Here is a 283,707-nt window from a genome sequence, read left to right as displayed (position 1 = left end):
ACAGTATTATTTACTATATTCCCTATGCTGTACATTACATCCCTGTGACTTATTTATTTTATAACTAAAAATTAATGCCTCTTAATCCCTTTCACCTATTTCACCTAATCTCCTACTATTACCCCCTCTGGAAACCAACAACTTGTTTCCTGTATCTGTAAGTCTGTTTTGCTTTATTTGTTCATTTGTTTTGTTTTTTAGATTCCACGTATAAGTGAAATCAGATGGTACTTGTCTTTCTGTGTCTGACCTCTTTTACTTGGCATAATACCCTCTAAGTCCGTCCATGTTATTTCACAAAGGGCAAGATCTCATCCTTTTGTAATGGCTGAGAAATACACCTGTGCATATAAACACCACATCTTCTTAATCCGTTCATCTATCGACACTTAGGGTTGCTTCCATATCTTGGATATTGTGAGTAATGCTGCAGTTAACATGAGGGTGTATGTATCTTTTTGAATTGATGTTTTCAAGTAGAATTACTGGAATGTACAGTATTTCTGTTTTTAATTTTTTGAGGAATCTTCACCCTGTTTTCCATAGTGGCTGAAGCAATCTACATTCCACCAATATTAACTTGTGTAAGTTCTTTATACACTGTGGCTATTAACCACTTGTCAGATGTATGATATGCAAAAATCTTGTCCAACTCAGGAAGTTCCGTTTTCATATTGTTGATGGTTTCCTTGACTGTGCAAAAAACTTTTTATTTTGATGTAGTTCCAATTGTTTGTTTTAGTTTCTACTGTCTTTGTTGGAGGACACTGGTCCCAAAAAAATATTGTTTTGACTGATATCAAAGAGCTTTCTGCCTATATTTTCTTATAGGAGTTGTATGGTTCCAGGTCTTACATTCACATCTTTATCTATTCTGAATTTATTTTTGTGTATGGTGTAAGAAAGTGGTCCAGTTTCATTCTTTTGCACATGGCTGTCTGGTTTTCCAAACACCATTTATTGAAAAGACTTATTCCTCAGTGGGTGAGTGTGTGTGTGTGTGTGTGTGTGTGTGCGCATGTTGGGGGAAGTCTATATTTTCTTTTTTTTTAATTTTTTTTAGTGTTTATTAATTTTTGAGACAGAGAGAGAGTGTAAGTGGGGGAGGGGCAGAGAAAGAGAGAGGGAGACACAGAATCCAAAACAGGCTCCAGGCTCTGAGCTCTCAGCACAGAGCCCAACATGGGGCTCGAACTCACCAACCGTGAGATCATGACCTGAGCTGAAGTTGGAAGCTTAACTGATTGAGCAACCCAGGCGCCCTTAAATTTTCTAATTTGTTTGCACAGAGTTCAATTTTGTTTGTATATTGTATTTATTTTTTTCTTTTTCTTTTTTTTTACTTTTTTTTAAGGGAGAGCACGACCAGGAGAGAGGGTTAGAGGGAGAACGAGAGAGAAACCCAAACAGGCTCCACGCTCAGCACATAGCCCAACACAGAGCTCAATCTCACAACTGTGAGATCATGACCTAAGCTGAAACCAAGACTCCAGTGCTTAATTGACTGAGCCACCCAGGCGCCCTTGTAGATTAAATTTTTTAAGTTATTATTTTCATGTAAATCTAGAAGAAAATGGTACAAGGAGAAAATGAGTAGTACAGAGAAGATATGTCATAAGATCCAGCACGTTTTCTAGACAGGGTCTGCCAATTCATCTCTGAGCTTTCTAGAAGAGTTTCAAAGAAAACTCATATAATTACTGATTCCTAATATCCATAAGATAGAAACAGCTCAGTTTGCCAGTGTATTTTAGTCCATTTTTTAAATGTTTATTTATTTATTTTTGAGAGCCAGAGAGAAAGAGAAAGCATGAGCTGGGGAGGGGCACAGAGAGGGAGAGAGAGAATCCCAAGCGGGGCTCCGTGCTGTCAGTGCAGAGTCCAATGCAGGGCTCTATCCCATGAACCATGAGGTCATGACCTGGGCTGAAATCTGGAGTCAGACACTTAACCGCCTGAGCTACCCAGGTGCCCCAGTCCCATTTTTCAAGCAGAGAAGCAGAAGCATTAATTGCCCCAAGTTCCATGGCTAATGTATGGAAAAAATGAGAATGATCCCCTGCTATTCAGCATCCCAACACACTCCTCTCTTCATTACAAAGTGGTTGTTCAAAAGAAGATGAGGTGAAAACAGAAAACGTGCAGGGGGTGTCATTTGAGTATGACCAGAAGAGAGGGCACTATTTTAGCAATGTGGGAAAGAAATAGAAAAGGCATTCAAGGGGCGCCTGGGTGGCTCAATTGGTTGGCCGTTGGACTCTGGGTTTTGGCTCGTCATGATCTCACGGTTTCATGGGTTCAAGCCCCACATCAGGCTCCTTGCTGACAGTGCAAGCCTGCTTGAGATTCTCTGTCTCCCAGTCTTTCTGCCCCTCCCCCACTCGTGCATGCTGTCTGTCAAAATCAATAAACGTTAAAAAAAAAAAACAAAGAAAAGGCATTCAAAGCAGGAGCACAAATGCAGCAGCAGAAAAGTAAGATCGGGGAAAATAAGCTGTTTGCTGAGTGTTATGGTTCTGGGTGCCCAGCTTATGTGAAATGTAAACACTCTTTACCCATAGATTTAATACATTAAAATTTTAATGTATTTAATTAAATTTAATGTATTTAATTAAATCTAATGTATTTAATTAAATTTAATGTATTTAATTAAAATTAAAAACTGGTTCTAAATATTATTCACAAAAAAAAAAACATTTTCATTGGTGATAATAATAGTTAGTACCTACTTCATAGGATTTTTGTGAAGATGAACCAATATAACATGTAAAATAATTAGCGGTTAGGGGACACAAGTAAGCACTCAGTACACATTAGTTGCTATTATTATTTTAATTATTATTAAGTCAATATAGTTCCTTCAAGGTATTATCTAAACACATTGTTTTAAGAACACATTTTTAAAAACCAGTAAAGGTTTCTTTCTTCCTCCTTCCTTCTTCCTTTCTTCCTTCCTCCCCTCCTTCCTTCCTTCCCCCTCCTTAATTGTCTTCTTTTCTTTCTTTCTTTCTTTCTTTCTTTCTTTCTTTCTTTCTTTCTTCTTTCTTTCTTTCTTTCCTTCTTTCCTTCTTTCTTACTTATCCTTGTGGAGGCAATGCTCTGGCCTTCATTATTTAAAGGAGAAAGTAGCTGTCGAAATTTCAGTCTACACTCTGCAGGCTGGCAACAAAACAAGAAGCCAATGAAGAGAGAGGCAAATCACTGAGAGTAGCTGTTTGCTCCCACTATACGTAAACTCAGGTCTATATCCAGAGCCATAGTCTTTGAATGCTATCAAAGAGCACTTATTTGAATAACACAAAGGAATCCATTGGATACATATGATGATAATAAACCAAATGATAAATAATCAAAGATCTGGAAGACCTATTACTACATATCAGCTGATTAAAAACCTAACTTGCCAGGGGTGCCTGGGTGGCTCAGTCGGTTCAGCATCTGACTTCAGCTCAGGTCATGATCTCATAGTTCGTGAGTTGGAGCCCCTTGTCGGGCTTTGTGCTGATAGTTCACAGCCTGGAGCCTGCTTCAGATTGTGTCTCCCTCTCTCTGCCCCTTCCCCACTCACACTCTGTCTCTCTCAAAAATAAATAAATATTTAAAGCTTTTTGTTAATTAAAAAAAAAAAAAACAACTAACTTTCTAGTTCCAAAAGGAGAGCCAAAATGGGGGCTTTTTCTTTCAAGATCAGTGTTTCTCAAAATGTGGTATTCCAATTTGGCCCCACCTCAGAGCATTTGAATCAGAAATACTGGGGAGGTCGGGGGGAGGGAGGGTGGAGCCCAGCAATCTGTGTTTGGTCAAGCCCTCCAGGAGACTCTGGTGCACACTCAAGTTTGAGAATAACTATTCTCCGTGAGTTGACTTTTACACAAAGACCTAGTCCCATAGAGAGTGAAAAAAGCCTTAACAAATTGACCGGCATCTTTCACGCTCTCATGACCAAGTGAGGGAGAAAGGAAAGGATGGTTAGCCAAAATATATCCAAGGGTTGGTTTCTCCAGCCACCAGTGGAGGAGATGGGTGGGGGAACATTCCTACATGCATACATTACGTTCTCCTCCTCCCCTCCTCCTTCTCCTCCTCCTTTTGAGAGAGAGTGCATGAGCAGTGAAGGGGTTGAGGGAGAAGGAGAGAGAGAGAGAGAGAATCTTTTTTTTTTTAAGTTTACTTGTTATTTATTTTGAGAGAGAGAAAGACAGAGCATGAGAAGGGGAGGGGCAGAGAGAGGGAAAGAGAGAATCTCAAGCAGGCCGAGGAGCCCATGGGGGCTTGAATTCATGAAGCGCCAGATCATGACCTGAGCCAAAATCAAGAGTCAGATGTTTCACCAGCTGAGCCACCCAGGCACCCCCTGATACAGAGAAATCTTCAGCAGACTCCAAGCACATCATGAAGCCGGATGCAGGGCTCAATCTCATGATCCTGAGATCATGACCTAATCTGAAACCAAGAGTCAGAAGCCCACCCAACTGAGCCACCCAGGCACCCCTACTGGCCTTCTAACGGTATGTCAGAAGGAGAAATCATCTGCTTCCGAACCCACGTTTGTCTTCAAGTAACTGATTCTGCAGAAAGCAAAATCACAGAAAAAAGGGGACTAAAAGTCAATCACCCACTAACATTTTAAAAACACCATTGGTACCCAAGCTTAAATGAGCTATATTTAATCTAGTTTTATCAGACTGTTTTATAACTAAAGGCTTCAAATACTTTGAGAATCTGGGACCAAAGACAGAAAGGCTCACTATAATTGCTGTTTACCTGGACTGCCTTAGCCCCACAAAAATAGATAGACAACTGTAATAAAAGAAAAAAATGTCGGGGCGCCTGGGTGACTCAGTCGGTTAAGCATCCAACTTCGGCTCAGCTCATGATCTTGCGTTTTGTGGGTTTGAGCCCCGCATCGGGCTCTGTACTGACAGCTCAGAGCCTGGAGCCTGTTTCGGATCCTGTGTCTCCTCCTCTCTCTCTGCCCCCCCCTCTCCCCCCCACTCATGTTCTGTCTCTCTGTCTCACAATAATAAATAAACGTTAAAAAACAATTTTTTTAAATGTCCCCACAATCACACCTTCATAGAGTTTAAAATTTGTGAGAAAAAAATTAATTGTACAGTCTCCACCAATTACAAATATGATTTCTCAGATATTTAGGGTCATTTTATGTAATTTATTCATGAAACATCATATCATTATGAAATATAAAGAAGACTCAGGGTTCTTATTTAATTAGAACATTCTTTCAAACGGGGAGGGCAACAGGGAATGATATGTGAAGCCTGCTTCTTCATTGCAACGTGACAACTTTAATATAAAAACACACTGAGGAATAGGATGTTCTCATTAAAGACACTGAGTGATGAACAACAACATCACACTATAACTCTGTAAGTAACATATTGACTCTGCGTATAATATTCTTTTTCCATCTATGCAAATATTTTCCATTTACGCTCTGTTTGACAAGATAAAACCATTTTTAAATTACTTCCTTAAAATGACACCAACTTCTTTATTTTTTCTAAGCTCTATCTTTACTTTCAACTAAAGCTATGGTTAAAGTTTTGGCTTCACTAGAAATTGTTTCAGGAAGGGGTTAGATATTGGCACAGGGAAACATTTTTTTAATTTGACAAAACACTACCAAATGCTTGGAATTTCTTCTGATTCCCGTTTGTACATACAGTGTTTCTTTTTCACGGGCACTATGCTGGCCAGGAGCTCATTCCCATTAAGGAATTAAGTTTCTCAGTAAACCTCAGGGCTCTTTTGAGAATTCACTTGTCTCATAATGGTGCTTTGAAAGAAAACATAATTCCCGTTCAAATGTCATCAGATGTACTGCTTTGGGGCTGATTGAAGTGTGATATAAAAATGGTAAGATTCGAGACTCCCCCATTAGTCTGAACTTTAAATAGATCATATATATGCTGGCTTGAAGTCACCACATAGCTCTTTCATGGTCGGCTGCAAACTTTTTCGGTATTCCTGCCACCCTTGGTAATGCTTCTTGCTGTGGGAAGAGCGGCGTAAGCAGAAAATAAAATGTGTCTCTCTTTAATGCCATATGCGTCACCGCCTCCAGGCCACCATTCTGCCTCATCTGCCTAGAATTTAAGGAATGAGATTTCTCTGTTTGGCTCTGTGCGTTATCTCCTCTAATCTTTTGAAGACACCGTTAAGGAAGTTACTATTTTTATTACCCTCATCTTGTAGATGAGGAAATTGAAGCATAAGGATAATCAGAAACTGCAAAGCCTGCGTGTTTTACCACTGCGCGGTAGTTTTAGCGATGAAGGAGCCTCAATCAATGTGTGTTCATGGGATGTATACCTACTGCTCTGAAACTATGGGGTCTTACTGCATACATCCTTCCTCCCAAAGACTAGGATTTTTCAAGGCATTTGACTTCTGATAACAGTAGTCATTATAAAGAAAACCCATGCTTATCAGAGATGATTTGTAGTTGTATTATTTAGAATTAGGTTTGGCTATGTGTGACAAAAATTCCCAAAGAATGGTGACTGAAACACAAAGAAGTTTGTTTCTATCTGATGTAAAAGCCTGGAGGGAAGCTTCTTTGGGCTGGAACAGCAGATTCTCAGAGCCAAGGAGTCATGTCCCCTCTGCTGCATTCCTATACCAGTCCCTGGTTTCCTTGATGGCCCAAGACGTCTGTCACGGTGCCAGCAATTACATTTGAATTCCAGCCTGCAGAATGAGAAAGAGGGTGAAGGGCAAGTCTCGTCCTTGTAAAGAGATTTCCCAGGGGGCATCTGGTGGCTCATCTGGTGGCTCAGTCGGTTGAGTGTCCAACTCTTGATTTGCGCTCAGGTCTTGATCCCAGGGTCGTGGAATCGAGCCCTGAGTCAGACTCCATGCTGAGCGTGAAGCCTGCTTAAGATTCTCTTTCTCCCTTTGCCCCTCTCCCCGACCTGTGATCTCTCTCTCTCTCTCAGGAAGAAAGAGACATTTCCTAAAAGTTGTGAGTAAAACTTTGTTGACATTAAATAAGATGACCAGAACTTAGTTACATGGCCATCCCTGGCTATAAGGAAGGAGGAAAAGTTCTCTTTATTCTGGATTGCCATGATGCCTCCTGAAACCTAATGCTTACTCTTAAGGAGCAATGGGGTAGGGCTGGATTTGGGGGATCAAGCCACCTGGGGGTGGGGAGCAGCAGGTGAGAATGCATTCCTGTTGGGAGAACAACAGGGTGAACTGGGGATTTGAGAGATCTGGAGAGCATACATAGCCAGATCTTTTCATATTTTAAAGAGAAGCCAGAAATGTGTTTTTTTATGTAAAATTCCTGATTTTTAAATATTACCAGTTCATTAAAACGTAAAAAAAAACAAAAAAACAAAAAAAAAAACCACTGTGTGCCAAATAAATCCCATCTGTGTCAAGCCCACAGGCTGACAGTTTCCTTCCTTTGATCTAAAAGAATTGGCTTTGTATCTTTTTTAGATGTATTTTCGGTTAAACAACAAATATTGATAGAGTACAATGTGTAAGGTGCCATGTCAAGGGCAATGAAGGACAAAAAGATACTATCTTTCTTTGGAACAAGAAAGTCTCTGATGTAGGAGATGGGCTTGATGACAAGAATGGAAAAAAAGACCCTGCAATACCTGGTATTTATTTATTTACTTACTTACTTACTTTTCTGTGTACAGACTTCATTTTTTTCATGATGATGATGATGATGATTTTATTTAAATTCAAGTTAGTTAACATACAGTGCGGTATTGGTTTCAGGAGTAGAATTTAGTGATTCATCACTTACCTGAGAACACCTGGTGCTCATCCCAACAGGTGTCCTCCTTAATGCCCATCACCCATATAGCCCGTCCCTGCACCCACCTTCGCTGCAGCAACCCTTAGTTTGTTCTCTGCGATAACTGGATTTTAGTTTTATGTTGTTTTCACCGTGGTCCAGTTTCTTTCCCTGACCTCCAGCACGGCCTTCTTTCCCTAGGTCTTTCCTCCATGTTTCATAGTTTCCGTCTCCATTTTCCGCTCACCCAGGTCAAGAACTATGCCCCCTGAGTTCTGTATTCATAAATACATGTCTTGGAAATATTGAATAGTCTCTAATTTTGTTTGCCAACATTCTATTTTTCTGAAAAATTCCTTTAAGCATTTCTTCACATGCGCCAGTCCCTGGAAACCTAACCTTATAAACATACATCTCTGAACTTGTCTTATTGTCCTCCAAAGAACGCATTGATGGGACAAGAATTGTCAATATGTAAGGGTCTACAACATTCAGTATTACTCCTCCCAGAAGGAGAGAGAGGTGAGAGCCAAGGGTGAAGCCACCAAAGCCACTGAGTCAATTCTCTTAAGAACAGCATGGAGAGTGGAGCATAAGCTATTCTTCCCCTTGCCCTGGGGGACAGGAGACATCTAATTCTGCTGCGTCCTCTGGTGCTGTCATAACTGGCAGGCTGGAATCACAGCTGGCTATAACATTTGCAGGACCCAATGCAAAATGAAAATGCAGGACCCCTTGTTCATAATTGTTAAGAATTTGCAGACAGTGAGAGCAAAGCATTAAAGCATTAAACTCAGCATGGGGCACTTCTGAGTGCAGGCTACAGTGTGGCTGCACACATCTCATGGCCGTGAAGCCAACTGTGACTGCGGTAGTTGCCAGGGAAGTGGGCAGCGGGTGGGTAGCAGGAAAACAAAGCCCAGAAACATACGGTGAAGGATTTGGCAGGGGCATTTTGGAGTGAGAGAGGTGCAAGGGCAGTTGGCCGTCTGAGGGGAAACATGGAGGGGAAGGGATAACGGGTTTTTGTTCATTTAAGTGTCACGATCTGCGTGTCTCCCTTCATGGTGTTCAAGAAATACGAGTGAGTGAACAGTTATTTTGAAAGAACGGTTTAGTCTCTAGGAGTCTGGTGTCATTCAGGGACTGAGACACTGGGGTCACAACTATAGACCCATTTCATAGCTACTAGTGAAGTCACTGGTTAAGGGATCACTGATACTTTTAGAGTACCGGTAGTCTGCATATTTATGATCTGTGAGAAAGAGAACACCAGGCTTGACTTCCTTTCTTCCTTCCTCCAACAAATGTGAAGTCCTTCATTATCTTTGAATAAGGAGCTTCAATATTTTCACTGGACAATTGTTAAAAGTTAAGCAGCCAAAGGATTATTTGGTTAAGCAACCAAAGGATTATTTCTCCCACTACAATTGCAAAGATCATAACGAATCTTATTTGTTCATAGCTGCTACCCTATATGTCACCTCACTCAGTAGAAGTTATGTTCAAGGAAAAGGTCTCTCCAGAGTCTTCTGCATCTGTTGGCCTCACTCCTATACAACCTTCCATCCATATCTGACTTCCATTTTTCTCTTTTCACTGTGGCTCCTATAGCCCCAGTTCCTATGCAATCAAATATTCTTATATCATTGATTTCTTCCCAGAAAACTCCTTTGACCTCCATGCCTCGAGTAGTAGGTCACTTTTCACCAAAAAGATAGCTCATGCTGGGTTCTAAATATCACTTTTGCACTACCACTTTTTAATATCCTTGAAAACAGTTCCTTCTTCTTTAGATGCATACCACCTGCTATCACTCCTTGTCATTGGAAAGCACCTATTTCTGGTCACCCCCTCCCTTTTCAGGGGTCTCAAAATATTTAGCTGCCTTATCTTTCCACCAAGCTCATTCTAAAAATATCTTACCTTGAATCAATCCAACCATCCACCTCCACTCCTACACCTCCAATGCTAGACTACAGGAGAAAATAACACAAATGTTGGGATTATTGCCACCAGAAACATATGGTCTCCACCTCAGTTTAGGCTTCCAGTACTATTTGCCAGTTCTTTATATGTCCCGGGTGAATATTCTCTCCAAAACTTCACAAGATCTGTTGAAAATACTCTCCAATTTCCTCATGCCACCTGTGCTGATACTGACCTCTTTTCTCTTAGAAATTAGTCTCTTACCCCATAGGGAAAAAAGTGCTCTTAGGTGTGCACTTTTTCCATTTCCTGTCCCTGTAGTATTTACAAGTCTATGTAATACATACAATAAGTCTACATACAATAATAATACAATAAGTCTATGAATGCATCCACCCTGTGGTAAACTGGTTGCATCAGTGGCCCAAATTAATGGCCTCTCTTTTCCACACCCTTTGCCCTGCAACTTTGTAGTCCCCTCCCATTCTCACCCTGGGGTTGGCTCTGAGACTTCTCTGAAGGCTTGAAAAAGTTCTTGTGTGTCTCCACCTTCTTTTTTGGAACCCTGTCTTAGTCTTCAGAAGAAGCCCAGTCTAGAAGGATGAAAATACAGGTAGCAGCATTGAATTGTCTTAGCCAAGACCAGCCTTGTCCTGCCAGCCCTTAGTCAATCCCTCAGTCAACCACAGATATAATCTGAACAAGCCCTAAGACAAGATTTGCCAAATCCAGTGGAACCACCTCACTGACCTGCAGACTTGTTAGAAATAATAAATGGTTTTGTTTTCAACGACTACGTTTCGGATCGTTTGTTATGCACAATAGCTAATACAAGACTCTGACTTCCCTCTCTCTGTTCTCAGAGGAAGAAGTGTGCCTTCTTTTTTTAAGGCAAATTCCTACTTCTTGCCCTTTATCCTATTCTTGCCTGTATCCTTTCAGATCTCTTCCCTTCTGATCATATCTCTCTGTATTATATTTTCAATCTCTTGATCCGCTTTCACCTCTTTCCCTAATACATGAACATGTGTAAATCTCTCTAAAATAAAACAAACGTACACAAAAAAAATAAACCTGTGTGTTCAGCAAGTTACTAACCTATTCTGTCATTCTTTCTATTTATATGTCCTGAAAGAAAAGTCTATACTTGTATATTTGTTTGGGTTCTCCAGAGGAAAAGAACTAGGCTGGAGACTCAGGGGAATGTTGCAGTTCAAGTCCAAAGACAGTCTGTTGGCAAAATTCCTTCTTGCTTAGGGGAGGTCAGTCTTTGTTCTATGAAGGCCCTCAACTGATTGGATGAGGCCCACCCATATCATACAGGGCGATCTACTTTACTCAAAGTCTGCTGATTTACATGTTAATCTCATCCCAAATACATCTTCATGGAGAAATCAAGAAAAATGTTTGACCAAATATCTGGGCACCATAGTCTGGGCAGGTTAACACAAGAAATTAACCATCACAACTTGCTGTATCCATTTTTTGTGCTCATTAATTATTAACCCTTTTCAGTCATCATCTTACTAATATGCCCAACACATTTAATATGAATAAACACTCTTCTTTGTCCTTTTACTTCCTTTATAGCCCTCTCTCCTAGACTGCTTCCTCTCTCTCTCTCTCTCTCTCTCTCTCTCTCTCTCTTTTTTTTCTGTTTTTAGAAAGAAAGTGTATGTGACCAGGAGAGAGGAACAGAGGGAGAGAGAGAGAGAATCCCAAGCAGGCTCCCCATTCAGTGCAGAGCCAGATGTGGGGCTTGATCCCACGACCCTGGGATCATGACCTGAACTGAAATTGAGACTTGGATACCCAAATGAGCCACTCAGGTTCCCCCCTTTGCCTGCTTCTTAAATGACCCTTAGGGTTGTGCTGCCCAGACTGTCTGGATCCTTTTTTGTGCTAGTTGCTTTAACTACTATATTTTCCACTTAGCCCTCTTTTCTGAGTTTTGTGTATTCATTCATTTTTCCATTGAAGGTATTAATAGGGTTTATATTTTATTGAGTACTAAACACTAGAGGTTTGTGGCAACCTCTAAAATGGCCCCCAAGATCCCTGCCTCCTGTTATTCACACCCTTGTTCTGCCCCTCCCTTTGGGTGTTAACTTGTAAATGAGATGCTATTTCTCAGATTAGGTTATAAAAAGACGCTGGTTTCTGTCTTGCTCACCATCTCTTGTTATTGGTGCTGTCTCACTCACTCTTTCCTAGAGTCCTCACTCTGGGGGAAGCAGGCTGACATATATGGTGTGAGGGGCATTGCAGGGAGGCTTGTGTGGCAGTGAACTCACATGTCCAGTCAACAGCCAGTGGGAACTTGAGGCATGCCACCAGCCATGAGAGTGAGCTTGGAAGGAGATCCTCTCCCAGTTGAGTCTTGAATTGGCTATAGCTCCGGTAGATATCTTTATTTCAGACTTGTGGGACACCCCTGAGTCAGAGGCACTCAGCTAAGGTGCACTTGGATTTTTGAGCCACAGATAGCATGAGAAAATATATTTTGTGTTTTTAAGCCATTTAAGTTTGGTGTAATTTGTTTTACAGCAATAGATAACTAATACAGGGTGACCCAGGATCCAAAGTCACTTAAGCAATAGCCCCTAAATGCAGTGATCCTCCTGACTATTAGGGGTGATTGAAAAGAGGCCATGATCACAGTACAATATGATAGGTGTTTTAGAAACATACAGAGAAGTGATGGGAGAACACAGAGAAGAGAATTTTTCAATTGTGCTTGAAGGCTAATGGATTCACTCAGCAAATTTTATTTTGTCATTGAAGAAGGATGGTAAGTCATCTGAAGAAAATGAGCAGAAAAGGTGATAGGATGCTTGAGGAGAAAATTAATTTTTAGAGCTTCTACCAGAAAGAATAATGAAGGATTTGGAAAAGAAATAAATAACAGAGTTGGAGGTTCGAGATCATGGACTTATATGACTTTCAGTTAAGGTTGGGGGTTACTTATCAAATGGTCTTAGCAATACGGATACAAGATGAGAGAGGCTGGTGGTTGAATTTGGGATTTCAGAGAAGATTAAACAGAAGAGCAAAAACCAAGGCATAAAAGCACCTGAGAAAAATAGTAAGACAATTTTTATAGTTCTGGCTCATGGAATTCAGGTTGAATAGGGAAAGAAAGACAACCAAAGCTCCTAAGAATTTGTGGGAAATACAGCTGATTCTGACCTCCTATCAATCACTAGGACTAAAGGAGTCAATAGTATTTGGCTTAGAGCCTAGGTCAGCCCTCCATTCTTGAGTTGGAGGAGACTTTTAGAAAGGAATGGTTACCCAGAAGGAGGGCCAGTTATGCTATCATGAAAAAAGTAATGAATGCTTTATAACAGAGCCTAGTGGTTCCCTATGATAGTTTCCATTTCCTCCAGAGTATGAGAACCTCTAATTTTTAGGGAGTAGAATAACAACTACATTTCCTCATTTCCCATAGCTAGAGATAGCCATGTAACTAATGAGCTGTTCAAAGGGATGTGGACAAAAGTGGTGTGTACAACTTCTGGATTCGGCCTTGAAGGGAAGGGGATGGCATTCTATTTCCCTTTTACTCCTTTCCTGCCAGCTGGAAAGTAGTTGTGGTGGAGAGCTTACTTGACCATGAGGAAGAGATTACATCCTAGGGAGAGTAAAACAACAGAAGGAGCCCATAAATCCTAAATGATCTCATAGAGCCTCCATGGTCCTACATGACAAACTACATTTTTTTAAGCCACTATGTGAACCAGACAAATGCCATCTTGGACAAATCCACCATGATGAACCCTCTGTGACCTGAAGCCTACCTGAGCACAGCCCCACCAACACCCCCAACACATTCTTTCTTTTTGTTAACCACACCCTTAAGTACACCCTCAGGGCATAACGTCCCTGATCCGCTTTGGAGATATGACTATGGCACACACCTACTTTAAAAACTCTTCTCCTGTGTGGTCCCCAAGCAAGTACTCCCCAGCCTCTACGTCTATAAAAGCAGATCTTATGGGAGGTAGGGTTGTGGAGATCTATTCTGCTTGCTGCCACCGAAGGAACGCTTCTGTCTGTAAGTCTCCTTAATAAACCATTTCTTGGTCTTACGGCCTCTTCGGCCTCTGAAGGTCATTCTGCATGTACCTCCCTTTTACAGACCAGCCACTTTTAATTTCAGTCAAAGGTGGCTGGACTTATTTCAACTAAATCAGATGTGTAGTAGAAAAAATAATCTGGGAATACAAATGGCCGTAGCAGAAGACAGAAAGTAGTAAGCAATAAACAGAGACAGGGGTAAACATTAGGGATGCAGAGAAGAATCCTGTCTACCCAGGCTGTGAGCTTTCAGAAGAGGTTAAAGTGTTTGATCAGTGACAGGTCCAGACTGTAGGTTGGTGGGGTGCAGGCCGGGGAATGCACCTCAGCAGCTGATTCTTCCAGACAGGGACACAGCAGTGGCTCCAGAAAGCAGTAGCACCATGGTGGCAATCGGTCTCTGCATGAAATTAACCCAAGCAACATTTGAAGTTTGATATACTTATTTAAATTAATCATGCTTTGGGCTAATGCATCTTGATAATCATCATAGAAATGTAGAAATTTAGGAGTGGGGGCGCCTGGGTAGCTCAGTTGGTTGAAGGCCTGACTCTTGATTTCAGCTCAGGTCATGATCTCACTGTTCCAGCCTTGTGTTGGGCTCTGCACTGACAGTGTGGAGCCTGCTTGGGATTCTCTCTCTCCCTCTCTCTCTGTCTGCCCCTTCCCCCTCGCGACCTCTCTCTCTGTCTCTCAAAATAAATAAATAAACATTAAAAAAAAACCTTAGGGATGGAAAAAAAATCCTTGCAAATAGAAAAACCTGCTCTAATGCAGTTTAAAAAATAAGTTCCAGAGATGCTAAGTAAGTTTTGCACATAGTCAGTAGCACCCAGGCCTAATTCCCATGCCTTTGAGTGTTGAGAGTTTGTACTTAATTTGTAAAGAATCCCATCAAAGCTTTTTATTCCTCCAGCAAAATTATAACCCCACGTTGCTGTTGGCAATGCCCTCTTTTAATTTTCCATGAGCATACTTTGCATTAGCAAAGCACTTTTTAGCCTTTAGAATATTTTCACATATTTTCTCATATTATCCTGAGAATAATCCTGTGCAATCAAGTGACTGGAGGATTAGTAACATTTCCATTTTGCTGCTAAGGAAATTGAAGCTGAAAAGTCTCCAAAAGACCATCCCAGGATGAGGCGCTAGTAATTGGCGGAGGGAATTATTAGGCTCTCGCCAATCATTCACTGCTTTTCCTGTTATTTGTCCAGGCTTTCTCTTACTTTATGAAGCAAAACTAAGTGTGGCTCATGTATCTGGAGTTAACTAAAGTGAAATAAAATTTAAAACTCAGCTCCTTCATCACAGTAGTTACAAGAAGGGCTCAGTGGTCATGCCTGGCCAGCAGTTACTCTACAGGACAGCGCTGACAGAGAACATTTCAATCATATCAAAGAGATCTGTGGGACAGCCTAAAGAGGTGTCTCTTTTCCACCAAACCTCAATCTTGCCCTCAATCTGTGTATAATCCAAGCCTAAAGACTGGTCCCCAAACTCTTCCACCTTCCTGAAGGACACTTGAAAAAGCGGTAATGCCGGTTTTAAAAGTGGCCCAGACTTGCTACGAAGGTGATGATAATAAAAGTGCACGAGTCTTCCACCGACAGCACAGCAAGCGGGCGGTGAGAGGGGACTGCGACCCAGACGCGGAGGTGGATGGAGAGGCGGAGGGGCGGGGCTCAGCGCCGCGCTCAGGGGCGGGCGGCATCACGAGGCCGGGGCGGGGCCGCGAGGGGCGGGGCCGGGGGGCGGGGGAGCGAGGCGGCGAGCGCGCCAGCTTTGCCGTGCGTGCTCACGTGACAGGTCCGCGAGGCCCCGCTCGCGCAGTCGTCTGGACGAGCGAAGATGGCGGCGGAGAGGGAGCCTCCTCCGCTGGGGGACGGGAAGCCCACCGACTTTGAGGAGCTGGAAGACGGAGAAGACCTGTTCACCAGTACTGTGTCCACCCTAGAGGTGAGACCGCGTCGCCATGGGTGCTGCGCTCCGCTCCTGCCGCGCGTCTCACCTTTAGGTGCCTTTCCCCTGCCGGGACTTGTCCCTCCCCATCCCCCGGGTTTGCGGGGACCTGGTCGGGGCGACACCTGTGACGCGGGCCCGCCTCTGGTACCTGTCAGTGGGCTGGAGCGTGGCCTGGGCGGCCAGCCTCCCTCACGAGACCAGCCTGGCGGGCTGGGGGTCGACCTGATCCTTTGAGGGGCCGGGACCGGCCCGAGCGTTGCAGCGCCCTTTCCCGGTTCAGCCGGCCTTCCTCGGTGTCATTTGCACCTCTTCTCCAAAGCCGAGGGTCTTGCCCTGAGTCCTGGTAAACCTTACCACCCTCCCGGGCGACCTCCGCAGCCCCCTTCGGAGAGGGGCTCGCTTTTCCTTTACCAAGGGAGGGTGTGCCCCTGGGAGGGGAGACCAGTGAACGGAGCGTTGAGTGGCCGTGGCTCTCCAGGGAGCTTGTGGATGCACTTTTCCTAGTCATGGCCCTTCATGGACTGCTAGTTCCCCTTGAGGGAGGTGCCTCTGTTTTGTATTGTTGAATGCACTTGACCGGTTTTGTCTTCTTTAGTTCTTAGACTTTTTAAGAATACGAGCGTTTATAAAATGCAAAGTTGAAGAGAGGGAGTAGTCCAGGAAAGTGCTGGTTTGGGTTTTCTGTTGTTTTTGTTTGTTTTATTTTTTTAAGTTGCCAGGAAGAAATAACCGGTCCTCACTCCCTTTTTCCTCTTTGCTCGCATGGTCAGCGGTCTCTGAAGTTGAGTGTTCCTGTTTTTGTCAGAGGAAACACTGTTAACTCTAATTGGCCTCCTAGATCCATTTCAGGTTTGAATTGCTTTGCATTTAAATGAAGTCACCCACACTTCATAGCCCAGTTTTAAGTGTGTGTGTGTGTATTAAAATGTAAGCAAATTGCCCAGGTTTGTTTACCTTAGGCTGTACTTCTTTATAAAGTGCTTTTGTAAGCTTTCTTGGCTCGTGCAACTCTACACCAAATCAATTGGAAATTACTGTAAAATGTCCATTATCTAAAACTCGGTTAGCTGAAACTTGGAACTTCCGGGAACCGTTTTCATCACTGACCATACTCTGCAAGTTGTATATATAGGTTCCCAGCCAAATCCCGCCTCCTCTTAGATTATATGCTTCTTGAGGCTGGGGATAGTGCCTTGATCATCTTTGTGTTCCTCACAAAATCTTGAACATTTGCATTTAGTAAATGTTTGCTGGATTTATTGTCAAAACCAGCATCTCCTAAGAATTAGTAAAAATTGCCTAGCAAAACAGATGAACCTTTGAGTTTATCTTTTTAACCCTTTATACGTACCATGTAGCTGGCTTAAAATGTATTGAGAGTTAGTGTCTATGCTGAATTCTAAGACCTGTATTTCCTTTGAGGACTATGAAGGTTTTCCACCAGCTAGGATCAAAACAAACTACTGACCTACTGTGAACTAGAATTCTGTGAACGCTAAGCATTCTGTTTAATTGAGGCTTTTCAGAGTTGAGTAGCAGGAGCTGTAAATTTCTATTTCCCATTTGGATGGGACTTTTACATAAGGTATTTGACTTTTTCAATAAAAGTCTACAGAAGTTTGAGTATGAATAAATTTATCTTGGTTGGTGCAATGTGAAAGTTGTAAACTTGGGTTTGATTGTTAATCTAAACCCCTTATGTTATATAGACTCATTCAGGTTATTAGTTTTAAGGTAATATAACAGATTTGTAAAGTCATAATCTTCCTTGCTTTCCAAACTGTTCTGGGGGGATGGATCTATAGCAGTGTTTTTTAGTATACCTAAACTACTCTGAAGGAATGTTCCTTCTCAGCCCTCCACTTTTGTTTTCAAAAGTGCTTCTCAAACCTGAGAGTGTAGGGGAGACCATAGGGTTCTTGTTTGAAATGCAGATGCCTTCTCCTCACTGGAATCTGCGTGTTGAATGCTCAAGATCTTCAAACTTTATGCATAACTTACCTAGGGATATATATATACATATATATAATTTATTGTCAAATTGGTTTCCGTACAACACCCAGTGCTCATCCCAACAGGTGCTCTCCTCAATGCCCATCACCCACCTAGGGATCTTGTTATAGTGCAAATTATGGTTCTGTAGGGCTGGGATAAGGCCATTAATATGCATTTTTAACACATTCCTCCTGGCATTGCTTCTGGTCCATAGACAATAATAAGTTGCAAAGCCTCAGATGATTGTGATGCAGATCATCTACTTCGAATAGTTAACCTAAACTGTAAATTGAAAGTCAGATTTACAGATAAATGTATTTTAATTAAAGAAAAAGTAAGCATTTAAAAATTTATTTCTGTAGAAACTTGTTAAATTGATTGAAATTCATAGAAGTGGAAATCAAATTATAGACATTTTCGATGACAGTAAGCTTGTAATGACCGTACAATTTGGTGTATGATATTAGTCTATTTTTAACACAGTATTGGATTCCTTTCCTTTCACAATTAAGAACAGTCCCAGAAAGCCAAATTCAGTAAATGAAGCATATTTAAAAATTACAGTGTTTCTGTTGTGTTGTGACTGTGAAACAAGAAATTGGTGGAAGCTGGCATGGGGGCAGAAAATAGAATGAGAAGGGGAAAACATGTAGTGAAAGCTTTTTGGTACCAGAGAGCAAGGCTTTAAATTGTTTACGAATATTGCTTTTTCCTTAAATGATACAACCGTAAGCTTAAAAGATGCTTCCCATAAAGAATCATGGAGAAATAAGACAACACCTTTAAAAAAAAAAAAGTCAGAAATATGTACCTTTTCTCTATTTTATACAGCTGTATTGAAGTATAACTCATATACCATACATTTCACTCATTTAATGTGTACAATTTAATGGTTTTTACTATATTCACAGATATGTGCATCCATCACTACAGTTAGTTTTAGAACATGTTCATCACCTCAAAAAGAAACTCTATGGTTTTCAGCTATCACTCCTTGCCCCCATTTCCCAAATCTCTTAAACAACCACCAATTAAATTTTTGTCTCTATAAACTGTTCTGGACTTCTATGAATGAAATCATATGATATGTATTTTTTCATGACTGGCTTATTTCACTTAACATAATGTTTTCACAGTCTGTACTTCATTCCTTTATGGAATTGAATGAAATGGAATAATCCATTGTGTAGGTATACTACATTTTGTTTATCCATTCATCACTTGATGGACATAGGGGTTGTTTCCACGTTCAGGTTGTTAATAATGCTGCAGTAGATATTGTACAAGTAGAATTACTGGGTCTTAGATTAACTTTACATTTAATCCTTTGAATAATTGCCAGACTGGTTTCCCAAAGTGGCTGCGCCATCTTACATTTCAACCAGCCATGTGTGAGGACCAGTTTCTCCACAGCCTCACCAACACCCGTTATTATGACTTTTTTTTTCCATTCTGTTTATCTTAATGGTTGTTAAATGCTATTTTTATGTGGTTTGATTGAATTGTTTTTGGTGACTAAAGATGTTGCAGATCTTTTCATGTGTTTGTTGGCCATTTGTATATCTTCTTTGGAGGAATGTCTCTTCAGATCCTTTGCTCATTTTTTAATTGAGTTGACTTTTACTGAGTTATAACAATTATTTATATATTCTAGATAGAAGTTCCTTATTAGATACATAATTTGCAGATGTTTTCTCCCACTTTCTTTGTTGTCTTGTCATGTTCTTGATGGTGTCCTTGTAAACACATTTTTAAAAAATTTGATGAAGTAAAATTTATTTTAAAAATTTTGTTTCTCATGCTTTTCGCTGTTGCATCTAAGAATCCCCTGCCAAAGCTAAGGTCATGAAGATTTACATGTGTGTTTTCTTCTAAGAATTTTATGGTTTTGGCGCCTTTAAGTCCTTGATCCGTTTTGAGTTAATTTTTGTATATGTAATGAGGTAGGGTCCACCTTTGTTCTTTTCCATTTGGCAATTCAGTTGTCCCAGCACCATTTGTTGAAAAGATTATTCTTTCCCCCTATGAATGATAATTGGCACCCTCGTTGAAAATGACTTGACCATAGGTGCTCACACCTGGTTCTCAGACTAACCTCAGTCTAAATTTAGGTCAGTTGAAGTTAAGAAGAGGACGATAGTTTGCCCATGATAGGGATTATAGAGCATTTCAAATGAAATTTCCAGATGGGAGGCTCACAGGTCTTAAAATTCCTTTTCTCTAACCCCACGCTGCACTAAGTGTTTGGAAGACATCCTACTTGCTTGACTTCAGCAAATACTTGGGTATTTACCCTCTCCCGTACTATATGGATCATCATCAGAGTGCAAATATCAGCAACTACTGCAAATCTTTGAGGACAGAAAATCTCCAGTGGAGAAGAAGGAGGTGTAAAGAAAACTCCGATACAGATTGTGATTTTATGGTCTGAAAACACAACCAGTTTTCACTGGAAGTACCACTGAAACATGGGGAGATTTTTATTCCTATCAATGTTCCTGACACATAGTAGATGAACACTAAATGCTTCTCTTGGCTGAGGAAAGCTCATTGAAGAGGTAATATTTAAGAGAGGCCTCAAAGGGGTAATGAAATTTCAAAGTGGGAGAATAGCAAGGGTCACTTGAGGGTCAGTCCATATTCTAGGGAACCATAAAAAATTCAGAGTGGCTGAGTAGAGGATGTTATAAGTTTACTATGTGGTGAAATTGTGAAGGACTTTGGAGTAGGTGGGTGAGAGCTATGCAAAATTGTTATGGCAGTAACTTGATTATCTAGGAGGATTAATGTACTAGCAGTCTGAGGGATAAATTTGAGTGGGAGGTATTATTGATAAGTCGATGAGTTGGAAGCTATTTTAAGTTTGAGGTTGAAGACCTGAAAAAGGAAAGCAAGTGCAAATAATAAAGGAGAAAAGGAAATTGATGCAACAATAGATGAAAAGTTAAACATCTAAAGACTTACAATGTCTCCCTCTCTTCAGGCGATTCTTAGACAAAGGAATTACAAGTTTTATTTGGGGCTACATTACAGCAGTTAAGAGAACATCAAGCAGCTAGAGATGCCCATGGGCTAGAAATGTTGTTTTGGGAATGTGTCATAAACTTACTGAATGATTACATTAAACCAGGCTGGACATCTAGTCCCTGCCCTAAGGAGTGAGTGTATAAACCATCAAAAGTCAATGTAATAAACCCAGCTCTGTGAACAAATGCCTGCAATACCAGATGTTACATGTGTAATTGAAATATGTATGTGCTACAAAATAGTATAGAAGACTAGAGTGACTTAATTACATAGAAATGATCTTTGAGATCTTGAAAATGGTTGGAATTATCAAAAGAAAATAAGAGTATGACAAGGGACTGTTGACAAAGACCTGCTCAATTGGTATGTCTTGTACCTATGCAACAGGTAGTAGCAGTATATGTTTTCTTCTGTTTTCTGATCTCTAGGTAGGCCTCCAATTTTAAATGTACTAATTTTTCTGAAAATTTCTTTATGAATTACGTGTGTGTCAGAGAAAAAACATTTTGCAATCAGGTATGTTAAGGGGTGAGCACTGGAAATTATTAGAAAGATTTATGAGCAGCCTGACTCTAGTTGACCACTTTCCCTTAAAGCTATTAAAGTGAGAGATTTTAGAATGAATGGTTTTTAGTGTCTGTTAAAAAATGTTATTATATGAAGTTGCTTGAGGCAGAGTTGCTCACTTTGTTGTGCTTTTTTCTTAAAAAGAATGAAATTTGCCTTTACTGTTAATTTTACAAATACCCACTTTCCTATGATAAGTTGAACTGTTGTTTTTCCTGTGATGATAGTTTTTACTAGAGGCAAAATTTACCTCAATTTAGTAAAGTGCATTTCCATCTCACTCAGGATAGAGACCACTTCCATCACCTAAAAAAATTCTCTCACATAGTTAACCCCTTCCCACTCCCAGTCTCTGGCAACCAGTGATGTCTTCTGTCTAGTTTTGTCTTTTTTTCAGAATGTCATATAGATTGAATCATACAGTATGAAATTTGGAGTCTAGCTTCTTTAATTTAGTATCAAGTGTGAGACTCAGAGATGTTGCATAGATCAGTAGTTCAGTCATTTTTATTTCTGAATTTAATTGTCTAACAGTTGATTGTTGTTGAAAGACAGTTGTGTTTCCAACTTCTGGCATTAATGAGTAAAGCGAATATAAACATTGATGTGCAAGTTTTTGTATGAACATAGTGTTCATTTCTTTTGGGTAATACATAAGGATTGCCGGGTTGTATGGTAATTATGTTTTGACTTTGTAAGAAACTGCTGTACTTTCTGCCACAACGGTTTGAGGGAGGTGAAGTCACTTGCTTTTAGTCCCATGAGTTAATGACTGTAGTAATAATGTAATTCAAGACAATATCCGTTAGGGCAGTGTTCTCTGAGTCTGAAAATTGTTAATCTATGGTTTCATTAAAACAGAAGCATGATGTTTCAATATAAAAGCATGTCAGTGTATTTCCTGGTGTCATAAAAGTTATTTTAATATGGAAATTTTATCCTTATTCCGAGAGTCACGTTTTATATGTATTACTGAGTGTTGGAATCTTGACAGCTAGCCCCAGGGAAACTTTTGTGCAGCTAGATTTGTCTGTTTTCATCTCTGGTCAAGTTTCTATTCATTTCATCTTTGAAATCTTATAAAATTATAGAAGAGTCAAAGGAGGGAAGGCAAGGAGGGAAGGGAAGGGAAAGAAAGCAAAGAAAGAAACTGTCAAGCTCTTTCCAAAGTAGATCTATCATTAATTACATTCCCATAGCAGTGAATGAGAATATGAGTTGTTCCACATCCTGTCTGCATTTATTAGTATCAGTTTTTCTTTTAGGTAGTGGTGAGCTTGAGACTGGCTTCTGTTGGCTTGAAAGAAGTGATTGTTAAATTTTCAGGGATTTGTCAGCTGGTTATTAAACACAGCCATTGTTAAAATTAAGTTATACAAACATATTTAAATGAATTATATTAAAAATGACAGTAATAAGTATTCAAAACTTGTCACTTCCTAATTTCATTACTACTATTTATTATTTTTATGCTCTTGAGGTCATATATCTATTGTATTTTATGGTGCAAAGTACGTATCTTCTCAAGTCCACTTTCAGGGAGGGGTAAGCAGCCACAGCAGGCACATTTATACCACACATCAGCAAAAACTGTAAATCAGAGTCTTCTCCCCCAAAGACCTGGTTGCTAAGCATTAATCAGCACACTAGAGATTTTAGCCATTCTTACAGGTTTCTAGTGTTACCCCGTTGTAATTTTTTTTTTTAATTTTTTTTTTTTAAACGTTTATTTATTTTTGAGACAGAGAGAGACAGAGCATGAACGGGGGAGGGTCACAGAGAGAGGGAGACAGAATCTGAAACAGGCTCCAGGCTCTGAGCTGTCAGCACAGAGCCCGACGCGGGGCTCAAACCCACCGACCGCAAGATCGTGACCTGAGCCGAAGTCAGACGCTTAACCGACCAAGCCACCCAGGTGCCCCCCGTTGTAATTTTAATATACAGTCTCTAATAGTGCTTTTGAGTGTCTTTTTATGTGCCTATTCACTGTCTGAAAATTATCTTTAGTGATGTCCTTCCTTTCACATCTTTTGCCCATTTAAAAATTTGGATTTCCTTATTGAGTTTTGAGAATTCTTCATGTATTCTAATTATGCATCCTTTGCCAGATAAATGTTTTGCAAATATTTTTTCCTACTCTGGCTTGTCTTTTTATGCTATTAACATTAACTTTCACAGAGCAAAAGTTTATTACTTTGGTGAAGTTCAGGTTAGTTCTTTTGTTGTTGTTGATAGTACTTGGTATGTCACATAAGATATCCTTTCCTAACGCTAACCCAAGGCGACAAAGGTTTTACTTATGTTTCCTTCTAGAAGTTTTATAATTTTTCTTTTACATTTTGGTGTAACAGGATTCATTATGAATTAATTTTCATGTGAGTTGAAGTGTCTAGTTTTTTGCATATAGATATCTAGTTGTTCCAGCACCATTTATTGGAAGATAATCATAGTGTTAAGATTTGTTTTGTGGCTGAAAATATGGTCTTTTGTGGTAAATATTATGTTTGCACTTCAAAAGGATGTATGTAGTCAGATGTTGATGGGTGGAGTGTTCTATAATTGTTGGTCACGTTGGTTTGTTTTATTTTTCAAAATATACAACATCACCAATGAATCCCACATGCTTTAGGCTAAGTTAAAGAAGCTAGACTTAAAAAGTTTCTTGATGAGTTGTCTTTGCATCTTTGTCAAAGATCAGTTGAGGGGCACCTGGGTGGCTCAGTCGGTTAAGCGTCCGACTTCGGCTCAGGTCATGATCTCGCGGTCCGTGGGTTCAAGCCCCGCGTCGGGCTCTGTGCTGACAGCTCAGGGCCTGGAGCCTGTTTCAGATTCTGTGTCTCCCTCTTTCTCTGACCCTCCCCTGTTCATGCTCTCTCTCTCTCTGTCTCAAAAATAAATAAATGTTAAAAAAAAAAAAAAAAAAAAGATCAGTTGAGCATATATATGTACATATATGTGTATGTCTATTTCTGGACTCCATTCTTTGTCACTGTTTATTGACTCTCCTTTTGCCAATTGTGTGCTGTCTTACTGTAACTAAGTCTTGAAATTAGCAAATGTGAATCCACTGACTTCTTTCAAAATTGTTTTGGTTCTTCGCCTTTTTTTGCCTTTCCATATAATTTTAAAAACAACTTTTGACTTCTACCAAATAGGTCACCTGAGATTTTAATTGGGATTGTGATGAATCCATAGATTAGTTTGGGGGGAGTTAACATATTAACAGTATTGAACATTTAAGCATAAATGTACTATTTCTGTTTATTTAGGTTTATTTGATTTTTTCCATCAGTGTTTGTAGTTTTCAGCATACCAATCTAGTATATGTTGTGTGAGTTTTATACCTGCTTTGTGGTTTCTTTTACATTTGCTCATTGGTGGCATGTTGACCCTCTATCCAGCAAATGTGCTAAACACTCATTAGTTTTAGTAGCTTTTTTCTAGAGTCCTTGGGATTTTCATGTACATAATCATGCTATGATTAGAGTTTTATTTCTTTCTTTCCAATGTTTATGCCTTAATGTAATAACTAAGATTATCGGCATAATTTTGAATAGAAGTGGTAAAGTGGATATCATTTTCCTTTTTGTGAACTTAGAAGAAAAATATTCTTTCTCTCAAATATGTTATCTGTTAAGTTTTTCTTGTAGGTGTCCTTCATCAGGTTAAAGAAATTCTGTTTATTTTCTGAAATTTTGTACTCATGAATGGATGCTGGTTTTGGCAAATTCTTTTTTTGCATTTAATAAGTTAATCATGTAGTTTTCTTCTTAGGTTAATGATGACATGGATTATGTTGATTGATTTTTTTAAAACATTGAATAAACCTTGCATTCCTGGGGTAAGCCCCGAAGTCATAAATGTGCTTACCCTTTTTATATGTTGCTACATTCAGTTTGGTAGCATTTGTTTCGGCTATTGTATCTGTCATGCTAGATATTTGTATAGTATTTTCTTTTAGTTACAATGACTTTGTTTGATTTTCGTACCAGAAATGCTGGTCTCATTAAAGGAATTGGAGAATGTTTATTTCTCTTCTATATTCTTGAAGAGGTTGTATGGATTAATCTTCTATCTTCTTTAAAGGTTGCTAGAACTCACTAGTGAAGTCACTTGAGCATGTAGTTTTGTTTTTGGAAGACTTTTAACTTCAAATTCATTATCTTTAGTAGATGCAGGACTGTTTCTTCTTGTTGAGCTTCTGTAGTATGTGTCTTTCAAGGAGTTTGTTCATTCAGTCTAGGTTGTGAAATAGGCATAAGGTTTTTCATAATACTCTTATTTTCCTGTGACAATGTCTGTGGGGTCTCTTGGTGATGCCTTTGCCTTTTCATTCCTAATATTTGTAATTTATGTCTTCTGTTTACTCATGTATTTTTTTGTTCATTTATTTTAATCTCTCTAGAGCATATCTTGGGATCTTTTCAAAGAATCATATTTTTTTTGCTTTCTTGATTTTTTTTTTTTTTCTATTGTTGGTAGAGGCTTCGATCATTGATTTGAAATTTGGTTGGTTTTTTGGGTTTTTTTTTTCTGTTTTTGTTTTTTTTGAGTATTAGTAGTTAGCTGTATGTTTCTTTGTAAGCACTGCTTTAGTTGCATCCCACAAGTTTTGTTACTGTGTTTTGTTTTTATTCAATTTAAACTCTTCTCTACTTACCCTGGTGACTTATCTTTGACCTATGGATTATTTAGACGTGTTAATTTCCCAAATTAGGGAATTTTCTCAGTAGCTTTCTATTATTTCTAGTTTAATTTGATTATGGTCAGAGAAAGTTTTATGATTTTAGTTCTTTTAAATTTGTTAAGGTTTGTCTTATGGCCTAGAATATGGTCTGTTATGGTGAATATTTTGTGTGCACTTGAAAAGAATGTATATAATCTAATGTTACTGTTGGAGTGTTCTTTAAATGTTAAGTCAAGTTGGCTAAAGTATTTTCCAGCTCTCCTCTATGTTGCCTTATTACATACCTGTTCTATCCATTGCTGAGAGAAGAGTGCTGTAGTCTCCCAATATAATTGTAGACTTAAAATTTTTAATTTATAGTTTCAGTTCAGTTTTTTCTTCATATTGAAGCTTTATTGTTAGACACATAGACATTTAGTATTGTTACGACTTTTTGGTAAATTGATGATCATTTTATCGTATCATCCCCTCTTTATTGCTGATAATACTTTATTGCTGATAATACTACACTTGATCTTAGCCAAAAGGCTGAGAATCGATTGCTGATAATACTTCTTATTCAAAGTTTACTTTATCTGATGTTAATGTGGCACTCTGTCTCTGTTTTGATTGTTTGCATGATATATTTTTTCCATTCTTTTACTGTTAACTTACCTATTGTCTTTAAGTTACTTTTTTTTGTAGGGAGTATATTGTTGTGTATTGCTATTTTTATATCCAGTCTAGCTACCGCTGTCCTCCAATTGGTGTATTTAATGTAATTATTGGTGTGATTGGATTAGATCTGTTTGTTTTCTGTTTTTCCCTCTGTTTCTACCTCTGTTTCTCCCTTTCTCCCTTCTTTTGTATTATCTTAATGCTTGTAAGTATTTAATTTTAATTTATCTACTGGATTTTTTGCTTTATCTCCCCTTCCTCTAAGTATATAAATATACTTAAATACATATGTATATAGAATATATATATATATACATATATGTGTATCTACATATATTTATAAAGAAGGTGGTTGCTGTAGGGGTTACAAAATACATACCTAATGATTTATAGTCCAATTAGAGTTAATGTTATACTTATAAAAATAAAATGCAGATTCTTATGACCATTTACCTCCCTTTGTATTAGTTTTCACATGTATTATGTCTCTATACATTAAAAACCTTACCAATGTTTTAAGTTTTGCTTTCATAGTCATACACATTTTAAATAACTGAAGAGAAGGAAAGTGGTCTATTATATTTCTCTAGTTAGTTACTACTTCTGTAATTCTTACTGTATTCTTGAAGTTCCAAATCTTTGTTATTCATATCTGGTATCTTCTGGCTGAAGATTGTCTTTAAGGCCCTCCCCATTTTTTAGATCTATTTATTTCTTTTTTAAGAACTGGCCTGGTGATGGTAGATCCCTATAGTTTTCTTTCATTTGACAATATCTTTATTCCAACTTTGTTCCTGAAGAATATTTTTGCTGGATATGGAATTACGTTTACAATTCTTTTTTTTTTTTTTAATTTTTTTTTAACGTTTATTTATTATTGAGAGACAGAAGCAGAGCATGAGCATGGGAGGGGCTGAGAGATGGGGAGACCTAGGATCCGAAGCAGGCTCCAGGCTCTGAGCTGTCAGCATAGAGCTCAATGCGGGGCTCGAACTCACAAACCCAGAGATCATGACCTGAGCTGAAGTCGGACGCTTCACCGACTGAGCCACCCAGGCACCCCTGTTCCCCCCCCCCCCCGCCCCCCCGCCAGCGCTGTGAAGACACTGTGCCACTGTCATGGTTTTCTTGAGAAATATGAAGTCTTTGTATCCCTAAATGGAAATTTTTTCTTTAGCTGTTTCAAGTTGTTTTTTTGTGTTTTTTTGTTTGTTTTAAGTAGACTTTACACTCAGCACAGAGCCCAGTGCGGGGCTTGAACTCATGACCTGAAATGAAGACCTGAGCTCAGATCAAGAGTTGGACACCTAACCTAACCAGCTGAGCTACCCAGGCACCCTTCAAGTTTTTTTATTTTTAATCTTTGGTTTTCAGCCACTTTTTATGATGTGGCTGGGTATGGTTTTCTCTGAAGCTGTCCTCTTAGAGTTAGCTTGTTCTCAAATCTGTAAATTTATGTCTTTGAACAAATTTGTGAAGCTTTCAGCCATCATTTCTTGAAATATTTTTGTGCACTTCTTTTTAGGATTTCAGTGACATGAGTGTTTGACTTTTTTTAAATTTTTTTTTTTTCAACGTTTTTTATGTATTTTTGGGACAGAGAGAGACAGAGCATGAACGGGGGAGTGGCAGAGAGAGAGGGAGACACAGAATCGGAAACAGGCTCCAGGCTCCGAGCCATCAGCCCAGAGCCTGATGCGGGGCTCGAACTCATAGACCGCGAGATCGTGACCTGGCTGAAGTCAGACGCTTAACCGACTGCACCATCCAGGCGCCCCAAGTGTTTGACTTTTTAATATTGTTTCACAGGTCCCTGGGGTTCTGCTTTCTTTTTTTCCCCATTTTTTCTCTTGTCTTTTATTGAGATTGGTTATTTTCTAATGATCTGTCTTCATGTTTACTGATTTTTTTCCTGTCAAGAACTGTATAAAGTCTGAAATTTTATCATCCTTGTAAGCTAACACATTAACTTGTTTTATGGTTGCTGGAAGAAGACTTGATGAAGTACCTTTTTTTTTTTTTTTCTTTAGTGTTTTTAAAATTTATTTTTGAGAGAGAGAGAGAGTGGTACAGAGTGTGAGCAGGGGAGGGACAGAGAGAGAGGGAGACACAGAATCCAAAGCAGGTTCCAGGCTCTGAGCTGTCAGCAGAGCCTGATTCCTGGCTGGAACCTGTGAACTGCAAAATCATGACCTGAGCCAAAGTCAGAAGCAAGTCGGAGGCTCAATCCGACTGAGCCACCCAGGCGCCACCCCCTTGATTAAGCACTTTTACTCCAAGCATAGCAAACAGCATGAGTATCATGTTTGTGACAATTTCCCTTGCCTTTCTCTTGACAGGGTGGCGTGATGGGGTGTGGGGGGTGGGTGGGGGGGGTGTGGGGGCGGGGTGGAGGTTGATACTGCACCTGCCTTTGATCTGTGTCACAGCTGAAGAACTTGAGATTAGAGAACCCAAATCATTTATAATAGGCAGTAAGTGTGCCTGTTCTTTGCTCTAGAGGGGACATTGTATTATACCAGACAGTAAACAAATCTAGTCTTTGGAAAAGACACTGATTACCTTTTTTTTCCCAAGGCTGTTTCCCAGAAACATTGCCATCTATTAGAGTTGTAGCTGCCTGCATTGTCACACTCTTTTGCTCAACTTGGGCCACCCTTGCAGAAAAGCAGTGAAAGAAAAGAGAGAAAATACTGATGAAGATTTCTGGGTCCCCTTTTCCCCGTCCAGCTGGTTACACAAGTAAACTTTTTTCTTGGGGGTTTTAGATGCCAGTGCTCTCAGCACTGCTGCTTTAATGCACTTAAGCAACTGGGTCTGGCCTCAGGTCAGGGCCAAGAGAGACAACGGGGTAGGGATCCGAAGAAAAGGAAAAGAATTTTGCACCTACATTCTCTTGATAGCAGGGGCCCTGGTGTTATAGTCAGAAAATAAGAGTTTTCTTGGCATCATTGCTGTTCACACTGCTAGTATGGTTCTGCAGTTGTTGCCATTCTCAGGAAAAGTTAAAAGAGAAAAGAAGGGGGGGGAACCCATAAAATTCACCCTCACATTTTTGTCTCTTTCCCCAGTCTACCTGCCATTAGTTACTTTAAGTCTTTGTGCATTGTACTCTATCCAGAGATTTTAGTGTTAATCAGTGGGAGAGAAAGGGGTCTAGGGGGCTTCTTTAATGTTACTTGGGATCTTAAACACTACTTTTTAATTGAAGAGATACTAGCAACAACCTTGGAACTTATTATAGAAATGTTCAGCACGCTACTAGGTGATGATGTAGGGAGAAAAAAATAAACATTTATGAAAAATATTGAGGTCTGTACAATTGCGTATCTTGGAGAACTAGTTCTCATCACCCAGAACATGTGGTCCAGGCAAAGAAATCATCAAAGTTCCATCAGGTCCTCATTCACTGGCCGCTGTCTCCATACTCCTGTTCATCCCATGGAGAGGCAGGGGCAAAAATAAGTCCTCTCTCAGCCTTTAGTGAGTGACAGCTCCAGTTTAGTGTACAAGTTATATATAGGACCTTAGTGCTCATATCTTGCTCAATACAAGAATATCTTAGTTTTAATTAATATTGTCTGGAAGTTGAATCATGTATAGATGCCTACTTTTCTCATATAATGGCATACTATAAACATCTTTAGTGCCAGTGTGCTTCATTTTTTTAAATAGACTTTATTTGCTAAAACAGTTTTAAGTTCACAGCAAAATGGAGTGGAAGGTACAGAGGTCCCCCATATACTGCCCCTACACATGCATTATCCCTCATTGTCTGCATCCCCAACCACAGTGGTGAGGCATGGTATGTTTGTTAGAATAGCGGAGTCTGCATTGTGGCATGGTAATCACCTAAAGTTTATAGTTGATGGTGTTTTACATGTTGTGGGTTTAGACAAGTGTGTAATGACACGATATGTATCCACCCTAATAGTGTCGTGTAGTTTAACTGTCCACAAATCCTGTGTACTCTGCCTCTTCATCCTGCCTTCCCTCCTAACCTCCTGTCTTTATAGTTTTGCATTTTCCAGAGTATTCCATAGTTGGGATGATAGGATATATAATCTTTTTAGACTGGATTCTTTCACTTAGTAATATGCATTTAAGTTTTCTCTGTGTCTTTTCATGGCTAGATAGCTCATTTCCTTTTAGTGCTGAATAACATTCCATTGACTGGAAGGAAGCACCAGTTTACTTAACCCTTTAACCTCCTGAAGGACATCTTGATTGCTTCCAAATTTTGACAGTTATGAATGAAAGCTACTCTAAACCTCATGTGCTGTGTTTTTTGTGGACATAAGTTTCCAGGTCCTCTGGATAAATACTAAAGAAAGCAATTGCTGGACTGTATGATAATATGTTTAGTTTTGTGAGAAACTGCCAAACTGTCTTCCAAAGTGGCTGGACCATTTTACAGTCCCACCAGCAGTGAGCGTGAGAGTTCCTGTTGCTCCACACCATTGCCAGTATTTGGTGTTGTTAGAGTTACAGATTTTTGACCACTCTAGTAAGTGTTTACATATACCAGCATGAGGCATAGTGGTCTCTCATTGTTGTTTTAATTTGCATTTTCCTGATGATATGTGATTTGGGACATCTTTTCATATGCCTGTTTGTTAGATGCTTATTTGGTAAGGTGTCTGTTAAGGTTTTGTCCCATTTTTAAATTGGGTTGACCATTGTCTTATTGTTAAGTTTTCATACTCCTTTGTGTATTTTTGGATAGCAGTACTTTATCAGATATGTCTTTTGCAAATTTTTCTCCCAGTCTGTGGCTTGTTTTTTTATCCTCTTGACAGTATCTTGCAAAGGAAGTTTTAATTTAAGATTTTTTAGTGTTTATTTTTGGAGAGAGAGAGAGTGAGAGAGACAGAGCATGGGCGCACATGAACAGGGGAAGGACAGAGAGAGAGGGAGACACAGAATCCAAATCAGGCTCCAGGCTCCTAGCTTTCAGCACAGAGCCTGACTTGAACTCATGAACTTGAACAGAGCCTCATGAACTCATGAACCGTGAGGTCGTGACCTGAGCCAAAGTTGGTTGCTTAACCGACTGAGCCACCCAGGTGCCCCTAGTTTAATTTTTTAAAGTTTATTTATTTTGAGAGAGAGCATGAACAGGGGAGGGGAGACAGAATCCCAAGCAGGCTTCGTGCTGTTAGCACAGAGCCTGATGGGGGGGTGGGGGGTGGGGTGGGGGGGGGCTCAATCTCACGGGACAGTGAGATCATGACTTCTCAGTGGAAATGAAGTATCAGATGCTTAACTGACTGAGCCACCCAGGTGCCCTAAAGGAAGTTTTAACTTTAATGAAGTTTGTCTTATCCATTCTTTCTTCTGTAAATTTTATCTATGTATGTATTTATTTATATAGGCTTTATACCCAGTGCAGAGCCTAATGCAGGGCTTGAACTCAGGACCCTGAGATCAAAGCCTGAGTTGAGATCACTCAACCAACTGAGCCGCCTGTCTTATCAATTCTTTCTTTAATGGCATATGCCTTTAAAGGCTTATGCCTTTTGTTATTGTATCTAAAAACTCACTGCCAAATCCAAGATCGTCTAGATTTTCTCCTGTTACTTTCTAGGAATTTTATACTTTTGCGCTTTACAATTAGGTATATGACTCATTTTGAGTTGACTTTTGTGTAGGGTGTAAGGCCTATGTGTAGATTCATATTTTTACATATGAATGTTTAGTTATGCCAACGCTATATGTTGAAGAAACTATTTTTTTTTCTCTCTTGCATTACCTTTGTTCCTTTGTCAAAGATCAGTTGGCTGTATATATGTGGATCTATTTGGGGACTTTTCTGTTTCATTCATCTCTTCTTTCATCAGTATCTCATTGTGTTGAGTACAATAAGCTCAAAGTCAGGTAGGTAGCTTCAGTCCTCCAATTTTGTTCTTCTTCAGTATTTTTTTAGCTATTCTGGGTCTTTTGCCTCTCTCTATAAACTTTAGTATCATTTTACTGATAATCCACAAAGTTACCTGCTGGAAATTTGACTGGGATTGCATCAGATTTATATGTCAAGTTGGGAAGAACTGACATCTTGAAATTATTTAGTGTTCCTATTCATGAATATGGAATGTCTCCATTTATATAACTCTTCTTTGATTTCATTCATAATAGTTTTGGAGTTTTCTTCATATAGGTCTTGTACATATTTTATTAGATTTATACATAAGTTTTGGGTGGGTGCTAATGTAAATAGTATTGTTTTTATTTTATTTTTTTAATATTTATTTTGAGAGAAAGCATGTGTGTGAGTGGAGGAGGGGGGAGAGAGAGAATCCCAAGTGGGCTGTGTACCGTCAGGGCAGAATCCAGTGTGGGGCTTGATCTCACATACCATGCATGAGATCATGACCTGAGCTGAAACCAAGAGTCAGACACTTAACTAACTGAGCCACCCAGGCTTAGTAGTATTGTTCTTTTCCTTTTCCTTTTCCTTTTCCTTTTCCTTTTCCTTTTCCTTTTCCTTTTCCTTTTCCTTTCCCTTTCCCTTTCCCTTTCCCTTTCCCTTTCCCTTTCCCTTTCCCTTTCCCTTCCCTTCCCTTCCCTTCCCTTCCCTTCCCTTCCCTTCCCTTCCCTTCCTTTCCTTTCCTTTCCTTTCCTTTCCTTTCCTTTCTTTCCTTTTCTTTTTTTATGTTTTACTTATTTATTTTGAGAGAGAAAGAGAGCATATGAGCCCAATAGGAGCAGAGAGAGGAGAGAGAATCCTAAGTGGGCTCTGCACTATCAGCGCAGAGCCTGACACGGGGCTTAAACTCGTGAGAACCGTGAGATCATGACCTGAGCCAAAATCAAAAGACGCTTAACCGGCTGAGCCACCCAGGCACCCCTCAGTAGTATTGTTCTTAACTTCAAATACAGTTTGTTCATTGATGCTATTTAGGAAAGTGATTAAATTTTTTGTACTAACCTTGTATGCTGCAAGTTTGCTATAATTGCTTATTAGTTCTGGAAAGTTTTGTCTTTTGGATTTTCTATTTAGATGTTTATGTCATCTATGAACAAAGACAATTTTATTTTTTCCTTATCAATTTGTATACCTTTCATTTCCTTTTCTTGTTTTATTGCATTAGCAGGGACTTAAAGTACAGTGTTGAAAAGCAGTGGTTAAAGGTGACATCCTTGTCTTAATACTGATCTTTGTGGGAAAGCTTTTAGTTTCCCACCATTAAGTTTGATGTAGGGGCTGCCTGGCTGGCTCAGTGAGTAGAGCATGTGACTCTTGTTCTTGGGATTGTGAGTTCAAGCCCCACAATGGGTGTGGATGTTACTTCAATAAATTTTGATGTATGTTTTTAGTAGCTGTTCTTTCTCAACGTGAATAAGTTCCCTGTAGTTTTAGTTTGTTGTGAGTTTTTATCATGAATGGTTGTTGGAACTACTCTGCTACATTTTTATGTAGGTGTGATTTAAGCTATTTCAAAATGTTCAGTATTGTAGGTAATCTCATTGACAAACTTGTGGCCACTTCTGAGGCATATTTATAATTGTTTTCTTAGAATTCATTTAACAACAACAACAACAAAAAAGAACTCAGTTAACAGACAGTCATTGAGCACAGCCAGGAATTGAGTGAAAAAGTAGTAAACAAAAGAAGATAGTCATAATCTATAAACAGTTAATAATTATAATGTGGTAAGAGAAATTATGATAGGAGAAGTAGATATTCTGTAGGAGCATACAGGCCATTAACCTAATCAGACTTAGCTAGAGATGAGGTTGAGATTGCCAGGAACATCTTCCACAAGAAAAATGTATAAGCTTAGTTGTTTTTAAATTCCTTCAAGTAAAATTGGTAAGGTAAATGGAGGCCCACCTATGTGAGAGGTTGGGGCTGTAAGAATGAGTTCCTGAGGGAAAAGAGAGCCTCTCCTTTAAATTCAGTAAATAATTGAAACTGATTTTGAAAGCTGTAAAGAAATGTCCTTATGCCATAGGGGATAGTTTACTTAAAAATCTAATGAGAGGGGCACCTGAGTGGCTCATGTGACTGAGTGTCCAACTCTTGATTTTGGCTCAGGTCATGATCTCACCCTTTCAAGGGATCAAGGTCCACATCAGGCTCTGCTGCCAGGGTGTAGCCTCCTTGGGATCCTCTCTCTCTCTCTCTCTCTCTCTCTCTCTCTCTGTATCCCTCCTGCTTGCTCTTTGTCTCAAAATAAAAAAATAAACATTTTTTAAAAAGAACTACAAGTCACTAAGAAAAACAGCAAAATGGGCAAAATACTTGGAGACTTCACAAAAGAGGATATTCAAATGGCCATTTAACATGTGAAAAATTGCTGAATGTCATTATTCCTCAGGAAAATGCAAATTCAAACCACAATAAGATACTCTTTATGTTGCCATAATAGTTAACATGGAAAATGATGGAATATATCAAAATGTTGAAAAGTATGTGGAGCAATTGATATTTTCATGTGCTGCTGGTGGGAGTGTAAATTGTGTAACCACTTTGGAAGATTATTTAATGATATCTTCTAAATCAGGACATTCACCTACCATGTGGTCTAACTATTCTACTCATACATACAAAGCAGAAATTCGATCCCGTGTTTGTTAAAACATACATACACTGGAGGTTTATACAGGATTATTGATGGTAGTATGAAAGTGAAGACTATCCACATGTCCCATCGGTAATAGAATGGATCAATCGAGGTATATTTACACAATGGAATATTTTGCAGCAGCAAGAATGAGTAATCTGTTACTATGGAAGTATCTTGAATACATAACATTAAAAGAGAACAAAACGCTAAAGAATATATTCTCTATGGTTCCAGTTTTATGAAGAACAGCAACAGTGGAAACTAATCCATGCTGGTTGAAGCTTGGGGGGTGGAGAGTAAAGAATGGGAGTAGAGCTTCTGGGGTTCTCTTTCTTGATCCTGTGCTGGTTACACAAGTGTGTTCGGTTTGTGAAAATATCTAGTGCACTTTTGACATACACACTTTTTATGTGATGATTTTAAAAAGGAGTATTGGTTTTAACTGTTAGGAAAAAGCTACAATAAAGCTAAAACCTTCACAGTCTAGATTCTATTTTGGTGGTCCTTGTACTTTAAGGTTAAGAAGTTCAAAAACAGTCCCTGTGCTCATTTGAGATGTAAATGTTTGGGAAGAGAGCTTATTTTTCGTTTGAAACCATAGAATTTTAGAATAATTTTACTCTTAATTCAACTAATACTAAACCTTTCTCTTGCGTTAAAGGAATGCTTTGAACTTTTTATTCATGCAACATGTTTTCAAGATCTGATTTTTGCTCTTGTGTAATAATATTATATGTGACTGTAAAGTATTTTTTGTTAATTATAAGTCAACATGATAAATTAGTATCTCTAAAAGGATGATCAAAAAAGATCATCTTTTTTAAAAAAAAAGATTTTTTTAAAAATCTTAAATGAGTTTTTGTTAAGGAAAATGAATAAAAATGTGTTTTTGGTTCATTCTTACTCTCAGAGGAGGTAGTATAAATAGCTGTTCTTGTTCTTCACTTTTTATCAAGAGAATGTTCTATTTCTATAATGTATAGAGTCATAATTATAACAGCTAAACATGCTAATTCATTATCTATTGTTATTTTTTTAACAGTCAAGTCCATCATCTCCAGAACCAGCTAGTCTTCCTGCAGAAGATGTTAGTACAAACTCCAATGGTCGGAAGCCTGCAGAGGTTGTCCTAGATGATGACAGGGAAGATCTTTTTGCAGGTAATTATAAATATTTTTATTTTTTTAGTAACAGTCAATTGTAGCATATATCCTGTTACATGATACTCTTGTAACGCAAAACTGAGATTTCGTGTAAGGTATTAGTGGTAGCTCTTCTTGTTAACACCTTGGAAAGATAGGAAATTTCCAGTTAGTTCCAGTTAGATCGCTTTGTGAAAAATACAGACTGTTGAGAGAAGCAAATATGTGATCCTTTCTTGTTTGAAGCATTTGAAAGTAAATCACTTGTTATAATTTTATGTTTTGACTCAAAAAACTAATGATTGTGGCATTCATACTTTGACAAATAGCGGTAATTGTCGTCTTTATTACTTAGAGGTTAACACAAGTAAAATTAAACTCGATTTTAAAATTATTTCAAATATGTGTCTTTCAGTAAAATACTTTAGTATTTACCATAGTTCTGTTTTGATTCACTTGTGGATGAGTAAATTGTTGGTTGTGGTATTTATTTATTTATTTATTTATTTATTTATTTATTTATTTTTTTAATTTATTTTTTTTTTTCAACGTTTTTTATTTATTTTTGGGACAGAGAGAGACAGAGCATGAACGGGGGAGGGGCAGAGAGAGAGGGAGACACAGAATCGGAAACAGGCTCCAGGCTCCGAGCCATCAGCCCAGAGCCTGACGCGGGGCTCGAACTCACGGACCGCGAGATCGTGACCTGGCTGAAGTCGGACGCTTAACCGACTGCGCCACCCAGGCGCCCCTGGTATTTATTTTTGATACGGGGGCAGGATTTGGTGTGGTCCTGCCTTTAAAATAATTGGATTCTTGGGGCACCTGGCTGGCTCAGTTGGAGCCATATGACTCTTTATCTTGGGGTTGGGTGTAGAAATGACTTAAAAATAAAATCTTAAAAAATTGGATTCTCTTCAAAACAGTTACCTGCTTTAACATTAAAACTTAGGCAAAAGTTAATGCTTGGATATTAAAAGGCAGGATCTGTTTAAGATTAATGACAAAAAAATTAAAGTAGTAGATCTTTAACAGCTTGATTTACCTGAACTGGTTTTCATTGAGTTAAAATTTAACAACATGTCCTCAGCTTTAACAGTAGTTGCATATTTGAGCCATTCTGTATTTTTTACATCAATGTCTTTGAAGATAAAATTTTACATCTTGGGACACCTGGATGGCTCAGTTGGTTAACTGTCCACATTCAGCTCAGGCTGTGATCTCGTGGTTTGTGAGTTTGAGCCAACTGGAGCCTGCTGTGGGTTCTATGTCTCCCTCTCTTTGACCCTCCCCTCCTTGCAAGTGCATGCGTGTTCTCTCTCTCTCTCTATCAAAAAAAATAATAATAAACATAAAAAAAACCACTTCTCCATCTCAAAGGTCCATATACATTCCTTCTTGATTAGTTTTATTAAAAAGTTTTACTACAGATGAATTCGTGTATTTTAACATGTCAGAAAATTTAAAATACCATACCAAATACCAATAATATTTCCCATTTATTTATTCACTTATTTAGTAGCTACCTAACAACTTACAGTAAAATGACAGTTAACCAAAGTCATAATATTTCTTTTTGTTTCCTTTTATGGACTTTTTCCCAGGCATCCTTTAAAGTTTTTTCATGGCATTTATGTTTTAAAATAAAAGACATGAGTCCTTTCTCTTCTAAGTGGGTACTGATTTAAAGTATGTATTCCTAGGGCGCCTGGGTGGCTCAGTCGGTTAAGCTCCCACCTTTGCCTCAGGTCATGATCTTGAGGTCTGTAAGTTCAAGCCCTGTGTCGGGCTCTGTGCCGACAGCTCAGAGCCTGGAACCTGCTTAGAGTTCTATGTCTCCCTCCCTCTCTCTGCCCCTTCCCTGCTCACACGCTGTCTCTCTCTCTGTCTTAAAAATAAAGAAACATTAAAAAAACATTTAATAAAGATTTAAAAAAAAAACCTGGCACATCCCAAATATTTTTTAAAAATAAAAAAATAAAGTGTGTATTCCCCCAATAGAGGGTTTTACATGGAAGTTTTGGATTATCTGTTTTATAAAGGTCCCTTTCACCTTGAAGTCTCAAAACTCATACGTAAAGAATATGCTGAAAGTTCTAACGCCAGAACTATGTGAGGGTTTTTTTGCCTTTTTTTTTTTTTTTTTTAACCAGTATCCACAACTGATCAGTTTCCAAATGAGGAGTATACGTTGATATTTGCCCACTTAGCTTAATTAGAAAAATCTTTTTTGTGCTCTGCTCTACCTAGCAATCTATACTAAATATTGTGATTCAGTGATGGTCAGTGTTAGTGTTTGTTTTAAAAAAAGAGAGGCGTCTGGGGGGCTCAGTCAGTTGAATGTTCAACTTTGGCTCAGATCCTGATCTCACAATTCATGGGTTTGAGCCCTGTTTCCACCTCTGCTCTGACAACACAGAGCCTGTCTCCCTGTATCGCTACCCCTCCCTGACTGACTGACTCACTCTCTCTCTTTATCTCTCTCTCTCTCTCTCTCTCTCTCTCTCTCTCTCTCTCTCTCTCAGAACATAAACACTTTGTTAAGAATTTTTTAAATGTTTTTTTAAATGTTTAAAAATGTTTATTATTTTTTAGAGACAGTGTGTGAGTAAGGGAGGGGCAGAGACAGAGAGAGAGGGAGACATAGAATCCAAAGCAGGCTCTAGGCTCTGAGGTGTCAGCCCAGAGCCTGACGCGGGGCTCGAACTCACAAACTGTGAGATCATGATCTGAGCCAAAGTTGGACGCTTAACCATCTGAACGACCCAGGTGCCCCCGAACAAAAATACTTTCTATACTTAATCTTTTGTCTTAAACTCAGCTGTATTTCAAAATGACATCATTAGATGTTCTAATAATCTGATCTTTTTTTAAAAGTTTATTTATTTATTTTGAGAGAGAGAAAGACAGCTCGAGGAGGGGAGAGGCAGAGAGAGAGAGAGAGGGAGAGGGAGAGGGAGGGAGAGGGAGGGAGGGAGAGAATCCCAAGCAGTCTCCACACCGTCAGCGCAGAGCCCATTGTGGGGCTCCCTCTCTCAAACCCTGAGATAATGACCAGAGCCGGAATCAAGAGTCCGGTGCTTAACCTACTGAGCCATCCAGACACTCCTAATCTGATCATTTTTATGTGAAAGGATTAATACTATCTATACACTTCCATCTTAATGCCTTTAAGCAGGTGTGGTTCTTGGAACCATAACAGAGAGGAGCCTGTGTTATCAGGGTGATGAAAACTATTGTTCATTACTAAAAGAACATGTACTTAATTTATTTCCCCTACATCAGGGAGAGAATATAAATGTTGCTCTAGTGATCTAGCCATTTTGATTTTAAAACCACGAAAAGATTAGATACTATTGGTACTCTGCTAAGATGTTTTGGGGAGCATTTCAGGTACTATTACATCAGGGGTGGTACCAGAAAAAGGTTGTAAGTGTGACATGTTACTGTTGCTAGTTTACTTGGAGAGCATTCACCAAATGTGGTTGACTATAAGCCCCTCCACCATTTGTTACATCCTTCAGGCTAAGCTTCACTGCACATACTTCAAGACATTGTTGTAGAGGAATAACTGAGGGTGAGCAAATTACCTGTGTTGAAATTGTGTTATACTTTTAAATCTTGTTTTTGCCAGGGTCATTAGCTTATTTCATTTATGACACCAATTGTAAGTTTAATGAGTATTCCTTTGTTTAAAAAATTCTCTGGTATCTATGATACGCATGAAATTACTTCTCTGACAAAGTATCTCTTCCAAGGAGAAGTTAATCTTTATGCTTAAAACCTGTGGGGCATCTCCACAGGTTTAAATTAAGTTCTGGTTTAAATTAAGTTATGTGAATTTGTTGTAGTAAAGTCATGAGAAGGCTAAAGCAGACTGACTATATGGTAGTTAATGTGCTAAGTCTAATCTCTTTCTTTCTGTATCCATTTTCCTTCTCCGTATCAGCTACTTAAGTAGATCATAGTTAGCTTTTCTTAGTTTGAGGTTACCTACTATTTATGAAACAGCTACTCAGAGTCCTTGCAAAGAACACAGAATCTGGTATCAGTGAAGTAAACTGTGATTGAAAAATTAAAGTTACCGTATCTGTCCTGATACATCAATAAAGTTTATATGCCTTTCCCTTTTTTTGTCTCTGGATTTGTTGTGCGTAGCAGTACCTCTTTCAGAGAATTTTAGATTTCTTTTTATTTATCTCTTTTGTTTGCTGCTTGCTGTTTGGCTTGTCTGTAGATTATGGATCTCACACCGCCTAGCTATGCTACACTGCTTTCTTTCTTTTATTGCTCATTGGTTTCATTTCTTAGAAAATGAATAAATACTAGCAGTGTTAACAGCCTGAAGTCGCGTGTAAGCTTTTAGTTGTTCTATCAGGGTCATTTATTGTCTGTGTATTTTACATCTACAGTCTATCTTCCTTCCTCTGGTTAGTATGATTTTGGTTATTCTTTTTATTTTTAATTTAAAAATATCAAGAGAGCTGAGTCAGTGAGGGTCTCATCAACATGAGAAAACCAGTAAGAGTAGATTGATAAAATGTTGACCTGTTTACCCTGTTCACATTTAAATGTAAATCTTAACATTATTTACCATATTTCAGGATCACTGACTGCCATTTCTACCTTCCCAAACTTCTGGGAATCTAAGAACCTCAGGTTAGAAACTGCTGGTCTGATTCTGTTCCCCTTACAGCCCTGCCTTCTCCTGTTATCAATTCTCTATAATCCATCCGAACTGTGGTTTTCATTATGGCCACTGAATGTAATTTTCATTTTTCTGGTTTTGCTTTTTCTTTATGCTATTGTTTCATTTTCCTAGAATTCTTTGCCCATTTTTTCTCTATGCATCCAGATCAGTTTCATAAAGTGCTGCTGATTTTCCCCACCCTAACGTGTTGTCTTATCTCAAATGGTAGTGTTTGTTCTGTAGTTCATATACCAGTTAAATGTCTTTCTTGTAACATTCTTTTTTATTGTTCTCTTGCCTATTATTTGTCTTTTATTATTATTTAACATTCCACATGCTTGTGTCTTGTTTTCCCAACTAGATTATAAACTCCCTGAGGGCAGGTATGATACTTTACATTTCTTTGTGTTTATCCATTGCATTTAGCACAGTGTTAACCTAGTTTGTAGACAGTTTATTGATTTGATTTGGTTTTAATTATGTTTAATTTTAGATTTTTTCAAGTGAATGAGCATTTTAAATTAAAACCTAAACAGCTGTTTGCTTTGTGTCATATTTGTGTATTCAACTAATATCCAGTAATATCCAGTAATCTTTAGCAGTTAATTGCTTTAGATCACTAACTTTGTGGATTTTCCATAACGGATTTTTAATCCCATTTGGGATATTTCTGGGCAGTCTGTTACCATAAAATTTTTGTTTGTAAAGTAATCATAATGTTAGTTTGAATAAAAGATTTTGAAAGGTAAGTTACCCCAAGTATAAGATGTATGATAAACCCAAACATAAATGAATGTGGAATTATCCACATCATTGCTTTCCTTCTAGCTTTATTCTTACCACTAGTTTAGATAATTAAGCTGACATACTTTAATTCTTCCTGAAATCAACACAGTCACTATTGGTTTTAAAGTTTTGATAAACATTTAAGGAATGATTCATTAAATTATAACAACCATTTTTAAATGCCATTATTTTGATATTTGTGTGTAGTATAAAACTATTTTTCATGACTCATTAACTGCAATGTAGACTGCAGGGGTTTGTTATCACTGTCCTTAAGTAACTTGTTTCATTTGTATCTAGAAGCCACAGAAGAAGTTTCTCTGGATAGTCCAGAAAGGGAACCTATCCTCTCCTCAGAGCCTTCTCCTGCAGTTACACCTGTGACCCCTACTACACTCATTGCTCCCAGAATGGAATCAAAGAGTATATCTGCTCCTGTGATCTTTGATAGATCCAGGGAGGAGGTATGGGAAAATGTTTCTATTCTAGATTGAAATGTAAATAGTAAGCTTTTTGTTCCCTGCCCAGCATCACACTCTTGTGAGGCATCTCTAATCAAAGCCATTTCAACATTTGGGGAAAAACGTATTGGACTAAAGAAGTCAACTGATGTGGCTTCTAATCTTATCCTCATCACTTTTTAACCCAATGACTTGGGCACATTACTTTCGTTCTTAAGGATTTTGTCATTTGTGATCTCACGATGGTAATGTATGACTCAGGGTTTCTTTGTTGGTCAAATGAGAAAATGTTTGAAAGTGCTTTGAAAACTTTAATAAAGTGATATTTTGAGTAATTTTATTTGATGAATCCTGCAGTAAATGTTAGTGGTTATGTTGGCAGGGTGCAGAATGGGTTGTGAGTGGAGAGGAAGCACAAGAGGGCCTGCAGGCGTGTAAGGGTGGTGTTTGTGGAAGTTTCTGAGCTATATTTTTAGGGTTTCTGATTTATATACTTGACCTTACAATTCAAATAAGGTTTAGTTTTTTAAAAATCTGTACAAGAAGACAACTTTGGGGGAAAAAAGGGTTATGGTGAGAAAAACTAACTTTTAGGTAATTTTAGGCTATTAATATTACTCTAAAATATTTGCAAGATTTAACAAATTTCTGTGCTTTCTTCTTGAGAATAACCAGACTTGCCTGCAGAGCTGCTCCTAGATTGCTTATTTACAACGGCATTAAAAAGTGCTTCCCTGCAGTCTCATACGGTTACCATTTTTCCCACTTACTGCTTTATAGTCCTTTTGTTGTCTTCAGGAAGAATATGTGTTTACTGGGTTATTAGACAAATCATGGTGCTGAAGATTCTAGTGTAATTATTTCTACTGATAGGTAGTGTGCTATGGGCAAAAGTAATGGCTACTTCCTCCTGGTCATTAAAGACTAGAGACAACTTCAGAAAGTGCTAGTATTAAAAATCATTAAGGTGTTAGTTTAATAATCTGAATCTCAAGATTCTGTATATAGAACAAAGAAAAATCAACAGTACTCTTCCAGAAGACTAAATCTGCGGAGGTGTGAGAACACAGGCTTTCTGTAACTTCTCCAGATGATCCTTTTCCTAGTTTCTGTACGTGTGTGTGTTGTGAATGTGTGCACATGTGTGTATGGTTTTTTTTTTAATATTGTCAGGAAATATGAAAGCTTTTGTTTTTCAGAAATGGAATGCTGAGTGGCTTTTTAAATTGTTTTGACACTGACCCTAGTAAAAGATCGTGAAAATTAAAGTTATTAGTGTTAAAACAGTAATCTAAATTGGAATCTTTAACATCAAAAAAGTTATCTTTTCTAGATTGAAGAAGAAGCAAATGGAGATGTTTTTGACATAGAAATTGGTGTATCAGATCCAGAGAAAGTCGGTGAGTCAATATTTAGTACACTTTAATTTCGTTCTTTTTGATAAGTACCTTGGTTGTTAGTATGCTGTTTTTCTTAAGTGCAATGTTAACAGTATTAAAATGGTACTTTCATTTTTAAGCTTCTGGGGCTTTTTACTCTAAATTTTACTTTTTTACTCATTTTACTTTTTTCAGCTTTATTAAATTATAACTAACAAATGATTGTATATATTTAAGGTATACAGGATGCTGATTTAATATATGTACACGTTTAATATATGTATACAATAATACATTACCACAATCAAGTCAGTCAACGTATTACTTCACATAGTTACCTTTGTGTGTGTGTTAAGTTTATTATTTTTAATAGTATTGTTTGACTTTTCTTGTAGGTGATGGCATGAATGCTTACATGGCATATAGAGTAACAACAAAGGTAAGCCTTTGCTCCTTCAGAGAAGTAGTAAGCCCTCACCATGTGTAGTATGAGATTACAACATCCTGTCTTCACACAGGTTACCATCCAGTGAAGATTTCACATAAGTAGTTACATGAGTTATGGTTTGTTAAGTACAGTATTCTGCAAAGTAGAGGTAAAGTATTTTGCATTTTGTATGTAGGGAGGAACCTAATCTAGACAAAGATAGGGGAACATGATGGGTGAGAGAGGTTCTTGGAGAAAGGAGAAGAATGCTTGCTCCAGGCAAAGCGATTTGCTTTTGTAAAGGCCAGACCTCCAGAAAACAGTGTGCTTTCTGGGATCTGCAAGACATGGTACCTGATTGAATTGTTCGGCAGTAGCCTCCCTATATTACCAGCAGCCACATGAAGGAACTTGGGTCCATCCTGAGTATAATGGAGAGCAACTGAAGAGATTCAAGCAAGAGTGTGGCACAATTAGATTTTTCTTTTAGAAAGATCTCTCCGATTCCTAATTTGGGAGGGCAAAGTATAGGTCAAGATTTCCAGTTAATTCCATTGTCATTTCTAAAGGATTGTAGACCTTCGGATCTTAAAAGAGACAAAGAAGATCTGCAGCATTCCTAGCTGTGAGAAGTAGTATTTTATACTAAAGAGTAGATTCTGGGGATGAACAAAATAATGGCTTCCTGAGTTGTGTAGGCAGTAGAATCAGTAGAGCTTGGATGTGCAGAGTGAAAGATGCCTAAGTTACCGACTAGAGGATCTCTGTGGTTGTGTCAGAGTGATCTCAGAGAACAGGCAACACAGAGGGAGCAACACAGTTTTTGGATGGGGGTAAATAATTTGTTAATTCATTGAACAGATATTTATTAAACACTTAATTGTGGGGTCTGGCTCGTTTCCAAGCACAAGAGTTTATAATAGGAAACAGTACAGACACGTGCCCTTCCCACATGGAGATTATGTTCCAGCAGGAGATGTGGTGAACTTGAGGTGGCAGTAAGATTTAAGTGTAAGTGTCCCTTGGGCATTTTGATATATTGGACTGAAGCTCAGAGGAGATCTGGGCCAGAGGTAAAGATTTAAGAGTCATTGACATAAATGTAATTAGAGTTGATGAGATGAGTCAAGGATAGAATAAAGCAAACATTTTGTCCTTTTAAGTCTCTGTAAAAACAAAACAAAACAAAACACAACGTATAATAACGTAGGAGTTTTTTGGGGTTTTTTTTTTGGTTAGAAATGTGTATTCCACATTAGTTAGCTACCCTGTGGTCTTTTGCATAGTAAAACGTGTGTGTAGGTATACGTATGTTCACAGGTTTATGTGATGCTAACTTCTGAAGAATTGCTTAGTATTCAAAATTTAAAATGCCTCTTCTTCACTTGTAGACTTCTCTTTCCATGTTCAGTAAGAGTGAATTTTCAGTTAAAAGAAGATTCAGTGACTTTCTCGGTTTGCATAGCAAATTAGCAAGCAAGTATTTACATGTTGGTTATATTGTGCCACCAGCTCCAGAAAAGAGTATAGTAGGTAAGTATGAATTAAAAAAAAAAAAAAAAAAAGTTACTGCTACTAGTTCAGTTTTAAACTACATAGATTATTAGGCTACCATGATCATTTATTATCAGGATAAATTATAGTGTCTGGCAATACTGAATTTAATAAACATTCCATTTATGATAATCATTCGTCAATTAAGAATGTATAAGCTCATACTTTTATTTTCTAACCTCTTAGGATTTTTATTTATATAGGATCAATTTAGGATTTGATTTATATAACGATGTTAAATATTGGGTCTGAATTTGCCAAGTTGAAGACAATCAAACCCTAACATTTTACTAAATAACACTCAGAAGATACTTAATATTGGTAGCATGTTAGCATTTTTCTAAGGAATGAAAGTATTTGGGTTTCAGCTATTCATTGTCCAAAAAGAAGATTTGATCCAGTCCAGATCTTATAAGAGGTATCATGTTAGTATATTCCATACCTCAATTTAATGCTTAAAAACATTTCTACCTATACAAGTAATAAAGGCTTAGTTAAAAATCTGTAGAAGGGAGCAAGCACCTGTTGGTTCTCTTGGCAGAGCGTGCAACTCTTGACCACAGGGTCGGGAGTTCAAGCCCCATTTTGGGTGTAGAGCTTTAAAAAAAAAAAAAAGAATATGCAGAAAATTTCAAAAGAGGACAACTTACATTGTCCCATTAAAAGACATGTCATCTCTTAAAATTTTGTGCTTCTTTTCTCAGTGTTTTCAATTTATTGTGAAAATATTCAAATTGAATTTTGCTGATCTTTAAATTTTTGTTTTTACTTTTTAAAAACATTTTGTTTGAAGAGCACTTCTGTTGGTATCTTTTATGACTTTAAAACCTGACATATTTAAATGTATTTATTATATTCTCTGAGTTTTTTTATTATAAAAAACTTTGTAGGGGCACCTGGCTAGTTCAGTTGGTAGAGCATGTGACTCTTGTTCTCGGGGTTGTGAGTTCAAGCCCCATGTTGTGGGTAGAGTCTACTTTAAAAAACTTTAAAAAATTAAGAATATCAATAAATTAAATTTTTGTAAGGCAGTGTAAGTTTAAGTGACAAGAGTGGCTTGCTTTTTGTTTGTTTTAGTTTTCCAAATCTCTGATATATGGCTTAATAGAAAATAGCTATGTTCTTATATCTGCTTCTGCATTCAATCTGTTGTGATATAACACACCATATAACCTTTGTAAAATTCTGCTGAGCTTTCCTAAAAGAATGAGAGTAAAAAAGACAATAGTCTGGTATTATTATGAAAATAGGCTTTTTGGTACACCCTTCCCCGACACCTGTCTGAAAAAGGGTCTCAGAAACCTTTCTTGTATTCTGACTGTATTTTGGGAACTGCTGACCTACTTCATAATCTTATTTCTCTTATCTTTAAAACTTTGGCAGTGGTATCTTCTGGCATCCTACTATTTATATGGATCTTAAGTTTCCTGTATCACAAATTATTTATTACCTTTTTTTCTTTGATTAGGTTGTGCAACTATTTTTATATATCAAAAGAGGAAAAATAAATTATTTTTCTCATTTTGCTGGCTAACATGCTAATCCAGTCTATAAACAAAGAGCAAAAAGAATTTTTTTGAAAAAGTAAATTTTAATGTCCAGGTTAATTGTTTTAAGCTAATATTTTGCCTTAATGATCTTCAACCTTCCACAAATTGTTACAGCATAATAAATAGTATGTGTAAATTTAAAATAGAAGTTAGAAACTAAATCTTAAGAGCATCCTTTTCTGATGTTGATTCTCACAGGCTTCAAAAGGCTTTTAGGGGACAGTCACACGGTTATGTTTGTATTATGCATACACGTGGCCAAGATTGCCCATTACATTGTAAGGTTATCAATTAAATTAGAGGCGTAATTAACATTTATTGAAAGTTACTGTGCTATGGCACTGTGCTAAATAATTTCCAGGAGATTCATTTAACCTTCACAACAACTTTATGAAGTTAACTTAGTGTTGTCCTTATGTAATAGGTAAGGAAGGAAAGGTTCATCGAGGTTACATAACCTGTCGTGTGCTATATTTATTTATATACTACTTTATTCCAGGAACAACTTAAGGCAACTACATATATAATGCAGTTAAAAAAATATATATGTGTACACACACACGTACACACGTATGTACACGCACATATGTGTACGTGCATATACGCGTGCACACATGTATGCACATGTGCGTGCACACGTGTGCGTGTATGTGTATGCTTGCATGTGTGTATACATATACACATATACATATCTATACATATATAGATATGTGTATATATATCTAAAGAAAGAAATTAGCAGGAAAAATAACCATAGTCAAACAGTAAGATGAAACCAAGTTAAATAGTTTCTTTAAAATGTACCTGTAAAGTCTGAACAATTACTAAAGGTAATTACTAAAGGTGGGTAACAAATTTGTTGTGAACTTCCTGGCAGCTAAGCAAATACAGAAGCAGTCATGTTTTCAGATTGTCTTACCAGTTGTTTTAAAAACAAAACTCAGTTGGTTAAGTGTCTGACTCTTGGTTTCAGTTTAGGTCCTGGTTTCACAGTTTGTCTGGGTTCGAGCCCTGGGTCAGGCTCTGTGCTGGCAGCATGGAGCTTGCTTGGGATTCTGCCCCCTCCTCTCTTCCCCTCCCCAACTGGCTCGCAAGCGCGCTCTGTCTCTGTCTCAAAATAAATAAACTTAATAAAATAAAAATTTAAAAAGTGAATAGGTTGTCCACAAAACTGTTGATATATGGGAGACCCTCTTAAGTATACAGCCAGTGGTTTTCAACTAACAAACACTTAAAGTGGGGGCAGGAGAAAAGGAATTGTAATTTGTCATCTTTGCTGAAAAGTTAGAGCTGCCCCTGAAAGAACAGGAGTCTTTTCATTAGCCCACAGTTAACCTGTTTGTAAGATTAGTTAACTGAAAACCACTGTTTCACTAAGCTTTTAGAAAAGAACAACAAAGTTGAAAAGTTTTAAGAGTTAATTGGTTAGAGTAAGTGTTTATTTGCTCTGATGGCCCCTAATAATTACGTCTGGCATGAACAGTAGCATGAAGTAGCATGAACAGAAAATCCTTAAAGGGAAAAATGTAAAGAACTTCATAGCAGTAAGATTTTTTTTGAGGGAAACAATATGTTATATCAGTAACACCCCACTTTTAGTGGTCCATTCATGGCGGATAATTTTAGGTGTTTGAGTTTTATTTTTCAAACTTGTATTTCAGAACTAATTATGTTAGGCAAAACATTCATAGATGATATATTTATTTACCAGATGTACCAGCCTGAATAAGAATTACATGGTTTTATATAATCTATTTTTAATAGCTTTGTTGAGATATAATTTAAATGCCATATGATTTATCCATTTAAAGTGTGTAATTTGGGGTGTCTGGCTGGCTTAGTTGGTAGAGCATGCGACTCTTGACCTTAGGGTTGTGAGTTCAAGCCACCCCATTGGGTGTAGAGCTTACTTAAAAAAAGTAAAGTGTGTATAATTCAATGTGGTATATAAGGCTTTTAGTATATTCAGAGTTGTGCATACACCACCACAGTCAATTTTAGAATATCTTCCTTTTAAATAAATTTTTTAAATATTTTATTTTTTATTAAAATTTTTTTTTTAATGTTTATTCATTTTTGAGAGAGAGAGAGCATGATCGAGGGAAGGGCAGAGAGAGACGGAGACGCAGAATCCAAAGCAGCCTCCAGGCTCTGAGCTGTCAGCACATAGCCTGACGTGGGGCTCAAACTCATGAACTGCTAGATCATGACCTGAGTAGAAGTCGGATGTCCAACCGATTGAGCCACCCAGATGCCCCTCATGTTTGTTTATTTTAGAGAGAAAAAGTGCACATGAGCAGGGGAGGGACAGAGAGAGAGAGGATCCAGAGTGGCTTCTGTGCTGACAGCAGAGAGCCCACCACGTGGCTTGAACCCACGGACTACGAGACCGTGACCTGATCTGAAGTCAAATGCTTAACCGACTGAGCCACCAGGCGCCCCCTCTTTATTAGCCCTTCCCGTCATCCCCCAACTCCCTAGGCCTAGGCAGTCTTTAATTTATTTTCTTTCTCTCTAGATGTGCCTATTCTGAACGTTTCATGTAAAGGAAAATAAGTGAGCCTTTGTGACAGGTTTCCTTCACATAGTATTTTTCTTTTAAGAGAGGTAGCAAGCAAGGGAGATGAGAGAGAAGGAGAGAGAGAGAGAGAGGGCGTGTGCACACATGCATATGAGCCTGAAGCAGGCTCCACACTCAGCACAAAGCATGACCACCAAGCCTGACGCGGGACTCAACCCTGGGATCGTGACCTGAGAGTCAGACACTCAGCTGACTGAGCCACCCAGGCGCCCCTTTCATAGCGTATCTTTAAAGTTCATCCATGTTGGGGCGCCTGGGTGGCGCAGTCGGTTAAGCGTCCGACTTCAGCCAGGTCACGATCTCGCGGTCCGTGAGTTCGAGCCCCGCGTCAGGCTCTGTGCTGACAGCTCAGAGCCTGGAGCCTGTTTCCGATTCTGTGTCTCCCTCTCTCTCTGCCCCTCCCCCGTTCATGCTCTGTCTCTCTCTGTCCCAAAAATAAAAATAAAAAACGTTGAAAAAAAAAATTTAAAAAAAAAAAAAAAAAAAAAAAAAAAAATAAAGTTCATCCATGTTGTAGCATATGTCATTACTTCGTTGCTACAGAATTGATTCTGAAAGAAAAAAGCACAAGGAAAAAAGAAAACTATGCAGTTTGATACTTATTGTTAAAATTTAAATTGCCAGTACAGAAATGATTAACATGATTTTTTATGAAAGTGTTTGTTGTTTCAGCTATTACAAAACTAGCTATAATAAATAAACAAGATGTTTTTAGACTCTACAACAAGGAAAATACTTAGCACACTCATGGATTATACTCCATTTTTCTAGTTCCCAAACTAAAGAACCTTAATTATTACTCATAAGAAATGGAAATAGTAATTGAGCTTAAATTTGCTAATTTGAATGTCTTTATGCATATTGAAATGCAAACACATTTTAATTTACCATGAGTGTAGTATGTAACAGATAAGGAACGCAAATAGAGTTTAGAAAACTACAGACACAGCTCACCCTCTGCTTTATCTGGTTTCATGTTTTGCGTACTTAGCAAGATGAGATGTTAATATATGATGAGTTATAATTTCTCTAAAGTATGATACTGGTTATAAGTTTAGGAGCTCTTTTTTTAATCACATTCAAATTTAAAGTGTATTTTAGATTATGAAGGAATGACTATAAAAAAACTGTTTCAAATAACAAAATTATCATGAGTCTCATTGAGTGTTTTTTCAAAGGCATGACCAAGGTCAAAGTGGGTAAAGAAGACTCGTCATCCACTGAATTTGTAGAAAAACGGAGAGCAGCTCTTGAAAGGTAATTGTAGACAGCTATGCTTTATTACTGTCGTGTTTTTATTTCAGTAATAATAAGTCTAATTCCATTATATGGTACAACTATATTTTAATGTTTTTTTTCACAGTACCATTTCATGGTTCTACTAAGAGTGCTTTAAACTTTTATTAAGAAAATTACTTCTTTCAACAACACAATACTGTGTAATACTGTGTTCTGTTTTCATTAATCATCATAGTGGATTAGTATTTAGCAAATAGTGTGTCTAATAAAATAACACCTACTTTTGTATCCTATGTTGTAAGCAGGAATATAAAGGCATTAGTTAGTTGGGGATAGAATTAATGTATCATAGGGGCACCTGGCTGCTTCATTTGGTTGAGCATGTAACTCTTGATCGTGGGGTTGTAGTTCCAGCCCCACGTTAGGTGTAGAGATTTTTGTGGCACCTGGGTGGCTCAGTTGGTTAAGCGTCTGACTACAGCTCAGGTCATGATCTCGCGGTTCGTGACTTCAAGCCCCGTGTCGGGCTCTGTGCTGACAGCTCAGACCCTGGAACCTGCTTCAGATTCTGTGTCTCCCTGTCTCTTTGCCCCTCCCCTGCTTACACTCTGTGTATGTATCTCTTGCTCAAAAATGAATAAACATTTAAAAACAATTTTTGTAATAAAATAAGATCTATTTTTAAAAACATAACTGTATTTTGCATTAGGAGTAAGGAATGGCTAAGCTTGTAAAAAGATACCATGAAACTTGTAAATGGGAAGAAAGAAATGATAAAAAATATTTGGATTTTTAATATTTAGTATTATTTAGGTTCTAGGAAGTTTTACCCATATTCACATTCTTTGTTGGATAATTTGGCTCACTATAGTTCCATTGAATTATTACTTGGCTAGGAATTTTATTAAACACAATAAAAAATTAAGTTTGTGCTCCCTCCTTTAATTTTGTATAATTGATTTTGACTTGAGTGCACAATTGTATGAGTCATTTATTGAGTTGACTGCATGCTTCAAGTCTAATACATTTGCCCTACCTTACTGCATAGTACTTGACATGTTTCCTTTAGTTTTGAAGGGTTGTCTTCAATGTTACAGACCAAATGAGTTACGGATAGGAGGAACCCACTCCCAGGATCTTAACATTTATTCTTTCCTTGCTATGCTGAAAATTAAGAAAAAAAAATTTGAAATTATCTTAAAGCCCAACTTTTAGAACGTAAGTTGGTAATCACCTAGACATAGAAATTTTCTGATTTCATAGGGTTTTTTTCCTTGTTATTTTAATTGAATGTGCTTATTCTTTATTTTCTCTTTTGGCTTAAAATCAATAGATGAGGTGGATAGGACAGATTTTAAGAAATAGTATGTCTATCTCCAGGGTGCACATTATTATTTAAACTATTTTTAAGTCACTTTATTTTTGGGTCTTATTAATAAATTGTTTCCATTTTAACAAAATGCTGCAGTACAGTCAGGTTTGAACAATTTACAGTAAGAAAGCTGACTATGCAACTTATTATTACAGAAGTCTTAAAGGATAAGATTGTGCCTGTGAGAAAAGCATTTACTCAGGAAAGGATTGAATTGTGTCCAGAGAAGTTTAGGTTAGGCTTTAGAATTGTTTCTGTTGTGAAAGAGGTCACAGACCAAATGTTTTTAAGAGTAAAGGTAGATAATGTTCTGCTTCGATTTCGCTTAGTTCTTCCTGAAAGTGTAACCATGACCCTTTGAGAAACCTTTCAAGTCCTATTTTTCTATGAGTAAATTTGAAATGTTTCAGATGGCATGCTTGATAAGGAACTTAATGAAGATTTATTGTACCAAGGACATATAATTTGATTCTACATTCACCTTTCTTGCAACTTGAATGCATTGCTTAGTACTTACCATAACATCATGTGGTATGAAACATTGAGGAGAGTTGTAAGGAAATACTGGGATTTGATCTAGTGGATATTTGAAAACAGTTTCTTTAGTGAAAACTGTTACTTGTTAAGTGCTACCTTAGTGGCTATTGCAGTAATAATAATAAACAAAAGAAACCATATACTATGAGGGAAAAGTTCATTTTGCATTAAAAAATATGACTAAAGAAAATATAGGTATAAAGAAGCAGAGGAATTGGGATGCTTTTTCTAAAGGGAGTTTTCTGTGGCATTTCATAAAATTTAAAAATTAGAACAGGCTTATCTATGGGATGCCTAACCTAGTTTTAATCTAGTGGATCATGGAAGTAGTTTTCTTTGTATATACTATGGTAATAAATTTGTATATTTATTTGTTTGTTCAACTCAGAAAATTTAGATTTTGGTCTTGAATGAAAGGATGAACATGTGGTGTTAAAATACAGGAAGAGAGAGGGAGTCGTTAAGAAAGGGACTCTCCTGGGCCACCCACACTCACTAAAGTAAGCAGAAAGTACTTTTAATAAGAGTTTCTCTAAGATCACTCTCTTGGTTTTCTTGAGAGTGCTTCACGTTTTATGTTAAGAGCACATTGACTTTATTTCATAGGTAAGGATACACTTCTGCAGATATAAACAGAGAAGTATAGAGTAGCGTGATAGAGTGTGTAGGGAGTTAGAATCCTTTCTCTGTTGAAGCCTGTATTTCACTACACACTATAAAGTATTTGTGTGGCCTTGGGCGACTTACTGAAAGCATTAAAAGCATTTTTCCTTATCTTAAATGTTATCAGGATTGTGTTCAGTCCAGGCACCTAAAAACTCAACTGGCTTGGCCTTAACAGTTAGTACAGATTAATTAATCTACGCTTTCCTATCAGGAAGTATTTATCCAGCTTTCTGAAAATCTTGTTGCCAGTTTCTAATAATCTGGAATACAACCATTTCTCACTACTACCATAGTAGTCCAAATGCTGGAATTAACTCCAGTAGGTTCTTAATTGGTTTCTGTTTCCATCCTTGAATCTCTGCTCTTTCTTAATACAGCAGTCAGAACCATCCTCTTAAAATATAAATCACATCATGTTTCTTGCTTCCCATGTCACTCCGTAAAAGCCACAGTCCTTATGATGGCCTGCAGAACCTTATATGACCTGCACCGCTCACTCTTATCTGTTCTGTCTCCTGTGCCCCTTGATCACACTGCTCCAGGCCACACTCGTCATTTTGCTGCTTCTCAAAGATCCCTGGCATTTTCCCACCTTAGAGTTTTCTCACTGGCCTCTCCCGTTGCCTAGAAAGCTTTTGTTCTCAAATGTCCGCATGGTAATTCCCTTACCTCTTTTAACTTTAGATGTTCAAGTATCATCTTTCCAGTGAAGTCTATTCTGATCATTGGCTTCATTCTAACCTATTCTCTTTGAATTGCCCCCAACGATACCTTGCACACTTGATCTCATTTGCTCTACCGTTCTACCCTCCTTTTTCCATAGCATCTGCCAACTGGTCACATACTGTATATATGATCTGTGTGTTTATTCATGATTAGTCTTCTCTTACTAAAATACAGTTTTCTCTCATATATTCTGAGTGTTCAGAACAGAAAATGACATGCAGTTAGTAAATGCTTTACAAATATTTGCTGAGTCCACAAATGAATGTCATCAAAGCCCAGGCTCTTTGTGCCTTTCTGTTCTTTTGTTCATTATCATTAGCACCTGTGTTTGAGTTTCAAGCAAGAGAAATTTTTTTTTGTCAAAAAATTTTTTTTATTTTTTATTTTTTTAAATATGAAATTTATTGTCAAATTGGTTTCCATACAACACCCAATGCTCATCCCAAAAGGTGCCCTCCTCAATACCCGTCACCCACCCTCCCACCCCCCCCATCAACCCTCAGTTTGTTCTCAGTTTTTTGTTTTTTTTTCAACGTTTGTTTTTTATTTTTTTTATTTAGTTTTGGGACAGAGAGAGACAGAGCATGAACGGGGGAGGGGCAGAGAGAGAGGGAGACACAGAATCGGAAACAGGCTCCAGGCTCCGAGCCATCAGCCCAGAGCCTGACGCGGGGCTCGAACTCACAGACCGCGAGATCGTGACCTGGCTGAAGTCGGACGCTTAACCGACTGCGCCACCCAGGCGCCCCTGTTCTCAGTTTTTAAGAGTAAGAGAAATGTTTTTAACTTTATTCCTCTCAATTTTGTGTAACCTGCTTTATTTTGTTTTGTTTTCAGTAAGTCAGAACTTAAAACCCTAAGCGATTCTTCTAAATTTTTTAGTAACCCTTCCTTGGAGCAAATCTGCAGAACTACTGTCTCATGTTGAGTGTGATACTTACTTGTCAGCTTTTCCATTGTGTCTTCATTTCTTTCTTCTTCCAAATGTGTCTCTTCCTCCCCACGCCTCTTTTCAGGCCTCTTTCCCTGTGCTCCCTCTTCTCCCTCTTCTCCCTGTATTCTTTTCCTGTTTTTGTTCTGTATCCATCCTTTATAGATCTACAACCCTGCGGACCTTAATTCTGAATTGGTGAATATTTACAAATAGTCATTAATTTAAAATATGTCCTAAGATGCTCAATAGCACTCATCATCAGGGAAATGCAGATTAAAACTACAGTGAAATATCACCTCACATATGTGAGAATAGCTAAAATCACATAGTTAAGAAACAAGTGTTGGCAAGAATATAGAGAAAAAGGAACCATTTTGCATGGTTGGTGGGAATGCAAACTGGTGCAGCCACTATGGAAAACAGTATGGAAGTTCCTCAAAAAGTTAAAAAGAGAGCTACTACAATCCAGGAATCTCACTATTGTGTATTTGCCCAGAAAATACAAAAACATTTATTCAGGGGAATGCATGCACCCCTATGTTAATTGCAGCATTATTTACAATATGGAAGTAGCCCAAGTATCCATGGATAGATGAATGGATCAAGATGTGTTTGTGTGTGGATAAAATGGAATATTAGCCATAAAAGGAAATGAAATCTTGCCATTTGCAACAACATGGGTGGAGCTAAAGAGTATATTACTAAATGAAGTAAGTCATTCAGGGTAAGAAATACAATATGGTTTCGTTTATCTGTAGAATTTAAGAAACAACAAATGAGCAAAGGAAAAAAAGAGAGGAAAACCAAGAAACAGACCCTTAAATATAGAGGACAAACTGATGGTTACCAGAGGGGAGGAGAGGGGAGGGAGTGCAGTAGGTGATGGGGATTAAGAGTGCACTTACCCTGATGAGCACTGAGTACTGTATAGAACTGTTGAGTCACTGCGTAGTATGCCTGAAAGTAATACCAACATTGTATGTTAACTGCAGTGGAACTAAAATTTTAAAATTTTTTTTAAAAATGAAAAAATATACATCCCTATGAACATAAGGATTATGAAGATGAAGGATAGTTTCATGGCTTGTAAGAAATGATGGAAGTGATAATGGTAGAAAGATTGATGTGAAGGGAGAGCAAAATGCAAATCTGTTCCTTTATTGTCTAATTTAAAAACACAAACCACTTAGTAAAATAGGAATTGTCATTTAAAATGTGCCTGTTGAGGGGCACCAGTGTGGCTCAGTCGGTTAAGCTTCTGAGTTTGGCTCAGGTCATGATCTCACGGCTCATGGGTTCGGCTCATGGGTTCGGGACCCACGTCAGGCTCTATGCTGACAGCTCAGAGCCTAGAGTCTGCTTTGGATTTTGTCTCCCTCTCTTTCTGCTCCTCCCCCACTTGCATTCTGGCTCTCTCAAAAATAAACATTAGAAAAAAAATCTTAAAAACATAAAATGTGCGTATTAAGATAAGCAAAGTAGATTATATACAATTTGAAGAATAAAATTCCATTGTATGTGATAGTACTTGGCAAATTATAAGAAAGCAAGTAGTGATTGTAGTATTAAAAAATACATTATAGTTTATCTGTAGGATAGAATTCCATGTAGTAAATAAATAAAAATGACATTAGAGAGTAATATATCATGACATAGAAAGGTATCTACAACTGACTGTTTTGCGGGAAAGGATACACACCTATAGGTATAATGGTGTAATACTTTTGTGAAAACCAAAGTATCTGAGTTTGTGTGTATACATACACCTTTAGAAAAAAACATTAAAAGGTAATTATCTCTGGAACAGAAAATCTGTTTTATATTCCTATTCCTAATTTTAACATTAAGCTTAATGCTTTTTAAGAAACAGTTAACTGCTATTTACTTCTGTGTAACCCTTAAGAAGTAAAGTTTTTCTGTCTTTTTTCTAGAATGCCCTTTTCCAAGATGTTGATGCCTCAGAATGCTAGTATGTGGTAGGATGACAAAGGAAAATCTAGACAATTGAGTTCTGTTAATGTAGGGTTTAACAAAGTTAAACCAGGTTTTTTTCCTATAAGACTTTGTGCAGCACTTAACACGCTGCTATTTAGGACTCAAAGAGAGTGATGTGTATGTGATAAGTTTCAGACTTGCCTGATTGTAGAACCAGTCTTTTTCCCGGAATACTGAAGGAGACTAGTATTCTACAGAGCTCACTTTGGAAAGCCATTTTAGAATGTAAGTAGTAGTAGGTAATGATATTTAGGTTTGAACTATTAGGATGTATGAAGTTTGGGTACGACATGTTTCGTCTTCCTTCCTGCTGGTTCATTTTACAAATGTCTGAGTACTTGCTGTTTGCCAGTTGTTGTGTGCACTCCCGTGAACAACTTATGCAAACTGCTTTAAGCGGTACATGGCCTAAACAACCAAATAACCCAATACTATTGGAAAACTTGAGTATTAAAACTGTAAGTAAAATTCCAGTGGGAGTATACCACCATTTCTTTGACACAAAATTAACATTCCTGTTGCATCTCGTTTTTAGCTTGATAATATTGGCAGTAAATTTTTTTAAGCCACAGTGTAGAATGTATTGCACATACCTGCTAAATGCTCTATTTCTGTTACAGTGTTTTCTTATGTGGGCTAATGACTTGAAGTTTAATGTATTTAAATATATAAAAACAGAAGTTAACATTTCGGCCCTGAAAATAGTCGTTTTAACCACTGGGTAGAATTGTGACTTTATACCATTGTGACTTTATAGAAGGCTACCATTGCTTTTCAGAAGCTTTAGGCATGTTTTATAATCTTATAATGAGATCAAAGAAAATTAATGATTACATTTATTCTGTAGATGTATAATAAACATGTTAACTGTGAGGTAAAATATTATAATTGAAATACTAGTATATGTAATCATTAAGGGAAGAATAATTTTGCAGAACATGAGATTAGAAAAGTAATCAAGAATAATTAAATAGTGGACCTTTTTTCTTTTTAGGAAAGAATGTTAATTATGGATGGCAGAAACTTGGGCTTTTCTATTTTCTAGTAAAGGAAAATATCTAAAGTTGGGCTAATAGTGATTTAGCAAGGGTGTTTCTCTTTACTTTTCATTTTTATTTTATGTTGTGTTCTATAAGAAAAACATGAATCAAACTTTTAGCAAAACCTTATTAAAAATAGAATTTTGAAGAAAATCAGTCCTTGTCCAATAAAGATCAAAGCTGATTTGATAATTTGCTGACAAGCAAAAAAATCTGGTAGGTGTTTCTCTTTTGGTGATAACAGCAGTAATAAAAAAAAAATAGTTGATTGGAATATATATAGGACTCTGAAATATTAGCTCAGAACATGGTGACTCCACCCAAAGAAAAAATTATTCAACAAACTCATATACCTTTTTACAACTCTATACTTCGCAGTGAGAAGTTTAATAAATTATTTAATCTCTCCTATATCCCCATCTCCACAACCTGCCATGGCTCTTTTTATTTATTTATTTATTTATTTATTTTTTAAATAATTTTTTTTTTACGTTTATTTATTTTTGAGACAGAGAGAGACAGAGCATGAACAGGGGAGGGGCGGAGAGAGAGGGAGACACAGAATCGGAAGCAGGCTCCAGGCTCTGAGCCATCAGCCCAGAGCCCGACGCGGGGCTCGAACTCACGGACCGTGAGATCGTGACCTGAGCCGAAGTCGGACACTCAACCGACTGAGCCACCCAGGCGCCCCAACCATGGCTCTTTTTATATATGATGAACTTTCAAAAGAGGAATAAAAAGCTTTTTAGTCATTAAATTGCTAGAAGAGGCTAAACAATTAGAGTGAAAGCAGACTGATATTCTAGGAGGCAGACTGAGGATATAATTTTACCTATTTTTTTGGTTTGTGTGGTTTTGTTCAAATAATATTTAAAATAAAGTGCTACTCATAAATAAAGGAGAAATTTTATTCTTATATCTAGGTATCTTCAAAGAACAGTAAAGCATCCAACTTTACTACAGGATCCTGATTTAAGGCAGTTCCTGGAAAGTTCAGAGGTATTATTTCTACTTTAAATTTTTGTATGATACGAATTTTCGTATTATTTGTGTTTGTCATTTTATTTTATTTTTTAAAAATAAGGGTTTTTTTAATGTTTTATTTATTTTTGAGGGAGACAGACAGAGTGTGAGTGGGGGAAGGGCAGAGAGAGAGAGAGAGACACACACACACACACACACAGAATCTGAAGCAGGCTCCAGGCTCTGAGCTGACAGCACAGAGCCCGACGCAGGGTTCAAACTCAACGAACTGTGAGATCATGACCTGAGCCAAAGTCGATGCTTAACCGACTGAGCCATGCAGCCACCCCTGTGTTTGTCATTTTGATAATTTTTATAAAAATAGATATTCAGTAAATGATGGGATTAGTGAATGGAACAAATTGATTTTCTTTTTTCTTTTTTTGAGGGGGTGGTTCTTAGTGTTTATTGTGAGAGAGAGTGCATTCATGGGGGAGAGGCAGAGGGAGAGGGAGGGAGAGAATCTTAAGTATGCTCCACACCCAGCTCTGAGCCTGACATGGGGCTCAATCTCATGTCTGTGAGATCATAACCTGAGCTGAAATCAGGAGTTGATTTCAGCCACCCAGGTGCCCCTTGAGGTTAGTGTTTTAATAATTTAAATTATTAGTAAAATACCTTTTCTGCTTTGGTAACAGTAGGATGACCACTTTCTTTTTCAAAAATTTTAAACCAGATTTAGAAGAATGATCTCTAAATAGTCTAATTCTCAATGCCCTAAGTGGTTGTTTAGGCATTGTGTTGAAATAAGTTTATTCAGGCCTCCTTTTAGAGACAGCTAAATGTGTTTATATGTCTACATTCTAATATTCTTACCAAGGTTCTGAAAGCAAATTTGTGACTTAAAAGAGCTTAAATTATAACCATGCTGCTCCTTTTATTTGAGATGCTTAGTACATTTGGGGCTTGTAACAGTTTACAGTTCTACTTATTACTATTTGAGATGTTTTTTCTAATTTACTGGAATACTAGAATTTTTTAAAAATTTAGAATCACACCCTCCTAGCTGAACATAAGGAGATTTTTCTCAAGACTTTCTTCTTTCCTTATAAACAAGTTTATTTCTGCAAGCAAACAGGTGGCCAATGTTAAGGTACTTGACAATCTCTTAATATATTTTGACAAACAGAGTGTTGTTCCATCTAAATGTAAACGTGCTGAAGAAAAGCAAATGGAAAGTCTATTTTTTAAGTTTTCCTTTGAGAGTGTACAAGTAGTGTATTTGAGAAATTAGATCTCACTATTGAAATGTATGAGAGTGAAGAAAATACAACCTCCTTTTTTTTCTTTTTTTCTTTTTTTGGAGGGGGTGTGCAGTTCCTTTTGCGCCCACTTAAACCTCCAGCCTTTTAACCGGTTTGTTTGCCCTTATTTGTCATTCAATTCCAGCTGCCTAGAGCAGTTAACACACAGGCTCTGAGTGGAGCAGGAATATTGAGGATGGTGAACAAGGCTGCCGACGCTGTCAACAAAATGACAATCAAGATGAATGAATCGGATGCAGTAAGAGCTGATTTTTCGACTTGAATAATGAGATGAATTAATGAGCCCAACAATTGCATTTTAAAGCTGTACAAGTAGAAAATAGGATATTAATTTGCTTATTGAGTTTAGTCCTCAGCCACATCAGTTGACTACCATGGTTTTATATACACGGTTAATTTGTTGCTTTAAAACAAGGAATGTGGCTTGCTATTGGTAACCTAATTTACAGCGGTTTGTTCTTGCTAAATTAGCTCCATTTTTCATTTTTTTTTTCTTAGTGGTTTGAAGAAAAGCAGCAGCAATTTGAAAATCTGGATCAGCAACTTAGGAAACTTCATGCTAGTGTTGAAGCCTTGGTCTGTCATAGAAAAGGTTTGTTTGCCTCGTTATTTATGTGTTTAACACCATAAGTTAATTACAGATTTTATTTAAATTTTATTAAAATGCACATTCTGGAGCTACTATAGAAGAGAGAGAACAATAGTTTAAGAGAATGTTTTCCATTTCAACCTTGTTAATATTTTTTTGTTCTGTTGTAACCTAACTTAGTTGAGAAGTATAAAAATCCTGAGCTTATAAAAGTATAAGTTTGGTTTAAAACTGTTGTTCATTTGATTAACACTTTGTTAACATTCGTATAGTTTAATGAATGAAGATGTCTTATTAGTAACTGATACAGTTAAAAATATCAGCTTAAAAATTGATTTTTGAAATTTGTCTTTGAAAACTTTGTGTGCCTGCATTTCCTAGAAAATTTTGAATTATTTTCTTCATTTTTTGAACAGCCAAATTAAAAAGTCTAGGGGAGGGGCCGTTAAAAATTGATTGGCAATTTGAGTTGTATTTTTTTAATTCTATGATGAAGTTTTTGTTGTTTTCTAAGAATATGAGGATTTTCATGTTAGCTTTCTAAAGTACTTACTAAGTAATTTAGTATGTACCATTACCAGTAACCATTTCAGTAAAACAACTACAGAAATACATCAGTACGCTTTTATTGAAAGTAGTTTATAACAGCTTTTGCCATTTATACTGTATCTTGTAGAGAATGACTTTACGGTTCTTTTAGAGAATATTATGTAACGTAGAGCAATTTCTAGGCAATGTATTATTAGTTCTTGGCATTATTTAGCTTATAAACATCTGTGTCTGAAATGATTATGTTCAGAAATCTGTTTAGAAATTCTTAGTATTTCCACCAAGCACTGTTCAAGCATTGTACACAAAGAAAAAAATAAGATTTTTATGAATTATACAATTCTCTACAGTTTTACCTTGATTTTTTTCCTATTAGCTAAATAATGTTTTCGTTAAAAATTAGAGACATTTTCAATTTCAAATAAATGTGTAAAGGCCAAAAAATGTAGTATAAGTCAATTACAAGTCCTCCCAGTGCTTTCCAGAGACAAGAAAATATGTTTTATCTTTTATAGGAACAGACAAAAACAGCGCTTCAGGAAGAAGGCGGAGGCAGATTATATATAATTAAACATAGTTCATCCCTTGGGAATATAGGCAGTGATTCTTCTTGATTTTTCTTTAATGTTCTTCTAATTTTCCGTAGAGCTCTGAGCAGTTGGCATGTATGCCGAAGGCATCTTAATGACTGGTTGTTTTATGTTAATTATTTTAAGATAATTATTTGAGCAATACATGAACAGATAAAATTTAGAGAGAAAGTAGAGAAATCAATGCAGTATTTAAAAACTTTACTAGTGAACAGTAAAAGTGAATACTTTTTTATTTCAGAACTTTCAGCCAACACAGCTGCCTTTGCTAAAAGTGCTGCCATGTTAGGTAATTCTGAGGACCACACTGCTTTATCTAGAGCTCTGTCTCAGCTTGCGGAAGTGGAGGAGAAGATAGACCAGTTACATCAAGAACAGGCTTTTGCTGACTTTTATATGTTTTCAGAACTACTTAGTGACTACATTCGTCTTATTGCTGCAGTGAAAGTAAGCCTCATTTTGCAATCTTCCTTGAGTTTTTCTCACTTCAGTGGTTTGCTTTTAAGAAGAATTTGGTTACCCATTAGGCATGTATTTAAGTGTGTAAGTTCTGTATTCTCTCAATACATATAGATGGCTTCAAGATGGATGATTCATAGCCGAATACTTTCTTCCACTGTGACTTGGACAATGGTAGATACAACTGATGTTTTTAAGAGGTGTAAACAATGCCAAATACAGTGAAAACGATACACGTGTACCTACATACTTACCTATACAAGCTTGCACCTAACCGGTAGCATTTATTTGTTCACTCTAGTTTGAACTAAAAGTAGCCATGGACTCTGTTATCGTTAGTAAAGGTATGATAGGAAGCAGAACAAAACCAGAACTGATTGTTGCATAAATGTTGAATGGTGGCTTGTAGCATTCATCTGAACTAGAAGCAAACATTCTTTGCACACACTGAAATATGTAGTCACTGTATATTTAGAGCTGACTCGGGACTAGATTAGATAATGAATTGTGTTATCTTGTAGTAATGTTTAAGGATGAACAGTTAAGTTTCTGAATAGTTGGGAAAGTAATCTAGTTAACTAATGAAAATTGGTTTTCTACAGATGTCTCCAGTGTTCATATAGTTAAAGTGCGTGTTATTTTATCTATCCTATGTTTCAAAAGGTACTTTAAGACCCTATGGTGTCTTTCAATTATTTTTATGAGCATTAATCATTATAGGGTGGAGGAACTGGGAATTTACCTTTTACTTTGAATTCAGACAGAGTTACTGAGACCTTGTTCCTTTTTTTCAGTTAAAGTCTGTGTCCAATTTAGTATTAATACGTAGAACATTGATACACTGTATATCATTTACAATCCTCTTCTCAAGCTAACAGTGACAGTTATTGCTAGAGGGTTCTTAGCTCTAAAGAATGGCGCTATCTTGGGATTGGTAAAATTACCAGTCTTGGTCATATTTACTCTTAGGTGTTACTCTGTATATTTCTGGTGGTTAATTGTACTTTTCAGTTACTTAAGGTAATATAGACAGCAGTTATTAGAGTGTACTTCATTGTACATGGGCAACTTGTGATATGCAGAAATCCATTTCAAACATAATGGTTCTTGTTCCTCTCCCATCCAATCTCACCTCATTCCAGAACTCCCACTAGCATGAGGGCTGCTGTAAAAAAGTAGAGCACCTTTCAGAATACCTATGGATCCAAAAAGGGAAGCCAGGCAGTGTCTGTAAGAAGGAGTACCTGCTGAGGAGCACTAACCCGGGAGATTACTCCCTGGTGGGAATGGCCTGCTTGTGTCTTGGGTGATGAGCCCTCACCTGGGCTGGCCCTGTGCTGCCTCAGTCTTCCCTGCTGTATTTTTACCTTCTCTGAAATTCACTTAAGTTCATGTTTTGCAGAACAACACTGACACCAGAAGATGTACCATGATCAACTGAGTTTGGGAGATAATGTATACAGTATCCCTGTCTTACAGATTGAGAGAGCATTAAAATGCTCATAACTGTCTAGGAGTAAAAAATAAAATAAAACATTTAACCTTATGTAATAATCCAGAGATTTACAAGGTCATATGAACAGGAGTTCTTTTCTACTTAATATCTTTTTACATAAATGGAACAGACTTTGAGAAGAACTGAATTAGTGATTCCTTGACTGAAAGAAAGTTAAAGAGCCATGCTTAAGTTATATCTTGAAGTAAATTAAGCTCTTTCACATCGACTTTTTGTTTTCTGCTGAAACCTTGCCCAGGTCAGCTGCATAAAGGAGTTGAGAAATTATGGGATAGATTGAGAGGGAATTTTTGTGGTCTTAGGTTTGGTTTGGGTTTTTTTTTAAACCGATTTATTTGTATTTGAAAATGTGATCCATGGACATATTAAATCTCAAACCCAAAAAGGTCAAGTTCAGGGGCTCCTGGGTTGCTCAGTCAGTTAAGTGGCCGACTTTGGCTCAGGTCATGATCTCGTGGTCTGTGGGTTCAAGCCCTGCATCAGGCTCCGTGCTGACAGCTCAGAGCCTGAAGCCTGCTTCAGATTCTGTGTCTTCTTCTCTCTGTGCTCCTCCACTGCTTGCACTCTGTCTCTCTGTCTGTCTCTCTCTCAAAAATAAATAAACATTAAGAAAATTAAAAAAAAAAAAAAAAAAAAAAAAAGCCAAGTCCTTCTCTACCCAATACCATGGGTCTCTTTCCTCAGTCAAATGCTGTTACATTCTTGTATGTCTTTACAGCCTTAGCTATGCGTGTGTATGACACTAATTTTCTTTTTCTTGCCACCTTTCTTTCCCTTTCTCTTTTTTCTTCCCTCTCTTCATCTCTTCCTTCTTGAAGAAGGAGCATACTATATGTACCGTTCCTTGCCAGCTTTTTCACCCACTCTGTTTTGGGCAAGTGTTCACATTAGCCTCTGTAGATACATTACATTCTTTTTAAGGTTTGATTGGATAGCCTCAGTCTACTTGCAAATAGTAAGTTTTTTGAAAATCACTCTTTGGGCATTAAACTTCCTAGAAGTAGATAGAGTTGCTTGGCCAAAGGGTATATGAATTTTAAATTTCAGTAAATACTCTTTTGTTAACTGTCTGAAGAGATTATACTCCTTTGTACTCCCATCATCGTATGTGTTCCTTCTTCTCCCACCCAAATAACAAAGGTGCTTTTTGGTATAAGTTTTCATTTCTTTAGTTGTGAATTTAAGCCTATTTACAAATGTTAAGCCATTTCCATTTCTTTTTGTGTGTGTGAACTCTTCATGTCCTGTGTCCAGTTTTCTTTTGTGTTTGGTCTTCTGTATTTCTAATAGCTACTTAATACTACCTAGCCCTTTGTTTTTATCCATATTGAAAATACTTTTCTGATGATAAGTTTGAAACTAAAAGTGCTTTAGACCCAAAGTGGGGAAGGAGCTAAGACCAGCCACTTACGTATTACTTAAGCCTGGCCGTGTATCCAGGAAACTCCTGCTTTTCTCTTTGTACAGGGCATGGCCTCTCACATGTAGGACTCCACATTTTGGCTAGTAATGTTACCTAACATATATTAAGCATTGAACTCATTGTATGCATTCTCATGTATTGGCTGCCTGTGAACCCCTGCAGTAGGGTCAGGGATTGAAAATACGGTTTTCAGTATGTTTTGCACTAGAACTTTTCATGAAGAATTCTTACAGAGAATGTAAATTTATAAAACATGTAAAATACCTTGTAAGCCCACTAGATGGTTTCCTCAAAGAGTTGAAAATCTTCTTTGTTTGGCTATAAGTAATCAACATCCTTTGATGACTCCAGGAAGCTGAGTGGCATATTTTCAGAATCACTGAATTGGAAGGTGATACTAATTAAAATTAAAACTAGGAGTGGATGTGTGGATCCCTTAGTCAGTTGAGCATCTGACTCTTGATGTCAACTCAGGTCTTGACCTCAGGGTTGGGAGTTCAAGCCCTGTGCTGGGCATGAAGTGCAAAACTAAAAAAAAATTAAATTTAAAAAATTAAAATTAAAATTGTAGTGTTTTGGTGGACCAGGGAAAATGTTCCACAACTGCAGCCTTGTCTAACCTAGGCCTGTTTGCATACAAATATATAACATAAATTGGCAGAGGGATGGAGGTCCAAAGTAGTTCATCAGTGTAAATCTGTCTCTCTTACAGGAGAGGCTGGTTCTACTAGAGCAGATTTGGTTCTTGACATACAAGACAAACATGAAGTTGTGATTTAACTCATTTAAAAAAAATTTTTTTTAATGTTTATTTATATTTGAGAGAGAGAGACAGTTCATAGTGCATGAGCAGGGGAGGAAGAGAGAGAGAGAGACAGACAGACAGACAGACAGAGACAGAATTTGAAGCGGGTTCCAGGCTCCAAGCGGTCAGCACAGAACCCAATGCGGGTCTCAAACTTTCAAGCTGTGAGATCATGACCTGAGCTGAAGTCAGATACTCAACTGTCCAAGCTACCTAGGTGCCCCTAACTGATTTTTAAGGTAGCATTTCTAGAATATCAAGTGTGGTTTTGATCCTTTTTTTGGGGGGGGGGGGATTATAAGGAAAACAAACGAAGAAAAATTATTTCTCTTTAGAGCTGAGATTAATTTTTTTTTATTATAATCTGACTTTCATAGTTCTATCTTTATTTTAGAGCTCCTATATATGTGCCACAATAAACATGTAATGGTTCTGGAATCTGATTAGATAATAAATTGGGCAGGGATAAAATTAAATTACTGTATCACCAAAAACGCCATTTTATATATATTGAGAACTTAAGCAAATATTGAAATTGAAGGGCATTTTGGTTAGTTTTTGCCCTGTATTCATACATATTTTAAGTAATCAAATTGTTACTAAACAGAGGAGTTTATAAATGAAGAGCTGATGTGGTGGCCCTCTTCTCTTAAAGATGAGAAATAAAATCTTAAATTTTGGTGTTGTGTATGTGTAGGGGGTTAATGAGGGGCAAGTGTTGTTTAAATGGTAGTGACTTTCTGCATCTACTTATGGTAAATGTATTATTTTTCTTATTTTTCACGCAATTAATTTGGCTGAAGCAAAATTAAGTTCTAATAAATACCTTGGGACAGACACCTGGGTCGCTTGATTTTGGTTCAGGTCATTATCTTGGAGTTCCTGGTATCAGAGCCCTGGGACAGCTTCCGTGCTGATAGCACAGGGCCTGCTTGGGAGTCTCTCTCTCTCTCTCTCTCTCTCTCTCTGCCCCTCCCCTCTCTTGCTTGTGCACACACCTGCTCTCTCTCAAATAAACATTTAAAATAAAAGAATGTCATGAGGAAAATGTCTTTTAACTATAAGAAAAGCAGGCAGAGCACCTGGGTGGCTTAGTCAGTTGAGCATCCAACTTCGGCCCAGGTCGTGATCTCTCATTTCGCAGGTTTGAGCCACACACCCAGAGCCTCTCTCTGCCCCTGCCCCACTTATGTGCTCTCTCTCTCAAAAATTAAACATTAAAAAAAAATTTTTTTAAAGCAAAGGGGACAGTAAGATTTACTCAGTAATGTGAGAAGAGAAATTATATGAGATGACAAATTAAAACTAACAAGGTAGATTTAAATACCTGAAATAAGATGCTTTGACTTATCAGTTTGCCCACGATGTCTTTTGTCCTGGTTAATTTGAAATATGCAGGGTCTTTGGAAAGAAAACACTTTGGTTTGTGGTTGATTTAGAGGTTTTTGTTTTTGTTTTTTTTTTAATGCCGTTGCGCACATTTTTGAAATATGCAGTAATATAAATGTGGTCCAGTTAATGGTTTTTTCCTATGTTATTGTGTTATTATTATTTGTACTTTTAGTATAAATCCAGGAGTTAATCAACTCTAATTTATTTGTGTGTGGTTTTAGGAATAATCCATAACAGTACCTGCTAATTATTAAACATCTGCTAGGTTAAGACACTGTGCTATTTTTCATTTTATTTCCAATCCACTAATATAGATCTCCTTTTCTTCCTTCTATATTTGGGGAATCTGTGGCTTACAGAAATTAATTTACCCAGGATCATACAGTGACAGAGCTAATATTTGGATCCAAATTTGGTTTGTTCCCAAGCGTATATTTTTAAGATAGATTATCTGTGTACTCTTCTCTTCAGCAAGTCCCCATAAGAACATGGATTTATTTATTTCTTGATCCAAGAAGTTCTTTATTTGGGATAATGAAAATAACTCTGGTTTACTGCTTTCTGGTTCACCCAGTGTATTAACACCGGCTTCATCAGTTCAAATAGTAAATACTAAAATAATATGAATATATCTCCAATATCAAAATAGAGGATTTATTATGACATTCTCCCATCCTATCTGTCACCGTTTTTCAGGAGATTCTAATTACTTTACTCTTTTATGTTCATATTTCAATTCTTATTTCCATCCTTTTGTTCTTACTTTGCCAAACTCCTTGAAAGAAGTAGTGGATTTGGTTGACTTGGTCTCTTACCATCTTTTGGTCTAGTTTTTCATTTGGTCCTGCCTACTAGATGTGTGTGTGCATGTGCGTTTCACACACACACACACACACACACACACACACACACACATTTTCCCTGTTCATCTTGTGTAGGACTATCTCTTTTGTTGTTGTTGTTACACCTTTACTTTTTCATTGCTTTGCTTTTATTTGCTGTGGGTCATCTCTTCCACATTTTTACTTCCTGTAGTCTCACGGTGTTTTCTCATTTTATTCTTTTCAATTTCTGGCCTATTTCCAACACTTAAATCTGTGTTTGATTTTTTTTTTTTTTTTTTTTTAAGTAGGAAAACTTACAATGTAAATATGATACCAGCCTTTTCCTATTAAATCTGTCTTCATAAAACTCTGTTAGAAACTTATTACAAGCTAAATTTAAAACCCAAATGGCTGGTGAAATAAATGCATCTTGTATGTAGTTTCTGTTTATTTATTCAGAGCTCTTCTAGTCACAGGGACTTGTTTTTGTTTTCAAGGAAGTGAACACAGAAATTTCTTTTATATTGGCATCTTTATTTGCATTATCTTAGCATATAAGAATGGCATTTAAAATACTTTTATTGTTTTCAGTATTACAGCACTCCAAGTATAATGAAAGTAATTCAGTGGTAACTCTCTCGCTTAATAGCATTATGTCGTTCACTTATAGGGTGTGTTTGACCATCGGATGAAGTGCTGGCAGAAATGGGAAGATGCCCAAATTACTTTGCTCAAAAAACGTGAAACTGAGGCAAAAATGATGGTGGCCAACAAACCAGATAAAATACAGCAAGCTAAAAATGAAATAAGAGAGGTGATTAATATAAAATGCTTTATTTATCACTTTACTCAAATTTTCCGTGAGTCATTCGTATATGCATAATTTTTCATAAATTTTTTTCTGAGCCATTCAACACTAGCCATTTCTCCATAATTTTATGAACTGTGTTAGAATTACGTTAATGTTTTGATCATCATCAAAAATCTCCAGAGCCCTTTCTTACTGCCACACGATTATTATGGAATGGATAAAGAAGCGCACAAGGAAAAGATTTAAATTAACCTCTAATTAGTAATTACACATTTCTTTTGAGATGGTTCATTTAATTTCAGATAATTACTTATTTTATGTTGTAGAGCATAGACTTGCCCCATATTTAGCTTTCCAAGCAACATTATCCCCCATATATATGTACTATATATGGTATTTTAGTAAATTTGTATAAGTTTATTATAATTTATACACTTCTTTTGCCATGCTTCAATAAGGAAATTGAAGAGGTAGGACAACCTTTATATTACTAAAAGTAAATGTACCTGCTCTTTGAAGAGTATGTACCACTGTTTTGGTTACATAGTGGGAAAATACCATTTCATTGCTTAAGTCTTCAGTTATTTTATTTTAGCTGTTCCATTGGTCACTGGTCACATGTTTTGTTGTTTCTGTACTGAATTTAATGTTGACGAGCAAGGTCTTCAGTAGACCATAAATTCCACACTTTTTTTTTAAGCCGAACATTTTACTATTAAAAAATGTTTTTTAAATGTTTGTCGTACACTTTTCTTAATTTGAAGTATTTCCATGGGCATATAAATTGTGATGAACGTGTATTCTTGAACTTGGCAGAATATTTTTGATATAATATGGAATTATTAATGATATCAAAAAGAACACTGCTAAATTATTTCATAGTGAATTTTATACTCAATGTTTTCATCTTTCTTAGTCGTATAATTAAGCTGTGGAGATTGTAATTGATTAAGTACTGAAATATCCTCATCATGGGGTGCCTGGGTGGCTCAGGCGGTTGAGCGTCCAACTTCGGCTCAGGTCACGATCTCGTGATTGATGAGTTCGAGCCCCGCGTCGGGCTCTGTGTTGACAGCTCGGAGCCTGGAGCCTGCTTCAGGTTCTGTGTCTCCCTCTCTCTCTGCCTCTCCCCTGCTCATGCTCTGTCTCTCTCTGTCTCAAAAATAAATATAAACATTAAAAAAAAATTTTTTTTAATATTGTCATCTTGAGTAAATGTGATAGTGAAATATTAATGAAAATTAACCTCCTAGGTGTTTCTGCTACTTAGAAGTTAGATGAAAGTTTGAATGATCCTGAATTGGGCTTTGCCAGTAGTGAGCTTCCTCAGGGTCTACAGACCTTACATTAAATGAGCTAGTTCTATAATATTTTCCTGACAAGAGTTATAAATTTGTGCTTTTTTGTTTGTTTTTATTAGTGGGAGGCAAAGGTACAACAAGGAGAAAGAGATTTTGAACAGATTTCTAAAACAATTCGAAAAGAAGTGGGAAGATTTGAGGCAAGTATAATAATTTTACACTTGTCCCAACAACGTGGTCTTTTTTTTTTTTTTTTTTTTTTTTTTGCTGTGATTTTGTAGTAAAATCAAATTTAGTTTTGTACTAATGGAGTTTTTCTTCATGTACTACAGAAAGAACGAGTGAAAGATTTTAAAACTGTTATTATCAAGTACTTAGAATCATTAGTACAAACACAACAACAGGTAAGCTTGTTTTCTTTATGACTTATGTTATAACTTATAAATTCTCCTAGGACTTACTTTGGTATACGTCTTCATTTTAAACACGTCAGTGAAAGGAGCTTTTATACTTACGGAAAATAAGAAATGGGGTAGAGAAAACTGATGACCACAGAGGAAATAATTACTGGTAGTTAAACTGGAAAGTCTCAGGTCCTTTTTGCCTCTGCTCTTGAACACCAGGCAAGATGCTTTTTTCCCACCGTTAGGTGATGAGAAACTTGCTAGACAGTCTTTTCCCTTTTCTTGTCTTCCTAGTTTTAGTTCCCTAGTGATCACAGTGGTTTGAGTAAATTCTTACAGTGAGCTCTCTTCCATAACAGAACTTAAATGAAAAACTAGCCTATTTAAGGTTAGCAGGCAGGGGTGGGGGTTGTGCTGTTTTGGTCTTTATTTTGTGTGTGGTTTGTGATGATTGTATGCCACAAAATTTGTCTCCTTAACGAGAGAACAGAGAAGACCGTGGCTTTTAATTAAAGTCTCTAATAAGAAAATAGTACAGGTTTTTTTTTTTCTGTTTGCTCTATTACAAGTTTGAGTAATCAAATTATATGTAATGTTTTGAATAAAAGGATGTCTTCTTTCTCCAGTTTTAAAATATGTAGATAGAAACTTGATTATGTAATATAAAATAGATTAGTTTTTGATTAAGCAATGACATTATATGTTCAGATTACATTTAGTCTTTAAATACTTAGTTCACCAAGTTAGATTTTTTTTTTAATTAATTAATTTATTTATTTATTTTTTAATATATGAAATTTACTGTCAAATTGGTTTCCATACAACACCCAGTGCTCATCCCAAAAGGTGCCCTCCTCAATACCCATCACCCACCCTGCCCTCCCTCCCACCCCCCAAGTTAGATTTTTTTAAAAGAACAATTTACATGAACTTGTTTTTAAAGGAGTTGTTTTAAACATAACTTCAGTTTATACTTTCATTAATTCTGTGGACTATTGAAGAAACACTGGCAGCTGATTCCTTCCAGTTTCAAGAGAGACTGCATGTGTCCCTTTCTTTCCTGCCTAGTATTTTCTTTTCTTGCTCCTTTTTTTTTTTCATTGTTTTTGGCTACCAATAACATAAAATGTGAATACCCTCTGATTAGGATGTTATCCCTTCATATTGGAACAGTTCATTGCAGTTTTATTATTTAAGGTAGTCTCATTTAATTTACAGTAACAATCTGTTTCTATATACAATTCCACATAAGCCAAAAAAATCTGAAGTTTTAAGGTATTTTAAAAACTATATTGTTTACATCAAAAACTGAAATTAGCCAGTGGGAATTAACATTTAAAATAATTTACACACGAAATATGTTGACAGACTTCAGTTAGGGACATTTAAATGATCCCATTTGGAAACAGGCTATAGTAGGGGCTCCTGGGTGGCTCAGCTGGTTAAGCATCCACCTTCAGCTCACAGTTTGTGAGTTCGAGCCCTGCGTCGGGCTCTGTGCTGACAGCTCAGAGCCTGGAGCCTGCTTTGGATTCTGTTTCTCCCTCTCTCTCTATTTCTCCCCGACTTGTGCTGTCTCTCAAAAAATAAACGTTAAAAAAAAAGTTAGAACCAGACTTTAATAAATGTTAGTCATTGTTAGCTACTTACATATACATTTTTAAATGCGGTACGGAATATGTGCATATAAATGACAAAAAGGTAATTAGAATATCTTTGGTTGTGATCCACAGCTGATAAAATACTGGGAGGCATTCCTGCCTGAAGCCAAAGCCATTGCCTAGTGAGAAGATTTCTGTTATGAAGATCTTGGATGTTTGTTCCAGTTACGCTGAATTCCACAGTGAAACCATTTAAAACCATCTAAATAAACCACTCTATATTTTATGAATTACATGTGGTTTTTTATATATATATAAATATATATATATATATATATATATACACATATATATATATACACATATATATACTCTGCCATTTTATTACAAGCTGCATGTCCCGGCCCTCCTTGACTTAAGTGGACTGTGGCATGACATTCTGCAGTACTTTGCTGAATTGAACACTGTTGTGTCTTAAATACTTGCACTAAACAGTGCACTGCAAGGCCAGACAATTTTACATATTTTTTTCTTTACAATACATTCTGTAGCGTGTTTGCCCTCGTTATGAAGTGAATTATCAACATGTTGATTAATGTTCACTTATACATTCCTGTACAGAAATTATGATTTTGTGATTACAGTAATAAAATGCTATTCCTTGTGAAGTATTAGTAACAAATTATTTGGGTATATAAACATATTAGAGATCTTTTGAAAGCATTTTTAATGGGAAGAAATTTTTGCTTCTAGATATGCCTAGGTGATATGATCCATTAATTTTTTTTTAGTTGACAGAAAAGGCTGAACTCTTGTTATAAATGACTAAATGAAGGTTAAGTTTTCTTCTGAAATCATCATAAACCAAAGAACATTTATCTTTTGATTCTACTCTGGAGAATGTTCTTGTCTTTAGTAAAGCAGAGAATGAATGATTGCTTTCTTGTTTTACTCCATCCCTATTACCAATGTCCAATTTAGGAATTAGGAAAAAAATGTATTTATGTGCTTCTATTACAAGTCCTATGATTTCGCTCATCTTCAAAGCCCTAGACTTTGTGTCTTAGTTAACTTACTCCTTGCCTTCTCTTTGTTTTTCGTTTGAAACTAATGGTAAGGTCATCTTTGCTCGTAACGGACAAAGAAAGGTACCACGCTAAAATCCCCTATGATTTGGTGAATAACATAAAGCAAATTTGAAGTAAAATGAAATTTGTCTTTGTCAACCTTCTTACCTATTCTGTATCCTCTTGAGATGGCTGTTACATGCTCCTTGAGGCTGTCGAAAGTTCAAGTTATGACTGGCATCAGAGTTGTTTTCATTTTTTAACGTGTTCTTAAAGATACCCCTCTTCTTAAGCTTACCACGTGCGTCTCCCAGAGGAGACAGATGTGGTACGTGTAACTGAGTCCTTTCTGGCAGTTTACTGGATACAGTTAATAGCTCAGAGTGTTCTCAGGATGTGTTTGCTTCCACTTGTTTTAGCTGAAGTTTTAAGCCTACTGTCGGCATTACTGATTTTTATACTCCTAGAACTCAGAGGAGTACCTGATTCTTAATAGGTTAATAGGAAAGACTTGATCAATCGAACAGGAAAAAGAAGTCCTGGAAGATGCAAAAATAAGACACTCTCTTAAGAAGGAGAAACTAACGCAGAAATAGGACTTCTACTGTTGCTTCTGTTGGAGATAACTTAGAAACTTGTGCCAAATGAGCAGTTCGTAGTAGAGTGTATGAGATGCCGTCTTCTGGTCCCATTAACCCTGAGCAAAATCTCGCCTTACCGGGAATAGTTTGGCTACAGTCATGTCTTGTTACTATGTCCATAGTCACATTACTTGCAGAGACAGAGTTGACATTCAGGATAATAACTCGGTGAGATCACCCATTCCACTGGGGTACGCTCATTAGAGTATTCAGCACCTCTCAAAAGTAATAATTATTCTCAGTCTTATTCAAGCTGAAGAGAGTAACAGACCCAGTTCCCGTTCCAGATTTCATTCCCCTCAGTAGTCTTTACTAGAAGAGAAAGAGTCTTTTGGAAATTTCAAGTAAATTATATGAGCCTCTGGTAGCTACCAGTCTTTTTAATATCTTCACCGCTGAGCCCACCTCCACCTATAATCTTTGCGCCTCCTATTCATACTACTGAAATAATTTCACTCCAAAGAAATAGAATAGGAACATTAATAGTGCTAACAACGTTAGCCTTTTATACAACTGAACTTAATTTTTTTCCTTAAACCAGACAAATAAGGACTAAGTATAATACAGTGGATCAAGCTGAACCTGGAGTCAGCATACGTGTGTTCATTCTTCTATCACTTTGTAACTATGTGACTTTGGCCTTACCACATAAAATTCATCTGTAAAACAAGGGTGTAAGACTGATTCCTGAAGTGCCTTTCCACTTTAAAATAGTTTGCTTAGGGGCGCCTGGATGGTTCAGTCGGTTAAGTGTCCGACTTCAGCTCAGGTCATGATCTCATGGTTCGTGAGTTCGAGCCCCGCGTCAGGCTGTCTGCTGTCAATGCAGAGCTCACTTTGGATCCTCTGTCTCTGCCTCTGTCTGCCCTTCCCCTGCTCATTCATATTCCTTCTCTCTCTCTCTCTCTCTCTCTCTCTCTCTCTCAAAAATAAGCTTTCAAGAATAAAATGTTTGCTTAAAATACCAAACTTCAATATAAATATTCTGTTAGAAAATTAAATTGTAATCAGAATCACCTTGTATAATAAAATAAAGCTAGAAATGTATGTAAAAATAGGATTTCTAAAACAAAAAGATGTTTTCCTGGTTGTATTTTTTGACAAGCTCTTTTCAACTATTTGGCTTGTTTTATACATACATATATATTTATACTAGCCTCATAACACCCTTGTTTCACTGTTCTTTAAACTTTTTAATTTTATTATCCACATCTAGTAAAGTTTTACAAGTTCCTCGTGCAAGTTGTTTCATATGTGGTTTTTAAATATAAATGAACCTCTTAACAAAGTCCTATTTCTCTAAAGGAATGAAATCAGATGAATAGAAAAGTAAGACAAAATGCTTCATATCTTGAGGTCTAAGGGGAATTAAGACATTTTTCTGTCTGAAATAAAGCTCGGTGACTTCACTTTTCTTGTGGCTCCCTTTTTGAGCAGTCGCAATTAACAAAAGTCGAGGGGACAGCAGAATTTCACTAACAGTTACTAGAGATAGGCTGAGCAAAAGTTCTCATGTCTTAAAGGATGGGAGCTTGCTCAAGGATCCTTTTCCCAAGGAAAGATAACATCTGGGGAAAGGAAGTCCAGTCACTGGCTGGGGAACTTTGGAGGCATTTTCATATTCTGTTCGCTAGTCCGGAAATGTATATATTTCTCCATGTGACACAGTCACTGTTTCAAAGTATTGAGAAAAAGACTTTGAATAGAATCACCATATCCTTCCTTATCCAGAATCCAGAGTCTAGTAAGTATCAGTGCTAACCCTCACAGTGAAGGCTATGGTTTCAAGTAATAATGAAGATAGGTGGTTGGCCAGGTGCAGAATAAGCAAGAAGAGAGGAATTACAAGAGTGGTGTGAACAGTGGCTGATTACTCTGCTTTTTACTCTCATTCCTGTGGAGGGAGTTCATGGTTATCTGTGGATGAGGTCCTTAAGGGTTTAGGCCAATAAAAATGTTAATGTGAGCCTCCTAAATAATTTGAAGCTTTTTATAGCCAAATTTTAATGAACAAAAGAAACAAAATTAATTTAAATGTATACCCGGTAGCTCATGTCAAAATGTTATTTTAATGTGTAATCCAGTATATCAAGGATTATTGCAATCTTTTACATTCTGTTTTTCATTCTAAACCTTTGCTATCCATTGTGTATTTTCCATTCTTACCACCTCTCCATTCACACTAGCCACACTGCAAGCGATTGGTTGTCACAGGTGGCTCGTGGCTATGATACTGGACATTGCAGGTTTGAACAATGCCTGTGGCAGGCCAATCTAGGTACAAGACTTTGTAGCATGGTGCTTTGCAAGTAGTGGATACTCTGTATCCACTGTGAATTAATTGTAGCACTGTATTGCCAGAAGCCGACTTCAAGACTCTGGGACAACTTCTTCCTCTTCCTGATGAGCAGATCCAGAGTTTAAATCATTACGATTGAACTGATTTTTCCTGTTTTTCCTGTTAACCATCTGTGAACATTCTTCCTTGAAAACACGTGATGAGCTTTTCAAGATTCCACTTCTAATCGTTAACGAATATAATTCTAGGAAGTCCTTTGGGATCCAGAGAATTTATTTCTTCCAACTGTTAATTCAGAAGTGGCTATGAATAGAAGACTGTACAAAACAGGAAAGTTGCAGCTTGCGGTCTAATCTTTTAACGTACGTGAAGAAATTAAAAATGGTCCTCTTCCTTTCTTCTGTCACATACTTTTTAAAAAATTATTTACGGATTAATTCAGAGTATTTTTTTTTTTAATTAGCTGGGTGAGATGGAAACTTTGTAATTAAAGCTAATTAAGGTGAAGCTGCCCACTTGTTAGTACACAGAAAAAAATTTTTTTTTTTTATTAAGGCCAATTAATGGGATAAACTGCTCTAAGGGAGCACTTGGAGAAAGAAGGCTCTATTTTAAATTTATATATATATATATATATGTATCTGTTTGATAAAAAAAAACTAAAATCAGACAAAATTTAACAGAACTAAACAATAAATTGCCTTGTTGCTTCCATAGTCAAGTCTCAAGTTATCTCTTGATTTTGATTTTAACTTACATTTTCTAGATCTTTATTTCAAACATTTCCACTATGTATATGTGTGTGCAGATTTGTATGTGTACGTAAATACATGTGTCCATGCATCACAGTGACGTTTCAAACTTCGTTTTCTAAATTTCAGCTAAAAATGTTATCCAGCCTCTTGTAGTTGAGACGTAAAGCGAATGATTTATACTTTCAGTTCCATTGTTTTAGGTGCCGTTGTTTTGCCAAAACAACTTGAGTTGAATCTGTTTCTGAATTGTATTCCCTTCTCATTTCTCCTGTTTTTCTCTCCCAGGGTCAGGATCTTGTGACCATGTACCAGAGCTATCTTAAGTCTCCTCTGAAATGCGCATTATTTCAGTCCCCCGATGTCAGCCCTCCAACCTGCTAAAATTATCCTCCTAGAGAACAATTCTTACCACAGTACCATGCACAGAAATCCTCAATAGACTCCCTACAGAGTACAGATAAAATTCCAAATTATCCAAAATCTGGCCTCATGCTACTTCCTGTCTCGATCTTACCCCTTCCCTTTGCTGTAATCAAGTGCAGCCCCTGTCTTGTGAGCATGTTCTGAACCTTCCTGAGTCTGCTGTTGTTGTTACCTTGTCTGAGTTACCTTGTCTCCTTTACCCGCAATTGTTTATATCCTATCCTTTCTTTAAACTCTAAGGTCAAATTTAAAAGTCCACATCTTCCATATATCCTTTTTAGACTCTTAACCAGACGTAAGTAAGGAGCCTCTCTTGATCCTTCAGTAGGACTCTAATATTAAACACCTTGTGCCTTCCAAATTGTGCTTATTGATGTCTACACTGCATGGCAGTTGATAGTTGTCTGGTCTTAGTGCTCCGACCAGTCTCTGTGCCCCCTTGAGGAATGACTGTGCCCTTGTTAGTTCTTGTAGAGCCTAGTATGGTTCAGCCACAGGGTGTGTATAGTTATGCATCCAGCCCACCAGTTTGAACCCTGACTCAAGAATCTATATCACTGACTTTAAGAATGGTATTTTTCAATAAAACTTAGTTTCCACATCTGTAAAATGGAAAGTAATAATTGTGCTTGTTCAGGTCATCTTTAAGGGGATTAAGATAATTGATGTGAATTTCTCAGCCATAGCAAGTGCTTAATAAATGTTGGCTATTATGTATCCACTAAGTGTTGACTGGACAATTAATACCTCCATCTGAGCAAAGAATACCTGCCTTTGGGTTATTTCACCAGTATTTGAGCCTTCTTGAAAAAAAAATAATAATAATTGGTGTATGCTTGACCAGAGTCTAACTGGCCTTGTCAGAAGGGTTTCCTCTCAGAACACTGCCTCTGGGATACGCTCTTGGAGCCCTGGGGCTGAGGGTCGGAGTTGGAGGAGGGGAATGCTTCTGGTTGAGATCAGCTTATATCCAGCCAACAAAAGTGCAACACTGTCCCCCCTCAAAATGGGTCTTGTCAGGAAATGTACTAGAGACTCTTAAGCCTAGGACAAAGGGGAAAAGGGTGAGATAGAAATGTGGCAGTTGCCCAGGGAGAAAAGTTTATTTCCACCCACAAGAACTTTGAAGATGCCGTAGACTAAAGGGAGTAGTAAGCAATGAAGAAAAAATAACGGAGAATAAAAAGATGGTGATAGCGGTTGATGGGGCCGCAGCACTTGGCCAGCCAAGTGACAGGGAGGGTCTGACCACTCGGTGGAAATACAAAAGGAGATAGTTTACAGAAGTGGAAATAAAAGTGGGTAGGTTCCATTCCATAAATACCTGTTCAGTCTCCACCACGTGCTTCAGGCACTGAAGCAATGGATTAAGATCAGGGAGATACAAGAAGGTTGCCCAGGATGATGACCAGGTTTCCAGCTTTAACCACTTACGAATACTGCTGCTCTGCTTAACCATGATATTAAAAGGAGTGGAGGTTTGGGGAAGGATGAAAATGAGTCAGGACTAGATATTGCATCATCACTTTAGAAACGTGACCATGCTCTGTTCCTTAAAACCATGATTGTTCATGCAAGGAGCCTCGGAGAACAAACAGGAGGAGATGAGTTTGCCGGGGACACATCCAGGGTAAAGCTAATGTCTAAAGTGGAAATGGAAGTTCAGAAGTCAGGTAGATGGAAAAGAGCCTCAGAACGAAGTAGAGACGCTTCTTCTGAACAAAAAGGAAAGGAAGGTGGTGTGAATTTGGAAATAAAGACTGAAATTTTTTTCTTGATGTAACAGGAAGTTAAGCCATCAGGGAGTGATGTCAACAGGAAAGCCAAAGAAGATTGCAGGGCAAGGAAGAATGGTATGTGTTTAGACAACTGGCCTACAGATGGGTAGGAACAGGAATTACAAATGAGCTTGGAAATCGTGAATTTGCAGTGAAGCCAAGCAGAGAGAATATCCATTTCTTCAGCCATGAGAAAGCAGGATCTAACACAGATTGTTGGATTCATTCAGAACTAGTGATTGGTGGTGGGTGTGAGGGAAAGTCAAGGGGAAGGGGATTTTGAAATAAGTTTGTAAGACTACAGGGGCGCCTGGGTGGCTCCATCGGTTAAGCGTCCCACACCGGCTCAGGTCACCATCTCACGGTTCACGGGTTTGAGCCCCCCGTCGGGCTCGGTGCTGACAGCTCAGAGCCTGGAGCCTGTTTTGGATTCTGTGTCTCCCTCTCTGCCCCTCCCCTGCTTGCGTTCTGTCTCTCAAAAATAAACATTAAAAAAAATTTTTTTAATATAAAAGAATAAAAGACTACAGAGGCACAAACTGAGAGAGGCAGATGAAGTGATGAGGTCAGAGGAGGAAACCTAAGTTTCCTGACATTAGTTGTTAGTATGTTGCCGTTTAAAAAAAAAAAAAAACAGGGGCGCCTGGGTGGCGCAGTCGGTTAAGCGTCCGACTTCAGCCAGGTCACAGTCTCGCGGTCTGTGAGTTCGAGCCCCGCGTCAGGCTCTGGGCTGATGGCTCGGAGCCTGGAGCCTGTTTCCGATTCTGTGTCTCCCTCTCTCTCTGCCCCTCCCCCGTTCATGCTCTGTCTCTCTCTGTCCCAAAAATAAATAAAAAACGTTGAAAAAAAAAATTAAAAAAAGAAAAAAAGAATACCATCAATATGCCAAACAACTGCTCAGGGCTCTTTAGTGGTGCGATTCAGGTTATTTCCTCAAATTTACCTTTCAGCTTGCCAACCTATTGAAAGCTTTTGCTTGTCAGTAGATAAAAATCAACTCCAGTCTTATGATTTCTAAAGTAATGTTTATCTCATCCAGTTATTACTTGCATACAGTTTGGAGACTAAACTAGTTTCAGGGAGCACCCGGCTGCCTCAGTTGCTGGTGCAGGCACCTCTTGATCTCAGGGTTGTGAGTTCGAGCCCCATGCTGGGTGTAGAGATTACTTCGAAACAAAATCATATATATATATATATATATATATATATATATATATATACACACATACATACATATATATATATATATTCAAGGATATATATATCAAAAAATACATATAAATATCCTTGAGTAGGAGGAAAATAAACTAACATCGGAAAGGCTAAATGACAAAATAGAGGGCTTCTATGCCCCACATGTACCTCAGTTTCCCAGTACTTTTCCTGAAAGATAACCTCCCTACGTTTAGCTGTTCTACCATTTACATCACCTTCACATTTCTAAATAAAGTGCGTGTCCGGCTAGCTTTTTGTCCGTCTGCCTCATGCCCTCATGCCCCTCCTCCCCCGCCCCCTTTCAAGTGTAGTTAGGTTACAATTTCTGGTTAAATCCGTATTTAATGCTCGCAGTAGTGTGCCTATACAAATATTGTTCAGCATGGAAAGTTGTAGTATATTTAATCACGATTTTCTTTTTTAAAAAACAAACTTTATTTTCTAGAACAGTATTAGACTTACAGAATCTTGGGAAGAGTTCCCCTCAATATCTCATTTCCCTCATTATATATATATATATATATATATATATATATATATATACATATATATTTTAGAAAGCAATATTATTTTTTAATGTTTATTATTTTTGAGAGAGAGACAGAGCACCAGCAGGGGACAGGTACAGAGAGAGGGACAGAGAGAGAATCCCAAGCAGGCCCCACAGCTGTCAGCACAGAACCTGATGTGGGGCTCGAACTCACGAACCGTGAGATCACGACCTGAGCCGAAACCAAGAGTAGGACGCTTTACCTACTGAGCCACTCAGGCACCTGTCTTCCTGTTTCTCCACTTAGCCCTCATTTTGGTGGATATACGGAGTAGTTTCCTGAAAACAGATACATAGAAACCATACTTTTGAGACTTTATTTTAGTTTTCTTCTTAATAGATAATTTAACCAAGTATATGTTGAGAATGATTTTCTCTAGAACTTTGAAGACAGTGCCTCATTGTCTTTCAGCTTCCAGTGTTGCTGTTGAGAATTCCAAAGCCATTCTGTTTTCTGATCCGTTGTGTATGAGCTGTTTGCCACTCCAACCCTGCCGCCCCTCTGGACTCGACAAGGTCTTTTGTCCTTAGTGTTCTGGAATCTTACAGAGATTTGCTGTTGTGTATATCTGTTTTAATCCAGTATGGGTGCTTTCAATCTGGAAACCTGACATACAGTTCTGGAAATTCTCTTGAATTGTTTCACTCATGATGTCTTCCCTTCTGTATTCTCTGTCTTCTCTTTCTGGAAGACCCATCATTTGGATATTGGATATCCTGGACTTGGGCCAATATTTTTCTTTCTTATTTTCCATTTCTGTCATTTTTTTCTACTCTCTGATTACACTTCTTTGTTTTGTGATCATTCCTTTTTTTTTTTTTTTTTTTTTAATATTTATTTTGGGGGCGCCTGGGTGGCTCAGTTGTTTAAGCATCTGACTTTGGCTCAGGTCATGATCTCACAGTTCACGAGTTCGAGCCCCACTTCAGGCTCTGTGGTGACATCTTAGAGCCTGGAACCTCCTTCAGATTCTGTGTCTCCCTCTCTATCTGCCCCTTCCCTGCTCAAGCTCTCTCTCTCTCTCTCAGAAATAAACATTAAAAAATTATTTTATGGGGGCGCCTGGGTGGCGCAGTCGGTTAAGCGTCCGACTTCAGCCAGGTCACGATCTCGCGGTCCGTGAGTTCGAGCCCCGCGTCAGGCTCTGGGCTGATGGCTCGGAGCCTGGAGCCTGTTTCCGATTCTGTGTCTCCCTCTCTCTCTGCCCCTCCCCCGTTCATGCTCTGTCTCTCTCTGTCCCAAAAATAAATAAAAAATGTTTAAAAAAAAAATTATTTTATGTTTATTTTTGAGAGAGCAAGTGGGGGAGGGGCGGTAAGAGAGGGAGACAGAGAATCTGAAGCAGGCTCTGTGCTGACAGGAGAGAGCCCCATGCAGGGTGCAAACTCGTGAACCATGAGATCATGACCTGAGCTGGAGTCAGACGCGGAACTAACCAGGAATTCAGGTGCCCCTGATCAGTCCTATCTTTAAGGCCTGTATCTCTCTGAGAATGTTACTTTTTATGGTACTTTTTAAAGTTCTTTTCCTCCCCGTTTCTGTATCCTCAAAATTATTTTCTCTATTTTGGCCTCTCTTTCACATTAGATGCTCTCCTCAGATACCTATTAATCACTGAATGCCTCTTCACGTTTAGCAGTGAAACATGTTTAGCAGCGAAAGCTAGTTGGGTGCTCTGAGCAGAGTCATGGGACCTGTGAGATTTAAGCATCACTGAAGAGTGATCTCACTGAGCTGTTTGTAGGAAATTTCCAATGTGGGTGTCTCCAGATTTCTCCTCTTGGGCTGGTCAGATTTTCCAGAGAATGCTTTTCCTGTTTCCTGCCTGGAAGGTAGGAAAGTTTTCAACGTTCATCGTTCGGCATGTATATTGCCACCCCCCCCCAGACCCTCAGACAGGGTGTCAACTTAACAATGCAAGGCCTCTGTCTTCTCCCCTCTCTTGAGGACATAACCTCCAGCACATCTAGAATAGCATGGAGGTGAGGAGGTGATGAAGGAAGGGGTCTTCCCGATTCTCAGCTAGGTGTCACTCCATCTTCCGAGTTGTAGCCAACCCCCTCCCATTCTGGGAGGCACCTGCTGTTCCCTGTTGCTGTGCCTTTGACTGTTGTGCTGTGTAAATCAGGCTGGTTTTCAGCTTTCCCATTGAAATTCAGCTTTTTCTTGTTTGCTACAACAGTTACTTCTCATCCATCTGCTTTGTAGCTCACAAATATCTTGTTGCTGTTCTCTCTTCTCCTGTTTTCCCTATTTTTATGGGTGTAAGGGAAAAAAAGGGAAAGTTCCTTGTAGTTTTACTGGGGCTGGAGGAAAACGTGAAATCAGTTATGGATGTTCAATTTGCTATCGTAACCCAGAGCTCTCTAGATAGGTTTTCTTTGTTTCTTTTTTTTAACAGCAACGTAGTATTCATTGTGTGGTTTCACTGTGGCCTCTGTCCTTAGCTCTTATATTTCTTGCCTTGGGGGAAGCCAGCCTCCATGTTTTCAGGATATGCAGAGGGACAGATAGAAAGATCCAAGAGGCCAGGAGTGGAGGCCTCCTGCCAGTGACCAACATGAACTTGCCAGGCATGTGAGTGACCCACCTCGTTGGTGGGTCCCGTAGTGCAGTAAGTAGACTCTGGAGATGACTGAGCCTTGGTGGATATTTTGACGGCAGCCAAAGCTGCTCCCAGATTCCTGACCCATAGAAACCGTGAGAGATGATAAGTATTAATTGCTAAATTGTGGCGGGAGGTAATTTGTTACGTGCTAATAAACATTTAACACAGATTTTTGGGCCCAATTGAATTCTTCTGGGAAATGCCTGTTCAAACTGTGAACATTTCCTATTATGCTGTTAAAAAAATTGTGTATTCTTTACATGTATAATGTACATTAGTCCTCTGTTATACAGGTTGAAAATATTTTTCTCTGCTTGTTGAATGTTTTTTTAAACTTTATGCTCTTTGGCTTACATTGCAATTGACCTTTGAGCAACATGGATTTGAACTGTGAGGGTCCACTTACATGTGGAATTTTTTATAAATACTGTATATTATGGTACCTGTATTTTCTTTCTTATGATTTTAACATTTTCTTTTCTCTAAGCTTTCTTTATTGAAAGAATACTGTATATAATACATCTAACATACAAAATGTGTAATTGAAGGTTTATGTTCTGGGTAAGGCTTCTAGTCAAGAGTAAGCTATACGTACTTTAGTTTTTTGGGAGTCAAAAGTAATACGTGGATTAAAATTTTTTTTTAATGTTTATTTTTGAGAGAGACAGACAGACAGACAGAGTGTGAGCAGGGGAGAGGCAGAGAGAGAGTGAGATACAGAATCCGAAGCAGGGTCCAGGCTCCGAGCTGTCAGCACAGAGCCCCACGCGGGGCTCAAATCCACGAACCGCAAGATCATGACCTGAGCTGAAGTCGGACGCTTAACTGATTGAGCCACCCAGGCACCCCAAGTTATACATGGATTTTTAACTGCAGGGGGAGTCAGTGCTCCTAACCCCTATTTTATTCAGGGGTCAAGTGTAATTTTAAATCCTTATCTAGTCTAAAATAGCTTTCCATTAATGTCTTTGACATTTTGTATATTGTAATAAGAAGATTTCGTCCACATGAAGGTTTTTATAGCTTTGCTTTTTCACAGAGATTTTTACTCTGTATGGAATTCATTTTTAAAACCTATTTTATTTTTCTTTCAAATGGATAGCCAGTTGTCTATAAACTCGTCTCTATACCATTTATCTAAACACCATTTATTTTTAACATATGTTGAAATTTTACAATTTAAACATTTATGAAAGCTAAGTAAATACCATTTGTTGACTACTCCCCCCCCCCCCCCCCCCCCCCCCCATGAGTTTGAAATAACACTGTGTGGTTCATGCTACATTGCCGTATATTCAGGGATCTGTTTCCGGACTACTTGGTTCCCTGGAGCATTGTCTCATTCTGTTCCAGGATGACCCTGGCTTCATTACAGACTCTCCCTGACCTATGCTGGTTTAGCTCAAGAGCTTTTGCCTTTATCCTGGTGCCAAAGCAATACCCATTCTTCACATTTTGAATTTGCACCTTCTCTCAGGTTGATGATGTGCAGTATGATACTCTCTTGTGATGCTGGGCGGCCATAGCTCCCAATCGACCAGGAGATCACACGGGTGAACAACTAACACACCTACAGCATTCTTTTTTTTTTTTTTTTTTTTTTTAATGTTCCATACAGTATTTAATAAATTCCAGGAGATAGTCAATACTTGGTTATAAAATAGTCTTTGTGTTTGATGATTTTGCCCAAGTGTAGATTAACAGAAACATTCTGGACATGTTCTGGACATCGTGGGCTAAGACTTGATGTTCACTAGGTTAAGCAAGTATTAAATGCATTTTTGGCTTAACGCTTTTTTCAGCTGATAATGGGTTTCTCAGGACATAACCCCATTGTAAGTCAAAGAAGGTCTGGGTTATGGCTTTATAATGTTTGATGTCCTGTAAATTAACTTATGCCTTCATTCATTTTTCTTCTTGTTCAAACTTGCCCTGACTATTCATTTTTCATGTGAATTTTAGAACCAGCTTGTCACTTTTCTTAGCTTATTGGGGTTTTAATTGCATTGACTTTATAAATCATATTGGCAAAATCTCCTATCTTTAAAATAATTGATTCTTTCCATCTGGGAACATGCTGTAACTATTTGCAGACCTTTCTTTATGTCCTTTAATAAAGCTTTTTATGTTTCTTCAAAACGTCTTGAACATTTATTATAAAGTTTATCGTTAGACATTATAAGTTTTAAAGGTTGTTACTGGTGATATCTTTTGTTTTTCCCAATGTTGTTTTCTAACTAATGTTAGTGTGTAAGAAAGCTATTGTATAAGAAATCTACTGATTAGTATACATTGATTTAATATATGGTGCCTTATGAAACTTTTATTAATTCTAATAATTTTTTAGTTGACTGTGTTCTATGTAGAGTTCATCTACACATAACCTTGGTTTTCTTTCTTCCTATCCAATATCTGTACCTCTTAGGTCTTTTACGTGTCTTATTTCACTGGCTTCCAGCAAAATGTGAAAGAACAGTTGTGATACACTTATTGGTACTGTTATGATGTCTCCTCATATAATGCTGAATAGATTTGCTGTGGGATTATGGTAGTTAACCTTTATTAAGCTAAAGGTGGGGCGCCAGGGTGGTTCAGTCTGTTAAGCATGCAACTCTTGATCTCAGCTCAGGTCATGATCTCATGGTTCATGAGATCAGGCCCTATGTCGGGCTCTGTGCTGACAGTGTGGAGCCTGCTTGGGATTCTCTCTCTCCCTCTCTCTCTGCCCCTTGCCAACTCATGCACATGATTCTCTCTCTCTCTTTCTCTCTCTCTCAAAATAAATGCATAAGCTTTAAAAGAAAAAAAAAAGATGTTTCTAGCTCTTCCTAGTCTAAGAATTATTAGGAAGTGGTACACTGATTTATTAATGATTTTTTAGGATTTGTTGAAATATTCATTTGGTTTTTTTTCTTTTCTAATATGATGCTAAGAAATGCGTCAACGGATTTCCTAATGTTTAGGAAATCCACCAACATAACCACCTTTATGTTGCTGGGATAAATCTTATTTGGTCATGATGTATTAGTCTTATAATTGAGTGTTGAATATGTAATACATTCCTGATAGATTTTGGTCAAAACTTCTAATATAGTGGTGCCTGGCTGGTTCAGTCGTTAGAGCATTCAACTCTTGAACTCAGGTCAAAAACTAATATAAGTTGGTGTTTTAACTAGTTTATATTGCTAAAATATATTTCTACCCAGTATTATGTAAATATGGTATTTTTACTGTAAGAGTTTTATACCTGGATTCTAACAGAATTTTATTATTTTGGTTATGCAAATTTTTTGCTTTTGTTTAAAAAAATTTTTTTGAACATTTAATTTTGAGACACAGAGACAGAGTGTGAGCAGGGGAGGGGCAGAAAGAGAGGGAGACACAGAATCCAAAGCAGGCTCCAGGCTCTGAGCTGTCAGCACAGAGCCCGACGTGGGGCTCGAACTCCGGAACGGTGAGATCATGACCTGAGCTGAAGTCAGAGCTTAACCGACTGAGCCAGCCAGGTGCCCCATATTTTTTACTTTTATTAACAGATACTAACTGTTCAATGTCTTACATATGTATTTGCCATGTATTTTTATTAAGGTTCTGAGAAAAAATTTAGCTGGCTTGTCTCTGATCATAGAGTAAGTCTAAAAATTATGTAGGAACAACAGGATAAAATAGTTGCCATGTTCTCTGTAGTGTTATTCTTTTCTCCCCTTCTTAGTGGTTACTCGCAGAATTTGGTTAGAAATTTAGCCTGGGTGGCTCAGTCAGTTAATCATCGACTTGATTTAGGCTCAGGTCATGATCTCATAGTCCTGAGATCAAGCCTCACATCTGACTCCATTAAGATTCTCTCTTTTCCTCTCCGTCCCTCTTCTGGTCCCAATCATACTCTGTCTCTCCCTCTCCCCCTCACACCCCCCAAAAAAAGAAAGAAAGAAAAAGAAAAGAAATTTAGCTCTTTAAAAAAATTAAGGTCTTCTATTAGCTAGGAATTTCATAGTTACTTATTTTGTCTAAGCCTCAATTACGCCGTCTATAATAACTGAAATAATACAATACCACTTATGGCTGAGCCGATAGACCCCAAGAACATACCCACATATTGGATTTTCAGCAAGGCAAAATTAAATTATACACAGCTATTAGAATACAGCAAATAGGTTTCACTTGGGCCATTCTGTCAGATCTTCATAGATCCACACATTTCTGCCTGTTCAGTTCAACAGGTAAACAGGTGAGCGATGCCAGACAAAAATGTATATGGCAGGTTACTAGCAGGCTTTGGGGTAGGAGAGTGTAGAAAGCATGCTAAAAGTTGGCTCAGCAATCTCTAGCACAAGGATTTTATGATTGCATAATCCTGGGTTATATTAACCACTGAGACTTTTTTTTTTTTTTAAGATTCTATTTATTTATTCATTTATTTAGGGTTTATTCATTTTTCAGAGACAGAGAGACAGAGCATGAGTGGGGGAGGGGCAGAGAGAGGGGGAGACACAGAATCCAAAGTAGGTTCTAGGCTGTGACCTGTCAGCACAGAGCCCCACGTGGGGCTCAAACCCCCAAGCCATGAGATCATGACCTGAGCTGACGTCGGATGCTTAACCGACCCAGCCACCCAAGTGCCCCTATTTTATTCATTTTTTTTAAACTTTAAGACTCATGATTTTTTTTCCAATAATCTCTACACCCAACATGTGGCTCAAACTCAAAACCCTGAGATCAAGAGTCCTATGCTCTTCTGACTGAGCCAACCTGGCACCTCACCATTATTATTCAAAAAGAAAAAAAAAAACAAGACAGGGGGTGCCTTGGGTGGCTCAGTCAGTTAAGCATCCAACTCTTGATTTCGGCTCAGGTCATGAAGTCATGGTTCATGAGTTCGAGCCCAGTGTTGGGCTCTATGCTGACCGCACACAGCCTGCTTGGGATTCTGTCTCCGTCTCTCTCTCTCTGCCCTACCCCCTTCTCTCTCTCAAAATAAATAAAAACAAACTTAACAACAACAACAAAAGAAACACTACTTCTTAGTTCTTTAAAGTCCTACAGCAGATCACACCTCCTCATGGGGTTATCAGAAAGCTTAATACTGAGACAGGGTAGTTAATAGCATCTGCCATAGTACCTGCTGCATTCTGCTGCTTTTGTAGAGATTATTTAAATGCTTATGCAAGGCTTTCAAGAAAAATGTGCCAGGCAAAGTGCCAAGCAGGGGATAAAGAAAATATTTTTAAAGGTATATGCCCTAAAACCTACTGAGTGAGGCAGAGAAGTGAATCACAGAACACCCAGTGATAGTCACCAGAGGCTTAAGAGAACCTATAAGCCAGGCTCTGAACTCAGACAGCATGGTGTCCATAGAGCTATTTCCCAACATGAGATGGTGCTGGCCAGCAGAAGAAAAGAGGAAGACGAGTCTGGTCACGGGGCACAGATTTCTGCTGAGGCATGGAGTTCTGAGGGGGGGATGCTGGAGTCGCAAGTGTGTGGGTCAGCACACAGGTCTTCAGATGAGGCTAATGAGGTTTTGTAGGTCCACATCAGGCCCGTTCTTTCTTTCTTTTTTTTTTTTTTTAACGTTTATTATTGAGAGAGACAGACAGCATGAGCATGGGAGGGGCAGAAAGAGGGGAGACACAGAATCTGAAGCAGGCTCCAGGCTCTGAGCTGTCAGCCGAGATCATGACCTGAGCCGAAGTCTGACGCTTAACCTACTGAGCCACCCAGGCAACCCGCACATCAGCCAAGTTCTTAAAGGAAAGGGCCTGATGCTTTCTCTTTTCCCATGATTTAGGGGCTCAGGATAAACTTCAGAGCTTACCAAGTTGTAATGCCCCTGGCCTCCAGAGCAAACAGAGTTAGAAGCAGGTGTTTAGGGGCACTTGGCTGGCTCTGAGGATATAGAGTGTGGGACTCTTTGATCTGTGGGTTGACAATAGAGTGTGGGACTCTTTGATCTGTGGGTTGACAATAGAGTGTGGGACTTTTTGATCTCTGGGTTGTGAGGTTGAGAAGCTGATTGCCTGCAGCCCCAAAGCTCACTGGCTGGTCACTTCATAATGTGACCCACAAGTCACTTCCAAGTTTCTATTCTGCTCCATGCTTTATTTATTTATTTATTTATTACCGTTTATTTATTTTTAAGACAGCATGAGCGGGGCAAAGGCAGGGAGAGAGGGGGACACAGAATCCGAAGCAGGCTCCAGGCTCTGAGCTGTGAGCACAGAGCCGGACGTGGGGCTGGAACCCACAAATTGAGAGATCATGACCTGAGCCAAAGGCAGACGCCTAACCGACTGGGCCACCCAGGCGCCCCTCCATGCTTTAATCTAAGGCAGAGTTTGCAAAGGTAATCTGCTAACATTTCATCTGTTAGGCACTTTCAGCTTATCTGGTCCCGGCCTGAAGAGCACATTCGGGCCCTCTCTTTTCTTTTCTTCCTTCTTCTCTTTTCTTCCTCGTGTGTGTGTGTGTCTTCTAGTTAAAACGCCACAGATACTCAAAGGCAGTATTTTAGAATTGGACCTAGAAGCCAGAACGTGGGTGTCTGTGGCCCGCTGACTTTCAGGTTCAGTATTACAATACCATCCCCAGCTTCGCGGGCGAACTCAGAACGAGACGCTGACCTTGGACTCTAAGGCAAATAGAAAAAAAGTCTGGGTAAAAAGTTGGGAGGGTTCGCTGCTGTTCCTGCCAGCCGAGAGTTGAAAACCCAAGCATCCGAAACCAAACCCAGGAGCTCCATGCTTTTCTGTCGCCCGCGGTCCCGCCATCCGCTCGGGTGGCGTCTCGGGAACTGCAGACACAGCGCGGGCGGGCGCCCGAAGGACAGGGAGCGCCCGGGTGCGGCCCGGTCCCGGCGCCTGGCGCGGAGGCGCGCACACCCCTTTTCTGCAGACTCACAGGTTTGCAGGCCCCGCCTCCTCCGGGCCCAGCTCCGCTCCGCCGCCCTGCGGGCCCGGACCCGGGAGCCCAGAGCCCCGCGCCCTCCGCCGCGGGTGGCCCCCAGCTCCCCCGCCCCGTGCCCCCAGGAGCGCGGCGCGCCAGTGGTGTGCCGGGGGCGGCGGCGGCTACGGCGGCGGCTCCCGGCCGGGCCGCGCAGCCTGTGGGTCCTGGGGGTGCAGGGCAGGGAGGCGGGGCGCTCGGCCGGGGGCGGAGCTGCGGCCGCGAGCCCGCCCCCCGCTCGCCCTCCGCCGGCCGGCTGGCGCGGCCATGGAGGTCTACATCCCGTCCTTTCGCTACGAGGAGAGCGACCTGGAGCGGGGATACACGGTAGGCGCGGGCCGCGGCCGGACAGGGCCCCCGAGCGGGGCCCGCGGCTGCTGAGCGCGGTGGTGCCCCCGGCCGCCGCCCGCCCTGCGCGGGGGGTCCCCGGGCTGCCCTCCCTTCCCTCGGGCCTGAGGCTGGGCTGCGCCCCGGCGCGGTTGTCAGGGAGACGGGGCCCCCTCCGCGTCGCGGCGTCCCCGATTCGCTCCCTTCCCCCTCCCGGCCCCGCTCCGGGCCTCGGGGCAGGAGCGCGGGGAGTCCAGCCCTCGTGCGCCGCGCTCGCCATTCTCCCCGCCGCTCGCCCTCTGCAGCCCGGGGTGGGCTGCGTTCGTGTCTGGCACGGCTGCCCCCTCTCCGCCCAGACAGGAGTGGCTTCGCGGCGGGTTGATGTACGTTTCCAAGTTCCGTGGGTCCATTCAGATGGAGAACATGCTAATTTAAAAAAAAAAAAATCATTTGTAGAGATTTATTAAAGCCCGAGTGAGCACGTGTGTTGCTTTTAGATGGCTTCCAAAGTTTTTTTTTTTTCCCCCCTCTCCTCGTTCTGCAGTGCCTTGAGATGGCATCATCAGGTACTTTCTGAGCACCTGTTCCGTACCTGAGACTGATCCCTGAGAACTGAGAAACAGGCCCCCTCATCTCGGGCTTGGAAGAGTGTGTCGGGAGGGTGAGGGAGGGCCTGGGACCTTTGGGCAACGAGTTCAGTAAGTAAACTGTGGGTGGTTGATTTCCCAGTGAACGTAGGCACCTTTATCTAGACCATCATTGCTAAAGGGAGAAATTCCTCATGCTGGTTGGACCTTGAAAAGAATTTTATTTCCAGTTGTTAAAGAGCAGGTAGGCAGAGAAGATTGCAGAGGGCAGCCTGAAAGGAGTGATCACATTATTCAGCTCTAACTCACTCACTTGCTAAACATCAGTGACTTTCATTCGGCAGGCAGGGGTTTGAACCTTTCTCTCCTCTAAACATTCCTGGGTTTTGGTGACAGCCTATTTGGAACCTTGTGTGTTTTCATAGGGAGGATTAAATCTACCTCTCAAGGGAATTTTGAGAATTAAGAGCAGTGATTAAAAAAAAAAAAGCAGGGAGTATGTGGGCTTTTAGGATTAAGTAGACCTCTGAGTTCAGGTGTCCCAAAAGAAGTATTCAGAGTGCCTTCTTTTGGGGAGGAAACTACACCTGGGGAGGGTGGGTGGGGGAGGGCAGAGCTGAGATCTGTTTGGCCATTATTTATATAAATAAGTCTTTACAATGAATTGACATTTGGTTAAATATTGTCTATTTTACTTAAAAAGGGCGGGGGTGGGTGGGAGATTGAATTTAAGCTTGAACGTATGCAAACCCTTTTCCTTAAAGCCTTGAAACCTGGGTTGCCTTTAATTCTTCCAGATAGGTCACTTCCCCCGTCAGCATCAACAGTCATGGAGGGCTTACCATCTTGGGGACATTCTTTAGGATCTGAAGATCATAGCCTGGTTGTTTGGTCATTTTTAGATGAAGGCGGTCTCAGTAATCCAAACTAAAGTTAGTTACTTCCCCAAAGAAGCACTTTCAAATCAACATTAAGGCTTTTTGGCCATTAGCGATTCTCTTCTCTTACTGCATCTGTGTTTTCCCACACTGTTTTCAAATACCTTTTCCTGACTTGTATTACTACCAGGCATGTGCCAGGTTGTGAATTAAATCGATTTGGAAGGAGCCCGTTTCTTGGTCAACTTGGCAGTGTGAAGGTTGCCTATGTGATGACAGTTGGCGTGCTTTTTACAAGTTAACTTTTTACAAAAATCCCATCTCATTTAGACTGGTAACCATATTGTTAAGATACCACTGCAAGTGATTTTTTTTTTCTCCCTCTATGAGTCTAGGAAGCAGCTATTGGATACTTTGTTCCCTCTGAGCAGCTATTTTGTAACTGCTCAGCAGTTACTCATTTAGCAAATATTAACTGAATGCCTGCTCCCTATCTGTATTCTAGGTCCTGGGAATTTAGCAGCGGATAATATTTTGCCTTTAACAAACCCTCAGAATTTAAAAATACGATCGCAGGTTGCTCAACAAGAAACTTGTGAAATAATGGATACTTCGGAGTAAAGCACATCTTTTTACTCTAGTGATTATGTCTGTTTTAAATTTAAGAAATAGTGTGCTCAAACAAATTCAGTGATACGAGGTTCATTGTAGCGAAGTGTGGTTCTATCTCCTTGCTTCTAATCCCTTGCCCTAAAGACATAAAACGTGGGGGTGCTGTCTTAGAGACTTTTCTGTTTGCCCTGAAAACATGATGCATTTTCCCCCTTAGAATAAGTTGTAAGATTCATCCTACAACATGGATATCTTTCTGTGCCGATATGGATAGGTCTGTCTCCTCGTAGCTACTAGCAAAGGATCTTCCTCTTAAGGAATACTCCATCACTTGTTTACTCAGATCTCTTGTTCATGGCGACTGGCATTTGCTTCTAATTTTTAAAACATTTTTTTAAATGTTTATTTTGAGAGAGAGAGAGAGAGACAGAGACAGAGAGAGAATCCCAAGCAGGCTTCACACTGTCAGCATGGAGCCTGATGCCATACAGGGGCTCGAACTCATGAACCATGAGGTCATGACCTGAGCTGATAACAAGAGTGGGACACTTAACCACCTGAGCCACCCAGGTGTTTGGACATTTGCTTCTAATTTTTAGCACCTGTGTCAAATGTTGGCCTGAGAAATTCCCATACATGCTTTTTTTTATGCCTACTACTAGAATCTACCTAGAACCTTAACTAGAAGTGGTACTTCTGGGCTGTTTAAAGTTTTTATAGATATTGCTCCATTGTTATTTAAAAAAAAAAAAAGTAGGGGCGCCTGGGTGGCTCAGTTGGTTAAGCGACCGACTTCGGCTCAGGTCATGATCTCACGGTCCGTGAGTTCGAGCCCCGTGTCAGGCTCTGGGTCAGGCTCTGGGCTGATGGCTCAGAGCCTGGAGCCTGCTTCTGATTCTGTGTCTCCCTCTCTCTCTGCCCCTCCCCCGTTCATGCTCTGTCTCTCTCTGTCCCAAAAATTAAAAAAAGAAAATAAAACGTTAAAAAAAAAAAGTATACAAACTTATGCTCCATGTACAAGGTAATTTACCTTTGAAGAGTGAAATTTTGCCCTTTGAGCACTTAAACATTTACTGTGGGCTTGCATGATGTCGAGAGGGGAGTTGAAAGGTGCAGGGGTGTTGTTCCTTAGGGACTCTCAGCCGGGAGGGACAAGGTAGGAAAGGGCTAGGGTACCCTGGTGTTCGCGGGGCAGAGGGAGAGGGCACTTGTGCTCTGCCTTAGGGTGGTGTGCGGGGATGGGGGTGGGGGTTGCTGCTTAGGAACGCTGACTTTAGAAATCAGGTGAGGTTTTTGCTGACATTGTGAAGTCTAGAAGGAGGAATTGCAGGGCAAAAATCTCATCTTAAGGGCAAGGCATTTTAAGCTCCCCGATTTAAACAAACAAGCTGGGAGGAGGGGCGCTTGTAAATCATTTAAGTTTATAAAGAAGCCCGAGAGGATATTCTAACAAAATTCACATGCACTCAAGTAGTACTTCATCATAGCTTATTTGTTGGCTGGCTGTTCCCCTGCAAGTCTCTACACTTTTTAAGACTCAGTGTCCGTCTCCACAGCTGTATTCCAGTACAGGGCCTATCACATAGTCAGAATTCAGTACATGTGCGCTGAGTAAATAACGAGTGATTGAGTCTTCTAATAGGAGAGGAACACCAGAAGAACAGTGATTATGAGGCGTGAAGCAGCTCACTGGGTGGGTGGGGGTCTGGGTGCAGACTGGAGTTTCTAGGAGCAGCAGGGATTCTGCAGGGTGACTCCTGACCCTCGAGAGAGGTGGGGAGAGACCAGCTCGGTAGCCTTGAGAGCTGTAAAGAACTGTGGACTTCAGCTACGGACTTTGGGAAGTCATTGGAGGATTTTTAGGAAGGAAGTAAATACAGGATGATGAGCTTTGCGTTTAGAAAGAGGACCCTGGAGCATTAATATTTTAAGGAATGCTAGCAGAAGGACCAGAAAGGGGAGAGGGTGAGAGCCTGAACTAAAGGCATCTGGGAAGGGAAAGGGGAAAACGCCTATCTCCAGGGCCTGGCGACTGGACGTGAGGCAACAGTGGTGACTCCCGTGGATGCCGTTGCTGTTGACCAAATCAGAGCAGAAGCAAGGAGGAAATTTAATTTGGGGCCGGACGTATTGAGGTTTTTGTGATTGATGAGGCTGCTTAATTTTGGAGCTCAGGATAGAGGTCTGGGCTAGAAATACCGCTCTAGGTGGTCGTTCAGCCCAAAAGATGAAAAAGTATCAAAGTTGATGCTCTTCCCAGGAAGAGCATGTGGAGGGAAGAAAGATGGTGGACTGAAAGTAAACTCCTAGAGTCTGCCCGAGCAAAGACGTCTCAGCACTGCATGCTGAGGGAGGAGGGGGAAGGAAGCAAAGGGGTGGGAAGAGAGAGAACGGTAGGTGCTTTACCGCAAGGAGGGTGCTGGCGGTGGCTGAGTGGTCTTGTAAGGATGGAGGACAGTTTGTTGGATGTGGTGGTAAGCACGTCCCCGGGGGCGGGGTGGGGGACCGTGTAGGCTGCTGTTTTCAGGTTTCAGATATGTTGTCGGTAAAAGTAGCAACACCAGAATTGCTACCTAGGTAGCAACACAAAAGTTGAATGTATTAGATTTCATTGTTTATAGCTGTGAAAAAAGGCATTGAATTAGATGGTTTTTCGAGTTTGCTTTAACTCTATGTGACTGTGTTATGTGTGTCTGTGTTACGGTTATACAAATCTTTTTCTTGGATTCTGGACTCTGATGTACCTGATGTATCATGCTTTTTTTTTTTTTTTTTTTTTTTTTTACTACATAGGGCAGCTTCATACATACATGATCATAATGTTGAGATATGTGTACGGAACATTATTGTTTTAATACTTTATGGAATAGGGGCATCCGGGTACTCAGTTAAGCGTCTGACTTCAGCTCAGCTCATGATCTCGCGGTTTGTAGGTTCAAGCCCCACATCAGGCTCTGTGCTGACAGCTCAGAGCCTGGAGCCTGGTTCAGATTCTATGTCTCCCTCCCTCTCTGCTCCTCTGCCACTTGTGCTATCTCTCTCTCTCTCTTTCAAATTCATCTCAAAGATGAATAAACATTAAAAAATTGTTAGATGGACGCCTGGGTGGCTCAGTCGGTTAAATGCCCAACTTCGGCTCAGGTCACGATCTCACGGCTTGTGGGTTCAAGCCCCATGCAGGGCTCTGGGCTGACAGCTAGGATCCTGGAGCCTGCTTCTGTTTCTGGTTCTCCCTCTCTCTGCCCCTCCCCCACTTGCGCGTGTACACTCTCTCAAAAATAAACGTTAAAAAATTTTAGAATACTTTATGGATTAAAATACAAAAAATAGAACAACATGAGGAATCATTTACTCATTACTCACTTTCAGTATTTTAAATTATTACTTCATTCGTCGCCCCTTATTTTTCATTTTTTTTAAATTCTGGAATATTTTAAAACAAATCTAAGCTATAATTTCACCTGTAACCATTTCACTTAGGATATCCAACAAGTAAAGACTTAAAAAAAAACAAAAAAAAACCCCCCTATAACCAAAATGTCAGTATTGTCACACAATTATCAACACCTTAATATCATTCCAGTTCTCAATTCTTTTTGTTGTTTTTTAGCGTAACCCCAAAGCAGGTATTGCCTTGGAATTAACAGTGATCTGCAGGAAATATTTTTATTGCCATTTTGTGTTTGTGAAAATGAGAAGAAGTTGAATGAGGGCATCTGGCTATTCAGGAGTGGCCCTCCTCTCTGCTTTCACCTGGTGATGAAAAGGAACAAGTTGCAGATTAAAAAAAAAAAAAAAAAAAAAATTGTGTGTGCTTGACTTCCAGAGGAAGCCAGGGCGTTTCTTCAGGATATGGGCACTTTCCCCCCAGAATCTCGGAACAAATACCTCTCCTTTCATATCCTATTAGTCCCAGTTGGTTTTCAACCAATCCTGTTGCCGGGGGAGCTCTGTGAGCTGATTGGCTGAGACCACAGCCACCTGGACCAATCACCGTGGCAAGGCTACATTAAGTAGATGGAGTTAAAATAATAGGCCTTTCTGGAGCTGGGAATGAGGTCAGTCCCCTTCCTGCCACCTAACCCAGTAGGCACGGCAGTGGGAGAAGGTCAGAAGGACAGTGAGACCGCGATGTCCACCACAGTATCTCAAAGTCACTCATTATAAGCATCTATGATGAAGGAGGCTTCTGTGTAACAAGGACATAGCCGCCACAGTGCCTCATGCCCATAAATTCACAGCATCAGCAAACATTAAATATGTGCTGCATAATTAAACCAGGCACGGGTAGGGTATGTTCCTTACCCTTAAAGACAGGATATACAATTGTGAAAATATTCTTGAACGTTAGCCAACACAATACTACCTTAAGAATCAAAATAGGGCACAAGAGGATTGAATTCTGCAAGTATGGTGCTTAGAAATTTGGGGACAGAAGTTTATTTTCCTTGGGCTAGAAATACATTTTAATCTTTTTTTTTTTAATAGTTTTCATTTTGTAATTTATATATTTTTAAATTTTATTTTAGTATACTAATATTTTAGAGAGTGTGCAAGCAGAGAGAGAGAACCTCAAATGGGCTCCATGCTTTGCCCAACTCGGGGCTCGATCCCACCGCCCTGAAATCATGACCTGAGCGAAATCAAGAGTCTGTCAACTGACTGAGCTACCCAGGTGCCCCGTAATTTATCTGTTTTTTTTATTAAAATAAAAAAACACATTTATTTATTTTTGAGATGGGGGGAGGGGCAGAGAGAGAGGGAGACACAGAATCTGAAGCAGGCTCCAGGCTCTGAGCTGTCAGCACAGAGCCAGACGTGAGGCTTGAACCCACAAGCTGTGAGATAGATCATGACCTGAGCTGAAGTCGGACGCTCATCCGACTGAGTCATCCAGGCGCTCCATATGTGTTTTTTAAAATCAACTTTTAATTGTAAAATAATTTTAGACTTACAGCAAAGTTGCAAAGTTAGAAAATGCAAGTACCTGTATACTCCTCACCCAGTTTCCCTCGTTAGCATCCTGTATCACCATGGTAATGTCAAAACAAGGAAACTAGCATTGGTATATTACTATTAACTAAGCTCCAGACTTTATTTGCATTTCACCAGTTTTTCCACTAATGTCTGATCCAGGATATCATGTTGCATTTAGTTTTGTCTGATGTGATGTGAAAGTAAGTTAGTAGTCCACATTACAGCACACTGTCTCAAAAATGAGGCGTGTGTGTCATTAGAAACGAACCTGTATGGATCAAATCAAATTTTAGCTATTTTAGTTGCTTTATGTGTAATTTTTACCATTTGGCAAAAAGCCTACTTGTTCTGTTCCACCAGTTTGTGACAGAGGCTGTCACAGCCTAACGGTGAAAGGCTCAGGCTAGAGACTCATGCTGTCTGCATTCAAATTTTGCCTCTAACATTTAGCTTGAAGTCTGACTTTGGACAAGTCACTTCATCCCCTGTGCTTTATTTTCCTCATCTGTAAAAGAGAATACTACTACCTACCTTGTAGAGTGGTTTGAGGCTCAAATGACATAATTCTTGCAAAGTGCAAGGAATAACGTATCAAGCTATGTTTATAATTTATTCTTAATAGTAGGGACTGCCTTGAAGTTAACTTTTTTTTTTTTTTTAAGCTCTTTAATGTCAATGAATAATGTAAACAAAAGTCCAGGAGAAATAGTCATCTGCTATATAAAATAAAATCTTCGCAAATACTCTGAAGTACTTCAGAAGTAACACCATGGATTCATTTCATATTCTTAGTACAACTTTCAAACTCTGTGATCAATTCAGGTTTTGTTTTCTAGCCTTATTTACTGCCTATGTTTTTTTTTTTCCCCAAGATGCTACATAAGTGATTAGGATATATTTTAGAGGGCCTAGAGATACATGCTTCTCACCTCCTCTTTTCTACCCCACTCCCAGCACCCCTGCAAAACACTGGGGCCATCAGGCTCACACCTTGCATTCTTATGCTGGTTTTCCAGGTTCTTATTCAGATTTTCAATGCAATTTTCTGTTATTTTGCTTTGAATGTGCCTTTTCTGTTTTAATTCCTGTTGTCTTGCCCCCCTCCCTTTTTTGTTATGAAAAATTCCAACATATAGAGCAGTGAAGAAAATGATGCCTTTACTAAGCTTTTAAAATAATGAGCTTACAGCCAGCTTCGTTTCCCCTCACATTCTCCCCTCTTTCACTGTGAATCAAATCTCAGACCTGTCTCTGAGTATTTCCAGCATGTATGTCTAAAAAACGAAGATTCCCCTTTAAAAATATAATCCTAATATAATTATCAGACACTTTAAAAATGAACAGTAAGAAAAAAAGCAGCAATTCTTCTATTATCATAAGTATCAATTCATTTTTACATTTTCTTAATTTTCCCAAGCATGTTCTTTTTTTAAATGTAGTTTGTTTGAATTTGATTGAAACTAGGTCCATATCATGTGATTGCTTAGTATGTGTCCTTAATCTTTTTTAATCTGTAGGCTCTTTTAAACAGTTCTGGGTTTGTTTTTTTTTAATTTGTTTGTTTTGAGGGATACCCAGAGCAAGTTGGGGAGGGGCAGAGAAAGAGAATCCCAAGCAGTCTCCTTACTGTCAGTACGGAGGCCCCAACCAGGGCTTGAACCCCACGAAGCCTTAAGACCATGACCTGAGCAGAAACCAAGAGTCGGAAACTCAACTGACTGAGCCCCTCAGGTGCCCCTTAATCTCTAAGTTCTTTTACCATCTCGTTCTCTTTCTCTTTTTTCTTTTACAATTATTTTGTTGTATAAACTGTGACATTTGTTCCATAGAGTTTTCCCCACTGAATTTTGCTGATTACATCCCTATGATACCTTTTTCATTTGCTTACGTCATGAAAAGGCAGAGGATGGGTCATTTTCAGCTTTGATTTGTGATGCTAGCAGCCCTTGAAGAGCATTGCCTAGATCTCTTAATTCTTTAGTGGTTGCTAAGTATTGATAGTTTAATTTTATCGTTCTTCCTTCATTTATTGACTTGAATACATGTGTACAAAGAAACTTTGCCTTGTAACTTGGTTACCCTGAGGTGTAGTTTTTCCAGGAAAAGCAGGATAAATGCCTGCTTCTTTCTTTTATTATTTATTTTTCAAAACCATAAGTTGGCTGCCTCAAAGATCACAAATTAAAGGTTTTCAGAGAGGCTGTCTTTAAAAAATTAGTATTTTTATGAATTTGTGGATATTAGCATATTCAATACAATGTAGCCCCTTGCATTTATGATTCTGATATACTTTTTGCCCCTCTTTGGCCATCTTTCAAGTTTGGTTTCTTTGTAACGTTTTATTTATTTTTGAGAGAGAGAGAGAGAGAGCACGAGCTGGAGAGGGGGTGGAACAGGGAGAGCAGGCCAGAAAATCTAAAGCAGGCTTTGTGCTGACAGAAGCAAGCCCCATGCAGGGCTCAAACCCACGAACTGCGAGATCATGACCCGAGTGAGCCACAGTCAGATGCTTAACCGACTAAGCCACCCTCAAGTTTGGCATTTTCAAATTGGGTGCTGTGTCACTGACACAATCTTAGTGGTCTTTGATCACTTCCTTGCTTCCTAACAAGGTATTCAAGGTACATCTTTTACCTTTCCTGGTCCAGGTCTGGAATTAGGGTTTTCCCTAAAGACCTCTGGTTGCTTGTATTGAGAAATGCTATTTAGAGACCATGAGCTGGGCACAGGGTATTTGTGAAGGTTTTGAGATCTCTTCGGTGGTCACAGCAGAGGAATTTTTTTAAGTTGAGGCCAACAGGAATTTTTATCTTGATCTTTTATCTTCAGTGGTGTCTTGTCTTGCATCGAAAATCTCAGTACTTTAAATGCTGAGCTTGATGGAATTAGAATATCATGATTAGCAGTTTACTTTGTCTCACATTATACACATCAGCACAGAGCCGGATGCTGGGCTCAGACACATACAGTGTGAGATCAAGAGTCTGGTGCTTAACAGACTGTGTCACCCAGCCTCCACCTTAGGGCTTTTTTTTTTAGAAACTGATTTTGTTTTATACCTGTGTAAAGTATGCACTGCCTTAGGTTTATCTGCTGAAACTGGCTTCTTTTTATGTTCCCTTCATTCTCCTCTCTTCCTCTTCCTTTGATGACCATTAAAAAAAAAAGTTGTTTATCTTTCCATTAAAAAAATATAAACAAATACAGGTACATTTTTGTACCCTTAGATGAAACTGTGGTCTAAAATTAAACAGTAGTGTATTAAAACATTTTTTTCCACCTGCTTTTTTTTTTTCTTTTAACCTAACAATATACCTGTAGTTCACCCCCCCACGGGCATATTTAAAGATGCCACCTCCTTTTCAATAGCTCAGTTGTTTTCCATTTTTGGCCGCAGTCATTAGCCTTGTGCATATGTGTTTTTGTATTTTTGTCAGGGCATCTTTAGGATAGATTCCTAGCAGTGGGTTACTGGATCAAAAGGTACATGCCTATTTAATTTTGCTAGATATTGTCAAATCCCCTTCCTTAAGGATTGTGTTATTTTGCATTCCTATAGCAGTTTATGAAATTATGTGTTTCCTCACAAGCTTGCCAGCTGAATGTGTTGTCAGGCCCTTGGGTGTTTGCCAATCTGATAGGTAAGCAGTGGTATTTCAGTATACACTCTTTGTAATTTGCTGGCTCAATGGCTGATGACTAGTTTGGGCATGTTTGAAACATGCTAGTGTTCCTTGTGGTTGCTTTTTTCTTTCTTTCTTTCTTTCTTTCTTTCTTTCTTTCTTTCTTTCTTTCTTTCTTTCTTTCTTTCTTTTTTGAAGTAGGTATTGGGTGGGTGGGTATTTGAAATAAACTATTGTCCCCTTGTTGATTTTTATTAAAAAGGCAAATGACTTAGGTTTTCACCCTATAATTCTCACTCGAGGGAAGAATCAGTGTGTAAGTTGAGTCCTACCAGCTGCCTTTCCTTAGTTCTTTGCATTTAGGTATTTAGAAGTTGTTTGAGAAACTAGAAGCTTCTCTCTCCTCTTCACCCTCACCCTTCTGTCTACCTTGCTAGTGGATGGATATTGTTCTTACTGTCAGGATTACACAAGGCAGGTAGAGAAAACACTCATTCACGTGATTGTGTATTATGTGCTTAGGTCTCCCAGGCATTGTACTAGTGTCGTGGGCTCAGGGATAACTGACCTGAATGCTTGCTCAGGAAGGATGAGTGGAAGTTTGCCAGTTTGGGCAAGGGAAGATCATTTCCAGTTCTGGTTCCAGGCAGGATGTGGTGAAGGGTAGGAAGTACTGGGAGTCAGTAAGGAGGGGGTAGGTAGTGGGGGTAGAACACGAGTTTGGAGTTTGGGTTGAGTGGTTAGTGGGACTGTGGATACTTAGAATTTTATCCTGGAAGCAGCTGTAAATAATGAACATGTTGGTTGGTTGCTTGGTTGGTTTGTAAGAGAATAAAGACATCAGAGGTACAAAATGACCGAAACATATGCAAAGATAGTCACTCTCACCAGTAATTAAAGAAAAGCAAAGTAAAACAGACCTTTAAAAAGTGAATAGGCAAGGGACTCCTGGCTGGCTCAGTGGATAGAGCATGTGACTCTTGATCTCAGGGTTGTGAGTTCAGGTCCCATGTTGGGCATAGAGCATACTGAAAAAAAAAAAATGAATAGGTAAAATGAAAATGATAAAAACCAGTACTGATGGGAATGGGGCTGAGGGGGGACAGGTTCTCTAACACCCTCTTGGTGAGACTGTAACTGGGAAGATGTATTTTGGAAGCCAATTTGGCAATATTTGTTAAAGAAAATGTATACTCTTAGTCTTAACCTTTCCCATTCTTTGGTCTCTACCCACAAATGCACAAAGGTAGACACATGAAGCTATTCCTTGTAACATTGTTTATAATGTCAAGAAAATATGGCAACTAATCGTTTGTTTAACAAATGTTTATTGACAGCCAGCTGTGTGGCTTGATTGGCCACTAATTGATTAGGCCACTAATCTGCCTGTTGGAGATAGAGCAGTGAACAGAGCAGTGAAGTGTCCCCTCAAGGAGCTTACATTCTAGTTGGATGGGTGGAGAGGGTCAGACATAGACCTGACAAGTACATTATACATAATATCTCAGATAGTGATAAGTGCCACTGATCCAAATATACATGGGAAGGGGAGTAAAGAGTACTGAGAAGCCCTCCCTGGGAGAATAACAGTAGAACTGAGCCCGGAGGTTGATGAGGGGTGAGTCATGAGGTAATCTAGGGGAAGAGTGTTTCGGGCAGAGGGAACAGCACGTGCACCAAGGACATGAGATAGGAATGTGCCCCCTGTGTTTTAGGAATAGAAATGAGTCCAGGGCAGTTGGACTGAATCAGAGAATAGAGGGTGGTCCGAGATGAGGCCACATATGGTAGAGGGACAGTGTGAGGTAGACTGGCGGGTGGCGAGGACTGAGCTGGTAGGCCCGGTAGGCACTGAGAAGACTTCTACTTTCAGAGATGGGAAACAGGAGTAATGAGGTTTAGTAAGTATTGGCCACCAGCCATGTGCCGGGCCCTCTTTGAGATGCTGAGGACACGGTGAAGAAAACACATGGAAATCCCTGCCCTTATGTGGTGGTGACAGGAGTTGTTTTAAAAGGATCAGTATCGTGGCACCTAGGTGGCTTAGTCACTTGAGCGTCTGACTTGGCTCAGGTCATGATCTCACGGTTTGTGAGTTTGAGCTCTGCCTCGGGATTTATGCTGACAGCTCAGAGCCTGGAGCTTTGGATTCTGTGTTTCCCTCCCACCCACCCCGCCCCCCTCTCTGCCCCTCCCCTCCTCAAGCTCTGTCTCTCTGTCAAAAATAAATAAACATTAAAAAAAAAAAAAAAGATCATTCTCATTTTGGTGAGTACAGACTCTAGGAGTATTGGGTGTAGCCACAAAGCTCAATTAAGAAGCTATTGTACTTTCCTGGGTAAAAGATGATGATGGCTGAGAACAGTTCTATAAGTAGACATAGTGGAAGAAGGTTGCACTGTGGGTAGATTTCTGCTCATGGAGCCGGTGGGATTCACTGATGGATTGGATTTGGAGTGTGAGAAAAAAAGACCCAATAGGAGGACTACTGAAATGAAGAATTTGGGTTGAGCAGATTTTGGAGGAAAGATCAGAAATCCTATTTTGGACGTGCTCAATTTGAAATGTGTGACCAAATATCTGGGTGCCCTGTGCCCCAGTCAGCTTGACACATAACGGTAACCATCACAAACCTACCCTTTGTCACGTGGACACGCCTGCACATCTCCTCACACCATACCTAAGCTACAAATAAAAACACTGACAAGGTCGTAGTTCTGCCCAGCAAGATACAACTCTCTAGTGTGCAACTGAAAACACGTGAACCCCTTACCCCGAAGAGGTGATGAATCCTGAGTCATGTGTACTCTTCTCCTTGATATCCCCTAAGTTAAATACTATGATGTTAAGTTAGCACTCCTTAAATTCTGCAATATGAAGTCATTACCTCTTATGTTCCATGATAAAGTGATGAGAGGGAAGAAAAAGATATCTACTTTACATATGTTAATAGGTGAACACATAAACGTACTGAAGACAAAATAAGGAGGGAATATTTTGACAATTCCAGTCCTCATTTCTGTGACCTATCACATGGTCATGGCTGGTATTTATAACTACTTTCTTTGGCTGCTCACTCTGTATTCCCTTTGTCTTCAGTGAACACCTCAGCTGGTTGTGGTTCTTTACCATGTAGGGTGACTCAGATCTTTATTCCTGAGGGGTCTGACCATTAGTAGTCCTTTTTGAATTGAGTCATTGTAGCTTTCCATGGACTTTAATCACAGGGCATCTTACTACTAAGAGACACCATTAAGGATCTCCTTCTATCCTACATTTGATCTTCCTTGTCTCCACTGTGGTCCCCTTTCCCCTTGCTAGTCAGGATCAGTCACCCCAGCCAGCACAGTCATCCCCTCCCTTGCTTGTTGATTCAGAGACACAAGGAGCTCAGAGTGGCCATGTGGCAGTCTTAGCTTCCAGTTCAGTAGAATTGCTGTGTCTCCTTGTGGAAGCATTCATCTTTGTGGAACTAAGACCTCCAGGCCAACAAAGCATAAAGTCACAGAGACTGGAAGCAATAATTTTGGGCACCTAGGGGTAATAATGAGTGATGTCACTCCCATTTCTATGCCTTGATTCCTAGAACTGCGAATTCTGGTTATGGGGACACAGCATCAGGTACTGGACACCGATTCAGGTCATATACGGTCACTTAGAGAACTTTGTCCCAACCCTGCAAGGTGTGGCCGCCCAGCTGGCACTGTAACTGAGTGTGTAAAAGGCCATGCCACCATTCTTTCCAGCCACCTGCTTGAAGACAGTGGGGAACATGATCATACCAGTGAATTCCATGTTTATGGACCCACTGCACCATTTTGTTTACTGTGAAATGAGCCACTTGATCAGAGCAGTGCTGTGGAATACCACGGTCATGGATAAGGAATTCCGTAAGTCCAAGAATGGTAGTTGTAGCAAAAACATTGCACACAGGGAAGGCAAATCCTTATCCAGAATAAATGTCTATTTCAGCGAGAACCAGACACTGTCCCTTCTACAATGGAAGTGTAACCAATGTAATCAGCCTCCTCCTGTGGTGCCAGATTGGAGGTGCAGAACTGGCCTCTACTGTTGGCAGAGTGGGCACTCAGTGGTGGTCATACCCAGACTGGACTCACAAAGTGGAAGTCCATGTTGCTGAACCCGTGCATAACCTACATTCCTGTCCCCATGGCCATTTTGTGAGCCCATTGGGCAATGACAGAAGTGACTGGGGAGAGAGCCTGACTGGCATCTGCAGAACAAGTGATCCTATCTACTTGATTGCTAAGATCCTCCTTTGCTGCAGTCACTAGTGATGAGTGTCCACATGAGACACAAAAAAGTTTCACATGTTCCTCCTCCCTTCCCCTTCCCCTTCCCTTTCTCTTCTTCCTCCTCCTCCTCCTCCTACTCCATTGTTGCCTCCTCCTTCTTCTTCTGCCTATTCAGAGGTCTGTCAAGGTAACCTCATCTTCCCCTTTCCTCAGAGCCAGTTTTCTAGTCATGTTCTTTGCACTTCCCTGACCATCCAGCCAGACTATTGACCATAGCCCATGCATCAGTATCTAATCGCACATCTGACCGCTTCTCCTTTTCAGCCAAGTGAACTGCTAGGTGCATTGCTTGAAATCTGCCCCCAGGGAGGGTTTCCCTTGACTCTTGTCCTTCCTAGCTGTCCCAGAGAGGGACTAGATGGCCCAGGTGTACATTCACAGGAGGTGCTTGCATATGGTACAGACTCCTCCATTGACCAGGTCCTTCCTCTGTCAACTAATTCTGGGAACTCCTCATGAGGCCACAGGTGCAGGCTGGAGAGGGAAGCTAGTGCAGCAGGAGTGGGGACCAGGGGCACTTCTTCACATAACTTGTGCCTTCAGGACCGGCTTAGGCTTGATCATGCATATGCCATTTTAATTTGGTAACTGAGTGTTGCTGTGCCCAGCTTTATAGCTTGGTGGGTCAGATAACACCCACTTCGTGAAGGGCAGCTCAGATCGCCTGGTAACTTGGTAGTCTCTTGTCAAGCCTCCAGTCCCTCCTAAGGTGCAATAGCAAGCCAAGAACTCTGTCTCAAAAGGAAAGTCGCTATTCATGGAGGATGGCCGGGGTTCTGCTCTAACTTCCTAAGGACCTGTGCTGTCGTTCACTTGTGGAGGCCTGCCAGAGGCTCAAAACAACATCCCTATCGGCTTCTGCCACTTCATGCACTATGGGATCTGGTGGATCATATTGACCCATGTGGCAAAGCACTTTGCACAGCACTGTGGACCTCTTGCAGATCCTTCTCTTGTTCTGGACCCTAGTCGAAAGCATTAGCTCTTCGGGTCATTTGGTAAAAGGGTTGGAATAACACACTCAGAGTAAGTTGCCTCCAGAATCAAAGGAGGCCCACCACATTATAGTTTTTTTTAAATGTTTATTTATTTTTGAGAGAGAGAGAGAAAGATTGAGAATCCAAATCGGGCTTCAGGCTCTGAGCTGTCAGCACAGAGCCCAACGTGGGGCTCGAATTCACAGACTGTGAGATCCTGACGTGAGCCGAAGTTGGACGCTTAACCGACTGAGCCACCCAGGCACTCCTAGGCCAACCATCATAGGGATCAATCTGCTTTGCTCAGTCTGTAGGTTGAAATATTAATCTCACCCAAAACCACTTCACAGAAACACAGACAACAATGTTTGACCAAATATCTGGGCACCCCACGGTAGAATTCACCATCACACTTCCTTCTAAAATTGAAAGACGCACTTCATCAATAAACATGGTAGTGTTTTTCTTTCTTTTGTTTTAGTTCAGATGTGTGTGACACGAGAAAACACACTTTAATATTTTAGGATCTGATATTTACAGTAAACTATGTTTAGTGCTTTCTTGCTCTTGGAAGGTTCTTTCCTTCAGATGCATACCCGTGGAAGGTTTGCACCTCCATTTCCCAAACGTGATCGTAGTGCAGGGAATAAAAGTTTGTAGAAAAGGCCTGCTTTCCTTGTTTATTATTAGTGGACAATTAGATCTCATTGTCAGTAAAAATTGATGGCGGCAGCTTCCAAATTATCGAGCCTGTGCTAATAAATGCAACAGTTGTTCATAATTTGGTGGCAAATGACCTTTAAATGTAGATGTTTACGCAGGCTGTCCTTGGGGAACAATTTAACTTCCAAATGACACCCATGAGTACTAGTTATCATTTAAATATGCTTCCTTTTGTCAATAACAGAATAACAAATACTGGTTAGATTTCTAATGTTGATTCAGATACCAGGGAACCTGCTGAATAAATTAGTGTACATTTGATTTATATTGACCAAAATTTTTTACACTGCTGTGTTACAGGTCAAGGTGGCATGCATTTAAATGCATTGTAGAGCAGAGGTCATGCTTGACTGACACGAATGCTTACACTGTTTTTAATTAACTTTTAAATATTATCCTAAAATTCCTTCTCAAATACCAATTATTAGGAACAGGAGTGAAATTAACTTAGTCAAGAGAAACCTTATTTTAAAAGTCAATGATCCTGATCTTTCCCATAAAAATTACTGGAGTAAATTATTGCTACATTTTTACCTTACAATTTGTAAAGAAATCAGATGCGCTTTTTTTTGCATCGCAGACTCTGAATTCATGGTGGGTTTTACACGGGTAATTTTGCAGAAATAACCTGAAATAGTGTTGAAAATAAATTTTGCAAAGGAATGAACAGTCTTATGTAGTGCAGGAAGTACATTACCAGGCAAAAGCATGTTCTTAGTGCTCTGAACTTTTTCGTTGATGTTGTCATGTGTATATGGAAGGAGGATGGTTTGCAGGGTGCAGATGTGAGTGGATTTTGTCCGCCAGCCATTAGTAGTCCAAAGTAGTGTACGTTCTAGGGAAGCTTTAATCAACAGCTCATTTGCCCTTTGAGACGCTGTCCTCACAATGAATGCTGCTGCTTTTGCATAGAAATATTGTTGGATAAAAAGCATTTTGCTATCAGTGTAGAATTTATTTCATTTATGACCCATGCCAGAAGGTTCACATACTTCAGAAGTTTAGAACTGAAATGCACAAAGGTCGTTTTGTTTTGTTTTAAACCATGAAGATCTTTGTAGGCAATCAAGAGTGTGCTTTGGGAATTCAGGAGAACCTTCTGAGCTTTGCTTCTCCAGAAGCTGCATGGCATCTCCAGAAGCTGCAGGACAAACCTCCTCTACATTAAAACATTGCATCCACAGGAACTTTTCCACTCCCCTCCAAAGCCAAAAAGGACGTCTGCTCAGCCTGCCTGCAGTGAATGGCATTGGTGCTGGGATATCAGTTCAATTTCAGCCACAGTGTGGGTCCTTAGCTGGTAGCTTTGTAACTAGGCTTCAGTGTACCCAGAGCAGCATTAGCCCAGATTGCCCAGAAGGGCAAAAGAAGGGACAGTATTGAAAATAGTAGTAAGAGAGAAAAGGAAGTGGGGATACTAAAATTGAAAGTGGCAAGAGAATGACAAATGTTGCATGTGCCCAGGAGATGAATCATTCAGTAGTGGGAAAGCTTCTGAAGGACAGAGAGACAGTCATGTAGCATTTCTCTTAAGTGGGCATGCCGTAAGAAGTGATTGATGAATGGAAAGACTTCTGGGTGGCAGCCGATGCTAAGGGAGGAGGCAGGGAGGAGGAGAAAATAGGCTCATAGTCGATGTGATGGTGCTGCTGGTAGGTAGCACTTTGGATCTCTGTCCAAATCAGGGCTTGGCTTCTGGTGCAAATAATGAGCTGCTAAGGCCGTGGCGCCCAGCCCACGCTGCACCCTGCGATCACCTGGAGACCTTTACCAACTGCCAGTGCCTGGGTCCCACCCTCAGGGAGTCTGGTGCTTCTGGAATATGGGTTGAGCATGAGAGTTTTTATAAAGCTCCCTGGGTGATTCTAATGAGCAGTAGAAATAGAGCACTGCCATAGAAATGTCCCCAAGATTCTTGTGGAGATCATTAAGGCAGGTTACTTGTCCCCATACATCTTAATAGGGTAAGTCTATGGTTCTTGGGAGAGATTAAACACACAGACTTTTCAGACTTTCTGCCCAGAGATTCTCATGTAACTGGGGCTCCAGCTTTGGTATGGTTTAAAAGCTCTCCAGTTGATTTTAATTTGTAGCCAAGCCTGCAAATTATGAAGTGACTTACCCTGTTCTGAAAAAGACGCCCTATAGAGTGCAGAGTTAGCGCGGAGGAGGAGAAACGTTAGCTTTGTTTAAAGCTTTGAAGGACCAGTTCACATTGTGATTCAGCAGGAGTGCATCTAGGACTGAGGGCCTGAACCACTCTTGATTCTTTGGAGCCATAAACCAAATGAACTTAAGCTTTTCTGACCTCAGCCGGTTTGAGGAACTTCTAAGGAGGGTCATTTCTAAACTTTGGAGCCAGACAGACTTGGTTCCACATTCTAGGTGTGATACTAGTGAGTGTGCTTGTGCTGTACAAGTCATAAACCTTCCTGGGCCTCATTTCCCTAAAATGCTTACCTCCTTTTCTCTGAAAGCATCCTTGTAAGTTCTGGGCACAGAGTAGGAACTCGCCATGTGGGCGGCTCTTGTTATTTCTAGTACTTTTTTTTGTTTGTTATCTTACGTAATCTCTACATCCAATGTGGGGCTTGAGCTTACAACCCCAAGATCAAGAGTCACATGGGTAGTGGACTGAGCCAGCCAGGTGCCCCATTTCTGGTACTCCTAATTAAATCTTTGACAGTATGGGTAAAATGTCATGATATATTTTACCTTCCTGTCATCTACTATGAAAGTTTTTCCTTTTTCCTTACTTTTGAATAACTCTATATTTAATGCACTGCTTTAAACGAATTCTTTTAAAAAAGTAATATCAAAAGAAACTTGCAGTGCTTTCGTATTAGAGAATGGCATCTACAGTGTCCTAGTCATTTCATCTGTAAGAACACGTGAAGAGTGCTGATGGTATGTTTAAACATCGAGTTATTGACAACTATTTGTCAATCACAGAACCCCTAGGTGATGTTCAGCCACTGTTCTTTGCTTTAGATGCTTAACAGTGTTCTCAGGTAAAACTTTGAATTGGTTTTCTACATTCTGCAAACATAAAGTCTTTTTAGAAGAGGCCAGACAATCTTGCCTCCATTTATAAGTGTTTAATTATATGGCACTGGCTTGGCAGTGGGAGTGAGGCCATCCCCTATCCAGACCCATTCTTGGTGTTGTGCTCTGAACTGAGAGAGAGGGAGAGGGAGAGAGAGCGAGCGAGTGCAGGGGAGGGGTAGAGAGAGGGGGAGAAGAAGAGAGAATCCTAAGCCAGCTCCACACTGTCAGCACGTGCGGCTCAAAGTCACAAGTTGTAGGCCAACACGGGGCTCAAACTCACAAATTGTGAGACCATGACCTGAGCCAAAATCAAGAGTTGGACACTTAACTGACTGAGCCGCTCAGGTGCCCCCAGAAGTAGAACTTTTGACTTCTGACTCATCATTGTTCAGCTTTGCTAGGTTCAGTTTTAACAAATGATGTTTTAACCTAGAGTTTTGTTTTGAAGCTGTTTTCTACAGTCAGGGTTTGCTCCTTTACTGACTCTTGGGTCTAAAAAAGTACCGTGGAACTCATCTTTTTTTAAAATTGTATTTTATTTTAGCGAGAAAGCATGCAAGAGTGGGGGAGAGTGGCAGAGGGGGAGAGAGAGAGAATATTTAAAAAAATTTTTTTTGACGTTTATTTATTTTTAGAGAAAGAGAGACAGAGCATGAGCAGGGGAGGAGCAGAGAGAGAGAGGGAGAGACAGAATCCAAAGCAGGCTCCAGGCTTCGAGCTGTCAGCACAGACCCCAATGTGGAGCTTGAAGTCATGGACCGTGAGATCATGACCGAAGCCAAAGTTGATGCTTAACTGACTGAGCCCCCCAGTCACCCCAGAGAGAGAGAGAGAGAGAGAGAGAGAGAGGGAATGTTAAGCAGGCTCCATGGTCTGCACAGACTCTGACCACATGGCTTGATGCCATGCCCCTGGGATCATGACCTGAGCTGAAATCAAGAGTCAGATGCTCAACCCACTGAGGCACCCGGGAGCCCTTCTGTGGCCTCATCTTTCTGTGGCCCAGAGGATTCTAAATGGGTGTCAGGGGAGGCTGGCGGTCTATTGAATTGGAAGTTTAGTTCAGAGTTTATGTGATCTGCTCCACAGCAGCACATTTGCAACCTGGGTACTCTACGTGGTCTGAAGAGGGGACTGGCCGGGAGAGCCAGGAAGAAATGCCAGGTGGGAGCTGTAAGAGGTAGCAGTGGATGAGGGTTGGCAAAGAGGCAGAGAAGTGGAGTGTGGGACACAATTTTATCAGCCCCAATATTTACTTGTATTCATTTATTCAGCCAATGGTGCTGGAAGGCCTGCAGTATACCAGGCACTGTACTGGGCCCTGGGGATGCCATCATTTCCTTATTTTCTCTCCAAGACCCTCATGACATTCCAAAACTCTCTCTCACAAAGGGATTCTCCCTGTTTGTGAACACAAGGTACACTGGAGCTGTAGTAAACTAATCGTGTGTTGCCCCGCGGATTGCTGAACGTATACGTATGGTTGTGTTATGTTAATAAGCTTAAATTTGAACACATTGGGAACTTGAGTTTCCTTGTCTTTAAAATGGGTTAACATTAGTACCTAACCCATACAGCCACTGCCAAGTACCCAACCTGCAGTGTCCTTGCCACCATTAAATGAAATAGTGCATGTGAGGGGCGCCTGGGTGGCTCAGTCGGTTAAGTGTCCATCTTTGGCTCAGGTCATGATCCCATGGTTCGTGAGTTTCAGCCCCATGTCGGGCTCTGTGTGGACAGCTCAGAGCCTGGAGCCTGCGTCAGATTCTGTGTCTCCCTCTTTCTGTGCCCTTCCCCAGCTGTGCTCTGTCTCTCCTTCTCTCTCTCAAAAAAAAAAAAAAAAAAAAGAAAAAAGAAATAGTGCATGTGATATGCCTGGCAAGGTGTTTGCCCCATACTATAGTTGGCTCAGTAAGTATCACTCCTGTTATTAGGCCTCTCTCCCTTCACAGTCTCAGCTTAGCCTTTTCCCAGAAGGCCAGGCACTAACGTTTAGTCAGGAAACCTTTGTGAAAGTCAGGAGGATGTCTGGGAGAGGGGACTCTTGACAGGTTGTCTCAGATGCTGGGGAAGCAGGGATGGGACAGTAAGTAGACGAGATTGGTCAAGTGGAGAGGAGTATGGTCAGTGTGTTGTACTTGATCTGATATTGAACTGCACAGCATCACAGGCAGCTCTTGTGAGTCAGGCAGAAGCTGAGGTTATGGTTATTTTGCAAACTTGACCTCTTTGGGAAGAGGTTCTATGAGAGGGGAAGTAGCAGTGCGGTTGAAGAGTGCACTTTGCTGTTGGTGACATGGAACCACTTCCTAACTATGTGTTTGATGACCACTGGTTGCCTAAATGCTCTGAGCCGTGGCTCCCTAAGTGGGAATGATAGTTCCTGCTTCGTAACTAATAGGGATTGTTTAAGCAAATGAAATAATGGGTGTAAAGCCCTTAACGTATGTAGTTAGTTCTGTAGTAGTTAGCATTGGCATTTGTTTCTAAAAGCTTACATCTTTATGTTGGATTTCTAGAGAGGGTTGCCTGAGTGAGGGTTGTGTGGGATTTCTGACATGAGTACCATTGCAACCATAAATTCATCTCCTGTTCCTCTGCTTTACCACCAAAGGAAAACTAAAACAACAAGAAGAATGCCTGTCAAGTAAAAATTTGAGAGACATTTGAGTATGTGGGGGCTCATGAAGTTGAGTTAGAGTTTAACCCCTGTTGATTTTATCCATGAACTATCCAGAACTGTGTCTTTTGAGCAGTAGACACACCCTGTCAAAACCAATTAATGATAGGGGTGCCTGGGTGGTGGCTTAGTCCAACTTCAGCTCAGGTCATGATCTCACAGTTTGTGGGTTCAAGCCCTGTGTCGGGCTCTGTGCTGACAGCTCGGAGTCTGGAGCCTGCTTCGGATTCTGTGTCTCCCTCTCTCTTGGCCTCTCCCCTGCTCTCATGCTTGCTTTCTCTCTCTCACTCTCTCTCTCTCTCAAAAATAAATAAACATCAAAACCAATTAATGATAGAGTTTTAACAAATGAGAAATCGATGCTGTGGGAAGAGATTACTGAGAACACTAGAGCTCACATATTAAGACCTCGTTTTTATGGAGAAAAAGTATATAAGTCTTATGGATTGCCCATCTAAAGATGCACTTGTCAAGAAGTCTTCTCTTAGTATTCTGCCATCCTTTGCTTGAGGCTTACACTCTAGGAGTGCGCCGCCTCGTTTGTAAGATGAGAACCAGCATTGAGAGCCACGAAGAGAGAAAAGTAATGCAGATAATAAGTAACAGGCACCTAGCACAGTGCAAGGCATGGACTGAAAGGCAGCTGCTCTTATCATTGGGCATCCATCAAGCTGGCAGAGAATGGTATGTTCTCGTTTTACTTCTGGTGGTGTCACCTCTGTCTCTGGCCTGGGCATCTCTGCTCTCTTGCTCGTTGTCACCGGCCCTGAGGCCCGCAGTCTCTTGGGTTCACACTGCGTAGTGGGGAGCCGTTTAACCTGCCAGGTGGATTGTGTGTGGTAGACTTTGTGCTCTGGAAATTGCAGTGAAGCCTGCTGTGGTTCTGGTGCCGTGCACGGTTATTCTTGACCAAAGAGCCAGAAGCCCCAAAGACCAGGATCCTACCCGAACCATCTGGGTCCTGAGAGCTCTGCCCTTGCTGGTGGCCAAGTGCCTGACTGGGGGGGGGGGGGGGGTGTTCTTGGGCACATAAGGAGCAGGTTTAGGGGGCAGATTTGAAACATGCTCCCAGTTCATTGGGGGTTAACTTAAGCAACCAAAGAGAGTTTTCCAGTAATATCATTAAGCACTAGAGAGGAACTGAAAACAGAAATTCTACTAAGGATGATCTGTGGTACAGTGAGTTTTGGTAATTTGAAGAAGTACCCTGCAACCTGAAGTGTTCAGTCATGTGTAGAGTTAAACTATAGGAAACATTTTCACATAAAAAATGGTTATAGAACCAGAAGTGCCAAGAACTGGCTTATGAAATAACAGTGGCCAAAAATGATTGTATGCTGAGATGGACTTCAACACTTCTCTTCTTTGATTTGCCCACTTTTTGCTTCCTTTGGCTGCCCTAGGTCTGTGCAAGACCACCTCACTGTATGATGGAACACTGTGGAACTATGCCCTTTCCTCCTGAATCTCTGGTGTACTATTTTGTACTGAAGCCTTTATAAACATGCCCACTGGTTTCCTTCAGGTGCTGTACAGACTGTTCTTAAATGGATGTGGATAGGCCCTGGGTTCTTAAGTTGGCTACAGTACTGTCATTTTGAAAATATATTATTTGTTTTACAGTTTTTTAGATTTGGAGAGTTTTTTTTTTTAAGGCAACATTTGCTTTATGTTACAGATATATTCTTTTTTTTTTGGCCATTTATAATAGCATTAGGTTATAAAAATGAAGAAATATTATACTTTGAAAGCACCATTAACACAGTTTGAACCAGTCAACTCCTTAATTAATATATTTGTGACATATACATGGTATGTTAACTAACTTGATTTTAAATAAATTAATTTAAGAATAAAACTGCATCTATATTTATATGTATATGTATATATTTGTGACATTGTGAGAGTGAATTTTAAGGAACAGTTCCATAAGAGATGGATAGGGATTATGAATGATCCCTGGCATGGACCCGCTGTGCTTTTAGTCTCAGTATACAGTGGAAGCAAAGCCTTTACCTGTTATAAAGAAGCACAATTAGGGGTGCCTGGGTGGCTCAGTCAGTTAAGCATCCAATTCTTGATTTGGCTCAGGTCATGATCTCAAGGTCGCGTTATCGAGCCCTGCATTGGGCTTTGGGCTGAGCATGCAAACTCCTTAAGATTCTCTCTCTCCCTCTTCCTCTGCCCCTCTCCTCTGCTCCTGCTCTCGTTCGTTCTCTCTCTCTCTCTCAAAAAAAAAATATAATTGGGGTGCCTGGGTGGCATGGTCGGTTAAGCATCTGACTTTGGCTCAGGTCATGATTTCACAGTCCATGGCTTTGAGCCCTGCATCAGGCTCTGTGCTGACAGCTCAGAGCCTGGAGCCTGCTTCGGATTCTGTGTCCCCCCTCTTTCTTTGCCCCTCCCCCATTCATGCTCTGCCTCACACTGTCTCTCAAAAATAAATAAATGTTAAAAAAATTTTTTTAAGTATACTTAACAATGTAACTTAGTAAATCAAGTATCTGAATACCTGCTTCGTATTCAGATATATATATTGACAGCTGTAAGGCCTGATTCCAGTCCTCAAAGATTTTGCAGTCTAGTGCCTGCACGAAATGACAGTGCCTACGAGGCAGTAATGAATGCTTTTTGGTAACAAATACAAAATGGTAAATTGCACTGGATGGAGATTCTGAGAAGGAGATCAGAAGAGTAAAGTGCCCTCAGGGAATCATGCTTCAGGCGCATTTTGAAGGCTTTGTATGATTTAGGTAAGCAAGTGGAAAGGATAGGGCTTGTATGAAGGAGCCCCTCTCTAGTAGAGGTGGGACCATGTAAGTGAACACTGTATGACATGGGATGGGAAGGGAGCAGTACCCTGTGTGTAGGAGGTGGTTGTAGGGAGAGAAAGGAAGTCTTCTGGATACTTGGGGCAGAGCTGCTTACAGAGGGGCCCCGTGGCAATTGCTTTGTTCTCTGTGCTCCTGGAGGGCAGGCAGCCACCAGGGTGGAAGGTGTCAGAGGCCTTTCCACTTTTGATGAGGAGTGGGGAGAGCAGGGCACGTTCAAGTGGGTGGAACATCTGTGTTGCCTTGGAGGGAGGGGTGCGGAGGAGAGAACACCCATCACTGGCATCAGATAAGGGTGGGATCCGAAGCTCTGAAATCTTTTAACTTTGTGCAGAAGTCAACAGGGCGGCATAGCATGTTTCCGAGCTGCCGAGTGACGTGGAAGTGAGAAGTCATGCCGGTGAAGCTTAGCTCGGTGTACGGGATGTTTCCATAGGGGGTTGGCTGGAGCCCCGTATTGGGCTGTCGCTGTGGCCTCGTCTAGGCTGGAGGGACGGGCAGATGATCAGGATGGCAGTGTGGACCGGGACAGTGGCACAGGATGGACGTGAGGGATTCTGAAGAGAATGTCAGTGGGCTTCAGAAACTGTCTGCAATTGGCAGCTAACAGAAAAGGATGAATAAAAAATAATTGAGTGGCCTCTGGCTCATTCTACTCTCCTCTCCACGTGGCACCTGGTACCTGACACCCCTGAACTGCTCCCCGCCTCCCTCAGCGCCTGGACGTCCCCGGTGCTCATGCCTCTGAGTCTCACATATTCCTGCCTCTCCTGCCATCCTAAAGCCTCTCCTGCTGCCCCAGCTCTACTTGATCAGCTGTGTTTTCTAGTTTCATTTACTTCCTCCCGGCAGCCAACACCTTTTCCTTACTCCCTTGTCTTCAAGGCTGTAAACCAATGAGTGGGGATTCCCCATGGGACCCCACCCTGGCCATGTGTGAGGCATGGCAGCCACATGGACGTCCCCTCCGTCAGGGGATGTTTGAGGCTCACCCTGAGTCCTGCTCTTCCTAGACAGGAAGGGCAGAGGGGAGAGAGAGCACACAGCAGAAGGATGGCCACTCAGGGAGGGTCCATGAACAGCCTCGCCTTCAGCCACATCTGCCTCAAGCAAGAATTTCTAGATAATGAGAGAACATCCTCCTTTGGACCAGGGTTGGGAGAATGGGCGGGGAGACGGGTACCTCTTCCAAGTGCCTGGTTGATGTCCAGTGCACGGAAGCCCAGGGTAGGCGAGGCCACTGAGCGGTCTGGAGATTCTAGAGACAGCAGAGCATTGAAACGAGGGGGAGAACAACCACGGAGGTGAGGCAGGACCTTGGGGGAGCAGCAGGAAGGGAACTCAGGGTCAGGTAAAGGCTTTCTCTCACTGGGAACACAGACAGTGAGTGTTTCAAGGTCAAGAAGAGGCAAGGGTGTGAGAAAGGAGAGAATGAGTGGGAATGAGACTTGGGGAGAAGAGGGGGCAAACGGCAGTTCTTAGAGTTACTCTTCCTGTCAGGTTACAGATGTGTGTTGAGGATTCAGCCCATATAAAGTCGGGGCTTCAGGGATAGGTTTAGAGCAGCGCTGTCTAGGAGAAATAGAATGTGAGCCACACAAGGATTTTAAATTTTCTGGTAGCCATATTTTTAAAAAGGTAAAAAGAAAGAGGTGAAATGAACTGTACTAATGTATTTCATTTAGCCAAGTAAATCAAAGTATTATTTCAACATGTCAGCAATATAAAAGTTACTGATGAGACATTTTACATTATTTTTTTGTAGTAATTCCTTAGACCTGGCATGTGTTTTACACTTACAGGACACCTCTCTCTCGGGACCAGGCACATTTCAGATGCCCAATGGCAACACATGGTGCGTGCCACCATATTGGACAAGACAGATTTAGGGACAAGGAGGGGTCCAGTTCACAGCAAAACCTCTAGCGAGGCAGGGGTAAAGCGCTCCACTCTGGGGAGCTGAAATCTCAAGTTTTAGCTTCTTCAGCTACTGGTGAGAATCTTTCTATTTTTAAGATTTTGTTTTGAAGTAATCTCTGCATCCACCGTGGGGCTCGAACTCAAAACCTTGAGATCAGGAGTTGCATGCTCCATCAACTGAGCCAGCAGGGTGCCCTGCTACTGGTGAGAATTTAATCTCACTGTGTTTTGTATGTGTGGTCAACCTGAGTACCCTCCAGGCTCTTGGTTTCCACTCAGATGAGCCTGTGCTTGACTTGTGCTCATGTAGGTGGGGCTGTGGAAATAGGAAGCAGTATTGAAGAGGGCTCCAGTCCCTCTTTGGGCTCAGTTCCCAGCACCATCGTTTACCAGCTGTGAGTCATTGAGTGCATCAGGTACCTTTCTGTGCCTCAGTTTCCTGATCTCTAAAATGGGGATAACAGGAACACCTGGGTGGCTTAGTGGGTTAAGCGTACGACTTCGGCTCAGGTCATGATCTCACGGTTTGTGAGTTGGAGCCCCGTGTTGGGCTCTGTGTTGACAGCTCGGGGCCTGGAGCCTGCTTCGGATTCTGTGTCTCCCTCACTCTCTGCTCCTGCCCTGCTCACACTCTGTCTCTGCCTCTCAAAAAGTGAATAAACATTAAAAATATATATATTTTAAAATAAGTAAATAAAACGGGGATAGCAATCACAAATTTTATTCTAGGAAATTCTGTATTTACCATCAGAGTTGTTGTAAGAATTACATGTGGATGACTGACCCACTTATTGCTTAACAAATTAAAAAAAGTTTTTTTACCATTTTTATTCATTTTTGAGAGACAGAACACTAGCAGGGTAAGGGCAGAGAGAGAGAGAGATGGAGACACAGAATCCGAACAGGCTCCAGGCTCTGAGCTGTCAGCACAGAGCCCGATGCAGGGTTCGAACCCGCAAGCCATGAGATCATGACCTGAGGCCAAGGTCAGACACTTAACCGACTGAGCCACCCAGGCGTCCCTGCTTCACAAATAAATTTTAAAAGAAGGTATTTAGATGACTTTGTTTGAGTCCACGTTCATCATTGTTACAGATCAAAAAAAGAAACTTTTCTCGGGACTAGAACTTTATGAAATGTTATTTGAGCTTGTATTTTAAACACAAACCTGCCTCCTTTAATCTTGGACTTTACATTGGAAAAATATGAAAATACAAAGTTGTACATCTAGTCAATTAAAGTATCTGGAGCAGTGATCAACATAGTGTTCTTAGGATATGCCTTCGGTGAGTGTCTTTCACACGTGGAACAGCACACTAGAATCTGAGACCCTGGGGTTTCTCAGAAGTACGCCGTGGACACAAGGCAGCTTGGTTCCGATTGTATCCCAAGTTGGAAAAACTTTTTCATTAAGAATATCTGAACGAAGAGACTGGTGGAACAGAGTCAGCAACGAGGGGAATGGGAGCAAGGGATTTGCTGTGGAAACCTGTAACAGTTACCGCTCACGTGCCCTTTATCTGTCAGTCGGTGTCCCATTGTTCAAATGAGCGTTGACAGTCACCGCAGCCCTGGAGCGCATCCCTGAGGGAGGGCCCGGCCACCTACCTGCCGGCTTGTGTCCAGCTCAACCCTTCCCACTGGGCCCAAAGTTGACTTTCGCCTATAAAAGTGGAAAATGGGCCTGATAAAAATGTTTAGTCTGCAGGGCCTCGTTTTATTTATCATATCAGAAAAGAACAATGTTGTGTGGTGTCGTGGTCAAAATAGAAGCCGACCTTGCTTGTTCACAAAAGCTCAACTCCTGGAGATAAGGGGGGCAAAATAATAGAGTACAGTGGAAGGAGTAGAGTGTAATTATTTGTAGCTTGTCAAGTGAAGCCCTTTCAAGCCCCAAGTGATTCAAATCTGGGAACTCTGCACAATTGGGCAAACTAACCACAGCCAGCATCAGAGAAATCTCTCCCGGCCCACAGACAGCACTGAAATTGCATCAGTTTGTCATGTACTCAGCATGCCAACCTCACACAATATCATTTGGTTGCAAATGGGCCTGCCCCCAAAGCCCTGAAAGTCTGTGGTATCTGACTCTTGGCCTGTGATTTGTCATGTCCCGGCTGCTATCAGTGCTCAGTAATTTTAATAGGTTCTGATGGTTTCCTCGTAGAAACACAGGATGCATCTGGTTTGGGCATAGGACGTGGGAGAGACTCTGCTGGCTAAAGACAACAGGAGCGTGTGCAGAGAAACTGGATATTCATTTTACCTCATTAAAAGTTGGTTTTAGGTTATAAGGTTGTGTTTTCTGAATTAAAAAAAGAAAAAAGAAAGAAACCTCCCTGCACAGTTTAATAGCTATAACGCATACTGCGTGTTTTTGTTGTTAAAGCGGTTACCTCCTTGGGAATGTATTGGCATCCATCTCGACGTTTAGAAATCACAGCTGTAAGTATGGAATCTGTCACACACAATACTTTATTGAGCCCCTTCCTCCTCAAAACATGGCCCAACGATCACCACCAGGGTTGGGAGCTTGTGAGAACACAGAGTCTCGGGTCCCAGCCCACACCTACATGAATCGACATTCTCACAAGATGGCCAAGGGGTGTGCATGCGCATTAGATACAGTTTGAGAAGCTGAGAAGAATCTCAGGCTTAGAGCACAGGCTTTGGAATCTGAGAGAGGTGTGTTTAAAGTCCATCTTTGTGACTGTATGTTTGGCTCTGGGTCCGTTCTGTCAGTTGCCCATTCCCATCTGAGCAGGGATTGCATAACTGCATCATATGGGTCTTTTGATGATTCAGTTCAACAATGAATACGCAGAGACAGAAAGTACTCTTCCTGTACCTCAATCAGTGCTTGGCATGGGGAAAGTGTGCCATAAAGGAAAGAGGTATAGTGGTGCCTCCAGGGACTTTACCTTGAGAGCGTGACATTTGATCTAATTGGGAAATAATTCACTTGCAAGTAATTTCCACCCTATAGGGATTATCAACGTTGTAGATGAACTGTAGCTGAGTGTGGCTGCATTTAGTGGCCCTCCATACATAATCACTTATCTTGTTTTATTTATTTTGGGAGAGAGAGAGCTCATGAGCAGGGAAGGGGCAGAGAGAGGGAGAGAGAGGATCCCAAGCAGGCTCTACGCTGTCAGCACAGAGCCCGACACAGGGATCAGACTCACGAACCACGAGATAATGACCTGAGCCAAAATCAAGAGTCTGACGCTCAACCGACTGACCCACCTAGGCACCCCAGTCTCTTATCTTGTTGACCTTTGTCCCATGGCATTGTCCTATCATGATCTGGAATATATAGTAGAGCCATGGACAATGCCTGCTGCCTGAAGAGGTGTATAAAATGCACCTGCTGACTCCTGGAGTTGGGACTCAGTACCATCTCAGAATCTGCAGGTTCTGTTTCCAGAACCCTCTCCTGGCCTCCTGGCCTTCTGGTCCTGGCCTAGTGTGGAAGAAACTCTTGCCCTTGTCCCTGTGTGCTGTGTACTGGTCCCACTCTGGGTGCTCAGGGCTCTCTCTGTTCCCAATACCTCCTGATTGTCGCAGGCATTTTTTCCTAGTATGGACCTGTGGCAGGTGGGGGGCAGGGCGGGGAGGAGGAATACAGACACAAAAATTAACAGCTACATATAACACAACTTTTTTTTTTCTTGAAAAACTCTATTTTCCTCTTTTTTTCCTGTTTTTTTTTCTCTTGTGATAAATCTCTTCGTCTCTGTAAGTGTAAAATTTTCAGCTCACAGGCTTTTAAAATGAGGAATAACAGCATACAGATTTAGTTGAGCCACTGAAACATAGAATTTATTTCCATATCTGAAGTAGTTAAGGAATTGGGGGTGGGAGGATATCTATGGAGAAACGGGTGGGCCAGGAACTGGGGAATGCTGGGCTGAGAGACAGAGGCATGGCGAGTAGGAGTGGGTATTGTAGCTCAAGGGCAAGGGGAAATGGATTACAGAGCAGGGAGTGTACAGGCTGAATGGCAGAAGCATCTCGGGTACTGCAGTTAGGTCGGTCATTGTCAGCGTGCTCAGCGTGTTTCAGTAGGTAGGAGAGAACTCTTAGTCAACTCACGTTCTTCATCCTGAAGTAACATGGGAAAACTTGCATGTATGTATGTTTCCACAGAGGCCCCCAGATTTTCATATCCGTGACCCCACGAAGCGTTGAGAATCAGTCCAGATCCCAGGTCCAAACCACCTTCCTGTCGAAGAGGAAGCTGTTCACTGAGTTATATTTGTGTTTCCTTTTTTGTTAAGCCCCGTTATTAACGTAGTAGTACCTTTCTGTATTTGCTCATGGGTTAGTATCTGGTTAAGTCTCCTGATGTGTCTTAAAATGAATAAACGGCATGTTTTCCTGAGTATTCCTTTTTTTTTTTTCTTTTCACATTTCAAGCTGACTTGATTAATTGGTTGCTTCCATGATGGTTAGCTCCTGCCATAACTCTGTGAACTTCTATTAATGTCTGGCCATTGCATTAAAGTGTTAATGCATCCAGGAAGCTTTCAGAACTGTCAGAAATGTATTACTCAAGATGGTCACATCATTGATTCTCAGGTTGGAACTTTGCTTGGATGGATTGATAAATATTTTCTGTGGCAGCGTCATCGGTTCTGTAGAAAAAGCAGATTTAGTGTCAGAGTGCTAATGAACACTACTTGATTTATTCAGTTGAATGTATAAATGTCCATTTTAACTTACGAAATTAGAATTTGGAAGTGTTAGGTAGGAAACACATTTTCTAACTTTTCCTTGGGCTTCTGTTGGAATAAGTTGGTGTCGAATGAATTATGGACCGTTTGTCTACTTATTATTGCTGTATTGAATTAGCCTCAGTTGTTTCTTTATCTGACAAAACATATGTCAGACAATTCATTTCTCTCAGTCAAGTCTCTATTCAGTAATTACAGCCTCAACAGCAGTTAACTCACCTTAAACCTAAATAATAGGGAATAAGCTATAGAGGGGTGCCTGGCTGGCTCATTTGGTAGAGCATGCGACCCTTGATCTCAGGGTTGTGAGTTCGAGCCCCACCTTGGGCAGGGAGCCTACTTAAAAAATAAAATTAGGGGCGCCTGGGTGGCTCAGTCGGTTGGGCGGCTGACTACAGCTCAGGTCATGATCTCAGAGTCCGTGATTTCAAGCCCCGCGTCGGGCTCCGTGCTGACAGCTCAGAGCCTGGAGCCTGTTTCTGATTCTGTGTCTCCTTCCCTCTCTGCCCCTTCCCTGCTTGCTCTCTGTCTCTCATTCTGTCTCAAAAATAATAAGCATTAAAAAAATTAAAGAGCATAAGCAGTTGAGACTGCCAAGCATGTCAGGTCGGGATTAAGGGGAAGATTCTAACTGAAGGGTGGAGAAGGGGTGTGAGATGAGAGAGCAGGCGTCAAGGAGTGGGATACCCAGGTGGTTACCTGGAGCAAAGAGCATCTCCCTGCTGTGGGATCCGTGTTCACGTGGAAGGTTTGGAGCCCCTCTGAATGGGTAGCTACAGATTTACACCCATCCTCTGCAGAAAACCGAATACTTTTGTACCAGCACTTCTCCTTCTGGCAGTTGTACCCTCTAGGCTCACATATTCTCACACCTCCACTGGCCGTGTCAGAAGCATTTTTGCTTTTTTGTGGAAAAGGACATATTTGAAATGGCAGTCGTTTAAACTGTTTAGAAGTGAACGGGTCAAAGAGTTCAGTTTGTATTTTTTTTTTTTTGAAGCTTATGTATTTATTTTGAGAGAGAGAGTACAAGAGGAGCAGAGAGAGAGGAGACAGAATCCCAAGCTGGCTCCACATTGTCAGCACAGAGCCCGACGTGGGGCTCGAACTCACAAACTGTGAGATCGTGACCTGAGCCGAAATCAAGATCCCGATGCTTACAGACCAAGCCACCCAGGTGCCCCAAGATTTCAATATTTAGAAAGCCCAAGTGAAGGGTTGGCCTTGAATAGAGGGAGGGTCTCGCTTTGTGAGAGTAAAAGGAAAAGAGGCTGGATTTGTGGGGCTGGATGATGGTACGTCAGTAACCAGCCCACCGTATTGGGTGTCACTGCCTTCCTACTTGTGCCCTGCCTCCTTTTCTCAAGCTTAGTGTCTATGTTCCGGCTGGACTAGACCCCTGTCGCTCACAGGCTGGCCCCAGGTGCCCAGGGCCCCCAGGCCCCTCCTGTTCCACGGTCCTTCCACTTCTGGACTCGGAGTCCCTTGCAACCTCTTGCTCATTTTATATCATCCTGTTTTGTGCGTGCCCTGAGAATCATGCTTTTCTCCTTCATTTCTCTATGATGCCTTCCTATCTGTGACAGTTCTAGGCTAGTTGAGAGTACCCGTTCTCATTTTCAAATGTGGACATGGATTTGTTATTTTTAAATATGAACATCTATTAGAGGTGCCCGGGTGGCTCAGTCGGCTAAGCGTCCGACTTCGCCTCAGGTCATGATCTCGCAGTTCGTGAGTTCGAGCCCCGTGTCAGGCTCTGTGCTGACAGCTCAGAGCCTGGAGCCTGCTTTGGATTCTGTGTCTCCCTCTCTCTCTGCCCCATCCCCACTCATGCTCTGTCTCTCTCTGTCTTAAAAATAAATAAGACATCAACAAATTTTTTAAAAATAAAATAAAATATGAGCATCTATTCAATCTATTCATGCCAAAACACCACACCAGGTGTTGTGGGCAGTTAAATAATTCAGTTCCATGAACTTGAAAGGAAATTTGCAAAGATTATTTGATTTAAGTTAGTCCTCTGTCCCACCCTGTGGCATAAATAGTCAATAATTGTTTATTTCTTGTAGAGATCGTAAGGGTGTTTGTGTGTGTGTGTGTGTGTGTGTGTGTGTGTGCGCGCGCGCGCGCGCTGGGGGATATTTTACACATTGTAAGATTGAGAATTTTACTCAATCTTAGAGAAAAATACTTTAAAAATGAATGTTTTAAAAATAATGAGCTTAGGGCACCTGGGTGGCTCAGCTGGTTGAGCGTCTGACTTCAACTCAGGTCATGATCTCACAGTCCGTGAGTTTGAGCCCCGCTTCGGGCTCTGTGCTGACAGCTCGGGGCCTGGAGCCTGCTTGGGATTCTGTGCCTCCTCTCTCTCTGTCCCTCCCCATCTTGTGCTCTGTCTCCCTCTGTCTCTCAAAAAATAAAACGTTAAAAAAATTTTTAAAAATAAATATAAATAAAAAGAATTAGCTTATTTAATACGTGACATTTAACGACATAAATTCTGTAAAATACAAATTTAATAAAACCATGGTATTTCTTGTTCTGGGGGGAAAAAAGCACAAAAAACAAAACAAATATATATAATGTAATTTTGGGGAATTCAGGGCAGAGAAGAAGCCTGAGCCTATACTCAGCCTACCAACTTCACCCTGTACCAAGCAGGTCTTCCTTAACCCTGTGTCCTGACCTAAATGGATGAGTGGACAGTTAAGAAATCAATGGGTTTAGGGGCGCCTGGGTGGCGCAGTCGGTTGGGCGTCCGACTTCAGCCAGGTCACGATCTCGCGGTCCGTGAGTTCGAGCCCCGCGTCAGGCTCTGGGCTGATGGCTCCGAGCCTGGAGCCTGTTTCCGATTCTGTGTCTCCCTCTCTCTCTGCCCCTCCCCCGTTCATGCTCTGTCTCTCTCTGTCCAAAAATAAATAAAAAACGTTGAAAAAAAAAATTAAAAAAAAAAAAAAAAAGAAATCAATGGGTTTTAAGGAAAGAGGTTTGGAGGATTCTGGGTTTTGGAAAAATAAGAGTAAAGGTGCTGAAATAGAACTAGATATAGTGTGTGCGAGAGGATGGGAGGGTGAGGTTCTGAGCAAGGGGTAGGTCTCAAAAGTTTCAGGAGCATGGTCGCAGGTGAGGAAGAGTGTAAGGAAATGCTAGAACGTCATGGTTGACAGCTTAGACTTGACTTCAAGTAGACTACAGATATTTAGTTGATGAGTGACATTGGGAAAGCATTATAGTAATTTACATAGGCCTTTGTAGAAGAAAATCAATGGTTTAGTACAGTGGTTCCTTCATTTTGATTACTAACACATTTCCACCATTTCATTTCATTTCATTTCATTTCATTTCATTTCATTTCATTTCATTTCATTTCATTTCATTTCATTTTATTTATTTTTTTGAAGTTTATTTTGAGAGAGTGAGAGTGAGTAAGAGTGTGAGCTGGGGAGGGGCAGAGAGAGGGTGAGAGAGAATGCCAAGCAGGCTCTGCCCGATTTGAGGCTGGAACCCACAAACCGTGAGGTCATAACCTGAGCTGAAATCAAGAGTCCCTATTTAACTGACTGAGCCACCCATGTGCCTTTCCATTTCAATTTGTGTTTTCTGATCATTAGGTTCGGCTTCATTCCTGCCCCTTTCTCCTTTCCTGTGTTCTATTGGATGGATTGTTTTTTATATCTCTCCTTTCCATGTACCTCCCCAGACATTTTGCAAGCTATAAATTTTAGAATATTTAGCATTAAAAATTTAACATTTATCCTTTGTTGTATATATTTCCAATAACCTTTAAAATTCTTCATTATTTTTTATCTTTCTCCTGAGCAAAGCAAGAACCTTAGCACACCTTAAAAATTATACCCCCGATTCCATTTCTCTTTATATTAGTTGGTGGGAGGGGAGGTGAAAATCTAGAATTCTTGTTCAAATTTTTAAATGGAATTATTTTAACAAGCATTTTGTCAGTATCTGTACTTTTTTCTTACATCCCAGTTTTTCCCTCTGAGTTCACATTTTATTTGCTGTGAAATATAGTTCCTTTAATTTTAAACAAGGATCTCTGATGATAAACATTAATAGAATAAAAAAGGAAAAAAAGGTCTTAATTTTGCTCATACTCTCTTGGTTGATGGTTTAGCTCCATTCAGAAGCCTAAGGTGACAGTATTATTTTATCAGGACTTTGAATATATTTCTTAGTTATCTTATGCATGTTTTGTTGCTGATAAAGTCTGTAGTCAGCCTAAGTGTCATTTAGCTGTAAACAATCAGATTTTCTCTCTAATGGCTTTTGAAATTTTTCTCCTCATCTTTGCTGTTCAGCATTTTCAATACAGTATGTCTAGGAGGTTATTTATTTATTTCTAAGTTTATTTCTTTTGAGGGAGAGTGGGGGAAGGGCAGGGAGAGAGGGAGAATTCCCAAGCAGGCTCTGCACTGTCAGCCCAGAGCCTGACACAGGGCTCAGACCCATGAACGGTGAGATTATGACCTGAGCCACAATCAAAAGTCAGATGCTCATGGGGCGCCTGGGAGGCTCAGTCGGTTACATGTCCAACTTCAGCTCAGGTCTGTGCCGACAGCTTGGAGCCGGGAGCCTGCTTCGGGTTCTGTCTCCCTCTCTCTCCCCCACTCATGCGCTCTCTCTCTCTCTCTCTCTCTCTCTCTCTCTCTCTCAAATAAATAAACGTTTAAAAAAAAAAAAAAAGGATGCTCAACTGACGACTGAGCCATCCAGCTGCCCCGAGAATTTATATATCCTTATTTTTGTACACTTGACAATTTACATTTCATTCTGAGACTCATGTCTTTATTGACTTTTGGGTGATTTTTTGCCCTCAGAATGACTTTTAGATGTATACAGGGGCTTCTCAGTCTCTCCTTCACACCCTTCTGTTACTCTTTCATGCTTTCATGTCCTGTTTGGATTTCTCTTCCACACCAACAGTGATCTTTTCATTGTTGCCTACTCTCTTGCTAAACTGACACACTGAGTTCTTAACTTCATTGATGGTGTTTTTCATACCCAGGTTTCATATTTGGTCCGTTTTCATGCCTACCTATGTATGTTTCATTTGATGTGCTTTTGTATGTTATTTTATTTTAATTCCGATGTGCTTTTGTTTTATGCTTTTTTATCTTAAAAGAATGTAATGTTTATTCATTTTTGAGAGAGAGACAGAGAGAGAGAGAGAGAGAGAGAACATGAGCAGAGTAGGGGCAGAGAGAGAGGGAGACACAGAATCCGAAGTGGGCTCCAGGCTCTGAGCTGTCAGCACAGAACCTGATGTGGGGCTCGAACCCACAAACCATGACATCATGACCTGAGCCAAAGTCTGACTCTTAACTGACTGAGCCATCCAGGGGCCTCTTGGTGATGCTAATTTTGACCGCTTGGTTAGGTATTTGTGGTTTTCATTGTTGAATATTTACTAGTTTTTCCTTTTGTAATTAGTAAAGTCACATTTGGAGAGACACTTTGAGATTATATAAATACTCTGTTCCTGATCAAATGTTTCCTCCCTGAGTCAACATCCTTGGGCAATTCTTGCCTGAATAAGTTTTGACTGTGATGTTGGCAAAATGGACATTTTCAGACTCCGTCACTCCTTCTCCATAAGACAGAGATTTCACTTCAGAGAGCATTGTAAAAGCATGCGTTTGCAGCCTTGTCTTGACCCTTGAGTCCCCATTGTTATCCTTTCTTTGACTGTAATTGCTTATTTTTAAGGAAGTGAGCCCTAGATGAGCAGTGAGTTTAATCCTAATCCATTTTGTACCTATTCACAGACATCAATTATTAGTTGAAACTTTTATCCCTTCAGTAACTTTCTGCAAAAATTATAAACTTAAAAATTACAGAAGTTTGTGAAATAAAATCTAAAAGTCTTTTTTCTTCCCTTTATCTTACTTCTCAGGGGTAATCATTTGTTATATGCCCTTCCAGACAAAAATGGAATCAGACATAATTTTTTTTAAGGATTTTATTTTTACGTAATCCCTATGCCCAGTGTGGGGCTTGAACTAACAACCCCAAGATCAGGAATTGCATGGTCTACTGACTGAGCCAGCCAGGTGCCCCTGCAAATCATTTTTTTTTTTCAATAAAGAATTTGTGTATCATATGTTTTGACTTTGTTGAAACTTTACCCGATACTTTTTACCTAACGATATTTTTTTTCTGGTTGAAATTGTTGGAGTGTTGACTTTAAAATGCTCATTTTATTCTAATATTAACATGCTAATTATATTATATGCTAATTATAATCTAATATCCTAATATTAACATAAAAATACTGATGGGTAGGAAACTTTAAAAACTCTCTAAAGCAAAATGGGAAATAAAAAAAGCAAGCTACTAAATACTAGGTGCCATATAAGACTATTTGTGGGAAAGAATGCCGAATCAGTTTTATTTCTGTCGGTGCACACGCCAAGTTGACAGTCATGGTTACCTCTAGGGAAGATACTATTTTAGGTGAGAGGAAAATGTGGTAATTTTAACTTTGTTTTGTCTGCCGTTATTTTTAAACATTCTCTTAAGGTTTTATTTATTTTGTTTTGTTTTTAGTTTTTTATTTATTTTTGAGAGAGCACAGGCAGGGTAAGGGCATAGTGTGGGGAACGAGGACTGAAAGCGGGCTCCATGCTGACTGCAGAGAGTCAGATGTGGGACTCGAACGTGTGAACTGCGAGATCGTGACCTGAGCCCGAGTCAGACGCTTAATCGACTGAGCCACCCAGATGTCCCTATTTTGTTTGCAGTTTTTACAGTGATAATTCATCCATATTAAAAAATACACCGTTCAAAGTATAACTTCTGGGTTATTTGGATTATTTTTGAATTGTTACCTGAAATTTTCCCTTGTCTCCTCCCATTCTTATTGGTATTCCAGCAATAATGAATCTCCAAAAAAAACCTCTCGTTATTTTAGGGGAGGTATTACTGCATCTTTAAGTTTTATTAAGAATTAAATGTGGTCTACGTTACTTATGTATGAACTGATTTTTTTTCCCCAAACTCTCATTGTTTTGTTCAGTTAGGTTATTCAAGTCGCCTTTTTGGACCAGCCAGGAAAATGGCTTCTGTGAAGAAGTGTGTTATGAACATTAGATACTGACCTCTGAACAAACGTATAAGAAGAAAGCATGTGTGTAAGCTGGAGGCGGTCTAGGGACCAAAACTGTCCTTCTGCCAGTGAAATACGAATGGTCAATGTGGGGACCCGAGTGTGTTGTCAGGTCAGAGACCTGAGTCACTCTAACACAGGATCCACAAACAGTGAGGTCGTTACAGCAGCAGACTTACTTCTTTTTGTTCTTCCCCCCAATGATTACCTTTGAAGAAATTTAAACCTACAGGAATACTGAAAACATAGTACAGGGGTATGCATATTTCCTCAGATTTACCCGTTGTAACATTTTGTCACTTCTCCTTTATATTTTCTCTGTGCCTCTGTCTTTGTCTCTCTTTACACACACACACACACACACACACACACACACATTAATTTTTTTGGATGAACCCATTGAAAGAAAGTTGCACACTTACTCTCCCCACTAAAGTAAAACATTTCACTACTTCGATTCATTGGTTAACCAACCAGAGTAATGGTCCTTTGCCTAAATAAGGTACTACATTGATAGTGGAAAAATGGTGATTTTCTAATTTGATGATTTTTTCCCCACATCTATTAATTGACATCCTTTTGTGAGGAGGAACTCCTTCCCTTTCTGCTTCTCGAATACCTCTGCCCTGTGTCAGCCCTCAGTTGTGTGTGCAATGCCCTACTCACCTTCCCTTCTGTTCCACTTGTAATGCCACTGCCTCTGGAAACCAAGTTCTTGTGGATTCTTGAAAATACAGATTCAGCCCTGGGGGGTTAGCTGGCAGTGAAATAAGCAGGTTAGCTAAGGAGGTACACGTCTTATCTAAAGGTCTTTAAGTCTAGTGTGCACTTCCCTTTCCTAATATATTTGGAATCCACTTATCTCTCCAAAGGTAAGTAAATATGGATAAGATGACTCTGCCTTAGAGAACTGTATGATTCTTTCCTATTTAAGATTTTGTTCCACTTCGCAAGAATTGACCATTGAACCGGGGCACCTGGGTGGCTCAGTGGCGTAAGTGCCCCACTTTAGCTCAGGTCATGATCTCATAGTTCGTGAATTTGAGCCCCATGTCGGGCTCTGTGTTGACAGCTCAGAGCCTGGAGCCTGCGTTGGATTCTGTGTCTCCCTCTCTCTCTGCCTCTCTCTCTCTCAAAAATAAACATTAATAAAAATAATAAAGTCCAAGCGATGCACTGGTGGAGAGCTCATTGCCAGTGAGATTTAAGAGGCAGCACGCTGAGGTAGTTCTCACCATCTCATCACCAACCTCTTGGGGAAGAGTGTGGCACCTTTGGGTCCTGGTGACTTGGCACAAAGCCACCCCTGGCCTGTGTTGCATTGTATGCCCTCATGGGATCACCTGTCATAAGTTGAAGGAGACTTAGGCAAATTGTGTTCCATGAGCACCACCAGCCACTCCCTTTCCAGGTTAGTGTGCCCTGCTTCATCCCTGCCACCTCCCCATGCCTATCCAGCCAGCCCAAGAAAATCTCCCCTTTTCCCTACTTCAGCCAAGGCAGGGCTGTTTTCAAAGTAAATTTCACTGAGAAACAAAAGGAAAGACCAAATACACAAGCAAAAAATGCAGCAGGATAGTAATGAGTGAGCTTACGAAGAACGGTTCTTTGTTTTTAATCTTACGATAATGAGGTTACTAGATCTTTGACACGCATGTTACTTCCTCCTCCGTACCCATGGCAGACATTGCTAATTGATCCCAGCACTCATTTCTGTCGACTCAGCCTTGGAAACCTTAGCAGTGCTGTGAAGCCGTCCTAGTCACTAAGATTTGGCGTGCGGGATGCATATCCTATTAAGAGTGTTACATTCTGTCAACAAGTTAATTTCACAGACAGAACTGATCACGCAAATTCACGGCATTCTATTTGGTTCCACTGGGTCAACTCATACCTTGGTGGCCCCCGTCCTGTTCCAAACCCTCTATTTCTATTTTAAAGTTAGACCACTTGTAGTTTAAGACATTCCCCGTGAGCGCTCTACTCGCTTGCCTTATTTTTTCCACCTGCTTCATCTTGAGCTTCTTTCTTTCCCTGTGACCAACAATTGCATGTACAGTCAAGAAAAAAAGTCTTATAAGTCTGGCCTTGTTTCTGTGATAGACCACAGCTTATTTATAAGAAGCCACACCTTGTTTATACAGCAGCTAATGCCTCCCAGCTAGGATTTTCTTGGTTTATATGATTTTTAAAAATTACCATGTTATGTGACTGCTCTCAACCAAACATATTGACTTTAGTGAGGTCTGAGGTTTAACTCCAACCACCAAAAAATAAATGCTTATGGCTTTTGGAAAATGTGAGCTGAATGCCTAAGTAAAGCCTCCCAAGCCCTGTGTATGTCGTTCTCATGGTGCTCAGAAACATGAAATTGGACACCAGAAATGTGGGCTTTCCTGTAGCTTTTCCCCACTATTAGATGGATATGGCGTTTCAGAATATTGTACTTAACTCAAGTGTCATTAAACAGGAAACGCATGAACATCTGTAACTCAGGGGCCTTTGCCTGTGTGTGAATTTTCAGATCCTGTCTTTATTTGCCTCATCAGTATGCCAGTAGGTGTCACTGTGTACATTAAATGGAAATCCAAGATGTCATTAAGCGCCTTTCCAAAATTAAGTATCATTACCCGTCTTTCAAAAAGAGAGCTCCCAACACTAAGCTCCCAACACGTTTAAGAAAACGTGACAGCATTCTTTCTTTACCCCATCCTGCTACCTTATTACCTTACATGAGCTCTTAAATATGTATATATTGGGTGAATGCCTAAGGCTCAGAAGACGGTAAATAACCCGACATAGTAATTGAAAGAGTGAATTCTTTTGCACGTGTGTAGGTCACTCATAGAGCTTTATTGCTAGAAACTTATCTGGCAGGGGAGGGGCAGGCAGGATTTCTTCAGGTATAACTTATATTTAGTCACAACAATACAAGAGTATGCCATAAGTAGACATAGTGAATAAATCTTTGTATGTGCAGGTGCATCCATGTTCGCCACCGAAGATTTTCTGATCAAGTATTTTTCAGTACTCTACAGATTTATTAGGCTTCTCTTCTGATTTCTAAATTTTTCCTTAATGGAAAAAACTGTTCCCTGATCGTGGTTCCTATCATTTTGGTAGAGCTTAATTGTTTAGATATCTGAGGCTCTCTCACTCTCCTCACTCTTCTGCTTGTCCCTTTAAAAAAAGGGCGAGTATTTGACTTTTTGTCTTCTGTTGCTTTGGGGGAATAATGAAAGATGTGTGTTATTCATATACAGGTCTTTCATGTGAAGATAAGCACTGTGATAAACTACATTCTTCAGTTTAGTCATACACATGGAGACTGTACAAATGTTCTGGAAAGCTGTGTGCATGTGTGTGCGTGCGCGCACACGCTTGTCCGTGCGTGTGCATGTTTGCGTGTGCACGTGTGCGTGTTACGATCTGTTGTTTGAAATACTTGAGTTGATTTTTGCGTTCCCAAGAAAGCCGATGTTACTTTCGCAGAGAGTGACTTAGAGAAGGTTCATGGTGACTGAGTGTACCTGAGTGAAACTTCAGGGCCTCACTGTGCTCCTGTAATGTTAGCGTTCAGTTATCTTCAATCTTACTTTCCCTCACGTAGGTAATACAAATGGAGGAGTGTTCCGCCTGATGGCAAGCAGCAAATGGACTCCTAGACGTGATATGTACACAATTAAAACACGGTGGGGCTTACTCAAAATTCCTTTCCATTTGTAACCTTCTAAATTAATAATTAAAATCTGAGTCCCTGTAGGCAGTGTGATGTCAGGCAGGGAGCTGTGTGCAGGGGACCAGAGAATTGGGGCTCTGGCCAGTCCGCCACCACGTCCCCGTTCTCTATTTATGGGGAAACAAGTGTTGTGAAGGTTAAATATGGGCTTTAGCTCAATCAGTGATACGTTGTTTCTTAAAAGACAGCAAAATCAAAGTAAACACAGAAAAATATAAATATCTGTTAAATCTTTTTTTTAAAGTTTCTTCATTTTGAGAGATAGAGTGAGAGTGCACGTGTGCTCGAGCGGGAGGGGGGCAGAAAGAGGGAGAGAGAGAGAATCCCAAGGAGGCTCTGTGCTGTCATTCCAGAGCCCAGCGCAAGGCTCAATCCCACAAACCATGAGATGATGACCTGAGCTGTCATCATCTGTGACTGTGATCCAACTGAACCAACTGAACTACCCGGGTGCCCCTAAGCATCTGTTAAATCCTGATAATGGGTAGAGGTATCTACCAGTATAAAGATACTGTTTTCCACCCAGAGACTGATCTAATTGGCCTGGTTGGAGACCTATGCACTGATACTTTCAAACCATTCTGCAAGTAACCCCCGTGCAGCCAGGAGTGGGAACGGTTGGCCTCCAGGGCTTCTTATTACTAAGCAGGTAGACTAGATGTGGTTGGTGGGGCAGTTCCCAGCTCAGGATCCAAGAATTGGGAGTCAGAGAACCTCGTGCTTCCCATCCTTTGGCGGGTATTATGTATTCCTTGTTGGCTAGAGCCTTACAGTGTATATGTGTTGGTGGTGCTGGCCATTGCTGAGAGCTGCTTTTTTTTTGATGGTCTTTCTCTTAATTTGAAAGCTTTGGTCTTTGCCATTCCCGTTGGAATAGTTTTCACCACCTACTGCCAGCCCTCCCTCTGAGATCGCTGCTCCACCTGGAAGAGCACAGTCTTCTCTGCCCTTTGTTTCCACCTGGCTTGAGTCACGTGACTTTGGAGCTAGTGTAGTCAATCCCTTGCCACTGGTAGGATTCTGGCAACAGAGCTTCTAAGCAGAGGCGCTAGTTGTAGCAACAGTAGCTTGAGTGGACTTATTTTTATAGTTATCATAAAGCCAATGGAAGTGTACCATTTGCACAAGAAGAAAAATTGGCAGCATATAGTCTGTCAGTAACGCTTCTGTTGAATAGTAGAAACTTCCCCGAACAGTTACTTGAGCATTGACTCAGCTGCATGCTTCCTACAATGATGAAGGAATTCAATGAGATCTTAGTTTTTAAGGACAGCATATGATCTTATGAGGATAATTCTCATGGTAGCGGTGGGGGTGTCTTAACATTGATGATTAACTTACAGGTAGAAAAACCAATGGGCTTAGTAGAAGTAATTTTTAAAATGTGAAATAGGGGCGCCTGGGTGGCGCAGTCGGTTAAGCGTCCGACTTCAGCCAGGTCACGATCTCGCGGTCCGTGAGTTCGAGCCCCGCGTCAGGCTCTGGGCTGATGGCTCGGAGCCTGGAGCCTGTTTCTGATTCTGTGTCTCCCTCTCTCTCTGCCCCTCCCCCGTTCATGCTCTGTCTCTGTCTGTCCCAAAAATAAATAAAAAAACGTTGAAAAAAAAAAAAAAATTTAAAATGTGAAATAGAAGACCTTTAAAAAAATTAAGAGCAGGGAAGACATAGGTGTTTGCATTAGAAAGTATGTTCAAATATCAGTTCTGTATGGCCTTATGGAAAAATGGGTATTGTGTGGTATTAGAAACTAGAATTGGAGAAAGGTAAAATCTTATCTGTCAAAGTCCTGAGAGGCATGATTTTATTCCTTTACTAATAAGAGTACTGCTCCTGTATTGGGGAAATGATCTACATATTTAAAAAGAATTTTTCAACATTTATTGATTTTTGAGAGAGAGAGAAGACAAAACGTGAGTGGGGGAGGGGCAGAGAGAGAGGGAGACACAGAGTCCAAAGCAGGCTCCAGGCTCTGAGCTGTCAGCACAGAGCCCGACATGGGGCTCGAACTCACGAAGCACAAGATCAAGACCTGAACCAAAGTCTGGACACCCAACTAGCTGAGCTACCCAGGTGCCCCTGATCTAGATATTTTTAAAAGAAAATATTGCTAGTGTTTACTATGAGGAACTATTCCATACTATCTTACTTTGGGTTTTCTTGAAATATAGCTTGTTTTCTTTTCATTTAGCAAGTTTCCGTTACGTTTCCCCTTTATGCCTTGTACTGTGGGTGATGCTAAGGAGGATGTCAAAGGTACATAAAAAGCAGTTTCTTTCTTTTAGGAACTTACAGTCTGTTTGAAGAGATTGCAGTTACAACAATGAAAACCAGTGTATGGTTAGGAACAAATACAAAGAGATAAGAAGTGGTCTTGGAATTTAGGGACGATCAGCCTGGTCCAGAGAGGCTGGCATGCAGTAGATATTTTGGGCATTCTAGCCCCATTACTGCCCAAGTTCTGGGCCTCGTCATTCCTCTGTTGTCTCTGTCCCATTGTACTGCTCCAATTCAAGATTTGCCTGGCCTGTGACTCTTTTGACTTTGTCTCTTGTCATTGCTCCTTGGACTTGACAAATTTATTTTCCAAGATCCTGACCCTCTATCCTCTGCTTGGAGTGTCTTGAACACTCGTTCCTGTTTTGTCTGACCTTGGCCTCTGGAGGTAAAGACAGTGCCCAGCTGGTGCCTGATTGCAGGGATCCTTCCTCTAGATCTCAGGACCCTCTTCTAGAGTGGCTCGTATGGAATCGCTCCATCCTGTCCTGCTTCTGACTCACCACCTGCATCTGGAAATCCTGCAAGTCTCCCAGTTCAAGATGTGCACAACGGACTTCATTATCTCCATTCTCTCTCTGCCTCTTCTAGAATCAAAAAATATTCTTGGGGCACCTGGGTGGCTCAGTCGGTTGAGCAGTCGACTTCTCAGGTCATGATCTCACAGTTCGTGACTCCAAGCCTCACATTGGGCTCACTGTGTCAACACACATCCTCTGTTCCCTCTCTCTGCCCCTTCCCCACTTGCACTCTCTCAAAAATAAACAGTTAAAAAAAATTATTTTGCCTTCTGTATCTTCGAGTCCAGACATTACCATCTGCTCAGCTTCCCAACATAAAATATATGGGCAACCATCGTCTCTCCCTCATCTAGATGTTGAGCTGTTTACCAGAAATGTCCATGGCCCTGGTCCCTGCCCCAACCTCCTCCACCTTCCCTGTGGATTACTGGAGGCTGTGCCGCCTCACTCTTCCATAGGAGGCTCCCTTCACTTTGCCCTCCACTGACGTGTAGTTTGAATATGCCTTTCTGAATATTTCTGCTGCCTCTTGGCCATCTCCAGTGCAAAGTCAGACTTGTAGGTATGGTCGACAAAAGCCCCTTCCCAGTCTTTCCCCAGTCTGCCTCCCTAACCTTGTCTCCTCCAGTCTCCTCCCTCCCTCTGACCCTCAAGAGTCTGCTGAGATTCACCGCATACCAGTTTGTTTCTCTTGCACACATGTGTCATGTCAGTTCTGGATCTCCATTTTTGCGCTTAGTCCTGGAGTATCCTCAACCCGTCTGGGCCTATGTCAGTCCTCTACATGGAGAACCCACTACCCAGCTCAGGACTTGGTCCTCTGAATCTACTGCCTCCCTGCCCCGGATGGACTTGGTTGCACTCTCCTCTGTGTGTTTTTTTTTTTTTCTTTTAATTAATTAATTAATTTATTTTGAGAGAGAGTGAGCATGAGCAAGCAGGTGAAGAGCATGGAGAGAGGAAGAGTGAGAATCTTAAGCAGGCTCCATGCTGGCAGCACAGAGCCCGATGCAGGGCTTGAACTCATGAACTGTGAGATCATGACCTGAGCCGAAACCAAGAGTCGGACGCTTAACCGACTAAGCCACCCAGGCGCCCCTCCTCTGTGATTTTCTTGTACCCTGCCTATGTCTCTTATACCAACTCTTGTGCTCTTGTAATGATCACTGAACAAGTCTGTCCTCCACTGGTGTATCAACTGTTACCTTGCAATTTATGCTTTATGGATTCAGTGATCTCCATTGCCCTGGGCACCTACACGGTCCTTCTTTGTGGGATAAAACAAGGGCCCCACTGAATGGAATTTCAAAACCTGGAAAGTTTGGGCCATGTGTTTAATGTTGAGTTTTCTTTTTCTTTTCTTTTCTTTTCTTTTCTTTTCTTTTCTTTTCTTTTCTTTTCTTTTCCTTTCTTTCTTTTTCTTTCTTTCTTTCTTTCTTTCTTTCTTTCTTTCTTTCTTTCTTTCTTTCTCTCTCTCTCTCTCTCTCTCTCTCTCTCTCTCTCAGTCTGTCTCTTTCTTTCTTTTCTGAAAACAGTTTTTTTGCTATTTATTTTTGAGAGACAGAGAGAGACAGAGCGTGAGCAGGGGAAGGGGCAGAGATAGAGGGAGACACAGAATCCCAGGCAGGCTCCAGGCTCTGAGCTGTCAGCACAGAGCCTGATGCAGGGCCGGAACCCATGAACCATGAGATCATGACCTGAGCTGAAGTCAGACGTTTCATTGATTGAGCCACCCAGGCGCCTGACTTTTATTTCTTAATGATCCTTAAATTTTGGTATATCATAGTATATCTGCCCCATGCTCCTGTAATTTAAAACATAATTATTCTGCGAATCCATTTGAGAAGACTGTATTTCTAAATTTTTATACTTTTGGGGGCACCTGGGTGCTTCACTCATTTAAGAGCCACAGACTTCAGCTCAGGTCATGATCTCACGGCTCGTGGGTTTGAGCCCCACGTCGGGCTCTGTGCTGACAGCTTCGACCCTGGAGCCTGCTTCGGATTCTGTGTCTCCCTCTCTCTCTGCCCCTACCCCACTCATGCTCTCTCAGAGGTGAATAAATGTTTTTTAAAAATTTATACATTTTTATGCTTTAAAAAAATTTTTTTAATGTTTATTTTTGAGAGAGACAGAAACAGAGTGTGAGAGAGAGGGAGACACAGAATCAGAAACAGGCTCCAGGTTTTGAGCTCCAGAACGGTGAGATCATGACTGAGGCCAAAGTTGGATGCTTAACCAACTGAGCCACCCAGGAGCCCTGAATTTTTATACTTTTAATAACCTCCTGCTTTCTGCATTTGTGATATCATTCCATTTGGTGGATTATTGTTTCTAATTAAAATACTTCAGGAACAGTATTGCCCTTGCTCACACTCTGTCTCTCTCTCAGAAGTAAATAAACATTTAAAAAATTAAAAAAAAAAGAAAATGTTAATTAAAATACCCCATTTATTCTTCAGATATGTTCTGGTTTTCTTCTTTTCCAGGGTACACAATACCTTCCAGAAACTACATTAAAAGATGTATAAATATAATGTATATTAAAATTAAAAACATAAATTTATGAATTTTGTATCTAGTTGGTCCTAGGGTTAGTTGGCATAGTAGGGACAGGGGATCTTATGTTTGGGTTTTTTTGTTTTGTTTTGTTTTGTTTTTGCACCCCTTCTAAATCATTGAGTTATATGGGTTAAGTCTAACATAGTTTTATTTTTATTTTTTAATTAATTGAACTCACAGCTCTGAGATTAAAAATCAAGTGCTCCACCAGAGCCAGCCAGGTGCCTTGAGTGTAACATAGTTTTAAAAACAAGGGCAAGAAGGGGTGCCAGGGTGGCTCACTCTAGTTAAGCGTCTGGCTCTTGACATCAGCTCAGGTCATGATCTCACGGTTCATGGATTTGAGCTCCACATTATGCTCTGCACTGACAGTACAGAGCCTGCTTGGGATTCTGTCTCCCTCTCCCTCTCTGCCCCTCCCCTGCTCGAGCACTCTGTCTCTGTCTCTCTCTCAAAGTAAATAAGGAAACATAAAAATAAAAACTTGAGAATGACAGGTTGTAGAAATTACACAGTCATCAAAGGGAATGCCCCAGTATTTTAAAAATATGTCCATTTCTTACTTAAGGTCATGAATTTTATTTTGAACTGTGAGATCATGACCTGAGCCAAAATCAAGAGTTGGACACTTGACCACCTGAGCCACCCAGGTGCCCCAAGGTTATGAAATGTTTACATGCCTTTTTACAAATCTCAAATTACATACTTTGAAAAAAATGATCTCAAAGTTACACTTTTGTCTGTTTTATAGACCCTTAAAGTATTAGTAATGTACAAAGTCATCAGATAATCCAGAATGTGTTAATTCTATTCAACATGCTGTTTAAAATGAACTCTGGGGGGATGATGTCTGGGTGGCTCAGTCGTTGCATGTCCGACCTTTGGTCTCAGCTCGGGTCTTGATCTCAGGGTTGTGGGTTCAATGAAGCCCCAGGTTGGGCATAAAGCTTACTTTACAAAGTAAATATTTCTCTTAGCATAATACCCTCCAGTTCCATCCACGTTGCTACAAATGGCCAGATTTCATTCTTTTTCGTTGCCAAGTAGTATTCCATTGTATATATAAACCACATCTTCTTTATCCATTCATCAGTTGATGGACATTTAGGTTCTTTCTATAATTTGGCTATTGTTGGAAGTGCTGCTGTCAACATTGGGGTACATGTGCTCCTGTGCATCAGCACTCCTGTATCCCTTGAGTAAATTCCTAGCAGTGCTATTGCTGGGTCATAGGGTAGATCTGTTTTTAATGTTTTGAAGTCAGAGGAAGACAGATATCACATGTTGTCATTCATATGTGAGTCTTGAAAAACTTAACAGAAGACCATGGGGGAAAGGAATGGGGAAAAAAATAGTTACAGAGAGGGAAGGAGGCAAACTGTAAGAGAGTCTTAAATACAGAGAACAAACTGAGGGTTGCTGGAGGGGTGGGGGAGAGGGGGAAATAGGTGATGGGCATTCAGGAGGGCACTTGTTGGAATGAACCCTGGGTGTTGTATGTAAGCCAATCTGACAATAAATTATATTAAAACAATAAATAAATACATAAATAAATACATAAATAAATACATAAATAAAAATAAAATGAACTCTGTGACCAAGGGAGCACAATTAAGAATGCGAAATGCTTTTTCATTGATAATGAATCTGAGATTGTTTTTCTTTTGCCTTTGACTCAAACTGCATGGAGTCTCATGGGAAAAAATGACTCTCCCTCAGGCCTTGAGTGCATGTAGACCATGGTCTGTTGCTGCAGACAGGCTCGGAGCAGCCATGGGGCATCTACTCCTCCTGAGTGTCTCACAGGTGGCTCTTTGGGGCATGCTGAAGGCGTTATCTCCCAGGAGGCATTTTAAGTAAGTGTGGAAGAATATACGTATTTCACTTCAGAAAGGTTCTTCCAAATCCTTAAAGTCATTGGTGGAAGTAAACGTTAAGACGCATGGTGTACTTAGGACCTCGTTCTGGCTGTATCGATATAACACAGGACTACAGTAGGCATGTCTGATTTCAGGTTTCTGTTTGTGGTTTTTGCTTTTTTGTAAGTAAAGATCCTGACGTCATCTTGAGCTTATCAGCAAGGAGTGAAAAGCAGAGGCTGGTGGGAGACGGGTAGGTGGGTGTCCCAGAGTGTTAGTTCCTGATGTGTGGGTTCATTCCGTTGGTGCCCTTGAGAAGCCTGTGAGTCTAGATTTTCACTGTGTTGGTTAGGGCTTGCCTGAATCGGCCACTCCTTCAGGAGATTTGGTAAATACAGGTGGTGCTGGTCAACTACCTCCAAAAGTCTTCATAGTAAAGCATCACAGTGTGGCCCTGGAAACACCTGTTTGGAGTATATGACCAGATTTTCTGAGCAGCAGTTTAACAGTCTTACTTTCCAACTCATGTTACTCTTGTCTCTGAGATTATGTTTGTAATTATGGTTTTCAGGTTCTGGGACATTGCTTAAGAATTCAAGTTTAAGTGCATTTGCACAGACCATGCGGTTTTCCTTGTCAAACTCAGACCTACCAGTTATATTCTGTTCCAATGAATCATGGATGTCTCAGGATTAATAGTTCAACCCCATTTAAGTACCTACTATGTGGCAGGGCCTCAATTAGGAGACAGAATTGGAGGGGCACCTGGGTGGCTCAGTTAGTTGAGCTTCTGACTCTTTGTATTGGCTCAGGTCAGGATCTCATTGTTTTGTAACTTTGAGCCCCAAGTCAGGCTCCACGCTGACAGTGCAGAGCCTGCTTAGGATTCTGTCTCTTTCCCTTTCTCTCTGCCCCTCCCCTACTTGCACTCTGTATCTCTCAAAATAAATAAACTTAAAAAAAAAAAAGGAGACTGAATTGGAATAATGGCTAAGAGTCAGGTGCAGGATATGTGTATAAAAACGAAGGCGTAGAGGCCAGTGAACCACAAATGCAATATGTGTCCACAAAGAACTCTAAGACCAGAGAGCCTGCATGGGGTCGGTTTTTCTCCAGTCTTAGGGTGACCACAAAACTTATAATCTAAACTGATGTACTTTGGGAAGTAAAATGTGGCAACGCTGATCATTGTGCTGGGACTTACGTCTGAGGGTCATTGGGGTACATGGTCCCTCTCTCCGCTTATCACCCCACACTTGGCTTCCCACCCTGCTTGCTATGTCTGTAGTCTGTCATCATGTCCCTAACACGATTATATTCACCAGTTTTTTGTATCTTCTTCACTGTGAGTACAGCAGAGTGGGTTTGATTTGAGTCCATTTTTTGCTTCCTTTTAGGCAGAGGACACAGTGTGTGAAGCGAAAGTATTTGGAAAACAACACGTAGCCTATGGTTCAGAAGCACTGAGTTGACAAGTGTCCTAAGGCATACGTGTTGGTCTGGGGAAGCTGAAGCATTTTTATAATGTGATGTGTGACATGGCAATCCTTAGACTATTTCTTGAAAAATCAAACGTATTTGAAATGAACACGCGTAACACTTTTCTGCTTTACTGTGTACTGTTTTTCATTACGGAAGCTGGGGCTGTAAGTAAAAAGTCAGCTACACCAGAAAGTCCCTTATTCAGACCTGTGTAACTTCCCCGCTGAGGCCTGGCCAGCAATGGCGTTTGGGCAGGCGGACTGGAAGGTGTGCGGTCAGCAAGCCTGCTCTGCTCTGTGTGTGTCGACAGAGCACCGTGCTGGGCTCTGGGGACTCCACAGGAGATGTGGCTTCTGTCTCCAAAAGGTCTCAGGTCGCAGGGGGAGGCCGCCACGCAAAGCTTGTAATGGCTTCACCGGAGTGTTACTGAATCCCGGAGGAGAGCAGTGGTCATTGCCTGAAAGAAACAGAACACGGTAAGGCGGGAACAGGAAGCTTTGCCAAGCAAGGAGGCCACGGCAGTGGGTCTGAACACCCTCCTTTGGCTCAGATTCCATTTTTACCTTGTTAGTGTATGGATATTCTTTCCTTTCCTCTCCATTTCTTTATTTTCTTTGTGTGCCCTATACCTGTGTTTCTTCTGTCCTGTACTCTTAAAAAAATTTGTTTTTGAGTACAAATTTTGAGTATGTGCATGAGGAGGGCAGGGGCAGAGAGAGAGGGAGGGAGAGAGAATGAATCTTAAGCAGGCTCTATACTCAGCATAGAGCCCGACTTGGGGCTCAATCCCATGAACTGTGAGATCACGCCCTGAGCCAAAATCAAAAGTCAGATGCTTAACGGACTGAGCCACCCAGGCACCCCTCCCCTTAAAATTTTTTAACTATAAGAAGATTGGAAGAAATAAACAGTAATGACAACATTTATTTTTTTATTTTTTTGGAGTGTTTATTTATTTTTGAGAGGTGGGGAGGGGCAGAAAGAGAAGGAGACACAGAATCTGAAGCAGGCCCCAGGCTCTGAGCTGTCAGCAAAGAGCCCAACGTGGGGCTCGAACCACAAACCGCGAGATCATGAACAGAGCTGAAGTTGGATGCTTAACCGACTGAGCCACCCAGGTGCCCCATGACTTAACATTTATTAACTACTTTCTTAGTGTCAGGTAATATGTGGAGCACTGTAACGTATGATCTCAGTTACTTCTAAGAGCAGTTCTTCAAGTTCATCTGCTCTCAGTAAATGAGAACATTTGTTTTTATAAATCTTTTATAAATGAGAGGAAACTGAGATGCTGCATAGAGGTTAAATAGCTTGGTGGAGGTGGTCAGACAGTAAGTGGGAGGGACAGGATTCGAACCAGCAGCAGGCCGTGACCACCTGTCCATTCATTGTCCTTTGGCTGCATTCCCAACATTTGGATACAGGCCATTGGTGCTGCAGGAGATAATTTCAGTAATGCCTCCACCTTAACTGATATTCGTTCACAAGCGAGAAAGTTTTTGCTTCTCATGTAACTTTTAATCCTATCTCATTTTCCCCAGTCCTCTAAAAAATTCTCTGGAAGCTTTCACTTGGCTTCACATTTCACCAGTCTCTCTAAGGAAGAGAGCAGTCTGTGGCCTCAGAACCTTCAGCAAGAAATATATCTTAAAAATGAGTATTTCTTTTCATACTCACTTTAAAGTTATCTTTATTTTTTACTGAAGTAAAAAGTCTACTTGGTTAGAAAAAAAAAGAATTAAGTCCAGAAAAGATGCAAATGTGGCCAGGTTGTGTGTGTGTGTGTGTGTGTGTGTGTGTGTGTGTGTGTGTGTGTGTTGGAGGGGCGGGGGCAGTGGCTGTCTGGGAATTTGTAATTTGGGAGACCTCTCCCACCTCAAAGGAGAAATTAAAAAGGAAAGATCAAGGCCAGACAACCCTCAGGGTAAAGTGTTAGCTCTTTTTTCCTTCTTGGATGGGAGGCTGGTAATTTTGTCCCTTGCACTATGTTTTCCTTTTCTTACGTTTGTGGCAAAGTATTAGGTGTGTGGCTTGCTGATCCCTATTCCAGACACGTACTGATTTCAACTTTACAATCATGTGTCTTTATTGGCAATGGAAATAGCAGGTGGTTAAAACTGTTATCTTTACATGTAAAAGGAACAGGGACACCTTGGTGGCTCAGTCGGTTAAGCATCCAACATCAGCTGAGGTCATGATCTCGTGGTTCATGGGTTTGAGCCCCGCGTCCGGCTCTGTGCTGACAGCTCAGAGCCTGGAGCCTGCTTCCGATTCCATGTTTCCCTTGGTCTCTGCCCCTCCCTCATTCATGCTCTGTCTCTCTGTCTGTCTGTCTGTCTCTCTTTCAAAATTAAATAAAAAATTTTAAAGTAAAAGGAACAGTTTGTATGCACAGGGCCTTCATCTGGTATTTTACTTCCTAGAAATACCCAAATTCTTCCACTAATAAGTAAATTTTGAATGTTTCTCAAGTTACCCCCCTTCCTTTTTTTTCCCTATTTCCTTCCTTTTTTTCCCCTAGTGTAACAAGAATCAAAGAAATGCCCATTTAAACTTCTTTACCCAGTGGCATAAAGTTTTAAACCGAGCAGTTACAGCTCACTACGTGGTCATTCCATTTTTCTTTTTTAAAGGACAGCCCAATTAGATTTTAGTAAGATTGAGACTTCAGTGTCTCTTGGTGTATTTGTCAGGACAGATTCACAAGTAGTTTGCAAGTGTTCATGAACAAATCAGGTTAGTAATCCATTGATACCAGCACAAATAGATTGTCCTCATCACCACATAGACAAAACAGTCAGGAGATGGGTTTGGGGCCGTAAGTACTAGTGGCAGGATATAATGAAGTTGTATTCCATTAAGCTCTCGTGTACGGGGGGCAAAATGTCATCACCTGAATGTGGCTGCATTTCTGTGATACAACCTCATCTGTTCCGTCAACTAGTTTTGCTCTGATCAATAAGCAGTTTTCTGTGGCCTTTCACTGCTGTCAGATGTCATTGAGTGATGTAAATGCACGTCAGAAACTAGAAACTTGACAGCTCACCCAGAGTGGGAAGGGAGGGGAGGAGAGGGAAATTGCTGCAGGAGACATGGTTGACAGCTGACATCTCGAGGTAACCGATTGGACACTAGCAGCCGGCACTTTTCCCGTATAAACATCAAGGAAAATGATCCCGCTACGTGTAAAATACAGAACAGATGTTCTAGAGTAATTGAAGGAGAAATTATTACTGTAGACGGTAGGGTAGTGCTCATGTAGATTGTTTACGTGAAGTATCACAAAAACAATTAGTTGCTGTTAGTTTTTGACTAAGAACAATGAAGTCAAATGAAAATACTGACATTTCTATCCATTTTCTCCATCACCTACTGCCAAAACTATAATTAGGAAAGTTTGTGTCAGCCCAGAAAGACACGGAGCAAAAGCATTTATTATAGCAGTATCCCTGAGATAGGATGTTACGTAGCAGTAAATGGAGGAAAAGGACAGTTTGTGTCCTCTCGCGTGGGGAGACTGCCAAGGACCATTGCTAAGTTAAAAAGCAAGCGATGGTTGGGTGTGTAATGTGTGCCTTTTGTGTAGAAGGGAGGCAAGTAAGACTGATGCGGTTTGAACTTGTACGTCGCCAGGCTGAAAGGCATGTTAGCCTGGGCGCCCAAAGCAACTTGTGTGACTTGCTCACAGAGCGATTTGGGTTTCAAGGGAGTCTTCACTGTTTATTCATATCTTTTTTCTTAAACTTAAAAAAAATTTTTTTAATGTTTTTATTTATTTTTGAGAGAGAGAGACAGAGCACAAGCAGGGGAAGGGCAGAGAGAAAGGGAGACACAGAATCTGAAGCAGGGTCCAGGCTCCAAGCTGTCAGCACAGAGCCCGATGCGGGGCTCGAACCCATGAACCGCAAGGTCATGACCTGAACTGAAGTTGGACGCTTAACTGACTGAGCCATGCAGGCCCCCTTACACTTTTAAAATCAAATGCATGTATTACCTATTCAAAATACTGAATTATTAAAATACATTTATTTATTTCATGTTGAAAATTGTCTTAAATACTCTAAAAGAAATACCGTCATTACCGTATTAACAAAGGACACTCCAAGAACCCTCTGGTTAGATTCTTCACTATCAAAGCTAGACAAAGGCATTCAAATATATTAGAATTGAGGGGTCATTAAATACTAGTTTAAATGACTTTAGAACCACGGGCTAAAATTCAAGGACAGTTAGGTCACGAAAATAAGGCCCTTACTGTATGTTAGACACCATACTATGTAATTTATATTTATTATTTCAAATCCTTACAGAGAAAGTATTATTATCTCTACTTAAGAGATGAAAAAAGACTGATGCCCAGTGAGTTTAAATAACTGTAGGACACATGGCCAATAAGTGGTAAAGCTGGGATTTGAACCCAGGTCTTTGGTCTCCAAACATAAGCGAGGCGAGTGAGTATCAGAGTGGAGAGGACTGTAAACCACGTGGGCGTGTGCATCCTGTAAGGACAGTTGCCTTAGCCCGTGCCCGCATCATGAGTAGAGTGCAGTGTGTCCCTCAGTGTCCCCACTCAGCCAGCTTTCCCTGTAGGATGACTTCTTTCCTGCTGGTATTTCAGTCATAATCTTGTGCTTAAAATTGGTTAACCTCTTTCTCTTCTCAGAGCTCCATGGGGGAAACACCATGCCTCTTTTGCTGCCCGCTATGTTCCAGCTCAGAACCTGACCCACAAAAATATTTAATAAATATTGACGCTTGAACAAAACAAGCGTGAGGGGTGCTGACATCCCCACACAGCTGAAAACCCATGTATACCTTTTCACTCCCCAGAACTTAACTACTAATAGCCTTCTGTTGACTGGAAGCCTTACCAATACCATAAACAGTTGATTAACACATATTTTGTTTGTTATATATATATTATATACCACAAAATTACAATAAAGTAAGCTAGAGAAAAGAAGATTTTAAAATCCTAAGGAAGAGAAGATTCACTTATTGTACTTTATTCAAAAAAAAATCCACATGTAGACCAAACCTGTGTGGTTCCAAGGTCAACCGTACTTGCTAGAGGAATGACTTATTTTCAGAGGCGGACCCTGTAGTAATGACAAGATGACATTGGTGTGGTTATCTTTTGGGAGCTACATAATGGAATAATTCTTTCTAGGGCATGGCTTTGCCTAATGAGGAATGCAGCCTTGAGGCCAGAGTGGATTGAGAGCTTGTAGGTTCAGGGCTGAAAGATAACAATTGAGTCTATAAATAGTGAACCATCACTTTCCTACCATAGGAGTCACAGCTATAAAGGCAGAAGATTAGGAACTTGAGAAAATCACCAGAGAAAAGGTTCACCTTGACAATGGGAAACCTAAATGAAAAAATCCAGTAGAACAAAGTTGCTGTAGAACATTAATCCTGCCATTGTGATGTTCAGGATTTGAGGTATTCTGCCTTATATCTGAGCGCCTTGAGACTGTCTTCTGGCTGCTCCATTTGTGTCCACCCCATTTCTAGTCTTATTTATTTTCATTTTCACTTTTGAAATTCTTTTCCTTTTAATTTCAGGATCACATTATAAGATGTGGGGAGAGGTTCAAAATTAGGGCCATCCCCATGGCTCCTCAAAGGCTCAGCCTGCAGGCAGACAGGCTTTGAGGAGTAAGTGGGAGAGGGAGAGGAAGGAGGAAGGGCTGTAGGTAGCGGGTGGCTTTGGTGATGATGGAGACAGAGTGTGGGATCCTGACCCTCTCCCTCTTCAATCAGTTTTTGGTGTAAGTAGGAGGAAAGGCTGCTAACAGATACATGGGGGAACTGCTTTGTATATAATCCATTCTGTTCTCTCCCCATCCCTTTCCTAGCACTCACTTGAAGAACCTTCTCGGTACTCCAGGTACTTCCCACACTGCATGAATAGGCTACAGATACATTTGCTAAATCTGCACACCCACGACACCTTCTCCCAGTGATGCTCTGGGAAGAGCCAGGCCCTTCCTTTTTACGCATCAGAGTCCTGTGTCAACCTCATCGTTACGCAGTTTTGACTGGAACCCACAGTGGGCCATTGTAACATATAATCCCTGTCACTGATAGAATGCATTGTTTTATACTCATTAACCCGAACATGGGGATTGTAGATTATGGCCCATCTTTATGGAGATCCCTGTTATCAGATACTCCCAGCATGGAGGGTTAATCTGAGGACTTCACTGTTCTCCCCCACAGTGTCCTTTATAGGACAACTCAATTCAGTCTCACATTCACAATTCTCCCCTCTCAGTGGTATTATCTCTCACTGGTGGTTTTGGTGTTCTCTTTGCCACTCTAAGTGGGCTGCTGACTTCACCCTTGGTCCAGCACGGATAGAGCCCTGTGGGTGCCTTCTGCCTTTGCCTTTCTTCTGAGACTAGCCTTTATAGGACCTTCCTTCTTCTACTCTCTTCTCCCCACTCCCCCACCACTACTTTTTCTTGATTTGTTTCCTCTGCAAACACCTGCACACTGCTCAGTTGCACTGCCTTCATTACCCTGGAGGGGGCTCCACCCCTCGCTTTCCCTCTTTAGACTGGGGCCCACAGACCTATGGTAGTTTGCTCTCTCCTGGTAACCAGCAACCTTCTCTTGGTCTTACATGCGTGAGGAAGGGAGAAAAGGTCTTAGTGACTTCATTTTTAAAATGTCAAGTATCCACTTTGTTTGCAAACTTTTAGAGTCCCATTTTAAACTTGTTGTATGACTGAGTCCATTTTTATTATTATTTTTTAAAGTTTATTTATTTTGAGAGAGAGAGAGAACGCACGCATGGGGGAGGGGCAGAGAGAGGGAGAGAGAAAATCTCAAGCAGGCTCTCTGCTGTCAACATGGAGCCCCACACAGGGCTCGATCCCACGAATCATGAGATCATGACTTGGGCCGATACCAAGAGTCAGACACTTAACCAACTGAGCCACCCAGGCGCTCCGACTGAGTCCATTTTTAAACTGACGTGGTGTAATTATAAAATGCTTACATGAAAACGTTAAGAAACGTAAAATTTTTGATGTGGGACAGAACTTTGGGGAAGACTTCAGCACATTCCTACTTGGTTTTCCCCGTCCTCTCAGAACTTGGCAGAATCCATTATTTCCCAGTCAGAAGGATTGTTGTGCACATCTCATCAAGGCAGCTCCTGCTTACAGTCATTGAGTGGCTTCTCCCTGCTCCCTTGAGAAAGGCCCAAGGGTCCTCAGACCCAGCGTGACCTGGCCCCTGCCTACCTACTCTCCATCCTTCCTCCCCAAGAGCTGCAGTCCTCCCATTTCCTCAAGTGCATCTGCTACTTTTGTTAAAGTAGCCTTCCTCTCAGCCTCAAACCACCCCCACCTTGCTCTCAAGTCTTTATCACTTCCTTAGAGACTGAGCCCTAACTGGCTGTCCTGTTTCACACTCTCTTGGCGGTCTGTCCCTCAGAGCACTTGTCATACCGTGCATTGTGTTGTTAGTTCACTGTAACCTCACCATCCAGTGTATGTGGCCACATAGACGTGACCATACAGGGCGCCTGGGTGGCTCAGTCGGTTAAGCTTCCAACTTTGGCTCAGGTCATGATCTCATAGCTCTTGAGTTCAAGCCCCATGTTGGCCTCTGTGCTGACAGCTCAGAGCCTGGAGCCTGCTTCGGATTCTGTCTCCCTTTCTGCCCCTGCCCCGCTCATGCTGTCTCTCCGTCTCTCAAAAATAAATAAAACATGAAAAATAATTAAAAAAAAAAAAGCGATCCATACATTTTTACTGAATAAACAAATCAACTGGAGTCGTGAGAGTAAATAATTTATCTAAGATGGCATGACTACTTACTACCAGAATTGAGATAAAACTCACAGCCCTTGGCACGGCCTGGTTTTTGTTTCTTTACTAGTAGTCTCTGTCCATGCACGTGACTTGTTCATTCTGATTGCCTGAGGAAGATGTGCTGCTGACATTGTTTCCAGGGGCACCTCGATATCTGTGTTCTCTTTCTAGCTCCTCTGTGGGGTTGGTTCCTTCTGGTACGTTCCTTGTGCCCCTTTGTAGCGTTTCATCACCGGAGCCCTGCTTTGTGGTTTTGGTGTTTTAAGGTCAGAAGTTGAATGTTTACCTACTTTTCTTAATTCTGTCAAGTGACTTTTTCACGTTTTGTGTTTGTAATTCTTGGTGCTTTTATATTTTAGAAGCTTTGACTCTGAGTCCCAATCTTGGTGTTTCCTTGTGAAATGCTTTTGCTTCGAATGGTAGATCTGGGGCCTTTGGCTTTATCCATCTCAAATTCTGTGGTAGCTATTTCTTTGCCCTTATTGACTCACTTTAAAGAAAGAGCCTGTTTATTTAACAGTGGCGTGCCGTCTGTTTTCCCATAGTACAATCTCTGACCCGAAACTAGGTTGAATTGTAATCCCTCCTTGCATAAGCTGCCTGGACTGCCTGGAAACTGTCAGTTCAGCCTTCTCTGGTGGGTGATTTGGGATGTGGGCTCGTTATGCTTGCATGGCAAACTCTAAGTCATGATTCTTTTTCTCCGCTCTAGACTGTACAGAAAATTTACTGGCTGGCCTTAATTTTGTTATTGGGATCGACAAAACTTCACCACAGTCCCTTTTCATTTGCTCTACAAATACTTAAAGACTGCTCCCCTGGGGTAAACATCTCTCCTTGCTCTACACATGCCATAGGGATAGACCTCTGGTCTTGCTCTGGCTTCTCCATGGAAAAGACGATCTCATGTGACAATGACATGATGAAAAATGTGGCCTCCAGACCGAGCCTGGTAATCCTGTAGAAGAGTGATTCAATATGGCCCTGGTATGCAGGTCTTCAACTTCATTATGGAATTAAAGGAAGAAGCGTGCTGTTTGCTTGCTTGCTTGTGTCTGTTTTTAATTTTTCCCCTTGGCTTCATACTTGCTTGTCCGACCTTTGTGAAGGAGGATTTGAAGAAACCACGCTAGGGTGGTTTTACATTTGCAGCTAATGGTGGTAGTAATAATGCTCATCATCCCTTTCTAGGCCTCGGGGTAAGGACCCTATCCAAAATCCATTAGCACAGATTCTAGAAATCATGAAGGTGAGTTCTTTGCATATCATCTAAATTAATCTAAGAGTTAGTTAGAATGGTTACTCTAGTTTTATGGAGTTCAAGGTAAATAATTTAGCACAATTTTGAGTGGTGCTGACAGACCAAATCATTAAGAGCAATGATGATTTTTCTGGAGCGTGTAGACAGCATAGGGACAAGGGCACCTATGGCACTATTTGATAATTCATTTTGCAAAGAAGGCTGCTCATGACCATAACTGTTGTGTGGTTATGACGCTTTTGAAAAGGCATTTATTTTTCTGATCCTTAGTCTTTTTAGCTGTAAAATGATAACATTCACCTGTACCTTGTGCTGCTCATTGGTTAGTAAATAATATCACCCTACTGAGATGAGGATGATTAACTGGTTGATCCATGACCGTGAGTGTTTCATAGGCATTTTGGCTTGGGTATAGTGGTTCCATTCACAGAGTCTGCTGTTTGCCCAAGACCAGCGTTAAGTGACCACGTAATGCATGTACCGCCATTTGCCAAGAGATGGAAAGCCAAACTGTGTCCTTGGGTGACTACCAGAGAAGTTGTAGACCCCATTTACAGCTATTTCCTAGGACATTTTGGAAATCTAATTTGGTTTATCTCATTGGGCTAGCACTTTTGTGTGCTGCTTGATATTAATTCTTTCTTCTTGACTAAATTTTAAGCCTTGGAAGTTCTGTCCTGTGTGTATTACTGAGCTTAGCAGACATTAGGAATTTAATAAATATTTTGTAGCCTTTAGAGCCGAAAGGGTACTTGTTGGCCATCTAGTTTAACGTTCTCACATAGTTACAGATAGAGGGAAAGAGGAAATCCGGGAAGTTAAGTGGTTTACCAGAGTCACAGAGTCCTGGACACAGAGCAGAAAGACATTTCTGAAATGTCGTTTCCTCCTCTTTAGAACGTACAGCATTGCCTTTGAACAAAGTTTAAATGAAGATTAAAACTTGTGTTTTACAAAAGCACACTTTATGTACTATTTTAAATAGGTCTCTCCCCATACAAATTCAAGTGTGTGTGTGTGTGTGTCTAATCTGTAGAAAAATTTATTTTATACTCTGGGTGCAGTTCCAACTTTTTGCCACTTATTAAGACTTCAGAGATACAAACCAGTAGCTCAGTAATTGCTTTCTTGAATCTGCCTTTAATAATTACATTTAGTAAAGCTGTATCGAAAATTAGAAAGGCAGAGACTAATGGAAAACTAGATTTTTCACTGAATTAGAAAGCAAGACAATCCATATATTGACAACACTTCAAGTTGAAACAGATCAGGAAAACTGTTTTGGACTGTTTGTGCAGAGAGGCAAACCCAGGCCTGATGGCCAGTGGCATCCGCATTTTATGGAAGCAGAGAAACTCCAAGAGATCTCATGTAAATCGGCATGTTGCAAGGAGACAGTCCAGGCCTGATTTAGGAACAAGTCATTTGAATCTTTTAAAGCCTGGAATTTCTCCTTGGTACTAACAAAGAAGTAAAAAATGAACAATTGCGTTAATGAAGTGAGAATACCTTCAAATTAAAAACTGTACTCACTTGGGGGTCCTGTCTTGCAGTCAGAAAGAAACCCGACCAGGAAGATGGTGGATGGGCTTCACATGGCTTACTTCTGTGGCATTTGGTGTCAGGTTTTGACTGTGTGGCCAGAAAAATTAGTCATTTTAGTTTGATTGCATTTTGAGAAAGCATATGAAAGAAATGCCAACAGTGTATCAACTCAGAGTTGCTTAGGTCCTGGGAAAATAATAAAAACTGACCTCCAGTGACGTTAAGTAAAAGTGCAGAACAGAAATACTACCTCCTCTCCCCCTGTCAGGTGGACAGTATGTTTTTGCACACTCTCCAGGACCAAGGCCAAGGAGGCTCTCATGCTGTCTCCCCTCCTGGCACCAGACCCGGTACATAGTGCACAGGCATCAAGTCAGTGAGCCGGGCTCACACTATGGAGGCACAAGGTTATTACAGCTTTAGAACAATGTCTTTAAAAGGGCTTGATGTGATGGGCCACATTATCGTGGACTTCCTGGGTGAGTCCCTTTAACAGCAAACGGGTGGCCACATCCTTTCTGAGAGCCTCTGCTTGCTCACAACCTGTGGCACTGGGATGTGTCCCTGTAAGGTAAGAGGAAATGTCCAGAGACTGGAGAACTCAGGTGAATAGTGACATTCAGACGATAGCACCTGCTCTCAGGCCAAGGAAGAGAGAGGGGTGAGCATTTTGACAAAGGAAGCTGGTGGGATGAGAAGGCATGTGGTCTAGTCTTTTTGAAAACCACAGACCGACCTGGAGCTTATATAGAGCCCTCTGATTTCACAGCCAGAAACCGCACACGAGATAGAGGAGGAATAGGAGAGGAGCAGGGTCACCTGTTTCGAGAACTGAATTTGCTGTTTGGTAAAAGAGAGGTAGCAGAAGGCAATCCCCTGAACAGAATCTGATCCGGAAGACAGTGATTTTGAACAGTAAGGTAAGCGTGCATGATCAGTTGAGAATGAGTTAACGTTTGTTTTCCCTCGTCATTGTGTGAAGCATAGCCCAGAAATGTGCATACCGCACAGTCTGTACCTGAGAGCAGACTTCGAGAAAACCACTTGCGATCGAGAAGTACGCAGTTGTCATGCACAAGTCAAACATGAGCTGTCCTGGCTGATGAACAGGCAATAGAGACGAGAAATGATTTTCCTGTCTATATGGCTGCTAGATGTCAAAGAGGGACTTGGAACCAAAGATGCCTGAGTCACAACTTTTTTTTTTTTTTCATTTTGAACATTTTCACTCAAAATTTTAGAAAATGCTATGAGATACACATCTTCAATGAGGAAAAATTGGAGGAAAAAATCTTGAAAAGTGAAGAAGAGAAAAATCTTATCTGTTCCTTTAGAACATTTGGTATTTTTTTCCGTCCCATCTTTCTTTGTACTTAGTACCTACAAATATACACTGTTATGGTATTATTTACTTAATTTTTAAAGTATTTATTTACTTAAATAATCTGTACACCCAGTGTGGGGCTCAAATTTACGACCCCCAGTTCAAGAGTCACATGCTCTTCTGACTGAACCAGCCAGGTGCCCTGATCATGTATTTACTTAAATGCAAAACAGTGTACTCTTTCTGTAGCCTCTGCTTATGTTTAAATTTTTAGGGGCACCTGGGTGGCTCAGTTGGTTGAGCCTCTGAGTCTGGGTTTCGGCTCGGGTCATGATCTCACGGTTTATGAGATTAGCCCCCCGTTTGTAAAGGGGTAACTTTGGGAGAGCCATGGTGAGGAGTAATGGACATATAGTGAGTGAATATTTGCTTTCCCAAATGAAACTCATGTACTAGTTTCGGTTGGAGTTTCCCTACTTATGCACCTTTTTTTTTCCCCCCGTCCAGGAAGAGACTTTGTTAGAAAGTTGCCTTTAAATCTGTGTGTTGTGCCCTGCGGGGAATGCATGGCATGAGGTTCATGGTTGCACTGGCTCCGTGCGTACAAAAACACTATGGAGAGAGAAAAAAATCTGTTCATGTCCAGGCAATGGGGGTGGTTTAATTATGAATGCCTAATACATGAAGCCTTGGGCTTGTGGAAAAGCTTTATCCTTGTTACCCTTGGGAACAGTGTGAGAGTCTTGAGATGTAGGCTTCGTTAGGTTAGTCCAGGCTCTAGGGAACAGGGGGGTTTTGGGTTCTGCATTTTCAGTTTCTCTATAGAGACCACATATGTCATATTACTAAGGGAAAATGACCCATACCGACAACAAAACACCTGCAAAATGATTACATTTTTGCAACCCAACACCTTTTCCTCAACTCATTGTTCCTGCTTTAAAGGAGTGAAACAAATTAAGTGATTATGATATATCATGTAACTAGGAGAATCTCTTTGTTTAGGGTAAAGAAATCAATATGAGAAGCTCTTGGAATAGCCTCCCCCCGCCCCCACCTCCTCCTTAGCACCTCCTTATATATGGGCTTAGAAATGCTGATTCTACAGAAGAATGACAGTGATACATGCTGAGGCCGGCCTCGTTAGGCTCCAAACTTCTGCCCGCGTGTCTGCCACCAGCATGTGTCCTATAGGCTTAGGAAGGATGGCAATTGGTTAAATACAGCAATTCAGTTGTGCATTTTTCATTAGACATTAGATGGACTTCGTTTTTAAACACTCGTGTATCCATGCGTTTTAAAAAGTTGGTTAACTGAAATTTAAGATAAACAAGAAATTTAAAGGAAAAGGTAAACAAAAATAGATGCTATTACTAAGTTAAGTGCTGTGATACAGTTTCCAAGTCTGGAATTCTGTTTTCCCAGTGGGGCCCACTCTGACCATTCTATTTAACACGGCAACTTCCTGGGGAGCCTGGCAGCTCATTTGGTTAAGTGTCCAACTCTTGATTTTGGCTCAGGTCATGATCTTATGGTTTGTGAGTTTGAGCTCCACGTCGGGCTCTGTGGTGGCAGTGGAGTCTGCTTGGGATTCTCTCTCTCTCTCTCTCTCTCTCTCTCTCTCTCTCGTTCTCGTTCTCGTTCTCGTTCTCCCTCTGCTCCTCCCCCACTCGAGCACTTGAACACATGCTCTCACTCTCTGTCTCAAAATAAGTAAACCTAGAAATAAAATTGCAACTTTCCTCCAGCACTCCCAATGCCTTTTACCTAATTCTGCTGGCCTCACCCATACCAGATAATCACTGTCTAAAACACACTGTATAATTTAGTTATTGTTTTGTAAATCTGTGGTTACCCATCTCCCCTGCTAGAATGTATGTTTCATGAGGGCAGAACTCCTTGTCACTTCACTTCACTGATACCTTGAGTTCAGACCCCTTGAACAGGGCTTAACATACTAAGTCCTTAATAAATACTTGGATAAAGTGATTGATGTCCTCATCATCATTGTCTTTACAGCGGGGCAGTTTTATTTATTTATTTATTTAAGTTTATTTTTTGAAAGAGACGGACACAGCACCAGTGGGGGAGGGGCCGAGAGAAAGGGAGGGAGAGGATCCCAGGCAGGCTGCATGCTGCCAGCCCAGAGCCCAATGCAGGGCTCAAACCCACGAAGCTGCGAGACCATGACCTGAGCCGAAACCAAGAGTTGGATGCTTAATCAACTGAGCCACGTAGGTGCCCCTATTTATTTTTAAAATATTTATTTTTGAGAGAGAGAGAGAGAGGTAGAGGGAGGGAGATTGTGAGGGGAGGAGGGGCAAAAAGAGAAGGAGACAGAATCCCAAGATGACCTGAGCCAGTCAAGAGTCAGATACTTAAGTGATTGAGCCACCCAGGCACCCCTACAGTGTGACGGTTTAAATTTTTTTAAATCTTTATATATATGAGAGAGAGAGAGAGCGAGAGCGAGAGAGAGAGAGAGAGAGAGAGAGAGAGCGCACAAGCAGGGGAGAGGCAGAGAGAGATGGAGACAAAATCCCAAACAGGCCCTAGCCTCTGAGCTACCAGCACAGAGCCTGATGCGGTGCTCGAACTCACGAACTGTGAGATCATGACCTGAGCCAAAGTCTCACACTTAACTGACTGAGCCACTCAGACGCTCCTACAGTGTGATAGGTTTAAACCAGGCTTCTATTGGGACAGTAAAAAACGTGATAAACATTTTTTTCTTGGGAAGAATTGAAATTCTGAGTTTAGAAAGAAGGCTGAGAATTCCACAATCTTAAAGAGCTTACGTCTTGTAGGTCTTATAGGTCCATTCTATATGGACAGATCCCCTCTAACCCCTTTCTGTAGAACAGAAGCTTCTTTCTCCTCAACAGGAATAACAGAATACCTCTTTAGGATTCTCAATTGTAGAGTTGACACAATGGTCTGCAGCCTTTCATGGGTATAGAGCTTGTACCTCCCCACCTGCTCTCTGCCCATGTTTCAAAGCTGAGCAGTAGAGCTTTGAAGCTGACATGTATATTGCAGATTGCCTATAGTCAAACAGCCTTTACTTTCTGGGGTCCAGTAAAGACTCTAAGTTCAACATTGAGAGAACACAGGACAATCTTGGATCTCACCTTCTTGGTGCCTGTAGAAATATGGAGCCCAGGTCATTAGGAATGAGACCAGTAATTCTCAGCCATTCAAACTTACTCTTTACACCTTTTTTGGTTAAAAAAAAATCTGTCTCTCTACACATGTATGTATATGTATATAGGTGTATGTATATCTACATAGAGAATGCTTTAAAGTTTTTGATCTTCTGAATTGTGTAGATTTTTGTAGTGAGAATATGTTTTTTAAGAAATGAGTGTAGTGCATTATGGTGCTTCAGTGTGTTAGAGAAATCAAGACAATTTATAGCCTCAGATTTCATTTAGGCTTGTAAGAAACACAGTGATATTCAGGAAGATACTAGAACGTATGGAGTACCAACCGTATGCCAGGCTGGGTGCTAAGTGTTTCATATACCTTGTCTTATTTATTTACTCCATCACCAGCCCCAAGCAGTAGGTATTATCTTCCCTATTTTACATTTGAGGAAATTAAGGCTTTGAGTGGATAAGCAATGTCTACAACGAAACACCACTAGCAAATGGCAGATCTGGATGTCATTTGTATCTGACTCCAGACTGGTGCTCTATCTACCATATTGTGTATATGAATAGTACTGATTCATATACAAAATAGTACTGATTATTAAGAAGACTCGTAGTTTCTTTAAAAAGTAAAATACGAACTAGAAAAAAGGACTACTAGCTTCTATTTTTTAAGTTTATTTATTTATTTTTGAGAGAGAAAGTGTGAGTGGGGGAGGGGCAGAGAAAGGGGGAGAGAGAATCCCAAGCCAGGTGTGTACTCCTGGTGCAGAGCCCACTGTGGGGCTCGGGCTCATGAACCTTGAGATTGTGACCTGAGCCAAAATCAAGAGTCAGACGTTCAACTGACTGAGCAACCACGTGCCCTGCCTCCTAGTTTGTTTTTACTAAAGGGGCTGCATTTCAAAACTATTTTCATAGCTTCCGGGTTCTCATGAACAGTGTTCTTTTGACCAACAGCAACACAGTTTCTATAAGAAGCCATCTTATCTTGCACAATCTACCTCCGTCATGTCTAACTTACTGATTGTTTTCCTAACAAAAATAACTCCTCTTACCCTTTTGCTGTAAGACTGCTGTGCTGGCCTAGGGTGTAGTCATGTTCTCTGTAGCGTGTTGTCCCGCCATTAATTACTTGCTCACTCTTTCTGTCCCTCTTTCCTTCCTCGTTTATTTTGTGGATTCAACCTGTTCTATTGCCAGATGCCGTTTAAGGCAGCGGACCAATAACAGTGAACAAAATAGATGACGTGCCTGCCCTTAGAGAATTTGTAATTTAGTGGGGAAACAGACAGTAAAACAACCAGCATTGTGTGTGTGTGTGTGTGTGTGTGTGTGTGTCTGGGGACAGAGAATGGTGGCAACAAGAGTCTCTGATTTAGATGGAGTAGTTAGATAACACCTCTCAGAGAAGGTGACCATATACAGCATTTGAACAAAATGAGGGAAACGCTTTTAAGTAGAAGAAGCATGTCAAACCCTAGAGTTGGGAATGTGCTCCATCCATTTGATAGTCAACAAGGACACTGGCGTAGCTGGACCAGGGTGAGGAAGACGGGTGTGCTAGAGAAATGGAGGAGGGGAGGGATGGGTTCTGGAGCTGGAGGGTGTAGGGCCCGGTAGTGCAGGTTAAGGACTTGAATTCTGTTCTGGGAGTGATGGAAATCCACTGGAAAGATTTAAGCAGGGCAGTGGTATGATCTGATAGAGGGTTGCCAAGGGCCACTTTGGCTGCTCTGAAACACACATTGTTTCAGGGCAAGAGTAGAGCAGAGAGACCAGTTGGGAGGTCGGCAGGTGAGATCTCAGGCCTGGAAGGAGAAAGACACTTTAGATTTGCACAGGACCCAAAGGTTGGCAAAGACACTGGCTCATGACTTGGATGACTTGTGACATTTTTCACAAAAGTCACAATATCCTCGTACACTGGGTTCAAGTGGACACTGTTTTATTGAACAGGTCGTTTCTTTAAAAAAAATTTTTTTTAATGTTTATTTATTTATTTTTTTTAATTTTTTTTTTTTTAACGTTTATTTGTTTTTGAGACAGAGAGAGACAGAGCATGAATGGGGGAGGGGCAGAGAGAGAGGGAAACACAGAATCGGAAGCAGGCTCCAGGCTCCGAGCCATCAGCCCAAAGCCCGACGCGGGGCTCGAACTCGCGGACCGCAAGATCGTGACCTGAGCCGAAGTCGGACGCTTAACCGACTGAGCCACCCAGGCGCCCCTTAATGTTTATTTTTGAGAGAGAAAGACAGAGTGTGAGCAAGGAAGGGGCAAAGAGAGAAGGAGACAGAATCCAAAGCAAGCTCTAGGCTCTGAGCCATCAGCACAGAGCCCGATGCGGGGCTTGAACTCACGAACCATGAGATCATGACCTGAGCCAAAGTTGAAGGCTTAACCAACGGAGCCACCACCCAGGCTGCCTTGAACATGTCATTTCTAAAGCCTGACCTCCATTCTGAAAACCACTTGTTCAAGAGCTCTTGGGGAAGACCTGGAAATTTTGTTTGACCTCAACAGTATCATGAATCAGCAGTGAGACAGGGCTTCCAAAACCATACAGGTAGATACAGATCGCAGCTCTGGAATCTTTAACGCAGATTGAGCGAAGTCAGGATTCCTCTGGGACTTAGATGCCAGTCAAGTCTCTTCAGGAGCACATGATTCCCATTGGGAATTGACAGAGGTGGCTGCAGAGACCCACCATGTGTATGCACTGCAGGGTGAAGAAGTTCTGGTGATGGAGAGAAAAGTACTTCTCACTCGTAGAGATGAACGGGTATGGTCAGTAAGTTACTCTCATGCGGGGTCATCTTTTCCCCTCTTAGTCCACCAAGATGTCTACCCTCCTTTATGCTGATAAAAACAGTTGTAGCCGTGACTCAATGTTGATAATGACATTAGTAGGTAATACTCTTGTTTGGGTTCTTGCTAAATACCAGACAAGGGGGCAAATTATTCACATTGATAATCACATTTAATCCCAGCAATAGATCTGTTTGAAAGGTACCGTTGGCCCAAATTATGGAGTGTTAGGACAGTTCAGAGGAGAGCAGCAGGAAACACAGGATTCAAACCCAGGTAGTTTGATTGAAGAGCTAGAACTCTGACCCGCTGTGTTGTACTGCAAATCTGATGGGTGAAATAATTTCGCATTTGTAATTTATGCAGATTATGGGATAAATAGGGTTTTTTTTTTTATGAGTTGGAATACTTTATACTTATTCTATGAGAAAATCCGTGCTGAGTTTTAGAGTACTTCAACTATGAATTCTGGAGGTCAGTTCCATTCACTAAGTGGGGAAATGCCTCTCTTTCCTGAGTCCTGAATTCAACATTTTAGAAGAAACAATGACAATCTGTATTTTATCCAAAAGGTGGTCAGTACTGCAAGACCTGAACACCAAGTCATCTGGTGTTTGAAAGAAGTTTAATTTGCAAGGGGAAGGCTTTTAAAACACAGCAAAGGCTTCCGACTGCCTCAATGGTAAAACCATACACCCCAATGTGAACATCTCTTCCTACACGGTCAGATCCCGTCTTCTGGTTTTAAATGACATTCACACACTCTTGATGACTCCCAGATTTAGATGTCTGACTAAGAAAGACCCAGGCTGTCAGTTCACTGCTGCTCAACATGGTCACATGGTGTTCTCCCATGCATCTCAAACTTAACATGGGGTGCCTGTTTCCTGGCAGCTGTAGCACTGGGGTCCCCGTTTCCTTGTGCTTGTAGAGCTCCTGTTTGCTGGACACAGACTGGTGGACGTATGGTCTTCCCAGCTCAGGATGGCTCCACCATCCTTCGTGTTGTTCAGGCCCCAAACCTCCCCATTATATTTGGTTCCTCTTTCTTCTTCCTTTGAGAAAATTAAAAAAAAAAATGCTTATTTAATTTTGAGGGGGGAGGGGCAGAGAAGGGGAAGAGGGAGGAGCAAGAGAGAGAGAGAGAGAGAGAGAGAGAGAGCACGAGAGCAAGAGAGCCTCCCAAGCAGGCTCCACACTGTTAGTGCAGAGCCCAATGTGGGGCTCAAACTCATGAACTGCGCGAGGTAATGACCTGGACTGAAATCAAGAGTCTGTTGCTCAACTGAGCCACTCAGGCACCCTGGTTCCTCTTTTTTTAAACAGACTCCACTTTTCGTTGTCAGTCTGTGCTTTTCTTTCTGCTTCCGTTCACGTCTTGGTGCCACCATTCAGACCTCTTTTACCAACTCTTCTCCCTCCTGATCACTGCAGGCACATAACATGTCAAATATCTCCATGGACCCCTCTGCCCACCCCCAGTATTCTCACTTCCTTCAGGCCTATGGTAAAGGGACTAATGGGCCAAGAATGTCTATACCCTAATCCCCAGACCCACGAATATGTCACCTTATGTGTAGAAAGGACTTCATACTTGTGATTAAGGTTAAGGACCTTGAGTCATCGAGGCTATTTTGTATTTTCTCAGTGAGCCCAGTATAATCACCTGAGTCCTTAAAAGTGGAAGAGAATGCAGGAAAGCAGGTAAGAGAAGTGTCACATGAGAAGGACTGCTTGGCTGGTTTTGAAGATGGAGAAAGCGGGCCATAAGCCAAAGATCACAGGCAGCCTCTAGAAGGTGGGAGCCGTGTACTAGGCTGACAGCCAGTGAGGAAAAGGGGACCACCATTCTACAAGTGCAAGGAAACGGGGACCCCAGTGCTACAGCTGCCTGGAAACGGGGACCACAGTCTTAGACCCACAAGGAGACGGAAATCTTTTCTCCCAGTGAACCACTGAAGGGAACACTGCCCCACCAGTACCTTGATTTTAGCCCCATGAACGTGAGGCAGAGAAGTCCGCCAGCCACACTGCCCTCCTCGCCCACAGAGCTGTGAGAGAAGAAATGGCACTTTGTGTTTGTGCAGTACGAGTAGAAAACTAATACAAGGTCTCTGCTCAGATATGACTTTCTTGGTCAGACCATTCCTGACCACCCTATATCACAGCCATACCCGCCCCCATCCAGGCCCTCTCTGTCCTCATTATCCTGATTTCTTTGGCCTCTGTAACACTTATCAGCTAATATGCATTTACTTGTGTGATTGTCTTTGTCTCCCTTCCATTCAAATGTAAATAAGCTTTTGATCTTCCTCTTGTTCACAGTTTCTTTTCCAGAGAGTAGAACTAAGCCCTATGCACTAGGTAATTGTTCTTGTTGAGCCTTTGAGTTTACTGTTTGTCTGCTTTCCAGCCTCTTAAAGAGGTGCTGGGCTTCCAGGATGAGTGCCCTACACTCACCTTCTGCCTTCTCTCACCTGCTGCCTTGGGACCTTTGCACATGATCTGCCTACTGCTTGCCCTTCCTCTTTGCCTACCTTTACCGTAGGTCTTTTCGGAAACTTCAGCTCTTGAAAGAAACCTTCCCTGATTCCAGAGAGCAAATCTTGTCTTCCCTTATGTACATAGTTGTTGGGTTTTTTTTTAAATAAGCATTTTAGAGATGTCTGGGTAGCACAATTGGTTAAGTGTCCAACTTCGGCTCAGGTCATGATTCACGGCTCATGAGTTCGAGTCCCACACTGAGCTTTCTGCTCTCAGCTCAGAGCCTGAGCCTGCGTCAGATTCTGTGTCATCTTCTCTCTCTTCACCTCCCCTGCTCTCTCTTGCTTTCTCTCTCTCTCTCTCTCTCTCTCTGTCTCTCTCAAAAATGAATAAACATTTTTAAAAATTTAACATTAAAAAATTAAAAATAAAATAAAAATAAGCATTTTTATATTGAGTATAGCTCACATAGTTTTTTATACTTTTCCTTTATAGTTTGTATCATACCTCATAATTATATATTGTTTTGACTACTTTCTTAATTTCACTCTTTCTTCTATGTAGGCACCACAAAGGCTAGAATGATGGGTTTGGCTCACCACTGTTTCTGTAGTTAATGGATTGTGGGCTTTGGAACTCAGACTGTCTGAGTTTATAAATCCATTCCTAGTTCTGTGTCTTTAAGCTCTGAGCCTCTTTGTGGCTTGGTTTCCTCACATATGGAGTGGGAATAATACTGGTACCTACTTACCTCATAGGGTTTTGTGTGGATTAAACCAGTTAATAAATGAAAGTGCCTGGAACACTGCATAATACATAGGAAACACTCAAAAAATGGTAGGGTCGCCTGGCTGGCTCAGTCTGTAGAGCATGCAACTCTTAATCTCAGGGTCATGCGTTCAAGCCCCGCAAGGGGAGTAGAGCCTATTTATAAATAAATAAATAGCGACAATTTAAAAAAGGTTAGCTGCTGCCGCCTTTGTTCTTAATATAGAGCATAGCGAAGGGCTTGGCACGTAGAGATGCACAATAAATATCTGGGGAAATTCATTAAATGAATTTTGTAAGAGCTTGATGTTCGTGTTAAAAAATTGAATAATAATCATTTATTACATTTACCCCAGTAGGACTTAAGAAGGCAGAAAGTAGATTAAATTTGTCTTCTCATTGTAAAAATAATATATGCATGCTATCAAGAAAAATGCAGATTGCAGGGAAAATCATGATAATTTGTAATTCAACCACTCTGGCATCATTTTGATTTCCTTTGTCATTTGTTCTGCAGATTTGAGAGTCAGCAGCTTTGTATGGATAAAATATTTTCTCCTGCTTTTCTAACTAGTATATATTGCAAATGCTTTCTTACAACATTGTGGTAGGTTCTTTTTGGTGATGATTTTCTCCTTAGAAAAAGTCCAGTTTGTTTGGGGCATATAATACATATTATATGACGTCAATAGGAATACATGTGGCGAAACTTAGAGAGTGTGACTGTACTTTAAGTAACATGATTATGCTGGGGTGCCTGGGTGGCTCAGTCGTTTAAGTGTCCGACTTCAGCACAGGTCATGGTCTCGCAGTCCGTGAGTTCAAGCCCTGCGTCGGGCTCTGTGCTGACAGCTCAGATCCTGGAGCCTGCTTCGGATTCTGTATCTCCCTCTCTCTCTGCTCTTTCCCTGCTCACACTCTGTCTGTCTGTCTCTCTCAAAAGTAAATAAACATTTAAAAAAAGTAATAATATTGTACCACGTAGATAGTCTGTTTAAGGGGAAGGTATGGAAGACAGCAATGCCTAAAATTCTGGAAGGCACTGGAATGGAGGCTGGATGGAGGCTAGGATGGGACTCCTTGGCCTGGAGGGCCTCCCTTGGAAGCATAAGCCCTAGGGTAGGTGAGCCTGCTCTGTGTAGTTGGTGCCTGGGTGAGGGAGGATTTAGGAAGGCGTTGGCTGTCATTGGCTTGGGAAAGCTGTGGAAAACAGGATGGGTTGATGGGTTGGAGGCAGATCGAAGAGTTGCTTTTTGCAGAAGCCATGAGCTTGTGATGAGGCGAGGCAGTTTACAGATGAGTAATTTGGGAGAAGAATGATAGATTCTTTTTGTTCTGCTCTATGACAAGCTCTTTCAGGCACAGATCTCTTCCCCAAGCAGCCTGTGAGGAAGGCTGGCCTACATGCTCCTGGAAACCATCGTGTGCTTCCTGCTGGACACTTTGTTGCCCACTTCATAATTAGCAATTACCTGTTCCATTTCAGAGCATCTTACAGAGCACCAAGACATTTATTAGCCAACAAACGAATATAATTCGACATCATTTTGTCATTCCTGTTTTATTAACGGAGATACTATGGCTCCAGGGTATTTAGAGTTTGGCACAAGTTAGAAAGTAGTGCAGATAAAAGGTATCTGTTTTCATTCCTGCAAAGCAGGTTACAAAAGAGAACAAATAAAGCTCATAAAGCATCTGTCTTTCAGAATGCTTCATTGTTTACCACCATATTTGATGCATTGCCACAACAATTCAGGTAAGCAAAGGACCAGCACTATTTCCTTTTTACACAGTCTAAGTCAAAATTATATGCTGTTGAAACTAATGAAAAACTATGTTAGCCAATCAACATGTAATGATGTGATGTATTTGAGTGCACTTTTCCCCTCACCCTGAATTGACTGATTGGATTTACGGCATACAGATACAGCTTAAGAGGAAAAGAAAAATGAAGACTTCATAATCAAATAATCAGGGAGCTGCAGCTAAAATTAGTCAGTACTGGGCTTTACACTGAAAACCTGTAATTCTAGGGGTGCCTGGCTGGCTCAGTCTGTGGAACGTGCAACTCTTGATCTCAGGGTTGTGAGTTCAAGCCCCATGTTGGGTGTAGAGATTGCTTAAAAATAAATTCTTTGAAAACCTGTAATTCTATAAACACTGGAAAACTGAGGAAAAACCTTCCCTTTACAACCAGAGAGATTTAAAACTAAAACATTTAGCAGAGACTTTGTCATTATTAGGATATCTGAAAGTAATGTTTATACACAGAAAAACTTTCAATACTATAGGAACGTGTAAAAGGAAAAACGAAATGTGTCTAACCAAATGTGTCTTCCAGAACCATAAGTTAGTTGAAAGGTTGCTGATTTGTTTTAAGCACCCAGACTCTGAATAATATATTATATTATATATATAGATATTATATTATATATTATATATAATATAGATATAATATATAATATATAATATATAATACATAATATATATATTTATATATTTATATAAATATATAATATATTTATATAAATATATATTTTTATATATTTATATATATAATATAAAATTATATAAATATATTTTATATATATTTATATACAATATATAATTATATAAATATATAAATATGTATAATATTATATATTATATATAGTATATTATATATATAATATACATATTATATATATAATATACTATATATAATATAATATATTCTCTAGAATAATATATTCTATTTCTTGATGTCTGAATCTTAGAAAATCTCTAGTGTCCCTCCACTTTGAAATAGGAACTGAGTTCACCCACCCCTGTCGTACCTCCCCTCCATACTCAGTTTCTACTATGTGTGTGATTTTAATCTCATTATTAAAAAATCAGTACCATGACTTATATTTATTAAACATAATAAACGTAACTTGAACCATTTTCTTCATCTACCAATTTTTAGCAGTAGCCTTTGATTACCAATGATATAAGATGAAAATAATTTCGACCCTATTTGGTTTCCTTCCCCATTCACCTCTAATTTTCTGCTGGTTATGCCATTACTTTTTATACTGACAAAAAGTATTTATAGTCCGTTCTGTAAAAAGAATTGTGTTGTATAGATTGATTCTAAAAACTGAGCACAAGAGTTGATGTTCCTGGTATTATAATTATATATGTGTGTGTACATATATTTGTTTATATTTTCACTTTGTAATCAAGTGTTTGGAACTGTGGAGGATGAAATGTTGTCTTATAAATTATGAAATCTGTACTGCTCACTGGAGAGTGTTCTAAACATTATTTCAAATAGCCACTCTTTTCTTTGTCTCATGCGTATTACGTTTATTTTGCTTTATATTTATTTTGCTTTATGTTTGGAACTTTACATTGTATACCATTTTATCTGATTGGTTTTCTTGGAATTTTTAGGCAGCTTTTTTTTTTTTCTTGGCAGAGAAAAGCAAATACTTTACACCATCCTGAAACCTTCTTAACTATGATTGATATTCATCATACCTGTTTTCTTCTTGAAGGCATGTTTCTTGGAGCCCTCTGGCTTCTTATTCTAATTTGAATATTTTGGGGGATACAGAGCTGCCATTTTAGGATTTTTCCACCATTAAAAAAATGTTTTAAATGTTTATTTATTTTTGAGAAAAAGAAAGAGAGAGAGAGAGAGAGAGAGAGAGAGAGAGAGAGAGAAGTGGGGGAGGGGCAGAGAGAGAAGAGGACAGAGGATCTGAAGTGGGCTCTGTGCTGACCGCAGAAAGCCCAGTGTAGGACTTGAACTCATGAACTGTGAGATCATGACCTGAGCCGAAGTTGGACACTTAATTGACTGAGCCACCCAGGTGCCCCTCCACCATTTTATTCTAGGTTAGGGCCACAAGTTTTTTGGCTTTTCTTGAAAAAAACTCCATTTTTTAAAGTTTATTTATTTTTATTAAAAAAATTTTTTTTTTTTTTAATTTTTTTTTTTCAACGTTTTTTATTTATTTTTGGGACAGAGAGAGATAGAGCATGAACGGGGGAGGGGCAGAGAGAGAGAGGGAGACACAGAATCAGAAACAGGCTCCAGGCTCCGAGCCATCAGCCCAGAGCCTGACGCGGGGCTCGAACTCACGGAACGCGAGATCGTGACCTGGCTGAAGTCGGACGCTTAACCGATTGCGCCACCCAGGCGCCCCTAAAAAAATTTTTAATGTTACTTTTGAGACACACACACACACACACACACACACACACACACACACACACACAGAGTGCAAGTGGGGAATGGGTAGAGAGAGAGGGAGACACTGAATCCGAAGCAGGCTCCAGGCTCTGAACTGTCAGCATAAAGCCCAACACGGGGCTTGAAATCAGGACCTGAACTAGAGTCGGATGCTCAACCGACTGAGCAACTCAGGTGCCCCAGGTTTATTCATTTATTTTGAGAGAGAGAGAGAGCAAGAGGGGCAGAGAGAGAGAATTCTAAGCAGGCCCCACACTGTCATTGCATTGCCCGATGTAGGGCTTGAACTCGTGAGCCATGACATCATGACCTGAACTCAAACCAAGAGTCGGACACTTAACTGACTAAGCCACCCAGGTGGCCTGAAAAAAATTCCATTTTTAAGAAATAACGTCAAAGAAAATCCCATCAAAATCTACATAATCCATAAAGTGCTCCTGTGTGTCTGAAAAGAGCACTTTACTTTCTTCTTGGTGGAGAATTTGCCTGGATGTGGAATTCTGTGGTAAAGATCATTCGCCATCAAACTTTGAAGGTACATGCCGCTAAACATTTGCACTGGGTTTTCTGTGGATTTCTGGAGGCTCTTTTGTTTCTCTGTGTACCAAGTACTTCAACCCCAAATGCTTTCTTTGTAGAAACAAGCAACAAAGTAACTTGTGAGAAAGCAGTCTCCATGTGGCCATGAAGCCGCCATGATACTTCCTGCTGGAGAAGTCCTCAGCCTCCTCTGGATAGTGGCCACTTTATAATGTTGCCTTTCTCTACATTCATTTACTATGTCCATGGATCATAGGCTCTGATGATGACAAAAACAATGGCTGGCCTTTTATATTACTTTTGACATATTTTTTGATATATACTTTGATGTGTATTTGTTATTTTATTATATATTATCTATTTTATATATCAAATATAAATTATATTTAAAAAATTTTAAATATGTTACATATATTTAAAACTATATTAACTATAAATGCATAAAAATAATTATATTAAATATATAAAAATATATTACTTTCATATATTTTTGAGTTCTTAGTTTTGATTCATCTATCCCTTGACAATTCTACAGCTTTTTTTTAAAATATTTTTTTATTTTTGAGAGAGAGACAGAGCACGAGTAGGGGAGGGGCAGAGAGAGAGGGAGACACAGAATCCAAAGCAGGCTCCAGGCTCCGAGCTGTCAGCACAGAGCACGACGCGGGGCTCGAACCCACAAACCATGAGATCATGACCTGAGCCAAAGTCAGACGCTTAACCGACTGAGCCACCCAGGCGCCCTGACAATTCTACATCTTCATAAATTTTTTCAAAAAGTATGGGTGGGCCGTTTGTTTTCTGAGTTTGCTCACAGCTAAGATGGCCTTTTTGTGCCTTTTCATGTGAATAATAATGCGTCTGACTTCGGCTCAGGTCAAGATCTTGGGTCTCTGGGTTCAAGCTCTGTGTGGGCTCTGTGCTGACAGCTCACAGCCTGGAGCCTGCTTTGGATTCTGTGTCTCCCTCTCTCTCCGACCTTTCCCAGCTCATGCTCTGTCTCTCTCTCTCTCTCTGTGTCTCTCTCAAAAAAAAAAATAAAACGTTAAAAAATAATAATAATCCAGAGTAGGTAACTGTCTTATTTTTCCCTGGGATATGGTCATTTCTTTTGATCTTCCCAACTTAGGAAACTTAGACTTCCTTTGATTTGATATTTGCTTTTGCTGTAATTTTGCTTGTGTTTTTATTTTTTCTTCTTTCTTTGGAGATTTTTCTTATTTTGGGGGGGGTCTTTTTGGTATCATGAGTTTTCTTTGCAAAGAAGCATCATGTTAAAAAAATTTTTTTTAATGTCTGCTTATTTATTTCTGAGACAGAGACAGAGCATGAGTGGGGGAGGGGCAGAGAGAGAGGGGGAGACAGAATCTGAAGCAGGCTCCAGGCTCTGAGCTGTCAGCACAGAGCCCGATGAGGGGCTTGAACGCACAGACCGCGAGATCATGACCTGAGCCAAAGTTGGTTGCTCAACCTACCGAGCCACCCAGGGGCCCCAAGAAGCATTGTATTTAAAAACTACACACACACATTTACTTATGCCCAACTCTTACAGCACTGTTTGATAGTGGCAATTATTTAGAGAATTCTTCTTATTCCTTAAGCAGTAGTTTATCTGAAACTGCATCTTTTTCTCAAAATACTTTAAAATGTATGAAATTTACATATTTTCAAAGGCATGAGAACAGTTATTAGCAGTTTTCTGCAGCCACATATAGTACAATTGAATTAATAATGTCTGTCACTTTATTACTGTGGCATCTTAGAGGAAATATGATTGAAGGTTCAGAATAAGAACAAATTAAATTTTTATACAAGCATTATTGCATTGTATACTTAGTCATTGAATATCATAGTCATTTATAATTAGAGGGTTTAGTACCATCTTCCACTCATAAAAAACTGTCGGGTGAATTCATACCTGCTATAAGCCAGGCCCCCAACAGGCACACAATTAATGGCTTTTTTAGAGATGTAATTTTTTGAAGTTAATAACAACCTTTAAAATTTTATCCTTCTTGGGGTGCCGGTTGTGTCCGACTTCATCTTAGGTCATGACTTTGCTGTGCATGAGTTCAAGCCCCATGTTGGGCTCTGTGCTGACAGCTCAGAGCCTGGAGCCTGCTTCGGATTCTGTGGCTCCCTCTCTCTCTGACCCTCCCTTGCTCATGCTCTGTCTCTGTCTCTCTCAAAAATAAACATTAAAAAAAGAAAGCTTAAATTTATTTTTTCTTTCTTGCTCATTCAAGTCAAGAAAGAGAATATTTCAGAGCATCTGGGTGGCACAGTTGGTTAAGTGTCAGACTATTGATTTTGGTTCAGGTCATAATCTCGTGGTGCATGAGATCAAGCCCCTCATCGGGCTCTGCACTGACAGTGTGGAGCTTGTTTGGGATTCTCTCTCTCCCTCTCTGTTCCTGCCCTGTTCACACATACAATCTCTCCCTAAAAATAAATAATGAAACATTAAAAAAAATATTTCAAACCCAGAGTTGACTTCAACCCTGAGTTAATATTTGGGCCATGTTTTTCTAACTGAGCAATTATTAAAACATATATAAGAAAAGTCATATTTGAAGCAGGTACTTGCCATTTGTGTGTATCTCATGTTCTCAGTATAACAATTTTTATTATTATTTTTTACATTTATATGTTTTGAGAGACAGAGCACAAGTGGGGGAGGGCAGAGAGAGGAGGAGACACAGAATCCGAAGCACGCTCCGTGCTCTGAGCTGTCAGCACAGAACCCGACGTGGGGCTTGAACTCACAAACTGTAAGATCATGACCTGAGCTCAAGTTTGACGCTTAACTGACTGAGCCACCCAGGAGCCCCTCAGCATAACAGTTTTGTAACCCAGACAACGTGGAACACTGGACTGTAAGCTTTATTTGTGTATACAGTCCCCATCTGTATTTGGAAGGTTTTAAGTTATTTATTAGATACTTTTAGCATGTTAAAGGAAAAGCTTTATTTTTGCTTTCATTGGAAGTGAATAACTTTGTAGAGTACAAATTTCTGAAGGCAAGAGACTGTTCAACCTGGAATATAGGTTAAGTCTTTCTTTAGCTTAAGTTTATTTTATTTCTTAAAATAAGTTCCTGGAAAATCGGGTGTACACCCAAATTTTGAAATATTTTATCCTTGACTTTAGTTTAATTTCAGAGATACTATCACAAAGGAAGAAAATTGCCTCTAACATGTAATCATACCATACTTAGGAATGGAAATAGTGTCTTTAAAGTTGTATCTACGTATTCCATATTCTCTATATATGTACATATAATATATATATGTATTATATGTATTCCATATATTCCATATCTTTTTAGCAGATTTGTAACTTAGTAAATATAAGTGGGGGTAAATTTGGCAAAATTTTTGGTAATTTATCTTGTGTTCGTCTCTGTGTGTAAGTCTGTTTACCGAAATAAGGAATATATTAATACATATAAAATATATGTACATATGTTATAAAATGTATACGTATATTCCATATGTACATATATGTGTACATATATAATATACACATATACGTATAATGTGGATTATATAATGTTATATAACACATATATTTTATAATATAGATACACATATAATGGATACATTGTATATTATGTATTGTGTTATATATAATATGTATAATATATATGTACATGTATAGGTACATATATAATATATACATTATTTTATATATGTATACATATATGTACAAATATACCTAAACATATACTGCTGGCCCTTGAGCAACATGGGTCTGAACTGTGTTCCACTTATATCTGGATTTTTTTTAATAAATATAGTATAGTACTTTAAACATATTTGTTCTTCTTTATGATTTTCTTAACAACATATTCTTTTCTCTAGCTTACTTTATTATAAGAATACAGTGTATAATGTACACATAACATACAAAATATATGTTAATCAACTGTGTTATCAGGAAGGCTTCCAGTCAACAGTAGGCCATTCGTAGTTAAGTTTTGGGGGAATCAGAAGTTATATAAGGTTTTTCACTGCGTGGGGGGGAGAGGGCTGGTTCCCCTAGCCCCTGCACTGTTCAAGGGTCAACTGCATAAACATGCATAGAGACACACATATATAAACATATACATATATAAACACAATAAATATGGGACAGAATAGTACAGTAACTTGTACTGTAACTTAGTACCTTATACTTTTAGGTAACTTAGTATCTACCTCAGGGTCCTAATTAAAGTATGGTAACAGTTGTACGTAGGAGTACTATGTAGCCATTAGAGAATTAGGTATTTCAAAATGTGCTGATAAGATGTTCAACATGTATTAAATAAATAAGGTAAAAAATAAAAATAGTACAAGTAGTACAACTGTGTGATGGGTCTCCAGTGTGTAAGAGAATAAAACAACTTCTATATACATGGGTACCTACAGAGTTTATATGTATGCGGACAACTTCTGAAAGGATATTTGAGATCCCTCTTGAATTGGCAAGGACTTACACAAGTCTCTTCTGTAAGAAACTTCTGCTTTTAAGTTTACAGTCTGAACTTTTTGAAACTTTTCCCCCATCAGTACATTTTTTTTGTTTTTTGTTTTTTTTTTTTTAGAAAAAACCATACAAACTAACATTTGGAACCACAGTATAAAGAGATCGAGGGGGTAGTGTGAGCACAGAGCCTGGTAGGAGGAGGTAATATAAAAAAAGCACCTTGTACTCTGCAGAGTTGTATGCTTTTTATATAGATCATTGGTCTGAGTCCATTGACAGGGGCACGGCCTCCAAATAGTTGAGGGTAAAGACCTCAGGACACCACCATTCCTGTCCCTGCCGGGTGTCTTCACGTAGCACATATTTCTATGATGTTTAAAAACATGAGTATATGTGCATTGAATCACTCTTATTTGGTTATTTATAGAAATACTTGAGAAATTTGGTATCAGACTGACCTTTCTTTTCTACTTAATGTCTCTTTTTTTTTTCCTCTGGCTGCTTTTCAGATTTTCTGTTTCTTACTGGGTTTAAAGAATTTGGTTATGATTTGCCTTAGATTTTTTATTTTTCACATGTTTCTTGTAGTTGGATCCATTGATCTTGTTGGGTTTTGGGGCTATAGTTTCCATCCAATTTGGAAGATTTTTGGTCGTGATTTCTTTAAATTCATTTGTCTTTTCCATCAGCCCTGTCTCCCCTCTCTCCTCTCCTGTGGGGACTCCAAGTATACATACATTCTGCTGTTTCAGGATGTTCCATGGTTTCCTGAAGCTTTGTTTGTTTTTTAGTTTTTTTCCCCTTCTCTTTTTCATTTGGCATAGTTGCTGTTGGTGGATCTTTAAGATCACTTACCTTTTCTTTTGCTATATCTAATCTGCTGTCAATCCCATCCATTGTATTTTTGTGATAATCACAGACATTGTTGATTTCATCAGTGGGACCCAGACTTGCTGTGTGTGTTTTTATTATCTTCCATGGATGTGGTCAACCTTTCCTTTGGATACTTAAGTGTAAGAAATTACCTTATAATAATGATTTTAATCCGTTTGTCTACTAATTTTATCAATCTTTGTCATTTCTACATCAATTTCTCTTGATTGGTTTTTCTTATTATGATTGTATCTTCCTGCTTCTTTTTGATTGGATGCCAGGCACTGTAAATTTTATCTTGTTGGGTACTAGTATTTTTATATTCCTAAAAATATTCTTGAGCTTTGTCTTGGCATGTGGTTAAGTTACTTGGAAACAGTTCGTACTCTCTAGGCATTGCCTTTAATGTTGTTTTTTGGGATTTGTGTTTGTTTGTTTTATTTGTTTGTTTATTTATGCTGCACTAAAAGAGCCTTTAGTCTACAGTTGATTTTGTCCCAATGCTGAGGCAAGACCTTTTTGAGAACTCTAACTAGTGCCTCATGAATTATGAGGTTTTCTACCCTGACGTTTGGGGACAGGCTGTATGCCCAGTTGTCTGTCAGCTCTGAGCACTGTGTCTTCCCGTCCTTTGGTAAACGTGTCCAGTCCCTTGTGTTGGGGAGGATTCAGCTGAATGTTGGAGGGAGAGACCACTGGCAGGTCACCGGAGTCCTCTCTGTACACCTCACTCTTGTCCAGCATCCTGTCCTCAGAACGTGCTTCCCCTCACACCCACCAACTGCACCCTAACTCAGGGGACCTCAGGGCTCTGTTTGGGGTAACCATAGGGCTCCTTTTTGTTTCTTTTGTCTCTCACTTTTCTTCATTTCCTCGTGTCTAATGTCTTGAGAGCCATTTTTTCCACATATTTTGCCCAGTTTTGACTTGTTCCACATGGGAGGGTCAGTCTACTCCCTGTTACGCCATCTTGAACAGAAGTGGAAATCACCCCGCCCTAGACTTTAACTTGAAAAAATTGCGGGAGAGGCGCCTGGGTGGCTCAGTCAGTTAAGCATCTGACTTCAGCTCAGATCATGATCTCAGGGTTCATGGGTTCGAGCCCTGTGTCAGGCTCTGTGCTGACAGCTGAGAGCCTGGAGCCTGCTTTGGATTCTGGGTCTCTCTCTCTCTCTCTCTCTCTCTACCCCTCACTCGCTTCGGCTCTCTCAAAAATAAACATTAAAAACATTTTTTTTTTTAATTTTTAAGCAGAAATTAAAAAAAAAAGAGTCCTTGTCCACCTACTCCTAGTCTGAAATTCCAGAGGCAGCCACATTCACCTTTTTCCTGGTATTTCTCTCCAGATGTTGTAGCTCTCACCTTTTTCAGAGCACGCTGTCTGAAACAGCACCCTGTTCAGTTGTGTCTCATTACCCTGATGCCTTGTTCTTCACGTGCTTATTTCCTGACCTCACCATATTCATTCCTGTGTTTATAGTCAGCCTTCCTCACCAGATAGGCTGTATGTGCCATGAAGCCTGAGCTCCTGTCCCTTTTGTTCACTGCTGAATCCTCAGAGCCTAGAGCAACCCCTGGGTACATTGTAGTCCCTCAAGCCCCTCAGTAAATATCTGCTAAAGACATGAGTGAATCAAACAAATCCTGTGCTTTTGCTTTCCCAGCCTCTGCCTGTGCTGTCCCAACCTTAGAGGCAGGTAACAGCCTTGAGGAGTTTTCCAGGAAAACAAAGCAGGGAAAAAGATTTTCCAGGCAGCAGGGACAACATGTATCAGAAGCTCTTAAAAAAAAGGAGTGGGGTGGGGGGGGTGCTGCCATGGATTTCAAGAAAATAAGATTAAATAAATTTTTTTTAATGTTAATTTTTCAGAGATAGAGCATGTGCGCGCGCACACACACACACACACACACACCTGCAAGTGGGGGAGGGGCAGAGAGAGAGGGAGACACAGAATCCCACACAGGCTCCAGGCTCCCAGCTGTCAGCACAGTGCCCGACCCGGGACTCGAACTCACAAACCACAACACCATGACCTGAGCCCAAGTCGGATGCTCAACTGATTTAGCTACCCAGGCGCCCGCAGAAAAATAAGATTTATGACATTGATGCCATTTCTTCACATCGTCCTGGAAATTCTGATTAACCAACTTCCTTTCCAAGATATTTTCCCAGAATTTAAAAGAAAAACCCCTAACAATATTAGGTATATTGTATGTTTTTTAAATGGCAACACGGTACAAATAGTGGCGTGAAAATGTACCACACACGGTGTGTGTGTGTGTGTGTGTGTGTGTGTGTGTGTCCACCCGCCCCGCCACCCACCCACACCGTCGTGCCCCCCTGGACTGACTGACTGAAAAGTAACTGTGGAACTTAGTAATGGAGCCATCTGGTCGATAGAAGGGATGACATTCCATGAGGCAGCCACTGTGTGATGTGTCTTATCCCTGGCCTTCAAGAGGGGTGACCCTGAGGGCTGACCCAGTAGGTTGAGCCTTTCTGAGTCTTCAACACTCTCCTTCTGTGTATCCAGCAGCAAACATGCCAATTAAAGTGGTCTTTTTTGGTTTGGGTGTTCAAATTTTTGTTTACATGCTGATTAGTTAACCTACAGTGCAATATTGGTTTCAGGAGTAAAATACAGTGATTCATCACTTCCATACAACACCCAGTGCTCATCACAAGTGCCCTCCTTAGTGCCCATCCCCCACCCACCTCCCTCCACCAACCCCTCAGTTCTTTATCTACCACGGTAGGTTTTGCGATGAAGCCTCATGTAACTGGACTCAGAATATAACTTCAATTGTCTCATGCAGTTCAGCAGATGGAAACTACTTTCGTTGCCTCCACACTGTCCTGCTTTAACTCTGGGACCTGACACTAGAAAGGGATTCTGCATCCTATTAACCAAGCCCGGACATGGGAGCTGTGCTTCTTTTGTTTGTGTTTCTCAGGGTGTATTCCTCATCGGATTCCCGGCAGCATCTTTGAAGGAAAAGAATTTTCTTTATTGAATTAGTGACCAATTTTTTTTCTAAAAAAATAATATACATATATATGAGACTTTGAAGCATATGGATATGTTTTGAGAAGAAAATAGTTTCTATTTTCACTAATTGACCAAAGAAAAGTATATTTGGGGAGGTTTCCTGAAAAACCAAATGTTAGTATAAAATATTGATTAAATTCATAAATATTTACCATTTGCTTGATAAAAGCACGTTTCTTAAACGGAGTCAAAGAACAGACGACTTTGTTTCTGATTCGAAGAAGTACAAATATACAAATATTTTATGTTTGGTGATTTAATTTTGTCTTTTCAAATAAGTAATACATATAAGGTAGAAATACAGAGCCAGAGGGGATCTGATTTCATAATCACGGCATTGTGACCTCATATTTCATGTGCTACCGTTAAGTAGTTTTCTTTAGGGTTAAAGTAAGCATGCTTTTAACACTCTTTCGTGTCTTGTGACCTCAAGTTTAGCTTTTTCCAGAAGGGTGACTGAAAGAGGAAATAGGCTTACTAAGTAATTGAACAGTGTTCCTTCATCTTGGTGTTGACCACATCTCGCTCAGCAGAACAGGAGTTCAAGACAAACTCTTGAAAATAACAGATCACCTTCTCTTCCATTCTTGCCAAGCATCCTTCCCCCACCCCACCTTAACATTGTGTTTTCATGAGGATTTCACAATATCTCTCATCCCTTGTTCCCAGTCTTGACCCCAATGACCTAGGAATCAAGAAAATGTCATGTTAGTGCCTACTAATTAGCGCACCCAGAGAGCCTTTTCTTCTGGCCTTTCAACCTTCTGGAGGTAGGAACGCAAGCTGTCACTGGCATCATGCAGGGAAAATGAGCCTTTACTACGTTTTCCCTGTTTTGCTAACAGCGGAATAAGCCCAGCTGAGGCTAGAGATGAATATGCAGGTTAGGAAGAAATTAACCTAAAATGCACTGCTGTTTGCCTGATTGTCTTCTAGGTGACACAGCATGGCCAGGCGTCGAAATACCCACCCGTAATGGAATGCTCCAGCCTGCTGTGTCTGCCAGACTCTGGCTGTTGTCAGACAATTTGTTTCAATACCATCATACTCATTGGTGAAATAATTTTAAGGGAGGAATGTGCTCTGATTTAAAAGTTTAAGGAGCATCCGAATGCATTTAAGTTTCTGTTGTTTTTAGACACGTTACAGGGAGACCTCACTTGGTACTAACTAAAGCATTTGGCTGGAATGCTCATTAATCAGTGCTGTTGGACCAGGGTCTCCTGAGCCTTCTGAGTTTTGGGGGCTCAGCTACTGTAATTAAAGGGATGAAATATATCATGGTCACAAACTTACCACATCAGACAACTGAGGGGTTTGAACTGGTGGAATTAATCTTTTTTTAAATTTCTTTTCTTTAGGTGTTTAAGATAGAAGTACTAATGAATGGAAGAAAACATTTTGTTGAAAAAAGGTACAGCGAATTTCATGCCTTGCACAAAAAGGTAACTTTTTTTCCCTTTTTCCTTGTATGTTAGATGCTGTAAGGTTAAGACTGTTCTCTGTGTTTTCTGAGAGCATTAACAGTTCCTGGAACAATACAGTTTCTTTTATCATGACTGAGGTTTTCTTTTAAAATAAATGATTCAGTCCCTTAAAGGTGTGCTTTTTTGAGTAGGTGGGTTTTCTGTTAAGGTCTTTTACATAAATAGATGTGAGGGTGTAAGCTCTTTGGGTGTTATGGGTTCACAAAGAATAAGACTGAGGCCTTATTTCATCTGAAATACACTTAATGTGCTTTACAAAAAGGAAAGAAAGAAGCAAATGATGACTTTACAGGGAGAAATTTATTAAAATCAATTTACAGGTATCTGGAAAAGTAATATGCGTGTCACATGTATCCAGGAGCATTTGGGGAAAATGTAAAAGGAGAACATACCCAATCCTTTCGAATTGTAAAGGCCACTTTGTAAGATTGGCGTTCGAGTTCTTGGATTCATTTCATTGAAAGTCTGAGATAAAAGAAACAGGAATTCAAAAGGAATGGCTGAGTTTGGGGAGAAATGGTAAAAAATAGAAGAGTGAATACTTTTTATTTTCTGACAAAATTTAATGTTTTGCAGGCTAGAAATTATTTTTGGGGTGCTGACATTACCTTAATATATATGTGTGTGTATATATATATATATATATATATATATATAGTGTGTGTGTGTATATATATGTATATACATGTATATATATGTATATATGAGTATATAAACACATGCATGAATATGCACACACACGTAAATGTATGCCATAATTCATTTTCTTCACTTCTGTTACTTTATTAGCTAAGAAGTTAGATGGGAAGATACTAAGTGAATATGTTAAGAAAGAGAGTCTATTCTTTTAATTTTATTAAAGACCTCTTAAATGTTCTGGAAATTATCAGTACATAAATCATGTGACAGTGTGCTTACTCTATATTAAAAGTTCTTTAGTTATTTTTTTTAAGTGAATTTCCCCACTTTTTTTTAAAGTTAAGAGAATGGAGTATTCAGTATAAACTCTAACAGGATATTACTGAAAAATCAGTGAAACTGTTTCCCTCTGTACACTTTTCTCTTAGGATGGCAGGGGATAACATAAAAGTCATTCCTCAATTAAAATTTTGTTAAATCCAGATTCACTTCCAAAAGAAAGAACGCAGGTGGGTACAGATTTAAACCAGACATTGCTGTTAGCTTTTAGGAAAGCTCCAACCTAGGAGTCTGAGAGAGGAACAAACCTGGAGTCTGGGTCTCCGTGCCTTCGCAAGGGCTTCTGTTTTTGTTTGCTTGTTTTTCACGGAAGCAGATCCCAGGGAGATTTCTGCTGGGCACCTCCTGCAATAAATTCTGACGCTAAGATTAAAACCAGATCTCAGCCCCCTGCTCAGCCTCTGATGCCCAGGGTACGGACTAGGGCGCCTGTCACATGCAGGCTGCCTTCCTAACCTCCTAGCTCACCATGACCTCGACACAACCCAGCTGTCCCCAGCAGATATTCCAGGAGCAGCTCCACACCAGGCACAGCTGGGTGACTGCCAATTAGGCCCGCCCCGAGCGAGAGCCTGCCGTGCTTCTAACCAGTGCAGGGTCGTTCCCCCTGTGCTCTTCTCGAACAGGATTTTATTTTCTCCCCAGCGATTATAGGCAGTTCTTAGATACTCAGAGTCGGAAAAAAATTCCTGGGTTTTCTGGGATTCTTGTCTCAATTTCTGCATTTTGGGTAAGAAGGTTAGCTATTCTTACGATCATATAATCAGGCCTACCAGAGTTGAGAGAGTAAAAATTCTCAAATGTCTCAATTTTGTGTGTTTAAAACATCCTGGCTGGTACATAGAGATAAAAATGGCTTTGTGAGGCAGAGTTTTAATTACGGATTTACTTGCCCCATTGCGATCGTATTAGATTTGGCTAAAAGGTTACCATGAAGCTAGTTAAGTACAAATCATGGTAGTAGTGTGTGCAAAAAAACAGAAATCTGTCTTCTTGAGTCTACAAATGTGTTAAGGATTGAAATCAGCCAAAAATTTACTCAGAATCCACAAGCTCTACTGAGCTTGTGGTACAACTTGACCTTTGTATTACATTTTGATATCCCAGTTTCCGTATTTGAATTCTGTGATGTGTTCCGAGTGCTATTTCTTTTTAAGATTTTATTTTTAAGCGATCTGTACACCCTGCACGGAGCTCGAACTCACAGCCCTGAGATCGTGAGTCACACGCCCCAGTGACTGAGCCAGCCCAGCGCACCTTGGGTGTTACATTTTTATCGAAAATATTTTCCTTTTAAATTCAGTCAAGTCTATTATGTAGTTTTCCTGCAATCCTCAACTATTTCTGCGCTGTGTGCAATTTGCTGTGCTGCTAGTGTCCTGGTTTTTCCGAAATTTTACTTTTACTTCTCACTTGTTAAAAGTGTTTGGCCAGTGTCCCCAAGTTAATTCTGAAACGATAAATGAGCTATTAACAGGTGCTTTGCATCTTTAGAATAACAGAGGCATAGCTCTTCTCTGTGCCTCAGACAAAAATGCTTCCTGGCTTATTGTCAGGCTAATTTTGAGGCAGAAGGTGAGACTGTTACCCATTTCACAGTTCATCTGGTTGTCTAAAGAAAGTTCTTAATGATTATCACTTCTCCCAAACTTTAATAATTTTTTTTATAATTTTATTATTTTTTTAATTTTTTAATGTTTATTTATTTTGAGAGAGAGAGAGAGAGAGAGAGAGAGCAGGGAAGGGGCAGAGAGAGAGAGGGAGACCCAGAATCTGAAGCAGGCTCCGTTACTGTCAGCACATAGCCCAGTGCAGGGCTCGAAGTTATGAACCGTGGAGATCGTGACCTGAAGCATGGGCTGAAATCAAGAGTCAGACACTTAACCACCTGAGCTACCCAGGCGCCCCTATACAAAAACATTATCGCATTCGTTGACACTTTTCTCAGGATTTCTTTCTATTTTGGGGGAACATTCAAGAGGTGTTTTTTTGTTTTTTTCATTTTTTTCACGCTATAAAGCTAAACCTTGCAGGAGGTTTGGGGACAGGGTAAATAACCCATTGTTACCCACACATATTTCTACTCTGCTACCATAATGGCTGTTTTCCTTCTTTTCTTGAAGTTTTGTTTTTGTTTTTAAGATTTTATTTTTAAGCATTCTCCCTACCCAACGTGTGGCTCGAAATCACAACCCTAAGATCAAGTCGATTACTCCACCGACTGAGCCAGCCACGTGCCCCTCTCTTCTTGAATTTTTTTAGTAAAGCAAATGCTGCTGGACTAACCATGTTCCTGCATGGTGGTAATTACGGTGTCGAAGTTAAGTGTGTAGGCTCTGAAAGCAGAATTTTCCTGAGTCTGCCTTTACCTCTTCCTGGCTGTCAAGTTCATGGAGCAAGTTACAAGATCTTTCTGTGTCTCACGTTCCCCATTTGGAGAATGGGAATAATTACAGTACTAACGTCATAGGATTATTTTACAAACTAAATGACATTGTGTGTGCATCATATGGTAAACTTCCAATTATTGATGGCTTTCATTAGATATAATATTTTCCATATTCAGGGTGGTTTCCTTATGCTAGATGGCAAAAAGAAGCTTTCTCTGTCAAAGGATTTGCATATATCCTACCACATTTCTTTTCAGAATGGTTATAGCAGATTTAAAATGCAGCCAGCACATTGGAAAGTACCACAAAATCTCATTGTGTTTGAATATTACCCCCCAAAATTATATTTATTTACTTTAGCAAACAATGTATGTTGCCTTGTTGCTGTTGTCATTGGTGTGTCTTAAGTTTGTTTAGAAGTTGTATTCCCTGGGTGCCTGGGTGGCTCAATGGGGTTAAACATCCGACTTCAGCTCAGATCACGATCTCACCATTCTTAGGTTCGAGCCCCGCATCGGGCTCTGTGCTGACAGCTCAGAGCCTGGAACCTGCTTCGGATTCTGTGCCTCCCTCTCTTTGCCCCTCTCCTGCTTGTGCTCTGTCTCTCTCAAAAAAAAAAAAAAGAAACATAAAAATAAAAAAAGAAGTTGTATTCCCTTTTTTTGGACTGGTCTATCTACTAGAGTCTGATTTATTTTTACCCGTTAGTTTGTGTGGCCCGCTAATAAAGTTTTAGCCATTTGCTGAAAGTACTTTTCACACAGGACCTTTTGGCTCTGGTATTTATTTTAATTTACAAAAGCTTTAAATGTGTATGTTATCTGTTATGTCAGTTTTCACTCTCTCAGATTCTGAATAGTAGTCATTTCTTCCAGAGTGGTGATGAGTGTCTGCTTCCATTTTCTCTTAGCTTTTCTAGATCGGTATTTTTCATAATGTGCACCTTGGACCATCTGTAACAGAACAGTATTGAATGACGTGAAGATTCTGTGTACTCCCGGGACGTGCTGAGTTAGAATCTCTGTGTTGGAGCCCCGTAATGCGTCCTTTATTTTTATTTATTTGTTTATTAAAAATGTTTGTTTATTTTGACAGAGCATGAGTCAGGGAGGGGCAGAGAGAGAGGCAGAGAAAGAATCCCAAGCAGACTCCCCGCTGTCAGTGCAGAGCCCCATGTGGGGCTCACGAACCGGGAGATCATGGCTCTAGCCAAAATCAAGAGTCAGATGCTCAACTGACTGAGCCACCCAGGCACCCCAGTAATCTGCCCTTTAAATCAGGATCCCCGGTGATCTCAGTGCCTCTTGAAGTTTGACAGTTCCTATTGTGTGGTTATATTTTTAGAGGCATCTCTTAGACAACCCTCCTCACCCACCCTCTGTCTATCAGGTGCACCGAAGCCACAAGGTTTGAAACCTCAGGGGTCTTACCTGTGTTTCTCTTACCTCCTGTGTTCAGAGCATCACCAAGTCCCGTTGATTCAGTCTTCCAAATTTCTATAATGTGCACCATTTAATTTTCCTCTTCTCTTTTTCCCTCCCAAGCCAGAGTCTTACTAATTGTCTCTAAGCATTGCTTTAGCAATTTCTGATCCTTGTCTTCTGATTCTTTCTGTGCTACAGATCAGTTTCCCTAAAGCACCATTTTCATCATTCTGTGGCGCAAACGCATTGAAATGCGTCGATGTTGTCAGCCGTATCATGGACATTGACCCTCACGACCACTTATCTTAAACTCTCTATTAGTTTCCAATTACTGGTAGGATTAGTCATCACAAACGTAGTGGCTTAAAGCAACACGCATTTATTATGCATCGGCAGGGCGGAGTTCCCCCTGGGAGGCTCTGGGAGAGAATCGTTTCCCTGCCTTTTCTCACTTACAGAAGCTGCTCAGAGTCTGTGGCTTGTGGCCTCTCCCATCTCCAAAGCCAGCAGTACGGTCACTGCAGGTTCTGTTTCTGTCATCACCTCTGCTGTCTCTGCCTCTACCCTCTCTGATGATGACACTTCCGCCTCTCCTTTGAGATTCCATTGGCTGTACCTGCATACCCCAGGATAATGTCTCCAGCTCAAGATGCTTGACTTAAGCCCATTCTTTGGCCAGGTAAGGTGACACAGTCTTAAGTTCTAAGGGTCAGGACATGGACATCTTTTGCAGGAGGGAACCGTTAGTCTGTAGTCTAGAACCACAAACTCCTTTTCTAGTTGACCTTATTTCTCACTTTCTCATGAGAAAACAGCGGTGGCAGCCAATTAGTCTCCCCACTCACCCTCGTGTAAGAAGATCGCTGTCTGTCTTTGCCGTGCTGAATGGCCTTCCCTCTGTGTTCTGATCTGTTCAAACCAAACTGAAATACTTCATGTTCTCCTTCTTTCCTGGGAGTTTCTTTTATTCCATCAGGTCTTTGTTCTTGGAATTGCTGTTCCTTTATTTTATTTTATTTTTTTTAAAAGTAATCTCTATGCCCAACGTGGGGCTCAAACTCATGACCCCAAGATCAAGAGTCACATACTGTACTGACTGAGCCAGCCAGGCACCTCCTCGTCTTCCTTTAGAGTAGATGCTTCTGCTTAAATTTAAAGCATGTAAGAGATCATTAAAATTTACTTGTCTCTAAGTCTTGTCTAACTAGAAGACACTTTTTTGGGGGTTTTATACACGTCGGGACCGTATCTTATCTTTCATATCTTCCTCCCTGCCTGTTAGTGTTGGGCACATATTAGGCATTAAATAAGTAGTCGGCAAATGGGATGTTTGGAGGACATTCTGCATATTTATGAATTAACTGGAGGAATGTTTTGGCTAAAAAACTCATTTTGATTGTGGGAGTTGAGTTCCCTGTAATTTCCATCCCAGGTTACACGAGTGATTCCTTTGCAGCTGTGTAGTCCCAGATGGGACCAGCATGCACACCACACTACAACCCAAGCGAGCCCCCACTTTGTTCCTCTCTGTTCACTCTTAGCCTCGTATCTTTAAAAAAAAAAGTTATGGGGATTCCTCCCTACTGTTGAGGCCCGGCGGTGATGGGAAGAGCCTTAGGCTTATATGAGTTTCCCCTGTGCCCCAATGGCACCTGCCCGCATCTCCTGTAGACAAGCAAGTTACCACTTTAAATGGTCGTCCTTGAGAACAGCTCTGCCTCCCCAGGCCCTCGGTCACGGGCGTGCAGAGAAAGTCCTGCCCTGCATGGCCAACTGGGGAGCATATTTTACATGCCTTCTCAGCTGTTCACTTTCCGTTCCGGCCCAGAGGTTTCAGGGAAATACGGTGCTGGTTTGTTACGAAATTAACTGTCCTCATTCTTGTTATTGCCTACTTTTGGCTTGAATAAAATAGTACATTCTTAAATTTAAATTAATGAAGTACACATTTCAAAAGAACCCGAAGCTGCCATATGGGGTCACACCAGGAATAAAGCGCCCCATGTAGTGCTTCTAGAGGGAACCCTGAGGACGGACGGGTACCGAGGTGGAGGGAAAGGTTGAATTTTACCCCAAAGGCTCCTCACTTCTTTCCTTAACCTTTTTGTCACATATCCAGCTCTTTGTTTAGGTGCTTGGGAAAGTATCTGTGTTCCTTTCTCTGGAAGATTGGTGCTCTCACCAGTGTGTACGTGGGGCATCTGTGTGGAGGAAAGTCTGAGTAAACTCTTTGAATGGTATAAAGAGGAAAGGGAGGGGTGCCTGGCTGGCTCACTTGCTGGAGCGTGCGACTCTTGATCTTGGGGTCGTGAGTTTGAGCCCCACGTTGGGCATAGAGATTACTTACAAAAACCTTTTAAAAATTAAAAATAAATAAATAAATAAAAAGATGACTCCAGGCAGAGGGGATTGTGCCTTCAGTATCATGGAATCTGGTGGCTATCCGTGTGGATCAGAAAGGCCGTGTGGCCGGATGCAGCATGGCCAGAACAGTTAATCATCCCATGGAGTGGCAGAGGAGTATTTATCTTGTGAGCAGCTGAGCCCTGCTGGAAACATATTGTCTTGGGTTTGTCTCTCCTCATCTAAAGCAATTCATTACTCACCTACAAACGCTGTCACAGATCCCCGCAGCTATGATGATCGGCCTCCTCCACACTCCTGACATAAATGAAAAGGAAAAGTGTTTTCAGTACTCTATCTTCAAGATTTAAAAAAAAAAAAAGGAGAGACAGATAATGGAGTTGATTTTCTATTTTACAATGTAAGAAATGTCACGATTCAACAGTTGTTTTTTTTTTTTTTTAATGTTTATTTATTCTTGAGAGAGAGAGAGGGAGAGAGTGAGCAGGGAAAGGGCAGAGAGAGAGGGAGACACAGAATCTGAAGCAGGGAAAAGGCAGAGAGAGAGGGAGACACAGAATCCGAAGCAGCTTCCAAGCCTGACGTGGGGCTTGAACTCACAAGCTGCGAGATCATGACCTGAGTTGAAGTCGGATGCTTCACCGACTGAGCCACCCAGGCGCCCCATGATTCAACAGTTTTAAAGGAAGTTTCCTGAGGTTTAAATTGTAACCGAATAAATTTATTACCACAGAATACTTGAGCATTTTTGGCTTTGTCTCTGTTTGAGAAATACCTCAAATGGTGTAGAGATGAGATATATATTTATTCCCATACAGACAATCATAAATGGTTTCTCTCTCTCTCCCTTGTTCCTCAGTATTGGATCAATCTCATAAATAAATGAACATGTGCTAGTGTTTCCCATTTAACGTAATAAAACTCACCTTTGCCTCCCTGCTTCCCTCCCATGTTGCCCGCATTACTCTCCTTTCTTGGTAGAATTTCTTGAAAATGGAGGCTCTGCTCTATCCTTTCCTATTCCCTCCTTACCCACTGTTTGACTTCCCCAGCCTGGCTGGGCAGTCGGACTGTGCCCGCTTCTTGGAAACCTTTCTTGTGTGAAGGTGTGGTTTCACCTCCTGCTCAGTGCCTGCCTGCTTCTCTGCCCTGCCTCTCAGAATCAGAGATCTCTGCCATTGTAGCCATGTCCCATTGCAGTGTAAGGAACTGCCACTCACTCAGCAGCTTAAAACAAGACAACTGTATCATTTGGGAGTTTCTCTGGAGCAGGAGTCCAGGCACAGGTGTACTGGGTTCTCTGCTTAGGGTCTCACCAGGTGGGCATCCAGGTGTGGCCAAGGCTATGGTCCCATCTGGGGCTCAGGGTCCTCTTCCAAGCTTGTTTAGGTGAAAGTAGGTTTATTGCTGTCATGGGGCTGAGGCCCCCCCCCTTTTTTTTTTTGCTGATTTTTTGGCCAAGGGTAGCTCTCAGCATCTATGCCATGTGGTTGGAACATGGCAAAGCCATGAGTCTGTGTGCTAGGACCGGGTCTCATAAAAGGTAACCTCATCAAAGGAACGGCTGTCCTGCCCACATTCACTGATCCCATATGACCCCATGGGAGGGGATTATGTAGGCACACATGCACTAAGGGGCAGGGATCTTGGGAGCTGTCTTCAGATTCTGCCATCACAGCACTTTTTTCCCATCTGTGCCAACAGAGAAACGCCCCACTGTCACGTCATCTAGTTTAATGGTTCTCAGTACCACTGAACGTATTCCGATGCCTAGATCTAGACTCCTTTCCACCTGCCTACATTTTATCTCTATGTGAGTGCCTCGGGGGCATCTGAGACTTAGAATCACCAAAACTAAACAATGGATTCCTTTGTGCCAGGAGTATTTTTCATTGGATATATTAGGAACTTGATTAGGTTTCTTAAACAGGTGCGAGAAGATTCTCACATTGCAACAAAACTGAAAGCAGGCACTCCAAGTTGACGTTGCAATTCCACAGTGTCCATATCCCAAGTTCCTTCTGGTCTTTCTGCTTTACCACCTTTATGTTAGCACGCGCCTTTCACTCTTCTGGTTACAGTACAGCGGCTGTCGCTCCAGGAGTGCTTGGCGTTTCTGTCAGGAAAAAGAGCCCCAGTATAGTGCTGCCTGATTATGGAATCTCTCATGACCTCCTTAAAGTGAATTTATATTAAGTCATGCCCTTGCTCAAGACATTCACTAAGCTTCCCATTTAAAATGATGTGGGGGCGCCTGGGTGAGTCAGTCAGTTTTGGCTCAGGTCATGATCTCACAGTTCGATGATGGGTTTGAGCCCCATGACAGGCTCTGTGCTGACAGCTCGGAACCTGGAGCCTGCTTTGGATGCTGTGTCTTCCTCTCTCTCTCTGCCCCTCCCCCACTTTCTCTCTCTCTCTCTCTCTCTCTTTCTCTTTCTCTCTCTCAAAAACGAATAAACATTAAAAAAAATTTTTTTAAAAAGGAGCAATGTGTGAGGAGAAAAACTTGTTTATCTGAGTTTTTGAAACTTTGAAAGACAATTGTGATTTCCTAGGCTGCTGTCTAGGCATTTTACAGTATGATAACCCTGCTCACACCCGGACATTTAGGTAAGGTCCGGACATTTTAGATAAGGACCTGAGTTCAGGATTCCCTCCATACATTCCCACTTGGCTTTCCTGGCACCTTTTAAAATAACCACTTGGAGTCAAGCCCTCGGAAATTTGGTGACCTCAGTCCTGACCAGCTGAAAGTGATCAGTGATAGGTGCTTGTCACCCTGCTGTCTTATCTCCTGCTTGTTCCTGACCTGCCACCCCTCCCCCGCTTCTGGACTCTCTTTCCTCTCCTCGGGTATAGTGAAACCTTGCCTTCATTCACAGCAAGCCCATAGGGTCCATTTCCCCAAAGTGGGAGCTCAGGTGTTCAGGACGTATGGCCCTTACTCAGCAGGTCGTAATCTGCACATTCTTTTCTTTTTTTATTGTTTATTTACTCATTTATATCTTAGCGAGCAAGAGAAAGCAAAAGAGCAAGAGCGAGAGTGTGTATGAGAATTGGAAAGGAGCAGAGAGAGAGAGGGAGCCGGAGAATCCCAAGCAGCCTCCGCGCTGTCAGCTCAGAGCCCGATGCAAGGCTCGCTCTCACAGAGTGTGAGATCATGACCTGAGTCAAAATCAAGAGTCAGACGCCTAACCAAGTGAGCCACCCAGGTGCCCGTTTAATCTGTATATTCTTACTTCCAACACCAGGTCTGGCTTCCCGCTACACAGTCTCAGCAGGGTTTCCAAATTTTTTTTTTTTCCAAATTTTTAATTAGAACATTAAACTTCATTCCATTTGAGTCCGTGTGTTGGTTTCATATTGCTGCTCTAACATGTTAGCACCAACTGAGGGCTTAAGACAACAGAAATTTATTTTCTTATTCTTCTGGTGGTCAGAAGTCCACAACGAGTTTCCCTGGGCTAAAATCAAGGCATCCCCAGGCTGGAGGGGCGCATCCATTCCCTCTCCTTCTAGCTTCTCGAGGTCCCCTGGGCTCTCGACCCTCCCTCTGTCGATGAACCCAGCCACGTAGCATCCTCCAGGCTCTCTCTGAATCGGAGCCTCCTGCTTCCTTCTCATCGGGCATCTTATTATTACACTGAGCCCACCTGGATAGTCGAGGAGAATTGTTCCATTTTAAGACCCCTGTGCAAAGTACCTGGCCGTGTAAGGTGACCTTCACAGGTTAGGATGTTGATGTCATAGGATGAGTCTCCCACAGGCAGTGCTAACTCAGGTTCCAGTAGAATTTTTCTTTATATATGTTGTCCCTTAAAACTGCTGCCCAGAAAGACTTAGCTGAGAACCGTGGTTTTTCATGAACAACATTTGGACCTAAATCTTAGGAGCATTGGAAGGATCAGTCTCTCTGTTTTAAAAAACTTAAGTTCATTCTATTGAAGACCTTTTGAGAAACTCTCCAAGTAGTTTGGTCTAGTTTACGTGTCATTTCCAGCGAGATGGTTAGAAACATTGCATTTTATTTTGCTTTTTTATGTGAAATAATATGTAGAAAGACTTTACTTCTTCTGAGCAAAATTTCATTATATTAATTGATTTTGAAAATTATAGGGGTGCCTGGGTGGCTCAGACGGTTGGGTGTCCGACTTGAGCACAGGTCACCATCTCGCGTTGTGAGTTCAAGCCACACATCGGGTTCTGTGCTGACAGCTGAGACCCTGAAGCCTGCTTCAGATTCTGTGTCTCCCCCTCTCTCTGCCATTCCCCTGCTTGTGCTCTCTGTTTCTCAAAAATGAATAAACGTTAAAAAGTAAATTTAAAAAGATTATAAATGTCTTTACCTCCATTATAATGCATTTAGTGAGCTTTTAATTTTTTGGAAAAAAGTAATCCCGTCTGAAATACTCAGTGACATACAAGCACAGCAAAATCTACCAAAACCATAAAACGCTTATCCCGAAACCTAAACACTTAGGAAAGCCAAGTAAAGAATTTGTTAACGAAATTTCACTGTAATTATATTTTCTTGTATCTTTTTTATTGGAGATAGTTGTGGCTCATTTCCTTTTACTGCCTTTCCCCCTCAAATAATGTCTTTATAATTGAGACATTTTTCTGTATTTTTGTTTGTTTCTATCTTTACAGCTTAAGAAATGTATAAAAACTCCAGAAATCCCTTCTAAACATGTTAGGAACTGGGTCCCAAAAGTCTTGGAGCAACGACGACAAGGTTTGGAAACATATTTACAGGTAAGATGTGTTTAGATCCTCGGTCAATAAAATGCAGTTTAAATAAATTTATGTCTCGATATTTTTTTTGTCAGAACTTCTGGGTGAGACGCAAAATATATCAACAGTCAAACATTCTAGATTAAAATAAAGAAAGTTTAAAATTAAAAATATGTTGTCAGTTGGTCCTCTTAGCTTTAATGAAGTTGCCTTTGTAATTGGTTCTCTGGATCGAGGAAGTGAAAATTTAGTATAAAGGTAAAAACTGATGTAAAGCAAATCTGTCCATGTTTTAATTCAGCTCTGTGAGTTACTTTTTGCTTTTTGTTTTCTTTCCAAGATTTATTGCTTTCTCATGGCATTCCTAGCCTTTAGTTTTGGGTTTTGAGGACATAGAGAAACTGAATTTTTGTTGTGCCTGGCCAGTCCATATATGGAATCAAGTTCAGAACAAGTGCATAAAAATTAATTGCCTCTGATGAAGTGTCGGCTTCTTTGAAAATTAGAATGTGTGCTTGTGAAAGAATGCAATAGGACGCTCTTTTCTGCAGCTGAGAGGAGCAAGTGGAACTATTGAGGGAAGAAAGAACAACACTTGTCCTAAGTGACAGGAAAAGCAAAAGAAAAGATACAGCAGTGTCAACTTCTCTCTGTTTTTAAATATAAAAGGCTAAAGGCCTCAGATGAATATTTCATGTAGTCATTAATCCGAAGAGAACCACACAGGGCAGGTGCAAGGATGGCACAGGTCAGGTGTTCAGCCAGGACACTGAACAATTGACAGGCAGATGCATGGGAATGACCCAGGTGAGCATAGCTGGGAAGATAAGGAAGAGCAGAGCTGGACCTCACCTGAGGGTTATGGATTCGCCGTGATGAGCTATCCGTCTGAGACATGTTACATCACAGAAACAGCGGCTGTTACTGTCCTTTTTATGAATAATACCTTGTAACCCCTGTAAGCTTTAATCTTAGGGCGGGTTCTGTGCAGGCAGGTAGCTGGAGGCTCTGGGAAGCCAGGACCCAGTTTCCACGACAGAGTTTTTCTGGGTGGTCGTGCCTGAATCGCTCTTGGTTACAAGGGGAGGATACGCTGTCACTGCATGCTTCAGATGACTCTCTCCCACTAGAGAGATGCCAAGAGCCTCTTGGTGGCCTTGCATAGTTTTCTTGGTCTTGATGGTGTTCTCCAAGGAGAGTTGACATGCTGGAGACCTTGCGATCATCTGAGGAGGGCTGTCTTGACTGTTTTTGTTCTCTTCCTTTGGGCATGGCGGTTTTCACTGCCTCTCCCTGAAAGTGGGAGATTAAAGGAAAGGGGGACCACAAAGGACAAGAACGTGTGTGGCTGTGTTCCCTGGGACTCTGTACATGGAGCTGTGAGCGTTCCCAAGCTTCTGGCAGCATTGCAGAGCAAAACCAAAGCAAAAAACCAAAACACGAGACTTTAGACATTGTGTATGCAAAGGGTAGAAAGTCATGTTCTCTGTAATTAAATGGAATAGGTAAACAGTGCATTCTTACTCATAAGCCAGATTTTCCACGGATATTGTATATCTTCAAGCTTTCGTTGTAAAGAACGCTTTCCTCTTTTTCCTCCCATTGTCTTTGACACATGACTTCCATTACTACTTAGTGTAAACATTTTAAGTTGTTTGTACTTTGAATATAAATATGCAGATAAAATCATCTGGCACCGAGAGGAGTTTACAGTGACTCTCAAATTGGGCTTGGAATTTTCTATTCTCAGAAATGGGGCTTGAAAGATGTGGTTGAGGGACCAAAAGGGCTTGGTTCCTGTTGTGAGTTTAATATTCGTTTTCTTGTCACTTCAGTCTCCAAGGAGTTGCAGGGAGCTTTCTCTTCTCCCTTTTCTACCTGATTCTCTTTGTTGGCAGTGGGAGCTAGGTGGAAGTTGGAAAGATGAGTGGGAATGCTTTATCTGTCCCAAGTGAAATGAAAACCCTGGGTTATGCATCATTTTGGGATAACTTGTGGTATGTAAGCCTCTTGAGGAGTAAGACAGCCTCCATGATCTTACGGTTCATGAGTTTGAGGCCCATGTCAGGCTCTGTGTTGACTGTGCAGAGCCTGCTTGGGATCCTCTCTTTCCTTCTCTGTCTGCCCGTCCCCGGCTTGTGCTCACTTGTTCGCTCTGTCTCTCTTTTTTTCAGAATAAATAAATAAACTTATAAAAAAAAAAAGGAGTAGGCCAGTCTTTTCATGAACTGGCCCTTCTCTGGCCCATAAACCTGAGAGAGTATTATAGCCCAAGTCAGAGCATCTAAAGCTCACTGTGACCTTAGACGTTACCTAGTCCAACCTGCCTCCTGCCCTTCATTTATGTTCATGATTTTCTGTCTGGCCTCACCTTCCCACCCATAGAACAGGCAGATTAGCCTTTGAGAGGGCCCCAGAAAACACTTGTCCAGAGATCAGCTAGTACATTCTGGACCATGGGTGAGTGCAACACCATTCCCTAAGGTGGCCCACACTGCTCTTTTATTTTAGAGATGGAGAAACTGAGGTGTAGTATGGTTACAAAACCTGCCTCACTTCCTGGAATTTATTAGTTAATGAGATGGCCTGAAATGTTAGTTTCTTAACTCTCAGGAGGCTCTTTTAAAGCTGCATTGTAGAGTTTCTAATTTTTCAGCCTTGACATAGTTTTACTTAAGGCTATATTAATAATTGTAAAAGAAATGTCCTTATAATCATAAACTTTCGCAACTTACTTAACTACCTACCCCCATTTCCCTTGATAGATTGATAGATTGGGAATTTTTAAAATCCATAACTTGATTATTTAGAATCCTACAGGGGCAGCTGGGTGGCTCAGTCGGTTAAGCATCCAACTTCCTCTCAGGTCATGATCTCGTGGTTTGTGAGTTGGAGCCCCGTGTCAAGAGCCTGGAAACTGCTTCAGATTCTGTCTCCCTCTCTCTCTGCCCTTCACTGTTCATGCTCTGTCTCTCCCTCTCTCTCTCTCTCAAAAATGAATACACATTAAAAAAAGTAAAAAAGAAAAAAAGAATTCTTAGGATTCGTTGTGTCTTCCAACTGGAAAAGTTCCATAGCTTCTCTCTGGTTGTGAAATTGTTCCATAAAGTACAGGTACACCTACTCTGCAACGAAAGACAAGACACATAGAGGGCCTAACCAGGTCTAACGTCGCAGAGTCCCAGAAAGAAGGAAGAGGGGAAAATACAAAAGTAGGGGAGGAAATAATCAAAGGAAAAATAGTTGAACATTTTCCCCGGCTGGAGGCTGTGAGCCTTTACATAGACCAGGTGCCCCGAGGGCAGAACCCAGAGAACCATAGAAGCCCTCCAGGGCTTGGACACAGCTGGCAAAATTTCAGTATGTCAGAAATAAAGATCCATACTCTTCCAGAAAAGAAAAACAAACAGTGGGCAAGGTTGAGGTTCCGCCCTGGCCTCATTTTCTTATCTGAGACTGGTCGAATGGGCGGGTCCCTCTCCGTTCTTCAGTAGCAGCGTGAAATCGCAAGCTGGCCGGGCTTAGACAAAGACTTTTCATGTGTATTTCTCATGCGTCACTTGTTGCAGTAATGTGAGATTTATGTTTCTGAGAAAGAGACACACATCTCATGTCATTTACTTAAGAACAACAGCAGTTTATGTTTTCATCTTATTCATAAGGAGGGAAAAACGGTTAACTCTGCAGTGAGTGTTGGGAGCTAGAGATCCAAGTGACCCATAGAAATCGAGACTAAGGATAATCTCAGCCAGAAAGAAAGCCTTAAAGAAAAGTTCATTTGGAGAAAACAGTCCACAGCTGGTGTGGGGTTTCTCAAAAAGCACTTGCAGAATGCTGTAGTCAGAGGACCCGATTACCTGACTAGCCTGCCCCTCATTTGTTTTTTGAACATGTACAATATAGTACAATGTTCCCTTGGGCCAGTAGTCTGGTGGACCAGAGTATTATATTTTTAACTCTTCCTCTAGTGCATGAAACATTTATTAAAATTGACATCGTGTGCTTGAAAACGCGTCTTCTCTAATTCTTGAATGCACTGAGCTATATATAATCAAATGAAGCTGGTTAAGTGTGCTATTCAGTCAAACGTGGCTTTTTGATCTGCAAGAAAAAGGTGTGTTCAAATTTTCCACTTACATTTCAAGGATTGCTCCTATGATTGAGCTTAGTTCAAACATCCATCCTTTCTCTCTTGGTCCCTTTTTTTGTGAGCTTTTGCTTTTCTTGCCCACGTTTGGATTGGTGGCAGATTTCCCCTGCCCCCAACCCCCCCTTTTTCTCTTTCCATTTTCCTTCCTCTGTTAGTTTGCATCTATTCTTGTCATAGTTACCTGTTCTCTTTAGTCTCCTCCTGAGCACAACAAGGATTTTAGGATGTTTCACATCTCATCACTCTAGACCACTCTAGATCTAGGATTCTGGGTTGACGGTCCCTGTTTTGTTTTTTTCCACTTGGAAAATACTGTACCACTTCCTTCTGGCTTCTGTAGTTAATGATAAAATCTGCTGTCATATTAGTGTTTTCCACTTGTGAGATGAGGTTTTAAGATGTCTTTTTCAAGATTTTATCTTTGTCGTTAGTTTTCAGAAGCTTCATTGTGTGCCTTGGTGTGTATTGCTTTGGGTTTTTCCTGTTGGGAGTTTTGTTTCTCTCCTCCCTGCTTTCTCCTCTTCTTCTAGGACTGTGATCGTAGGGATACATGGGGTGTTTTGTGCTGTAGTCCCACGGACACTTGGGTCTTCTTCTGGGTTTTTTTTTTTTCAGACTTTTTTCTCTGCGTGGGTCAGATAAGATCATTTCTGCTGTTCTGTCTTTCCATTTGCTGACTTTTTCCTCTGTTCTTTCCATTCTGCTGTTGAACCTGTCCACTGAGCTTTTTAGTTTGATTATTGTATTTTTCAGGTTTAAAATTCCCACTGATTGTTCTTTATATAGCTTTTATTTCTTTGCTGACCCCCTATATGTCTTTGTTGAGTTTTTGTATTGTTTCTTTTGTTTCAAACGTGCTCATAATTACTCATTGAAATATATTTTTTTTAACGTTTATTCATTTTTGAGAGAGAGAGAGACAGAGCATGAATAAGGGAAGGTCAGAGAGAGAGGGAGACACAGAATCTGAAACAGGCTCCAGGCTCTGAGCTGTCAGCGCAGAGCCCGACGCGGGGCTCGAACTCACGGACCGCGAGATCGTGACCTGAGCCGAAGTCGGACGCCCAACCGACTGAGCCACCCAGGCGCCCCTACTCATTGAAATATTTTTATCTTGGCTGCCTTACAAGTCATTATCTAACATCTTTGTCTTCTCAGTGTTGGCGTCTATCGATTGTCTTTTTTATTCAGTTTGAGAGCTTCCTGGGTCTGATACGAGGAATGATTTTGGTTGATTCCTAGACATTTTTGTATTTTGTGACGAGACTCCGGATCTTATCTAAACCTCCCATCTTGGCTGGCCTTCTCTGATACCCCTCAGCCTGGGGGACAGGTGGGGGGACTTTATCTCATTTCTGCCAGATGCAGGTAGAAGACCAGATTTCCCACTTGGCCTTGGTTGACACCTGGGCTGGAAAGGGTATTCATTACTGCTAAGAGGAAAGGAGTCCCAGCTCTCCCTTGGTTGCCACTGACGCTTTGGGTGGGGCATGTTACTGTCTTGGGGCAGTGAGAATCCTGGCTCTCTGCTTGGCCTTCTCTGACACCCCCCTGGCATTGAGTGCCCCATTGAAGTCTCATGAGGTTGGAAGTCTAGGCTTCCTTCTAGGCTTTCCCTGGCTTGAGTGGAAGTGGAGCAACTATTCTTTCTGTGGTCGTTGGGTTGAGTAGAGTGATCGGTGTCTAAAAGTTTTCTCTCTTACTAGGCTATCGTTTTCACAGCCTTCTTACTAAAGGAAATGGGCTTTTATTGAGGCTTTATTTGTCTGCAACTCTTGGTATTTCCTGGCTGCCAGCTTTTTCTGCTGTGTGTCAAGATACGTCAGGCAAAACGAAATCCCAGGAAAGATAAAATGTACCTCTGTGGCATTCCTTAGGTGCTGGCAGGTTTCATTTCTTCCCTCAACCTTAGGTACAATGTCCAATAAAATGTTTTAGTTGCATTCAGCAGGAGAAAGGGAAAAAGTATAGCTGTTCCATCTTAACAGAACTGGAAGTCTGTCCTTTGATTTTTTAGGTTTTAATATTATACTTTTTTGTTTTAGAAATTTTGTCTGATTTTTCCCCCCTAATCTGCCTGGATGTTTCTTTGGAGGTCTGTTTTTATCTTTTTCAAATACTTTAACTCTTGGTTTCCCAGGAAAAATGGTTATCACCATTTTTTGTAGTAATCACTACTGTTTTTGTAGTTTTTTTAATGAATAATTTACAGAAATTCAAATGAGAAAAGTGAAATACAACTTCACTAGAATTTTGATCGGAATTTCAGCATCACAAACTCAAAAGTTTTAGTCCTTATTTTCCTAGTTTTTAAATGGGCAGCATCTTTTGAACAGTATACCTCCTTGATCTTGAACTACTCTGCATGAACATGAAACATAAATCATCTTGTAAGCCTTGTAAAAGCTTCCAGATTTTAAGTATATCTCTAGTAGGTTCTAGCTTACCATTGTTAATGGTTCTTTTTCTTAGACATGCATTTTCACAGTCCAAATCTTTGGAAACCTTGATGGTTAATAGATGTGTTGAAGAGACAGTGGCTTATATCTTTGCTGCCTAATTGCAAAATATTTTCCTTTTTAGATTTAGAGACACAACTAGAATGACTAAATTAATAAACTTTTTTTAAACTTCTACTCTACTATTTCCTTCCAGACACCTTTGTATATGCTTTTGTCAAGTAAAATAAAGCATGTGTTAAATAAATCTTGGTACACAAACATCATAAAAAGTGAAAGAATAGTGTTCCACATTCTTTTAGCAAAATGAAATGATCCAAGTTCTGGATGTGAAGTAATGTATGGTAAAGTTCTTACTATCGAATGAACATCTCCAAGAGAATACTGTATTTCCTTTTTTGTCATTGATCTGTAAGTGTGAGAAAATTCATCTGTGATAGCATCTGAAGTTTCACGATCTATGACTTTACCTATGCACCCAATTTTGGTATATATTATGGAAGCCAGTAGTCAGATGTGGCTAATAAACATTTGAAATGTGGCTAGTCTGAATCAAGATGTTCTGTAAAATATACACAGATTTCAAAACCTTAGTACAAGAAAGAATGTAAAATATCTCAATAGCTTTTATAATGATTACACTTGAAGTAATATTTTGTATAGGGTCAAACAAAATATATTGTTCCTTTTTACTTTTTTCATGTGGCTACCAAATAATTTAAATGTGAAATTTACTTTTTTTTTAAGTGTATTTATTTATTTGGAGAGAGGGAGAGAGGGGGAAGGGCAAAGAGACAGGGAGAGAGAATCCCAAGCAGGCTCCACACCATCAACGCAGAGCCAGATGTTGGGGGTTGAATTTATGAAATGCGGCATCATGACCTGAGCTGAAATCAAGAGTCAGAAGCTTAACCAACTGAGCCCCCCAGTGCCCCAAATTTTACATTTTTAATTATTATGCAGTATATCTGTGGCTTCCATTTTACTTCTGTTGGATCGTGGTGGTCTAGAGTATTCCTGTCTCTCTCAGTTGTCATTATCTGAGTCATCTAATAATCAGGAAACACTTTACTCCCTTGATTTTTTTCTCTTTATTCTTTTGGGTAGACAATGAAAATTGCTAAATATTTAACTGTGTTCAATGAAAACTTTTTAAGTAACTTCAAAGATGATGTCTCCAAACCTTGAAAGATAATGAGTACTTTGGGCAACACAGTAAGAAAGCTAAAACATATTGTAATGATTATTATTTATTTCATTGTCTTTCCAAATGATTCCTTTGTTCTATAGATGTTCTTATTATTTTCATATTTTCTTAGCACAGTTGAGAATAACTGATGAGCAATGATGGAATGATACTTAGAATCACAAAGTAGCAAAGTGTTGCAAGGTATAGGAAAAATAAGATTACTAAAATTCAGTAATGTGTATTAGGAAAGAATCCAATTGATTCATATGGTAATCCTAAGAGTGAAGGAATTTGGTTCTCTTTTTTTAAAGATACACGAATTTTCTTTTTTTTTGGAAGACATGTAAAAAAGAATAAACGTCATAAAATACCAATTTTTATCAATAGAAACACTTAATTTTCTGTCTTTTAAAAAAAAAGTTTATTTCTTTACCTTGAGAGAGAGAGAGAGAGAGAGAGAGCTCACAAGTCGGTGAGGGGCAGAGAGAAGGGGATACAGACATCATTGCAGAGCCCGATGCGGGGCTTAAACTCATGAACCCTGAGATCATGACCTGAGCAGAGATCGAGAGTCAGGCACTCAATGGACTAAGCCACCCAGGCGCCCTTAATTTTCTGCCTTTTAAATGTAATCTGTCATTCTTCTGATTCTTCTTTTCATCTTTGGTGTTCTGTTTTACCGTAGAACTTTGTTACTGTAGTTATTCTGTATCTAGGTGTACATTTTTTTTTCATTTATATTTTTGTGTATTGTGTGTGCGTTTGTGTGGGTGTGTACACGCTCTCTCAATCTGAATATAGGTACCTTTCAGTCTCTGGAAAATGCCCAGGTATCCTATCTTTGATTGTTGCCTCTTCCGTCCCCCCCTCCCTTTTTTTTATTTTTTTTAATTCTCATTCTGATAAAAGTGATGTCTTCATAGGTCTCATTTGTTTCTGCTAGTTTTTGCACATGGTACTTTGTTTCCTCTTAGTGTATTTATGTGTGGTTTTTGTTTGTTTCAATTTTTAGCTTGGGTAATGCATTTCCTTGTACCTTCATCCTTGGGGATTTTTTTTCATGTCCAGGATTCAATTTACTTTTTACACAAGATAGAATTTTTGTTTGCTTTTGCTAGGAGCACTACCAACTGGGTGGGACTTCTTAGCTTGAAAGTTTTTTTGGGGGCACCTGGGTGGCGCAGTCGGTTAAGCGTCCGACTTCAGCCAGGTCACGATCTCGCGGTCCGTGAGTTCGAGCCCCGCGTCAGGCTCTGGGCTGACGGCTCGGAGCCTGGAGCCTGTTTCCGATTCTGTGTCTCCCTCTTTCTCTCTGCCCCTCCCCCGTTCATGCTCTGTCTCTCTCTGTCCCAAAAATAAATAAAAAACGTTGAAAAAAAAAAAAAAAAAAAGAAAGTTTTTTTGGACCACACAAAAGGCATTAGATTAGGTTCCAAACCTGTGAGTGGGTTTATTTCTCTCCCTTCCTCTGGGTATGTATCCTTCAGCAGCTTCATTTGGAGTTCGCCTCTTAGATCCCTGATGCCCACCTGTCTTGAGCAAAGCTTAGGCTTTATCTTCATTTCTTCTGTCCATGCAGCTTTCATAGTAGATGCTCAGAGTTCTAGGGTTCGACTTGCCTGTGGGAAAGGACAAGCTTTGGTGCTTGCTCATCTATCAGGATTTCAGTTTACATTTGATGTAAGGATGCTCGTGATTCCTTACTTTTTTATTACCTCAGTGATGCATTTTTTAAAAATTTCTTATGTATATTTATATATATGTGTGTGTGTATGTGTGTGTGTAATTAGATGTAATATGTATTTATATTTTAAAATAATATATATTTATATTTATAAATACAAGACATGTGAAATATATTTAAATGTATATATTGTGAGTGTGTTTACATATATAACATTTTTAGGATCCTCAGTATTCGTTTCCAAGAAAATATGGCTTAGTGAAATGTTCAAGTGCTAAATCACTCCTCATGGCTAGCCAGATACTACTACCAGGATTTACCATATGGACTTCCCTCTGCAGTTACATACATAATTTGCTACAATACGTTCTTCAAACACAGAAAAGTTTGGAAAATAAGTTTAATTATTTTACTGATTATAAGATTGTGTTTGACAGTGTTTGCTTCCCAAATCAAAATGGATTTGATATCCTGTTCATTCAGGGGCGGGAATGTGATTATGCAGGAATCTCTGGGAGGGTCCACCTGCCACAGCAAGTGACTTGTCATGTTCCATACTGGAGCAGAAGCCTTTATAAAATGCCACCTGTCATATACATGTGCTGTAAAATAGACCTTAAACATTCCCACAAGTTAGTTCCCAAAGAGGTTGCGTCGTGACCTAAACATGTTTTTTTGGTTTTTGTTGTTGTTGTTGTTGTTGTTTTTAAATTACATAGCTAGTATGTAGGCTTAATGCCATGGGGTACATAGAATAATTTTTTTTCTTTTATCTGCCTTTGACTATTATTCAGCCACCACCCTCCCCACCCCAGTGTACTTAAGAAGACACTTTCTTCCAAAGTAGGCTGGCTTCCTGATTCCACTGTGCATATTTTCCAGCCTTTCTTTATCTTTTTTTTATGTTTATTTTTTATTATTGAGAGAGATAGACACAACACAAGTGAGGGAAAGGCAGGAGAGAAGGAGACACAGAATCTGAAGCAGGCTCCAGGCTCTGAGCTGTCAGCATAGAGCCCAACGTATGGCCCAGACCCATGAACCGTGAGATCATGAGCTGAGCCAAAGTCTGGCGCTTAACCAACTGAGCCACTCAGCCTCCCGTATCTTTTTTTTTTTTTTTTTAATTCTTGTTTATTTTGAGAGAGAGATGGAGAGCAAGTCAGGGAGTGGCAGAGAGAGAAGGAGACAGAGACCCAAGCAGGTTCTGTGCTGTCAGCAGAGTCGGATGCAAGGCTCAAACCCATGAACCCTGAGATCATGACCTGAGCCCAAATCAAGAGTCAGATGCTTAACTGACTGAGCCACCCAGACATGCCAGCCTTTCTTTATTTTTTACCTGTCTTTATCTTTCTTTTTTCATGAGCTTCTTTACCCTTCTAAAGATTCTGTGGCAACTTGATCCCGTTCCCCATTTTGCAGTAAGAAACTACGGCTGACACGCTGGAGTGGCATTTTATTTTGGTAATTGTTGGGTGAACAGCCGTTGGGATGCCTATCACCTGTTGCTACATGAAAATGCTGGAATAAGAGCCCACGTACCTCCAGAATCGCATGGTCATTAAGTGTCTGATACCACCACGGCATTGTCTCAGAACTGTCCTCTTTTGCTTAATAAGCAACTCTATACTAGTTGGAGCACACCCATAAACCATTTTGTGAATCACATTTTCTTCCACACTTCCCTTTTCTTTTTTTTAATTGAAGTATACTTGACATACAATGTTATATTGGTTTCAGGCATACAGCATAGTGAGTGGACCATAAGCTCGGTTACCATCTGTCACCGTACAGATGTTACTGAGTATATTCCTTATGCTGTACCTTTCCTTCTAGGTTTATCTTTTAATGACCATAAACCACTTATAAACCAGATATTTTACTCGTACATTACATAAAACGTCAATTTTGTGGCCAACAGCCATTTTTTAGATCTGTTTCTTCATTTTGGGTTTACTTCTTTGAAGTGCACCAGGAATTACTATTCTTTTGGGGGGACCTTTTCTCCATGTACTGTGCAAACCCCCCAAAATGTATTTTTTTTTTTTTGTTTTAATCACTCCATGAGCATTGTAAGGCAGGCACAAGTGAGCTGACAAGGACAAAGTAAATGAAACTGAGCTGAGATTCAAGTCTTTAATGTTTTCAAGGTTCACTTACCAGAGAGGGGCTCCCTCTTGCTTTATCCCAGCAAAATTGCAAAGCACTATGTGTCATAAGCTTCCAGATTGTGAGTGGTCAGAACCAGAAAGGTTCAGTTTGGAACGGGTTTCTATTTAAGATCTTAGAATTATCATTAAGTTAGTTTTACTTCGTAAAGGAGTTTCCACCTCTTTATTCTCATATAATCATAGATATTTCCAAAGGTGAAAATTTTCTTCTGTGTAATATTTTCATCCTTTTTCTCTACCTTCCATTTTGGTATTTTTAAGATACATGCGTGTGTCTCTTCCTGGCCATCCAGTTCTGGCTGAGGTATTTAGCCAGAATTTCAATTATTATTGAAATTTTCTCTCTTCATCCACCCCTGGCAGGGTAATGTCATTGATGAAGCTGAGTGAACTTGGAGTGCATACCCGGGAAGCCCCATGTTGTTCCGATGGCCACCCTATCTATGCCTTACAGCTCAGGTCCTTAGAATTTTGAGTTTCTCTCACAAATTAAGAAGTCATATAATGGCGGGTTTGCTTCTTACAAAGGACTTCCTTTAAAATGCACCTGAAGTAAAGACCAAGATCTTGTGTATTGGGGGTGGGGGGCGTACCGGGAAAAGAGGGATGTACAATTTGGACTTCACCAAATCACCCTAAAAGCCTGGAGAAGTCACAGTTATGTATAAAGGTCCTGCTTATCACACCAGACAAACTGTTCTTTGTTCTCGTTAAAGATGGTGAACAGGGTGTTAAATAATATTAATGGCTGGGATTGTCAGTACTTAACAGTACTTTCCTTGTACAAGTGATTTTATTGATCGATACAGACTCCATGTAACGGGGCAGATTATTTTTAGTGATTTCATCGAAACCTTAACCAAGTTTGTTAGTGTGCCACGTATCTTTAAATAGATCTAGATGATGATGTAGATTAAGAAAAGCAAACCACCATCCATCTCTTTTTGATCTGTTAATAACTTAAATCCATCATTGCTAGCAAGTGTTTTCAGATTCTGTTGCGCATACGTTTCTCTTGTGCCTGGCTAGAAATCCTGGAACCTTGTTTCACTGGTTGGTTGTTCATATAGGAAAACCCTAACCGCTTATCCAGAATTTAGAAGGCAGGTTAGTTGTCATACTTGGTGAAATAATTGTCAAAACGTGAAGAAGAAAAACTGTGTTTCCTAAGTTTCATTTTTGTAGGCACTGCCCTCTAGATTCTTAGGTTTTGGGATAGTTCTTGAAGACTTTTTTGTGCTAAGCTGAAAACACTACGAAAGCTATAAATACTTAGCACAGTATATGGTATTTCTTCTCGTATAAATGTTTTTAATTTTAATTATAGAGAATTGTGCTACTTAATATCAAATGTGTTTTTTGTTTTCTCAGTGATTTGCTTGCTTCCCATTCATCTCGAAATGAACTTCATTTAAAATAATTTTTAGTACTTGGGGCGCCTGGGTGGCTCTGTCACTTAAGCGTCCGACGTCGGCTCAGGTCATGATCTTGTGGTTTGTGAGTTTGAGCCCCACATGGGGCTCTCTGCTCTCAGAACGGAGCCTACTTTGGGCCCTCAGTCTCCCTGTCTCTCTCCTCCTCCCCTGCTTGCTCTCTCTCTCTCAAAAATAAATAAAAACATTTTTTAAACTTTTAAAATAAAATAAAATAATTTTTAGTACAGAACAATTTTTTTAAATTTCCGGTACTAGCCATATGTATTACTCCTTTGAAGAAAACAATACCTTTTTCTTTTGAGGAAATACATGAAACCAGTATTTTTTTAAATGCTTATTTAGTTTTGAGAGAGACAGAGAGAGAGTGTGAGCATGAGTGGGGAGGGGCAGAGAGAGAGAAGGACAGAGGATCTGAAGCCGGCTCTGTGCTGACAGCAGAGAGCCCGAAGCGGGGCTTGATCTCACAAACCCCGTGCTAAAGTCAGACGCTTAAGCGATTGGGCCACCCAGGAGCCCCTGCCGGTATTTAGAAAATCCACATAGTGCATTCTTGCTTACTTTGGGTGAGTAAGCCTGGCAAAGGAAGCCTGACCTGCAGAGCTATGGATATTGAGCCTTCAGAGGTAATACAGGTCAGTGGAGGTAAGGGCAGTAAAGGCAATGTGAAAAGCTCTAGGAACCTCACACGTGATGGGGAGGAACCTGTGTGGAAGAAGGGAAGGGAAGGCAAACAAGCCGTATGCTCCAAAGTGCCTTTAATGAGGCTTACAACTTAAAACTTGGGGACTTTTAAGACTATGAATTACCAAATATTGACCACCTGATTTGGCGGTATGTACTGATTTAAAAACCAAAACCCTCTTAGTAGTCATAAAGTTAGCTTTAGTGCCCTAAACAGGATCCTTGGGTTGATAAGATGAATGTCTGGGCTAAATCGTCCTGGACAGCTGTCTCTGCTTGTTGGCCAGCTCAGGGCTGCGTGCTGTTTCTAGAAAGGGGGTGGGTGAGATGTGGGGTGTTAACACACAGACTTGGACTCATTGCGGAACGCCAGCTCCAAGCCCCTTCTAGAAACAAGTAGTCCCCCTCGTGTCATTTCATCTATATGGACGCAAAGGTAGCCACATACTTCTTTTTCTTCGCATGCAAACTCAACTTACAACGTGGATGCCTTTGTCTGATGAAAACTTAACACCCTGAGCCAGCATTACGTTTCTGTGACTTTTCGTTCTTTTAAAAAGATGGCTATAGTGGGCTTGACTCTGTCTTCGGTGCTACCACTTTCCATTCAGAGAAGATTTTATGAAGCCTGACATTTTTTTTTAACGTTTTTTTTGAGAGAGAGCGCGCGCACACTGGTGCGTGTGTGAGTGGGGAGAGGGACAGAGAGAGGGAGGCAGAGAATAGCAAGCAGGCTCCATGCTCAGCATAGAGTAGAGCCCGACACAGGGCTCGATCTCACAAACCGTGAGATCATGACCTGAGCCGAAATCAAGACTCGGACACTTAACCGACTGAGCCACACAGGTGTCCCAAGCCTGACATTATTCCTGAGATACTTTTGATTTGTATTTTATCAGATTTGTATGTGATAGACTCATGAGTTTTGAAAGAACTGGCTTTTTTCATCAGGTTTAGTTTTAGGTTGATGACTTCAGTTTAATCAAAGAATCTGTTCCGTGGTCTTTATTTTCTGATATAAACAGTCTTATTTCTTCACAGACATCAAGCATTCTCTCCTTGCAGGGGCGCCTGGGTGGCTCAGTCAGTTAAGCATGCAACTTATGCTCAGGTCATGTTCTCACACCTTGAGGGTTCGAGCCCCATGTCGGGCTCTGTGCTGACAGCCCAGAGCCTGGAACCTGCTTCAGATTCTGTGTCTCCCTCTCTCTCTCTGCCCCTCCCCTGCTCCCGCTCTGTCTCTCTCTCTCTCTCTTTCTCTCTCTCAAAACTAAATAAACATTAAAATAAAAAAATGTTAAAGAATTCTCTCCTTGCAGATTAATGTATTTTTAGTATATCAGTATTTTTGTTACTGTTCTTATTTATACAGGTGTTCATATTCAGCAACTTTGAAAAACATAAAGGATAAAAATAATTTTCTGTAATTCTTCCACTTAGGCCACTGTTTCTGAACCAGGGGCAGTTTTTCCTCGCAGGGGACATTAGATGACACATACAGACATTTTTGGTTGTCACAGTTTGAGGATGGGGTGCTACCAGCATTTAATAGAGGGTGTGGTCAGGGATCCTGCTCAATATCTTACAGTGCACAGGACAGCCCCCAACAAATAGTCAGTTGCTCCAAAATGTTACTAGTGGCAAGACTGAGAAACCCTGATTTAAACATCTTTGAATTATGGTGTGCTTCATTTGTCTTTTTTCTGTGCATGTTTTTAATCGTATATTTTAACATATTTGATATGTCGTCTCTAATGTTTTATAAACTCTTTTCTTAATTTAAAAACATATCTCAGGGTCCCTGGGTGGCTCAGTCAGTTAAGCGTCTGAGTTTGGCTCGGGTCATGATAACACAGTTCATGAGTTCGAGCCCCGCATTGGACTCTGCTGACAGCTCAGAGTCTGGAGTCTGCTTTGGGTTCTGTATCTCCCTCTCTCTCTGCCCCCCTGCCCCTCTGCCACTCATGCTTGTGTTCTCTCTCTCTCTCTCTCTCTCTCTCTCTCTCAAAAATAAATAAAAATATTTTAAAAAATTTTTTAAAGTAAAAACTTATCTCAAACATTTACCATAACTATATTAGGTATTCCTCTAAGATAAGGTTTTTAAAAATCCTTTATTTTTTTATTATGGAAACTTTCAAGATATATAAAATAATATAATAAAATTGCAGATATCCATCATCCATCTTCAGTAATTATCAACTCAGAGACAATTTTGTCCATATTCCCAGACATATCCCAGCTTACCATATTATTTTAAAAAAACTCACAGATATCTTTTATCTATAAATATTTCAGGATGTATCTCTAATAGATAAAGTTTTTTTTAAAAAAACTTTTAATAAATGCTCCATTATATTCTGTGCTATGGATGCATTATCATTTATTTCAGAGCCTGCTCTTAAGTTTTGGGATTCTTTTTAATTTTCAACCTAGAGTGTTTTGGGGTTTTTTGGGGTTTGTCTTTGTTTTCAGTGTTTTTTTGTTTTTTGTAGATCTTCATATGGCATATTCTCCTGGTTCCACAGGTAAAGGGGAAAGTGTGCAAACTAAGCAAGGCGAGAATGAGCACAAGACCCTTAATTTCATTAAACACTGTGTAACTGGTAAAGATTAATGTCCATATCTCTTGCTAATTCTTTCCAATTACTTAGTTCATATAAATTCCCAAGCCTGGTTAATTATGCTGAAGTCAGGTAGTAATTTTGAACACTGTTCCGACAACAAGGGAATTTTCCTGGTCTAACCTTGCCCTCTCACACAGACTCTCAGCAGATTAGGCCCTCAGCCCAGAGTCCATTCATTTTCTGCTCAGGCCTAATTGCTGCCGACTGGCTGCCACAGGTACCTGGATAGACTGCGTTTAAGGAGGCAGGGACTTCTGAGAACAAATAAGGAAAGATTAATTGTTTGTTTTGGGCCCTCCCAAGAGAAATGTGGGTCCTTAATCAAGAAAAATAATTTCTTCTGTTGATTTGGCTTATTTGGAGAAAAGATAATTGTGTAAAGGTACGTGCAAAGTGGTGCCTTTTCTAAGAGGTATTGCCACTTACCTCCACAAGAGACAAGGGCACGGGGAAATAAATGTAAGACACTGACGAAATGGATGAGGATACCTCACATTTCTCATAGTAAGTAATCTGGCTGTTGGGCTTTCATTGGGACCAATAGTGCTAGCTGCAATTGTCATTTGTTTTGTCTGGATCTTTGGAAAACTAATCAGGGAGACAATAGTGTAAAAAAAAAAAAATCAACAACACTTTTCCAAATTGTTCTTAATTGCTGGAGTACAAAGTGAGCTAAATGCTGTGATGTTTCCAATTAAGGAACCTGTTTCAAGCAAGTGCTATTAAATTTATCTTTCCCAGTCTGATAAATAAGCGATCAAAGAGTAGAGGAGATGAATTGAGACCAGTTAGTTCCAGATTCCTGAAAATAGGCCGTGTGAATGAATATTAGTAATGATTTGGGGCAATTTTTGGCACGGGAACAGTGTCACACCTTCTGGCCAATCAAAAAAGGAAATTGATGAAATGTTACCATATTGCTTATGGTTTTTAGTATCGAAAACTCTTTGCTTTCTCGAATGTCAAGTTATGTGAGAAAGACTTTTGACGTGTTCTAAATCAAAATTGACCCATGACTTCAGCGAGTGAATTAAAAGAGAAAAGTATAATGTCCCTCTGACAGGAAGGAATAAGGTTGTAAACACCAGAGTGTCTACACTAGTCAAGAATCAGCATGATTTTTCTGTAAAAGACCAGCTGGTAAATATTTTAGGCTCTGCAGGCCATACAGTCTCTGTCACAACCACAGGACTCTGCCACTGTCGTGTGAAAGCTGCCGTAAGATGTTAAAAGACGGTACGTAGCAAGGGAGAGGGCCTGTGTTCTAATAAAACTTTATTTACAAGGGGATGCAGCAGGCCAGATTTGGGCCTCGGGCTATAGTTGACCCTTGAATTTAAAAGCCGGTCTAGAATAAGGCAGATGGGGAACAGCAGAGGGCTGGAATGGAAGAGTGTGGCCTGGCACTGGGGTGGGGGGACATGGGTTCAGAGTCCTGAACCTCCACTCACTGCTGTCTCACCTGGGTTTGTAACTTAACCTGTCTGTGCCCTAGTCACCTTTTCTGTAAAGGGAGTTTAAAAGGCATACCTCATAGAGTTGGTAAAGAGGATCACATGAGCTAATGTATATGAAGTACCATCTAGTTCCTAAAATAGAATAGGCCTACGTTGAAGAGCAGCTCTCCCTTCTTCCTTCGATCTGTTTTCCCCCAGTCCCAGAATATTCTCAGGACTCCGGAGAGCCACAAGGATTAATGCCTAATCTTAATTATTTAGCCATGGAAATTAAATTAGAGGATTTTCCTTCAGGAACCATCTCATCAAGTCAGCTCAAACCATGACTAATTTAAAATATTGTTGGGGGCCATCCTGGGCAGAAATGTCCAAGATGCTGCAAGATGTTGTCACTAGGAAGTTCCAATGGAAATGCTTTATCCATTCATTCACTCATTGATTCATAAAATAAACACCCTTGGAGGAGCTGTGCTGGGCCGCAGAGTCTGCATGGCGCTTTACATTTAGTCCTTCCCAGTCCCAGCTCAACAGCGTCATCTGGTATTTGAGGTTGAAGTGAGTCTGTTTAAATATGGACCATTTCGTGTAGGACGACGTGCACTGAGGCTATCTGAAAAGCCCCTCTGTTTTCCTCAGTAGACAAAATAGTAGGAAGTAAATCAGGATAATCAGCTTAAACCTTTTGAAGAACCTGCTGGTCAGGGGAGACGATTTGAAGAGAGCCCGTGTAGGCATCTCATCCCTGGGGGGGTAGCACTTGCAGCCCTCTTACCGGCGTATACAAGGCCAACTGTGCACAGTCCCCCCGTTCGAATGTAGAAAGCAGTCAGGAAACTTGCAATTATATTTCTTTTTTATCTGACAAACAAGTGAAGCCAGCTTTATGAATATTGCTGCTCAGACTGACTCCGACCCTTTCACAAGTCCAGATGTCAGGCAGCCTGGGGTCCACAACCAGGGGCCTCGCCCTGGTGCCCTTGATTGCGTGTTCGTTATAGCTTATTGCCTGTCAGGTGCCTCATGAGGCTGTATTACCAACTGAACCTCACGGAAGGCGCAAGTTGCTTAAAAGCGAGCCTAGCAAAGGAAGGGCAGACTGAAGACAAAACTAAAGATTGCTTGCCCGGTGAACAGCAGGAAGGAGGCAGCATTGGTGCGGGCGCTGTCCCCCAACTTCTGCCAGCTGGCTGCGGCCTCGGCGTAACCCACCCCCCCCACATCCCCCCGCCTCCGAAGGCTCCGGGAACCCCAAGTGGGAAAGTAACTGGCTTTTGAAAGAACACAAGCCTGGGAGAGAACGTTTTGAAAATGGATGTCTGACAAAGTTTCTATCATTATGGGATTTGGCTGCCAGGATGCATGTGTGTAACCTAAAATTCTCTCTACCTCCCTTAAAACTTGGAAACAGAATTTTCAAGCCTGTTCAAAAACCTTTCACAAGAAGAGTTTCAGTTGGGTCTTGGATCCAGATTTTTCTAAATGCAACATTTTTCCACTTGCTCTCCAAGAACAACCGTGTGACGTCAGGAAAGCAGGGAATTTCTTGGCCAAACCTCATTAAAATGTCTTTGTCTTACTGGAGGTTGGAATTGGAAAAATTGGTACTCTGACTTAGTAAGTGCAGCTGTTGGACCTACCGGTCTTTGTGAGATAGTGTTTCCAACAAAGGCAGTTCTTAACATCAAATATTTCTGAAATGAACAAAATTCTCAGTCATTCTCAAACATAGTGCAGAATAGTCACTTAAGACCACCTTAAGAGGGGCTCCTGGGCAGCTTAGACAGTTGAGCCACTGACACTTGATTTCGGCTCTGGTCATGATCTTACACTTGGTGAGTTCGAGCCCCACATCTGGCTCTGGGATGACAGCGTGGAGCCTGCTTGGGATTCTCTCTCTCCCTCTCTCTCTGCCCCTCCTCTGCCCTCTCTTTCTCTCAAAATAAATAAACTTAACAAAAAAGAGATCACCTTAAGGCAGCATACTCAGTTACATTCTCATGTTAAAAGTATCGTTATTTGTAATTTTTAATAAAAATAAACATTCTTTGTATCATTGATAAGCACAATAAAATAAAATTTGTTTTAAATTTTGTTTCATCTTGGGACACCTGGGCGCCTCAGTCGGTTGAGCATCCAACTTTGGCTCAGGTCATGGTCTCGTAGTTCGTGAGTTTGAACCCCACATCAGGCTCTGTGCTGATGGCTCAGAGCCTGGAGCCTGCTTCGGATTCTGTGTATCCTCCTCTCTTTGTCCCTCCCATGCTCATGCTCTGTCTCTCTCTGTCTCTCAATAATAAATAAATGTTAAAATAAATAAATAAATAAATAAATAAACAAACAAACAAATGTCTTATTTCATCTTTATATTTCTTAAAATTTCCTTTTGTGTATGTCTTACATAGCACATAATTAAGACAGTGATACCTTAATGGTGTATAATTAAGTAAATATGTATATTTTAGGATGGGGGCTGAACTCCTTTTCCTTTGAGAGACCTATGATGAAAAGTGTTTGGGATACACTACTCCCTCTTCGGCAGAACCCCCTGTTCCATTCGTGCCAAGGTGTTTTAAGTAAGTAAAATAATGTAGTTACAGTGTGTTTAGAACTTGTGAAAAAAAATTTTTTTTTCCTGTAGGGCTTATTTGTAATTTATGAAACAAAGTGCTCAGTTTCCCAAAAAATTTTTTGAAGGGCCTTTCCCAGTTCAGAACTTGGCAAACTCCCATCTTGCTTTTGGACTAAAAATGGCGGGTTATTTTCAGGCTCGACGAAGAGTCTTACCTCCATATCCCTGAAGCCAGAGTAAATTCTAGTTGTGGCAATACACTTAGAGTCTAAAGAATGTCTAGTACTTTTTTTTTTTTTTGAGAGAGAGAGAGAACAAGTGAGCGAGCAGGCAACTGAGCAAGGGCAGAGAGAGAGAATCCCATGAGGGAAAGAGTGAAAAAGAGAAGCAGGCTCACCTTAAGTGGGGTTTGAGCTCACCCAATGTGGGACTCGAATTGACAAACCATAAGATCATGACCTGAGCCGAAGTCAGATGCTTACCTGACTGAGCCTCACAGGTGCCCCAGAATGTCTAATACTAAAGCATTCCCCGGCTTTGCCTTCTCTACTTTTTCTTCTCATTTACAGAATGGGTGTTATTTTATTTTAATTTTACTTTTTCCGCAGATGCTGTTTGCCTCCTCAGTGAGGATTGTGGCTTTTACCCTGTTTTCTGTGCTCCCTGACCCTCCTAGTGATTTGAGATGACATTTGAGTCATTGCCTCTTGCCTCAGCGTGCCTTTCATGTAGCAGATACCTAAATTGATTTTTCGCTTTTTCTCCCTCATCCACCTGGGCAGGAAGGTAGAGCAGCGACATCCGAACAGAGGATATGTTGTTGGAACTCTGATTGTCTGTCTCTGTTATTGTTTCAAACCCTTCACGATGATGCCTCATGCCCTACTGAGACCGTCTTCATCTTCCAGATACACAACGGAATTCGGCACCGCTGTACCCAGGATGCGCCTTGGGCTTATTTCCAACATTATTCATCATCGCGTTGGCACCTCTCTGGTGGACACATTCTCCACAGAGCCTCTCGGGTACTATTTTGGAAAAATCTGGGCCATTTTGGGCCATTCATAGGTTCCTTTATAAAATCATTCTTTTCACTAAAAATAGTCCCGTGACTGTGCCCTGCAAGCTATTCATGATCAGTCGGAGAAGTACTTTCCTTGGTTGTCATCACCCTGCCATTATCATTATTCAGTGTTTCTATCCTCACGGCAGTTTTCCTCATTCGCTTGGGGTACTCTAGTTCACCCTGAGGTGGATATTCCTACTCACCGTCATCTCTGACCTGCCAAAAAATTGTCTCATGGCTCTTTGTCAGGTACCAAACTGTCATATTCCTAGGCCACGTGTCCAGAATTCCAGCCTTACTCTTCCTATCTCTTCTGTGCCAACCACACTAGCTGACCACCTGCCCCCTTGTCTTGACCCTTGTGTTTATCCTACTCTGTACCCTGTATGTCCGGGTACCCCATGCCCTGTATGTCCCTTTCTCGCATCTCTGTTCACCACAGCATCCTGAAAGGCTTATTTGCAGTTGCCCCTCCTTCGTGAGACCTTTCTTGATTCTCCACACCCAGATGTGATACTGTGGAGCCCGAATGCACCTTAGCTGTGCATACACCAGCACATCTTACCTTCTGTTACAGCTCCTAGCGCTAACTTCTCCACACCAAGTTTTCAGTCCTGCCTGCCACCCACCTGGGCTCCCCTAAACATCTCCCAACTTCAGTTCAGCCCACCCTGATGGCTGTCCAAGCCTGCAAGATGGATAGTTTGGTTTTAATGATATCTGGTATCATTCTGACCCTTTCTTTTGTTATTTTTTGTTCCTCTCTGGTAGTTGGAGACATAATCTGAGATTGAAATAACAGTAGTGCCCACATTCATCATGCAGTTTTTCAGTGCATTGTATTCTCTGAGTTGATAGTGGTATTTCTGTATTATTTGGTATGTACAACATTTAAAATGGGGCTGCATAGAAATTTTAAATTGTATACAGCAAAAAAGTCACCACGAATTCAAATCATGAGACAAAAAGACTGAAAAATATTCATAATACATAGGACAGAAGTCTGATTGCTGTGGTATGCAAAGAGCTGTTACAAATCACTAAGAGATAGATAACCCGGTAGGAAAATGGACAGAATTCACTTATTTAAAAAAATTATTAATGCTCAGGAAACAAGAGAAAAAGATACTTCATTATTAATCGGAGGGTAGTAAATTAAAATGAGATATTTACTTATGGAATTGCAAAGATTCAAACAAAACATTTGTACTATACCTTTAAGGTGACTGCCCGTTGTGACAACCTTCTGGAGAAGCAATTTGGCATTTCCCTCTCTAGGAATTTATCCTACAATTATTCTTGCATAGTTGGGCTATGCTGTATGTAAGGCATTTATTTCATTGCAATGTAATTATACTAAAAATTGCCCAATAAGGTGCACATTAGTGGAAAATGGAGTGGAATACACTACTCCTTTCTACTACGGTGGAAAGCTCTCCAAAATACTCCACAGCGGTTCCAAAGAATGCTTTAACTGTCTATATGTAGGGACAGGGAAAGATGTCTAAGCATTATGGACTGATGCCAGAAGAAATAAGGGAGGTTTTCCAGAGACCCTTTTAATGCTTTGTCTTATGATTAGTAACATTCACAATTCAGAGCTCTGTGAAGACCAAAACACAGGGAAATCTTGTAATCGGAGTCATAGAAAACAGACAAATGGGGAAGATCCTATCTTTTTATGGTTGAAGTTTTTAAAAGCCTTATTTAAGTAGAAGAAATCCATGGTATTTATTTATCCTTATAACCACAACCTTGTCTTGCTATTCTTCTTACTGGCAAGACAAATCACACGAGCTTAGTATCCTGCTGTATCACCGCCAGCTGAATAAGAAAATTTGCTGTGGAAATACAAGGATGACAGTCACTCTTCCAGATTGATGCTATTTATTTTCCATTGGCACAGAAAAGGTTGCTAAGCATCCCCTGGTCAGGTTCTGCCAGCCCTTTACGGCGGTAATTGCATTGTTCCATGTCTTTATCAAGGAATCCCTTGCCAGTAAGTTTTTGGGAGGGACAAGTGTCAAGGATGAGAAGCCACAATGAAGTGCTCGTGACTGAGCAAAGATTACCCTGCTCAGGTCATTCTACAAAACTTGTCAGTTTGCTGCCCAAATAAATGCCTAGAGTCCGTAAAACATGGAGCAGAGTGACCCCAGGAAGAAAAATCAATTGCAATTCATATTTCATATGTCTATAATTGCTTGTGAAAGCATGGCACTGGTTTGTTTGCAGGGCGGCTTTGCCTCTCCCGTTGTTTCTTTCCTCATTTCTAATGGACATGTCTTTCACATGCCCTGATTTACAGTGAAGCAAAATTTGGGGCCTTTTTTTCTTGTCCATATTACCATTCTTATTACTCGTGCCCTGGACTGGATTTGATCAGTGCATTGAACTGTAGACAGGCATAGACAGTGCGCTAGAAATGGCTGTTTTGATTTGAGATTCTGGAAGCTCTGGGTGTTTTCATTATTTGTTTATTCATTTTGCTCTGAGGTCAGGGCGGGGAGCGTTGTGGAAGAAATCGCCTTTCATTGGGAGAGGTAGTCATTTATTAGGACTTTGAACATCAAAATTGAAAAAAAAAATTGTTTTTGTAGTCGTGATCTTAAATGCTTTTTTATCAAGGCAGGGGACCCATAATAACTGCTAATTTGGAAAATCACCCGGTGTGTCTTATCAACCCTCTCTGACTCTGGCTTCCCCCCACCCCAAGTCTTTATCATGTGTGGCTACTTTTGGATTCGTAGCCCTTCTGTGGACTGAGATGTCATAGGCATGGAGAAAATGCTGCTTACTTTATGGATTACTGTTAGGTCAACAAAACTTTGGCAGCATTGATTAACTTGACAGTGAGTACAGCAGTACATTTATCACTTATGGCTGTGCTGTAGAAAATCTAATAAGAGGCAAACAATTCCCTTTAGAGCTGTAACAGGTTCACTGTGGCTAACGGTGCGTGCACTGGAAATTTCTGCCTTTAAATTATACCCTTGCCGCTGGTTGGGTCATTGACTCAAAGCTACTCCACTTCCCTAGTCGAGCTCTTGTTATTAATTGCATCACTGTTATTTGACTTAAATAAATATTTAAATTGCACTGTCTATGTGGTGTTTTTAAAACGCGAAGATGAATTAGATACAGTTCTAGAATGATGATTTTGAAATAGCAACTAGAAATAGAGAGTTTTAGTGTGTGAAACTAGGAATATGACAAGGAAAACTACTTCCCACAATCAATGCTCTCTAATGTAGCTTGTGTCATAATGGAGAACTTCGGGGAGATTTTAGCCTACTCTAAACTACTTTGTAAAGAAAAGTATTTGTAAGATAACTCTTTGACATGAAATGACTACAAACGCATACTGATAGAAATCCGGTGGAATATTTCTTTGTTTTTTTTTTTTCCTTCATGCTAACGATCCCCATTAACACTTGTAATATTTGTTTTTTTTCCTTCCTCCTACAGATTAAATAGCATTACTCGTTTTCCTCCTATATCACTTAGATTTTTAACAGTGCTCTTAGGTATGTATGTAAAACAGAGGACACGATAGGTTTATTGGACAGTACACATTCTATCCAGTGATCAGAGAGGTACGTGTAAGTGTGATAGATTCAGTAGATCTGGGGAAGTAAGAAAAAGGTTAGGTCTTTTAACTGTTGCGATAGTATTCTGGAAAACTAAAGAGTATTTGATTGGTAGGAAACTTGCCATTCTTGTGGTAAAATATACAGAAAATCTGAAAACATGCAAAAAGCAAAGCTACCTTCTCGGGGCAATCCTTATTTCACTTGACACTGTTTTTCTTTCTCTTAAACTCCTTTTTTAGACTTTCTGAAAAGCTGTCTAATTTATCTTAATTTTTTTCTTATTCCCGTGCTAGGCTGAAATTCATAATTCAGCTCGAGAGACCTGGTTAAAATGGAAAAAATTCCAGTTTTTTGGTTTTTATGTATTTTGGTTTTTTTGTCCTTTCTTTCTTTCTTTCTTTCTTTCTTTCTTTCTTTCTTTCTTTCTTTCTTTCTTTCTTTCTTTCTTTTTTTTTTTTTTTAGTGCTTTGTATTTTGCTAGAAAACAGTCTCGAATTGAAGGATTTTATACGGTAGCATCTGTGAGATGATATAGTTTTCTTTGTTGGGAGAAAAGTGTTCTGCCTGAATCAATTGTCAAGAGGTTTAATATAATAAGGCAGCTTGTGGTATGACTAAAAGAAACACCGTGCACATGAAATTCCCACAGCAGTTTGTTTTTAGAAGAAAAACTGAGTTCCCCGGAAACATGAATACATTGAGAAGCAAGACTTAATAAGACAGACCGTAAGGAAGAGCGGAAGGGCTTGCTGTCCAAAGGTCCACGTCAGCGATCTCATCCGATATTTGTCTTTGAGATTCTAAAAGGCGTATAAAGCCAAATTACTTTTTTCTTGAGCTTTGAGAAGTACTGTCTTTGAATCAGTAACATTCAAGCCTGTTGATGTTAGTGTTTTGATTTAATTCAACGAAAATGTGTTCTCCTGTTTAATCTTTAGGGTAAACGTAACATATCTCCTTTCTGGAAACTGTCTTTTCGGGAAGGGCCACGTCTACCGCTGTGGGTCTCGCAGGTTACAATAGCAGTACCCCCACCGCTTGCCCTCGTGAGCAGAGGCCGGGTATTGATTAACCATCACGCTGGCATCAGAACTACTCTTAGGATTCAATTTTTTTGTTGTTTTGCATATTTTATTGATCACAGTGGTAAATGAGCATCAAGCGTGCAAGAAGACGATGAATTGTTTACTTGCATAAAATAACCTTTCAATAAGGGAAGATGCATGGCTTACACTTTGGTTCTGTTCTGCGGCCCGAAGCAGATGGCATTCAGCTGCTATCGATTTGCTTCCATAGTTAAGGAGCAGCGTGCAACCCTGCATGCCCGCTGCATGGTGAAAAGGGGCGCAGGTTTGGGGGCCAGGGTGGAAGCCAAGAAGGACCGACTAGCCCTCCCTCTAATCCTAAGGAGAGAAAAAAAAATCGTATTTGAAAACCATGAATATCCACTTAAATGGAAACTTGAATTAATGTAATCAGATGTGTGCTGGTGTTTTTAGAGAAAGAACATTTGTGGTCATCACTTAGGCAGATGTCTCCAGTGAATCGCCAACTGAGTAATAATCAGAGAATACTCATTTTAAGCATGTTGTATCTAAAGAAAACTAAATAAAATCTTTCCCCCTGCCTCTGGGGTAGAATGAGGTAATCTTCAGATAGATCACGTAATGTCCACTGCCGAGCCTTCTGGCCTTAGACATAAATGTCCGCGTAAGCTGTGCCGACGGTCCACTGCTTAACCAGTTGTGCTTTATCTCTATTTATACAACAGTCCGCCCATAGCCTCTGTCAGCAATCACATTTGGTTTTGAAATGTCTTTCCGTAATAGGTAGTTACAGATGTCGAATTTATAAATATTTTCCTTGAAGCTGTATCCAACAATGACTTTACATCTCAAAAACTAAGGATAGACTCACCTACCCGTGATGACTTTCACCCCCCCATTCAAACTTATTAAATACTGAAAACCACTTGTCAAAAGCAATATGAACAAATAGCAAATCTATTTACATCATAAAGCATGTATTTGTTACTCAGAGATGCACATATAAGTGAAGTTTAGCTGAATGACTTAATTTTTGTTTGTAATTTATAATTTTAAATATAAGTAAAACACTCCTAACAAAAATGTATCATGAAGCTGCTCGCCCAATGATAGCAAAATTTTGCAGATTTACTCCACTGGGTTGTTTTTTTTTTTTCTCGTAAATAAACTGTTAGTACAAATGACAGTCCTAAAAACATTCCCATAACTGTTATTCTTTAAAATGGAAACATTTTTTTAAGTTTTATGTATTTATTTTGAGAGAAAGAGAGAGTGAGCAGGGGAGGGAGGGAGGGAGAGAGAGAGAGAGAGAGAGAGAGAGAGAGAGAGAGAGAGAGAGGGAAAGACAGCATGAAGCCTAAAGTGGGGCTCAATACCACAAACTGCGAGATCGTGACCTGAGCCAAAATCAAGAGTCGGGTGCTTAACCTATGAGCCACCCAGGCGGCCCTACAATGGAAACATTTTACTGCAGTCTGTTTATTTGTGGGGAGAGGGGCAAGTTTGTTTTGTTTGTGGGGAGAGGGGTAAGTTCACCTGGTTGGGTCCCAGGGGAGTCCTGAGTCATGTGAGCTCCATGTCCCCCAGCCTCCCCCCTACCTTGGCCATAAAGGTTTGGGGAGGTGAAATTTATTCATTCGCTTCTGTAACAAAGAGCATTTATTCCTCATGTTTCTTTCTCATCTCTTCTTCTCCTCCTAGGAGAAAAGCCAACTTGGAGACCAGAGGAGTTTGAGGTGGAAAGGGACTTGTGTGAAGTGCCTGTGTGTTGAGGGCGTTGTGTGTTCTGATTGGCCATCACCACATTTTACTTACTCTGAATCCCTCCCCCTGACCAGGGTGACCCAGAGAATACCTATTTGGTGCTTTTTCTTTTCTTTCTTTCTTTCTTTCTTTCTTTCTTTCTTTCTTTCTTTCTTTCTTTCTTTCTTTCTTTCTTCTTTTTGTTTTAATGTTTGCTTATTTTTGAGAGAGAGAGAGCTTGAGCTGGGGAGGGGTGGGGAGGGGGGGGGGAGAGAGAGAGAGGGAGAGAGAGAGAGAGAGAGAGACCGACCCAAGCAGGCTTCTCCGGGCTGACAGCAGAGAGCCCAATGTGGGGCTGAACTGCATGATGGTGACCTGAGCGGAAGTTGGACGCTCAACTGACTGAGCCCCCCAGGCGCCCCAGTGCTTTTTCTATGAACAATAAGCTCTTGTTTCCAAGGTAGATAGACAAGACTAGTTGGCATCAGGTTTGTGAAACGAAAAGGAAAGTTGCAGACAAGGAAGCCCGTCTCTTCCCTGTTTGCTACAGGTGGGCGAGTGGGACGCGTCTGAGAAAGGAGACTCAAGGCAGCACCTCTGATACTGGCAGTGCTCTTGCTTTGTCTCAAACAAACAAGCGCTGGGTCCATGCGGCCAGCAGGTGATCAGGAGGCGGGAGGTGCAACGAGATTGTAAGGGACAGATGAGAATGGTTCAGGACCAAGCGACCGGCACTCTCTTTGCATGCCACTGTGTTGGTTGGAAAGAAATGAAAGCAAAATTATGAAGGTTAGGATTGATAGACTCTCTTAGATAGTTCATACGGTAGGTTATTGCACTCTCCTTTGAGCTTCTCTTTTTGGACTTGTTCTAATTCAGGTAAAACAGGTGATAGGAGCCAATTTAGTATATTTTTAGTAGGCAAGTACTATTTCCACCTGACATACAATTATGTATACAAAAAGTTGGTATGTTTAATTAGTCTTTTGTTAGAAAAAAAATCCCTCCGCATTCTTGTGGCAGTACCGAGTACCAGCCCTATTGAACAGTCTTTTGGCTGACCCAAGAAAAACTTGGTTAGCATATAGTATTTATTTAGCTCTATCAACTGACAGTCACACTCTTGAATGTCACCTGCAGAAAAGTGGGAAGACAGAAAACAGGCACTTTTTGTTATAACTTTACTGAGGTGTCAACTCCTTTCCATGGAATACGCGTGTTATATGTGGACAGTTCTTTGTAAACTTAAGAGAGCTGTGTGACCGTTTTCGCAGTCCATTTGGTTTTTGGTTTTTGTGTTTTTTTAAATTTTTTAATGTTTATTTTTGGGAGAGAAAGAGAGAGCATGAGCGGGGGAGGGGCAGAGAGAGAGGGAGACACAGAATCTGAAGCAGGCTCCGGGCTCTGAGCTGCCAGCACAGAACCTGACGCGGAACTCGAACTCGAACTCAAGGACCGCGAGGTCATGACCCGAGCTGAAGTTGGACACTCAACCGACTGAGCCACCCAGGCGCTCCTTAAATGGAATAGTATTTAAATTTTGCATATCCTATTGACTTTGGCATAACGAAAGGCATCTTCTAGTTTGTCTTCTCTTCTTCTTTGACTCCCTTAGGGCAACTAGAACCCGTGATTTTTTAAGCATTGTTGCAGTGTTTGGCTTTACCATATACCACCTACGTAAAATATAGATTATTTTCCTTAGATTCTGTTGACCTCAGTCAAATCCATTTAAGTCACTGACCAGGGGAGACTTTGAAGCCAAGACCAGGAATTAGCTTGTAGTGTTAGCATGACTGGCTGCTCAAATTTCATCAAGATCCTTCATATAGAGCCAGCAGAGTAATGAGCCATTCTTTCAAAGCTATGTGTGTATTGCTCCTGTTTTTATTTATAATGAAGCTGGTGTATTTGAAAAGGTGTCCTTTTGGGTTGGCCAAATAGTCCCATTAATTGTGCTAGTCATTCATCATATCAGTGACAGAAGGCCACTAAAAAATTATTGAGGCCTCTGTTTTTTCCAGAGTCATCCCTGTTTGCATTAACTCATAAAGAAATGCCCGTTCTTTGAACGCTGGGTTTACTTGTGGAGAGTTTAAACACAGGGGTAAGTCCACCCTTCTTTGCTGTAGCTCCTGCCCCCTGCTGTTCGTATGCTCATCACAGCCATCTGTTCAAAGTCTTCCCTTGAAAGGTAGCTTTCCCCCCTGAAAATATAATTAGCCAATTCGTTGCTAAGCATTTCAACATTCCAGAGTGTATTTTAAGAGCAGCTGCTGTACACTCTCCACATGTGCATTGTATCTTTTTTTGTTGTTGTTGTTGTTATTTCAATGCATCCGATTGATCCTTCTTTTCTCTCTGTGCAAATGACACAGTTAGTGGAGTTGGGGATTTCTAAGCTTAAAGAGGCTCCTAAGAAATGAGAGCATTAACCCCAAGTGCACTGCATTCCCTGAACGTCTTGCATTCTCCTGCTCAGACTTGAAGTGGGCACCTGCTGTTTAATGTAATTAGTTTCAGAGGGAATGTCAGCTCAGTCCTCAGGAGTTTACTCTGACCCAAAAACCCTCGTAAGAAAATATCAGTGAGACAAAACAAGAAAAGTTATCACAGTCGGGAAGCTGCTTCTCATTGCGTTATTCGTTATTTGGGGGCATGTTTTAGAAGATTCCTATTTGCTGTCTGGCTCCGTGATTTTCTGGTTGCAAAACTGTGCTCAAGACAAGATTGCTCTAGGAAGTAGCTGTTTTCCTTCTCCAAAAATGACGACGTGGTGGGCTGCGTTGAAAGGAAGGAAAGGAAAGGAAAGGAAAGGAAAGGAAAGGAAAGGAAAGGAAAGGAAAGGAAAGGAAAGGAAAGGAAAGGAAAGGAAAGGAAAGGAAAGGAAAGGAAAGGAAAGGAAAGGAAAGGAAAGGAAAGGAAGGAAGGAAGGAAGGAAGGAAGGAAGGAAGGAAGAAAGAAAGAAAGAAATAGATATATGAAAACATTTGGAGTTGGAACTATAGTTTTCAGCACTTACTCTGATCGAGTAAAAAATTAAAGACAAATTAAGCATATTCCTTTTCATCCTACCTTTTTCCATTCAAACGTAAGTTGAACAAGGCTGTTTGCCAGTTCCCTTTTTATTCCTATTGATGTTTAGCTTTTAATGAGCTGTAATAAAGGGGTCAAAAAGGGTCTCATGCGAGTAGCAGGGTGAATCAGACACGAAATAGTGGCATCGCTGTTCTGTTTGGCTCTTTTTCATAGATGAGCACTTGCTTATTTTGTTGGCAGTTTGTAAGGCACCTCATGTAGTCTCATGATGTTCTTTGTTTATTTCCCTCTGTCATCCTCCTTGGTTGAATCTTGATTATATATTCAGCCACACCGTGGCTGTGCTCCAGAGCTTGAGGGAGGGGATCCGAGCCCACCTCTAGCCATAGGGTGAAGGGGGTTGCTGCTGACCCTTGAAGGGTCAGTTGGGTGTGAGAGAAAGAACAGAACTGCTAGAACCCTTTAGGGAGAGAGTACAGCCAGGAATTAGTGCAAGACCTAGATCCTCAGCTCATCCTCCCCCAGGGGCAGACTCTCCAACTTGGATCTGGGCTTGGTGTTGCTGGGCTTGGATGATCGCTCATCCACAGAATACTTTAATCTGTCTACCACAAAGGTGGTAGTGAGGATTAAGTGACCTCGTGTATGTGAGGCAACTTCGCAAGCCATAAAATATTCTGCAAATAATACATATTACTGTTTTTTCTCAGCTACGGCCTTGCTTCATTTCCTACCTATCAATAAATCCTTGCTAAACCATCGTGTAGCAACTAGACCTCCCGCTGCTTTTGGTCACATCGTTGCCGCAGAGGCCCGGGTTACCTCCAGCAAGTGTAACAATCATGGCAGACTCCAGTGGTAAAGTTTTCTGTTTACAGTAAGCCAGAGGTGGCCTTCTCAGTACCATTTCCATGGCTGTCCCCGATTGTGCCTGTGGAATGATCCTCATGCATTCAAAACCCTGTGTTGCATGCAGAGGTAAAAAGGTAAAGGTAAATGGTAAAAGCCAAGTGGACATTTGCATGAAATAATTGCAAGTGCTGTGTGCTCTAAAGGAAGCAAATAAGGGAGCCAGAAAACAAGTTCCCAGGGAGCAAGAGGGAGTGCTTGGGTTTCACTGATCCAGGAGCACACCTCCAGGGAGATGTGTACAAGGCAGCTAGAGGGAAGGGCTGGGGACAGAAGTAGCAAAGGCACGTTTGGGGCTCCGGTGACCCCTGTGGCTGCACCTTTTTGAGCGAGTGGGAGAGGAGCGCCAGATGGGGGCTAATAAAAGGCTACATGTGGAAGGTGAGGGAAAGGTGGGTGGTGGTGCTATCCTTTGCTGAGATGAGAAATTGAGGAAGGTGATGGGTGGTAGTGGGGGATGGGGTTGTTCATGTTTTTGTTTTTATTTTTGTTTTTTTGTTTTTTTGTCATTAATGTTTATTTTATTTTTGAGAGATAGAGACGGAGCACAAGTCGGGGAGGGGCAGAGAGAGAGAGGGAGACACAGAATCCAAAACAGACTCCAGGCTCCGAGCTGTCAGCACAGAGCCCGATGCTGGGCTCGAACTCAGGAATGGCGAGATCTTGACCTAGGCTGAAGTCGGACGCTTAACTAACTGAGCTACCCAGGCGCCCCTGTGTTTTGGTTTTGTTTTTTAAAGGAAATATCAAGTTATACTTTGGACCTTTTGAATTGAGGATGTCTCTGAGAAATTCCCAGTGGAGATGTTAAATAGGTATTTCATTTCAGAAGAGAGAGCCAGCCTGGAGAAGTGAATTCGCACCTTATGAGCATCAAGGTCTTAAAATCTATGGCAGTTGGTACTGCGGAGTTAGGGAGAGTGTTCCGGGAGGAGAGAAGAGACTGCTGGCTAAGCTTTGAAAAATCCCTATATTTTGAGGCCAGGTAGAAAAGAATGAGGAAAAACACCAGAAGAGTTGCAAAGAAAAGTGGGTCAAGTGGTTGTCTGGTTGAGTACTGGCTGCCCAGAAGCTGAGTGAGGTCTGGACGAAAGTGGCCATTGGCTTTAGCAACAGGGAGGAGGTCTGTGGTCTTGACAAGCTGAGAATGGCAGAAACCAAAGCCATTTTGTAGAGAGTGGTGTAACGGATGGACTGGACATAAGAAGGGGACACAGCATCTGCAGAACATTCTTGAGAACTTTTGCCGTGAAAGGAAGCCGAGAAATAAGCTGTATCTTCTAGGGGGATATTTTTTTTTTTCTCATTTTTGCGTTTGTTTTGTTCCGTTGTTTTAAAATGAGATGCTAGAATAAGTTTATATGCTGATAGGAACAATTCAGCAGACATGATAGAAGGGCGGATGGATGGAAAGAAGGAAGGAATTGGATCAGGAATAGGCTGAGGAGACCAGGGCTGTAACTAAAGAAAGAAATACTTGGGAAAGTCAAGAAGCAGGCTGAGAAGCAGGCTGAGAACCAGAGCATGAACTAGAAAAATTGGCCTCTGACAGAAGAAGGGGCATTTCTTCCACTCACGCAGAGGAAGAAAGAGAGGTTGATGGAGGAGACGTGTGGATAGAATCGGTAGGGTGAAGATAAGGGACCTCAAATCTGGTGGCTTCTGCATTCTCGTCAAAGCCTCTGTGAAGAGTGGTTATCAGCTGAGACGTAGGGAGTGAGGGGGATTCAGAGAAGAGAAAGTATGAAATGGGGAAAAGTGGTTCCTGTGGAGCAGTGGTTCTCAATGTCTGGCTCCTGGCCAGCAGCAGCAGCATCACGTGGGAACGTGAAATCTTTGTTGAAATGGAAATTCTGAGTGCTCACCCCCCAGACCTACTGGATCAGAAACTCTGGACATGGGACCCAGCAGCCTGTGTTTTAGCAAGCTTTCTGGCATGATTCTGATGCTGGCTGAAGTTTGGGAACCACTGTTCTAGAGTAAGGGAGCAAGACCATATTTTGTGAGTAAAGAGCTTGAATTTAAAGTGAAAACAACTTGTTCGTATTGCGTGGTTTTCTTGTAGTATTTTAACATCTGGGTTGAGGCATGGGTAAGAGATGTTAGGATTCGACCAGAACTGTGGTGTCCTGAGTCCAACAGAGGGAAAGGGACTCACGGGGTTGGAAATGTTTGATTCTGATGGTAGATCATGGAAACTTAAGCTGGACGAGGAGGGCAGAAAAGCCAGAGGGGCCTGATGGAAATGAGAAGGTCCCAGATCAGTGCATTGGAGGTCTCACACATAGTGGAAGGGCAGTGCCATTGCAAGGAAGGGATCTGTGTAATAGCAGAGCAAGGTCATGTCTGAGCTTACTGGCCCGTAGAGATAATGCTTTGAAGATCTGACTAAATGAGTTCTGCATAAAAATTCCTTAGAACAAATACTTGGCCTGTGTGCGTGCATTAGTGCCTGCATTAAGAGGCCAGGAAGTTACAACATAGTTGGACCGCATACAAAGCACAAGCTTTTTAAAATAATAACACAAGTAAAACCATATAAGAAAATGTTTCCTTTCTTTAAATCAGCTCTTTCCATTATTTAGCTTCCGTAATAATCTTTTAGAGTTCCCAGATCCAGGTCCATCATGGGCGAGGGGGTTCTCCCCACGCACAACACCGAGAAATTCTCAGATGCTAACTGGGTGTCCTCCAGTTCAACTCCATTCTGACATTACCTACCCAGGGATACCATCAGATCCCGCAGGTTATGGATTCTGTCCTGCAACACTGTTCCCACCCCCAGCTTCACACACCAGTGGTAAGCTTCAGGCTCTTACCTGTACTTCTGACTGCTTGGCTATGGAGTAGAGGTTCCCCTGACCTCCTCCTTGGGTTCAAGTAACTCGCCAGAAGGGCTCCCAGAACTCAGGGAATCACTTAAGTTTACTAGCTTATTACAGGATAAAGGCTACTTATGAACAATCCGATGGTGAGATATGTAGAGTGAGATCTCAAACAAAGGAACTTATGTCCTCGTGAGCTTAGATCCCAGCTTGGGGGTGCATGGAAGTGTTCCGATTCCCCAAGTGTGGAAGCTCTCCCAAAAGGACTACAAAAGCCATTCTCTTAGGTTTCTATGGGGACTCCATTGCATAGTCATGGTTGACTAAGTCATTGGCCATTGGCTGATTCAACCTCCAGCCTCTGTTCCCTCTCCAGAGGTTAGGGGAAGTGGGGACTGGTACTGAAAGTTCCAATCCTCTGATCATGTGGTTGATCTGACTGGCAACTAGCCCCTGACCTTGGGTGGATCCAAAACTCACCTTCGTTAATAACAAGACACCAATTTCAACTTTATGGCTCGGAAGCATTTTCAGGAACTATGGTATGGATGGTGACCACATATATCTAAGAAATACATTATTTGATCATCTGAATGACCAAATCATTATATCACAGTCAGATTGGGTTTTTTGTTCATCTTATACTGCTGCTGCTGCTGCTACGAAGAAGGAGAAGGGGAAGGAGAAGAAGAAGAAATAATGATATTTTTTAGGTCCTTATGGTCTATCAGGTACCACAGTGGTGTCTTCATGGCCATGGGTCTTATTTCATCATGACTGCAGCATCTGAGAGGACTACTATTACTTGACCCTCTTAGAGCACAGAGAAACTAAGAAACTTGCCTAACATTAATTTTAAATAATTGAGGTAGATAAATGCTGGGAAGTGCATACAGTTCTTGTAAACTGAAACTACCTCCCTATCACTTCTTGGTACTAAGTATGAAATAACAGGTGTCATTTTCACTTGATCATTGGCTGCCCCAGGTGATCACCTCTACTGAATCTTGTGGAAACACACAAAAAAGATTTGTTGACAGAAAAACAGGAGTGTGCCTGTCCACTGCTCCCAGGTACCTCCCCGGCTCCTTTTCCAGGGCACCTATGGGGCTGGCTGGAGGCGAGGGCAGTTGAATCGACCAGAGCCTGGGATGATTGGTCTGGTTGACTAATGTGGGTAGTGGATAGGACTGAGAAGGTGTCTAGGTTGTCATGCAGTGGGTCCTGTGTTGTGTTCGGCCATACTTTTGTAGGTACCTCTACCTACCCCACTGTTGTCTGGCTCCACAACAGCCTCTGTACTAGGGACAGGCCATGGACAGGGAGCAGAAAGGAATCCAAAAGTGTTATCTCTGAATGTCTTTCAGGTTCTTCTTCCTCTTCTTCTTTTTTAAAAAATAAATTTGTGTTTCTCCCTCAAACTTAGCTACGATCTTGAAGCTATAAACTGCTTGAAGATGTATATAATCATTTTAACTTGCTAGAGTATTAGTGTAAACCTTTACTATCTTCCTTTAATTGCTCTTAATAGAAAGCTGTTAAAAGATCATAAAATTTGTGATTAAAAGGACCCGGGTAAGGAGAATTGTATTTTCTTCCACCAGCCAATGCTAAATTATTCCCTATGGCTCATTCTACAGTGATTTGGACGATCCTTTGTAAAATAAGTTTAATGAAACCCTTTCTATTTCCACAGGGATACTGTCTATGATTTGTTTAATAGACCCAATTTGGTAGACTATTTTTTCTGGATAATCAGCTTACATTTTTCTTTGTTTAGTTTCATCTCATTAGCTATATGCTTGATTTCTTTCCTGTTCCATAATACATGTTCTCGGTACCTGCTGTGTGTGATGGACATGTTTTTTCATACAATGGTCCTTTTCTTGCTTTTTATAGATTGTGCAATATATATGTGAGCCTAATTGCTTTTTCATTTTTCATAGTCTGTTCCTTATGGTATGGACATCTTTAGTAAGTTAAAAATAGAATATCACGGTCTGTTGGTTGTTTCTCTTCCCTTCTTTCCTTCTTTCCTTTTTATTCTACTCACTTTGAAGTAATAAAGGTGGAATTGCAGAGTTGGGTTTTTTCCTTTCATTTTCTCTGTCTTTTAAAGTATTCTCCCCAGTACTCTGTTCTGTGGGCCAAGAATAGGACTTTATGATCTGTGGAAGCAAGAGGTTCCCATCAGTAGCATGTGTGTTTGACCACAGATATCAGCCCAAATAAAAGGACTGAACTAAAATTGGGGTTTATCTTTCTCAGGCATAGTATTTTCTCATGTGCTACCAATAGTAGATAATTGTGGGTTTTGGTTCAGTGGCCCAGGATTATCGGGAGTTGGATCTCTCTGTTTCTTGTGGCCTTTCCCTCCTGATCATAAGGTGGCAGCTGAGCTTAGAGATCACACTTGATGTTCCAGGCAAGAAGAGGGAGGAAGCAGGTAGAGAGATGAGCGGAAGATGAAGGAGGGCCAGCAGAACCTGACCATTCCTTTTCGGGAACGTTTTGGATCTTTGCCATCCAGTGACTTCCACTGACATTTTAGTGGCCGATTCTGTGTCCCATGGCACAGGCATTTGGAAAATGTTGGGGGAACAGATGTTGTGATGGTTTTGTTGTTGTTTGCTTTTTTAACCTTGGCTAATGGTCACACCCGCCAACAAAATTGATGTTCCATTTATAAGGATGAAGGGAAGCATGGGTCTTGGGTAGCACCTGACGGTCAAAACCACAGCCTCCAGTGGCAGAAGGCAAGGCAGAAATTTCATGTTTCTGCTTAGATGTAGGGTAGCTTCCCGTGCATTCATTCTGTTCCTCCTTTCCCGGGATACCTGGGAGTTTATCTGAAAAAGGCTGGTATAACCTGAAAACCTCCAGGAAAGGGTCCATGTTCACGGTTGAGTATGATCCCTGAATAAACATCTATAATTTAGTTCCAAGTATGGGAGTATTTATCTCAGCGTTAGATTTGGGAGAAGGGCTAGAATAGATAGGCTTTTTCCATGGATGCAAAGAATGGGGTCCCACTTAGACTTCCTGTGAATGATTAACAGCCATGTACATATAGGCCTACTTTCTTCTCTTCTTGCTATTGTGTTGCATCCTCCTTGGTGTGGTCCTGCTGGACTGCTCTTAACCCACCAGTGTGTTTTATGTAAGCAATTTTATTGACTACATTTTTGGTTGCAGCCAAGAGGTCAAGGGCTTCTTTCCCCTTTTCTTTGTTACTCCCTCCTAGGTGTGTTTTTAACTTTAAACCTCTGAACTGTCTCTGCAAGGGCCACTTTCCATCCTTTGTGTCATTTCTCTGAGGACCTGTTCCCGCATCTTGACACAGTCTCCACTCACCATCTGGCCTCTTCCACTAAGTCTTCCCACTGAGCACCAAATACCATGAGTTCTGCGCATCCACGGGTCTTAAATTCCTGCAAAATAACAACTATAGCATTTAAACAGGAGACTCAATGCGGTACTCATAATTTGACAAATATAAAATGGCATTAGGGGGTCTTCATTAAAAAAAAAAAAAAAGAAAAGATACTTGCCTGGTGTCCTATGTCTTAACTGCTGTGCCATAAGGACGTGGAGGCCTAGAAGTCCTAACTGATCTGACCCCACCACATGAACCCCACCAGTGCCGGAGCTGGCTCCAAGTGTACAGTTCATGAAGAAGGAGACTGCTTAAGTGAATCAGAGGCATAAATTAGGTAGTTGGAGGAAGGTTTAAGGGACTTGAGAGAGCAGATTGTTTTCAAGCACTTTAAATACTTTAAAAACATCAGCTCATCCACATGCCTAGGCTATTCTAATTGTAAATCTTTCATTAAAAACCAGTCTCCTGAGGCTGTCTCCAGGCAACCCCGCACAAGCCCAGTTCTGATTACTATTTCTTCTTTAAAGTATTAAGACAGCCTTTCCATAAGCATATCCTATAATTTGTATTTAAATTAGTGTCTTACCCCCCCAACCCCCATTATTTGAATTACCAAATCAGGTTTGGTGTGCTTTGTAAAGTTTTATTCAAATGTGTTCATCCCATGGTCTTACTTTTGCCTTACAGGTAAGCAGTCAGTTTATGATTGCTTTTAGAATTTGTTTTATTTGGTTGTTTGTTTTGATTTGTTTTTATTGGATCATCAGGGAAATGCCTCACAAATGCTGGTGTTATCTACAATCTGTAATTGAGTCACATTGTTATTCAACATATAATTAGGTCATTGGAACAGATCAAAAGTGTATAAAATGTGGCTTTAAAGTATTCTTCCCAGTCAAAAAGGAATTGAGTTGGTCAGAGATTGTCAAATAGGTTTTGAAGTGTTATGAGGCCAGATTTTTTTTGGATTATGCTTTTGTTTTTTCAGGTGTTTGTGGTTTTGTTTTTGTTGTTGTTGTTGTTGTTTTAATATAGGGCAGAGATTAATGGAATTTATTGCCTTTCTTCTTCTGTAAGAAGAATAGTAAGATGTAAGAATTAGTCGAGGTGTTAAGATAAATTTAAAATCCAAGGAAAATCAGGAATGTATTTTAAGAGAGTCAGTTTCAGTGTCTCCTTTACATTTGTCAACGGGGTCAATTAAATTTATAAATACAGTGGGAAATATATTTTGGGAAAAATCAGGATTCCAATTAATTTCACTAAGAAAAGAGCTAAACTTGTAGCACAGTACAATACATGTCAGTAAATACTTATGGAATGAGTGAGTGACTGAATGGAGACATCACTTGATCCAGTAGTTTTCAACCTGGAGGGACCTGGCTTCTGATCCTGACTGCCCCCTACCCTCTGAGAAACCTCGCACAGGTGATTTAGCCTTTCCAAGCCCCACATCTTTCCTGTGTAGAATTTGCATGATGATGGTGTCTCACAGTATTGTGAAAATTAACTAAGATGAGCGGCTTGGCACAAAGTAGGCATTAAGTAAATATTATTGTAGTTTTAAACCACTGTGAAAATGTCCATATTTGGTAGGTCAAAATTCTGGAAAGTTAATATGACTCAGTCCACTCTTAATCCTCACAACACATGAAATGATTCTGGTTTGTTTGTTTTTGTTTCTTTCACAAAGAATTTAGCCCATACTGAAGGTTTGGGGAAAGTTTCTTAAGGGAAATAATGCTTGAGCGGAGACTTGGAGGTAGGGGTTGGCCATTTGAAAAGAGGCAGGAAGGGCATTTCCGGTAATGGAGCTACTCTCTTAGTAAAAGGATAAACTAAGCTAAGCAGACTGTTTCACAAGTGTTGTCTGGATAGATTGAGTCTCACCAGATCTTACCAGCTCTATTATGCTCTGTTGTCAACGGCAGAGTCTACTGGCCCAAGATCCTTATCATGAAAAATGTTTGAGCAAAACATTCGAATATATGCACATTTAGTAATAACTTATATAACTGTGCTCCTGTATAAATCCATACATTAACAATTAGGAAGGATAGGGGCGCCTGGGTGGCTTAATTGGTTAAGCATCCGACTCTTGGTTTTGGCCCACAGTTCGTGGGTTCAAGCCCCGTGTCAGGCTCTGTACTGTTGCTGTGAAGCCTGCTCTAGATTCTCTGTCTCCCTCTCTCTGCCCCTCCCCTGCTCATACTTTCTCTCTCTCTCTCTCTCTCTCTCAAATAAATAAACATTTTTTTATTAGAAAGAATATATTTATTTTTTTAATTTAAAAATTTAAAAAGTCTATTATTTATTTTGAGAGAGAGAGAATGCAAGCAGGGGAGGGGCAGAGAGAGGGAGAGACAGAGAATCCCAAGCATGCTCTGTACCACCAGTGCAAAGTCCAACCCGGGGATCGAACTCACGAACCATAAGATCATGACCTGAGGCGAAATCAAGAATCAGATGCTTAACTGACTGAGGCACCCAGGCCCCAAAATAAAAAGAAATTCTAATATCTGTTTTCCTGAATCGTGGTGATCTTGCTGAATTTCCCACATGCCTCTAGCCTACTTTAGAGACCACTGACCTAGAAAAAACATAATGAACATGGACAGTTTTCCTAATGCTTCCCAACCAGGTTTTATGAGAGTTTAAGGTTTATATTTTTCAGTTTCCGCAGGGTCTCATAAGTTCCAATCTGAAAAGTTAACATAATCATTGGCTGAAAGCTGATTGTATCCTAGGGATCCCTGTCAGGGTTATGCTTCCTAGGTACAGAAACAAAATCACACAGAAAGGTCATACCTGAACCTGACCTGAACTGTCCCACAGATATGCCCTGCTGATGATGAGCTTATGAATCAAAACTACAAAACACAGAAGAAAATAAATAGCTATGAGTGAGAGTCAACAGACACAAAACAACAGGATTAAACCCCAAGAATTTTAAGTAAAGGAAATGTAATGAAAACCAAAAATGAAGATGTGTTAAAATAATTGAAGGCATAGGAAAAGATCAAGCATCAAAGAAAAATAGACCAGGTAGATTTAGAAAAGAACCAGTAGAAATGAAAATATAGTTGTTATCATTAACTCAGTGGCATAAGAAGTGGTTTAGAGGGGCACCTGGGTTGCTCCATTGGATAAGCATCTGACTCTTGATTTTGGTGCAGGTCATGATCTCAGGGTCGTGGGATCAAGCCCCGAGTTGGGCTCCCAGCTGGGTGTGGAGCCTCTTGAGATTCTCTCTCCCCCTCTCTCTGCCCCTCCCCTGCTCATGCGTGCATGCTCTCTCACTCAAAATAAAAGAAAATAAAGTAAAGTAAAATAAAATAAAATAAGGAATTTAGAGACAGCCAGAGAAAGGATTTAATGCTGGATCTGAGGGGCACTATTGCTGTCACCATTTATAGTCACCATACCATTCAGATCATATCATGTGTACCCGGATACCCCACCTACCACTCACACAGGTAACACTGCTCACTGGCCCCAAAATCCACAGAAAAAGAGTACCCAGAAGCCCCCCTCCTCCCCCCCCAGCCTCTCAAGCTCAGCTTCATTGTTTTCTCAGACACAGCCACACTGGCGTCTGTTTTTCTAATATGACCACGCTTCCCCCTTTGAGCATGCTATGCTATGTGCCTGAAATATCCCACTCCTTTGCCCTATCAGCTCATTCTCCCAGTTCCTGTATCACCTTCCCAGGGAAGCGTTCCTTTGCTCCATAGGTTAACAAGGATGCTTTGTTACTAACACTTAAAACAGCTAGCCACTTCCTTCAAAGTACTTGTTTCCGTTTGTAATCCTACACTTATTACTGGGATTGTTTGAACACCATTCATTTTCCCCACTAGACTGTACGCCCTGTGTGTTTGGCCAACCATTGTGTCAGTGGTTGTACCCAGTAGGTGTTTGATGAATATTCCATAAGTACACAGCACATAAATTTTTATATTAAAATAGCTCTGAAGATGCTTGGTGTTTCAGTTTCTGTTGTTCCACGATGAGTTTGGTCTTTTTAGCTATAAAATGGTATTTCTTCTCTAAGATCTTTCGTAAGCCAAATTACATTATTTCTTTTCACATTTTTTTTTCTTTACCATTTTAAATAGGTTCTTGTGGCATTCAGCTTTCAAGGTCCTCAGATTTCTTCCAAGATAGTCTGTAAAGCCCTGTGAAACCATGGCACTTGTCTCTTTGAATTCTGTGAACAGTGCAGTTTTTTCCAGACACAGAGTTAGGTGCATGTTGGGAATGGTGTCACACACAAAATGAAGGATACGTGGCAACACTGGGCTCTTCAGACACAGATCTGGGTTTTTGTTTTTTTTTTATGTGGTCATCTGACTTTTTAAAAGTGTTCCTTTGAGGGGCGCCTGGGTGGCTCAGTCGGTTGAGCATCCAACTTCGGCTCAGGTCATGATCTCGCGGTTCGTGGGCTCGAGCCCCGCATCGGCCTAGGCTCTCTGATGTCAGCTCAGAACCTGCTTGGGATCCCCTGTCCTCCTCTCTCTCTGCCCCTCCTCTGCTCGCTGTCTCTCAAAAAAATACATAAACATATAAACAATAGTAAGTATTTATTCCTTTGATAAGTTTACTAGGACTCAATTTTGAAATTCTGAGCAGTTGCTGGGGTGCAGGTGAGCAGAAGCCTGAGGACTGCAGAGGCTCTGTGCACTGGTAGCTTCGGTCCCAGAGGACAGTGACACTGCAGCCCGCTTACTGCAGTGAGGAGGCATTGATTTTTCTCCCTCTCTGTTCTTAGCTGCACCTCTGAGGCAGGTCTGGTATGAAGCATCTTTCCTGGCAAGGAGAGGAAAACCTGTCATGAACTTTGTCACCCCAACAAACGGACATTTCAAGCCAAACCAGATGGAGGAGGAACAGGGCTTTAAAGACTCCTGAAAACCTCCCGACTTAGTTCAGCATCCTGGCTGTTGTGACAAGAGAGGTTCCCTGCAGTTTGTAACAAACCTTGACCGACAATAGGGAAGAAATTTTTTTTTTTTTTTTAATGTTTTGAGGAGAGAATAAAAGGATCAAATCAGTGAAAACAGTGCAGCTTTGTGCAGCGATCTCGGAAGGTTAGCAAAGTGGTCTTGTCCAAGTTTTCAACAAGATGTTCCGTTCCTGTTATAATTGGCTGCTGGGTAGGTTTGGACCTAACTAGAATGCCAGCGTTCGATTTCGCCGTGTCCTCGGTGGAGATGTGTCACCGTTTATGCTCGCCTTAGTGACAATTTTCTAAAATGGAAACTCGTGGGAAATCATTACAGTGTTTATATGTCTCCCTTGTCGGATGGCGTTATCCTGTGATATTTTACCAGTGTTTTCCACTGCATGATGGCATCTAGCAAAGGTTAAGGCAGAACAGGTCCCTCTGTAATTTTGTGACTGCATTTTACTTACTGAAGAAGAAAAGATAACTGACAATTAAGTATTTGGGATGTCACAGAAAGAACATGTGCAACTAATCAATGGTATCCTTTGGGAACATGATTTTATAAAGCTGATAAGGTAGAAAAATCGGGATTTTGTGATTTGTGTTACATGATGATAATTGCACCTTTTCAATAAAAAAGACATTTCTCCTGGAGTAAACATTGAGCTTGTGGGGGATGCTGGTAGCAATGCTGTTGTTTTTTTGCCCTATTCAGGCAATTTTTTTGTAAATGTTTTTGTAGTCTATGAGGTTTTTGGTTTGGGGTTTTTTTTGTTTTGTTTTTTGTTTTTGGCACCCATTCGTTTAGAGCGAGGTTTCTGCAGGAAACCTGTTGTAAGCAAAGTCATTTATTTATTATCCTGAAAGCTAGTAACACTGTATAAAGAATAATAATAATTATTTTTTGCTTCTTACAAGTTGCACTCAATTTCCCAGTTTTAATGCGTATCCGAGTTGGATACAGCAACAGCCCTCCATTGCATACATAGTATAGCACACACTTGTTCCATTTCTTGATTTTACCCCGTTTCCCATGTACCTCTTAATAATAACCTGGTTTTTAGTCTGCATGGCTCCTACGTGATGAATTACATGCACATTTCTTCAATGCGTTCTTCTGTTAATCCTACAGCTTCTACAATCTGCATGTGTATCAAAGCGCAACTAAAAGACATTCAGAGCCCAGGCTGTTTGGAAGCAGGCTCTTCCCCCACATGGGCCACTTTTGCTTGTTTTATTGCACAGGTTTCAATTAGATGTAGACAGGTACCTTCTCAGCTGGTTTGCACAGTGCTTTCTTCTCATTCCAGCAGCTTTGAACATCTCCACCTTCCTTTAAAAAAACAAAAACAGTTCATCGAAGGACCACACTCCTTGGCCCAGCGACACATCATTCTGTGCTTGGTACCTGCTATTGGGTGACCTCTTTTGGAAATGATTTTGAGCCTTTTCTTCATGTTCATTGCTCACCTCTAGGCCTTTCTAAATGTATTCTTATTTCTCATTTTGGGGGTGCTAGATAATATTGCATTAAGGGGAGCAAGAGGATTGGTTGCTTAGCTCGTTTTATAAAAGTTCTGGAAGCAACTCTTTTTTTTTTTTTTAATTTTTTTTTTCAACGTTTTTAATTTATTTTTGGGACAGAGAGAGACAGAGCATGAACGGGGGAGGGGCAGAGAGAGAGGGAGACACAGAATCGGAAACAGGCTCCAGGCTCCGAGCCATCGGCCCAGAGCCTGACGCGGGGCTCGAACTCACGGACCGCGAGATCGTGACCTGGCTGAAGTCGGACGCTTAACCGACTGCGCCACCCAGGCGCCCCCGGAAGCAACTCTTTTTGCTGACCTACCACTCGAGACAACAGCACTTGTATACAAGCACCTACTCTTTGTCTTACATCTGTGGTGTGAATTCTGCCCCTTGGGGTATTTGACTCATTACTTACACCTGTAAAATGGAATTTAATGGGATTTATTTCCAAGTTCTTCTCTAACTTGCCATATTCATTTTTGAATTGTGTTGTCCTGCTGCATAAATGAGTTGTCCAGCCGTCTGTCCAAACTCTGATCCAGTGTCAGACCTCTACCATCACAGTGATCAGTTAATCGATTAAGTAGCACTGGGTCTGGGGCCATCACTGCACTCCAGTTCAAAATGCTCCTCTCGTAACACATGTAGGGGACCCATGTCTCCTCGGTTGTACCCTGACCCAGCAGTGATGGCGTTTAAACAATATTTTCCTCCACGTTTTGCTAACCTTGTGAACCCTCAATACTACAGATTGCTAAATTCTAGAATTTCGTATGAAAGACACAGAAGCCATGAGTATGAACTCCTTTCTAATTTTTTTTTAAAATTTTTAACGTTTATTTATTTTTGAGAGACAGAGACAGACAGAGCATGAGCAGGGGGAGAAGCAGAGAGAGAGGGAGACACAGAATCCGAAGCAGGCTCCAGGCTCTGAGGTGTCAGCACAGAGCCCGACACGGGGCTCGAACCCACGAACCATGAGATCATGACCTGAGCTGAAGTCAGACGCTTGACCGACTGAGCCACCCAGGCGCCCCTGAACTCCTTTCTAAATTCAATGCACTAGTAGATTTTGAACCACCAGAAAGAATCCTTCCGAAAGTTAGCCCCAGTGCCAGATAAATATTTTCAACCACAGCCCAGAGCCGAAAGCACTAATGAATTCTAATAGCAAGGCAGCACACAGCCCAGTGGGGGTTGCAATTGACAAAGAGGCAGAAAACTAGAACAAGAGGGCCAGCGTGTCCTTTGGGGAGCTGGCCTACAGCACGGGCCCAACAGTGAGTGCTGCAGGCTCCCAGCCAAATGAAGAGTGTGCCCAGCAGCGTTACTGTCTTTCGGGAACTGAAAGCGGGTGTCCTTGGCTGGACTGTCAGGGGCCTGTGACTCCCCCTGCCACTGTCAGCACAGTTATGTATGTATGCATGTTTTTCAGCAAACGAGATTCTCAGGTTTGATCCAATTTTGAAAGGGATCCATGAATCATGGAGGGTTAAGAAGCCCCGGCTCACTAGATGGACAGTGATCCAAACTTCTAAAACCAATAAAAGAGGTTGTTGGGAATTGATATAACAAGACATTCTGAGGAAACAATGAACCTTTGTCGAAGACTCATGGTGTGCCAAAGACTCGGGGACATCACATCATCTTATCCTCACACTAATCCTGTGAGGTAGCCACAGGATTTTATAAAGCTGATAAGGTAGAAAAATAAGGGGTGTTGGAACCCAGTTCTTGTCCTAAAGCTCCATACGTCCTACCACACCATCCTGCCTCTCTAAGAAATGGAAATGACTAAACATTGAAAATTAATAAAAAAATCATACTAAGCAAGCTATAGCAATGGGGAAATTTAATTTGATGTCTAAAATGTAACTTCTATATAGTGATTTTATATTTATATTTATATAGAATATTTTTTATTTATTATAGGTTTATATGTATTTATTTACCTATTGAATAAAATTGGGTATTTAGACCTGACAGAGGTCCCAAGAAGGTGGAACGCTCCAGGGTGCAGTTTTAAGGAGTGATCTTCAGTGAAAGCTTCTCATAGAAAAACTTGTAAATGAACAGTCATGAGGCCCCACATCACTGCTGGGGTTCTCAGAGAGTGAGATCGTGTGTTTATGAACTGAACAATCTAGTTGAAACTCATGTAATGTCTCTTGTGCATCTTCGCGCTAATTAATGACAGTCATTTCACTTGTACTTATTATATTACATTAGGTAAACTCTACCGTTTTACACTCTACCTCTGTTTGGATTTAAGTATTAATCATTTTCTTACAAGCCTTAGCAGAGTTTAGGAGGTATTGCCACCATGTAACTGAATGCTTAACTGACCCACCCTCTTCCCCCAATGCTACTTTCTTTACAACTGTAAATCCTGAAATCCACATTGGTGACTTTTATGAAAAATATTATTTGAGAATTTTCAGTGAACAGTTAACAAAAATGCTCACAAATTTCTGGAGTTTTCGATGTTCCTTTTTTTGCAAATCTAGCTTACCTAAAAAAAAATGTGATCATCTCTTTGTAGTTACTCTGTTTGGGGAGGCTGAGCAGGATTAATTCCTGTCCTGGTGTTGCAGTGTAAACAGCTTTTTGCCTGTCTTTTGTCATTAATGATCATGCTGTAGATGTAGCCAGTGCATTGTAAGCCAATCTGTCAAGGCAAATAAACAATTCACCTTGTTAAAATTCCCTAAATCTTGCATTAATAAAACCAAACTAACCCCCTGAACACTCAAGAGATGTCTTCCTCCATACTGCGGTGATGGATGGCATGTCTAAAGATCCTGGAAATTAAGTAGTTCAGGTCATTAAAAGTGTCCCACACTTGTTATTGATTTAATTTATTTTAAAAGGTGGGGGTGGAGATAAGAGTGTTACCCCCCCATTTTTTTTTTAATCTGAAAGCTACCACTTGTACACATAATTAAAACTATTGCCTGGGTTACCAGCTCTGTATTTGTTACAACATTAAGCTTTATTATTCAGATAGGTATTGTATCATCCTGTTAAACAGATATCTAGAAACAAGGAAATAATCACTGCAACTTGACGGCAAACATTCCTGGGAGCTTCATATATATGATGATTTTTACAGCCTTTGAGTTCCAGGCACTGAAATAATGACCTTAGAGGCACTCCCAAAATTTCCTCAAGTAGATAAAAATTTAGGTGAAGGTCAATGGAAATAGTAATGAAAGCATGCCCCTGGAAAAGGGATTTTTTTTTTTCTATTTTGTGTACTGCTTTGTTTTCCTGCTTCTTTGCTTACTGTCCTTAAGCCTCAGTGGGTATAGCCGGCTATGTAAGGAATAGGAAGAGACCAAAACAGAGCTGGCTTTCCAGATGAGTCTTCTCCAGCAACTGAACAGCAGGAAGGTTGAGCCACTAGCATAGTGCAGGGGTCAGCCTATATTGTTCATTCCATTTCTATGTCCTGAACTGGGCAACTATCTGCAAACTGTGCTAGAAATACAACCACTCGGTGCGTAAAGTATGACTAAAAGCAACAGATTATGTTGAGCTAGGTATTTTAAATATACATCATTTGCCCTTTTTGTCATTGGAGCCTTATGCATCACGCTGCACAGCTGTACCTGATCAGCCGTGTGAGTGATACTTGACCATCACTTCTCACTGTCCTGTAAACCACACATGCTTATTGGGGTGTGGGGAGGAGAACCGTGATAAAATATGAAAAGGACCCTTGAAGAGAGTTCTGTTACTTTCAGAGATTATTGTACAGTCTTTGATGCTTTCTCCATGGTCTTTGAAAACAAAAACAAAGGTGCGGGAGGGAGGGGCAGATGTGCAATCGGTTCACACACCATGGTTCTCTTTGTAAAAAATAGGTACCCATGAAAATGCACTCTCTAGTTCTCCATTAGATTTCTCCTTGCACTTGCATAATTCGGATAGCCGAGAACTGACATGGTTCTGCCATTACGCCACGTCTTTAGTAGCATTCCCTAAATGGAAGAACAGTATAGATTTTTTTTTTTTTTAGTATATATGCTGATTTACACTTAGTGGTAAAGTTGTTACCCTTTAAGTGGAGCTGTCCACAGAGCAATTAATGTCACTTAATCCTAATGCCCAAAGAGGTGAGAGCTGAGGGATCTTGTCTCAATCTTCCAGTTAGCAAAGCCACGTGTAATATTTCCTAAACAATAGCGATCTCTTGTAGACACACACACAGCCCAGACCACCTTATCACTCAGTAAGGAAAATTTGATGTACATATCTTAGCAATATTATTGACGTACCCAGGTTTTTAAAATACTCTGATTGGAACCTCCATGAAGGCAAGAACTACATCTGCCTGGTCGCCCACTGACTTGCGCCCTTGTCAGCACCTGACATGCAGTAGATGTTCCGTAAATGCCGACTGGGTGAGAGAATAGATGAAATGGACTATTTGCTGGCACTGAAGAGCATGCATAGCTCCTGAATTCTTAGTGGGTAAGATGGGGACCACTCCCCATACAGAGTGTGAAGAATGATACTGCTAAGAACTTAGATGGGTGCTCATGATGTTTGGAAGTAGTTCGTTGGATAGATCGCCTAGCAAATTTTACTTTCTCCGTTCTGTTTTCTACTTTTGCAGGCTGTCATTTTAGAAAATGAAGAGCTCCCCAAGCTGTTCCTTGATTTCCTAAATGTGCGACACTTGCCCTCTCTACCAAAGGCAGAGAGTTGTGGGTAAGGATTGTTGTTCACCCATTGGACATGTATTTGAAACTACTCTGCAGTCACTTGTTGGCCTAACCAATAACCCCACTGGTACTGGAAAGGGCCAGCCTGGCCACACCCCTTCTCTCTGCCGGGACAGCACTCACGCGCCCCCTGCCTGTAGTCAAAGGAATTCCTCATCAGCCCTCCTCACTATATTGTGGCCAAATGACCAAGGCTTAGTAACTCAGCTTTAGACTTAAGGAATTGACTTTTTAAGTTCTGCTGCTTCATGGAGTGATGTTACAAGACAGGAGTTATGAATCTAGATAGCCTGTTGAGAGACTCATATATTTATTTGTGGATACTTCAGCTAGGCCTACATCCCCATACACATACAGTCACATAATCATAAAGCTGAGAAGGACCTTAAGATGATTTTACCCAACTGCCTTATTGTAGAGTGGAGTAAACCAAGGCACAGAATTAAGCATCTTTCCCACAATCTCTCACCTTGTAGTTGGTAGAGCCCAGGCCTTCCTGTGTGAACTCTCTCTGCTGCCCTGCTGCCTCTCTCGCAGAACCTTTTCCTGAGGGGCTGCAGACCCCCGTCTTTGTCTTCCACGGAACTAAACATTGGATACCCTCAGCACTTGGGAAGGTGTTCTTCTGCAGAATTAACTCTGAGACATGCTCCTCACCCAGCTCCGGACCCCTGACGTGCGTGAAGCTTGTTGCCGAAAGCAGTTAGCAACACCCCTGACCAATTAAATCCATTACGGAGAAACACATCATCACAAAGTCTCTGGGAGCCCAAGCGGAGGAAAGGGTTGTATTCATTCAAACTACAAGATTCCAGCTGACCACACCCAAAGTCGTGTTAAACCCCAGCCGTCCTCGGGGCGAGACGCTGCAGACACTAGACCCCTCACTGGCAGTGTTTGCTCAGGGCCACCTTCCACTCACCCCAGAGCGAGAATTACACACACACTGCTCACCAAATAGCAGGCGTTGTCAGTGTGCCCTGTTCTGACTTGCATGTACTTGCTATGAGGTGGGGGTTTATAGAGGGATGTTTTTAAGAAGAAATGTGGGAAATGACAGAGTGAAATCGTTTCTCCCTTATACAAGTCTGAAAGTAAAACCATCAGGTTTTTAAGTGATCGTCGGGAAAATTGACATTCGAGAATATCGTGCTCATAAGACTCCTTAGAAGGAGGCGTCAGTCATGCTGTGACTCTGGGAAAACCCCTTTCTTTTCAAAATGTTTCCCATTTCGGAGCTCTAGGATTGCTGGCTGGTTTTTTTTTTTTCCTTGGTTGGTGTAAACAGTCACCCAATTTATATGGTCTTTTTTCTCCTCTTTTAAAAAAATTTTTAGATCGTTTGATGAGACAGAATCTGAAGAATCAAGGTAAGAACTAATACTGGCCAGTCAAGACTTACATAAAACCAGGAATAGGACTGTGGTTTTGTGAAATGTTTAGTTAACCATGGTGTAAGGGTATCAAGTCATGATCTTCTTGAAAACGTTTGTTAGCAAATTGATTTTCAGATTATAAATATTTGATAGAAAGTTAGAGAAGTAAACAGTTATATCCAGGAGGGAAGCCATAGGAGCCCTGCATTGTTTTGTGCAAGTAATGAGAATACTCTTTTATCAATAATTGTGCTATGAGATTAAAAAAGACGACAGTGACGCTTTTCAGCAGTGATTTATCGTATAGATTGTAGATCTGCTTCAGATTCCACAAAGAAATGTTTAGAAGGTGAGCGCCCGGCTTGTTTATTCCCTGTAACTCGGCTTGCTATCCTTCACCCACACGGTTAGATACATAAACCTTGAGATGTCCCCACACAGCAGTTTGATCCCCTCAAAGCTAGTTTGTAGTGTTTTCTGTTTACCGTCGTCCCCTGATGCTGACATGCCTGTTCTTGACCTTTCCAGCAAACTGTCCCACCAGCCGGTGCTACTGTTCCTCAGGGATCCATACGTCTTGCCTGCAGCCAGCGGTAATCAAACCTGTCATCTGCTAACAGCTCTTTACTGATCTGACCCTGCACCACATAAACCACGTTTTTAATACAGGTCTAACAGAGTGACATTGGTCCAGGGCTTAATAATCTGCCAATAAAACAGTGCTCTTGGTGTAAGAGACATTCAGAATTTTAATTGGGGCAGGGCTTTCGGCAAGAAATGTAATTTTTCTTTCTACTTTACCAGGCGATTTTGAATTAGAGTAATAAGGAGGAAAGGTATTTATCGTCTTTTCATTTTTTTTTTTTTTTTTTGATGATGTTATTTGGGTCTCTGCATGTTTTTATCCAGATGCTGAGGTTTGATTCCAAGGCTCTGGTTCTTTTTTATTCAAATGCTTTTTCCCAAAAGCTGTCTGCGTATATCACATGTGTATCTCTACTTCCATTTCATTTATGGCATCTTAGGTGATGGAATGTATATTTTTAGAAGATATATACTTAAATATAATGAATTAATTTAAGCATAAATATAATCAATATTTTAGTTGGGTCCTTTCTTTGTGCCAAGAAATTTAAATTATTCAGAGTCCCTCTCAAAATGTTCCCTTGTCCAGCTCTTTGTGAGTACATTCTCAGACATCATCTCATTGCATTTTTTTTAACAGCCTTATGAACTAGGCAGAGCAGGTATCATCACTGGTTAATGAGAGAATCGGGGCTCAAGGAGGTCCCTGACTTGCCCAGTCTCCATAGTTGATGGGCAGACCCCTGGTGCCTGATTTCTTCTTGTGTGCTCTGTGCACAGAGTGAATTTTCAGCCTTTGTTTCTGAGAGTAACTAAATAGCATGGCAGCTAAACAGCAGTAGATAAATTATCTGTTGAAACCATTCCTACATTCTGACAATAAAACCTTATCACCAGCAAGAGAGAAAGGACCGTTCTGTAGCCGCAGTCCATGCACTGAGATCCCTGACTTAGCTGTCAGTTCAAAGAAGGCTGGCAGGACACAGCCCGGCTCTGGCGAGGGTCCATTCTTAACACCCTGATCAGAGGGAGCTTCCTTTGCTATATAAGAGTATAGTCTCATAGTATTTTTCCTATAAAATCCTTTTCAGTGAGGAATACTTAATCACCTTTCTCTAGCATTTGCTTCTGTGTTTAAAAAATACACATTAGGGGCCCCTGGGTGACTCAGTCAGTTAAGCGTCCGACTTTGGCTCAACTCATGATCTCACGGTTTGTGAGTTCGAGCCTTGCATCGGGCTCTGTGCTGACAACTCGGAGCCTGGAGCCTGCTTCAGATTCAGATCTGTGTCTCCCTCTCTCTCTGCCCTTCCCCTGCTCATGCTCGCTCGCTCTCTCTCTCTCTCTCTCTCTCTCTCTCTCAAAAATAAATACTAAAATTTTTTGAATAAAAAAAACCCCAGTATTCCATTCGCTTTGATTAGTGTCCTGACCGTTTGCTTCCTTTATAGTAGTGATCGCATACTTTGTTCCCTTCTTTTTCTCTGTCATGTTTACCTGCTAATCTCCAGCATCTAGCAAATGCTCAGCACTCGCTGGACAGTAAATACAGCACCTTGACCTGTGCTGTCCCCTGTGCTGGGAATGCCCTTCACCCAGACAAGGTGTGCACCCTGGCACCTGTGAGGACAGCTGGCTGCTGCACCCTCGTTCACACGGCACCTGCTCACAGAGGTCTTTCCTCACATTCCCATCCTGTTGCCCTCAAGCCCCGTGCCCTGTTTCATTTTCCCCCCTTTGCCTTTAAGCCACTGCTGGACCTGTCCAGGTGGTGCAGAATTTCTCTGAGTAATTCATGGTATTGTCCTTTTTGCTGAGCTTATTAAATCCATACTAAATATGCTGATGATGTAAATCACTAACCTTCAAATAGACTTTTATATTTTGGGTGGTAAAGGATAAATGCCTATATGCTAACAATGCATGTTCATATATGCTGTTTGGGCATCTAATTAAAAATTGATCATTATGGGGCGCCTACGTGGCTCAGTCTGTTAAGCATCTTACTTTGGCTCAGGTCATGATCTCACAGTCCATGAGTTCGAGCCCTGCGTCAGGCTCTGTGCTGACAGCTCAGAACCTGGAGCCTGCTTCAGATTCTGGGTCTTCCTCTCTCTGTTTCTTCCCCACTTGTATTCTGTTTCTCTGTCTCTCTCAAAAATAAAGAATTTAAAAAAAAATTTTTAAGAAAATTGATCAATATTTCCATTTATGGCTCTTGGTTTCAGTATACCTCTGTGAGGGAGAAAAACTTTTAGAACTAAAATGCACTTAGCAAAATCATGGTTTCTGATTGAGATCAACATATATAGGCTTAAGTTCTGTTGCAGATTATGAAAGATATGTTTTATGGAAAATTATGTTAACTTCATCTTGGATAAGAGCAAACAATAAGACATCAAGTGTCATCGCCTAAAGGTGATTGAATGAATGCTCATGTACTGGAGACATTTTTTTTAAGTTAGTTTATTTATTTTGAGAGAAAGAGAGCACAAGCAGGGGAGGAACAGAAGGAGAGAGCGAGAATCCCAAGCAGGCTGTACTCTGTCAGCACAGAGCCAGACGCAGGGCTAGATCTCACAAACCATGAGATCATGACCTGAGCCAAGATCAAGAGCCGAATGCTTAACCGACTGAGCCACCCAGGCACCCCTTGGAGATATTCTTAAAACCTGTTTTGTCTGCGTATTCATTTGCTTGCCTCCCTGACTAGCGTAGAAGTTCTGTGGCATGGGCAGGGACTGCTATTTACTTAGATCCCCGGTAATTAGACAGCGCTTGGTACTGATGGTAGCTGGTACTTCACCGTGTGCCCAGGTCGGGTTCAAGTGCTTTGTTTCTCCCACCAGTTTCTACAACAGCCTATCAGGTAGGTACTATTATGAAGTCCCTCGCTCGTCATGTGGAACTCGTCACCTCTTTGACCGTGTTCCTGTCTACTCTGAATGGCAGCCAGGGTCATCTTTGCAAAACACAATTCATTTCCCTCTCCCTCTGCTTAAATTCCTTCAGGAGCTTCCCATTGCTTTTCAGATGAAGCCACAGTTCCTGTGCTTGAGTTGGCCTTCCTGCCCCCAGGCCTCTCCCTCATTCCCTTTTCTTCTTTTTTGTTTCTTTTTTAAGGATTATTTATTTTTGAGAGAGAGAGGGAAAGAGAGAGACGGCGTGAGGGAGGGAGGGGGACAGAGGATCCAAAGCAGGCTCTGTGTTGACAGCAGTGAGCAGCACAATGTGAGGCTCGAACCCACAGACCATGAGATCATGACCTGAGTGGAAATCAGGAGTCAGACGCTTAACCTGCTTAACCGACTGAGCCACCCAGGCATCCCTCATTCCCTTTTCCACCCTGGCCCCCATTTCAGTCTTTGATCCTTCCAGGGTCCCTCCTGCCACAGACGTGCCACATGGCTAGCTCCTCTGCCTAGTCCACTCCTCCAAGAACATTTCTGCTCTGCCTTGCGAGTGCTTTTACAGAGTAGGAACTCTCTAGAGGTTGGATTACTACGTGAACAGTGCTTGTCGTAAAGTTTTTGTCTTAAAGTATTGGACCAGCTAATTTCCTCACATAATAACTGTATTATTTAAAGTGGGTGGCTTAGCATAGATCCTGGGTATAATCATGTGCAGCTTGAAGTTTAGAAATTGAACCTCTGAGCCGTGTGATGGATAGGTCCCCCTGTGCAGCTTACCATTCGTATTCTCCCTGCTCCGATCACTGGCTCGTGGCTCCACATCCATACACCTCTGGGTTTCCTTTGTATCTCCTCTAAAAACGTGGCTGGTTTTTCAAGTTTGACAAGATGGTTTTTGTCGGAAATGTGCCCTTTTAAGCTACGAAGACGGCCCCCCAATGTTACGGCTCCTTGGAAGCTCACGTAACAGCACGATCATCCTCGAGACAACTTGGACTAAACGCTCCTGTAAACCACAATGGAAAAACTGCAGCCGAGTATTCCCTGTAGAAATCTTGGAATTCCTTCAAGTATATTGAGATTTTGTTAGAAATTGAATTGCCAGTGTAATCCATCTTCCTTGTGAGAAAACATTCAGATAAAGAGCTGGGGCCTAGCAGCATTAACCATTAGAACATCCCTTAAATCAATAAGCTACAAATCTGGCCGTGCATTCCTGCAGCGCCTGGCCCTGCACTAAAGTGGCTTTAGGCCAAGGCACCGTGACAGATAACGCATCCTAAACAAGGTGATGCGGATCCCTAAGTTACCGTGGGCCTCACCTCTTTAAATTCTACCAAACGCAATTGTATTTCGTATTTCACTGATGTGCTTAAGAAAAGCTGTGTTCCTTTTGTTTTTCAGATTTTCCAAATGTGGTTATTGAAGGAGTTCTCCACGGGATATTTTACCCTCATCTGCAGCCCAGGTAGAAATCCTACATGGCTGGAAGGAGCTGAAGCAGGTCTCACGGAAATCGATACCTACCAAATTAACCTAAACTCTATGACATAACAGCTCTAGCTAGTGGTAAAATTCACAGTCCCAGCTTAATTCGGGGCAGGGACATTTCCATTAGAATGGTGCTTTTAAAAATAGAAACTGAACCCCTGGCAGTGCTGAGGTTAGGGCCCAGCATTTGAGAAGGAGAAGGTAGCTGCCAATTTCGAACCTGGTGAGAGGGTTGTAGAATGTCCCTGTGAGCACCGAACATAACAAAACGAAGGTACTCTCTGCTTTCGTTGCACCACTTGCTAATTGAACTTCTTATCCTGAAACATACAGAGACTCATCTACTTCGGTAACTTTTTGTCGTTGTTGTTCAGATTTCGTGACACACTAATCTTTTCATCATGAGATTTTCTCCGTCAGCGATACGTGTATTCTGAAGTGCCCGCACCGGGAGAGTATCACAGAAACATGCTGTGCTAAATGTGAGGATGGAACTAAACTGGAAATTATATTTCGCTGTCAATGTTAGGGCATTTTTAAAAAACCATGTCATTTCTATTTACATTGCAGTAGGGTTGCATCTTACCTAGGCATTCGCTTCTGGGGTCAGTACCTAAAATAAAATGGAACATCGAGATCATCCTCGACTGCCCTTCAGAAAGGCGCCATCAATGAACCCTGTACATCCAACACATCCAGGTTTTCTGCCAATGTTGGCAGAAATGACCGTTTCTTCTGTTGAAGACCAATGGGAGTTGGTGTTTGTTTAGGACACTTTTGTATAAAACCACATACCTTTCCACACTAGAATCGTACTTAGCCCTGCAAGATGCTTGCTTTCCGAGAGACAGATGTGAACTGACTTGCCTGAGGAGACACCAGAGTGACAAGCCTCATTTTGATTTCCTCACGGTTCTTCAGCACTCATTGAGGTTTACTCGTTCATTAAATAAGTAGAATTGCCACCGGATTGTTATTTTCCTTATCGTTTCCTTGTTACCTCCTCTATGGAATTTATGTAAGTTAAATGTGTGTATCATCTAACGCCACTCTACATCTCACACAAGTTCGTATTTTGAGGAGTACGAGGATAAAAACATATATGCAAACAATGTACGTGCTCTATTCAGGCATTTCATGGAAAACTCATAGCTAGCCTATTTATGGTTATTAATTTTACCAAGCTGCTTTGTGGGAGAAAAATATTTGGATTCAAGACCAATAACTGAATCATGGTTTTTGGTTAGGATACATATATGTGTGTGTGTGTGTGTGTGTGTGTATGTGTGTGTGTGTGTGTGTGTATACACACATATATACATATATATATGTTATATATATAACATATATACACACACACACACACACACACATATATATATATATATATGTTTCAAGCCTGCTGCAGACTTTTAGAGATACATTTATGATAGCTATGTGACTTCATGCTGGAAACACGCAAGGACTAAATAATCAAGTGTCATGAACCGAAAATAACTGAATGCTCAAGTGTTGGGAGATATTTTTTAAATGTTTCATTGTTAGCTATTTTGAGTTAAATAAAAACAGAGATGAAGAAATATTTCAATTTGTCTCCTCCTAGGATTTTATTGGAAACACCAGTTGTGTCTTATCTCTTTATACACACACACACACACACACACACACACACACACACACACACACAACTTCTCACATACATACTCACATTTATCTCTAATTGAAGTGTTAAATTACCACATCTGTTAAGCCAGTAGGTACCCATTAAATAGTTGATGATTTACCAAGATAGTAAGAATTTTTTTTAATATGTAAACCAAGCCCTGTTGGTGGCGCACACCTCAGGAAACGTTTTTTGAGGATTTTTATTTAGTGATGACTTTTATTTTTTATTTAATTTTTAATGTGTAATTTTGTGTTTCATTTCAATTCTGTTATAGGAAATAGAAACCACGGTAGGTATTTTAAGCAGGATGGAATAGTGAGAAATTGGATGCTCGTAGAATCTTTTGGAAGGATGAGGAGAGTGAACTTCAGTGGATAATCCAGGAATGACTTCCAGAATCCTCCAGCAACATCTAATACCCACCTGCCAGGGGAGCTACAACCTCTGCCTTAAGCAGGAATTCAGGGAGTCAGGAGGCTGCTTCTGGAGCTATTGAGGTCAAAACAAAACAAAAAAACTCCACTGTAGCTGTGATCCGGGTATCAGCAAGCAAGATCAGGAGGTAATTGTTCCCACTATAACTGCCTCATAGCAGGAATCTGGGGACTGGGCCCTGGAACAGAGTGTCCACCTTTACCAGCTGCACTAACATCCCCTCTCAACACCCTTGACTTTGCTTGCCCACAGCTACAGCTGGAAGATGGTGTTCACCCACCTCCATTTTCCATCTCATGAAAGCATATCCAATTGGCAGAACCTTATGATCAATCCCCAGCCTCAAGGGAGTCTGGGAGGGCGTGGAACTGCCTGGTCCCTGCGCTGCAGGAATGGACATTGGAAAGAGGCTGGAATATATTTCCATGGTTGAAAATTTAATAACAACATAAAAAAGGATATATAAAAAAAGAAAAATCTCCCACCCCGTCTCCTACATCCCGTCCCCGCCCCCCAAACAACCACTGTGCTTAGTTTATATGTGTACCTACAGAGATTTCAGCCACATACATGCAAAATCATGTTTAGTATACATATTCCATTTCTCCCTTTTTTACAAAACAAGGATTTTCCAAGACATGGATTCATAGACAATAGAGCAGTAAAAGAGTAAAGGGAAGAAAAAAATAAAAGGAAGGGTAACCACACTGTCCCTTAAAGCAGGAGCCCGGGACAGCTGTCATCTGCTATGCTCCTAGTTCATGAATCTGGTGGTGTGTCTGGGCTGGGTCTCAGACGGTCTCCCGGTGCTTCCTGCGCAGCCTCTCGGGTCTCACCTCCATCATCTGGCCATTTCCCGACCAGCACCCCTTCTGTCCTCTTTGACCCACCCCACTTTTTCAAACAGCTCTCTATCTCTGCCACCCTGAATACACCAACCGTCCCTACCTGGTAAATCCTCAGTCAGTTCGCTTTGAAAAGTGTAGAAATGTAATCCACTCGGTTTACAAAAATAAAAACGTCAGTAGAAAACAACATATGTGAATTGCCAACCATTTGAAACAAATTTTTTACTTTAAAATTCTAGCCTCCCCAATAAAAATATTTTTTGATTTTAAAGAAGTGTCAAAATCTTATGATCACAGTTTAGAAATAACACATGGCTTTCATATCATCTGTCACCTGTGATCAAATGATAAGGGCTACTTAATAAGGATTCTGGCACACCCTTCAGAGTGACTACTATAAAAAAAAAAGCAAATAACAACTTGGCAAGGATGCGGAGACCTTGAAACTCTTGTACGTGGCTGGCGAGAATGTAAAAAGGCACAGCCTCAGTGGAGAACGGCATGGCATTTTTTCAGAAAAGTATACAAAGTGACCATGTGAGCTAACCATTCCACTTCTGGGTATAGACCCGAAAGAAGCGAAAGCAGGGACGTGAGCAGATCGTTTAAACACCCACGTTCTTGCCAAGAGGCGGAAGCAACCCAAGCGTCCATGAATGGATGAGTGGAGAAACAAAATGTGGTAGATACGTGCAACGGAATGTTATTCAGTCTTGAAAAAGGAAGGAAATTCTGACCTGTGCTACAACACGGATGAACCTTGAAGATATGCTAAGTGAAATCGGTCACCAGGGATGACTACTGTGTGGTTCTCCTTACGTGAGGTACCTAGAATAGTCCAGCTCATGAAAACAGAAGGTGGAATGGTGGTTGTCAGTGTCTGGGGGGAGGGAGAAATGGGGCATTAATGTTCACTGGATTTCAGTTGGGGAAGAGGAGAAAGTTCTGGAGATGGGTGGTGGTGAGAGCTGCACAACAGTGTGAATGTGTTTAATACCACTGAACTCTACGCTTAAAAATGGTTAAAATGGTAAGTGTTATGCCTATTTTACCGAAAAATTTTTTAAGTTGTTTTTAAAGGATTTTTGAGTAAGGATGTAACAACCAGTTAATGATACTTGCCAGGGTGCAGAACAGATTTTGGCACACATACTTGGTATTAGTCTCATATCCCTGACAACCTCAGATTCTAAAATGATATATTTTTTTAAATTTTTTAATGTTTATTTTTGAGAGACAGAGCCTGAGCACAAGAGTGGCAGAGAGAAAGGGAGACACAGAATCCCAAACAGTCTCCAGGCTCTGAGCTGTCAGCACAGAGCACAATGTGGGGCTTGAACTCCTAAACCGTGAGACCATGACCTGAGCCAAAGCCGGATGCTTAACCAACTGAGCCACTGAGACGCCCCTAAAACAATAGCTGTAAGTCAGATATATATGTATCAGAATCTCCTAGGACTCAATCATTAAATCTGGCTGGGTGCATCCTGTCTTTGGTTACTGAGAAAAACTGCCTAGGTGATTCTGATACTCACCTATGTTGGGAACCACTGAGGGATGTGAAGATGACAGATGGTTTATGAACAACCGTTTTTTTTTTTTAAAGTTTACTTATTTATCTTGAGAGAGAGTGCACATGAGCAGGGGAGAGGCAGCAAGAGAGGGAGAGAACAAGAATCCCAAGCAGGGTCCACACCATCAGCATGGTGCCAGACACAGGGCTTGAACTCACGAACTGTGAGATCATGACCTGAGCCAAAATCAAGAGCCGCTACTTCACCGACTGAGCCACCCAGGTGCCTCGAACTACCTTTTTTTAATGGTTACTGACTTGTATACTTCGTGCAGGACCCAGTCTCAGGAGAACATCAATTTAGCCCTAGGGTGGCAGGTGGCCACAGGGAGGTACTTGTCTTAGTGGTTCTGGCTGTGTAACAGAAATGCCACAGACACGGTGTCCTATGAACATCCAAATTTATTTCTCAAAGTTCTGGAAGCTGGAAAGTCCAAGATAGGGCACTGGCACATTCAGTGTCTGATGAGCGTTCTCTGCTGTGTCCTCACGTGGTGGAAAAGGGGCAAGGAATCTCTCTGGAGCCTCTTACAAGGGCACCAAACCCTAATTACCCCCTAAAGACCCAACTCCTTCTGGTCTCTGCTTGAAACACCCTTTCTGTCTCCCTTGAGAAGATGCTCACACTCACCTGTTAGGTCTCAGCTTAAATATTCCTTCCACAAAGAGCCCCTCGTTGGTCCCGCCACTCTGCACCATGAGTTTTTAGAATTTTTATTGTCGAAGTATTGTTGACATATATTAGTTTCAGGTGTACAACATTAATGAGTCAACAATTCTGTACCTCACACAGTGCTCAGCGCGGTAAGTGTAGTCCCCACCTGCCACCATACGATGTTATTACATTATTGCTGATTATATTCCTTGTGCTATAGTATTCATCGCGGTGACTTATTTTATAACTGGAAGCTCACGCCTCGTAATGCCCTTCACCCTATTTTGCTCATCTCCCCACTCCCCTCCCCTCTGGCAACCACCAGGTTGTATCTGAGTCTGCTTGTGTGTTTGTTCATTTGTGTTTTAGATTCCACATACGAGTGAAATCATATGATACTTGTCTTTCTCTGGCTTACTGTGTATCATAGCAAAGTGTTCCTTCTTAGCATTTAACCAAAGAACATGAACTCCGTGAGAGCAGGGCCGTTTTCTGACTTGTTTACACTCCATTATGGGGCCAGGAGTAGATCTCAGGAGCCACTGTGGAAGGAGTAGGTAGCCAGCACCCTGTCTTCCCAGCCCCAGCTCAATGCTGGCTACGTGCTCCACAGCAGAAGCTTCGTAGATGCATGTGGAGTCAATAACCTTGAGTTAGGATTTGCTAACATCTTCCCAAGTTCCCATAATGTTTCATTACATCCCGACTGTTCTGAAAACAACCGTTTTCTACAGTTTGCTCATGAACTTCACATACAGAGTGGTAATAGGTTGGGTAACTACACACTTGGATGATTTCTTTTTTTTTTTTTTTTTTTAAACATTTATTTATTTTTGAGACAGGGAGACACAGAGCATGAACGGGGGAGGGTCAGAGAGCGAGGGAGACACAGAATCCGAAACAGGCTCCAGGCTCTGAGCTGTCAGCACAGAGCCTGACGCGGGGCTCGAACTCACAGACCACGAGATCATGACCTGAGCTGAAGTCGGCCGCTTAACCGACTGAGCCACCCAGGCGCCCCTTGGATGATTTCTTAAACTCTCCTGTTAACAAATGATTCAGCTAATTCAGTGATTACAAACCATGGTTGTGTGACACCATAGGGTGTGGTTTTTGAGGTTTAGACCCAGGACCAGCATCAACCAAGAACTTGTTAGAAATATAATTTCTCAGGTCCTGCCCCTGCAGTCTTAGATGCTCTGAACCTGGGGCCTGGAGATCTGATAAGCCCTTGAGATGATTCTTGTGCACAGAAATTGTGAGAACTGTAACCCTAGGACATTTCAAAGTATTTTCATGTTGTGTATTTTTTTTATATGTTTCAATTATTTTTTGATTAAAAAAAAAAACCCTCAATACTTCTAGGGGAACCGGACACAAAGTTAAATCAAGTCAGGATGGTACAATAGAAGGCTGGTGATACCTTTAGGACAACAGTCCAACCCGTCAGCATCTCAACAAAACTAACAAGGTATTTTAAATGTAGTAAAAGATAAGAACCATCACACTTAGAAATTGTCTTCCTTCACAAGAACTGTTATATCTGGTTATCATGGTAATTTTTCCTCAGCACAGAAGGCAGCAAAATGTCTTTCTGAATCCTTGATATCTTTCTAAATTTGAAACCGAGTAAACTAGAATCTTTGACTTCATGGAACTTACAGAATAATGTGATATTGGATGCCTAAAAGCCCCCAAAATTTGTCATTTTGAAGTGTGTCAAGGGCTCTGAAGGACTATGAAGAAGGTTTACTGATGCACAGAGAAGATACCTAATTTAGATTGGGGCAGGGCAGGAACCTTCCCTGAGTGAGTGACATTGAATCTGAGACCTGAAGAATGCTGGAGGAATTAGCTGGGCAAAGAATGCAAGTAGGGAGAATGTGTTACAGAGACATCAGCAGGTTCTAAAGCCCTGAATCAGGAGAGAGCTGTAGCCAAGCTCCCCATGGAAAGCCAGAGAATGTGGAGCATAGTGAGGGGCTGGGGCCAGATCCCACAGGGCTCCCCTCGGGAGGTGGCCTTCAAGAGTTTGACTCCTAGCCTGCGTGCAATGGAAAGCCACTGATGGGTTGTACATAGGAGGGATGTGATCTATTTTATTTTATTCAGGTTTATTGACAAATTTTATTTTTATCTTTCATATTCATTTATTAATTAGGCATGAGACATTTTAAAACATGAATTTTTAAAAACCCTCCAGACAGCTGGCAAACAGCAGCAGGCGATCGTCAGTTTAGGGTCATGCACATGGTTTGTCCCTCTTGAGCCAACTTAACAAGATCACTCTGGCTGCTCGTGGAGAATAGACTGGCCACATGCACGATCCAAAGCAGAGAGACTGTTAGGAGGCCCCTTGAATAATCTGGGTGAGAGATGACCTTCTGTTTTAGGGTGGTAGCAGGGACGAGGATGAGACACGGATACGTGAGATCTATTGCACAGCTACTGGTGAACTTGCTGGTGGACTTGAATGTGGAGGGTAAAAGGAAGGGAGAAAGAAGTCAAGGATGGGTTTTTGGCCGGCACAGTTAGGCCGATGGTGGTGCCGTTCATTGATGAGGGCTGGGGGTGGGAGGTCGGGACCTGCTATAGGCTGAATGTTTGTGTCCCCCTCAAATTCATACATTGAAACCCACTCCCCTGTGTGATGATCTCTGGAGGCGGGGCTTTTAGGAGGTGATTAGGGCAGGAGGGCAGAGAACTCCCTTGTTGCTTCCACCATGCAAGGCTGTCGCAAAAACACGTGAGTCCTAAACCAGGAAGAGGTTCGTCACCAGTCCCCAAGTTTGCCACCAGCCTCCAAAATGGTGAGAAATAGATTTCTGCTGTTTGTAAGCCACCCAGTCGATGGTACTTTGTTGTAGCAGCCTGAATGCAAACAGGACCCTTGTCACCCAGGGAGCTCCAGGTTTGGGGATAAATCCTTTCCTTCTTGGTCTCTTTCTCCAGTGGATATACTGTGACTTCTCCTTTATGAGTTTCATCTGCAGCAGCATGAAAGCAAAACTAGATGCAGCACTCCCCCCCCCCCCCTCCCCGCCGCCCAGCTGAAGGAAGCTCACCTACATCTTTCCCACTGTGGTGATCGGTTTGTGCCGAAGCCTCTTTCGCTTCTTGCACGAGGGTCGGGAACAAAGCAAAGCACAGAGAGCTCCATGCTGCTGCCTACCTGAGTCTCCAGGTGGTGTGTGGGGTGAATGTACACACTTCTGTCGTTGACCCCCTCCCCCAGGCAGGCCACGTGAAGCCCCCAACAAACGAAGATTCGACCGTGGTCTCCAGAGCGGATGCCATGACTTCCACAGTACTGAAGGCTGGAGAGAGTGATTTCTCATCACCTCTCAGGTCAAATCCAAAGTACTCCCCTGGGGCCTGGTTCTCCACCAGCTGCCCACAGCCAGCCACGCTCATGACCGCGGTTTGACACTGAAGCCAGCTAGCATCCGCCGCAGACACCGCCGAGGGGCGACGTTAAGGAACCTCACCATCCCCTGGGTTTCTTCCTCTCTAATGTCTGACGCCCACCTCATTTTGGACCATCTACTTCTACCAAGCCCTTCACACCTCCACTCAGAAGGTAAAGAGGAAAAGCGTAAGTCGTTAGAGGATTACAGTCTTTGAGGAAAGCAGAAACAGTGGGAAGATGCATGCCCGCGTTTAACAATATTTATGGTCCTGCGAGATTTTAAGTACCCCATGGTATAAATGCAGACCTATTGTTTTTGGTTACCGGTTCTGAATGTACTTGCTGGGCATCAGTTACGTGTAAAATACCGGGAAGGGGGAGGATTACAATGAAGATCTAATCCTTGCCTTAGAGAAGCCTCCAGTCCAAGAGGAGATGGGAGACAGCAAGCAGGTCAGTAAGTAAGTAAGCAAGCAGTTAGATCCCCCCGGGGAGGAAGTTTCCAGGGAGGGCTCCCTGAGAGAGCCCTGCACTGAGTCCTAAAGCCACGGGGAGCGGAAACGCGTGCGGGAGGCTGGCGAGGCAGAGTGAACAGCTTGTACACGGCTGGGAAGCAGTTCAGGAGTTCTGAGGTCTGCTGTGACAGGGACAAATGAAGTCTTGAATTTTCTCTGCTCCAGGCTGACCACTTCTTCTTCCTCTCCTCCTGACGTCCCGTCACAGTGTGGGTCCTGCTGCCCAGAAGAGGCACAGGAAACAGACCTCTTTTTGTATCCAGGTTGGAAGAAAAGATTCAGGTTTCCAAATGGAGGTATCTAGGGGCGCCTGGGTGGCTCAGTCGGTTAAGCGGCGAACTTCAGCTCAGGTCATGATCTCATGGTTCATGAGTTCGAGCCCTGTGTCGGGCTCTGTGCTGACACCCCGGAGCCTGGAGCCTGCTTCGGATTCGGTGTCTCCCTCTCTCTCTGCCCCTACCCTACTTGCCTACTCTCTCTGTCAAAAATAAACATTAAAAAAAAAAAAAAAAAGAACAATTTCAAATGGCGATATCTATCCAAATTACAGGACATACTATTTGCCACCTAGGACAGAAAGGGACCAGAGTTTGAACAGCCAATTGAATAGCACTTTAAATAGCACACTGGGAAGAAAAATCCTTCCCACCCTCTCAAAAATGAGCGGATGTGGCAACAGATGACTCCTAATAAAAGTTCAGAAGTGGGCGGTGGGGGCATATTGGCATGTTGAGTTCTCTCCAGATCCTCCAAATCTGAGAGCCTTGAGTGTTCTCATAGAAGTAGTCATAGGGTGAAAATTCCACGTGTGGATTTGGGGTTGCATATTGTTGTGACTTTAATATTTGTGAGATGGACTTTTCTTCCCCCCTCTTCCAGACAGGATTCCTGTGACTAGCCACTGTAATTCTGCTTTAGTGCTGGTTTTCTTTTCATCACTCGAGAATGTCAGCAACACTAGCGAATCTCCAAGCAGGTGATGTTATATCACACCTAAAACTTAGGCTTGGCCGAAATCTGAAGTCCACAAGATGAATTACAGACTTAAGTGAAAGCCGTTAGGTACTTAACAGCACAAAAATTTTCCATTACAAATACTGTTTTTCCTCTTTCTTAATTAAAAAAAAAAAATGCCTTGAGGGGGCTTTGGATTTCCAAGACTTCCAGATCAAAGATTTCTTCAGCCCTCTGAATTATAGGAATGTTAAAAACAAAAACAAATCCTTTTCCTGCTATAAAATCCTTGCCATGTTTTTGTCTTTATGTAACTCAAAACGGCTGAACTAAAATATGAGGCTGGTGAGTTCTGTTCAAAACCTAAAAACTCATCCGAAAAGGAGTAGTTAAAAGTTTTGAAAGTGTCATTCTAATCAAGTCTGTCCCAAGAATAAATTTGACTAGAATTTATCTTATTTGATGATCCTCGAAATTGCAAAATAGCACTTAGAATAAAACAACGTATGGCTAAGGATACCGCAATGTTTTAAATTGTTTGTTAAAGTGATTCGGGATCAAAATTTTAATAATTTGGGCACGGTGGTGGTGATGGCCAGTATAATTTTCCTCTGAGTCTGTATACGCCCTTGGCTACTATGTTTCCTTTTCACCGCACAGTCGCCAAAAGAGTGAACTGTTAGTTTCAAAAGCTTTTGCAGAAAGTAGAGGCTTTTTGTAAAGCAGTAGTTGAGAGTTGTGAGTCTGCCCATGGTTTTGGTATAAGGCGCAACTCTGAGCCTACAAGAAAGAAACAGCTTTGAACAGGGTGTGTGTTGTGAGCTTATCAGCCGCCTGGCACATAGCACCTTGCCTGACAATTTACTACGTGGGCGATAAGTGGTCTCAGAATTTCAGCCCTTTGAAAATGAACCCCTTTTTGCTTTGTCACTAGAGAGATGTCTATGATTATGCTCATGCTAATAAAAGCACTACAGGGCGAACTCTGTGCTCCTGTGCATGGAGCCATCAGTGGCTCATGTGCCCTCTGACATGAAACTTAAGGCACTTCATATATCTAACAGGTATTTGTTGCCAATTTCCTGACATGTTACCTTAAAAAACTGTTTTAAATAGCCTTTTTTGGGGGTACCTGGGTGGCTCAGGCGGATAGGCCGGCTCCAGATTTCAGCTCAGGTCATGGTCCCAGGGTTGTGGGATCGAGCCCCACATCGGGCTCCACGCTGAGTGCAGAGCCTGCTTGGGATTCTCTACCTCCCTCTCCCTCTCCCTCTGCCCCTCTCCCCAGCTTGTACTGTCTAAAATAAAATAATTAAAAGAAAATGAAAAAATAGATTATTTCTAATTATTAGCAATATATCTTAGAGAAAAATTGGGAGACCAAAAAGGTAAAAAAAAAAAACAACCCATAAACATAAGAGTTTAAAAATCCCAATTTATTTTCTTCATGTCAATTTATATGTTGTTGCATTTACTTTATGAGAATGCATTTACATACTTGAGATCAAGCTGCATCCAAAATTTCTACTTTTTTCTCAAAAACAACCATGTTCTCATGTTACTCTAAGTTTTGTATCATCGTCTTAATGAACACATGTTCTTCTGTTACAGGACATATATTTTATAACCATTCTGGGACAGTCAAGTTGCTTCCAGGATTTTGGTATCATAAATAAGCCTGCAGTTCACATCCTTTTTTTTTTTTTTTCCATAAACTCTATGAGTTTGGGGCTCAAACTCAAAACCTTGAGGTCGAGTCGCATGCTCTACCCAACGAGCCAGCCATGCACCCCCGCAGTTCACACCTTTGTACTTAAAACTATTCGATATTGCTGTGTTAGACAAAGATGTTAGCTTCCAAGTCACAATCAATTTGCCCTGGCTTAAGCAAAAGAGGAAATGTATTAGCTCGCATAGCTAAAAAAGCTAGGGGTGGAGATGGGCTTCAGGCATGGCGGGACTCAGGGGCTCTATGGTGTTTTCCGGAATACACCTTTCCGTTTCCTGGATCCGCTTCCCTCTGTGTCAGTTTCATTCTCAGCCTTGCTCCTGTACAGTCTCTGAGAGGAAAGACTGCCACTCTTTCCCAATATTTACACTGGGAGTCCCACGATTGAGACTCATTACCATGACTTGGGTCAAACACCTTTCCCTGAGCCAGTCATGGGGCCCAGCGTGAAGGAATGTCTGGTTAGCCTTCAGGACATCCCTGCTCCCTCTTCCACCTCACCCCCTGCCACCCTCACTCTGCACACCCGGACTCTGATGTTTCTTGAAGCCACCAGCCTGACCATCAGCCAGGCCCACTGCCTCACACACTCTTCCCTCTGTGTCCCCCGGGCTTGCTGCCCCCTCACTTCCTTCAGCCTACACTCAGGACTTCCCGGACCACCTCACCTCTTCACTCTGTCCTCTCTCTGTGCTATTTCTCTCCAGAGACTTACACCTACCTGATGTCCTGCTATATATTCATGTGGTAAATGTTTGAATTATTTGTCTTCATGGGGACCACTAGGCTGTCACTGTGAGCAGCTCTACCCAGCCCTCAATAAATATCTGTCAAGTGAGCTAATAAATGAGTTTGGCAGGCCATGGATGTACCCGTCCGTAGGGTCAGCCTCCCCTACTGATACGAAATACTTGCAGCAGTGGTGTGATTCCCCAAAGAAAATGGGCAGCCATGCCCAGATGGCAGGAAGAACTGGGTGCTGGACCAACCAAACACTGGGGCCCATGACCATTTCACATCTCTTTCAAAAGCAAAGTGCCAGGAATAGGACTTAAAATACGGATGTGAATGCTTTGAGTTTCTTTTTTTTTTCTTCTGATTTGTAAAAATGTGTATTTTGAGAGAGCACAAGCAGGGGAGGGGCAGAGAGGGAGAGGGAGACACAGAATCCGAAGCAGGCCCCAGGTTCCCATGCTCAAACCCACGAACTGTGAGATCATGACCTGAGCCAAAGACCGACACTTAACCGACTGAGCCACCCAGGTGCCATTTGAGTTTCTTGATGTGTAAACTAGCTCCCCTATTAAAAACAAAACAACAACAACAACAACAAAAAAAACTCTCCTCATAGCAGACAAAATAATCTTTCTTCAATGCAGACCGCGTCACACCCTTCCCCAACTTAACACGGATAGCTCCCCATTGTACGGTGTATAATGGAAGAACCCGGCTGTGGCACCCAGGCCCGCACAATCCAGTCTCAGCCTGACTCCTCTGCAGCCCCAGAACCCACACCTTCTCACCTGGGGACCCTCCGGCCTCTGCTGGCCTCTCTGCCTGACCCCCACCTACCCTGTCAGCCTCAGGCCTCAGCTCCAACGTCCCCTCAGGAGACGCTTCCTTGACCAAACAGGGCTCCTCTTTTACCTGCTTCACACACACGGGTGTCTCTTCCTCACCCCATCAGCACCCTGTCACCTTATTTATTCTGTCTCCAGTTCTAGAATGTAAGTTCCGTGGGGTCCTTTTCTTGCTGTTCTGGAACTCCAAACTGGTACTGGGCATGTTGAAGGCCTTCAGTGAATTTTTCTTAGGAAAAAAAAAAAAAAAATGAGCATGTTGCTCACCAAGAAGGTTACAGCAGCTAACACCCCCGTCGGCAGTGAGAATGCTCATTTCATCTCCCATCCTGTTGAGATGAAACAATTTGCTTAGAATACAGCCCAAGAGATGGAATTTTTTTCAAAGGTAGTTCTCAAAATTTATTTACTGTTCTTTTTCTTTTTTTATTGAAGAGCTGGAATCCTGGGGGGGTTCTGACTGCGTGGGTCCTAGAGGAGAAGCACCGGGGCCGTTTTTGAGCAGAGCCTGCCCCCATTTGAGGCCAGGCACTCTGTTCCAGCCAGGTATGTTCCAGCAAGGCCCCGGGAGGGTTCCACTTTCTCATCCGGTTTGAGCACAGCCCGAATCTTCGTGCCCACTGTGTAACTAGGAAAAAAAGGTGCCCTTTTGTTGCAGTGGGACTCAAGGGAACTTTCTCAAATTGTTACAGTGACTAAAAACTAGTGAGTTAATCCACTCAAGTGTTTGGCATGTGGTCAGGCGTCATTTGTGTGCATTCCCATCCCAAATTAGCCAATCGTGTTGGTATTTTGATGGGCAGAACCCCCTCTAGTCTGTTCACTGTTAACATCAGAGTACGTATATTTTTGTACATGGATTTTTTTTAAAGAACTTTAAACTAAAAAAAAAAAAAAAAAAAAAAAACTCTTGCAAAAAGAATTGACCTATATAAAAAGCATTTAATATAGAGAACACAGAAGCACCTTCCACCAGGTAAAAGTCCTGATGACATATATCTGATTGCACTAGTCACATCTCTCTTTACCTGCAGAGAATTTGTTTGAATATAAAATAACAAACTTCATGTCCCCATCTTCTTCAGACAAATCTTCAGCATCCCTCAACCTGAGGATCACATTTAATTCAGCAGAATAATGATTGTGCTCATAGAAAGAAAAGAGATCATCCAAAGTCTTCTAGTTTAAAAATAGCACCATTGGAGAAAGAGGATAAGTCTTCTAAGTGCAAAGTCCCAAGGCAAGTGATTTACTGCAGTTCATGCAAAGTAAACACTGAGTGGCTGATGTTCTGAACTTCCCTGTGATCGGGGGTAGAAAACAGAAGTAAAAACAAACCAAAACAAAACAGAAAGGCAAACAATAACTTTGGAGAATCAAAAGACACACACACACACACACACATGCACGCATCCCTGCCAGAGCGTGTTCTTTGTTTTCTGCCCGTTGTATCACCAGTCAGGGACCTCAACCACGAAGGGTGTCTTCACGTCTACCTTGCCACTGCTGACGATGGTGCAGTCGGTGAGCGGACGGTCGTGCCCATCAGTTGGTTGCAGTTCTATGGAGTGGACCACTGTCTAGGAAAGACAAGCAGACCCATGGCTTGCTTCTGACTGGCAACTGTGGCGGTCAGAAGGTGAAATCGCTGCCCAGTCTGAAAGCCCAAGTGGGAAACCAGGGTTTTTTTTTGTTGTTTTTAGGGGTTTTTTTGTTTTTTCATTTTTGCTTTTTATTGGTTTTCTCCACCCCTCTCCCCCCCCCCCCCCCCCCCCCCCCCGCCAACCTTCGTATGATTTCAAGAACCACACAAGCCAACCATGGTAAACTTACCATATTCAGGAAATTTACATATAACAGAATAAAATGTATCCACTCCCTTGCTAGTGAAAGAACGTATTTGTGAATTTCCCTCTTTTAATTAGCATTTTATATTCTAAACATAATTAGATATTTTTGTACACACATGGCTCTCATGAAATATATTTCTTCCTGCTTCACACCCGACGTAAGAGTTAACGTGGAACATGGATCAGTTGCTGCTCTGCCCTGTAAACGGTCTAGGCGTTAAGAAACCAGGTCAGAAGGCAGCCTTTAGAAGCGGAGCTGAGTCTGGGTTTGTCCATTTTCAAGCTGACCCCAGCCATTAACCTCCAGGTTGAGTTAGAGGCCCCAGCCCCACAGTGGCGTGAAAGCCCTATCTCTACCCGGGAAGGCTGCACACACCTGACGCTTCACAGTGAAGGAGGGAGGATTTGTCCAGGACTAGGAATACTGGCTTCTGACCTGCTTCCCACACAGGGTTGAGACAAAGAGGGCAACAGTACGAAACACACACACACACACACACACACACACACACACACACACACACACGATTGTTTCCTTCTGGAGAGAAACGTCTGGTGATTTTTTTTTTTTTTTTCTGGAGAGAATATAGTTGTCATTAATCTCTCAAAGAAGTCTATGACTCAGAATGTTAAGGACTGTTCCTCTGAGGCCAGGCAGGTCTCCTAGGATGCACCCCAGTGGGTGGAAGGAATTCAGTGCAGTCAGTTACAGCCATAAGAAGATCGAGAGGTCAGAAGATCTAGAAAAACCGTGACCAGAAGAAGAAAACACAACACGTGCACTCTTCATTCTCTCACGGGTTAGCGTGATGTATTCCACAACACTCATTGCGGGAACGTCTGAACCAGTTTACTTTTAAACCGTTCAAAACCTGGTTCGGCCCACTGGTCAAAAACCCAGACTGGTTGAACACACGCACACCCCCATTCGGCTCACGCCAAGAACAGCGTTCCCTAAGACGCTGGCGGAGTGGTGCACTTGTGACTGGGTAAGAATACAGTCCTGTGAGGACAGTGACGTCTCGTGAGAACACAGGCCTGTTCTTTATTGTGACAGGATGTAAAGTGAGCTGCGAAGTCATCCGTGTTGGCCATATTTCATCTCACTCGCCCGTGAGAACCCTATCTTCAGCAGTGCAGGCTGAATACTTGCTTGCCCTGTGGGTTAGGTTCTGAGGGGGGTCAGCTCGGTTCCTGGCTTTTCGATGGGCAGAATCAGGATAGCGGGGAGAAGGTGGGGAAGAATCGCCATAACGGAGCTAACGTTTGGAGGGAAGAGGCAGAACTTGGACCTGAGAATGAAACAAAATCAAATATGGAAGAGGGCAGGGGAGTCAAGAATGGTCCAGGGTTGGGGTGAGCGGACCTTACAGGTGCTAGTTTAGGAGCTGGGAGAGCTTCTGTGGGCAGCTAGCTGCTAAGGAGAAATGTTGGAAACTGAAGAGAGTAAGGATTTTAAGACGTGTTCCCATGGATTAGGAGTCGGACCCCTCCGCTATTCTTTCAGACAGACCAGCAGAAATCTGAGTTCTCTCTAGCAGTTTTGGTTGCTGTACTGTGACTTCGAAAGTGACCTGTTTGTGTCCTGAAGCACCTGGGGCTCAGTGTCTTTTTTTTAACAGTTTATATTTAATTGTGGTAAGAAACACATAACATAAAATGTACCATCTTACCTATTCCTACATGGACAATGCAGCAGTCTTACGTATATTCACAGTGCACAGCTCACGGGCAGAACTTTCTCATCTTGCAAAACTGAAACTCTGCACCCACTGAACACCAACTCCCATTTCTTCCTCCTCGCCAGCCCCTGGCAACCACCATTCTCCTTCATGTTTCCGTGCATTTGACTACTTTAGGTACCAAAGTAGAATCATCCGGTCTTTTTGTGACTGGCTTATTTTACTCAACATACTCAAGGTTCATCCACGTTGTAGCACGTTACAGGGTTTACTTCCTTTTTAAGGCAGAATATTATTCTACTGTGTACACATATGGGACCCGAGTCTTATTTGGTTACATTAAAAAGTTTTCATTTGTATCAAGTAGTAAGATAAATTAAGTACTCAGTGTTTCCACGTCAAGTCTCCAGCTTTTGCCCCGGTGCTCCTAACAGTCAGAACACCACAATATGGGGCGCCTGGGTGGCTCAGTCGGTTAAGCGTGTGACTTTGGCTCAGGTCATGTTCTCGCGGTTCATGGGTTCGAGCCTCGCATTGGGCTCCACGTACTGACAGCTCAGAGCCTGGAGCCTGCTTTGGATTCTTTGTCTCCCTCTCTCTCTGCCCCTCCCCCTACTCGCACTCTGTCTCTCTCTCTCTCTCTCAAAAATAAACATTAAAAAAATTTAAAAAATAAAATACCAGTTTATTCACCTCTGAAGAAGCCAGTCATCATATAATGATGAACCTCTAACAGACACATTTTAAGATGAAAATAAATCACTGAAAGTCCTTCATTATAAATAGAAGACTTTGAATGAGAAATAATAACATATCAAGTTACCATTCCATCAAGGACTTTTCCAAATACCACATGTTTGCCGTCCAACCAGGTGGGCTTGGTCAAGGTGATGAAGAACTGAGAGCCATTGGTATCAGGCCCAGCGTTGGCCATGCTGACCCACCCGATGCCATAATGCTTCAGTTTGAAGTTCTCATCTGGAAATGTCTCACCATAAATGCTTATACCTGGGTGAGACAAAGTGGAAAAAAAAAAAAAGAGAATCTGGAGAATCACCAGATGTTATATGAAAGTAAATTCTTCAAAGGGAGACATAAGGTTTTAATAGAATTGGTTAACCCCTGGAGGTGGGGAAGGGGGAAAAGATGGTAAAACAAAGGAAAATAAAGGAGGTGATACAATTTGGCTCCAGACACTCAGATAAACACAAAAGACGTGGCAGCACCTTCTGGCCTCCAAGCAAGACCCCCACGTTGGCTAAGCCAACAATTCACTCTGAACTAAGGAAGTGAAGGGCAGGATGACATCGTAGAGCCACATGGAAAGGCGGGTGAGCCATCCTCCTGGCTCAATCTCTGTCCGGAGCTTCAAGTCACTTGTCCTGTGTCACTCCTACCTCAGCACCCAACCGTGATGCAATTAGCACTTGCCACCCTCAGCTAATTCTCACAGCCCTACAGAACAGGTATTCTCAATCCCATTGTGAGTGAGGCAACAGGGGTTCCAAAGTTTGAAAACTGCACAGCAGAACTGGAAAGTCAGAGGACTTTCTGTCACTAAAGCTGCTGCTCCCTCCTGAGTCAGCGCTCTGAGCAAGGGCAGCCTGCCAGGAGGTTATCAGGCTCGATGACCTCCGGTCTCATCAGGAGACAGAGGGTGGTAGCAACCGGAGCACCCAGCGATCCAACCCCTGAAGAGAAGAACCAGACGCAGGCGTGTGGACTGGAGTTCTGGCAAAGCCCCAAGTGGAGCGGAACACGGTTTCCCCACATGACAGCGGGAGAGACCATGAGAAGTGTCTGCTCTGTCCTCTCCCACCTGGAACGCCTGCCACGCCCACCTCCTCCGCCTCCCCTTCTGCCGGGCTCCTTATCCCTCGCTTGCCAACCTTAACATCCTGGCTCAGTTAGACGGACCAGGAGTGGGTGTCCAAGGCAAGCGATTCACAGCTGACTGGTCAGGGACAGATGAGGTGGCCTGGAGAAAGCTCTGCTCACAGAGAGATCGAGACTGAAGTGAAGGGATCCAAAAGGTCCTCCCTCCAAAACTCAGAGAATTTTAACTCAAGATGTGCGTGCACATTTGCACACGTGCATGCACACACACGGCAGGGAAGGCAAAGAGAGGGAGAGAAAAAAGCAGGAAAGCGGCCACAGGAAAGCTCAGTCACTGTTCCTGCCTGGCCCCAGGGCGGGACCCTGAGATGATGCGGGTCTCAAAGGACACTGCCACCGGACCTGCAAGCTTTTCCAGAGAGGCCCAGCTCTGCAGCAGCAGGGGCTTGCTTCCCCAGGCATCCACCCTGGCCCTACTGACCTGAGTCACCCGAACCACTTCTCTACTCCACTCTACATCCCCATACCCCTGTGGCATTTTGGCAGGGAGTGAAAGTAGAGGACCCGGCCAATCCGAGGGCTGAATGGTAGCCATTTTGTTATAGATAAGCCATGGCGGTAAGCATACACTTAGCAATAGAGCTTGCACACGGCCCGAGTGTTTCTTTAAAAAGTTAGCAATCTAATACCCATCAAAGCAAGTTATTTGCTGAACTGGAAATCTTAAACCTGAATGAAACTGAAATCCTAATGTGGCTGTAGGTATGGTGTGTGTCCAGGTCACAAACTCCCGGCGATCCCGAGGGAAGACGTTCCAGGGAGCTGGGCACCTGCAATCCGCAGTGAAGAACCACAGCCTCGGGGATATCCGACGTTGCGTAAGTTTAATTATTTGTGCTTCACAGGGCTCTGCCTTTGTTTACAAACGTGTATATTATAATTTTGACAACTCCTCTGTTACTTTTTACTTTTAGTGTTGCTGGAAAAGCTGACAACAAAATGAAAGAATTTTGAAAGAAAGGGGTAAAGCCACCTGTAATCCTGCCTCCTAAATTCCAGCCTCGCCCTCCCAGAGTGGTGGCCTCCCCTGCAAGCTCTCCTCTCCCGCATCGCCGTCTGAGGCTGGCTGCCACCCCAGCGTGCACACAGTGTTATACTCAACCTTTCCTTCCTGTGTCAGATAGCCTTCTCTACTGTTGCAAACTGGGAATCTAGCATTTTAAAAACTGCACAGTGGTCTACTGGATGAATATATCTCCACCACGAAAAGATAAGGAACACCAAAGCAATACTGTTTAAAATTAGGAAGCCTCCAGGTCACGATCTCGCGGTTTGTGAGTTCAAGCTCTGCGTCAGGCTCGGTGCTGGTGGTGTGAAGCCCGCTTGGGATTCTCTCTCCCTCTTCCCCATGTGTTCTCTCTCTCTCAAAATAAATTTTAAAAAAGATAAAAAAAAATAAAATAAAACTAGGAAGCCTCACTCATTCACACCTAGGACTAGATTTTGGTAGATGAGGTCCTCCCCCTGCCGTCCCCCGCCCCCCCCAGCCCAAACCCTGTGCTTCTGAAGAATTAGTCTGGTGGTCTTGATGAATTGGTTTCCTGAACCTGGGAATTCACTTCATGGGGTGGATACACTGACTTGATCTGAGGTGTCAGTTTGGTAGACAGAAAAGGAAAAATGCAAAAGACAGTGTTACCGCCGGTGCCGTCCCCACTGGTGATGTCTCCTCCTTGAATCATGAAATCTTTGATGACGCGATGAAATGTGCTTCCTTTATATCCGTAGCCTTTCTAAAGAGATTATGTCAATTGAATATATGAGTAGGTATAACCCACACCAAAAGATAAACCCCAGCGTGTATCTGGAAAGGACACAATGAGAAAATGACACGAGCTATCGGCAGAACCTGATGAGGTCCCTGCAACAAGGTACTAATAGAAATGTTCTCATTAGCAGACCCAAAATAAAGAAACCAACTGTGGAAGTCAAGGATTAATGTGAATAAGTGAAAACAGAGCAATCTGCGTTTTCATATGATGCAGTTCCCCTCAATTTCTAGAACCCCAAGGACACAGGGTGCCCAAAGAGTAAGATTTTGTACAAAAATAAAGTAAAATACTGTTAAGACGTCCCGGGTTCATTGGACCTGCTAATTCCACACTTATTTTCCCAGAAAACATCTGTATTTACGCCGGGCTTAAAAGAAGGGAGATCCCATTTTGTGCACAGTTAAGGGACCCACAGCTGAGACCTACCTCGCCTGTGGCCAGAGCGACAAAATTTTCCACAGTCTTGGGCACAACCTTTCCAAAGAGGCCAATCACAATTCTGCCAACATCTTTGTCTCCGATCCTCACATCAAAGAAGACCTGCGTGTGGTTGAACCGGCAGAGCACAGGTACAAGGTAAGAGAAGGTTAAAATCTGAGAACGCATCGCTACGCGAAAGGCCTCCCTGCCCCCACAGCAGCTTATAAGGGAGCCCTAAAACCCTCGTGTGGGTGCAAGGCACCTGTAAACATTCATTCCGCAAGCACTCAGTGAGCCCCCACAGGCCAGGCCCTGTGCTAGGTCTGAAGTTGGTCAGCCAGTGAGGTCTCCGAGAAAACTCCATGCCCCCCCCACACCGGCCCCCGCACACCCCAGACCGCACAGCTGCCACCTCCCATTTCCCAGCTTTGTGCTCTTCCAGAAGGGTGACGCTCCAAATCTTGGCAGGAGAGAAAAACTGGTGGAGAGAGAAATCGTCTAACCATCCAGATTTATTTTTGTGTGACTTCAAACACGGCCCAATTCCCAGTGAGTTCTCATAGACATCTGCTGTCAAGGGAACTGTAAGACATCAGAACGCACAGCAAGTTCTCCGAAAGGCCTGCCACTCCCCTGCGAGCCCTGTGAGGCTCCGGCTCCCCAGCCTCATCCAGAGCTCCCCCCACCCCCACCCCCACCAAAACCGTTCACCCTGGGGACTCCACCGCTGAACTCAGGGGTCATGCTCCCGAAACTGGGGGGGGGGGGGGGGGGGGGACTGCGTTCTCTCTTTCTGTCACCACATTTTAGAGCAGATAAAAGGAAACACGGACCCACAGTGAGTGAGTCACTTGTGTGGATAAACCTTAGAAAGTTCTCTTAAACTATGTTGTAAAAACCTGTTCCATCCGAGGGGTGCCTGGGTGGCTCAGTTGGTTAGGCGTCTGACTTTGGCTCAGGTCATGATCTCACAGTTCATGAGTTCGAGCTCTGCATCCAGCTCTGTGCTGACAGCTCAGTGCCTAGAGCCTGGAGCCTGCTTCTGATTCTGGGCCTCCCTCTCTCTGCCCCTCCCCCACTCACACTCTGCCTCTCTCTCTCTCTCTAAAACGAGTAAACATTAAAAAAATTAAAACAGGGGCGCCTGGGTGGCGCAGTCGGTTAAGCGTCCGACTTCAGCCAGGTCACGATCTCGCGGTCCGTGAGTTCGAGCCCCGCGTCAGGCTCTGGGCTGATGGCTCGGAGCCTGGAGCCTGTTTCCGATTCTGTGTCTCCCTCTCTCTCTGCCCCTCCCCCGTTCATGCTCTGTCTCTCTCTGTCCCAAAAATAAATAAAAATCGTTGAAAAAAAAATTAAAAAAAAAAAAAAATTAAAACAAAACAAAAAAAAAACCCCGTTCCATCCGAAATGAAATCACCCACGTTTTTGCCTCACAGATCACCGTGTTTCGAGGATTCCGGGCTGGAATGCTTGAAAAGGCTACCGAGTCGAAGGGCATTCTATTAGCAAGTTTAGATTATATGAACCAATTTACGGTTTGAATGGGTAAAAAACGACATTCAAGAGATGGCTTTAAAAAAATGTAAGAAGGGTTGTCAGAGGAAAAAGATGTCTTATAGTTTAGAAAAATCATAAAGTAAAGACTGTGAAGCGTTAGTCCAAGACAAGAGCTTCTGCCAATACATCAGCACGTCTGTCACGGGGTGATGTGATATTTAGTGTTCCGTGTGGCATTTGAGAGTTTTTACGTGGCCACAGCAGCCAAAACTGTATTATTATTTATACGGCACAACTTTATGGAATGTATAAGAGACCGGGCCCTTGAGATGCGGCGATGCACTTGAGGAGAACAAGTCAATGGGGCTCAGGGACAGGAAGCTGCATGAATGTGCCACAAGCCCGGTCGTGCAGAGCCCACGTCGCAGAGAAGCCATTTCTCCAAAGTGATTTACAAGCCAACGAGAGAATCAATGACGGGCAGTAACGAACCAACATCCGGAAAAGACTCAGGGACACAGTCTTCTAGGGACACCATACAAGACGCTAGAAAAGCCTGCCAGACTTGTAAAATAAAGAAAAGAAAATATCACCTTTGAGTGTTGAGACAGCACGAAGAAGAAAATGTGGGAGGGCAGCAGAAGATGAAGAGGGCTTGTCACCCAGCAAAACGCGTCAATAAAAAAATCTGACTTTCTTACGTGTGGCCCAGCACACAGACTAACAGCTTTTTCCCCCCAAACTGAGCTTTCAACTTCATGACTGACAGCACGAAAACGCAGCAGAGTTTTCCTGACTCCAGTGGAAATGATAAAGTCAAATCTTACTTGGGCAACAAGCGCATGAGGGGCCAGAGGGGGCCCAGAGGGGGGCTGAGGGCTGAGGGCAGGCATCCTGGAAAAGGCGTGATGGGGAGCAGGCCTGGAGTGGGGGGACTAGAACGATCATGAGCCCCACCTGGCAGAGCTCCTGAAATGTGGTCTCTGTGCACAGAAGCAACAGGGAGAGAATCTCACCAGTTCCAGAAGGAAGGCTGCGGCTATGAGATCTGGGTTTTGTTAGGCAGTAGAAAGGGAAGTAACAGGATCCAGGGAAGACGGGGGATATTACTCAAGCTGCGGGGAGGAGAATCTGGGAGCTCTTAGACCAGGGAGGAGGAGAAGGGGGGGAAGAGGAGGGGGGGGGAAGGGGAGGAGGGGGAGAAGAGGGAGGAGTAGAGGGGGGGAGAGGGAGGAGTAGAGAGGGAGGAGAGGAAGAACAAGAAGAGAAGGAGGGGGAGGGAAGGGAGAGGAGAGGGAGGGGGAGGAGAGGGGGGAGAGGGAGGAGGGGGAGGAGTAGAGGGGGAGGAGAGGGAAGAACAAGGGAAGGAGGGGGAGGGAGGGGAGAGGAGAGGGAGGGGGAGGAGAGGAAGGAGGAGGAGGAGTAGAGGGGGAGGAGAGGGAAGAACAAGAAGAGAAGGAGGGGGAGGGAGGGGAGAGGGGGAGGAGTAGAGGGGGAGGGAGGGGAGAGGAGGAGAGGGAGGAGGGAGAGGAGGAGGAGAGAGAGGGAAGGAAACAAACAGGACCTAGTCAGTGGTGTCTCGGCACTGTGCCTACATGTCTCGTATAATTGATCCTCCCACATCCTTGGGCGAGGGGCACGTGCTGTCATCACCGATTAACACACGAGAAAAGTAAGGATGAGGGAGGCTCAGTGATTGACCAAGGTTTCCCAGCCGGGAGCAGGAAAGCCAGCTCTGCAGTCCCAGGTTACACCTAACTGGACTGCGGTTAATCCTGGCTCTCTCGGGCCAGGCAGGGGACCCCTAAAGGGCAGAAATGGTGTTTTTAGGTCCCCAGTGCTGAGCACAGCGTCAGCTCGAGCGGGTCCTCAAAACGTGCTGACTAGTTCAATGCCAGGTGATGTTACAGGAGGACCAGGGCACACATGTAGACAGAGGGGGCAGGGGACCCAAGGCAGACCCTATCACCCTAAGATCATCTCCAACTGCTACGTGCCCTTGAGAACAGGCCATGTTTTGGACAAGCGGTGAGGCTACAGTCCCACAGAAAAGAAAAAATGTATATATAAGTAGGTGTAACATAATGGGAAATCAGGTTTATAACAAGACAAGTACAGATGAAATGTTATGGTTGGAGGTGATGATTATCTGTGCAGATCAGGGTGGGCTTCCTGGCTGAGGTGGCATCTGAATTCCACACTGCCCTTCAAGAGTAAGCACCTCAGTCATTTCTTTTATCCCCTGAGGGCTACTTTTGAAAGTCATCTGAAAATGATGGGCCACTGGAGGTGGGCAAAGAGGTTAGAGGGAAGAGGCACTCAGAGCCCGATCCAAACCCCTGTTGGGTTAATCCTGCTTCCCTTTCCAGAGCAACCAGGGGGGATGCAGGGAGGATCTGTTCCGGAGACGACCATTCCTTTCAGGGCTGCAAGTTCACAGGAAGATTAATAAGGTAACATGAATAACAGTAACAACTGGCCTTTTTAATCACCGCTAAGCACTTTACCTGCTTTATCACATCTAATACACAAAAGCCCGGAGGGTAGATATTATCTCTGTCTCCACTTACAGAGGAGGAAACAGAGCCTCACACAGGAAATCACCTGCCTAGGGTCACCAGGCCACAGCCACTTGGCCCCTCCATGCTGTAGAAAGTGTCAGCATGCTGTGCCGTTGGGGCAGTTAGGAAAATGGTAGCATTATTCTCCCCACTCTAGGTGCCTGACCTTGCACACACCCCAGGGCATCTGCTGAAACAGTCAGGGCTGCACATGTCAATCCAGCAGATTTTGAGACCAGTGAGCCAGAGCCTGGACCTGAGGCTCTCGGGCTGGGCTGAGCAGGTGGCTGAGGCGGTGGCTGGTGAGTGCCACTTTAGGCCTTGTGGGTGACGGCGCCTCCCACCTCTCTTATAACAGATTCCTACTTTTAAACGAAATCAAGACAGAAAGGAAAAAGACTGATGGGGGAAACACTAGTCCCAGTTAATCTACTTCTCCTGACTCAGAGAGTTTTTAAGGTCTCTATTTTCCAGTAGGTTCAGTTGTTTTAAAAAGTCCACTGAAAAAGTCATTCGACAGGGTCAAATCTGCAGAAGACTCACATACACAATTAGCCTTTAGAATTTAATGATAAATTTGGTAGGAAAGAAAAGGACATATATTAAAAATTCTGAGAGTGGGGGCGCCTGGGTGGCTCAGTCCGTTAAGCGCCTGACTTTGGCTCAGGTCATGATCTCACAGCTCGTGAGTTCCAGCCCCGTGTCACAGCTCTGTGCTGACAGCTGGTAGCCTGGAGCCTGCTTTGGATTCTGTGTCTCTGTCTCTTTCTGCTCCTCACTCGCTTGTGCTCTCTCTCTCAAAAATAAACATAAAAAAAAATAATTCTGAGAGTAGACTGCACGCAAACTTCCTCAGTGACAGCACCCTAGCCTAGGGGCTAAGAGGCTCCAAATATTCCCCTCCTGCAGCCACCAGCTTCCTCCCCTCTTGGCATCCCTTCTAGAAGTTCCCAACCCAGGCTACACATCTCCAGACGTCCTGATTCACTTGCTCTGCGGTGGGTGACCGCACCGTTAGGTTTTAAAGCTTCCCTGGCCAAGTCTGTTCCCCAGTGCTGCCAGTGATATGCTCACACTAAGAAACTGTTCACGGTTTATCTGAAATTCACACCTGACAAACTTCTATCTCAGCTGGCAGTTTACTTCGTATCCCCCACTCCCTTCTAAACCGTGGGCAAATCTTGTCAGTGTTACTTCAAAAAAAAAAAAAAAAAAAAAAAAAAAATCAGATCAGCCCAGAACATGGAGAGGCTGGAAGTGAAATCGGTGCTCAAAACAATCGGGCTAAGTTTCTCTCTTTCACACACGCATCCGCAGCGCGATATGGCCTTTCTGTTCACTCTTGGGCTACATCAGATGTTGGGGTGATCTCCCTCTCCCCACCCCACCACCTCGCGTGGGGTCTGTGGTGGAGGATTTAGGCACTCTGCCACTAGCTCCACAGTATCATTTCCACTGGCAAACACCAGCTTTATCGTTAAAACAACTAGCAGCTGCCCCTCCTTCCAGATTCCAAGACACTGCTGCCAGTGGGTTTTTCCAGAAGTGGTGATCAAGGGCACCAAACCATTCCCTCCCTTCCTCCCTCGCTCTCTGCACCCTCCCATTATCTTCTAGCCTGGGTAAATATGCTGAAAAAAAAGAGCTTAAAGTGGAGAGAAACAGTTCATGGTAGATAATCACTGCCCTCCCCCCGCCCCTCCATTCCCGATAGAGATTTTAAAAGGCTGGCAGAGCTAGTCCCATCCCAAGCTCAGGGTCCAAAGTCGAAAAAAGTCTAAGTCTAAAAGCACACCTCTCCCTCCCCACCCCCAGCGGGAGGACCACGGTTCCTAAATACAGGAGGAGGCCAGTCGGTCTCTAGAGCAGTGCACGTAAACCCGACCCGCACACCCCCGCTTAGAAGCTGGCCCCGGGACCCCCCCCCCCCCCCCCCCGCCAGGCCCGGGTGACAGCGGCAGCGGCTGCCCACTGCGCCCCCGCGGCTCAGAGCGCGCCTCTTCCGCCCGCCCCAATCAGCATTCTTTTCCTCCTTCTGTTCCCGAGTCCCCGCCACGCCGAAGGAAGTACTCGCGCCGGCTCCTTCCTGGAGAAAGGGCCCAATAGTTCCGGAAGCTTCCTCTAGCCCCCCGGCAGGTCACGTCGGACCAGACCACCCGCCCGGGGGACTCAGTTCAAACAGCTCGGCCCAGCGCCCCCAAGTCTCCCGGGACAGGGCCGCCCCCGCGCGCCGGCAGCCCCCTCCACCCCCCCCCCCCCCCCAGCCACGCGGCCGCCTCGCTTCGCCTGCGCCCGGGAAGCCCCCTCCTCGCCACCGCGGGCGCTGAGGACCCAGTCCCCGAAGTTCCCCCATCCCCCTGGCGCGCACGAAGGCAAGTTGCTGCCCGCCGCTCGGTCACCTTGGCCGTCACCGAGGGGCCTCGCCTGCCGACGCGCGAGGCCTCCGCAGAAGGCACGAGCGCGCCGAGCCCCACGCAGAGCGCGAGAGGTAGCAGCAGCCGGGGACCCGGGCCCATGGCGAGCGGTGGCAGTGGCAGCAGCGGCTCGGGCGCCACCGCAGTCTCCGGGACCGTTGGCCGGACTCCCGGGCGGCTGCGCCTGCGCGCTCCCGGGTTGGGGGGGTGGAGGCGGGGGGGGGATGGGATGGGGCGGTCGGGGCTGGGCCGGAACCTGGGGCGCGCCCCTCAGCAGTTCAGCCCGGCGACCCGCTGGGGACTGGGGGCGGCGCGCCGCGGAGGGCGCAGCCGGGGCTGACGGCCGCTCCTGCGGCGGGTGCGCGGGACGCCGGGGGTCCAAGCGAGCCCGCGGGGCCCGGGGGGAGGCGCGGCCCCTCGACGCCCGAGAGCTGCAGAGCGCGCGCGGGGCATCTCCGGCAACCTACGGCGTAGGAGCGCGTTGACCCTGCCGGAAAGTTCAGGAGTCCCCGCGCTGCGGGGCCGCCTGGCAACTTGCGCGCGGCCGGGTCTCTGCGGAAGGGTCCGCGTGGGTGACGCGATATCCGAGGAAGAGCCCCCGCCGCGCCTGCCGGCTGCCGGTGCTCCATCCGAGACTTTAGCTTAAAGGTTTGGACGTCTCTCAGAGCTTTGGGAGCCCTGGATGTGTTGACTCGATTGCACGTGATGAACGACCCTTCACTGAGATGATGCAAGTTGGAGATACAAGTTTTACAAACTTAAAAGTAGGTTTAGGAAGATTATTTCATGATATGGGGAAAGCTCGTTATATCCTTTAATGGAAAACTCCGGTTGCAGAATCACATGGAAATTTTGATCTCATCTGTGAAAATAAATATATAAAGGCTTTTTTTTTTTTTTTTTTAAACGGTGAGAAACGTACCACAATATTTACGGTAGCTCTGGTGACAGAATTAGGGATTTTTGCTTTCTTTGTAATTTTCTGATTTCCCAGGTGTTCTATACCGAGCATGTAAGTACTTTATAATCAGGAAAATGTTATTTTAAAGCTCAGTGCTTTCTGAATTAGGGCTTCAAAGGACTTTTAAAGTTTTAGAGTAATAGCTCCAAAATTAACTGCAAATTAAGAATAGTATTCTCTTGGGTTTTTTTTTTTTTCTCTCTCTTTTTTTTTAATGTTTATTTTTGAGAGACAGAGCACGCCAGCGTGAGCTGGGGAGGGGCAGAGGGAGAAGGAGACACAGAATCCAAAGCAGGTTCCAGGCTCAGAGCTGTCAGCACGAGTCCCACATGGGGCTCCAACTCAGGAACCACAAGATGCTGCTTAACCAACTGAGCCAGCCAGGTGCCCTTGTCTTGGTTTTCCGAGTGGCTGGTGCCATGACTTTCAAACCAAGATTTTCCTTGAGTAAGCAGATAGGATTCCTCTGTGTAAGTGTAGATCTGAAATTAAACTGGGACCATTTCTTATGTATAAAAGGAGTGACTTCTACTTTAGAGGGGCAGGTAGAACACTTCTGAATTACTTTAATAGTTCAGTCCAGTGAAAGATCTAGTGGCTTTCCTCATAACCTCTCGCCCCCAATAAAGTCACCCTTCTTGTATATAAATTGTAGCAATCTAAGCGTATCAGAGCACTTATCACATGGAATGCTTGTATTTATTTATCTCACTCATTACTGTAATCGTTTTTGTCTGACTCTGTTATCAGAATGTAAGCATTACCAGAGCAGGGAGCATACCTGCTTTTACTCCTGTTGATGACACAGACCTAATACAATGTCTGGCATATAGTGATTTCTCAGTAAATATTTGTTCAGTGGATCAACCTGTCTACCTACAGATGTAAAAATCTGTTTTAAAAATCACTTTATTGTGCGGCATTTGGGTGGCTCGGTCAGTTAAGCTTCTGACTCTTGATCTCAGAGTCTTGATCTCAGAGTGGTGAGTTCAAGCTTGGTGTTGGGCTCCATGCTTGGCATGGAGCCTACTTAAAACAAAAAAAAAAAAAAATCACTGTATTGAGAAGGTTAATACAAATAAAGAAAAGTGCACAGAATGAAAATCAATGAATTATCACAACAAAAACACCACTAGAACTGTCTGCCCCCAAAGAGATGGAATAGTCAACAGTTCCCTGAAAACTCCCCTTGTACCTGCTCCCAGTTACTAACACTTTCTTTCCCCCCAATGGGAACCACAATCCCGACTTCTTACCTTATGGTTTTGTTTAGTTTTTTAACTTCGTTTAGTTGGAATCTCATAGCATGTTTTCTTTTGCTCAAATTAATGCTGGTGAAATGCATCTATGTTTTTGCACATAGCTATTTTGGTGCATAGCACAAGGTAGGGATTAAATTCCATTTTCCCATCCTAGGAGTATCCACTTATCCCAGCACAATTTTTTGGAAAGTCTCTCCTTTACTAACTGCTCTGTAATGCTACTTCTGTCATGGAACAAGTTCTCCACGCATGGATTTGCTTGTAGGCCCTCTCTTCTGTCCACTTGACATCTTTGTCTATCTTCGTGCCAGTATCACATTGTCTTAATGAAAATAGCTTTATAATAAGTCTTCATATTTAGTAATGCAAATGCTGTCACCTTGTACGACAGATTCTTGGCTGTTCTTGACCCTTTCCATGTCCGTATAATCTTGAGAATCACTTTGTCATTTCCATAAACTGAGATTTTGGTTAGGGTTGCCTTGTATCTATAGATCCTTTTGGAAAGACTTGCCATATTTGTAATATTCCAGTTCATGAACATGGCATATTCCTCCATTTATTTAGGTCTTATTTAATTTATCTCAATAAGATTTTTTTAAATTTTTCTTAACATTTATTCATTTTTGAGAGACACAGAGAGACAGAGCATGAATAAGGGAAGGGCAGAGAGAGAGGGAGACACAGAATCCGAAGTAGGATCCAGGCTCTGAGCTGTCACCACAGAGCCCGACGCAGGGCTCAAACTCACGAACAGCAAGATCATGACCTGAGCCGAGGTCGGATGCTTAACCATCTGAGCCACCCAGTCGCTCCTCTCAGTAAGATTTTATAGTTCTCTACCCAAAGGTCTTAGATGTTTTTTGTTAGATTGCCTAAAATGTGTTTGGGTTTGTGTGTGTGTGTGCGCGCTATTATAAATTATACCCTTTTAACATTTATTTTCCTGTTTGTTGCTGTTGTAGCAAAATTAATTTTGCATATTAATTTTGAATAAATCAACTTTGTTAAACTTACTAATTGTAATAATTTGTGAATTATTCAGGATTTTCTACAGAGACAACTATATCGTCCATAGGTAATGTGTTTTACCTATTCCTTTCTAATCTTTACATCTTTCCTTTCTTTTTCTTGTCTTATTGCATTGGCCAGGACCATCAGTACAAAAGGAAGTAACAGTAGGGGGAGTCTTTGTTTTGTGCGTTAAACAGTGTTCTCCTGAAAGATAAGTTGCAGCCCTAAGCCCCAGAATCTGTAAATGCGAGTGTAGTTGGAAATAGGGTCTTTGTTAATGTAGAGTTAAGATGAAGTCATACTGGAATAGGATAGGTGCCCTACTCCAGTGTGACTAGTGTTCTTTTAAAAAGACGAGACACAAAGACATACACAGAGAAGAACACCATGTGAAGACCGAGGCAGAAATTGGAATGATGCGTTTATAAGCCAAGGGATTCCAAGGATTTTGGCAACCACCAAAAGCTAGGAAGAGGCAAGGAAGGATCCTCCCCCAAGGCCTTCAGAGAGAACATGGCCAAGCCAGTGCCTTGATTTTGGACTTGTAGCCTCTAGAATTGTGAGACAATAAATTTCTGTTTTGAGCTGTCAGTTAGTGTTAGTTAGTTATAGCAGCCCTAGGCAACAAAGTCAACATGTTTTAGTCCCAGTTACAGAGGGAAAGCTTCCAGTATTTCACCATAAACTCTCCTACTTGCTGAAGGTTCTTTTGGGAATGGGTATTAATTTTTAGCTTATGAAAATTCCTTTCTAGTCCTCATTTGTTAAAAGTCTTTGTGATGAATTTGATCGACATCATCTATTGAAATCAATTGAAAGGTGTTTTTCCCTCAGTCTGTTAATGTGGTGAATTGCATTGATTTTTAAATCTTAACCCAGCATTGCATTCTGGAATACACCCAACACATACTGGCCTTTTTACATATTGCTAGATATGGTGTGCTTCTTTAAAAAAAAAAAAAAAAACAACTTACCAAAAACTGAAAAAAGGCTTTTCTCTTGAAGTTTGGGGAAAAAGTGATGGGTAAAGTGGTTCTGGCTTTCTAGATCAGACCAAGCTGATCTTTAACACTTCATCTTTATGCTAATGGATAAGTTTGCTAATCTTACATTCACAATGCCGACATCTGTATTCATCAGTCAGACCGGCCTGAACTTTTCCTTTCTTGGAATTTCCTGTCAGTTTTTATATCAGGGTTACTCTGGACCTTCTAATAGGACTTGGCAAATGGTAGCTATCCTTCCTGTGTTCTGAACGGGTGTGTGTGGCTCCTTTTCTTCCTTGAATGTTTCTTAGAATCCATCAGGGCCTGGAGTTTTCTTTATTGAAACGTTTTAAATCATAGGCTTAATTTTTTCAAGTAGTTGATGAATTATTTAACGTTTCTATTCTTCCACCAGTTTTTACATGTAGGGTATTTTGAGGAATTTCTCTATTTTATTTATATTTTAATATTCTCTCCCATAAGGTTGTTTAATACATCTTTTTATTTTTATTTATTTTTAATTTTTTTCTTTTTTCTCTTTTTCGTTTCTTTTCTTTTTCTTAAATACAGAAAGGGAAAAATTCATTTCTATTTTCAATTTTTATTAAAAATATCTTTCTTTAAATTTTTTCTACTATATTTTTTACTTTTGTGTAAATTTTTTCAAATTGTATTTTATTTTTTAATTTTTTAATGTTTATTTATTTTTGAGAGTGAGAGAGAAAGAGAGACAGCTTAAACATGGGAGGGGCAGAGAGAGAGGGAGACACAGAATCCAAAGCAGGTTCCAGGCTCCGAGCTGTCAGCACAGAGCCTGATGCAGGGCTCAAACTCATGAACCATGAGATCATGACCTGAGCCGAAGTCAGACGCTCAACCGACTGAGCCACCCAGGCGCCCCCCAATACATCTTTTTATAATTTTATAGATCTGTAGGCCTTAGAGTAATGTCTTCTTTTTCATTCCTCTCACTGTTTATTTTTTTTTTCTTTGAACAGCGTCACCAAGAGAGCTGGTAATTACATTTGTTTTTATTTCATTAGCTTGTGTTCTTAACTTTATTATTTCCTTCCCTCTACTTTCTCTGAGTTTAATTTACTCTTAGTTTTTGTATCTCCTTTAGATCCTCTTTCTTTCTTTCTTTCTTTCTTTCTTTCTCTCTTTCTTTCTTTTGCTGAGTAATATGAATTTGTATTTCCGCTGTGTCTTTTCATGGCTTGATATAGCTCATTTCTTTTTATCTTTGAGTAATAGTCCCTTATATGCTGTGTCACTGTTAGTCCATTCACTCAAGCAAAAGAAATCTCTTTGTTGCTTTCTGGTTTTGATAATTATGAATAGAGCTGCTGTAAACATCTGTGTGCAGGTCTTTGTGCGGACATAAGTTTTCAACTCCTTTGGGTAAATACATAGGAGAGTAATTACTGGATCATATGGCAAGAGTATGTTTAGTTTTACACGAAATTGACAGACTGTCTTCCAAAGTGGCTGTACCTGTTTGCCTTTCCCCTTGCAATAAATGACAGTTCCTATTGTGCCACTTCCTCAGCAGTGCTGGGGTGTTGTCAGTGTTTTGGATTTTAGCCATTCTAATAGGCATGTGGTGGTAGTATTTTAGCTTATAATATTGTATAAGCCAAATTCTTTTTTTTTTTTTTAAGTTTATTTAGTTATTTTGAAAGAGAGAGAGAGCATGCGTAGGGGAAGGGAAGAGAGAAAGAGAGAGAGCTCTGTCAGCACAGAGCCCATCTCGGGGCTAGAACTCACAAACCATGAGGTCTTGACCGGAGGGGTAATCAAAAGTGTGATGCTTAGCCAACTGAGCCACCTCAGGTGCTGCCAAATTCTTTTTTTTTTTTTTTTTAATCCAGGAAGATCATAACATCCCTGAGAAGAAAGAATCCTGAAAAGACGCAAAGAAGTTAGTTTTATTTTTTAATTTATTTAAAGTAAGAGAAAAATAAAAGTTTACCCATTTCTCCTCTGACCACAGCCACCAACCAGTCTGTTCTCTGTATCTATGAACTTAGGTGCTGGGGTTTTTTTTTGTTTTTTTTTTCTTTTGATGCCTATTTATTTATTTTGAGAGAGAGAGGGTGTGTGCATGTGCTCGTGCACGTTCAAGCAGACAGAAGAACTGACAGAGGATCCAAGCACGTTCCGGGCTCAGCACAGAGTCCAGCTGGGGGCTCAATGTCATGAGATCACGACCGGAGTGAAATCAAGAGTCAGATGCTTAACTGACTGAGCCACCCAGGTGCCCATGAACTTATTTTTTATATGTATGTATTTTTAGCTTTCACATGTAAGAGAGCTCATATAGTATGTGTCTTTCTCTGACTTATTTCACTTAGTTCATCAATGTTTATCCTTTCTTCTTCTGTATTGCTCAGTGTGCAACTACAATGATAAAATCCCCCTTAATAAGCACAACTTTAGATGCTTCCCACAAGTTTCGATATGTAGTATTTTCATTTATTCTTCCCATTTAAAAATTTTTCTAATTTACACTTTTAAAAGCCCATGTGTTATTTAAAAGTCTATTAGTTAGGACACCTGGGTGGCTCAGTCCTTTAAAGATCTGAATCTTGATCTCAGCTCAGGTTTTGATCTCAGGGTTGTGAGTTCAAGTCCCACACTGGGCTCCACACTGGGAGTGGAGCCTTCTTTAAAAAAAGAAAAAAAAAAAAGATTAGTAGTTTATTTCCTCAATATGAGTTAAAAAAAATCTTTTTGTTAGTGATTTCTAGCTTGATTGTATTTTTTTTTTTTTCCTTCCAAAGTTCTATTTAAATTCTAGGTAGTTAGGGGGCGCCTGGGTGGCTCAGTCGGTTAAGCGGCCGACTTCGGCTCAGGTCCTGATCTCACGGTCCGTGAGTTCGAGCCCCGCGTCGGGCCCTGTGCTGACAGCTCAGAGCCTGGAGCCTGTTTCAGATTCTGTGTCTCCCTCTCTCTCTCTGCCCCTCCCCTGTTCATGCTCTGTCTCTCTCTGTCTCAAAAATAAATAAATGTTAAAAAAAAAATTTTTAAATAAAAATAAATTCTAGGTAGTTAATATATAGTGTAATATTGGTTTCAGGAGTAGAATTTTGTGATTCATCACTTAGTAACACCCAGTGGTCATCGTAACAAGTGACCTCCTTAAAACCCATCACCCATCTAGCCCATCCCCCACCCACTTCCACCATCAACCCTGTTTTATCATTAAGAGTCTCTTATGGTTTGCTTTTCTGTCTCTCTCTTTTTCCCCCCTTCCCATAGGTTCATCTCTTTTGTTTCCTAAATTCCGCCTGAGTGAAATCACATGGTATTTGTCTTTCTCTGCCCCGCTCATTTTGCTTAGCATAATACGCTCTAGCTCCGTCTACATCATTGCAAATGGCAGGATTTCATTCTTTTTCATGACTGAGTAATACTCCATTGAATGTGTATACCACGTCTTTTTTATTCATTCATCAGTTGATGGACACTTGGGCTCTTTCCTCGTTTGGCTACTGTTGATAATGCCGCTGTAAACATCGGGGTGCATGTACCCCCTTCGAATCTATAGTTTTGTATCCTTTTGAGTAAATAGCTAGTAGTGCAACTGCTGGATCATAGGATAGTTGTATTTTTAACTTTTGGAGGAACCTCCATACTGTTCTCCAGACTGGCTGCACCAGTTTGCATTCCCACCAGCGGTGCAAGAGGGCTCTCCTTTCTCCACATCCTGTCTGTTAGTTATATTCTTTTATAATAGGTAGACACTTGCTTAATGACATAGGATCTGATCAATTTTTCTTAAACTGTTTTCTGTGTATTCAGTGTATTATTCTGCCCTTGTTAAGATTTTGTATTCTCTGTCTGTCCATGGGATCAAGTTTGTCAATCCTGGATTTTATATCTTTATCCTTACTGACTTGTATGCCTGTTATTGGTTACTGAGACAAGTGTGTTAAAATCTCTCATCATGACTGTAGGTTATCTATGTCTCCTTGTAGGTCTCTAAGTTATTTATGTATTTTTTAAATGTGTTTTAAGGCAACTTTATTGAGTGCAAACAAATCTAATACCATCTTTAGATGAATTTAATTTTTTGTCATTATGAAGTGTCATTCGAGATTTGTAGTGATACTTTTTGCCTTAAAGTCAGATGCTACTATAACTCACCCTCTCTCTTTGGTTACTGAACACACGGTTTGTCTTCTTCTGTGATTGTACTTGACTGTCAATCCTTCTGTCCTTATGTTTTAATATATCTCTTGTAAATAGATATCTCTTGTAATCTCTTGTAAAATATCTCTTGTAAATATTTAAAAATAAATAACTTTTAAAAATAAAGTTTGGTTATCTTTATCTTAAATAGAATACGTAACTTGTTTACACTTATGGTATTTACTTAGGGGCACCTGGGTGGCTCAGTTGGTTAAGTGTACAAATTTGGCTCAGGTCATGATCTCATAGTTCGTGAGTTCAAGCCACTCATTGGGCTATGCAATGACAGTGCAGAGCCTGCTTGGGATTCTCTCTCTCCCTCTCTCTGCCCCTCCCCTGCTCTGTCTCTCTCTCTCTCTCTCTCTCTCTCAAAATAAATAAGTCAACTTAAAAATAAATAAAACAGGGGCGCCTGGGTGGCTTGGTCGGTTGAGCGTCCCACTTCGGCTCAGGTCATGATCTCACAGTCCGTGAGTTCGAGCCCCACGTCGGGCCCTGTGCTGACAGCTCAGAGCCTGGAGCCTGTTTCAGATTCTGTGTCTCCCTCTCTCTCTGCCCCTCCCCTGTTCATGCTCTGCCTCTCTCTGTCTCAAAAATAAATAAACGTTAAAAAAAATTTTTTTTTAATAAAATAAATACGTGTTTAGATTTAATCCTAATATCCTAATGCTTCCTTTCTCTTTGTACCATCTTTTATGTTCTTCCCTCCCTCCTCTCTCTCCTTATCCTGATTTGATGGGATAGATGTTAATCTTCTGTGTTCTTTCTCTGCCAGTGTGGTAGTTACATACTCCTTTGAATACTCTTTCAGTAGTATTACCAAAGATTACAACATGCATTCTTGATTTTTGAAAGCCTAATATTACCTGTTATTCTTACTCTTTTTGGCTCATATGAAACTGAAACCTCAGGACACTTTTCCTCTGGAATTGTATGCGATTATCATCATGCAGTTTTTATCCCCACAACACGTAATCACTATTGCCTAGTAAATTCATACGCATTCAGATGTACCCACATATTTATACAATCATTTTTCTTCATCACTTCCTATATTTCTGACTTGACACCCGTGATCTTTTTCCTTCTGCCCAAAGAACTCCACTTGGTATTTCGTTAAGTGCTAGTCTGCTGGTGAGAAATTATTTTTTGTTTATCTGAAAATGTCATTCTTTTTTTTATATGTTTTATTTATTTTTGAGAGAGTGCAAGTGAGGGAGGGTCAGAGACAGGGAGACTGAGGATCTGAAGTGGGCTCTACGCTGACAGCAGCCAGCCCCAGGTGGGTCTCAAACTCCTGAACTGTGAGATCATGTCCTGAGCCAAAGTCGGACACTCAACCAACTGAGCCACCCAGGTGCCCCTGAAAATGTCATTCTTTAATGTTTATTTATTTTTGAGACGGAGCATGAACAGAGGAGGGGCAGAGAGAGAGGGAGACACAGAATCCGAAGCAGGCTCCAGGCTCCGAGCTGTCAGCACAGAGCCTGACGTGGGTCTCGAACTCATGAACTGTGAGATCATGACCTGAGCCAAAGTCGGACACTCAACCGACTGAGCCACCCAGGTGCCCCTGA

The 283,707-nt window shown here is 41.3% G+C and overlaps 3 protein-coding genes and 2 long non-coding RNA genes across 6 annotated transcripts; 3 read left to right on the top strand and 2 right to left on the bottom strand.

Moving 5' to 3' along the window:
* Window positions 1-15,592: 15,592 nt before the first annotated feature.
* On the top strand, window positions 15,593-73,556 carry SNX2 (sorting nexin 2). 2 transcript variants are annotated; one of them, XM_058737908.1, is made up of 16 exons: window positions 15,625-15,748; window positions 16,525-16,603; window positions 36,300-36,417; window positions 42,176-42,339; window positions 43,670-43,736; window positions 44,111-44,154; window positions 45,534-45,675; window positions 51,006-51,084; window positions 59,260-59,335; window positions 60,749-60,862; window positions 61,123-61,216; window positions 62,594-62,799; window positions 69,442-69,585; window positions 71,003-71,083; window positions 71,216-71,287; window positions 73,021-73,556. In XM_058737908.1, exons 4-16 carry the CDS (start codon window positions 42,286-42,288, stop codon window positions 73,069-73,071), a joined length of 1,224 nt encoding a protein of 407 aa, XP_058593891.1. In that variant the 5' UTR covers window positions 15,625-15,748; window positions 16,525-16,603; window positions 36,300-36,417; window positions 42,176-42,285; the 3' UTR covers window positions 73,072-73,556. The 2 variants fall into 2 exon arrangements, with proteins under 2 accessions (XP_058593883.1, XP_058593891.1); XM_058737900.1 differs by lacking the exon at window positions 16,525-16,603 and having other exon boundaries at window positions 15,593-15,748.
* A 17,595-nt stretch (window positions 73,557-91,151) lies between these two features.
* SNX24 (sorting nexin 24) lies at window positions 91,152-247,839 on the top strand. The gene is made up of 7 exons (XM_058737891.1): window positions 91,152-91,491; window positions 178,647-178,730; window positions 190,579-190,683; window positions 239,785-239,879; window positions 241,231-241,263; window positions 241,798-241,862; window positions 246,171-247,839. Exons 1-7 carry the CDS (start codon window positions 91,432-91,434, stop codon window positions 246,236-246,238), a joined length of 510 nt encoding a protein of 169 aa, XP_058593874.1. The 5' UTR covers window positions 91,152-91,431; the 3' UTR covers window positions 246,239-247,839.
* A 5,692-nt stretch (window positions 247,840-253,531) lies between these two features.
* LOC131516626 (uncharacterized) lies at window positions 253,532-254,891 on the bottom strand. The gene is made up of 2 exons (XR_009264182.1): window positions 254,500-254,891; window positions 253,532-254,421 (listed from the first exon to the last, which is right to left on the bottom strand). It is a non-coding gene; the product is annotated as an uncharacterized LOC131516626 (long non-coding RNA).
* Window positions 254,892-260,543: 5,652 nt separating this feature from the next.
* Window positions 260,544-273,899, bottom strand: PPIC (peptidylprolyl isomerase C). Its single transcript, XM_058737869.1, has 5 exons — window positions 273,699-273,899; window positions 267,248-267,361; window positions 266,689-266,782; window positions 263,977-264,161; window positions 260,544-261,201 (listed from the first exon to the last, which is right to left on the bottom strand). Exons 1-5 carry the CDS (start codon window positions 273,813-273,815, stop codon window positions 261,073-261,075), a joined length of 639 nt encoding a protein of 212 aa, XP_058593852.1. The 5' UTR covers window positions 273,816-273,899; the 3' UTR covers window positions 260,544-261,072.
* LOC131516621 (uncharacterized) lies at window positions 265,613-269,438 on the top strand. Its single transcript, XR_009264178.1, has 3 exons — window positions 265,613-265,867; window positions 267,166-267,397; window positions 268,678-269,438. It is a non-coding gene; the product is annotated as an uncharacterized LOC131516621 (long non-coding RNA).
* Window positions 273,900-283,707: the final 9,808 nt, after the last annotated feature.

This window comes from Neofelis nebulosa, chromosome 1 (genome assembly GCF_028018385.1).
Source record: "Neofelis nebulosa isolate mNeoNeb1 chromosome 1, mNeoNeb1.pri, whole genome shotgun sequence".
Classification (NCBI taxonomy): Eukaryota; Metazoa; Chordata; class Mammalia; order Carnivora; family Felidae; genus Neofelis; species Neofelis nebulosa.
This window is presented reverse-complemented; position numbering and strand designations above follow the sequence as displayed.

Bases quoted from the DNA above. Each gene is read 5' to 3' on its own strand.
- SNX2 (XM_058737900.1), top strand. From the start codon at position 15,641: ATGGCGGCGGAGAGGGAGCCTCCTCCGCTGGGGGACGGGAAGCCCACC. The intron at 36,418-42,175 runs GTAATTATAAAT...ATTTGTATCTAG, and splicing joins CAGGGAAGATCTTTTTGCAG to AAGCCACAGAAGAAGTTTCT. The intron at 71,084-71,215 runs GCAAGTATAATA...CATGTACTACAG, and splicing joins AAGAAGTGGGAAGATTTGAG to AAAGAACGAGTGAAAGATTT.
- SNX24 (XM_058737891.1), top strand. From the start codon at position 91,432: ATGGAGGTCTACATCCCGTCCTTTCGCTACGAGGAGAGCGACCTGGAG. The intron at 239,880-241,230 runs GTAAGGATTGTT...AAAAATTTTTAG, and splicing joins CCAAAGGCAGAGAGTTGTGG to ATCGTTTGATGAGACAGAAT. The intron at 241,863-246,170 runs GTAATCAAACCT...TTTGTTTTTCAG, and splicing joins CGTCTTGCCTGCAGCCAGCG to ATTTTCCAAATGTGGTTATT.
- PPIC (XM_058737869.1), bottom strand. From the start codon at position 273,815: ATGGGCCCGGGTCCCCGGCTGCTGCTACCTCTCGCGCTCTGCGTGGGG. The intron at 266,783-267,247 runs GTAGGTCTCAGC...TAATCTCTTTAG, and splicing joins TCGCTCTGGCCACAGGCGAG to AAAGGCTACGGATATAAAGG. The intron at 261,202-263,976 runs GTAACTTGATAT...TGTCTTTCCTAG, and splicing joins GAAAAGTCCTTGATGGAATG to ACAGTGGTCCACTCCATAGA.